General features: G+C 36.7%; 1 protein-coding gene across 2 annotated transcripts; it reads right to left on the bottom strand.

Moving 5' to 3' along the window:
• Positions 1 to 2139: 2139 nt before the first annotated feature.
• LOC145686337 (thioredoxin-2-like) lies at positions 2140 to 190454 on the bottom strand. Of its 2 annotated transcripts, none has more exons than XM_081759563.1 (4): positions 190299 to 190454; positions 114794 to 114898; positions 76935 to 77060; positions 2140 to 3571 (listed from the first exon to the last, which is right to left on the bottom strand). In XM_081759563.1, the coding sequence occupies exons 1-4, from the start codon at positions 190320 to 190322 to the stop codon at positions 3509 to 3511; spliced, it is 318 nt and encodes a 105-aa protein (XP_081615689.1). In that variant the 5' UTR covers positions 190323 to 190454; the 3' UTR covers positions 2140 to 3508. The 2 variants fall into 2 exon arrangements, with proteins under 2 accessions (XP_081615689.1, XP_081615688.1); XM_081759562.1 differs by lacking the exon at positions 190299 to 190454 and adding an exon at positions 190143 to 190253.
• Between the last annotated feature and the right edge of the window lie 97904 nt (positions 190455 to 288358).

The following is a 288358-nucleotide window of genomic DNA, read 5'->3' on the forward strand; positions in this document are numbered from 1 at the left end:
TTGCATGCAGTATGTAATAAGTAAATAAATTACACGCACAATTAATTATGTCAGTGATATACGGTGATCATTGGGCAAAGCACTCCAAACAATGAAGATTCATCTTAGACTGGAGAAATGGTTATCCTTCGTTTTTCATTATCATTTGGCTATGAAACTAACACCTGAGTAATATACAAAGCCCTATATACAATTATGTGATGTTAGAATATATAACTCTTAAGGTATGATGCTTTACTTCTTTAAAAAATTTCAGTACTTCCAGTGTACCCATAAAAATGTAATAAAGAACTTATGGTAATGTTTTTTTTTTTTTTAAATAATCAATTAGAACTGGACAATTTACACAAAATCGATCAGTGAAAACAGCACGTTTCTAGCACTTGTAGGCTCTAGATCTCATTGTCGAAAGGATTGGAGACAAACAAACTTTTCTGTGGGGACAAACATATAAACCTAGTATTTTAATATATACATAATAATTGGAATAGTTTTTTTGAGTACTTTTTTTTAAAAATATTCGCAGTACTAAAATTTTTGAACTTACATTTCTCACACGTTTGAAAAAAAAGATTCCATTACTAGTAAAATTACCCTAATAAATATTTTTATTTTTTCAATTTTTCCGGAAAAAACAATCGAAAAAGGCGGTCTTTTACCAACAGGTTCAAAATTTCCGGAAATCTTTCAACACTAGTTCAGACACACTTGTACTTTGCCCAGCATTAGTCTGATGTTAGTTCCGACGCAGTTTGCTGCCTGTCCTGCTTTACCAGTCTACCCAGCCTACGAAGTCTGACATCTGTAATGAGGTGGGGGCGCCCAACCCCGCGACGATTCGACGTCGCTTCCCCTTGCTTCCGCCACTTGTAAAAGACATCACCACAGCATTCCCCGAACACCCGACAAGTTCTGTAGTTTCCGAAATTCTCGTACCGAGTGTTTCTGAGTGAACACTTTCTTCAAAGTAATATTAAAAATTATAGAAAAATTTTCGAAACACTCGAGTCGAGTCGAGAGTTTTACGAGCTGTCTCGACTGGACTCATGTCTCGACTCGTCTCGGACTTTACAAAGTGTGTGTCGACTCGACTCATGTCTCGGATTTTATAAAGTGTGTGGACTCGAATTCGAGACATATCTCGACTAGTGCGCATCCCTATGCATGGCGCGATTTCTCAATATAATCACATTCTAATAAGTGGTAACAGCAGGCAGGACATGGACTCCACACTTTAATAAAAATGTAATTAGTTAATTATATCAAATGATCATGAACTATGATCTAAATACGAGGGACATTTTTCTCTGCTTTGGAGCAAAAAACCCGTTAAGAAAAAGTAGCTCAGAAATCCTCTGCAATCGATTATATTTGTTTCTTTAGTTCGTGTTTGAAAACGAGACATGTATCTACTTGTTTGAAATGTCTGGACTACCCAACACTAGAAGGCAATTAGAACTTTTCTTTTGAACATCCAATTTTCCATTTTAGGTGAAGTTGTGTCGCTAATAAATACAAATATTAGTGAATGTACTAAGATTTCAGTGTTGTACTTCTAATAATATATTTGGTACATAACAACAAACGTCACAAGATGAATGCAAGTTAAGTATTACTGCCACTGATATACCTTTTTAGGGTTCGATCCCGTTTATTCATATAGATAAAATTACATAGTTTATTTCAAGCGTTTTTGATGTTTTTTTTTTAAGCGAACATTAGTAGAATAAAAATAATAGAAATTAATGTTTGCAACCTCTGCGATGCTCGAGGTCTCTTACTCATGTCTCATGCATTACGAGACAGCTCAAAACCATACATCCAAACTTATGTAGTGTGCATCGTTCAGTGACGACAGATTTAAAATATTAATTTGGGTTTGGTTTCGAATTTTTCAGTTCCTCATGATATGATTTTATATCAAGATCCAACATAAATGAAGAAAAAATGCTTTTATAACAACAGAATTCTGAATCATACAGTTTTCCATAAAATAGGGGCGATGTCAATAAAACAAAGCATAGAGAAACATCAATAAGTTCTCTAAGTAATAAAATACATCTGTGTTTTTCTCACACATTTTACTCCTGACGAAGAAATGAAACTATTTCACTTTTACATGTATAGAATAAACTAATGTTTTATATGAGAAATGTTTATTCACTTCCAGTTTTTTACAGAGAAAGCGTATGATTTATAACAATTGTTTGTTTTGCGTAATAACAGAATCATTTCCATACTCGCAATCATGTTTACACAGTTAGTTAATTACGTATAATTACAATGGACAGAACTTAAAAAAAGAATTAAGTACACTGAAAATCCATCACTTGGCATTAAATTATTTCAACAGATGGGTTTCACTGTATATCGATAAACAGTATAAGGCATGGTGATAACTTTTGTATCTAGTGACATTTTTCGAACTTATTCCTTAGGCACAATTATAACAGACAGACTGCACGAATTCAGCGCATACAACTCATTGTTTTTATATTTAAAAAGTATTACAGAATTATTATAGTTTTACTGCTGTCTGTAATTCTCTTATGTACAGAATACTAGCAAATTATACCCAATTATATCAAAATTCATTTTCTAAAACGACAATCGAGACTAAGATTAACATCTTGTGTTATTACAAGAATTTTCTCGATAATCTTAACTCTTAATTGTGATTTTTTTTTTAAATATAGTCAAACTTTTATTAACATATATTTTAAATAAATCTCAAACTTCAAACTGACAAGTGTTCCATTGCTCCACCTACACGAACGTAGAAAACTTGTTTTAGTTATGTCAAATTCCAGAATGTAACAACTTAGAAAGTTTTAATTCTTTCCATAACAGTTTTATATTTCATACTAATGATTAATGTAGAACAATAACAATCGAAAAGGTTCATGACTGAATGGTCTGCGATAAATTTTATTTTAACAGGAATTTGACAAAGAAAATTTTATAACTTATTTCTTAAATTAACGATATTCTGGCTATTAACACTGTAATAAATTTTTATAAATATACTTCAATACCTACTCCAGCAATCGTTTTAACAGCTATGTCATTTACTTTCAGTCAATCTTTACTCTGTTCATAAAGTTTAACTCCAATCCTTGACACAAGTAATGAAATGATCGTTATGTAAACAATAATGCATACATTATTTCCAAGTGTTTAACAGCATTGCAACCGAATCATTTCCTTACATCAAACATAATTTCGTGTCGAAGTACGTTCCTAATATGAAGATATTGTTGCAGTCAAATACACACAGATGTATTATACAGCACATAAATTGAGGAAAATGGAATGATTAATTACTAAAAATCTGACAGAAATAATATTCCCTCTTCTTTACATCTTCATTAGTATGATCAATAAAAATGATGCAAAAAAAATCTTCGAAAATATTTCATATTTCGTGCATACAATAATCTGTGAACATTGTATAAAAGGCAAATTATACACACTAAGTTAAGGCATTAACTATTATGGTTATTCACTTCTATTTCAATCTCTTGATGCATTCCTCCAATCTATTGGCGTTGGCTCCGGCAAAATCTTCGAGCTGAAAACAAAAATCATAATAAGTCCATCGCAAAAACTATTTTTGATATTCTTTATCTACAGAGACGTATAAAACGGATTTTGTCATTTTCTCTCTCTCTCTCTCTCTCTCTCTCTCTCTCTCTCTCTCTCTCTCTCTACCTACCTATCTATCTATCTATCTACATATTATATATACACACAGTGTGTTAATGAACTATACCGACAAACTGTAAGAGGTAATTCCTCATATCAAAATAAGAAAAAAAAATGAAATGAAATCTTTAAGTTTAACGTCCCACGATTATGCCGGTTAGGCTAAAGGAGACGGTGATAATGAGAAATGAGTTAATGGTGGAATGAAGAAATTGGGAGGAAACGGGAGAACCCCGAGAAAACCCACGAGCACGGTGTTTGTCCACCACAAAGTCCACACGGCGCGAGCTGGGATCGAACCAGGGACCCCAAGCACCGGAGGTGAACGCTCTACCACTGAGCCACCGCGCCCCTCCTCATATCAAAATAAGAGAAAATGTTCATATGAACCTATGGCGAAAAGTGCATAGTTACAGAGCTACGGCTGTCCAAAATCGCGAAAAAGCTAAATTTCAACAGGCACTATTTCGAATTCCAGAAACTGCGGATGGTGGTCGTTATCAGTAGGGATGGGCACGAGTCGAGCCAAAGGTAATTTTCTCGAGTCGAGTCACTGTTTTGAGGTCGAGTTTCGAGTCGAGTCGAGTTTGATAAAAGGCTCGCTCGTTCAGCTCGTTTTGAAATCATGGCTTGATTGAGTGATTAGGCTGGAAAGCGAAAGCTATGAGAAATGTAAGCACTAATGTGGAATACTTTTATTGTTGCTCACGAGAGGGGACATTGCTCGCATCTCGTCTCGTCTCGATAACGAGACAATAGATTTTTATAACGAGACAGCTTCAAATATGGTGACCATCAATGTAAGTATATACTGTAGTTCTTACCATCAAGGCTCAGACTTGCACGGTCGAAGTTTTGAGCCCAAGCAGAAGCCCACCCCGGGAAGTGATGTTAACCGGCTCGACTCGGTTCAACTGAGTGAACAGCTCGAGCCGGCTCGGTTGGGATAAGACATCGGCTCAGCTCAATTTAGTGGCTTGAGCTGTTTCGGTTGCGATGAGCCATCGACTTGACTCAAGTAAGCAAATAGCTCGAGGCGGCTCGGTTGAGATGAGCCACCGACTCAGTTTGACTCTGCTCAGGTGACCCTTCGGCTCGAGAGGACTCGGTTGAAACAAGTCCATCGGCTCAACTGAGCCGATGGTTCCAGTGGGGTCGGTTAGGGTAAGCCATCAACTCGATTCGGTTCCGCTCAGGTGAGCCACCGGCTCTAGCCGACTCGATTGGGATGAGCCATTGGCTCGAGTTGACTTGGTTGGGATGAGCTGTTGTCTCGGCTCACTTCTCGGTAAGGATGCGCACGAGATGAGTAGAGATTTGACTGTTTTGACTCGTCTCGAGAAAACGCTGTTCGAGGTTATATACGTACACATATAACCTTTAAATACCGTATATATAAGCGGTGTTTTAAGCATTTACATATTACGTAGCAAATTGCAATACAAGTTTCAGTTGTTATCGCAATTTGTAAATTTTGTAGATCATTTTATGCACTATAATGAGTAATTATATATTCATAGAGGAAGTCCAATAAATACGAAAGTACTTGACAATTCCATTCATTATGACGAAAATTGTGAATTACTTTCGTATTTATTGGATTTCTTCTATGAATTTATTATTATTATTATTATTTTCTCGACTATAAAGATACAAAGAAGAATAATTCCGTCACTAATAACATAGGAGCGAAAATGACTTCTAATTGAAAATACGTAATAGATCAATGTATTTAATTTCGGGGAGAGTCTATAGGGTACTTTAGAGTTTACGGCTTTTCTCTGCAATCCGCGCTCATTGTTGGAAAAGCATTATATTTTATTATTTGTCAAGTTTAGCGGCGAATGTCCAGTGGTATGTCCTCAAACGCAGGTAATAGTGTTTCCAGATACTGAAGGAAAGTCTGTCCATTCAGATTGTTGTCTAGGACGACTGGGGCAAAGAGTGTCACTCACAACGGCACATTACACATTAACCGAGAATCTGTGCTGGAAATTTATGAAGATGGTGGCATGCGGATTAACATTACACTAAAAATGTTAATTGTGGCTATTATTTATGCCATCTCGCGTAAAAGTAGCCTCGTCGGTGAAAATGATGTACAGGATTAAGTTTTCATGTTGCGTTACCCATGTACACTTCTCCAAAATATAATTGCATGCCCGATTTTTTCCCAAGTTCCTTAAAATTGTAGGTTTGGCAACATTACAGTCGACATAATGGCAAGGGAAGTCAAAGGAAAAAATAACGAGACTTCCCAACACAGCTCTCACTCAGTTTGCTGTTTGAAATACTTAGTTCTCTTTTTATAACTTAATATAATGATACATTTAGAACATCATAGTACTTGGGAAATACAGAAAACTTGGTTGTAAGTAAAGCGCACACGCTTTTCGACCACAATATTTGTTAAAAAAGGGATGGGGAGTTGTTAAGAAATTCGTTCTCTATCCATAAAATAGGAACGGAACTTCATAGTTATTTCGATAGCCATGCGTGCTAAGTTCTTGCTTTCTGTGCGGATCTAGTTCTTTTGAACCTCGTTCGAATCCACTCGATGCGCTTACTCTTTTAATTTTTTTCCGTACACTTTTATAGTATATGTATTACACGGAGGTGATGAACATAGGAGGAACAAGAGGGGGACCAGGGGGAGCCGGTCACCCCCAGAAGCAAAGCTGGCCCCCAGAATTTTTTTACTGGACAAAAATAATGTTATTAATTTACCTCAATTTACGCAGAACAATTTTAGTTACACTTGCACTCGACATATTTAATAGTGGCTATACTTGTCTGCCCATCGATTTTTTTTAATATGGTCTAGTGCTCGGATGTAATAAAATCCCTAGACCAATGTGATAGTAAGCAGTATAGCGATCTCTCAACTTGCGCTATATGAGTTTCTTTTATTTGATAGCTTACCGAGTAAACGATAAATAACTTCCAATAGCGGATGTCGTGCACCCCAGAAACACTTTTTATATTTTACTTTTGAAAAGTGAGTTGTGCTATGCTAAAGGAAGAAAATAAGTTCGTGATAACCTACTGTAAAAGTTACATGAGTATCGGAGCAATAACAAGAGCCAGAGCAATTTTAGCCGAGCAAGTAATGTCGTCTCTTGGTACGGGGAGGAGCATGTAACAAGGGACCTAAATTATTGTACCTAGGAATAACCATAGATCTGATAACTGATTATTGTCAACTAATTTGTTAAACTAAACAATTATAAGTACCGTATTTATCCGTGTATGCCGCGCACCTTTTCTGTACAAAAACGAAGTCAAAAAAACAGGGTGCGCGGTAGGGATGCGCACGAAACAAGATTTGTGGCCGTCTCGTCTCGAAAATGTGTTGTAAAAGTGATGTCTCGACTCGAAAACTGTATATTTCTCTATTGGAAGAGCCGTGTCTCGACTCAAATTTTGTCAGGAAAATCCTGTCTCGACCCGTCTCGTGCGCATCCCTAGTGCGCGGCATACACGAGGAAATGTAGAATTGACTGAGGCACCAAGCATTTAAAATCACGGGGAATTTTTATTAACCTAATACTGGAATATTGTGAGTAATTTTACAAGAGTAGAAAAGATTTAATATAAAATGACAAGTTACAGCTCATCTTTCCTCTTTGCATCAACCAGCCTTTCAAGAACCACTTGCGGCGACTATACACTGAATGGATGGCGACTGCAGTACACGAAACTACGCCAACTGGCCGAATTAAGAAACTTGCACTTCGCCTTTTGTGCGAATGGATTATTGAAGCATGGAATTCAATTCCAGAGGATCTTGTCGTCCGCAGCTTTAAAAAATGCTGCATTTCCAATGCCAGCGATGGGAGCGAAGACTTTATTCAGTCCGATGGTGATACGTGCTCCAGCTCCTCGGAAGACGACGGCGACGAAGAAAGCTAGGCACGGGAGTGATTTCTGTTAATAATCACAGTATTGTCGGATTGTCTCTGTGTATAACGATGTTAACGATTAAAAGTAGGATGAAAAATACATTGTACCGTTTTTTTTTTTTTTGAGAAAATTGATGTGCGCTGCTTACACGTTTTTTTTTTTTTTTTCAATTTTAACGTTCCAGAAATTGGGGGTGCGCGGCATACACGCGTAAATACGGTACAATATAGAAACCATAATTTGCTTCAAGGAATATAATGTAATATAAAAGAAATATTATTACAGTTTTATCACATTATTTGCTGAAATTGAATGCAATGAATATGAAACTTGGCATGTTGGTTTTAAAAAGTACAAATTCGTAAGTTTATTAGGTCGACATCAAATAATATCATTATATACAAAGTATCATTCCCTTGGTACATGAAAATTCGTGTCCCTTGGTACTTGGATCTCCCTATTTAAAAATAAATTTAACGAAAGGTGTGCATAACAAACCAAAGTAATCAGAATATAGAAGCAATATATAGGTATCTTAAATATGTTTGAGCATTTACTACAAAACGTGGAATATATTGCTTATAAAATCTGATTTAATGATTTAAAATAATAGTCCTTTTATACTATATAACTCGCTTTCTTTCTCTGTTAAAATACTGCGATCAACATTATTATCCATCAATTCTGATCTTTGTTTCATTAAATGTTTGATATTTCAAATTTTACAATCACTTCTGCTTGTTCATCAGGGTCACTTATATAGGCAGTGTTCGTAGGTAAATTTAGATACAAGGATTTTTTTCTTTATAACGTTGTAACTGGCTAACCAATATAAATAATTATTTTTTTAAAATAAACCAATACTTACAGTAGCAATAATTTATATTATATATATATATATATATATATATATATATATATATATATATATATATATATATATATATATATATATATATATATATATATATATATATAATGTGTGTGTGTGTGTGTGTGTGTGTGAGAGAGAGAGAGAGAGAGAGAGAGAGAGAGAGAGAGAGAGAGAGAGAGAGAGAGAGAGAGTGTGTGTTCAAAGTAGCACTCCTTGTTCGCTGGTGTATTTCTGTGCATTTGCTTGTATAAATAAGTGAAGGATAAAGCTAATAAAATAGCACAGGCCGACGTTTTTAAACTTTTGAAAAGTAACAGAAACAAAACTCACTGATTCTGACTAATTTTAGGTCCCTGAATATAATATGATATCCATTTTACTACATTAGCTCGCATTTTTGTGTAACGCATAATTGCCAGATTTACGATAATAGGGAAAATTAGCTATCATGAAGTGTACCGGCCAATGAGCTGTTTGCGTGCCGAAAGGGAATCAACTTCATTTCGACAGTTGGTCAAGAACGACATTCAGTTTTAAAAATTCTTAAAATGAATTTATTGAATCAAACCAGCTAAAAAACTATACAGGGTGAGTCAAAAGTCCTTGGACACCTGCATAAGTTTGAAAATCGACGGGAAAAGTAAAAAGTGATGATGGGAACAGAGGTTTGATGAGGGGCCGCAACTTTTGGAGTGTATGTCATTCATGGCCGCCATCTTGAAATCTGCCACTTTGGATTCAAGTCATTTTTTTAAACTGGGAAGGGGGTGTATGACATCAATTAACACCAGCTTGAGCTCAGGAATTTAGTGGTGTAATTTGTTTTTATTTCTATCTTGTACAGTTTTGTCCAACCTCTCCAATGCACAACTGTAGTCGCCGCAACCACTTTGACTGCACACGGAGGAGAATGTCTCCTGAAATTTGGCCACAGGCTTGTTGGATGCGTTCCTCCAGGTGTCTCAAATCACGGATTGTCTCAGCATACACTATCTGCTTAAGACGTCCCCATAGATAAAAATCAAGGGGCGTTAAGTCAGGGGATCTGGGCGGTCACTCCACAGGACCATGGCGACCAATTCACTTCCCTGGCAGTTGTTCATCCAACCACTCACGGACACCATGTCCATAGTGTGGAGGGGCTCCATCGTGCTGAAAATAAGATGGGAAAATGCCGTCAACGTTCCGTGTGGCAGGGAACACAAGGTCCTGCAGCAGCATCAGATACTGTGTTGCAGTTAAGGTGTTGTAAATGAAAAATGGCCCAATGATGCGGGTGTCCCATATGCCACACCACACCATCACCTTTGCTGGACTATGTTCTCGACTCGGGTCAACCCAGTTCGATTTGCGTCACACCAGTATCGACAATTATGTCGATTAACCTCCCCTTTCAAAGTGAAATACGCCTCGTCGCTGAATAGTATGCCCTTGGCAAACGCAGGCTCCAGTTCGTGTTGTTCAGTAGCTGACATGCAGAACTCCAACCGGCGATCAGGGTCATCCTCGTTCAGTTTATGATGAATGTGCAACTTGTAAGGATGCCACTGATTGGGGTGCAATATCCGGACAACGGAGGATTGGCTTATTGCACATGCTAGGGACACACGACGGGCACTTCGTTTAGGACTTTTCACAAACGACGCAACAACCGCCGTTGCAGTTTCCTCATTGGTGGCAGTCTTTGGTCGCCCACTATGTGCCCTATCTTGAACAGAGCCAGTCTCCCGGAATTTGGTGATTACGTGAGCCACCGTGCTGTGCGAAACGGTTCTCTGAGTGCCGTCTGTTGTAGTCAGCTGCTATTGTTCGGTAGCTGCGTTCCCCTGATATAACGATGATTTCGATCTTCTATTCACGTGTCGGACCCATTTTAGATCACTTGGAACAAAGAGAGAATTGAATCAGTATCAACGTAATTTCCCACCTTTGAACATTAATAACTTCTAAACTGTACAAGATAGAAAAAAAGAAAAACAAATTACACCACTAAATTCCTGAGCTCAAGCTAGTGTTATTTGATGTGTCATACGCCCCCTTCCCATTTAAAAAATGACTTTAATCCAAAATGGCGGATATCAAGATGGCGGCCATGAATGACATACACTCCAAAAGTTGCGGCCCCTCATCAAACCTCTGTTCCCATCATTACTTTTTACTTTTCCCGTCGATTTTCAAACTTATGCAGGTGTCCAAGGACGGTTGACTCACCCTGTATATTCTGTTTGTGTATTAGCACTAAAAAGAACTATATATTCTGTTAGTGTAGACCTATTAGCATTTTACACACACAGAGTAATTTATAAAGTCTAATGTTTAGAGCTGCAAATAACATCATCTGCTTTACTTTTTTCTTTTATGAAATGTTGGGTACTCTCTCTTCACCGACCAACAATAGTCCCCCATCACTGCAGGGTCCCAACGTCCTTGATATCGAGTTTCCATCGTTCTTATATACTGGTGAAACCGTTTTTCCATTTCGTCGCTTACATCTGCAAGATTTTCTGGAAAGAAGTTGAGGTGGGAGTGCAGAGAGTGGATTTTTAAAGACATGCGACATCTCAGAGCTTTATATGCGACCAGAAGTTGTTGCACCAGAGCCTCGTAATCTTGAGCTATACTTTTGCCTAAAAAACCTTTTACAACTTGAACAAAAGCACGTCAGGCATTTAACTCTTTGTCGTTTACACTCTGTTCAAACAATTCGTCATGGATAAGTTTGCGAATATCAGGTCCTGTGAAAACTCCTTCTTTTAATTTACCATCACTTAGTTTTAGAAAACACTGTCTAAGGTACTTAAATCCTTCACCTTCTTTGTCCATAGCTTTCACGAAATTCTTCATGATGGCCAACCTAATATGAAGATCTGGAAACGGCACCCTGTCTGGATCGATCTTAAATGTCGCTCTCGGGGGCCACTTTTTTTGTGAAAAATGTTTTCCTGTGGCTCTTGAGTCCCAAAGACACAAAAAAACAACAGTACTTTGTATATCCACCTCGCAGACCAAGTAATATTGCAATAACTTCCAAATCCCCGCAAATTTGCCAACCATATTCTTTGTAGTTATTACGATTTAAAATAAGTGCGAGATTCTCGTAAGTCTCTTTCATCGAAACAGAGTGAGCCACAGGAATAGACGGCAGATTATTTCCATTATGAAGTAAAACTGCTTTCACACTGTACTTGACGAGTCTATGAAAAAAAAAGGCAATCGGATGGATCATGTTGAATTTATAATTCATTCATCAGACCATTGATGTCCGTGCATACGCAAAGGGAACCTTCCATTCTGTAGTATTCTGAAAAGGGCTCGATCCTTTTCCTGTGGCGAGTGTAAGTAGTTCTAGCAGCCAGGAAATTCCACTCTGAGTCTAGCACCCAAAAGTTGAGCTTTCTCTTTTGAAAGTTATAACTCTCTCACTAAATCATTCAACTCACGTTGTAGGATTAAGTGAGGCGCATATTTTACGTGGGAGGAACTGTCTCTCAGATCTTCATCTGCAGATATTGAGTTGATGTCCTCATCGCTTCCTGTAGGCGCTGTAATATAGATAGTTTCCCATTCTTTCGGAGGAGTAGGTACAGGCAAATTTTCTCCATGGGGCACTGGTCTGATCGCGGATTGCAAGTTTGAATATTCGATGGCACGTTGTTTCTTCTTGTTAATTCCTGCTGTATTCGTCATACCGAAAAAGCAATCATCATAATGATTCCGGGGCTCTCTTCATATCGGAACAGCAAAAGGCATCCTTCGTTTGGTTCCTTTAAGCCAGGCAGTCAGAGTCGCATAACACATCAAACAACACACATGACGGGCCCAGCTTTTATCTTGATCATCGATCTTGCAGCCAAAATAAAAATAATATGCTTTCCTAACGTCATCATTTATCGATCTACAGACGTGAACAAATTATTAGCAATTTTTTAAAAATCATATAAATTTGTGGATTTATTATATTCCCTAAATTTTGTTGAAGAGAGCTAGTCATTTATGAGACACCACATGACAATGTTATCACTGAGGGACATTTATAAGTTGTATACAAATTCTTACATGCCAGATAAGTAATAATTGATCAAGTAATCTGATGCAACATGAGGACACGTGGTTTCGAGACGAGGAATGTTTGAATGGAGGAAAAGCCCAGGGGGCAAGTAAACTCGTCTTCGGAGATAAAATCGCTGATAATGTTCAGTTAAAATCCTTTCTTGATAGGAAAAAGACTTGCTGGAACGTAACTACTGGTTCATGGAATATTTTGTATACATGTATGGTGGTTCAAGTGCGATTTTGTGTTTCCTTGAAGAGGACTCTTGGAATTGTTGTGAAGTGTGGTTTCGGAGCAATGGGTAAGAAAAAAGATATGTTGCCAAAGAAACGAGCGACAATTCTTACTCTGTTGAACTTGAAAAGCATGTCCAAGTTAGAGATTAGCAGAACCGTAGAGGTAGTGCATCGTATGTTACAAGATTTGCACAAGACTTAAGCCGTGGGAATGAACTGTCACCAAAACGTAAAGGTGCCTGGAGCCGAAAATCACTGCTATCAGCCTATGCAGACGGACTGCTGGTAAGGGAATCAAGAAAAATCATTGAGAAACTTCTACACAACTACAAGGAATGCTCGCAAATGCTGGTGTTCATGTTTAATCGAGAATTGTTCGTCGCCGATTGTTTGAGAAAGGATTGAAACCTAGGCGTCCCAGCAAGAAACAAAAACTGACTTCAGCGATGGTGAGGAAACGGTATGAGGGAGCCAGAGATCACCAGGATTGGACTGTAGATGATTGGGGAAAGATAGATTGATACTTTATTTGTCATTTGAGTGTAATAATACGTCATTTAAGTGTAATTTGATAGATTGCAAATGTACAGGTTGTGTGTATTGTTGGTTAGTGAACGAACTTTAATGTGATTCATGTGAACTTCAGTAATTTTAAAGTCATTAAAACATGGTCATTTGTCCACACGTTGTATTTAGAGATGAGACCATAGTTCCTGTAAAAGAGGAGAACTCCCAGTATGTGAGAAAAACCAAAGGCAAAGCCTGTAGGGCAGATTATGTAAGGCAAAGTGTGAAATATCCAACACGAGTGATGGTATGGAGCTGCATTAGTGTGAAAGGAATGGAACGTTTCTATGTAGTAGAAGAAAACAAACACAGGGCAATATCAAAAAGTCATTACAGAGCATCTTTTGCCACAGTTGCGTCAATGGTTTCCATCTGGGGACCCGAGTTTTATGTATGATGGTGCGCCGTGCCAACCTGCTAAGGCTGTTTCCAAGACGTTGGAACAGAAAGGTTTCACAGTACTTCCGTGGCCAGGAAACAACCCAAAGAGTCTCTGTAGGCCTTCCTGAAGAAAAAAGTTACGGAGCAGCATCCAACTTCAAGAAACCAGCTGATAGAAGTGGTGAATAATGTATGTCACGAAGATCCAGAAATGAAGAATATCTGCTAAACTTTAATAAACCTAGTGCCAAAACGAAAATAGGCACTACGTCGAGTCCAGGGTTTCAATACAGTGTACTAAAATACTGTAACAGTACGTAGAATGTAATGAAATACTAAATTATTCATATATTAAAACGTTTACACACGTATTCTTCCCTTAATTTGTAATGTTCTTCAATTTTCGTGTGAAAATCCTAAAATTGCTAATAATTTGTCCACGTCTGTAATCTGCGACTTAACCATAAATACGCCACAGATATAACAAAATCTGTCCGGTGAGTTTTTACATTCTCTGAGGGAAGAACTTGACATCTTGCAAAGGAAAGCGAAACTTAGAGCAACAGCACATCCACTTATTCCATAAAATCACTAAAATATACTGAGAACACAGGCAGACATTCCTAAAAATACGGTAAAATGTAACTAAAGTTACTCACGTAAAAATTCCAAGTTAATTCTCCTGACAAAATACTTGTACACTTGAGATATTACTTACTGCACTGCATAAGAGCAAGACTGAGCCACGCAATAACGGCGTAGTCGGCGCTTTTTTCGCCCGCGTCATCGTACCGCTCATTGTTGCCACATAGACCCATTTTTTAAAACCGGCTTCAGTGGGCTAAAAACAAAGGAGGGGAAGGAACACAAGTGTCAAGCAATTCAATCACCCCCGTCCTCCCGGTATTCATTGTTTTATTTTAGAGAGAGAAAGAGGTGTCTTTCATTTCAACTCAGACAAAAAAATATAAAATTGTACCATCACCATCTCAGATATTGATGAAACTTTTTTTTTTATAGCAACTAGACATGTTTTTAAGAGACCCATATTTTTTGTTTTGCCGAAAAAAATTTTCCCGCCAAGTAATGGGCCATCAAAGACGGGGAGTACAATTTATGAATTGTAGAAGACATGGAAAATGGTCAACTTCGGAGCCTCAGCATTCGGCTATGGAGACAGGTAGAGTTATAATTCTTGTTGTGGTATGTACATAGGGATATAAATAAACTATACTTTATTATAGTTTGGTTTGCGCATGCGTATCTTTTTGAACATAAATTAACAAATGAACGTCAATTTATCTGAAAAGTCAAAGTTTGCGTATTTTTTTCGAGCACTTCCGGTTTGAATTTTAAAATTCTCTTTTCACGGTTGGTAAGACCTGGTTACCCGCTTTCCGGAAAAAAATTTCTATCGCTTCTGTGTGCAACCGTTTTGTCGCAAAAAATTCGAGAAATTGTAAAATTTTCAAAAATCGCCATTTTTGGGCGCCATTTTCTCGAAAACACCACCTTTTAAAATTCTGAAATTTTGTCAGATGGTTCAACTTTATATGAATAATAAACACACCAAATACCATTCTCGACCAATGCTTCATGAATTAACTACAGCCTTTTAAAGTTAGCGAAGTTTTGTTAACTTTGAAGTCACAGTTAGCAACACTGGGAACAATAAAAGTGCAATGATTTGATGATGTTTGTGGTTCACATTCATTAAATGAAGAATAAAAGGTTTTCTTGACTGTCTTTTTTATTATTTTGATCAAGAAGGCTCTCTGAAATAGTAAAATGAGCCTTTCCGTACTCTTCTGTTTTCTTAAACCGAAATAATCTGAGATGGAAATTACGATTACGAAACACACAAATTTCAAGTTCACTTAATTAAAATGGTCTTCGAAAACAACATTTCACTGATTTCTATTATTATTATTTGGTCTAGGAATTAATTCGTGCGGTTTTACAAAAGATGGCGTAACTAGCTTATTGTCCCATAGTTTCGTTGATCCAAACATGCGTTGAAAACTACTGTCATTGAGCATCTTGTTTAGTATATGTCAGTTGCTTGAAGCGGAAACAACAACATTTTTTCTTCAACTGAAAATGGCGCATTTTGTGCCTGATAAAGTGTTTTTGCGGGGAGTTATTCTTCATTGCTTTAACATGAAGAAAAGTGCTACCGCAAGTCATCATATTTTAGTGGAAGTGTTTGGTGACCATGCTCTAGCTGAGCGAACGTGTCAGAACTGGTTTGCACGGTTTAAAGGTGGTGATTTCAGCTTGGAAGACCAAAAGCAATTTGGACAGCCAAAAGAATTTGAAGATGAAGAATTGAGAGCATTGTTTGATCAGGATTCGTGTCAAACGCAGGACGAACTTGCAGAAGCATTTGGAGTTGAGAAAACAACAGTTTCCAAACGTCTCAAAGCCATAGGAATGATTCAAAAGATGCCTTATTGGGTTTCACATGAATTGAAAAGAAAGACGTTGAAAGAAGAAAAACCGTTTGCGAATTGCTGCTTCAAAGACAGAAAAGGAAGGGATTTTTGCATCGAATTGTAACTGGTGATGAGAAGTGGATTCATTACGAGAATCCTAAACGAAAAAAGGCCTGGGTGAAGCAAGGTGAACCAGGTCCTTCACAACCGAAACGAGATATTCATTGTGCAAAGGTTATGCTGTATATATGGTGGGATTTGAAACGTGTGGTGTACTATGAACTTCTGAAACTTGGTGAAACTATTAATGGACACCGCTATCGACAACAATTAATGCGTTTGAAGCAAGCTCTGGCCTGAAAACGACCAGAATGGAATAACAGGCATAATAAACTTATTTATCAAGATGATAACGCTCGACCACATGTCGCAAAACCGGTCAAAACCTATTTGGAAAATGTCGGATGGAAAGTGTTACTCCACCCGCGATATTCACCAGACACTGCTCCGTCTGACTACTACTTGATCGATTGCATGAATAACGATTTGATTGGACAGCGGTTCACTTCTTCAGAAAATATCGAAAAATGGATCTTTGATTAGATTGCGTCAAAAGATGAGGAATTCTTTCGACACGGAATCCGTAAATTGCCTGAAAGATGGGAGAAAGTAGTGGCTAGCGATGGACAATATTTTTGTTAACGTATTCATTTACTTTGTTTTTGAAATAAAGCTTCAATTTTTATTAAAAACCGCACGAATTAATTCCTAGACCAAATATTATTATTATTATTATTTACGTGGACTAATCATTTGCTTGATTGGTGTCTTCTTCGCTAATAGCATGTAACCGTGCAGGTGCTCCAATAAGTGTTGGCTCACTCACAACTCGTCTAGGAGTGGATCTAGGGGGAAGAAACTTTTTTATTTTATATATAAATAAAACCGATCTCAGAGTTTGGAGCTCGTAGCTCTAAGTAGCAGTATTACCCCCCCCCCTTCCAGAAGTCCGTCCTGGATCCGCCCCTGCGTAGCACATTGTCGATAGTCACAAATGCTGGTAGAAGCATACACAGCACTTCAACTTCACGTAATTCATTATTTATTCATAATATTTCTGCTACGCACCACTGGTTATCATACATGTATGTATGTAACAAAAGTTCCTTTTTGCAGATTTCTTAAATGTACACTTTGAATTGCAGAAGTTCGATTTTGGGGGAAGCTTGAATTTAGTTCATGGTGACCCGTTACTGCCATTTTCCGAAAGCCAAAGATGACTTAGTTGAATACCAGTTACCGGTCGCATACTTTCCCTTTTTTCTTCCGGAAGTCGTCGAATTCAGTTCCAGGCAACAAAACGAGAGTAATACCCGGAGTTTGTACTTGCACTATACTCACGAATTCTTCTGCGATTTTAGTTGAGGCGCGGTGGCTCAGTGGTAGAGCGTTCACCTCCGGTGCTTGGGGTCCCTGGTTCGATCCCAGCTCGCGCCGTGTGGGCTTTGTGGTGGACAAACACCGGGCTCGTGGGGTTTACTCGGGGTTATCCCGTTTCCCCCCACTTTCTGCATTCCACCATTTCATTCATTTCTCATAATCACCGTCTTCTTTAGCCTAACCGGCATTAGCGTAGGACGTAAAACTTAAAGATTTCATTTCATTTTTTTCTTCTGCAGTTTTAATACTGTGTATCTGTTTCTGTTTTTGCCACATTCTTTACACCTCCCCCCTCAATACCGTCGCACAGACCGTTGCATGGCAGGTTTCACTGCAAAACCACTGCTTTATCGGACTAGTCTGCATCTCGAACATCTGACAGCGATTTTTAAAGTGGGGTGCAGCACCATCAGAAATCACTGACACGGTTTGGGAAATCGTAGACACTTATTTTCACGTATTCAAACCTTTTTCTATAAAATATATTTTCGCTTTTCTTCGAGTATTTTTAGAATCTTGTCTATGGCTATGAGTACATGAGCCGAATCGTGTGTTTTATCGTCGTTTATTACATCAAAACTGTCAGTTGTTTCATATTCCGGTGATAACTCTGAATTTCACTTTGCAGAATAATAGTCCAGTTCTCAGCGAAGTCCAAATGAAGTAAAATAGAATTTGTATCTTGAAATTTTATACGGTGCTTTTCGGTATCAATTAATTCTCTTTGGATTTTCTTGATGTAGTCATGAATTACAATTCTTACAGTTAAACCAGCAATGTACGGTACGAAAACAGAAAGTGGCACAGTATTTTAACGAGATAATTGTTTTCCCATATGACATACATAACACTTTCATTTTAACCAGGATCAATGATTAAAGACTCCACACTTATTCCTTCCACTCCAGGACATTCACCACATTCTTGAAGAAGACAGTTGTCATTTTCTACGGATCATACTACTAAAGGAAATAGGTCACTCATGACAGCTTCAATACAGGCTGCGCCTTTGATTTGTAGCAACGCAGTAGTAGCTAACTTAAAATTTGCACAATACACACACACACATACACACTTCCCTCGCAGGTTGCGGACTGACCCACTTCAGTCGAATACTGTAAAATTCCGAGTGACCCATTCTTATGTTGGGATTGTTCTGTTTAAAAAATCAGTAAATTTCTTTGGAACGCGTAAGAAAACGTTTCGATTTTTTTAAAACTTTTTGTCCTTTTTCGATCACTGTAATGACATCGCACTTAATTGAGACTTTGTCTGGAGCATTCCAAATCATCAGTGAGGTAATAGTTCAGGCTTTTTGTAGATCATCAGAATTTATTGGATGGCCATTTTAGGTAACCTTAAAATTGTGTTTCGTAATCGTAATTTCCACCTCAGATTATTTAGGTTTAAGAAAACGGAGGAGTAGGGTGGGGGCTCATTTCACTATTTCAGAGCGCCTTCTTGATCAAAATAATGAAAAATACAGTCAAGAAAACCTTTTATTCTTCATTTAATGCATGTGAACCACAAACATCATCAAATCATTGCACTTTTATTGTTCCCAGTGTTGCTAACTGTGACATCAAAGTTAACAAAACTTCGCTAACTTTAAAAGGCTGCAGTTAATTCATGAAGTCGAGAATGGTATTTGGTGTGTTTATTATTCATGTAAAGTTGAACCATCTGACAAAATTTCAGAATTTTAAAAGATGGTGTTTTCGAGACAATGGTGCCCAAAAATGGCGATTTTTGAAAATTTTACAATTTCTCGAATTTTTTTGCGACAAAACTGTTGCACACAGAAGCGATAGAAATTTTTTTCCGGAAAGCGGGTAACCAGGTCTTACCAACCGTGAAAAGAGAATTTTAAAATTCGAACCGGAAGTGCTCGAAAAAAATTCGTAAACTTCGACTTTTCAGATAAATTGACGTTCATTTGTTAATTTGTGTTCAAAAAGATACGCATGCGCAAACCAAACTATAATAAAATATAGTTTATTTATATCTCTATGTACATACCACAACAAGAATTATAACTCTACCTGTCTCCATAGCCGAATGCTGAGGCTCCGAAGTTGACCATTTTCCATGTCTTCTACAATTCATAAATTGTACTCCCCGTCTTTGATGGCCCATTACTTGGCGGGAAAATTTTTTTCGACAAAACAAAAAAATATGGGTCTCTTAAAAACATGTCTAGTTGCTATAAAAAAAAGTTTCAACAATATCTGAGATGGTGATGGTACTACTATGAGCAAAATAAATGACGCGTCTCTTTATTTTGAAGTTTTTTGAAAATATCTCCGTTTTCTTTATATGTTCGGAATTTCGGAAGGTTTCCCCAACAGGAAACGTTAATAACAAACCCGTTTTAAATATTTGTGTTGGATATTAGCTTAAAATAAATAAATTAGAAGCAAAAAACATTAAATCGACCGAAATTACGAGAATTACCAACTCTGCTAAAGTGGGAAATTTTCAAGAACGCGAGGGAATTCTGCAGTTCAACAGGAGGCGACATGTATGTCATTGAGAGAAATGTGGATTAGATCTACAAACGAAACTTTTAACGAAACATTTCTAATATGTCGTATTACATGCATTATCTGCAAACTCCAAATATACGAATATATGCCAAGTATTAACGTATAGATAGAGCAAATAGTTGAAATTACCTATGGAAAAGGACGAATTGGTAGCACGATCATAATGAAAAATCATTTTTACCGTAGAACAGTTTCAATTAACGTAAGAAAACAAATAGCTCAGTTAGTTAAAGCAGCAAGCTTGTAAACCTCAGGTAGCTGGTTCGAATCCCATAGAAGTACAGCTGTCACTTTTATTACTATGGTTGTTTTATTTATTTTTTTATGTGGGAAAGAATCAAATTGTAACATATGTGTAATACTCATGACCAGGGCCCGGATCTTGTTGAAAAGTCAACTTTTTACTGTTGCGCATAGGACAAGACAAGTTGAAATATAAACGTTGTTCATCAACTCTAGGTTCTAAAAATATATCTTTTTAGGGTCAACATTTGGTCACCTTTTGACGTTTTGAAGTTTCAGGTCATTTTTTTAATTTTTAAGGTAACTTTTAGGTCACTTATGGTCTTTTTATTCTTTTTCTTCTACATAAAGAAATCTTAAAATGAACACTTTTACGGATTTGAAAAAAACGAAGTTAAATTATCTCTTTTCCTGCTTCCTGACTTTTGGGGTGGAAAAACTGCATTCCTAACAAGCTAATGAACACTAAACTGTAGCTGGTTGACGAGGGGTGGGGGTTGGTAGGTGGTCAAATAGATGTTTTCGGGTTGTTGACCACAAAGGATATGGTCAGGTGAATAACTAAAAATAAATTAGAAGGCGTTCAAAGATTTTACACTTCTTTTTATCTATTATTCTCGTGTATACAGTCTACATTTGCGAACTTTTATTCTTTAAGTGTACTTCCTAGTTTCAACTCGGGAGTGAATTGACACTTTCAGTACGTACAATACCGTACAATGGACTGGTAATTGAACACAACATTTGATCAATGGGCTGCAACTAACTGAAACAAAACTTTTGAAAATTACTGAGAAATGATAGTTAAAATCCAATAGATATTCAAAAAAAGTCCATGTTTAACGAAGTAAAAGTTTTAAAATACGCGAGTTTTAAGGTCAATTTTTGTGAATTTTAGGGTCATTTTACAGAAATTTTAGTGTCATTTTATAGGTCACTTTTTAGAAAAGTTTAGGTCAACAAGATCCGGGCCCTGCTCATGACAATACCAAAAAAGAAAAAAATGACGCTGTCTCACTTGCATTAGTGTCCCTAATTTTTGTTTGCAAACAGTTTCATAATTATTTTCCCTATGCTTACTGCTCACAATATGCTCGCTGGTGTATAACGAATGCTTTCCAGTAAACGTTAATTCTAATTTGGAGAATTTTATAGTTTCACAATGTTTATCATTAAATCTTCTATCTACTTGTTTGGGCATTTTGATAAGAGATTTCCCTATTAAATGTTTAATTTTCCCTAGATGTTTAATTACGGAAAAGTTTTACAATGTATTTGTTTTAAATTGAAATTGTTTTGAATTGACCACATGAGGTAAGTAGCCCGAAGGAGGAGAACTGAAGTAGCTGATATTCTACGTAAAAGCAACCTATTGTAGAATGATGATGCTTCTCACCTTCAGCACATAATCTTTACGTTAGAGAGTCAGATGGAGAAAAATCCTGTTTTTTCCTCCCCTATGACCACCCATCTTAAACCTCTACATACCATGGTTCGTCTTACACAATTTCGGTGCTCCAAAGACATTCATATAATAATAACAATAATAATAATAATAATAATAATAATCCTGAATATGCCATACTTACCTAATGTAGTAACCTTAGACATCTTAGTTTAAAATGCTTTCTTTAGTAATAATTTGAGCAACCATGTGGGAGGCGGCACGACGTTTTTTTGCCCCTCTCATTTCAGTACCCTCCCAACAGACAAGGACAACGTTACTGACAAACGTTACGTAATTTCTGATAAGCAGGGCAGACAAAATGAACAAGAAATATATTTATAGCATCCTCCCCCCCTTCATGATTAGAATATCACGTAGCATTTTTTATTCTACCGAAGATGGCCCTGTGCGGTTAGGGGTAGGTAACTAAAGAAATACCTAATGCATAGCTCCTCTTGATTGTAATATTACCGCTTCTTTATTTGTTCGAGGGAGCTCCTACACAACCAAGGGTGACAAAAAGAATAGGAAAAGTGTCTATTGATTCTAGTGACTGATCCAGCACGGATTCCTGGGGGGGGGGGAGCGGTGAAGTGAAGGATTCTTTTGATGATGTGAAGCTGTCACAAATTACCACTTAACTAAACATAATAGTGTGGTTAACCGGAACCCAGAAGTTTAATTGTTTACTTTGTATTAAAGTTTTGGTTCCAAATGAGAATTTCAGTCCGAGTGGTCAATGATCAAATCTCGGGGGGCTCTTCGGTGTAGAGGCTATGACCCCCTTATGGGAAAAGGCAAAAATATTAAAATTCTTAAAACTTTCGAAGTTTTCGTCTATTTTAAAGGAATTTTTGGCTTCATATTCAAGTGTTTTTTCCAAATGACAATTCCAGTCCGAGTAGACAATGATCAAATCTCGGGGGACTCTGCAATGTAGGAAAAATAATGACGTCTATATCGTGATCCTGTTGGTGACATCACGAGTCATGACGTAAATATAGTACAAAGTAAACGCCAAATGCTGTCCGCTCTCGTAGCTGAGTAAGCTAGCGCAGCATGCTAGTAAGGAAGGTTGGTTTTGGCGTGGGTTCAATTCCTGCCTAAGGAGAATAATTTTTATTATTTTTAAAAAAGGTTATAACACTTCTTTCGTTAAAAAAGAATAAAAATAATATTCAAAAAGTGATTTAACAATTATTTTTTAAAACTTTCATTAAACTTCTTTCATTAAAATAAGTTTGCCCTTGTATTATATAGATCCATAGCAAAGTTAGTAGTAAAAATAGTAGTACAGTGAAACCTCTCAATAACGGACATCAATGGGACATGAATTTTTGTCCGTTACAGGGAGGTTACAGAAATTTAATTTCTCATAACGGTAATTGTATGCAGTAATATATAGTAAATACATTATATATGAGCGTAAATACGTAAGATTCAATATGAAAATACTCTATTTAGTACATAATTGAATTACTGAGAGGGATGAAGGAGAAATTCATTTCTGTTAAATAATATTATTGCTGGGGGATGTGTTAATATATTTGTATACTGCAAAAGATAATGCATGTCTGGTAATTTTCTTAAGTACATGTTATCACTCTGTAAACAAATCCGTTAATTCACATACCTCCTATACTAAAAGCAAAAATAGCTTAATAAGAGCATGCAATATTATTATTAAATACTGAAAATGTGGAGAACAAACTCACCAACTATGATTTTCTAGGGGAAAAAAAAACTATGAAATTGCCGGGAAAGATGCAGGGTCCAGAGGAAAAGGACTAAATTTGTTAGGGAAAGGAAGATCTTTCGCGTATAGAATTCTTGGCCATACGACTGACTCTGCATGAATGTTTTTGCTTATTAAAGTTTTTCTAGGATTTCCACCAGAAAGCAGTTTATTGCGTGCTTAAACGAGAATAATTCCTGTCCGTTATGAAGAGGTTATTAAAACGTCTAGGGGGGGGAAGGACTGTCCGCGTCCGTATCTGAGAGTGTCCGTAAAAGGGAGGGTTTTGTTCCATAAGGGAACATATATTTTTGCCGGGACAAAAAATCTGTCCGTATTATAGAGGTGTCCGTTATTGAGAGGTGTCCGTTAAGGGAGGTTTCACTGTAGTAGGAACGGGTTACAATGCAATTCAGCATTCATTTGTTTCCGTGCGATGTTGCCAAACGTAACTCGCTTACAATGCCTTCTGGCTAGGCCTTAGTGTTTTTCGAAAATATGCTTGTGTTCGGGATGAAGTTCCAAGGTTCAGCATTGACTAGGAGTTTTTGCTATTAATATCCCTTGTGACAATATTGGCAGTGGACAAAAGTTGGACCGTGTTGAAGCTTTCTGCACCTAATTCAGTTATTTTACTTTATTATTTAACGAATATATTGAAAATATATTTGTCAGCAGGCACATATGCAGGAATTTATTTCGGGAGGAGTCCAAAGCTATCTGGGGGGTCCGACTTCAATATTAGGATAAATTATAATAATTTTTTTAAAAAAATAACCCCCAAAATTAGGTTAAATTTACAGAAAAGTTGGGATTACAGAGGGGGGTCCGGACCCCCTGAACCCACCCCTAAATGCGTCCTTGTTTGTCAGTAATGTTTCTCATTTTGAAACCCTCACAAACTTCGAATATATAAAGGAAAACTAGTTATTTTCGATAAAGTATCACTTCAAGGAGACGCGATATTTTTATTGGACATGGTGGTACCCCACCTTAACAAGGGCAAGAATTCCTTTACTTTGGTTCTCTGCCATTGCGCTCCATCGAAAGGTTAGGTTTGTAAAATATACTCCTAAGAACAAACGTGTTTGCCAGAGAACCGTGATACTGAACAGAGCTCCACAGAAATGCATGCTGAACTTTCGTTTATAGCTACCCTTTGGTGTTTTTTGCCCTCAAGGTCAATCGAGTGATGACTCAGTTCAGTCCCTGTTCTTAAGCTGTGTTCGTAATACTTCGAACAGTTTTGACGTGTGTTTTCCAACCACCATATGAACAGACAATCAGGGCAAATCATAGCATACAATACATTTAAGCAAGTATATTTGTCACGAAATTATAACACACATTGCCCAAAGACACTTAATATATGAATCCATACATTTATTTATATAGGTAAAGCAAATAGTGGAAATTACCTATCGAAAGAATAAATTAATCCATACTTTCAGGTGCGGACCAAGGGCCGCTCAACCCGGGCGACTGCCCGGGGCGCCAGAGTCAGAGGGGTGCCAAAACGAGCCTCAAAAAGTAAATTTTATAATGTATTTCCTACTGACTTTTTTGGTTTATATTCTTGTAAAGTAGCGGCAATTACATAATCTTTTTCCATTTCACCATGGAAGAAGAGAGTTTCATAGCACTAAGGGGACTGTATCGACAGATGGAGAGATGGCATGTAGAATAAAGAGTGGAGGGGGAGTAAGTATTGTTTGTTTGTTTGCTTGAGTTTAGCGTTCCACGGTTATGCCTTAATGGCCAAAGGAGATGTGGATACTGATTATAGTGAAATCCGAACCACGTTTATCGTTCAACAATAACCCACCGGGAATTGGACCCGGGACCACAGAAGGCAGGCGTGCTAGCCACTAGACCAAGCTGGGGGGGGGCGGTGTTCGTATTGTTTATAGCAGGCCATATTCTTTGTGAAGTTTTCCTAGGTAATGAATGTCTTTTTGAAAAATGGGTTTAAACTATTAAAAACACTAGGATAAAATGTAAAATATAGTCTAGTGCTAGGGGGGAGGGCGCCAAAAAGTCACACTTTGCCCAGGTGAAAATTTGGCCTAGTCCGCCCCTGCGTACTTTCTATATATATTTTTGCTTTGCAGCTTGTGCGGTCCCCACGCCACAGGGTTGTGGGGGCGCTATTTACGCCAATGCTTCGAACGTAATTAAATAACTGTTTCAAAAATTCTACCATCAGCGTGGAAACGGGAATATATATTTTCTTATAGTCCCAAAGTACCTTCACCTAGAACACCAGATGCAATATTTCAGAATGGGTTCTGGCTACGTATAAGGAGGATCTGATGTTTCCTAAGTAAGTTCCTTTCAGAAAGTTTGATATTTCTTTAACGGTGTTGTAAATAAACATACTCATCGTTATTAGCCCGACACCAGACCATCCTGGACAAATCCCTCTAGAGCAACGATCGGTCAAAGTTTATTCTGGCTAATTTTGTAAGTGACTCAAGGGTGAAACACTTGTTAACGAAAGCAATGCTGTGTATACACTGCCATGCTTCTGACAAAATATAAAGTGTTTTGTAATCTTTAGACACTTTTCTTATTCTTTTTGTCACCCTTGGTTGTGTAGGGCGCCTTCGAGCAAATAAAGCAGTAATATTACAGCGAAAGGGCGCTATAAATATATTACGTATTTCTTTTGTTACCCAATCATAACCGCCTAGAGTCATCTTCGGTAGAGTAAAAAATGCTAGGTGATATTCCACTAACGGAGGAAAGGATGCTCTAAATATATTTCTTATTCATTTTGTCTGCTTTGCTTGTCAGAAATTAAATATTTTCTTTTGGGAGGGTGCTGAAAACAGAGGGGCAAAATAAAACGTCGTGCCCCTCCTACAGTCTAAATGTTGTTACGTGGTTGCTCAAATTATTACTAAAGAAAGCACTTTAAACTAAGATGTCTAAGGTTACTACATTATGTAAGGGTGGCATATTCAGGAATAATAATAATAATAATAATTATTATTATTATTATTAAATATGAATGTCTTTGGAGAGACGAAATTATGACACGAATCATTACATGTAGAGCTTTAAGATGAATGGTCAAAGGGGAGGAAAAAACAGGATTTTTCTGTCTGACTCTCTAACGTAAACATTATGTGCTGAAGGTAAGAAGCATCATCAATCTATAATTGGTTGCTTTTACGTAGAATATCAGTTACTTGAGTTCTCCTCCTTCGGGCTACTTACCTCATGTGGTAAATTCAAAACAATTTCAATTTAAAACAAATACATTGTAAAACTTTTCCGTAATTAAACATCTAGGGAAAATTAAACATTTAATAGGGAAATCTCTTATCAAAATGCCCAAACAAGTAGATAGAAGATTTAATGATAAACATTGTGAAACTTTATAAAATTCTCCAAATTAGAATTAACGTTTACTGGAAAGCATTCGTTATGCACCAGTGAGCATGCAGTGAGCACAGGGAAAATAATTACGTAACTGTTTGCAAATAAAAATTAGGGACACTAATGCATGTGCGACAACAACACTTTTTTGAACCAACCTATGGGATTCGAACCAACTAACTACGGCATACAGACTTGTTGCTTTAGCTAACTGAGCTATTTGCTTTCTTACGTAAACTAAACCTGTTCTACAGTAAAGACGATTTTTCATTACGATCGTGCTGCCAATTCGTCCTTTTCCATAGGTAATTTCCACTTTTAGCTCTATCTATACGCTGATACTTAGTATAGATTCATATATTTGGAGTTCGCAGATAATGCATGTAATACGACATATTAGAAATATTTCCTTAAAATTTTCGTTTGTAGATTTAATCCACATTACTCTCAATGACATACATGTCGCCTCCTGTTGAACTGCAGAATTCCCTCGCGTTCTTGAAAATTTCCCACTTTAGCAGAGTTGGTAATTCTCGTAATTTCGGTCGATTTAATGTTTTTTGCTTCTAATTTATTTATTTTAAGTTAATATCTAACACAAATATTAAAAACGGGTTTGTTATTAACGCTTCCTGCTTAGGAAACCTTCCGAAATTTCGAATATATAAAGAAAACAGAGATATTTTCAAAAAAACTTCAAAATAAAGAGACGCGTTATTTTGCTCACAGTTGTACATGCTCTGCCTGAATTGAAATGGAAGGCACCTATATATATACCAACAAGGGGGGTCCTATCTGTCGCCAACTAAGTGAAATCTAATTTATTTCTTACTCAAATAGCATTGTCAGACCGGTTACTTCGATGACAACTGAAGCCGTCCCTACAAAACGGCAAAATTGGCAACAACGCATAACGCCAAAATACGAGTTAATGTAGTAAAACGGCTATCAATTTCGAATTCAGCATCCTGAAATTAATCAGAATCAGAGGTTTTCCTTTCTGTAACTAAACTGACGTCGGCCAGTATAGTAGAAGCGAAAAGAAAATGAGTAAAACAAATGTGGTTGGCACTTCTTTTAATATAGCTAAATTAGTCTTATTACGTAACTTCTGTATTAGGAATTGGATTCCCAACAAACTAGGGAAAATTTGATAAGGAAAGGGAAAATGTTGAATAATTTGAGGGAAATTTTCTTACGTAAACCTACGAACACTGATCATAGGTTCTCCAGAAAATTTTAAATAGTAAGGTGTGTAATTTAATATTTCATAGAAAAGATGATGAAAGGTGTGTAATTTAATATTTCATTGAAAAGATGATGAAAAGCAAACATCTTTTATAGGAAAACGAGTCCGTCTTTCCCATACTGTTGATCTGCTTCTCCTCCAATTGCAATTTCTAAAAATATTTAAGTTGCACGGGAAGTTAGCCAACAATACTTCTCCGATTCGGTAGTTTTACATACAATTATTTGTTTCTTAGTTAAAAATGTTTTGCGTATAAAATATGATTGCATTTCTTTGCAAAGATTTGTGTAATTAAGCCCAATACTAGCAAACGTCAACGAGTTACCGGTATTGTAAAACTTAAAATGAAAAGATTTTACAATTTACTTTAAATACAGAAATGAATAAATGTTAACCCATAAACTGATTTTTAGTTATAATTTTTAAAATTATATCATTGCTGTTTTGTTATTTATTTATTTAAGTAATAGTTTTAGTATTTTAAGGTAACATTCATATCGCTAATTTACTTTAGTTTGTAATGGGAAAAGTCTGCATTTTACATTATGATATTATCAACCACATTTATGCATCCCTTTACCAATTAACTCAAGGACTTTTGCCCCGCTTTACTCTACTAGAGAAGAAATATCTCCTCCAGTTCCCTTCCAGGTGGCAACGTACCAAGAACTGACGAAACGTTGCCTCGTTGGATCGCAATGGATATACGTTGTATTAAGAAGGATGCTGAACGAACATCTCCAGAAACGATAGATATGCGTCTGGCTACTTCTCTGATAAAATCAAGTCTTCTAGAACCCTTGCCTCACTGGTCTCGATGGCTATTGGAGCAAAAATAAATTTGTCGAGGAGATTGTTGTATTTCCTTTCCTTTTCTGCCTCTCTACGTAATGCAACTTCAGTATTCATAAGTCAATGGGAGGCTTGAATGGGCAAATAATAATTTATATTGTATTCGTTTGTGGATTAAATAAAACTGTTGGAAAGATTTAAAAAGCTTCTTTGTGTATTGACTTATAATCATATGTTGAAAAAGAATCGTCAACTATATCGTGTTACATATGCTTACGTATTCGTTGTCACAGTATCGTTGGCATTGTTTGTTTGAACAAGTACGGTGTTTAATTGTCAAATAGTGTGTAATGATTTACTTTGGAAAGATATATTCATTCTTTGAGAAGGAGAAAAGGGATGAGATGATGTTATTTTGGACCTAGTTAGTACCTCTTGTTTTCGTCTGTGGCGTCACATTTACGTTTTGTTTAAATCTGATTGGTTCATTGTAATAACGATTAATCATACTCATGTAACGAGATAACATTGAGGAGTTATTTCTTATGACAAAACAAGAACATATATGTGTAATGGGTTTACTTTGAAAGAATACATTCATTCCTAGAGAAGGTAAAAGAGGGAAGTGATGAGCTGAACCTAGTTACTACCTTTTGTTTCCGTTCGTGGATAATTAATAATGACGTCATGAGTATAGGCTTTTATAGGGCATGGATACATGAACGAACATTAAAATTTCATGATTGGTGGGTTAATTTGGCAGAACCAAAGTCATGGTCTCCAGAACTAATTTTAGTATTTGATCACCTAAAATTGCTAAAGATATAATTTGGGAAGGATTCTAACCTCATGTATTCTCTTTATTACGTTATAGGCATGCACAGTCTAGATTTAGTTTCCGAAGGTCATGAGTTTGATTCTCGATGATGGCTTATATGACTGATATTAACAAATTTTTGTGCTGTTTTGGATTTATGCTCTACATAGACGTTGTGTGAGCTCTTCAAAGTAGAGTTTACTGTCACTTTATTTACATATAATGAGGCTATGCGTACCTTAATGCACTCCTCTTAAGCTTTTTGATAAGAGAACTACGATACTTTAAGGTTACATTCTTGGTCTTGGTGTTAGTTCGTGTAATTTATATCTTAAGTACCATTGACAGTTTAGTTAAAATCATCTCAAAATATTTTAGCCAAAATTTTTCAGTGAGTGCCAAGAGGGAGGAATTTTCACGGGTAACCGTCAAACCTTATCCGGTTTTAACTATTCGATTAACAAATAAACGGTTTTTAACTATTCAATCAACAAATAAACGGTTTATAACTATTCGATTAATAAATAAACGGTTTTTAACTATTCGATTAACAAATGGTTTTTAACTATTAGATTAAATTTAGAGTCCACTAATTTCCAGTTATTTTAAAAGTTCAAGTGAAAATCTGAAACTAAAATTTCTAGAACTCAAAAGTTTAAAAACAAAAAATTTGAACTGAAATTTTCGAATTAAAAGTTTCAACCTGTCAAACTAAAAATTTTATAACTTGAAATTTTCAAATCACAATTTTCGAACTAAAGAAGTTGAAACCAAATTTTAGAAATAAAAAGTTAAAACTAAAATTTTCGAACAAAAAACTTGAAATAAAATTTTTAAATACGAAATTTCAAATCAAAGAAAATTCAAACTGAAATATTAGAATTAAAAGTTTTCGAAACAAATTTTGGAAAACTACAAATTTTCGAACAAAAAAGATGAAATAAAAAATTTCGATTTCAAATTTTTCAAATCAAACAATTTCACACTGAAATTTTCGAACTAGAAATGTAAACAAATTTCCGAAATATGAAATCAAAATTTTCGAACCAAAAGAAGTTGAAACCAATTTTTTAGAACTAGAAAGTTGAAACTAAAATTTTCGAACAAAAATGAAATGAATTTTCAAACGAAAAATTCGAACTGAGATTTTCGAATTAAAAGTTTCAACGTGTCAAACTAAAAATTTTATAACTTGAAAATTTCAAATTACAAATTTCGAACTAAAAAAGTTGAAACGAAATTTTAGAACTAGAAAGTTGAAACTAAAATTTTCGAAAAAAAATAAAATCAAGATTATTTCAAACGAAAAAAAAAATCAAACTGAAATTTTCGAATTAAAAGATTCAACATGTATCAAACTAAAAAATTATAACGAAATTTACAAATCAAATTTTTGAACTTAAAATTTGAAATCAAAATTTTCGAACTGAAAGTTTAAAGTTTCGAACAAAAAATAATTCGAAATTTTCATACAAACTTTTTGAAAAAAAATTAAGCAGAGTTTTGAAAGTGATCACTTAATTAGATTACACCAGGAGTGTAGCCAAGGGGGGCCCATCGGGGCCGGGCCCCCCCAAATAGTTTCCTGGCCCCCCCACATGACCAGCTTTTAAAACATCATAGTAAAATTATCTCGCTTCATTCATTTAAAAGTAACAAATTTTATTAACAATTAATAATTTATGGTAAAATAGTAAGGAGAAACATTGTTTTTTTTTCATATCTATCGAAAAATAGTATAGTATCTCTTCGTTATACCGATCGGAAAATAGGATACTTTATTTGTGACAGCAGATTACACAATTTACTGCGATTTATATGCTTCAACAAGTATATTTTTATATGCTTTAACAAGTGTTTTTAAAGACATAGAGGATGGAAAATTTGATGAGAAACAATGCTTTTATTCAATTTTGATTTCATTCGCTCTCTTTTATTTATACTCAGTGTAATAAAATAAATATATATATATACAGGGTGTTTCAGATAAAACGTCCAGTGCTTATAAATCCGAAACGGCTGAGAATAAAAAGATGAAACAAAAACTGAGATAGAAAAATGTCATAGGACGCATCACATGGTGGTATTGTGGTCACCCCCAGGGCCCTCCTTCAAGGGGGCCCAGGGGCCAACTTCAAACTTTCAAATAGGAACATGCATTGAATCATACCTCATTCAATAGTACTTGAAAAACGAAACAACTTTTGTAGGAAACAATTTTTGATTTGGGCCACCGTTTTCAAAATGGCCGCAAAAAGTGGGTCCTATATCAGATAAAACGTCCAGTGCTTATAAATCCGAAATGGCTGAGAATAAAAAGATAAAACAAAAACTGAGATAGGAAAATTTCATAGGGCACATCACATGGTGTTGTTGTGGAGACCCCCAGGGCCCTCTTTCAAGGGGGCCCAGGGGCCAACTCCAAATTTTCAAATGGGAACACGTATTGAATCATACCTCATTCAATAGTACTTGAAAAAACGAAACAGCTTTTGTAGGAAACAATTTTTGATTTGGGCCACCGTTTTCAAAATGGCCGCAAAAAGTGGGTCCTGTATCAGATAAAACGTCCAGTTCTTATAGGCCTAAATCAGAAACGGCTGAGAATAGAGAGATGAAACAAAAACTGAGATAGAAACGATGATAAAGCATATCAAGTGGTGGTGTTGTGGCGACCCTCAGGAAACTTCTTGAAGGGGGCCCAGGTGCCAACTTCAAACTGATACAGGACTTTTTGCGGCCATTTTGAAACTGACCCAAATCGAAAATTGCTTCATACAAAAGTTGTTTCGTTTTTTAAGTACTATTGAATGAGGTATGATTCAATAAATGTTCCCATTTGAAAATTTCAGGTTGGCCCCTGGGCCCCCTTGAAGGAGGGCCCTTTGGGTCACCACGACAACACCATGTGATGCGCCTTATGACATTTTCCTAACTCAGTTTTTGTTTCATCTTCTTATTCTCAGCCATTTCGGATTTATAAGCACTGGACGTTTTATCTAAAACACCCTGTTATATATATATATATATATATATATATATATATATATATATATATATATATATATATATATATATATATATATATATTAGTCACGAATGATAAACATTTTTGTCAGGAAACCGTAAAGAAATTAAGTGAAATTTCAAAGAAAATCAATCTTGTGTACATAGGTTCTGTATACAAGGTCTTAAATTTAAAGGTAACCAAGAAAAGTTTTGTTGCTTTTTCACCCACCACCTTCGAACATTGATATGTCACCTAACCTGGAAGATCAAAAATAGTCCCCATCAGCATCGACGACCTTCTGAAAACGTTCTGGAACGCCATGGAATTCATCGTGGTAGAACTTGGTGGGCCGTGAAACGAAGAATCAGGTGCATTTTGGACTTCTACTAGGGATTTGAACTGGCGTCCTCTAAGGTGATTGTTCAAAGAATGGAACAGGTGATAATCGGACGGTGCAATTCCCAGGGAATATAGTGGTTGCAATATTGTTTCCCATCCAAGGCGGAAAATGGTGTCCTGAGTCATCTTAACCACGTGGGACTTAGCGTTGTCCCGTAAACGAGGACCCATTTGCAATTCAGAAGCGATGGCTCCAGAGTTTTGAGTTTTTGTTGAGCACAGCTCAACTGCTGACACTACACAGTTGCATTGATACTCTGACCAGCTGGTAGCAGTTCCCGATGCACGATGCACCAAACACACAGAAGTACCTTATTCTGGTACAGTGCTGGTTTCGGCTATTTTGAAATCGGTTCATGGGATGCTAACCAATGATGACGGCGCCGTGGAGCTTCGTATAGGACACACTTTTTATAACATGTCAACGCCCTGCCCAGAAATGGCTCCGAAACAGTAAATAAACACAGGCGACTGCCGCGTTTCCTTCTGGTCCTGAGTCAAAATATGTGAGACCCATTGACCCAACTTGTAGTGCTTCACAAGTTGATGGATGTGCTGCCGAATGGTTTCTCCACACACTGAATTGTAGTCCCAGTTCCTCTTTGTACATGTGTTGGTCTTCTGGCACGTGATGTTTTCGGATGTTTCGTCATCGTCCTTAAACTTGTTAAACCATCTCTGCAATGTTCGCGTCGTTACGACACCCTCACCAATGGTCTGGCATATCTTCTGTCCCGCTACAGCGGCGTTTGACCTCCATTTGAACTCGTTCAGCATACATGCTCTTATGACGCTCTGTGGATGTCCCATGTTCCCTCTGTCTTTACGCAAGTTCACGGTGTGTCTGAATTGCCACAACCAGGTAGTATGTTGGATATACCCACACCAACAACTGACGTTCGCCTTATCTCCACTTGCATTCAACTCGCGGTGTGAGGTCCAATTGAACACAGACTTCCACGAAAAGGGACAGAACTTTCTTGGTTACCTTTATAGTTATGCACAAAAGTATAGCGTTTGGTCCCGGGCAGTAGTTCTTGATTAAGCATAATAAAAGCTATCTTGAATATAATTTATGGATAATAATAAAATAATAATAATAATAATAAGTTAAAATAGTGTTTTTAGTTTTCCAGAAGAAAACCAAAATTTTCCTTTCTTTCAGGCCTCAAAAACACTAGCAACAACACTTTTTTTTGGCTTTGTACATTGTAGCTGGCCCCCCTCGAAAACGACGGCCCCCCCTACACAAACCTGCTGGCTACACCCCTGGATTACACCTTAGAAATAAACGGTTTACAACAAATGAACGTTTTCGACTACATTTGCAATCTTGAAATTCAAAGTGTAAAATTAATGAATGGATTTCAAGGTCGAACTAGAAGTTAGAGATATGGATTAACCAATTTTGGGCAAAGGTAACTTTTCATCAATAACTATCCTCTATTCAAGTTTTATAGTCATAAAAGTTTATCATTTCAGATGACGAGAAATCCCCATAAAATTGAAAAAAATAGGAATGATCTGTTTGGTCATGACTCATTTTATAAGGCATAACCATAGCCATTTACTGATTTTAAAATTTTAATTGTCTTGAAGAAATATTTGGGACTAAGTTTTTGAGACGATGAACCGTTTGGTAAGCCATAACCGGACCGAGACATTGATATGCTTGAAATGAAGTTGAATCAAGCTTTATCTCATCAGCAGCTCTAACTTACGAACCGTTTTAGTGTACTGTAACATTTATTTGTTTCAGAATAACGTCGATGTGAAGAGCTAGTTGGCAGCCATAATCGGACTTTTTTTTTCGTATCATCTTGGAAGCACGCAAAGCTTCTTAGAACGGTTATAGGCGTTACGCTACGTGAAAACCCGAATCCCTACCACTGAACAAACATAAACGCATATTTTCAAGACCTTGAGTCGAACCTGGGACCATTTTAAGAGAAGGTTACTTACGGCTATGTAGAGCATAAATCCAAAACAGCACAAAAATTTGTTAATATCTGTCATATAAGCCATCATCGAGAATCAAACTCATGACCTTCGGAAACTAAATCTAGACTGTGCATGCCTATAACGTAATAAAGAGAATACATGAGGTTAAAATCCTTCCCAAATTATATCTTTAGCAATTTTAGGTGATCAAATACTAAAATTAGTTCTGGAGACCATGACTTTGGTTCTGCCAAATTAACCCACCAATCATGAAATTTTAGTGTTCGTTCATGTACCCATGCCCTATAAAAGCCTATACTCATAACGTCATTATTATTTATCCACGAACGGGAACGAAAGGTAGTAACTAGATTCAGCTCATCACTTCCCTCTTTTACCTTCTCTAGGAATGAATGTATTCTTTCAAAGTAAACCATTACACATATATGTTCTTGTTTTGTCATAAGAAATAACTCCTCAATGTTATCTCGTTACATGAGTATGATTAATCGTTATTACAATGAACCAATCAGATTTAAACAAAACGTAAATGTGACGCCACAGACGAAAACAAGAGGTACTAACTAGGTCCAAAATAACATCATCTCATCCCTTTTCTCCTTCTCAAAGAATGAATATATCTTTCCAAAGTAAATCATTACACACTATTTGACAATTAAACACCGTACTTGTTCAAACAAACAATGCCAACGATACTGTGACAACGAATACGTAAGCATATGTAACACGATATAGTTGACGATTCTTTTTCAACATATGATTATAAGTCAATACACAAAGAAGCTTTTTAAATCTTTCCAACAGTTTTATTTAATCCACAAACGAATACAATATAAATTATTATTGTTAACCAAGTCCGGGATCGCTCTCCCCCTCTTTTATGCGTCTCAATAAATGTATGCTTTCCTGGACACACTTTTTAACAACTGAATATCGTGGTTCGAGTCCCAGAAGTCCCGTGAATGAAAGAGTTGAGAGGATAGAACCTACTAATTAACGTGAAATTCGAATCGCATTAGCTCCTTCCGGAAATCGAACCCTGGTCTCCCACGTTAAAGGCGCATACGCTAACCGGTTAGCCACGGAGGAACTCCAAAGTTTTCGAGTTTCATATTAATACTAATACTAATTTATACTATTACTTTGGATCTACTAATTTATAATGTAATAGATCATCAAGAAAAAAATCTAAGACCTTGTTTTAGTAATTTTGTACCCATAAAAGGAAACGGAAAAAGCCATCATAAGCTCCAAGCTAAAAATCCCAGTTCAGTGACGTCATACGAATACATTAGCTCGAACCAAATACCTCTAATTCATTCACACCAATAGAAAGCGCGGTGGCTCAGTGGTAGAGTGTTTACCTCTGCTGTATGGGGACCCTGGTTCAAACCCCGCAAAAGTAGTTTTGTAGTGGATAACATTATGCTTGGGATACTCCAATTTTCTCCCACACTTTCATTCATTTCTCATCGTCGCCGTCTCCTTTAGCCTAACCGGCATAATCGTGGGACGTAAAACTAAAGATTTCATTTGCACCAGTGTTAGTTCATCTCATCAAAGTGATAACAAAAATAAAAAGCATTCGTAAACCTGTACTATTTCATAACGTAATAAATCATCAATACCATATTTTTAGTAATTTTATACCCATGAAAAAAAAAATCATCATAACATCTAATCCAAAACTCCCAATTCAATTACGTCATAGCAAGGTTCCTCTGACTCATTCGCACTAGCGTTCATGGCCCCTGAATAAGCATAAGCAAAATTTCAATAATTGACGCAATCCCGGGCCAAAGCATCCCTGATTCATTCACTATGGTCCATGTGGCCCCAAATTGGATAATCAAAAGTTAGAAGGGTGAGTCCCATACTACTATATATATATATAAACATTAGAACAAGGTCTTCTAATCAGAACTAAGGGGCCATGGCCCCCTTAAAAATATGCTAGTTACGACACCGTGATGGACAAGTTTCTAATTTATCCAAAATTAAGAAGGTGTACAGGTGTAAAAACTTTTCTATATATCCCAGTGAGATTCCTCCTTAGTGCAAAATACTCCGGAGTTCTAGTGTCCAGGATATCACTATAAGCTCTAATAACTCAATCACTGCCAGAACTCAGTTCATATTATTATTATACGCTTTAGCGTGGGAGACCCGGATCGATTCCTGACGGGAGCTCATGTGTGGGTTTACGTTAAGCTGTAGGTTGACTTCTCATATAGCCTCGTTACTGAAAGGGGCGCTAAAATCAAATATATTATTATTATACGCGTCTTTGGTGTGGGAGACCCGGGTTCGATTCCCGGTGGGAGGTCATGCGGTTCGGAGCCTACGTTAAGCCGTAGGTTTACTTATATAGTATCGCTGCTGAAAGGGAGCCTAAACTCAAAATCGAATACATTATTATTATTATTATTATTATTATTATTAAGTAGGGAATAGAAAAAAGATTTGAGGGTATTAAATTTGATGACATTTCACTTCCTTCCAGTTTATTGCTACACTCAGGGCCGTAACTTGTGGGGGGCATCGGGCAACTGCTGCCACAGGGAAGCTCCCCGCCGTTAGATGGCTGCCCATTTTAAGACAATTTTTTTAAATCCATATACGATAGGAACATGAAATTATAAGTAAAACATCAATCAGGTTCACTACATTACATGAACAAAACAGCAAACAAATGGTATATAAAACAAAAATGAGTCTGTCCCATTTCAATAAAAACTGTCTACTATTAGGTGCTCTAGAAATAATATTGGTATGGCTTTGAGATTTGTCAATATTGTCCCCCTTAATTTGTCGTGTATGAAACGGGCTCAGGGGCGCAACTAATGGTCCCGCAGATCTTGCCGTGCGGGAGACCCCACAAGCTCCGGGAGGTCCATGAAGTGTAAGAGAGATGGAAAGAGGGGACTCAAGAATTAGAAAAACAACTTTTCTATTGGGCCCTAATACGCGTATGAATGCTTGCCCCCCCCCCCCCAGAAAAAATCTAAGTTACGGTGCTGGTTACAGCTATGGACTGTATGTTATCTTGGTGCATCAGAACCATCTTAGATAGGTTTTCACGATGATCTCACATTTTTTCACTTAAACGTCTTAATAGTTCTCAATAGTATCACCGTTCATTAGAGTCTATCTCACAAGAATGTCCTCAGTTTCATGAAGCATTGGCCATCATCTTACCCCGAACAATCTCTCATGAATATTTTGCGAGTGGAGATGAGGTGTATTCTCTATTGCTTTCTAATCGTTGTTTTTCAGGTTCCAAGTAGTAGTGTTGTCAACTGCTAGAGCAGCTCGGCTCCCGGCTCAGTGGCGAAGTGAGCCGAGCCGAGCCAACAGCTCATCCAACCGTGTCGGCTCGAGCCAGAGGCTTACCTGAGCCGAGCCGAACCGAGCCAATGGCTCATTCCAACCGACCCGACTCGAACTGTTGACTCAGTTGAACCGAGCTGAGTCGGCGGCTCAGGGCTCGAGCCGAGCCGGTTGACACCACTATTTCCAACTCGATAAAGTTTTTGCATAGCTATCGTGAAGAATTAATCGATTTAAGTAGTGTTTAGTAGTTTTCATCGGTTCAGCTGAGTAGGGCCATGGTTTTCTTGCCCCTCCTTTGGTTATGACCCGAGTGCTCTAAATCATATCCTTAACTTTACGAGTTGTCTGAGCATACAGAAAACCAACTGAGAAAGGTGATAAATTTTCTTCTATCGCTTGTTGAAATCGTGGAAAGCAAGATCGCCTAGAATAGACCCGAGAGGCACACGCAGAAGGCAAGTATACAGAATATTCACCATTTGCCAACATTATTTCAGTGTGAGCAGTGATCGGAAAGCAAAGTTTCAGAATTAGCTGCTCTACAACTACATGAAAAAATTGTAGGTCGCTACAACTATTAGCTAGTTTTCCAGAAACGTATTCGCTACTTAAGCTCTTGTCACAAATACAGTCTACTTGGGATCAAGCATTATAATATATGTCATGGCATCTACATGCGTAACTCAACTTAAAAGTTTAAAACATTACATAAAAGTTTTGTCTGTCAGTTTGCATTTCACAGGAAAGTATGCATTTTGTCTGTTCTTTATAAAGTATATATATATACAGGGTGGGCCATTTTAATTAATCCACGGAAATATCTAAAAAATGATAAAACATAGAAGAAATGTTTGAAGTACACGTTATATATTGCTAAGGGGGAAAACCATTTCCGCTAAAATTACCCCTCCCCACACCCCGGAAATGGGGTAACGGGGGGTAACTTTGAAATGTCAAATGGGAAAATGGGTCGAGTAATACCTCGTTCGAAAGGTCTTGGAAAACTAAGTAACGCTGTACCAAAATTTGTTTCATATGGAGCACCAGTTTCAAAATGGCCGCCATGATATAGTTCGGAAACTCCAGTAGCCGTAGTATGAAAACCATGGGAGGTAGATAAATGGAACAAAATTGAAATACGTAAATATCATAGGACATATCGAATGATGTGACCCCTGCGATCCCAGTGTCTTTCCTGAAGGAATCTTGTGAGCTAACTTCAAAATTTCAATGTCCGACCGGACAACGGTTCGGGCGTACGCTTGACCTACCCAATGCTGTTTGGAAGGCAGACTTCAGGGATAGAGAATTAGTGCACTCAGTTAATGCGGATTGCCACAGTCAAGGGCGCCCATAAGGGGGGCAAGGGGGGCTCTCGCCCCCTAGAGGAAATTGTGCTTCGGAATATCGAAAACTCAATAGAATTTTTAGAATAGCTACAGCAAAATTTGAAACTATATTTGAAAGTCGCTTTTTCTTGCCTCCCTTTGAAACCACAACATGGGCGCCCTTGGCCACAGTTACATTTTGATTAACTATTAGCACTCATGTCATATTGTGAGCTTGAGGGACGAAACAGTGTGTACGTATATCCCTGAAATGCTTTCCGAATAACCAGCACGCATTGCATAAAAGTTTCTGTGGCGACGGAGATTAGCAAATTCACACGTTTGTAAGTTCCAGCAACAGCATTATTCGACAACTTCTTTCGTATAACGTTCCTTCTGTTTTCGCATCAAATCATACTTAGCCATACAGATATGCGTTACCATTCAAATAAAATTTCACTTTTTTATAGTCACTACAGCGTCATCCTTACAAACAAATGTTTCAACCATACCATACCTATTTGTAAGGTAGCCTTAATTTGCGAATTAAAGTAGAGTTCTCATTTGAACTTTCACTGTTACTTTCCACCCCGCTCACATACAGAGCACATGAAAAGATTATTTTGCAGGACTTGGATATCTCTCTATACATTATGGCAATTTTACTCTAACATTTTTATCTCTGTTGTATCATTCTCGAGCCTTGGAACGCCTCCGTGGTTTTCCTATTTAATTTTCGTTATTTTCATTTATCTCTACCCGTATTCATACTATGGGCACTAGACGTTTTCTTAGACATATTCACCATGTCTTGGCGATCATTTTGAAAACGGTGTCTCATGTCGAAAATATTCTTACAGACGCTGTTTGATATTCATTTGTCTATGTAACATGATGTTACTCGCTTCAAGTTGCTATTTGAAATTTTCAAGTTGGCCCCGGATACCTTTCAGTGGAGTCACCCCGACAACACCTCTCGATGTGCCTTACGTCAGTTATCTACTCCAGTTTTTCTTCTGTTGATTTATCTCCAATCGCTTTCATACTACGGATACTAAACCTTTTCTATGACACTGATACTATGTTTCGGCGGCCTTTTGAGAACACTGCCATTTCACCTCAATCGTTTCCTCCTGCAAGATGTTTGATTTTGCAAGATTTATCGAACGAGGTACCACTCGACTCATGTTACTATTTGAAATCTTGAAGTTAGCCCCCAAGACCCCTTCAGGGAGGCCACTGGGATCACAGGGACCACACTATTCGATATGCCCTATGATATTTACGTATTTCAATTTTGTTCCATTCATTTACCTCCCATGGTTTTCATACTGCGGCTACTGGAGTTTCCGAACTATATCATGGCGGCCATTTTGAAACTGGTGCTCCATATGAAACAAATTTTGGTACAGCCTTACTTAGTTTTCCAAGACCTTTCGAACGAGGTATTACTCGACCCATGTTCCCATTTGACATTTCAAAGTTACCCCCCGTTACCCCCATTTTCGGGGTGTGGGGAGGGGTACTTTTGGCGGAAATGGTTTTCCCCCTTAGCAATATATAACGTTTACTTCAAACATTTCTTCTATGTTTTATCATTTTTTAGATATTTCCGTGGATTAATTAAAATGGCCCACCTTGTATATATATCTGGACCTGAGAAATAGACTATGCCAAGTCACTTTTTGGTCGAAATTGAATTATCTTTTTCTTACTTACATTAGCACGATGCTTCCAGTGGTAAATTGATCTAGATGCAAAAGCAGCCAGTTTCGGAAATAGCCAGTTGTAAACTAATCCAAGTCACAGTTTGTGTAAGAGGTAAAGAATGCTATGTGCACTTAGCTTATCTTCCGATATCAATATTCAGAGACTAATAGTCTAAGTCAGACTTGAAATAGTTTACCTTGCAAGAACATATAAAAATATTTTTTATTGTCAAATAATAATATTCTAAGTCAGACTTGAAATCTTATACCTCTCAAAAATATATAATTATATCTTTTACTTCTGACTTATCGTATTTGTGTATTTAAGCATATAGGAGTTAAATTCATTCTCTCTGGAGCCCAACAATCGATTACCACAATAAGCGACAATGTAGCTTCTATTTATATACTTAAAAAAAATAAAAGCAGCGGGTGCTTAGTCTTTTGTGGTTCTCGAATCGAGCAGACGCACTGCAGAGAAATTATATGATATTGCAAATGGTTCACAAAGAAGCAATTGAAGATGATAGGGAAGATATTGGTAAGTACTTGTTTATTTTAATTTTAGAAGGAATAAGTAAATAGAGGACGTTTTGGTTTCAGCTCTTTTAATAGATAATAATTAAATCTGACTCATCCAACTGATTTTTAGAAAGAGTTAATCAGAAATAAAAAATCTGTATTTCCAGAGTTGCTATCAGAACAAGTTATTTGGGAATATTTTTTTTTAAACAAAAGGGGATATTACATGCAAAAATACAAGTTTCGTGGTATTCTTTCAGTATGCGTTGGGCAGGGAGGGTATTTTGCCAATACATTACGACGAGACCGATGCAACTCACGCAAAACGTATCTGGTCCATCCACATTTTTTTTTTTTTATTTTTATTTTGAAACGGCGCATATTAAGAATCTGCAAAGACTCAGTCTCGGGAAGCGTCGAAAATTAACACGGAATTGGCACTTTTTTTAAAATATTGCAACCCTCATTTTAGTTTGATGGGGAAAATACATGAAAACTCACATATTTTTATTCTCATTGCTTATCAAGGAAGTTCTAAGCTGGAACATATGATGTTACTGTGAGAACTTGCGATGCGTGTGTCTAGGTTTTTGGCCAATCTAATTTATTTCTTTTATTCCGTACATAACCCTGTAAATGTTTATTTTTTGTTCGCTCATAAAGCAGTAAGATCACAAGCTGTTGTCTTAGTATTAATTACTTTTCTGAACCTAATTGGAATACTAAGAGTGTTTTGCCGAATCCATGGAGTCCGCGAAGAACAGTTGAAGAACTCCTGATATGTACTGAACAAGAAACAAATTCAAATACAGAAATGTACAAGGCGAGTTCGAAAAGTAAGAATACAAAGGCTAGTATTCAATGAAGTGTAAAACACTAAAACATCTGGATTAATACGAGTAACTTGGATAAAACACGTAGATTATTGTAATCTTGTTTTCCGAACTCACTTTGTGCATACGTTTATTTGGATTTGATCGGCATTCAGTCTAGATCAGCGGTTCTTCATCTGTGTTCCGCAGACCCCTTGGACTCGGCAGGACTCAACAAGCCTCCCTTAGATTCCGAAAAGTTTCGGATACAAAAGCAAACGCTGAGGCATATCCGTAAAGTTACAACCCCTGTAAGCGGACAAGTAATACAGTATTTTTGTATGTAAATTTCTTAGACTGGCTTTCAGGGCCAGCCTCTTGCTTCCCTCCCGCGGCTGTTTCTCTAATATTACAAAATGTTCACTACAAGCGATTTAGTGATTCAATGATACCGTGTTCCTCAGAGGCTGACACTGAAAGCCAGTATAGCCAACCTACACACTAAAACATTACTTGTCCATCCACAGAGATTGTGCCCTTAATGAATATGCTTCTCAGAATATTGTGATTTGCGTTATTGATTTTTTTTTCAATTTTTATCGTTTCAGATGGAGCTGGTGTGCCAGGACCTAGTGGCTTAAAGTGTACTCCTACTGCACCAAGCAATATATGTAGTATGGATGATTTTTGGATGCTGATGATATTGATGATCCCGACTATGAAGAGCCTTCATCAGTTTCAGATTTACCCCCTGAAGAAACTACAAAGACTAAAAAATCAAGGAAGAAACGTAGAGATAAATCTACTTGGAAATCTGAAATTTCCAAAAAGAAGAGAGCAGCAGGGAGGAGTATGTTTCTAGAACAAAGAAAATCGTGGCCGCAAAAAGTGTACGACCTGGTTGTTCTGGAAATTGTCGCCGGCGCTGCTTTCAACTTATCTCTGAGAGTGAAAGGAGACATATTCATAAAAACTTTTGGAACTCAAATGTAATAATCAATCAAAAACGGCAGTTCATAGTGTCTTGTGTTGAGAAGGTGCCCATCAAAGTCAGACGGGAAAGAAGTGGCCAAAGGAGTGGTCAAAGGACCACAAGTCTTTGCTACAGCTTTCGAATCGAAGGTCGAAAAATACAAATTTGTAAACGCTTTTTTTTGACAACACTCGATATTTCTGCCCAGTTTGTGACCACTGCACTGAAAAAACTGCAAGACGGAGGTGTTGTTATGGAAGATAGAAGGGGAAAACATGAGCCTCCAAATAAAATATCTCCAGAAGTACGTGCACAAGTAATACACCACATTTCAAGATTTCCAACACTTAGTAGTCACTACTCCCGTGAAAAATCAGTAAGAAAGTACTTAGGTTCCGAATTAAATTTAGCAAAAATGTACAAACTGTTTCGCGAGAAATGTATACAGAATGGTGTACTGGAAGCAAACGTTGTGAAAGAGTTTTATTATAGAGCGGTGTTCAATTCAGAATTCAACTTATCATTTAAAATGCCGAAAATGACACTTGCGACACATGTGATAGTTTTGTTGCCAGCTTGAAAGAGAATCAAAGTGAAGAAGGCAAAAATAAGCTCCAACTCGATTATGATGATCACTTGGAAGAAGGCTAATCAACGATACAATTTGAAATGGGAAGATAAGAACAGAGCAAGAGGCAATTGTAAAGAACGGGTTCTTATGGTTGACTTACAAAAGTGTATCCCAACACCATTGCTTACAAATTCTGAAAGTTTTTACTTACGGAAATTGTGGACATTCAATTACACTATTTTTGATAGTACTACACAGAAAACTTACTGTGTTGTATGGGATGAAAAAGTCTGGGAGAGGTACCAATGAAATGGCTTCGGGTTTATACGGGTGGGCAGGAATAGAGCTTACCAACAGTAATGTTGAAGTGATAACAGTTTGGTCTGACAATTGCAGTAGACAAAATCGGAATCTTGTGATTGTGTCTTTATACATGTGGTTGCTTCGAAAGTTTCCGAACTTGAAGATTATCAACCACAAGTTTCTTCTAAGAGGTCACACTCACTTGGAAGTGGATTCCAAACATGCTGTGATTGAGAAGGCCAGGAAAGCGCTTCCTCATTTCTCGATAATGACACCATGGGATTGGCAGCAACTTGTTAGAAGTTGCAGACACAAACAACCTTTTATAGTTAACATGGAGCTTGAAAATTTCAAGAATTTCAAGGCATTGTGTGGGCAACTCTCAAGTCCTTTGCGTCTTTCTACAAAAGGTACTAGTGAACAAGATGTATTTATATCAGAAATGGTCCACATGCAAGTACGTGAAGATAGTCCTGGAGTGCTATACTACAAGGAGAACTTCGGTGAAAACTGTCGAAGTGTTGACCTAAACAAATCTACGCGATATGCTGTGTGGCCAGACGAAGTTCCCCAATTAAGTGATTCATTGAAGCCCATCAGTTCGGCTAAGTACAAGGATATTCAAAGACTTTTAACGTGGGTCCCCATCATTTGGCATGAGTACTACAGAAACCTACCGCATCGTAATGGTGACGGGGACTCAAGTGATATGGAACCTGAATGATTTTCAGTGTAATCATTGAAATCTGAATTATTTCTATGAGTAAACACCCTGTAAAACAATAATATCATTGTACCACATGCGTGATACATTGAAATTACTATTTTACAATGTTTCTTTCGTTTTAAGCAGCAGTTATTACTTTGCTAATATATAGCGAAAACAAAGTTTTGTGGTAAAATATTACAAGTCATTTTGAACTAACGTATAAAACATTGTTGCTAACATTGCAAAATACAACTTTAGGACAAGGAATAAAGCAAAAATGTTTACTTTAAAGACCATGTTAGAAAAGTTATGTATCAGTTTTAAAATGTTCAATAAAAAAAATTACGCAATTTAACAAAATAGAGTCTTCAAAACAGTTTTTTTCTTCTTCTGTAAAATTAATAAAATGTGACCTATACTACTCTACTTCTCAGGTCCAGATATATATATATATATATATTATTACCCCCTCCCCCAAAAATGTCAAGAAACTAGCTTTTTAACATCAGGTTTGTCACTAATAATACATCCTTCATTATCAAACTCTTTGATTCCCACATTAACTTAGTTGGTCTTTTGTAGACTGTTTCTTTCTACAAACCCACGAGCACGGTGTATGTCCACCAGAAAGTCCACACGGCGCGAGCTGGGATCGAACCAGGGACTCAAGCACCGGAGGTGAACGCTCTACCACTTCAATGAGTGTATTGAAGGCTTTGAGTCTAATTTCATAAACAAGTCTCCCAACTTTGCTGCTTTTCTCGCCAATAAAGAAGCAATTGTAACAGTTATGATGGTATTTGGCCTCTGCTGCTATAAGATCAATGACACTTTTGATTACTTTTTGTCCTTCACTGTCTCTCCGGTTTTTCGCGCGCAATAAAATAGTATTCTGAAAGTCGCATGTTCGGGAATTAAAATTTTCCGTGGCTGGAAACACTGCTACCAGACAGGCGCAAACTATCTTAAACGTTGGTATTCTAGAAATATCATGACGATATCTAATAAACTGAGCATGTAATTTAAAAAAAAAATCTACCTAAAAATAATCACAATTATCTTTCCACTTAGAGAACAAGGTCTACTGTAAACCTCAGCTGTACGTCCCTTAATTATCCAAGTGAAACTTTCTATGGTGCGTAAGACGAGGCTTTTAGATACTGGTACGTCTGTTCCAATGTAGCCAACAAGAAGAAAATTACGGAGAAAAACGGAATATTTTCCAAATTTCCCCCCTATTATAGGAAATTATAATTTTCTATGACTGGAAACACTGCTATCAGACAGATGCAAACTATCTTAAAATAAACTTTGGTACACCACTAATATATCCTACAAATATCGTGTCGATATCTAAGACACGAAGCTTGTAATTAAAAAAAAAAAAAAGTTATGCTAAAGAGAAAAGTTAAAAAAAAAAATCAAGGTTTAGAACCTAAATTTAAATTTTTCGTACGCCCCCTAACTACCCAATTGCAACGATATGTACTTGCTTTTGTTCAGCAAGGACTGATGTTCGACTGATGTAATTTGACTTGCGCTCAAACACATAGGTACGGATTTATAAACATAAATTTCGAATATTTTGACCGAAAAATAAGAAAATTTTAATTTCCCTAATTCGCAACACTAATTGTGAGTTGGTTCAACTGGTCTAAAAATTAGGTCTCTAAATGAGGTATATGCCTGACAAATCCTAAATAGATCTCTCTAAAACGAAGGAAGTTATACTGAAAATGCTTAAAGGAAAAATCGAAACACCGAAAAATCTCGATTTTTGACTTTGGGTTCAAATTTGAGATAGAAATTCGACACACAGATAAAAAATATCATCAGGATAACTATGGTTCAATCATATATGGCATAGAAAAAATCATCTTGGTATCTTAGTCTTTACCCAGGAGAGGATTAAGTAAGTGTCATTACTAGGGCTCGGGAGTTGAAGACCTAAAAATTGCTCAAAAAGGACCTATAAAAATACCTTAAAAAAAGGATCTAAAAATTGGAAAAAGGACGTAAAAATCAGACCCAATATAATTAGAATTACACATCTAATGAACATAATGCTCAAGAAATACAAGCTTCTGGTAGGTTAATGATCTGTTCTTCCACAAACTGAAATACAAACTAAAATAAGAGAACTTCTCCACCCTCACCCACATTGCTGGAGGACATTGTTATGCGTCCTTATCTGACTTGTGATTGTTGCAGATCTGGTCTTGTCAGTCCAGTCGTTGAAGAATGTCTTATCATTGGAATTTTCTTTACTAAAGAAAAGATGTTTAAGAGATTTTGGTGATTCGAGTTAATGGCCAGTAAATTTATTGTCGAAAGATGAAGTGCAGAAAAAGACGTTAAGACCTATAAAAAGCTTAAAAAGAGACCAATAAAAAACCGCCGAAAAAGGAAAAAAAAGGCAAATAAAATCCACCATTTTCTGGTCTACAATGACCCAAAATGAACATATATCATGTTAAGCCTCGTGGTCGGGCACTCGTAAAAAGGAGGATTTTTCCTCCACTTAGGAACCCTAGTCATTACCAAAAGTGATACTTTGGCCACCGTGTCTCGAAAGGGTTAATCGAAAAATTCAATAAACCTTATCCTCCCTTGACGTGAGATCTTTATTTATAGTTAGAACGTAGACTTTAAAAGTAAGAAAAAGGAAAACGTTTACAAGATAAAAATCCTATAAAATTCTTTCAAATATTCTATTAGCAAGATTGACTCTATACGCAGATGAAATTATTGGAGATTATCAGTGCGGATTTAGACGAAATCGATCAACTATCGACCAAATATTTACCATTCGACAAATACTCGAAAAAAAGTGGAAATACAATACCCCGGTACATCAACTATTTATTGATTTTAGAAAGGTCTATGACTCGGTTAGGAGAGAAACATTATACAACGTTCTTACAGAACTTGGAATACCCGAAAGCTAATTAGATTCATTATGTTTAAATGAATCTCAAAGTAAAGTCCGGGTAGGAAAATTTTTGTCCACGAGCTTTCACGTCGAAAATGAAGATGTTTTGTCGCCATTATTATTCAACTTTGTTCTATAAGGAAAATCAAAGCTAGCAACCAGGGCCTAGAGTTGAACGGTACTCACCAGGTTATGGCATATGCTGATGATGCAAATTTAATAGGGGAATGATAGGAGAACAATAGAAAGAAATGCAGAGATATTATTAAACGCTCGCAGGGACATGGGTTTAGAAGTAAATGCAGAGAAAACTAAATACAAGGAAGTGCGTCGAGACCGTAATACGATAACTATGGATGCGTAAAATATTAAATAATACTTTTGATAAAGTGGATACTTTCAAATATTTAGGATCAATATTAACAGACGAAAATCATATTCACGAAGGAATTAAATGTCGACTAAAACAGGGAATTCGTGTTATTATTCGGTTCAAAATCTCTTGTTGAGAATTCTGTCGAGGAATTTGAAGCTTAAAATATATAAAACGATAATCATGCCTGTTCTGTATGGATGCGAAACATAGTCGCTTACTCTGAGGGAAGAACACAGACCGAAAGTATATGAGAACAAGATCCTGAGACGAATATTCGGACCCAAGACCCTGATACGAATATTCGGACCCAAGAGGAACGAGAATGGGGAATGGCGGAAACTTTATTGCGAGGAACTACATAATTTATACAGTCTACCCAACATTGTTCGGCTCATCAAGTCTAGGAGGCTTAGGTGGGCAGGTCACGTAGCTAGGATGGACGAAAGTAGAAACGCTTTCAAAGTCTTGACTGGAAGACCAATCGGAAAACGACCATTAGAAAGACCGAAGCGCAGATGGGAGGACACTATTACGATGGATCTCGCAGAGATAGGAGTTGAGTTGATTTTAGTTTAGCGTCCCTTTCAGCAGCGAGGCTATATGAGACGTGGACCTACTGATTAACGTGGAATCCGAACCACATGAGCTCCCGCCGGGAATCGAACCCGGGACTCCCACGCCAAAGGCGCGTACGCTAACCGCTTAGCCACGAGGGAGCTCTCTCGCAGAGATAGGAATACAAAGTGGAAACTGGATCCAGTAGGCTAAGGATAGAAATCAGTGGAGTTTTTGTGAACGCGGCATTGAACCTCCGGCTTCCATAGGCTATAGGGTTAGTTTTTAGATGAAAATCCATGTATATTTGTTCAAGATACAGGAACAAATGTGAGAGTAACGAATTCTTGTGCCGCCATCTTTAGACGCAATTTTGAGAGTGAAACCGGCGTGGGATCGATGGGGACTTTTAGTATGTTTTAAGGTTTAATCTGAAATACTGAGAAATTCAGCTTTCATTTAATTAGTCCGATATCAAAGCATATCTTTCCTGGGCTATAATGGTACTACTAGTAATAAATCGGTAAATACGTACGTGATGTTTTTCGTTGTTACTCCTTTCCCCCAATTTACTCGAAAACTAGGCGTTTCGTGATATATGTTTACATGAACTTATGAACTTTTTTCATGTGATAGTCACGTACAATCACCTACCGCAGTATCTGCATTACCTCTCGTTACACCTTATATACAGTATATATATATATATATATTACAATATTATCTATTTATTTTCAAGACGTAGGTGAATCTTTGAATTCCATCTGTAATTATTCCTACACATATATGATAATTACAATGTCCAAAACTCATTATAGGAAGAATTTATTTTATCTTGTCAAGTTTTAACGTCAAGAAAATAAATAAAATCATGGAGAAGCGATGCAAAAAACTCTGAACTGAAATCAATATTTGACACGAAAGTAAGGATAATTATGAAAGAAAGAAAAAAAAAACTGGGAAATTAAATCAAACGAGCCATTCAATCGCACAAAACAGTATATGTTAACAGTATGAGTATCGGTTCTGGAACTGGATACACGAGTCTCTGTCCTGGAGGAATCAGGTACCTTGAATTGGAAATATTCTGGCCACTTTAGTAAAATGTCATTTTAAGTAGAAGCAGAAAAATGTAGGTAATTTATTTGCTCATTATACCATAGTTCCTAGGTTACACATCCGGGCCTAATAATATTTAAAAAAAATTCATACTATTAAAAAAAAAGTAGTTGATAGTACAACAGGTTTAAATGTATAGTGTGTGTAATGCAAATGTGCCTCTAGTAGAATTGTATTAGAACATACATAACCAGAATTCTGCTCACTGAGCACCCATAAGTTAGCTGATTTAGTCAGGCAACCAATCTGACATGAGCCAGCTATGATAAGTCCTTCTAATGACAGTGTTTCCAATGCGATATTTGTGTGTGGGGAGGGGGACCTACGTCTCAGTGACAGAGCGCTTACTTCTGGTGCGTCGGGTCGCTGGTTCGATTTCTGGTTAAGTTAGTTTGTGGTGGACATAGTGGGATTTCTCGGGGTACTCCCGTTTTCTCCCATTCCACCAATTCTTCTATCATTTATGATCGTGGGATGTTACACTGGATGATTTTATTTCATTTCGATATTTAAGACACCATATGGCGTAGTTAGAATGGTGTGGAACGTTTGAGTGTATGTTTCAAACTATACGTAATTAGCCTACTGGAGCACATTTATATTTACGAAAATTTTAAGTTTCATCTTCCTCTATCCCACTACCCCTACTAACTCAAATGTTACTACGTATGTGACTTCATTACTATGTGCGCCGTGTAGACTTTGTGGTGGACAAACATCGTGCTCGTGGGTTTCTCGGGGTTCTCCCGTTTCCTCCCACTTTCTTCATTCCACCATTTCCTTTATCTCTCATCATCACCGTCTCCTTTAGCCTAACCGGCATAAGCATGAGACGCGAAACTTACAGATTTCATTTCATTTTCATTTTTTCATTACTATGTACTTCCATTGTTCACCAATAGACGGCATAACTATCTAGAACTATCCTATTAGTCCTAAATGATTGTAAAATAGAATGTGCGCTGTTCTAATTTTTCTGTAAAAATCATTTTTAAAAACACTGCATAAACACATTTTATTTTCCAGAAAATGGAACTGTCAATGGGTTAAGGTGTACTGGAAGCGTAAAGCAGAATCTAACAGTAAAACAGCGGGGGTAAAATCGGTAAGATTGATAATTACTAAAACATACATAATCAAATCCCTCTTTGGAAGATTAGATTCTATTTATTTATATTATTTAGCTAATAACTTATTACTATTACTACGTAGTTGCTACTACTATTCTGCTACATCAATATTGTTATTGCAAACGCAAACGATATTACCGGTTATTTCATATACTATAAAACATTAAATTGTCCAAACAAATTTGAAGTCTAATTTGCATTATTCAACTTATCGCACCAACAAATATTGTAAGTTTGAAAGGCTTCCTCGTTGACCTAATAGTCGGTATCCATAGCTGAGTGAACTATGGTGTTCAGCTCTACACTATGACATCGTCTATCTAGGGTTTGTGTTCCACTGAAGACCATGGACATTTTTATGATAACGATAATAATGTTATTGTCATTAAGCTATACATTGTAATAGACGTTATTATATACACAGTAAATATATTATACAACAGCTCGTTGTTTACAACACTTGGGAGGTGATTCTAGACATGAAAACAAGGAAAGATGTCTATGTAACACAAAGTCCAATACCGCATCTATCCGGAGTTAAAGGCATCCGAAAGTGTGAAGAATGAACGTCCACTTGGAATTGTGTCAAAACGACGAGTTATAGAACTGAGGCGATAGGCAGCACACAAACAAACAGTACGCAGAGAATCCGAAGGAGCAATAATTAGTTGTGTACAGTGAGGGCGCAAGGGATTCCCAGCAATTTTCTGGGGGATACATGGACCAAAATAGGCGAAATGTGCGGCTTAGCTGCAATACGGCCGGCATACTGTGATATATGTTGATAGCGTACGCCATTCAAGAGGGCGGCCGAAAGATGATATGTAGGGTTGCATACCCACATGCAGGAAGAAGTACATATATACATGGAGCATGTAATTAACCACATTCGCAGTGATGGCATTACAAATACTGCACACTATGGTATGCTGATTGCAATAGCAAGAATATTATCAGTTGGATAAAGGCAGTTTCCCAGTCTACACGCCGGCGTTCGATTTGTTGCAGCGGCCACCTTGACCAGGGTTTTGCAATGTTTCTCATCAGTCACACTAGACAATGCCAGGACGATATTTTTTCTGCATCCCTGTCCCCTTCCCTAATCCCGGCATCGTCAAAGTTGCTGCATAAGGAGGGTTTAAATAAATGAGGGCGGCCTACTGTCACCATTCATAGCCAGTTTGCGGGTGAATAAGGGGACATATGCATGATGTTAGGTCCCTTCATCAGGTACAGTCCGCGGCATAAAATTTGTTACAAAAATTCTAAGTCCAAATGAATAACAAACTCTTGCCCAGTTTTCTTATGCATTCCCGCAATACATGTATCAATCGATTAGTTGCTTCTAGTATTTATTCCAACTCCTCCCCGTCCTCCACCTCTCCTTGTCTAAAGCAGTATGTGTGACGTAGTACACTCTTTCCATTCAGCTGAAAAAGAAACAGGAATCAAGTTTACAACGTTATAGCTTTAAAACAGTCTTTTCCATTCGTTTGTTCTGAAATATTTTTAAGAGCCTAAATTAAAGGAAAGTCACACAATCTTCCCAGAGCTTCATAAATATCTTTAGTTTCATTCTTTTCTTTCTTTAAAGAGTGCAAGCTAGTAAGATGCTCCCTAAGAAATCTATGGAAATTGCCAAGAGCTCTAAAATATCTACGGACAGAAACGAGTTTTATTCAATGATTCATTAAATTTCTTTTCAGTAAGTGCAAGCAAATGTTTCAGGGGCGTCATTTGGGCAGGACAGGAGGGTGTAATTCCCCCTCTCTTGAACTTCATAAATACGTATTTTTTGATCAAATGCATAGTAATACACTAATAAAAAGTGAAAATCTTATGTCGCCGGAGAATCTCTTCCTTCCCCCCCCCCCCTTCCCGAATAAAGTCTAAAAGACACTGGTTTTAACAACAAACCTATAGAGCTACGATAGCACATTGCTAAAGAGCTTACATTTGGTTTCAAGAGTCGAAGGTTTGATCTCAAGCCATATGACTTCCTGGGTGACATTGAGAGAGAGAGAGAGATTCAAGTATGGAGACAGAGAGGGATGATTTGTATACACAGATTTAGAATTGGGGAAAAAATGATCGGACAGCATTCGTATTATGACGAAAATTCTGATTTTGTGAAAGATAAGAAGGGAAGTTTTCGAACTGCGAGGATCACATTAGGCAGTTGTCGAATTAGTGTGGAGAACTCTTTTTAGAGCATCAGATGATTACGAAAGGAGAGAAAGATCTTCAGAACTGAGGAATTAAGATTTTAAAAAATCTGATTTTGGCGACGGGTTTCGAACCACGAACCTTGTGGTTATCGAACCATGACTTTATCCTTCTGCTACGGAGAATTCTGTTACTGGTTCACATACGTTTCCCTTAGCTGCGTTGAAAGCTACCTTAAGGGGATATTCCAAAAGTTGACTCGGTGGATGCGCCGTTCAGATAGGACGTAAACCTCTTGTAACTTAGTTACAATGTGCAAAATGAACTTCCTCTTCTTCAGGACACTTTTTAAAGCTTTAAAATTTGTTACTATTGTTTTAATTAAGTTACATTTGATAGAACCATCTGATAAAGTAGTGCCAAGCCCTGTGCGTCATTGTCTGTTAGGTGAATGGTTAATGTAAGTTACTTTTACGTGGATGGTCCGAGCTTCCAATCAAGACCATTCTTATTGATTATTTTATTTGAGCTACGCTCATACTGTATATTCCACAAGTTCAAGTTTGAAGTAATGTAGTCACAGCTAGTTTAATTCGAAATAATTTTACAATATTATATTTGTTACTAAATTTACATGGCACTCCTCACTTGTTTGTAGCCCTGCATAAATGCAAAATTGTTTTAAAAGTATATTTTACTTTCAAGTTTTATTGCTTTTTCTAATTGTCCTTCAACTTTATTTTATAATTATTTTCTATTTCTTAATTATAACATATTTTCTATTTATATTGTATTCTATGTTACACGTTTATTATTTATATTTTATGTCTTACCTTTGAAGAGGAGCTCTTGACAATTCAGAGCAGCAGGGACATACACAGGATGCAGGCCTTTGCAATCAAGAGCTTTTGCCCCCACGAAATCACTACTTTTTTTTTTTTTGTAAATTATATCTAATTTGAGAGATGATGATAGCAGGGTCGGATTCAGGGGAGTGCGTTCGGGCGATCCCATCCCCCAGAATAGGGAACTTTTTATACTTTTTATTTTAAAAATAAAACATATCCTAAGTATTTTTCATCTTTGTATTATAAACTTAAATTAAAACCTAAAGTAGATAGGCCTTACTTTCTTAAGAAAGTTAATTCTGCAGAAGAGCTACTTCTCCTTTTCTAATTTTTTTTTTTTTTCAATCCGCTCTTACCTTGATTTGACTTCGAAGGACCGCCCCTCCCAAACAATCATCCTGGAACCGCCCCTGGATGATAGACATTTTAGTAAAATATGCCCTCAATCGCTGAAATAAATTCCTGTCAAGCTTTCGATCGCTGAAATAAATTTCTGTCTACGGCCCTGCAAAACGGTGACGATTTTAGGGAGTGATCAGTTAGTAATGCCTCCCTGGAGCAACGACACTTCCCCAGAAGTCATATCTCCGATAATTCAGAATGTGATTTGTGCATTATCACTTTTCACTCTCAGTGTCTTGAAACGCACCAAAAAGGAACTGTTCTGAAGTATTTACTGGTTCTCCCTATGACCCCATTTCAATATGGCCAACCTTGGACATACACACATCTGAAATATCACCTTTTATGTCAGTGATCCCGAAAACTATCCATTCGACACAAATATAGGATATTTTCGATTCTTTATTCCTGTCACCCTCCCATTGTCAACTCGAAGCCAACCAAGGCTTATTTTGGACTTACGCAGCATCCACAGTGTCACTTTTCATCTTTGCATATGAATTCGACACTAATTTCGTTCGTATTTGACTACTTTTACATGTCACCTTCACCTCTTGGTAGGGATTTTTTCAGTATCTCGCCCCCACAACTATGGAGAAATTTCAACCAACTAAGTATAATTATAAATTATCATCTGAAACACAACAGTACGGGTGATCTTTTTCGCAAAGGAATTCGTTAACTGCTGTTTCAATATCAATGTATTGGCTTTTTTTGCTCTGCATGCTGGAGATTGCCAAAGAGCTAAACTTCATTCTGTACTATTGTGCTATGAATATAGTGGTTTAATTCACTGAATACTCGCTTAGATGATGCTCTCGTCACAGGAAAAGTGAGATACAGTTATAAAAGAAAAACGAAACGAAATATTTAAGTTTTACGTCCCACGTTATGCCGACTACGCTAATGGAGACAGTGATGGTGAGAAACGAATGAAATCGTTTAATGAAGAAAGTGAGAGGAAACTGGAGAAACCCGAGAAAACTCATGCACACGGTGTTTGTCCATAATAAAGTTACTTCAGCGCGAGCTGGGATCTAACCAACAACTCCATGCACCATAGGTAAAGTTATAAAAGAATAGGCGTCTAAACAAATACGGAACACTACTATCAATGAGAGTTGTATAAGATTAGATTTTTATGTATTTCATTCAAAGTTGAAATTTCAATCAATCTTGATCTTCATTACTGTTCGAAATCCGGACCAACCAGTATTTCCTACTAGGGTAAAGATTAATTGATCGCCAACAGAAATCCAAAATCCACTGTATAACCCCACGTTCCATTATTCCATATACACAATTAAGAGTCCAGCGTAACCTACCAGTTAATAAGTTTTCTTCTCCTTCTTATTATTTTTAACACCTCAAATATATAGGCTCATAATTGAACCACAGATTGGAAAAAGGGAATAAGTACATAAAAATATTTTTTCCACTTTTAAGCTTTTCTCACCAATTGCAGTGCTACAATACAAGATCCTTCTTCTTATCTTAGAGTTTGTCAGTTCTTTTGCTACAATTAATCAGTTATGCACGTGTTGAAACAAATACAAATACGCCTCGGGAAGGTTGTTTAGCGTTTCTGAAAACTTAGGTCTGATGTACTTATTCCCTTTTGCTGGAAATAGTTGCTGCAAAGACGTGATAAATCTTTTCGGTAGACTTCACAGTGTATAGCTCCTTTACATCTTCCTTTTCATCTAAGGCTAAGTAGTTACATTTTAGACATTGAGGAAAAAGTGTGAAATTAATTAAAACCCTTCAAAGTGGAGTTACGAATCTTCAATGGACCCCATTTTGCTGTTGGCCTCGCTCAACGCACTCCCGTCACTGTTCAGGGTGCACGATGGAGTTTCTCCCTTTTAGGAATACTTTCTAAGACAGTACTAGTTTTTTTTTTTTTTTTTTTTTTTACAGCTGTTTCAATTGAGTTGTATTTGCTAGAACTGTCGGTTAAAGTAAACAAAAGATCCTATACTCAAACACAAATCATCTCTCTAGAAGCTCTAATGGAAAACGAAACGAATCGTCGTAAACATGTTACGTTCTTGAAGAGGAAAACTGCAAAACATTGATTGCACAAACGTATAATGGTATCATTTGCTTGCAAATTTAAAACTTATAGAAGTTGATGGCTTGTTAGGTGAGGGGTTAGTGAACAGGATTTTTGTACTGGTGGTCCAGGGTTCGAATCTCGTCCGTTCTTCTTACGTTTTGTTTCTTTAAGCTACACTGAGTTTGTTCATTCCAATTCTTTAAGCTTGAATTAAATCTAATACCAGTTAGTGAATTAAAAGTAGCTAACATTATTTTCAAATACGAGACGTTATTACATGCTTGTCACTAGTTCACAATACTCAACTTTGATATAAACTCTTGCAGCCTTCATTTAACTCATTTCTTGACGTGTTTTGTTACAAAACTCATGAATCGTGGCGAACAAAATTGCTTTACCAGATAATGGTGACTGCTTTGAAACCAAATAGCGAACGAAAGGTTTAAGAACAACCACGTTATTAATATAAACTATGCCAAAGATTATTGACTTATATGATTAAAAAACATCGAAAGCAATTGTGAAAGAACGAAAAATACTAACTTAGAATTTTGTAACTGGAGGCAAGGAAATCTGATTTAAACATACTAAAACATACCATTTAGCGCATATAGAGCGTGGATCTGTGCTCAAGGCGCTAGCTAATAATCTGGAGGTTCTCAAGTCGGAACCATGTGTGAATATTTTGTTTAAACTTAGAATTTTTGGTGATCATTAGTCGGCGATGACACACGTTTAATTGTCTTAAGGTATTTGAATATTTTGATCTTTCAATATTTGAATGATCAAATCTTCAATAATAATAATAATAATAATAATAATAATAATAATAATAATAATAATAGTTATTATTATTATTATTATTAGCAAAGTAATTCAATAACACGTTAATATCTTTAATTATTTCTCGATAACTACTCGAACTTAAGACGTCCTCGAATCTAAGTCGCACCCCGATTTCACTGGGCTAAATTAAAGAAAAATAGTAATATGTTATGGTTTTACTATTACTAAAGCACTCTTTGATATTGGTCATTTTCGATGATTTTATGTATCCCTCTCCCCTCTCCATGTTGGGGGCACGGTATGACAAAAATTATCCCAGGCCCGAATGTCATGTACCTTGAAAATTTGATCGAAATCTGTTGGATGGTTCAAGAGTTGTTCTATTTATTTTTATATATTAATCTTCCCTTCTCTTATCCTCTCCTATGTTCTACCGTCAAAGTGAAAATATTAAAACAAAAGTTTCTAGGCCCGAACGTCGTCTATGTTGAAAATTAGATCGAGATCGGTCAGGTGGTTCAAGAGCTGTTAAGTTTTATTCATTTTTATAGATATCTCCCCTCCCCTCCTCCTACCCTACGTTCTACCATCAAAGGGATATGATAAAAACCACACCAGGTCCGAACCTCATCTATGTTGATAATTTGATTAAGATCAGTTCGGTGGTTTAAGCGTGATGAAGTCACCAAGACAGCATTTTTATTTTTATTTTTTTACATAGTCCCCCCTTCCCCTCCCCTACATTGTACCGTCAAGGCAAAAAATGAAAACATCCCAGGTCCGAACCTTATCTATATTGAATGTTTGATTGATTGGGATCAGTCGGATTGTTCAAGAGTTATTAAGTTTTATTCATTTCCATATATTTACCCTCCCCTCCTCTTCCGCAAGTTCTAATATCAAAATGAAATAACAAAAAGCTTCCCAGATTCGAATTTCATCTATGTTCAAAATGTGATTGAGAACGATCGGGTAGTTCAAGAGTTATTCACCACCGAACATTGTCACTGTTATTTTTATATTTATAGCTGTTATGTATCTTTCCCATCCTCTACGTTATTCCGTCAAAGTGAAATGGTAAAATCCATCCCTCGCGTTAATCGAGACGGGGACATATAGCCTCATTGCTGACGTCCCCATTAATCCCCCTACTCATACCCTTTAGTGTGTTTAAGTTAGTTTTTTTTTTTTTTGTCTTCAGTTGCAAATTTCTAAGTTATTTTTCTTTGTTTCAAAATTCTCGCATTTCTTGAATGATAATACAAGTTAATAATCTTTGACTTGTTTTATATTAATAATCTGAGTTGTTCTTAAACCTTTGGTTTCCAATTTTGTTTTGTCTCTACACCAAACTACAGATATGACAAATTTAATTCTCATACTTTACATTTGATTTCAAAGCGGTCGCCATGAATTGCTTAAAAGCACTTTTTCCGTCACGAAACACCCAGCAGAGGGCGTACGATATCGTCTACAGCAATGAGAGGAAACTCCGCCTTGTTACGTGACGTCACATGAAGCACGTTCCGTTCAAACACCTAAGCAAAGCTATCATTTTGCTTCTGGTGTGAAAATGGCTCACTACGAAGCTTCGATTAAAAGCAGCGTGATTGCTTTAATTGAGCGGGCATGAACTATAGCGAGGCAGGCGCGAGATATGGCGTTAACCGTGCTACAGCACGGAGGTTGTGGAGGAGATATGAGGAAACAGGAGATGTAAGACGTAAAAGAGGAAGTGGGCGACAAAGAGTTTCCTCTGCCGAAGAAGACCAGAGTGTAATTGCCCAATGCCGTGAGCACCCTTTCATGTCTGCCCGACAGTTACGAGAGGAAACCAATTTCCCAGGCGATGTTACGACTGTCCGTCGTAGACTCAAATCCTTTGGTTTGAGATCATACAGGGCAGCTGTTAAGGAGCGACTAACAGAAGACCACATGGTTGACCGTCTGGCGTTTGCACAGTTAAATATTGCACGTGTGGGGGACGAGGTCGTTTTCACAGACGAAAAAATATTTTCCAGTGCAAACTTCGGGCCGAAGCGTGTTTACCGCCCCCCTGGAAAAAGGTATGCCTCTGAATACGTTTCCCGTTCTGGTCGAATGGGACATGTAACTGTCCACTGTTGGGCATGGATATGCAAGGCTGCAAATTTCGGAGGAATCTACAGGATTCCTGGTCGCCTAAACGCCCACAAGTATGTGGAACATCTGGATGAAACGCTTCCGGAAATAAAAGCTCATGTAGGTGACGGCATATTATATTTGCAACAGGACAATAGCTCGATACATAATTCACATGTGGTTCAGACATGGTTGCAGAGGCAACCTGATGTCGAAATAGTTGACTGGGTTCCTCATGGAGCAGATCTGAACCCTATTGAAAATATGTGGGCCTCTGTTGCAAGAAAATTGCGGGAAACCTGGTCGAACAATCCTCCACGAACATCTAATGATCTTTGGGAGCGTGTTGAAGATGCGTGGTCGATCTGTTGCACCCAACGCTATATCTCTCGCCTGGTGGATTCAATGCCACGGCGTATGGCAGCTGTAATCGAGTCCCAAGGGGACTATACACACTATTAATAAATGATCGCCCACAACACCATCAGCCCTCTCGAGGGCTACCTAATTCGATCCACTTATTAACACAATTTTATGAAATACATTACGCGACACCAGTGAATGTAAGTGTCTCAGTATGTTCTGCATTAATAAAGAGGCTACGTGCGAGACCTGGTGGCCGAGTGGTATTATGCTTGCTATGTAAACCAAAACCGCCTGTAACAGTGGTTCGAATCTAGTGAAAGACCCCTACTTTTTATCACTCCTACTTTATATTTGCAATACGCCTTCTGCTATTTCCGCCTTCGTACGGTCTATTATATGACACATAATGTGGACCGCCATAAGTTTTTACTTAGTAAACAATTTATAAATATATGAACAAATACCTAGGTATATTAGAGTAACAATGGAATATAGTACTTTCGTCCGACTGACGTCGCTCTGCAAATGTTCATTGTATTACACCGGAAGATGAATTAAATAAAGACTGGAAAATTTGATATAAAAATTGATACGTAATAAGTTAAAGACAAAATATGTAATTATAATCTCATATTTGAAACTAATTTCGACTACAATTAATTCTCTACCTGCTTTCATGAATAATCCAAACCAAACTTCGAGGTTTGGAATGCACAAACTAAGTGTAGCTAAGAGAAAAGAGTAACAAGAGGAGCAGAGATTCGAACCCACGACCACCAGCGTAAGAATTCCTTTTACTAACCCTTCATCTATCAAACCATGACGTGAACATGACTTTTGTAAGTTATAAATGTGTATCCAAGAAACACCATTAAACGTATGTGCAACTACTGCTTTGCTCTTTTTCTCTTCAAAAGCGTAACATGTTTAGGACGATTCGTTTCGTTTTCCATTAGAGTTTCGAAAGAGATTATTTCTGTTTGAGTGTAGGATCTTTAGTTTCCTTTAACCGACACTTCTAGCAAATACAACTTAATTCACACAGCAATAAAAAAAAAAAAACTCGTACTGCCTTAGAAAGTATTCCTAAAAGCAGAAGCTGCATCATGCATCCTGAACAGTGACGTAACTAACGGCAGTGCGTTGAGGGAGCCCAGAGTAAAACGGGGCCCATTGAAAATTCGTAATTCCACTATTTTCCCTCGATGTCTAAAATGAGACTACTTTAGCCTTACATGAAAAAGAAGCTGTGCAGGGGACTGCGAAGTCTACTGAAAAGATTTATCACGTCCTTGCAGCAACAACTTTAAGTTTTCGAACAGTAATGAAGAACAAGATTGATTGAAATTTTAACTTAGAATGAAATAACTAAAAATCTAATCTTATATAACTCTCATTGATAGTAGTGTTCCGTATTTGTTTAGACGCCTATTCTTTTATAACTTTACCTATGGTGCATGGGGTCCTTGGTTCGATCCCAGCTCACGCCGAATGAACTTTATTATGGACAAACACCGTGTGCATGAGTGTCCTCGGGTTTCTCCCGTTTCCTCCCACTTTTTTCATTAAACAATTTCATTTATTTCTCACCATTACTCTCTCCATTAGCATAGTCGGCATAATCGTGGGACGTAAAAATTAGATATTTCATTTTATTTTTCTTTTATAACTGTATATCACTTTTTCTGTGACGAGAGCAACATCTAAGCGAGTATTCAGTAAATTAAACCACTATATTCATAGCACAATAGTACAGAATGAAGTTTAGCTCTTTGGCAATCTCCAGCATGCAGAGCAAAAAAAGCCAATACATTGATATTGAAACAGCAGTTAACGAATTCCTCTGCGAAAAAGATCACCCGTACTGTTGTGTTTCAGATGATAATTTATAATTATACTTAGTTGGTTGAAATTTCTCCATAGTTGTGGGGGCGAGATACTGAAAAAATCCCTACCAAGAGGTGAAGGTGACATGTAAAAGTAGTCAAATACGAACGAAATTAGTGTCGAATTCATATGCAAAGATGAAAAGTGACACTGTGGATGCTGCGTAAGTCCAAAATAAGCCTGGGTTGGCTTCGAGTTGACAATGGGAGGGTGACAGGAATAAAGAATCGAAAATATCCTATATTTGTGTCGAATGGATAGTTTTCGGGATCACTGACATAAAAGGTGATATTTCAGATGTGTATATGTCCAAGGTTGGCCATATTGAAATGGGGTCATAGGGAGAACCAGTAAATACTTCAGAACAGTTCCTTTTTGGTGCGTTTCAAGACACAGAGTGAAAAGTGATAATGCACAAATCACATTCTGAATTATCGGAGATATGACTTCTGGGGAAGTGTCGTTGCTCCAGGGAGGCATTACTAACTGATCACTCCCTAAAATCGTCACTGTTTTGTAGGGCCGTAGACAGAAATTTATTTCAGCGATCGAAAGCTTGACAGGAATTTATTTCAGCGATTGAGGGCATATTTTACTAAAATGTCTATCATCCAGGGGCGGTTCCAGGATGATTGTTTGGGAGGGGCGGTCCTTCGAAGTCAAATCAAGGTAAGAGCGGATTGAAAAAAAAAAAAATAGAAAAGGAGAAGTAGCTCTTCTGCAGAATTAACTTTCTTAAGAAAGTAAGGCCTATCTACTTTAGGTTTTAATTTAAGTTTATAATACAAAGATGAAAAATACTTAGGATATGTTTTATTTTTAAAATAAAAAGTATAAAAAGTTCCCTATTCTGGGGGATGTGATCGCCCGAACGCACTCCCCTGAATCCGCCCCTGCTATCATCATCTCTCAAATTAGATATAATTTACAAAAAAAAAGTAGTGATTTCGTGGGGGCAAAAGCTCTTGATTGCAAAGGCCTGCATCCTGTGTATGTCCCTGCTGCTCTGAATTGTCAAGAGCTCCTCTTCAAAGGTAAGACAAAAAATATAAATAATAAACGTGTAACATAGAATACAATATAAATAGAAAATATGTTATAATTAAGAAATAGAAAATAATTATAAAATAAAGTTGAAGGACAATTAGAAAAAACAATAAAACTTGAAAGTAAAATATACTTTTAAAACAATTTTGCATTTATGCAGGGCTACAAACAAGTGAGGAGTGCCATGTAAATTTAGTAACAAATATAATATTGTAAAATTATTTCGAATTAAACTAGCTGTGACTACATTACTTCAAACTTGAACTTGTGGAATATACAGTATGAGCGTAGCTCAAATAAAATAATCAATAAGAATGGTCTTGATTGGAAGCTCGGGCCATCCACCTAAAAGTAACTTACATTAACCATTCACCTAACAGACAATAACGCACAGGGCTTGGCACTACTTTATCAGATGGTTCTATCGAATGTAACTTAATTAAAACAATAGTAACAAATTTTAAAGCTTTAAAAAGTGTCCTGAAGAAGAGGAAGTTCATTTTGCACATTGTAACTAAGTTACAAGTGGTTTACGTCCTAACTGAACGGCGCATCTACCGAGTCAACTTTTGGAATATCCCCTTAAGGTAGCTTTCAACGCAGCTAAGGGAAACGTATGTGAACGAGTAATAGAATCCTCCGTAGCAGAATGGATAAAGTCATGGTTCGATGACCACAAGGTTCGTGGTTCGAAACCCGTCGCCGAAACCAGATTTTTTAAAATCTTAATTCCTCAGTTCTGAAGATCTTTCTCTCCTTTCGTAATCATCTGATGCTCTAAAAAGAGTTCTCCACATTAATTCGACAACTGCCTAATGTGATCCTCGCAGTTCGAAAACTTCCCTTCTTATCTTTCACAAAATCAGAATTTTCGTCATAATACGAATGCTGTCCGATCATTTTTTCCCCAATTCTAAATCTGTGTATACAAATCATCTCTCTCTGTCTCCATACTTGAATCCCCCCCCTCTCTCTCTCTCTCTCTCTCTCTCTCTCTCAATGTCACCCAGGAAGTCATATGGCTTGAGATCAAACCTTCGACTCTTGAAACCAAATGTAAGCTCTTTAGCAATGTGCTATCGTAGCTCTATAGGTTTGTTGTTAAAACCAGTGTCTTTTAGACTTTATTCGGGAAGGGGGGGGGAAGGAAGAGATTCTCCGGCGACACAAGATTTTCACTTTTTATTAGTGTATTACTATGCATTTGATCAAAAAATACGTATTTATGAAGTTCAAGAGAGGGGGAATTACACCCTCCTGTCCTGCCCAAATGACGCCCCTGAAACATTTGCTTGCACTTACTGAAAAGAAATTTAATGAATCATTGAATAAAACTCGTTTCTGTCCGTAGATATTTTAGAGCTCTTGGCAATTTCCATAGATTTCTTAGGGAGCATCTTACTAGCTTGCACTCTTTAAAGAAAGAAAAGAATGAAACTAAAGATATTTATGAAGCTCTGGGAAGATTGTGTGACTTTCCTTTAATTTAGGCTCTTAAAAATATTTCAGAACAAACGAATGGAAAAGACTGTTTTAAAGCTATAACGTTGTAAACTTGATTCCTGTTTCTTTTTCAGCTGAATGGAAAGAGTGTACTACGTCACACACACTGCTTTAGACAAGGAGAGGTGGAGGACGGGGAGGAGTTGGAATAAATACTAGAAGCAACTAATCGATTGATACATGTATTGCGGGAATGCATAAGAAAACTGGGCAAGAGTTTGTTATTCATTTGGACTTAGAATTTTTGTAACAAATTTTATGCCGCGGACTGTACAAGACGTACATCTTGAAAGATTCTCATCATTTTTAATGCACGAGTTATACATGCATTTTGGGTGGGGAGGGGGAGACGACGGAGTGCTACCAACCCACATACAAGTCTCCTGTCGACAAGCACTGGACAGAAAAAACAAAATCACAGGAAGCGGTACCCAATCTGCTAGAGTTCTTAACAAGCTAGTTTTGTGTGACGCTTGCAGTGCTTCGCTTTGCAGGAAGTGTTTCTACGGTAGATTGTAAGTTACATCAAATTACGATCCTGAGTAAGTGGGCAGTTGTGGAACGTACGATTTGAAAGAATACAGCAACTGGAAGACAGTGGTCTGGTGTTAACTGAGGTAGTTGTTTGTGATATCGTTGTGGCCAGGATAGCACCTTTCTCACTATCCGAGCTGGCTGATATGCACCTCATGTATGGGAGGCCAAGGGGGTAATAGCTGATAGGCGAGGCGGTTGTAGTGAAAGGTTCCCTAATAGACAAATACCGTCGCACGTCTACTTTCAACGGCTCGATCTTCGTCTTCAAGAAACGATCTCTCAGACTCCAAATGGATACTGGAAGAATTCGAGATATGCGAACTGTCAGGTTTGAAGAGGAAGCTGTTGCAGCAATTCAGGCCTGTCCTCAATCCAGCACCCGCGGTACAGTCCAGACATTACACGCCAGTCATGAGTGTCTGGCGCGTTCTCCGTGACGAACTATGCACCCATTGAAGTTGAAGAAAGTACATGAGCTATTGCCAGAAGACTTTCACTCATGTGGACTTTTACAAATGGTAATTACGTCAAACTATCGCCATTCTTAACTTTCTAACTATGATTTTGTGAACAGACGAAGCAATATTTACCAAGACGGTGTATTCAACTGTCACAAGTTATGTGTGGAATGTGGAAAATCCACATGTACTTTGCTGCACGACCATCAGCACAGATTTGCAGTCTGTGTGGGGAGCGGTATTTTAAACGACCATCTAGTTGCAGGGTTCATAGTGGTCTTCTCTCTTCTAAAATAGTTGAAACATGACCAAAATCTCACTAAAAGTAACTTTAAACCTTCATGCCAAACTTGGTCATAAATTGAATCATATAAAATAAAGCTCCTCTTTCAGGTTTTATAAGTATGCTTTGTAGTTACGGTAAGCAGACCTAGCAGATGTAAAAAGCTCATGAGAACGTGGAACCAGTTCTGCTCTATTTCGAAATTTCATCATCCCAGACATTATATTTAACTTAGCATTGAAAGTTGTTAAAGACATCGCTGTACAATTTTCAGATAACAGACGACGTGACAGTGAAAACCTGCGTTCAACATCAGCATTGCCATGACTTAGAGACAAACAAACTGTCACCAACGTTGCCACTGTAGGACACTTGATGAAAAATTTACTGCAGAAATCATCTATTCGGCCACTGCAGACTTTCTGAGAAATTCAAGTTGAAGTAACCGCCACTCATCACTCAGTAAATGCAAGTCAATGTTGAGGGGAAGATCTTTTGCCAGAATTGACACTCTCAGATGATTTCACACTTTCCGGATGAAGACAAGACATGTATTTAAGTTTTAGGAGAATTGCAGTGGTTTTCACTATGTTCTTCACATTCCACTTTACAAACACGTAACAGAGCTTAAGCACCCAGTAACGACCCACTGTGTTTTAGAGAGAATGAAGTCTGAAGTGAGAATAAAGCTGACTTGGTTCGCATGTGGCAGCACAGCTACACATGGCAGCAAGTACTGAAATTTTCAGAAAAGTAATAAGTTCCTGCCTTTTTCCATTTATTTTTATATTTTTCTTAGAAAACTGCCAATGCAAAACATAAATCACACGAAAAAATGACTATCCCCCAAAATAGTAACTTTTAGAGAGAAACTTGAAAAAAGTAACTTATAGTGACCAACTTCATAAAAAGTAACGCTTAGTTAAAGTGACTCGCTATGAGCCCTGTGATTGCGCCTTACGTGATGCCTAATCGCCTTCGTGGCGACACGTGCCTCACATTTCTCGTGAGGTCTTTTAAAACACGTGTCCTTGGCTCTTAGGCGGCGAGCAGTGCATTGGCAGGGGTGGACCTGTGTTATGGCCACCTCGCTCGTCTGACATCACACCGCTTGATTTCTTTCTGTGGAGAGAGACGAAATACTTTGTGTACGAAACCCCTGACGAACAGCCCAGGATCTCATTGCCCGAGTTGTCAAAGCTGTAGCGCTTATTTCCAACACGCCATGGGTGTTTGATCGTACGAGACGAAACTTGCTTTGTCGGTATCATTTGTGTATTGAGATGAATGGTGGGCAGTTTGAACACCGCCTATACTGAACTGTTTATTCAGCGGTGTCTGCGTAGCGGTATTTGAAATGCGTGTGTCCATGAGATCATTATGCACATTGATACGCTTGTGTACGTTAATGCTCTCCTTATTTCGCACGTGGTGTTGTTACTCGCTATTTTATTGTGTACATGTATTTCTTGCGTGTTGGAATACAACCACGCACGACACGTTTCGCCCGCTATCTTAAATCTGTCGATGCTATCAACATCCATCAAAGCATGTCGTATGCACTGCAGCAAGGTGTTCCATTTCGCCTATTTTGGTCCATGTATCAGTCAGAAAATTGCTGAGAATTCCTCTCTTCCTTTGGGGAATCCCTTGCACTCTCAGTGTAAACAACCGATTACTGTATCTTTGGATTTTCTGCGTACTGTTTCTTTGTATGCTGCCTGTCGCCGCAGTTCTACGACTCGTCTTTTGTCACAATTCCAAGTGGACGTTCATTTCTTCACACTTTCGGATGTCCGTAACCCCGGATAGATGAGGTATTCAATTTTGTGTTACATCGACACTCTTCCTTGTTTTCATATCTAAAATCACCTCCCAAGCGTTGTAAACAACGAGCTGTTGCACCCCTGAACAGTAAATTATGATTAAGTAAGAAACGAATGTCCATCATATACAATAGATAACAACACTAGTAAATGGTAAAATAGTTATTAACACACAGATTCAAAATAAGGAAATACTTTACATTTCTATTGAACAGTCCCGTAACTACTGTAACGAATAAAAGGGCGTTGCTACTAACCATTTGCATAATTTATTCTTAAATCTATCTACATATTCATTTCTTAGTATTTCAGAAAACTTACTATATAATTTTATTTCGATTACCTGATAACTGTTTAACATTTTAGACAGTGGTTGATATGGAACATTTATATGTTTGTTATTTCTAGTGTTATACGGATGGACCTCTTGTCTAATTTGTAAACTATGAATATTAATTTTTATATAGACGGATGCTGTGTAAATGTATAAATTAATTACTGTCATGATCTTAAGATTGATGAACAAGGGTTTAGAAGAGCAAACCTGTATGAGTTCTGTTAGGAACTGGAACGGGCACAAAGTGCTGCAGAAGGTTATGAATACTTTATTTAGGATATTCGTAGTTGTGAATCTGTGCAAACAGAGATATATCTGACATTATTTAGATTGTCATGTATGATCTCTTTGATGAAAGAATCGCCATTCTAGTTCATATATTCATATTATATATATATATATTCTAATTTATTTGGTATATCTTTTAGTAATTGAATCACTCTCAGGGATATACATAAGAAGGGGGGGGGGGGTTAAATAAGTTTCCGACCTAACACAGTCAATGAACTCATTTTAAAATACTCAGAGCATGTTATGCAACTATATTTTAGAGGATGTTTTGCAAAAAATAGTAAATGTATTTCAAACACTTCCCTTGTATTATAGATTTGAAGTGACCATGACGGAGCACATTGTGACTTATCAAATGTGAGAAGAGTAGGTATCAAATACCTCCTCAAAGAATATGGAAGTGGGGGAAATTTTTGATGAATTGACACAATGGCCGATGACTGTCCTTATATAGGGTTATTCAAAAAGCGCGCCGGTTTTGTTACATCAAATTATGATTTATTTTCTTAGCACACTAACAAAATTCATAAACATTATCATCCCACATTTCGATTTCAGGTATGGTGAATAACATCGGGCATATAACTTCCTCTACTGCGCTGGCATGTAATAACTCTGTTCGTGAAATTTGCTATGATTGCCTGACAAGTTTCCACTTGGATTTCGTCGACCACTACGACGGCGCCCAGGACCTCTAATGTTTACTGTTGAACCCGTTTCAATGAACTTTTTCATAAGTCTGCGAACTGTTGATTCATTCGGTGCCTCATTTCGCCCTAAAACAGCGCGAAGTCGCCTGACAGTTGCTGCATAACTTTCTCCGTTCTGATAAAAAGTTCTCACAATTAGCACACGGTGCGATATAGTAAACTGCTCCATGGCTAAACACAGACTGAAGAAATGCGAGAAATTCAGGCTAAAGCGACAATCGGAATGTCTGTGTGTAGAGCAACAATACAATACAATGTCGGTAACCGAGAAACAAAAATTTGCCAGACGATCCAAAACCGGCGCGCATTTTACCCGTTAGTACAGTGTAATCGTGGGTAACAGAGTTCAAGAACGGCACCAAGGATGAGGAAAGACTCGAGTCACCGTGAAAACTATGGACCGTATGCACGACATGAACCTTGGAGACAGGCGAACGGGTCCGTCACGTATTCCAAAGACCCTAGAGATCAGTGTGGAGTGTGTGTGCATTATATCGTGCGTGAAGAACTTAGCACGAAAGAATTGTCGACAAAGTGTGTGCCCAAATTCCTCACAGCTGATAAGAAGCGGACAAGACAGGACTGTGCACAGAGTGTGTTGCGTAGTTTTTCAGTGAGTGTTTCCAATTTTATTAAACAAATTGTTACTATTGACACAGAATTCTATGTGTATGATCCCGAAATCAAAACTCACTCTATGCAGTTGTGTCATAGTGGGTCACAAAGGTCGCAGAGAAAAATCCACTGGAAGAGTGAAGGTGTCATTTTTTTCGGATTCTGAGTGATAATACTGAGCGAATATCTGGGAAAAGGCACTACAGTGAATGCTGTAAGATACGCGAATCTGCTAGAGAAATTATATACCGCATTGATGGAAAACAGGCGAGGAAAACTGTCAAAACGCATCGTCTTCTAGCAAGACAATGTTCTTTGACACCAAGCAGTCATCGCAGTGCACAAACTGTGTGAATTGAAGTTCGATATCATTGACCATCCACTTTATTCCCAGATCTGGCGTCCTCAGACTATATCTTTTCCCAAAACTTAAGATGTACCTGAAAACTGAATTTAGAGGCACTAATGACGTTATAGCAGCTGCAGAAGCATGGTTTGCAGCACGAGACAAAATACTTCATTATCATGGGACAGAACTGCTGCAAGACCGTTGTATACGTGTGTCAACCTACAAGGCAACTACGCTGAATAAAGTGCTATCACTGTGTACCTGGCGTCTTGTTTTCACTCCGATGCCAGAAACTTATCCAACCTCCCTGGTAGGTCGTATAATAAAAGTATCAGTAATTACCGAATGGATAAATATTTTTCTCAAATCAAAAATGGAAGCTTCTGGATGGCCAAGATCAGAAGGTGTTACGAAGAATATAAAACCAAATTTATACAAATCATCCTCGAACGTGAAGGCATTGCTCTGAACCCTCCCAAAATTGGAAACAATTCTGCTCGAGGAGTTTGTCAAAGCTCTGTTTCAAATCTCTACGGGGAAAGCTAGCGCAACGTTCCAATTTTAGTCAGATCAGTATTACTGATAAGCCAGAAGAATTCTAAGAGAAACTAACTTCCTCAGATATTGAAGTTCATTAGATCGTTTCAATCAATGATACAATGTTGTATGCATTCTGGGAATACAATGAACACGTACCTGTTCAAAATCAAACTACCAATTTTATACTCGGAGAGTTTACATGTCAGGCACAACTGGAATTGTACAAGTACTGCGAAATGTTGCAGGAACGTGTATTCACGGATTGTCATATATACACAAAAGCCAAGGGAGCCAACCATTAAATCTGCGACTTATTTAGGATCTATGTCGGATGAAATGCTAATTTACAGGGAACGGGCCTACATCAAGACTCGTGGTGGCCCCGTGTTTAACTGACACGAACATCACCAGCTATACATCCAACATCCGAGGATTTACGCTATACAATCAGGCAGGACAACAATTAAACTTCAATACTTTAAAGAAATGGTTTTCAATCAATGCCGACGACAAGTGACAATCACGATTTCACATAAAATACGCCGCACGAAGACCACAGCATCATTACCAGGAAATAAAAATATATAGCACTAAATATATAAAGCGGCGTTTCAGGGGTACCGACTTCTGACACTGTCTCGTATGGATACCTAGAAAAACAAAAACTAGAATACAAAGATGAAAAAACAGTAAATGTCCGGTGAAACTATTTCCAGTGTAAACTATGTTCTCCTTTCTTCTTTTTTTCACCCTGACATAAATTAAATCGAAACAGCAGCAACGGTAAAATGTATGCAACCATTTCGTACGTTTAAAGTCAGGGCAGGGATGTAAGGATGCCACAAAAACTGCTCAAAGAACGATGACAACGATTCCATCATATCTCTGTTTTACGAGTAAGTTTCATTTTATTTATCTTTTGTGTATGGTATGATCAATAACTGTTTTCTTTTTCTTTCAAAAAAACAAATTCGTGATCAATATGTAAAGTAGCATTTTGCTTCTTTTTTTTTTTCATTTCTTAGAGTATGCCTGCAAGACTGAAATATTATACCTAGTCTGGCCATAAATACTTTCACAAATGTTGCACATCGGAACCGAGCGTTTATACCACATAGATTTTAGTGAATTCACTCCTGTCAACAGTCTGTGTATTGTTCATTTAAAATTCAAGTTTCTTTGCAGGTCCGTGATATTGTAAGGATGGAGTGGGGTTAGGAACCCACCGTGCAGCTGTGATTGCATTGCACAAGTGTGGTCACAAGACATTGAACATTTTCAAACTTCAACCTTCGAAAATCACACAGATTCGTCTATCGGATCAAAGCAAGGTACTGTGAGACTTCCCTGTACGTGGTTCAAAGACCAGGTCGACCGCGGAGCAGTAGAACACCACAAGCCATTCAGGCTATCAGGCAGAGAATTCGTCGAAACCCGCTTCGGAAACAAAAAATTATGTCCGGGAAATGAACATTCCGCAAAGGACAATGTCAAGGATACTCAGAAGTGACCTCAAAATAGGTGTTTCTCGTCGATCAACAGAACATTTCTTACCCCTTCACTAAAAGCAAACAGGAAGTTGAGATGCAAGGCCCTGCTTCAGAGGCACGCGGATGAATGACACAGATCAATTCTCTTTTCGGGTGAGAAAATTTTCAACATTGAAGAACACCTGAACAAAATGATAGGGTGTGTGTTCACACATCCAGAGAAGATTTCAAGTCGTGAAAAAGGTTCAGCGGGGTCACCATCCGTCATTGAGGGTTCGGTGGGGGGTGACGTATGACAGGGTCACAAAGTTGCAATTCTGCAAACAAGGGATCAAAACAAGGGATCAAGTATATCGTGAAAAGATCTTGGAAGTAGCTATAAAACTTTGCCAACAAGCCGTGGACCTTCCAACAAGACTCTGCACCGGCCCATAAAGCGAAGATGAATTAAACATGGCTGGAAACTAATGTGCCGGACTTCATTGCTACCAGAGATTGGCCCTCGGCCAGTCCAGATCTTAATCCTTTAGACTATGCCTTTTGGTCTCAATTAGAGACCAAACGCCACTCCAATTTGGAGTCTACAAACGTGCCCCTCATCAAAGCACTGGACACGTTTCCGATGGACTGTCTGCGTACAGCCACTGATGACTGGCCACGTCGTTTAAGGGTTTGTGTCAAAGCACATGGTGGTCATTTTGAATAACGTCTGCACATTTGTATCTGTGGTGTGTGCACTTCTTAGAAGTAAATTTATTTCTCTGGATCTGCTGTCTTCTTTACATCAGGACTGCTCCTTCCTGTGACAGTATTTATAGCAAGACTAGGTATTTTCAGCTCTCTCGTTCGTCAAGACTCTGCGTTTACAACCTTTACAAATATACATATTATATGAGAAAGCGAATACTTTCCGTTAAATACATTTAGCTGAAAAATCAATATCATCTATTATTTCTTGAAACCCTTTACCCCGAACACTGGTTTTTTTCTTTCGTTCTAAGTAATTTTAGTTTGAAAACTTTAGTTTGAAAATTTTGATTTGAAAGTTTTTAGTTTGAAAATTTTGAGTGAGTATTTTTAATGCTTCTTTTTGATTTGAAAATCTTTAGTTTGAAAATTCTTGCACTGAGTGGAAAAGAATCGGAACAGTATAAATAAAAAATAAAGTAAAAAAAAAATAGCAAAACTGTATATTAAACTTTCCATCAACTAAGCACTTGCTGTATTGAACTGAATAACTAAACGCTGAGCGTTTAAAAATTTGCTCAAACCAATAACAATGCTCCGTAATAAATAACAGCTCATTGTCGTCTCATTGGATGGGAAGATTAGTCATTGTTACAATGAACCAATCGGATATGAGTGGAAAAAAATGTGATGCCTTTTATTTTAATCCACGAACGGAAACGATATGAACTGATGTGATTATTTAAGAAGCACTAACAGGGTCCTGAACTACCCTCTTTTACCCTTCTCAGAGAATGAAGTATCCTTTCAGAGTGGACCAATATACACTATATTTTCTTGTTTAAACAAGTAGGCACTGTGGTTCGGGTCCTGTAAGACCCACCAATCAAAACTAACCAGACCTTTTGACCCTTAAATTAGGTATTCCTCCTAAAGTTTTCGATTCTTTAAAATAATTTTATATTCACCCAAGGGAATGAAAGGGATCAAATGCCGAAATTTAAAATCGGGTTAATCCTGAACCATGAAACTGGTTCTTAAAAATCCTGACCTTTGACCCCCAAATTTTAGAGGGTTTTGTTCATATACCCTTGTTCTATGAGGGGGTCTATACCCATTCATAACGTAATAAACCATTATTAAACAGGGTCAATGTCCTCCGAAATTTATATTTTTGGTAATCTTTTACCCATAAAGGGAAAGAGGTGGACTACCCAAATTAGCCAATTCCTGCTTTTTCAACAAATAAATTTAAGGGGTATCCCAGATACCCTCCCGAAATTTAAGAGGGGAGCATTAATGTGCCCGTGTTTTATAAAAGAGAATGGATCCCTGTACACGCCCACATAACCATGTAAGAACTCATCAAAGAGGATAAAAACCGCTGAAACTTTTGATAATTTTATACCTATACAAAGGATCGAGAAAATTTAAGACGGGCCTATACATACCTCCCCTATTAATGGAGCCATTCTGTACTTCTGTCCAAGACTCTGTACTCACTTATATAACAATATAAGGTAATAAAGTGCTCATCAAAGACAATAAATATCTCCAAATTTTATGCCTGTAAAAGAGAACAAGATAGACGACTATAGCTCTTAATTCAAAAATCCCGGTTTCAATGATGTCATAAAAAAGGGTGAATACTAATTTTAAATTACCCTCGAAGGTGTGGCCTAAGATCATGTGACCTCATAACATCATACCATGTGCTCTAGGGCGGAGCTAATTTTGAATTTCCTGTGGGGCCGGGGAATGATACAACGTGACCTCTATCAGCCAACAGACAGTACATACATAAGGTTATTTTTATTTCTCAACAATATCCACATCGGTTGAGGCACTTATCGCATCGTGGGATGAGTTTCCTGGTAAAAATCCTGTTGTTGCGTGTTCAGCCATGGTGGCACGAAGTGTTTCACCTCGTCTGAAGAAATGCGAGCCTTCTAGGTGCTTCTTCAAGTGTGGGAACAGGTGAAAGTAACTTGGAGCTAGGTCCGGGCTTTAGAGATGGTCGATGATGCCCCAGCAAAACTGCATCAACACCGTGGTGATCTGGGATATATGCCGGCGCGCGTTAACGTGAAACATTCCAATACTACAGATAGTTCCCAATTCTGCCATCAGATGCCGTAACGTGTTCCTCCTATTATCTAGAATCAGCACCTCCATGCGAGCTAGGTTTAAATCTGTTGATGTGCTGGGTCGGCCACCGCACTCCTTGTCGGTGACATTTTCTCTACTAGCAGCAAACTTTCGACACCATTCTGCAACATGGTTACGAGACATTACAGCAGCTACCGGTGAATTTCAGCCGCAGTTATACGTTTCGCCTACAGAAATCGAATGACTGAGCGGACTAATTCCTGAGAACAGTTTTCCGAACGAGTCACTCTGTTTACCTACAACTAGCGCCGTAGGTGTTGGGTAGCTGAAACTCTGCACAGTTGCCAACTTCATGTATTAAAATTACCGCACATTCCTCATTGCTCTATAACAAACGGAACTCCAGAAATATCGGCCTCGGAACCTTAGTTTCTGATTATCAATCGTATACGGATTTTAAGAACCTGTAAATCGTTCATCAGTGAAACCCACAAAATTAAGAGAAAAAATATTTAGATCTAATAGGAGTATCCAGGGCAAAATTTCAAATTTCTTTCTACTACCTCTTTTGAGCAATTTAACCTCGAAATTTTTCAAAATTTGTGATTTTCGGAGCCAAAATTTGGCATGAAGAACTTTCAACTCCAGCCATATTTCATTATTTCTGAAAACTCTTCTGGTCATAGTTCTTGTGCAGAAAATTTCCTGTGGTTTCAAGTACAGTACTTCTGTTTTTACAGGCTATCCAAATGGACAAATTTTATACTTTTGGTGGATGCAGTCTACATCCTGAAAAAACCCTTTACCAAATCATTATTCTGCCTTTATGTACGTTTCATGAAAGATCAATCTTTACGTTGAGGTAGTACAAGCCACACAATTTCTATATGCTGTCGTAACCGTGCAGCAGCTTCTTTTCTACATCACAAAAAACTCATTTTCACATACGGCAGTGGAGAAATATGAGTCTAAACCCAAAATGCACATTAAAAAAAAAAAAAATGATAATCTTCAAGATACCATACTATGGTAACCTTTGGTGAAAATAGCGAGAATTCATATGGTTGAGCAACCATCCCTTACGGAACTGAAATAAAATAAGGGAAAAGTAGTTAAACTTAGAAATCTGGCAGCATTGACTTTCTTGTCAACACCATTGAAGTATGTGGTTTCTACGCTACACAAAACAGAGGAAGGTCTTTCCTCTCCCACGAAAGAAAGTTCGTTAATGATGTCCCCGACATTATATCGAATATGCATACTTATGTCCATATTAGTTCCTACCGTGCGTTTAATGAAGTAAGGATTTCGGACAAATAGAAACAAGGCAATTTCCTGGATTTAAGTTTTACAAAACAATAAAGAGGATGACAATAGTTGATAATGGATTTCTGTTAACGACATCTTTAAAAGAGAAAATAAAGTTTCTTCCTTATATGTTTTACAAGACATACGGGGTTGTTTATAATTTACAGCTCCACATGCAGATAACAATAACAAAGGGGGACAGACCAAAAATTAAGCTAGGCTCAAAGCCTAGCTGCAGATTCTACCGCCTGACAGTATCCTGACGAAATATGGCGTCCACCGATGAGAACTAATTTTGAGTTTTTTACGTCTTGTAATTTTGCTACATGTGAGAGTGCAGCAAGCACAAATTTCAAGCAGAAGCACCCGCAAAAAACTATTTGCTGAGGGTACATCACATACAAGGGAACTGAACTGCGCATGCAATCGCGGATATGTACTGTGTATGGCAAGAACTACAATGCATGATTAAAATATCTCACGTTACCGGACATTTAGAACACCTTAAAGGTACGACTAAACTGAGTGAGATTCTCTACCTGCTGATAGCTTTATTTCGGTTCTCTTCCCTTTGTCATCGTTCTACCGAGGTGTGAAACCTCTCAATGAATTGTGAATATCCTGTACTGATAAATGAGGTAAAGTATAAAAATAAATATACCTTTTGTTTATTCTTAACGAATACGAAAGTAGGCATAGCAGAAATCCCATATTCCTGAGCTACATCGTCACACTCGTCAACATCCACTTTCAGGAATACAACATCTGGGTAGGTCGACGAAAACTCCTATAAAAAAAGCAAAGTTCTTTGTAAGAAGGTCTTAACTCACACATTAAATATAATGAACATATTAGTACAATATGTAGGGTAATCAAAAAGTTAATAATAGGAAAATATAGTAATTCCTTATATCTTTAAAACTGTGCTACAAATAATAGTACTTTTCATTGAATTTTGTTTTTTCCGGAGTTTTGAAAGTAGGTATTCTGTTTCGCAGAAATATCAGACCTTGCAACAGTAAAATAATAAGTAATACATATGAATATTACACTATTTTTCAATCGAATTAAAATCTTTATTATTAAGATAATTTTGGGGATGGACGGAAGGCACGATGGCTCAGTAGTAGAGTGCTCACTTCTGGTGTGACAGGTTCCTGGTTCGATCAAAACCATAGTAACTTGTCGTGGATAACATCTCTACATTCTACGTTTCCCCTACATTCTCATTCAGCCAATTATTTCATTATCATTTACTTTTATTAATCACTCGTATCCTTTCGTACAAAGGACATAACCAAGGGAAATAAAACGAAAGATTTCATTTCGTTTCAAGATTATGATTACATAGGCACTTTTCCAAAATAAAATAAAATAAAATAAAATAAAATAAAACAAAACAAAACAAAATAAAATAAAACAAAATAAAATAAAACAAAATAAAACAAAATAAAATAAAACAATAAAATAAAATAAAACAAAACAAAACAAAACAAAATAAAACAAAATAAAATAAAACAAAACAAAACAAAACAAAAACAAAACAAAAACAAAAACAACAAAACAAAACAAAACAACAAAACAAAACAAAAAACAAAAAACAAAACAAAAAAAAACAAAAAAAAACAATGTAAGGTAGATGTATGTATCTAGCTTCGTAACTAATGAAAAATTCACATTTGCTCAAACCTTAATGCATTTCACTCATTTGATGCACCTTACTGAAGAAACATTTGATAAAATAGTAAGTGTAATTATACACTTTTCATATTTTGCTAAATGAACAAACTCCTGGCTTAAGCAAAGAAGAAATTACGCGTATTACATTAATAAGAGAGTATGTGATACTGTAAGAAATAGCAAAGCTAGCTTTCTGTGTCTGAATCCCAGTACGGGAAGAGGAACTTGATTGTCTGAATGTATATAGTACCTTCAGACTGTTACATGAGAGCTTGTGCATGACTTCAGTTATGGTGTGCTGAGCCGTACCTCTTTTTCAGTCTACCGCTTTATATATGAATAAAAAAAAAAAAAGTCCATCTCATAATGGGCATTACTTAAATTTTTGGACGTAGGCAATTTATAACACTCAGCAGTAAGTCAACCTCTTCACAAAAGTGGTCCTGAGCCAGGGGAATTGGAACATATCTAATTTGATAAGGTACTTTGACTCATTCCTAACAATTTGGGAATTACCAAAAATTAAAACTGGGTAGCAGGTACCATGGTAAGAGATTGGAAGCAGGTGCGTTTCGCACCCATCAAAGTCTAGAATTCAATAACACGTCTGCAATGAAAGAAAATATAAAATAGATAATATGCAAATAGAGCGATAAAAGCTACGATAAAGTAAGGCCCAAGTTAATATTAACGATAAATAAAGCCATATACTTGTTCGGATGGTCAATTGACGTGGAAACCAAAGATGTGCGTTTAATGACTATAGATATACGAGGAAGCAAAAGCTTTCAACTTAACGTCCCACGTATATGTCATTTAAAGCTAAGGGAGACGGAATGATTAAGGTAAGTGTGGAAGACCTGGTGGAATGAGAATATGGGATGAAACGGGAGTACCCGAGAAAACCCACGGACATGATAATGTCCACTACAAACTTACTTGGCTGGGGAACGAACCAGGGACCTCATGCACCAGAGGTACATATGGGGAAGTAAGAAATGAATTAAGTATATACACTAGGACAATGACAATGTGGGTAAAACATGGAGATGATGAAGAAACCAAAAAACTTGAGAGATCGTTCATTGGTCATCTCCGAGCAGTGTTAGTAACTATTGGTACGGCAGAGTCAGCTGGAAGCTGAGCATGGAAGAACAATCCACAAGCAGATCTTCAATACTTTGTCTAGTTCCACAGGTCGCACACAATGGTGGATGTATGAAACAAAGGAAAAATCCGTGTGTTAAGTATGAATGTCTAATGCGAAGTCGAATTAGAATTCGTTCTCCTGTTGAGATCTTGAGCTGCTGGTCCAGACACAAAGTGCAGGTTTGAGTACATATAATTTATTGTCGACAGCCTGGCCTCATTCAAGTCGAACGCAGATCCATGCTAGGTATGAGGGAATGACGCTCTCTTCCTTCATGGGCAGCAACTTTCACTGAACGGATCTGCGTTCGCTACCAGCCATGCCAACATGGCTCAGAACCCAGTAGAGTCGTCACTCACATCCCTGTGCTATCAATCTGACATAATAGGATAATTTGATGTTTACTTTGTACATTGAAGAGGCTACTCAGCAGGGTTTTTTCGGGTTGGACCCACCTGAAAAAACCCACTTTAAAACCCACCTGGGTTTTTGATCTATTTGTTAGTATATTATTGGTACAACTAAGGTGATCACATTGTAAGTGATTTTTATCAGATTTTAGACTTTCTTTGGGCGAATTAGAGGCTTTCACGTTAAGATATACAACAACATTCAACATAAGACCTTTATAAAGCTCTGAATGCGCTAAATGAGTTAAAAAAGAAAAAAAAAACTTAGCTTGAGATAGTTAATGTATGGATTATGCTTATAGCCTTTTGAAGTAAAAGAAGCAATTTTGTACTTTAGAAAATATTTTCCGTGAATAGTGTGCTCGTCGACTCAGCGACACCAAGAGACGTTATCACTCATACGTTTCACGGGTTTCTCGTTTCATACTCATACGTTTCATAGGTGCCGGTACTAATAGTACATATGTAAATACATTAGTAAAACTATTAGTATTATTTCTTACTTTTGATGTAAAACACAAGTTTTTTTCAACTAAAATTTGGTTGAACCATAACAGTTCAGTCATTTGTTGCTACTCTTCAAATAAGCATTCTGTAGAATCAACACCAGCAATAGCATAAAAATTCTTGTCAAATTTAAGAAGGTTAATGCTCGGGGTTACGAAGACCTTGTAACGCTTACTATTTCAAGTGCTGAATTCAAATTTCCGTACTGGTGAAAGTTTTGATGTACACGCCGTGAAAGTAGTGCTCGAGAAATTCCCGAATTAAAAGCAGAAGGATCGGAAATGAATACTTCAATAATAAAATTATTTATTTTACGCTTAAGCCTGGCATACGTCCCGTAAAAAACGGAACAGTCCCGTTTTTGGGCTCGAAGTGTCCCGCGTCCCCGTAAATTTAGTCGTTAATGGGAAATGTCCCGTATTTTAACTCTGTTCCATTTCTGCTATCAATATCAGCTTATTCGAAAAGTGAAAAACAAAAAATTCTGACATTGGCTGGGAATCCTAGTGAATGTACAGTACGCTGTTGCATGTAACAGTTTCGAGGAAGTTATTACACCACCCTGTTCGACTTGATAGCGAGCGAAATTTGGAATGCTACTTTTTCCATTGAACTTGATAGAAACTCGGATACTCTCCGGATTTATATTAAAAAAAAAAAAAAAAAAAAAAAAAGCTTTGAGTATTTTTACATTTACAAACACGGGGGAAGATGGCTGACCTTTTCTCCAGCAACACATTAGGTAAGTTAACAAGAATTATAATCTTTTTCAGGGGCTAGGAGCTCAGAATTGTGCTTTGGTCCAGGTCTTAGAAAAAATGTAAATCTGGTCCTGACAATTTCACACGACACAGGGAGAAAAATCAACTTTTCATCAGATTAAACTGACGAACGTAATTTTGGCAAATAAATCCATGTAAATAAATATTGCTAAACGCGCGAAGAATATTGAAGGTAGATTGTATCACTGATTTAAATAATTTGCATATTGTTTTCCTGTAAAGCATTTTTATAGCACATCGTAAGTTTTTAGGCATCTTCATTCTATACAATTAATTGCAGGGTACGAAGAGAGAAAAACAGCTGCTGCTTAGTGAACTTTCGCCTATTATATTCTTGAAAATAAATAAATAAATAAATAAAAATGAAATCTTTTACTTTTAGTCTCACGGTTATGCCTGCTATGCTTAAGGTGACGGTGATGATGAGAAATGAATGAAATGAAGAAAGTGGTAGGAAATGTGATAATCCCGAGAAAACCCACGCACACGGTGTTTGTCCACCACAAAGCTCACTTGGCGCGAGCTGGGATCGAACTAGGGACCCCATGCACCAGAGGTGAACGCTCTACCACTAAGCTACCGCGGCCGATTATACTTTTGTTCATAACTAGACTATAGTTCAATTCATTGTGTTGGAAAGTTGAGGGAAGGGGGGTCTGAGGTGTCCCGTATTCTCATGGAGAAAATATGACAGGTTTATTTACGCTGGAAGATGTTAATTTCATATAAGAAATTTTAAAACATTTATTTATTTCATACAACATGAATTGTATCTTTGTTTTAAATTAATATACCGCTTTTGTATTCATATTTGGCGAATGTCAGTCAGGCTTCTGGATGACTTGATCTACATTTGTTCGTTTGTTTGCCGAGCTCCTTCATGGTAAGCGGTTAGTGTACGCGTCTTCGGTGTGGGTGACCCGGGTTTGCTTCCCGGAGGGAGATCATGTGGTTCGGATTCCACCTTAAATAGTAGGTCCCGTGTAATATAGCCTCGCTGCTAAAAGGGACGTTAAACACAAAATCAACTCAACTCGTTTGCATCTACCACACACACTACAGGATACAACTTTCGGCCTTTTAAGTTAAAATTTTCACAGTACAAGAAGAGACAATCTAAATTTCCTGTATAGATTTTGGCGGCATACCAACGAAAAATATCAAAATGGCGGTCATTTTTTCAAAACAGCGAGTATCTACGTTACGAAGCGCAATTTTCAGTCTTTTACGTTGAAATTTTGACGGTGGAAGCACAAGATATGCTAAATTTGCTGTATAGATTTTCTCGGCGATCGAATGAAAAACTTCAAAATGGCGGCCATTTTTTCAAAACAGCAGTGAGTAGAAAATTGTTGCAAGTTGTGACAATGACAATCTTGAAACATAAATCACAAATATAAATAACATTTTAACACTTTTACCCCAAAGACATTGAAATATTTCGAAAAAACCCGATTAAACCCGAAAAAACCCAATTAAACCCGAAAATACCCGAAAAAACCCATATGGGCCCAGGTGGGTTGGGCTTTTTCAAAAAAGCCCGGGTTTTTTCAAACCCTGCTACTCAGCACTGTGTTACATATATGAAATGCAGGCAACTTAAAAGTTTTTAACACTGCAACCACTTCTGCAGTGAATATTGAAGAAAAAAAGTGTATTTAAAACTGTAAGTACGTGTAGTTGTAAAAAAAGGCACATCTGACAGAATCAGAATCTTTGAAACTATCAAAAAAAAAAAAAAAAAATCTGCTGTAAGAGGCAGCGAAATTCTTGTTGAAATTCGTGAGGGCTGGTACTTGACGTCTATTATTAGGATAGACAGAAAAATAGCTGGACGAAATATCTTCTATGGCGGTATAGGTAGAGAACCCAACTGATATAATGGGAGAACCTGACGCTAATATAATCCAAAAGTTCCAGAGTACGAATTAAAAAAAAAAAAAAATGGTAGCGTTGGGTCGTGCCTGATAAGTTGCTAGCAATTTCCAGCTTCCAGTGTAAAAATTGAAGGATGCCAAGGCACTGACTTGAGCAAAGTAGTAGGGCATCAGCTGCTAACGGCGCTGAGTTAAAGATGCAAAGATGGCTCGTGTGCTTTAACGACGATTGGACTGGTACGGAATGCGCCAGTAGCCTAACATTCAAAATGATAAGTGTTCAGTTGGTATAACGTGATGAGTCTGGCGGATCCACAAACAATGCATCCATTGTCAAAACTTTCAGCGGGTTAGGGTACGATATATTGTAGAAGGACAATGCTATCAGCACCCGAAGAAATATGAAACATTTTCAGAAGACAGAGTGCTATTTTAACTCTCGTAGATGAATTGTCCAAGACAGCCGATGATCAAACTGAAGGCTCAAAATTGGATGCAGTCACGAAACAAGTATATAGCCCAGATGAAGATCTGGATTATATGTGCAGCTGCGTAAGTTGACAAAATTGGACACAATCTTGTCGATGGAGAATGTAAATCCAGTGGTCGCTGACTTAATGTAAAAGTCTGTTGTAATTGTCTAGTAGCAACACGCCGATCACAAGAGCCGAAATAAATTGCCAGGTCATCCACACAAATTTCATGAATCGGAGCTAGTATCTGCATCATAGCACCATTTAGTGCCTCAGTAAAGGGAGTCCACACTTAAACACTGGCCTATAGAACGCCACTTTCTTGTACCAAGCGGTTAGAGTGTGGATCCTAATCGGATTCGAAAGTATTGCTCAAGAAACTTGGGTAGAATGAAGCCCCTATGGCCTCATACTCCCCAAAAGTAGCAGCTGACGTTAGGACTTCACAACGCCAAGTGGTGTCACAACCTTCAGAAGGTCAAAGAAGAATGCAATTACGAAAAGCGTACTGGATTGCACTCTCAAAATGAACAAGGCGATCAGTAGTGGAATGGAAGTTACTGAAGATTGGAAAGTAAGGAGTTAGTTTCCAAATACCACACTAAGTGTACATTAATGATTTTCTTCAATAACTTGCATAAGCAACTGGTTCAGGCAATTGGCCTGTAACTAGAGCTGGCTGGATGTAGTCGATTTCCCAGGTTTCAGGATAGGAAGAATACACACTTCGCGCCAGGCAGCAGGAAAGGATTCTAAAATTCACATACGATTATAGAAGTCTAAAAAGATCCTTGCAAATGGCAGCAATGCGAAGCATAACTTAATGTATAGAATTTGGTCCAGATGCTGTGCTTTTAGTGTTAGTGAGAGTAGTTCAGTAGCAGTAAAAGGCATGTTGTAATCTTCACTATTCGCTGACATAATTGCTCTCGCTTTACCTTGTAGGAAGTCAGGTGAATAATTAGCCGAACTAAAAGCAGCAGCAAAATGCTAACCCAATCCGTCTCCGGTTAGTTATCAGTGTCTTGCACAACTAGACAGAAACGCCAACAAAAGCTGAACTTCCCTGAAAACGACGAATTTTGGAGCAAATAGCACTCATAAAACTACCTGCAGTTAAAATAGAGACAATCACATCAGTCACGTCATTTCCCATATTTATTCAAGTACTGTGCTCTGATAAGAAGGTGATGAAACTGGCAAACTAACAGTAGAAGCGCGATTAAAGTAACGAAGTGCTAGACGTTGTGCAAAAATACCTTAACGTATTTCTTCCGACCGCTAAGGAACAATACGTTTTCAATGAGCACTATCTAACAATGGAACAGAGACATCAGCAGCAGCTACCAAGCTGTTCATCAACAGAAAGCTGGAGGTCTGGTATAAAGTCAAAGCTGGCAGAAAATTGCCCCAGTCTGCTCGGCGGAGATTGTAACGAGACAAATGATTCAAGGGTAAAGCAGGTAGCCCGTGGTCACTGCCACATAAATCATGGTAGACACGCCACTGAAAATTAACTGCAAGTCCTGCCGGCAAAGATCCAAATGTGGTTCTGTTCCTGTGGTAAAAGTGGCAAATTGTTGGACTACCATCGTTTAATAAAATATGATGTGAAGTATCAAGGAAAGTTGCAACTTCTCGATTTTGAGGCTCGGCACGAGCTGAGTTCCCTATCAGAATAATTTGATGTGAGAGTTGACGATATGTCATCAGCCGATGTAAAAGTTTCAGGCCGTTAACGTAAATGTTGCAGAAAGTGATTGGTTGTTGGAAATCGCAGTTCATCTAAGTGTGGTGGAATGATATTTGTACTACATATTCCAATTGCTAATCGGACAGTGCATAGTGGTAGATCACTTACCTCTGGTGCGTGGAGTCCACGCTTTGATCCCCGGTGGACATCGTATTCGCATGTTTTCTTGGGGTACTTTTGTTTACTCTCACATTCTTATTCCACCGGTTCTTTCATCATCATTCACTTGCCTTAACCCACTACTGCCCCCCAAAAAATTTTTTTTTTGAATTTTTTGGTAGAATTTCTAATATTTGTCATACAGGGCGAGTAATGTACAAAATACAAAGAAATTTTGATTTTCGTTAATTTTTCCCCACAATTCCGGGGCGTATGAAATATCATACGCTGGGCATTAGGACATAATAGAGCATATATAAGTCCAAGTCATACTTACAGTAGAATATTTGGAACTGCAAGAACACAGTGATATTTTATGATAATATAATAAATATATTTATATAAACTTTAAAATCTATACATTGCAGTACTTAAACAATACCATTGTTTACTTTATGTGAATACGATGTGTACCTCCCAACTTATTGAAAAGATCCACTCCGCCCATATTACGATTGTGTTCTTGAATCAAAGCTGGCTGTGCAATGGATTTATGTTTCTTTTCTTGCCTGACCCATCGGCGACAACAGCCTACTTCACCTTCATGGTTTATGTTTGTAGCTATTATGATCTGGCTGTTATCGTGCCACCGAACTAACACAGTATGATTTTCCACATCTTGGACACACTGAAATGATCCCACGGATTCTTTCATCAGATCCTGTAAAAGAGCTTTCTCGATACGATCTGATTTCATAGTACCTATACATTGATTTTTTTCGTGAATGAGATATTCGAGCATATCAATGAAGAGCGTACTTTCAGAGGGAAGAAATGCAATGCAAAGTCTCTTGTTACGGATGATCCGAGGATCATATCTAGTTCTTTACATCCGTCTTCTCCTGTGTATAATTCAAACGTTAAAAATATTCTTTAGACATTGCAAGGCACCAAAATTTAAACCCATATCGAATAGACTTCCCACGAATGAACTGCTTGGCATAATGGTGACTATAATATGGCTCTATCGCTTCATCTGATGAGAAATTTGTACCTAGTGGAACAGCAAATTCTTAAAATTTCTTGTTGCAGTGCTCAATGAGTGGGCGGACTCTGCAAATTCTGTCTGAACGATCACATTCAGCGTTGTCGTTCAAATGGAAAATCTTGTGATGTTGCTCAAACTTACGTGGCATGGCGCCAGAAAGAAGTAGATTGTGCGAATCCCAATACATACGTCTATGGGTGTTTAGACTATAGACCGAGAGTAACAAGATAGTCAAGTAATTTACAGTAATGTCTGGAGAACATCGAATAATGAGTCCTTTCTGCATTGGATATTTACATGTCTCTCGGCAAAGTTTCTCAATAATTTCATCATCAAAGAACAATCGAAAAAAATCAACAAGGGCATACTTTTTCTCACGTCAGTTCTGAATACAGACAGGTTTCTTTTCATTTTCGTGAGGCAACTTCAGCGGCGTCTCAAGATTCTTCTTTGTCCAATTTCTGGTTTTCTTTACTTTTTTCCGCTTGTAGTGTTACTTTGTTTTGAAGGTTCGAGTTCAGTACACAACAACTGCTCATGTTTTTGAGATTCCGCAGATGTACTTGGTGTATTCAGTTTATGACGTTCAGTGATATGCTTGTCAATCTTTTTGTAGTATGCACTTCCGACCCTTGACGCAAAATACCTCTTTCAATATCGCTTATTCAAGCTGATGTTCTTTCAGAATTACTGTTGGCGTTATCCTGATCACTATCTTCGTCATCTCTGCACCAGCAAGAAGAAATCCTAATTCGTGACATTCATCTATGGAAGGCGGGTCAGTCATCCAGCTCTTCTAAAATATTGAGAATAGCCCCTGCATCGTTTTCTGGGTCGAGCCTGAAAGTATACAATATTTCATACGTCAATGCCCAGTGTATTATATATCATACATCGCTTTTAATAAGAGTTTTACCTGTGTGTGCCCAGTGTATGATATTTCATATTTCACGAAAAAAATGTCCTAGAAACCACATATTCGCGAATGAAACAAAATGAACAAGATTATAAAACATGTGGACCTTCCTCTAAATAGAAGCATTGAATTAAGCTGTAAATGAAAACAATTATCGGCAGACATCAAAACCCTTTACCTGCGCTCCATTTTCGCCCTACAAAAAACTTCTCGGGATAATTCCTTTGTTAGCTAAACAAAGAATCACTATTTTGGTAAAGTGAATGAACGCCCCAAACAACACCTCTTTGCAGCAGCACAGACTATTGAAAACCCAGCTACAGTGTTATTCTAGTCTTAATCGACTTTCTTCTCGTACTAAATTTTTCGTATGATAAATCATACAGTGGGCAGTTCTGGGTTAATCATCCGTCTTCCTAACTAAAGGGCATAATCGTGGGACATCAAACAAAGATTTAATTTCATTTGCAATTGCTACTACGTTAGCTGTATGACCATCGCCATCCTTGTCGTAGCGGTATACATTGTAGCTTGGAATAACAGAAGAGCGAGTAGCAGTTTCTTGTAGACAGAAAATAAGCTTAATAACAGTGAGAATGTGTTTAAATTCTTCGAAGTGGGTGGAATAGGCATTCATATTCCATTGTAGAAGAATCATTATGAGTTAGAATAAAGAACGACTGAAGTTTTACTATGTTTTCCCTTTTCTTGTTACCTTTAAAAAGAAGGAAATTATCAAGATCGTCCTCCACCACAAGAATACTGATACAGGTTTGTTTCACAGTAGAAATGGTGGGAGCAACAGGCTTAGACGTAACAGATTATTCAATTGCATGATTCGATGTGGACTGATTCTGTAGTAGAAGACATTTTTGGTAGTTTCGACGCAGAAGGTGGGGTATTCCTTACGAATTGTTTCCTCAAGGATTTTTGAATAAGGTCCCAGGGAATCTCTCCACAAGTAGAAATGGTTTGGTTAGCAATCGATATTAGTACAGTGCTGTACAGTGTTCACTGTTGGCGCAACAGAAAGATAACATACCATATCTCAGCAATCTGCGTTCCATGAGAACGAGTTGAGTTCACAACAGATGAAAAGTGGAGGTAAAAGTATGCGCCGGTTTGATGCGGCGCTTGGCCTCAGCAGCAGGAATCTTCTCACTAATCATGAATCCACAGATTACTTTTTCGTCCTTGAATGTCGAACAGTTACAAGACCAAGCTGGGTATACTGTTTTACAGTTGGTACACTTCTCCAAAACATATTTGCGTGTGTGATTTTTTCCAAGTCCCTTAAAATTGAGAGTTTGGCAACAACGAATTGGGAGTAGCACGAGGGGAAGCAATGAAGGAAAAAACAAGACTTACGAACACAGTTTACAGTTTGCTGTTTGAAAAATTGTTTCTCTTTTGTTACTTCATATAAGGATACTTTTAGAACAAAACAATACCTTAGCAAATGCAGAAATCTTTATTAAAGAAAACAATACGCATCTCGACCGTGATCGTGAAGAGAAAAAAAAAAAAAGAAATAAAAAGAAGAGTTGTTAAGGAGTTTGTTACGTTTCAACACAACTGGAGGAACGTTCTGCAGTTGTTACGATACCCATGCGTGTTAAGTAGTCTTCTTTCTTTTGTGGAGATGCAATACTTTTGAATCTGGTTCGAATCCCACTAACTGATTTTATTTTTCAAAACTTTTCTGCTATTCTTGTCGTAAGTTTTGTTAAATGTTCCAAGTCGTACAAACGTGAAGACTTTTCTATATTTCCCAAGGAAAAAAAAAAGAAAAAGCGTCTTAATGCAATTCACTTTCTTAGAGCATTCCATAAGATTTTCGTAGACCTGAGAAAAAATTGGGGTTGTAGTGTTCAGGCAAATTACTATCAGCTATACTGTCTCCATCAATGCTAGAACGTAGTTCATTATTGTCAAAATATAATATTCTCACTTTTATTTCTCTATTCAAACTTAACGGGTAAAACTTTATTCCTGCATTGATCGCCATGAAGAAACACGATAATAAACAGCTAAAAACTAGTCTCTTTATTTGGATTCAGTATGGTAGGAATAAATTATATTTGAACTTTTACATTAATGGAAAAAGTGGAAGCTGTAGAAATCTTTATAACTACCAATTTCAATTTTGATCTTCTTGGATCAATAATTGCAGAATATAGAGAGAATGCTGTCATGTGGATTTAGTGTCTGATGGATATATTTCACCTTCGGCCTTATCCCTCTGTTGCAACTAGAAGTTATAGATCTATCACTTCTGGGTTTAATACCAAAACACATAGCTTGAAAATCTACTGTTGTTTCACAATATAGAACGCAGATCATTTGTTCATTGGAGGGGAAAATTTTGAACTAAATAATAGTTTAAGTTGTCAGTTAACAACACTGATAGGACTAGAAAATATTAAACTCTGTAACGGATTTCTAAGAAATCAACTAATTATTACCATTACAACTGTTTCTATACTCGCCTTGTACTGTCTTTTGACTCACGAGGACTTAACCTAAAAAGAAAGGAACTTTTGCCGTAGTTGTTGTAGTCTTCTTTTTAATAAATCCCACATCAATTCGTACTCATAAATTTCTGTTATTTCATTTGGAATAAAAATTAGTCATCCTATTCATGTGATATTTTGTGGATGCTCGTTGGTATTATTATTATTATTATTATTATTATTGTACGCGTCGTTGATGTGGGAGACCGGGTTCGATTCGCGGCGGGAGCTCATGTGGTTCGGAGCCTACGTTAAGCTGTAGGCCCATGCCTCATATAGCCTTGCTGCTGAAGGGAACGCTAAACTTAAAAATCAAATCAAATTATTATTATTATTATTATTAAGTACGGAACACAAAGAAAAGTTTGAGGGTTAACAATTCATAACTATGTCCATTGTTATTTAATTTTAATTTCATATACATCTTAGAAGTGAATATCATTTAAAATTTTGTGTATGTATTAAAAAAAAAAAAAAAAAGACTCAAAGCAAACAGGATCATAGTTTTCTTTCGTTTCCCCCTAGTTTAAGCACAAGATGCCTTTTCCTTTTTTTTTTTTTTTTTTTTTTTTACCTGAGCAACAGTTTTAATAAAAAGGGTTAACAATACTGTCCATCGTTGTTTCTCATCCGATCCCACACACGCACACAGACAACCGTCGACCCAGTAAAGAAAGGGACAAGGAACTCGAAAAACTCTTAGCGTTATCTTGTGAAAGGGCAAGGAAACCGGAAAACTTACCCAAATTGAATAAACGTTGTATGGAAGGTACTTTCTGAAAATTTGCGAAGAGCACATTTCAGACCATTCGTCTCCAAACCAGGATGAGATAAACTTTTTATACATCTCTGAGACTTTTAAAAAGTCACACACAGGACAGAACGTCGCCGATGCTAAATTCCACAAAATTTTAGAAGCATATTGTGAAATGTAAAAAAATCATGTTTTTCGGAAAACAGCCGTTCCATCACCGTTAATGGGCGTATACCTTAACCCATTAGTGCATAGCGTCCAATAAATTGTACACTTAAATATGGCGGAATATTTAAAAGCAAAATCATTTGGTCATAACGAAAGGTTGCTTAACCTGATGTATAGACCCAAAGTAACTTGGTTTGCTCACATTCTGGCAACTCTGGGTACAGGTTCCTTGTAAAGAAGAAAAAGAAGAGAAAATGAATTCCTGCAGTTCCGTTGAGTCGCGCAAGGGATAAGTAAATGTCGTATCTCGATTTTTTCCTTATATTTACGTTATTGTAGAGTCAAATGTCCTTAGACTTCAATCAGTACAACATAATGTCCAGAATTGTAATACTATGAATTACACAATAAGAAATATTTACCTGTCCAATAAATTGGACGCTATGCACGAGATGCTCTTCTGCTATAGATTCATTGGTTCGCTTGTACCGCTCGTAGCCACACAAGAGATAGCATTGTTTCCTTTTTCCAGTTGTTACTTTTTTTTTCTTCTAAGCAAGCAAGACTAGCCTTATCTTCTGTCATTCTTGAAACATAAAGAAAACTGATAAAGAACATACTTTTCTGACAGTGTTGCCATAAGTTGATTATTCAAATTCTCCGGTGAATTCAATATTTACTAACGGCCAAATCTCATGATCACATTTTATTGAAGGAAAAGTGGTACACAAGCTATGTGTTGTCGTGTAAATGGCAAGTTTTACACTTAGTGTTGCATAAAAGCATATCACTTAGCTTTACATTCGAGTGTGCCACACTTTATGTAATACTTTTATTTCAATGCTCAAGTTCAGGTTTTCTTACTGCATCCAGTATTTACACTGCAAAAGAACAGAATAGCCATTTTCAATTTGGTCTTGGAGGAGATGTTGTATTGTCATTTCTATTGTCCAGCAAAGTTAAGATGGGAGCCAGTATCAAGGTGTTTTTTTTATAATTATTTTACTAATTTAGCCCTAATGAAGCACTTGTCAGAAGTATATATCTACGCTACAGGAACAATTCAAGAGGGAATAATCCTGAATTGCTGTAAAGAAAGAAGTCAGTGAAGGAAGAAGAAAGAGGGCACTTAGATTATCGTTGCTGCGATGATATATTAGTTGTGCATTGGCATAACAAAGGTGTCGTAACAGTAGCAACAAATTACGAGTCTATGATAGGCCAAGTTCGTAGGTGGTCGTAACAAAAAAGACAAAAATCATGGTAAAGCAAGCAGTTGTAATATTCCAGTACAAGAAGGGTATGGGAGGTATCGATCAAATGGATCAAAACGTTTCCACATATCGTGCAATAATAAGACGAAGGAAATGGTGGTGGTCAATATTTGCTGATTATGTGGACTTAGCGGTTTCAAATGCATGGATTCTGGCAACGAAAGTCAATTCAAACCTATGCACTGAATCTCTTTTGGCATTTAAGTGGTACATAGCACTATCCCTCTTACAAAAATTTGGTACAGCTTCACATCAGAAAAGCAGTTTCCAGTCTCCATTGTCGATGTTCGCTACGATGGACTGAAACATTGGCCACAAGAAATAGAAAAAAAGTGCGGCAGTGTGCTAATGAAAATTGCACAGGAAAAGCAAAGTTTACGTACTCAAAGTGTAAAATCGGACTACATCCAAAGTGCTTCCTGGAACATCACGTGAAGAAGTAGCCGATTACCCAAACCACCGAATCCAAGTCTACAACTGAAAACTTTTTGTGTCTAACGCTTTGTTTAAATAACAATGCCAGTTGTATAGTGTGTATTATTGTAAACCAAGAATATTTATTGTGTTATTCAAAAGTAAAATATACAAAATTATGGAAGTTATCATGAGTATGTTTGTAAAACATGTTATATAGTAATTTTGTAGTAACTGTGAGATTGATACTGAAGCAACATTGTAATTTTCATTACAAAAACTAAATTATATTACTTTGTATATCTAATTAAAATACATTACAAAAAAAGACAAAAATTACTCAAAAGTGTTCATGGTGCATGGCGTCCAATATATTGGACACCTCTTTCCCCCGCTCACAGAGAGCATACAATGATTATGACTTCTGATTTGCATAATTTGAACATATAATTGCCAAGTTCTATCAAGAAATTATTTTAGAACTTATTTATGAACTTTATGCACTAATGGGTTAATTAAAATCCAAAACGCAAGCAAAAACCACCGGACGAATCAGAAAGAAAATTCAGAAAATAGGTTACAGGCGGATCCAAATCAGGAAACTTGGAACTAAAAACCTCAAGACAGTTTGAACTTATCAATGGTGTAGAACATAACATTTCGACTTCAGTCATACACTTAATACAACACCACATAGAATTATACACACACTTAAGTCAGGGTTTGCCCAAGTGGGCCCAGCCCGAAAAAAACCACCGGGTTTTTTCGGGTTGGACCCACCTGAAAAGACCCACTTTAAAACCCACCTGGGTTTTTGAGCTTTTTGTTAATATATTATTGCTACAACTAAGTTGATTCACATTGAAAGTGATTTTTATCAAAGTTTGGACTTTCCTCGGGCGAATTAAATGCTTTCACGTTAAGGTATACAACAACATTCTACATAAGACCTTTATAAAGTTCTGAATGCACTGAATAAATGAAAAAACCTTAGCTTGAGATAATTATATAACAAATTAATGTATTATTTATGCTTATAGCCTACTTGAAAAAAAAATGCAATTTTATATTTTAGAAAATACGTTCCGTAAATAGTGTGCTCGCCGACTCGGCTATGCCGAGGGACGTTATCCCTCATATGGGACACCGGGACACATTGTCACAATTTTCACGTTTTATTTTCTTGTGATGCTCATGTAAGGCCGAAAATTACAATTTTTAGTACACACATACTTTGTTATCTTGTGCATAACATATATTTCTCTGTCCAATGTAACTCGCTCTGAACTGGACTTATGTACTATGTTTTATGATCAATACAGTTGTGACAATGTACCCCATATTCGGAGTAAGTTGTCTCAATATATGGGGCAAATTGTCACATGTTATTCTTGTGGCACTTTCCAGAAATTGGTAGACATTATTAATGCAACTATTACTAATGCAAAAAGACTGTAAATGCTACCAGCATTAAATACTTAGTGTCTGAAAGAGAATCAAAACATATTTAAATGAAAGGGGAAACTATATTAATTAAATAGGAAAGAAAGTAGGGGGACCTGTAGCTTATATTTTCTCAACCTAAGAGATTTATTGTTACATTAAGCTTTGTAGGAAAACCAAAACTGCCATGAAAACAGAACTAACTCATAGCTAAGGAATCAAAACTACAAACTGAAAGGTCATAACAAAATGACGAAATTATCAAATCATAGCCTACCTCTCCAATAGGCCGACACAAAATTAGCCAATTGCATTTAAGTTGTTTCTGATTGTAGTTTATGAATTGCAAAGAATTCCTCTGATAGGACTACTGTATAGCTAGAAGAGGAGTAAATATTTTTACGAAGTTTAGTTGCGTTTTATTAGTACGCACCGCAAACTAGTTCGAAAATGTTTATCCTTTTGCTTCTACAAAGTACCATACCTGGAGATCATCGTCAGAGTTACAGTTAATACACACGTAAAACAAGTTCTGCTTCCCTCAGTTTATATCGGCTGATTCCGTACATCGAATGCACTGAATCCACTTCTCGCTACATGTACTCGCACTGTATGGATCGCCATAAACTAAACACAATGTATCGTCGTCCTCTGAGGAAGAATCGTAATCTTCTTTGGACCTTCGTTGACATTGTTTATAGGTGCAAAACTATTTGCTTGGGGAGTTCTTATAGCAAGATCACCATGTCTTTTCAGAAATACCGGATACCATTCTGGGCCAGCAATGGCCTGTTCATTCCATGACTCTGAGCATTCCAATCCTAGTGCTTTTGCATAGTTGTAAGCCAAATAGCGAACCTCTTTTGTAGTGAGTCCAAATTATATGTGCGAAGCTTGTTTTGGTATGATACTAGTAATTCTTCCTAGTATTGGTATTACGAAGAGTAACCTAATGTAAATAAGCATTGGCCGAACTGTAGTTCGCCATCTGTAACACGTGCACAAAATCTTGCTAATGTTCTGTTGTGGACATGAAATTCTTTAGCAGCTTTAGGCCTACGCATTGATATGGGGTTGTTATTTCTTTTCATAGCTCTTGCTGCAACCAGTAGATCTCCCACTGGTGGTGCTTTCCTCTCTGTCTTTCTTTTATATATTCTCACTGTCTGCGAAACCGAGATAATCCTATCGTTTGTATTATACATAACACACAGTGGGGCACATTGTCACAGTGACAACATGCCCCGTCTTATTTGTGACAACTTGTCCCACGCGTCGCCATTACTCTTTTTACAAAATATCTATACCAAACGACAAGATTAGGCGCATTCAAAGTAGCACATTATGAAGCTCTGTTTGTAGCCTACATAACACACACAAAAATATTTGCTTCTACCGCTTTCACAAACACACAAAACAGCAATTTCAGTACTCGGAAAATTTACATTCCGGCACTGAAAATAGACAAAGTTCAACTGACGCAGCACCGTTGTTCCCGCGCATCTCCAAACGAGTACAGTAAGTAAACAAGAAAACAGCACCGGCGTGCTAATGTTTTCGCTTTTTTCAGAATTGCTACTGTGACAACGTGCCCCGGTCTCCCCTACGCTTGACGTGTTTAAAGCCATATGTGCCGGTACTACAAGTAAATATGTAGTGCATTAGTAAAACTATTAGTATTATTTCTTACCTTTGATGGTAGCACAAGTATTCTTCAGTAAAATTTAGTTTTCCAACAATAACAGTTTAGTTCAGTTATTTGTTGGTACTCTTCAAATAAGCATTCTTTAGAATCAACACCAACAACAGCGTAAAAATTCTTGTCAAATTTAAGAAGCTTAATGCTCAGAGTTCCAAAAAGTACGTAACACTTACTACTTCAAGTGCTGAATTCAAACTTCCGTACTAGTGGAAGTTTCGATGTACAGTAAAGAAACCTGCATTTTCGAGGGGGGGGGGGATCGTAAAAGAAATGCTCGGGAAATTCCCGCAATTGAACGCACAAAGCATCGGAACTGAATACTTCAACAATAAAACTATTTATTTTACCCTGGAAGATATTTAATTTCATTTAAGACATTTTGAAACATTTACTTTATAAAATACGAATTATATCTTTGTTAATTGTTTTAAATTAATTTTCTGGAAAGAAACGTCTTGCAACAAATGCTCGGGAATTTCACCTAATTGAACGCACAAAATCTCGAAAGTGACTTTCAAACCATTTATTTTACGCTGTTAAATTAATATATTTGGTGTTCATATTTGGCAAACGTCACTGAGGCTTCTGGGATGATTCGATCTACTGTTCGTTCGTCTGCCTGTACCACACATACTACAGGGTACCACCTTCGATGTTTTAAGTTTAAATTCTCAGGGCACAAGCACGAGACACATTAAATTTCCAGTATAGATTTTGGAGGCATACCAACGTAAAATTTCAAAATGGCAGCCACTCTTCTCAAAATAGCGGATATCCACGCTACAAAGTGCAATTTTTGGTCTTTTAAGTTGACATGTTCAGAGTAGAAGCACGAGACACTCTAAATTAGCTGTATATACTTTGGCAGCGATCCAGCGTAAAATTTCAAAATGGCGGCCGTTTTTTTCGAAACTGCAGTGAATAGATAGTTGTTGCAAGTTGTGACGATGATAATCTTGAAATATAAATCACATTTTAACACTTTTACCCCAAAGACATTGAAATATTTCGAAAAAACCCAATTAAACCCGAAAAAACCCGAAAAAACCCACATGGGCCCAGGTGGGTTGGGCTTTTTCAAAAAAACCCGGGTTTTTTCAAACCCTGACTTAAGTTGATCGTAACAATTATGGCAGGCTAAGTTAACACATAGCCACAGTGTCCAAATTCCTCAACACGGACTGACTTAGACGCTCTTTACTCATCACTTTCTTTAGCAAGCCACAAACTTGTATCAAGAATAAAGTATTTGCATATTTTTGTACATTACATATTACATTTGGAGTTAAGAAAAAGTTATTTGACACTCTCGTTACATCCTATCGAGACTCAGTGATCACAATATTGAAACAGTAACAAAATTATGGCTCGTGCACGAAACTTAGATTCATAGACACTTTTTGGGAAACATTTTTTGAAACACACACACACAAACACACCCGCGATAACAAAAATGGTGTTGGTGAAGTGTAGTGACAAGGAGTGTTATAGTGCGCACACGCATAGCAAGGGGAAAAAAGTGCCAAGTGAATCCCGACAGTGAGGAAGGAAGGTCCAGCAATTCTCCTTAGCGGCAATCCAGCATCCGGAAATGTCAAAAGGTCATCAACCCAGGAACCGCGAAGACACGTGTGTGTCAAAAGGTCATCAACCCAGGAACCGCGAAGACACGTGTGTGGGGGGAGGGGTGAGAACAGCACCGGCAGCGAAAGGTAGGACCAACCTATTTTACTTACTAGTGTTGAAAGACAAATTTTCATTCTTAAATAAAAATGCAAGACGTTGCTGCGTGAACACTAGTGAAGAATAACTGATATTTGGAAAGAGGTTAACTTTGCTTTCATCACTTCGAAATTAGTATTCTATTTCGGACATTGGACATAAATAAGCAATATCTCCGGTTTTAAAAATATTTTTCTTTTAGCTCTAGAGAAACTATAGCGATTGTGAATCTTGAAAACCTCTACATTTTTTGCTGACTTAAAGAAATCTTTTAGTAAACTGCTTCTACAAGATGTAGCTTAAAATTTGTTTATAGAGAAACTACCCAAATGTAATTGCTAAAAACTACAGATACTCTTTATAATATTAAGTATATAATATTAGTTAAGAAAGTAACGTCAGCGTTCAAGCTATGATTTTATTTCTTTTTTATGTCAAATTATTTAAAAATGTCCAAAGCATATTATTACCAAGCATTCCTTTTGTATGTATAGTATGGAAAGTCATGCAGTGAATATTTTTGTTAGTATGAAATAATGACATGTGTCAATATTTTCTAGCAGGTATTTGTGAAATGAAAATTAACTTCAATTAGTATTCTTATGAGAGTTGAAAGAATGTAGCATTGAGAAATTAAATAGAAAAGTATTGGTTAGAAAAATTAAATATATAAATCTTATAGACAGTCATGTCAAAGATACAGTACCCATTGGCTAGACATCGTATTCTAGAAAAATGAATGATTATTTACATATCATGAAAACGTTAGGCTAAGCAAAGCTGCAATCAACTAATTATCTTGATCCTCCTAAGCAATAGGGAGATCAAGATCTATGCGCATAGATAACGATCAATGACCAGATCAGAAGAAAATGTTGCATAATAATAATAAAACTGCAGAAAACAACTAAATTCGCCCAAAGCCTTTTGAACAAACTTCTTTGCATTATATCTATATATATAATATTTAGATCTATATATAATATTCATGTAGTAATTGTGTTATGCGTATGCATTTCAATATCTCATTTATATATATGCATGTTAGTATATTTCTGTGTCTGCTAAAATATGTATTGTGGGCGCTAAAATGACAATGTAATGCGTATTGATATATAATCTATGTTTATTGCTAATACCTAAATATGCAAATATGCATCAGCTAGGCCTCAAAGTTTAGTTGTAGTTATTTGGTCTAGGAATTAATTCGTGCGGTTGGTACGCACACATTGAAGCTGTAGTACAAACACAAAATACACAAATACCTTAAGAAAAATATTGTCCATCGCTAGCCACCACTTTCGCCCATCTGTCAGGCAATGTACGGATTCCGTGGCGAAAGAAGTCCTCATCCTTGGAAGCGATCCAGTCAGAGACCCATGTTTCGATATCTTCTGAAGAAGTAAACCGCTGTCCAATCAAATCGTTGTTCATGCAATCGAACAAGTAGTAGTCCGAAGGAGCAACGTCTGGTGAATACGGCGGATGGGGTAAAACTTCCCATCCGACATTTTCTAAATAGGTTTTGACCGGTTTTGCGACATGTGGGCGAGCGTTATCATGTTGAACAATAAGTTTATCATGTCTGTTCTCCCATTCTGGTCGTGTTCTGGCCAGAGCTTGCTTCAAACGCATTAATTGTCGTCGATAACGTTCTCCATTCATAGTTTCACCCGGTTGCAGCAGCTCATAGTACACCACACCTTTCATATCTCACCATATGCACAGCATAACCTTTGCACAGTGAATATCTCGTTTTGGTTGTGATGGACCTGGTTCACCTGGTTTCACCCAGGCCTTTTTTCGTTTAGGGTTCTCGTAATGGATCCACTTCTCATCACCCGTAATAATTCGATGAAGAAACCCCTTTCTGCTCTGTCGTTGAAGCAGCAATTCGCAAATGGTTTTTCGTCTTTCAACGTCTCTGTCTTTCAATTCATGTGGAACCCAATGTGACATCTTTTGAATCATTCCCATGGCTTTCAAGCGTTTGGAGACTGTTGTTTGATCAACGCCTAATGCTGCTGCAAGTTGTTCCTGCGTTTGACACGAATCCTGCTCGAGCAATGCTGTCAATTCTTCGTCTTGAAATTTTTTTGGCTGTCCAGCTCGCTCTTGGTCTGCCAAGCCGAAATCACCACTTCTAAACCGTGCAAACCACTTCTGACACGTTCGCTCAGCTAGAGCATGGTCACCATACACTTCCACCAAAATACGATGACTTTCAGTCGCACTTTTCTGCATGTTAAAGTAACGCAGCAGGACACCCCGCAAAAACACTTTATCAGGCACAAATTGCGCCATGTTCACTTAACTACAAACTGGTGTTGTTGACGCTTTAATCCACTGCCCTATACTACGAACGATACGCGATGACAGGGATTTGCAACACATGTGTGGATACACGGAACTGTGGGACGCTCCGTTCGTTGCGCCATCTCTTGTCCACCCGCACGAATTAATTCCTAGACCAAATATAAAAACAGCTATCACTCAATTATTCTTATTACGCGGTCCCAGCTTTCTTTCAAAATTTCTTATCAATTTTCTTTAAAAGTCATTACTTCTATATTTCCTTATGTCACTCTTTCCACTAATTTACTTGATTTACTTAGTCTAAATTTTGGTATTCAAAGGCAGATTCCTGAGAAGCTATACAGATTCGTTTTAATTTCATAAATCTTGAGATGATATATCAACTGATCAACAGCAATTATCTGCTAATCCATATAATTATGTCAATATTGGTCAATGTAAGGTTAATATGTTAATTATATTTGGATCTTTAATTTAAAAAACTCAGTGTGTAATAATGAATCAAAATTAATGCAGTTAAGACTTGTTACGAAGAACGACGTCATTGCCTGGTTTAAGTATGTCAAATCATTCAGAAATTGATTCAAGTCAAAGGTTAAGAAGGAGGAAAATTGCAATACATTTGATTAGATCACATTTTGGTGCCAAGGCCTTATGCCTTACCCTCTTTCTTTTTTTATTTGTTATTATACTTTCAAAATTCATTGTTATTCTTTCGTATATACTTGATTTTTTTTAACATTTAATCATTATTCACTGTTAACCTAAATTTGTAAACTTCTCTTTTACAGGCCACTTATTGCATCCCTCACCTTAATAATAATAATAATAATAATAATAATAATAATAATAATAATAATAATAATAATAATAACGTTCCTATAAGGGTTTGATAGGTCAAGATGTTAGGAAATGCAGGAAACTTCTAGTGCAATCTATCACGGACAGAATTAAACTGATTTTCGGGACGTTCAGTCAAAATTTGAATCCAGGATATTTGTCTACTTATTTTAAAATTCTTTTATTCCAATTTTCATGGAAAGTGAAAGTAAATCTAATTCGTCTCTATATATCAAACGTTAGAGCCAAATTCTTTTTCAGCATTGCACCATGTGGTAATATAAATACGCTACGAGAGTAAAATAAATAAATTTTCGCTTGCTCTCACGGTTTAGGGGAATCTTATTTTCCTAAAGCTTTGGAATACCGCGGGAAGATAGGATTTCATGACAGTGAAATCAGTCCATTCTTTAATTAAATATTTAATTAACAGAGTCGTGGGTTCGAAACCCATTTTCCCTTTTGAGATCTCATTCTTCTGTGTAAAAACAATTTTTTTAGACGCCCTGTGACTCATGTGCCCACGCTCTTTCGTTACTTAGCATAGAGGAATACATCCTCATTTCTGTTCTTTCATTTAATTTACATGTGTGACGTCATGCCCAGATCCAGTACAGTGGCGTATCGAGTCAAACTATCTTAGTGTCGGGAACGGTGACTTCAACGGTGATGCACATACTTGTGACAGGCAGAACAAGAACCCAACACCCCACTCATTCATAACCTTTACAAAAAATTTGGTGCTGCGAGCAGTGTCCTCTTATTTTTAGCCTTTATAGAAAATTTGGCGCTCCGAACAGAAACCTAATCTCTGAAAGTAGTAACCTTTAAAATTTAAAGTAGTAATCTTTAAAATTTAAAGTCTTCAACAAAATGACTCGTTCGTTTAAAAGTGTTTTCCAATTGAATAGAAGATCTGAATTTAGTAATTATTCCAATAATAATAATTCAATATAAAAAGAAAAGCTTTTACAGTAATTCTAAATTGTATGAAACTCATTCTTACTGCTAAGCAACTTTCCGTAGTATGAAAATGTGGGAGGAAAAAGAACTAAGTATTCATGAGTCTAGTAGCATGAACTGCTAACGAAACAAACTACAATTATTTCGTTTCCTTCTGACTTGTAACAGAAAGTTCTAAGAAATTATCATTGACTTAAAGTCATCTCTTGCCTGAAAATCTGTACAACGGCAGAATGAAATATATAAAAACTCTCCTGATTATGGAAAAATAGTAGATATCCTTTTTCAAGGAAGCAGGTTTCAACATGTTATTCTAATACACGAAATCTTACTTGCATATTCATTCAAACTATTATCGGAGTTACTATAACTTTTTTTCTTTTCAATTTTTCAGAATAAACACTTCCATTAATCACAAGTAATTTCCCAGGACCTTATTAACTTCAGTAGTCAGCAGGGCCGGATCTACGGGGAGGCAATTCGGGGCATTTGCCCCGGGGCGCAGCTGGTTGAGAGTATGTAGGGACGCCATTTTGAATGCGAGATTAATGCTGGCAGGACATATGGCCGATGATGGTATTATTGATGGAATTAAGAAAGTAGGAGGAAACTGGAGAATTTCGAGAAAACCCACGGACACGAGTCAAGTAAGAGGAATATAGGCACGTTTCCAACATTTATTAACTTTGTACACTGGAATTAGTTCAATGAATTTACACCTTATCAGGCCGAAAATAAATCAATTAGTCTTATGAAAAGTGCCAAAAAGAGATTTTTCTTTCCTTAACTTGTTGGTATTTCATTTTTACGCGTAATAATTAAATTTTGTCAAATGAAATCGATTATATTTTTATTTAATGAAGAAAATAAAGGTATCTGAATGTGCTACGATACTATTTCACAATTAAGAAAGGAATATGAAAATTACAGAAAGTCAGTCGAAACATAACATTTACCTCCAGGTATTTTCTGAAGATTGGAGACCGCTGAAGTACGACTGTAATTGCTTTGGGTAAAAGAGTTTATAATTCTCGATAATTTGCCAGTAATCCGACAATATATAATTGTTGTAAAAGATGGAAAAGAAATATGAAACAAAATTACCCCATAGTCATAAAATTTCTAGATTTGATACGCACGCTTTTGTTTGGCTTTCCGTTACTTTTCTTATCCAAAGCTGTTTGTTATAAAACTAGGGTATCTCTTCAATTTAAAGACCATACTACTTTTACGTTATAGGGTAGAGAACCGTTTACGAAATGAGTTTGGTGTCTGGAAAGAAAATTTTCTGGCAACGAGAATAGAACAAAAGGGAGCTAAAAGAGGAAGAAAATAAGGTATATGAAATAGCAATGAAGTGGTTAGACAAAGAGGGTGGTTCTCACAGCTTCTCTGATTCCTCTTCCAAAAATATGGAAAAATCTGAAAATGACAGAGTATTGCAAAAAACGAAGAGTTTTCCTGAATTGCTTTCTAGCAATGATAGTGAACGCTCTTCTGAATGAGACGAGCACACTGTTTTCCCAGTTGCTGCACATAATGAAATATCAGTCAAATTACGACAAATCCAAGACGCGAGAAAAAAAAATTGATATGTGCGTTGAAGATCTAGTACTTGACCAAGCGAAATATCAAAGAAAGCTGCTATTTTGTACAAAATTTCATGGTTTCGTCATTGAATCCAGACAACACAGACTTTTCTTGTACAACAGATGGTTAACTCGTCACATGTGGTACAAAGTTCTTCCAAACAGGAAGAAAACCAAGCGGTCCTGGGTCCTGGCTCGTGTATGTAAAAAATGAAAATGCTCTCCTTTGTTTACCCTGTAAGTTATTTTCTTATTCCAAACAAATTACATGTTCCTCTTTTAGAGCCATATTAAAATTAATGAAAGTATCTGAAACAATGCCAAATCATGAAAATTCATTCTCCCATAAGAAGTTTGTTGTGCAATGGAAGTGCCCACTGAACTCCCTCAATTTAGACAAAGGAATGGACAAAGAATTTCAAGAATGCATTTGAAGAGAAAAAATTAGTGGAAAGAAGTTTTATTGATAATTATTGATGCAGTGCTTTTTGATTATTAAGCTGCTTATCCTTCCATGATAGTAAGAAAGGAAGGAACTACGTTGCTCTGACCGTTTTGACCTACAGAATGGGAACTTTCTTAAGCTCATTCTTCTCGCAAAGCATAATCCTATCTTACGAGAAAAGGTGAAATTGTTTTAAAAAAGGCCAAGTTTCGTACATTTCACATGACACTCAAAATTAATTCGTCGGTTTAATAGCTAATACAGTAAGGCAAAAAATTCTTAGTGAAGTGAGGAAGACTAAATACTACTCAGTAATGTTTGACTGTATTCCAGATATATCTTACACTGAGCAAATAGGTCAGGTTCTACGCTAGGTCTCATTTCAGGAAAATGGAAGAAGCAAGTGTGAAATAAAAGAAAACGTCATTGATTTCACTGAAGTGCATGGAAAAAATGGAGAAGATTTGGCGGAATATATTGTACAAAGGACAGAAAAATGGTCTCAATTTAGCAGAATGTAGAGAACAATCTTATGATAACGGTGTAAATATGGCTGGAAAATATCGTGGAGTTCAGGCAAAGATCCAATCATTAAACAACCTTGCGCTGTTTGTGCCATGTATAGCACATTCCTTGAATCTTGTAGGAGTATATTCATCAGAATCAGAACCAGAAGCTGAAAACCTGTTTAGCATCGTTCAGAAAGGGCACATTTTTTTCTTCGTCGAAAATAAGGCACGATCTTTTTAATAAATGTGAAAATCACTCTCAAAAGTACTTAGGTCACAAGATGGAGGAAGTGCAAACTCAGAAGCAGTGACAGCTCTTAAGTCTGAACTGGAAAATGTTCTCGCAGCATTTGATGAAATTATAACTACTTCCTCTAAACTTAGATGTTAAATCAGTTGCAAAAAAAACTTAATGTAATCAGTCAAAGAGCGGAAATTTGTAATTAATTTAGTATTTTGGAATTCAGTTTTGCATGAAATAAATCGAGTGAACAAAGAAATACAGAATAAGGATTTGACTTTGCAAAGGTCTCTTGATTTGTTATCAGTTCTTTTGAACGCAGTCTCCAGGTTCAGGAATCAAGGATTCGACAGATGGCTGTTGGAAGCCAAGGTTATTCTTAATTAGACAGATGTGGAAGATCAGTTCCGTGAAAAGCTAATCTCGAAAAAGAAGAGAATGTTAGGGGAAGAGAGAAAGGATGAAACGAGAAGTTTTACTGAAGAAGATCGCCTTAGAGAATCTCTCTTTAGAATTCATGATCTCTTACGGGAAGAAGTCTTTAGTAGGACAGGCTCAAAGAAGTAAGTAAGAACTTCAGCTTCCTCAGAGGAAGTTCACTGTATGAATTGTCTTCGAAGGACTTGAAAAATCGTGCGCGGATCTCAATTTGAAATACCAAGACAATTTGAATGCTATAGAATTATGTGTAGAAATAGTCTTAAAGATCAGGTGGTTGTATTCTTGCCTTGAGTATATCCCTCAAGAAGTTCATCCCGAGGGATATACTCGACATCACCTAAAATGACCTTCAAAGTGTCTACCCAAACGTCTCAGTGACTCTTAGAATTTTTCTTACCCTTCCGTGCAGTGTGGCATCTTGTGAAAGAAGTTCAGCAAACTAAAACGCATTAAGACATATTTACTTTCCAGCATGGGACAGGAAAGACACTTAGAATTGGCAACATTAACTATAGAGAACAAGGTCGCTCTCACTCAATGTCTTATGAAAAAATTACTGAGGACTTCGCAAAAAAGAAAGGACTAGACGTTGCAAAACGAGAACAGAACTATATAGAATATCGTTATTAATAGGTACTAGGGTTTATAAACAAAAGTACTTGTTGCCTATAGTTATTGTACATATGAATGAATGTGAAACGTGTGTAACTACCTACCTTAAACTTTTGCACATGTTACTAGAAGAATTATCTACATACAGACGGAAGGCCGGCACACAGAGTGAAGCCAAACATACAACTGAAAAGTCAATATTCACACACAGAAGAAATCACAAAATAAATCAATGAAGAAGAATTTACTGAGCCAACAGAGGAAGAAGGAACTACAGGTTGTCAAGTTAAGGTTCCGTATTGATAGAAAAATATTTCTAAATAGCTTGTTGTGTATTTGTTTTCTTTTACAACACTAATATTACTTTGCGTTAAAATATGTAGGACATTTCACAATAGGTCCCAATAGATGTATATAACAAAGTTTCATCTTCTACAACAAAATCTTTTGTGGATTTCTTATGAGGAAAATCTTGAGAATTTTGTTTCAGTATAACAGTATTTTATTTTCTAAATAAATGAGCTTCAACAAAAGAATCGGTTTCAGGATCTAAATGTTAATAAATATCATAAATATTTAATACTAGCAGCGTTCACCCCGCTTCGCTGCGGTCACCCCGGAACGCAATAAACGTTGTTACTTAGAAAATTTTTACTTTTTCGCTTTCAAGTGATATGATAAAAACCATAGAAGATTGCAGTAAATGTTAACATTATATCGCCTGTCATTTATGTTAACCCGCCCCGCTTCGCTGCGGTCACCCCGGAACGCAATAAACTTTGTTACTTAGATAATTTTTACTTTTTCGCTTTCAAGTGATATGATAAAAACCATAGTAGATTGCAGTAAATGTTAACATTATATCGCCTGTCATTTATGTTAACCCGCCGAGTGACACGGTCATGCGGGTTGCATATAAATACGTTTATTTTTATACCTATGATGAACTAACAAAGGATTTGTACGTTATGGACACTTGAATGGTCAATTATCTCAAGACACTGGTAATTAAAAATTAAAGTGATATGATAAAAACCATCTAGGGTCCAAATCCTAATAACCCCCCAAAAATGAAAGAAATTGGTTCAGCCGTATTAGCGTGATGAGCTAACAAAGGATTTGTGCGTTCTCTTTTATATAATAGATAAGTAAAACGTAAACATTGCACAATGTATCGGTTGTGTTTCGATTAAACTAGAAAATGTCTTCTGCAGTGTACTTTTAATACTTCTCACTGTGTAACTTTTGGATACGTTTCGTAATTGGTTTCAAGTTCATATGTAGACACAAATTTCAGTCGAAACTAGAAAAGGGAAAAAGATGGCAAATGATTTGAACTTTTTTAAAATATATTTTTTAACCTAAGATTTGTTTCAATTCCTAACATAAGTCATTTAGACTTGGAAGGAAAGGGGCGCCAGAAAGCTTCTTTTCCCCGGGCGCAATATTTCGTAGATCCGGCCCTGATAGTCACAGGGTCTGATACTGTTTTCAAAGCCACTAATAAAGAATATTTAACTTTAAAGAAATATCGTTAAGACCCATTTCTTTTCTTCATAGTATTCTAAGTTAACCATTCCCACTCGCAAATATACTTTGGAGAAGTGTACATTTAGGCTGGGCCGTGCATTATATTAGCCCATGTATTGCGTCAGAACTGCTACAGGTGGCATAGGTGAGTGTCCAAATAGCGCAAAAATAGAGCCATGTATCATCTCGCTTCTAAGAATAATAAAGTTATACTACAGTACGATTGACAGGTAAATCTAGGATGCTAAACTTAATGATTTAGAAATGTGTAGCTCGTAACTCTTGCGAATGTTGTGTAGCTCGTAACTCTTGCGAATGTAGATTCGCTTAACATCCATAATATGCTAATCAAGCAATTCTTGATCTCGTCTTCCGATACGTTTTGAAGATCAAAACATGTACTCACGCTTTCGCTGATATTCAGTTGATGATACGCTTCAACTTGTATTGGAACTGTCTCCAATGTGAAGAATTTAAATCTTTTGAGTTTTACATCCCACAATTATGCCGGCTAGGCTAACGAAGGAGACGGTGATGATGAGAAATGTCTGACTTCATGAGCTTCTGAGAAATGAGTCATGAGCTAGACGAGTTTTCGGAATCTCTGACTCCGGAACGCACAGTTTGAGGTATCGCCCATTTTTCTATATAACACAACCTCCTTTAAGACATAAGGGCGTACGACAGCACCAGTCGGGTTGTCTTTGACTTCCTTTAGGATTTTGGAAAAAAAAATAGTCCTCTGCTTGTTTAGCCGCCATGCTTTCTTCAGTATTTACCCGAAGATAATTCACCATGGGTCCTACCTCTCTTAGATCGCGATCTTCTTGAGACAACTCAGTAACAGGGTACCTTGATAAACAATCTGGGACATAATTTGTTTTTCCTGGTTTATGAACAACTTTAAAAGAATATTGTTGCAGTCTTACTGTCCATCTTAAATATTTTTCACGAAGAGAAGTGAGACTGCGTAAGTAGCAGAGATTACATGCATCTACATACACTACGAAATCAATTTCACACAAGTAATGATGGAAATGAATACTTTGCACTAATCCTGAAGTTTCAATTTCCGGTATTGAATAATTAGATTCGGGTTTAGTGAGGGTTCTGCTATAGTACGCAATAAGATGTCTTTTCCCACCCTTAACTTGTATGAGAACCGATCCAATGCCTTTCTGGCTTCCATCTACATGTAATTCTGTTGGGAGTTGTGGGCTAAACATCTGAAGAAGTGGCGCTTCAGTGAGTTTCAGTTTGAGGGTTTCGAATGCTAATTTCTGTTCTTCGCCAAAATGAAATGGAACTGAAGGTTTTGTCAGTCCGGTGAGAGGCTTAGCTATGATAGAACAATTTTTTTTATAAATCTCCGGAAGTTTACACAACCTAAAAAGGAACGAACATCTTTGACAGTTTTTGATTCGGGAATTTCAGTGATTGCTTCGATTTTTTATGGAACCGGTGATAGCCCATCTCGCCCAAGTTTGAAACCTAAAACTTCTAAATTGTTATATGCTATATGGCATTTCCCTGGGTGGAGTTTCAGGTTAGCTTCTTTTAATCTCTGAAGAACTAATCTGATTCTTCTGACCATTTCAGGAAAGTCAGGAGCGTATACACTGAGGTCATCAAGAAACACGACCATGATATGAATTTCAAAGACGCAAATATTTTGTCCATACATCGCTGGAAACAACTTGGACTTGTGGATAGACCCATAGGAACTGTCTTAAAACAGAACAAACTTTCACTACATATGATTGATGTCTTTTCCTGGTCTGATTCCTTTAGTTTGACCTGATAAAAACCGCTACGGAGGTCCAAAGTGCTTAGAAATTGAGAGTTGCCAATGTAATATAAGAGATCATCTATCAGAGGGGTCCTATATTGATCTCGAACTATGTACTGGTTGATTTTTCGGAAGTCACAAACGAGCCTATTTTCACCACTTTTTTTCATTACAACTAACACTGGAGATGCATAGGCAGATTTCACTGGCCGAATTACATCATGAGCTAGAAGTTTGGTTATTTCTTGTTGTATTATCTTACGCTGTGACGGCGTTTCTCTATATGGTGCGGTACTTATGGGTACATTTGTAAGCATTTCGATTGAATGTTCATATTCTGGAGTTACTGTAATATCCTCAACACGCCAGGCTAAGATATCTTTGTATTCGCGAAGTAAATCCAAATCTCTGCCCGTTGATCAGGCGTGAGATCGGGTGAGATATCTATTTCAGTGGCTACATGATGTTCCGAAGTCGTCAACTGAACTGAAGAAGACTCCTGGGGCTTATCTTCGCTTTTCCGAGTCAACTGATTTACTGAAGCAACAGATTCAGAATGTATAATTTCGTCATATTCTTCTAATTTACCTATCTTGGTACCTGAAGGGATAACGGTGGTCACATGGTTGCAGTTAAGTACTAACACTTGACCTTTCGATTTTGGGTCATACGAAGTACGTGCTACAAGACATCGAAACCGGTAATGTAATTCATCACTAGGTTCAATGTACACCTTAGTAAAATTATGGGAATCAGTTCTTACTACCGCCATTTGCTTGGCGGGGATCTTTATTTCGTTAGCAGTATAAACAAACACTGATGGCTTATATTCTATGTCCTGAATTCTAAAGATTGACCAAGCATCATCGTCTAAATTCTCTTTTACAACATTGTTGTTTGTTGGACTTGGTGATTGTTGATCTTTAATCTGATCTTGTGTAGACGTGTAATCCCTTGAACTGCTCTAGTTTTGACTACTCCTCGAATTTGGTTTCCGCTGTGGTCTTTGCCATTTATTTCCTCTTCTAGCGGAGTATTGGGTTGGATTCCTACGGTTGGTGATCATATTGGAATCATTGCGTGCATTTATGTCAGGAGGTCCCCGTGGTAACCCTGAACGTGTGAAGTAGTAAACACGTGATAAGATTAACTTGGGTCTGAACCTAGACTTGGTACATCTGCGGTTTGTCAAAAAATAAAAAATAAACCCGTCTCTTGAGTTTACCTGCAATGGTTTTCAACAGCAAATAGCTTGGGTGGATGGCAAGTGAATACTTTTGGATAAAATCATTACCTAGAATAACATTATGTTCGTTTTGTCGACCTTTCATCAAAGTCATATTTAACCACATAAGGTTGGTATAGCCTTCATGATCCTTGAAATAAAAACATAACCGAACAACTGGAATTAGTTCGGTCAGGTTTCCACCTATAGTCTGGATTCGAACTGTGGATTTAAGACGATTTGCTATAGAAAGCTTGGGTAGTATCAAACTTTCGTGACACACGGACACTTCGCTTCCCGTATCCAAAAGAGCGTTTGCCAATCGCCCACCTAACTTAAGACGAACCGTGGAGAGTGATGTACCCGATTGTGGACCTTTGACAACACCAACGGCGGCAGATAATTTAGTTTTCGTGTTAGGAATATCATCCCTTATCGAGGGTGTCAACGCTTTTTAAAATACGTAATTTCCTAATAACACCCTCTAATGATCTCACTTCAAATAACATAAGAGTCTCAGCATATGGGAGAGGGAGAGCTCGAAGCAAATAAAGTAACCATTGTTCGGTAATGTCAGGTCTTACTACCAACCAATCTCGTTTGTAAGTGTAAACAAAAGAATCCACTGCATCATCGGGTTTGAGTTTTCGCTTCAGAAGATCCCGATGCAGATAGGATATATACTGATCATCTGGAAATGCTGTTATCAAAGAGTTTTTTCAACTCTGCAAACGTTTGCATTTCTGCTATGCGTGGTCGTAGTACGTACTCCCATACTTGAGCACTTCCTCAAAGACATAATGAGAAACAGGCGAGTTTCTTTTCTTCGGATTATTGGTATGCTTGAGATAACAGCTCATAGTCTGCCAGAAAACGAGTAACTGATTCACCTTGGGCACCCTGGAAGGTCGGAAAATTTAAAGTAGGAGCCCACACTAAGTTAGATTCCTGGGTACCAAACTCAACACGAGGTATGAAAGGTGAAGCCTCAGGGGTTTCCCCTTTAGGATGTTCATCCTGTTTGGGGATGGCACCTGGTTGTACTTGTACCTGCAGAGGAGATGAAACTTCCTCTTTCGGTGTCTTTAGAGGGTCCTGAGGAGTTGAAGTAGCCATTGGGTTATGAAACTCAAAGCTACTTGACATGTTCCCCGGGGAATCCGAAGATGAATCTGAGAATACGGTGCGTGGTTTCGGTGCGGGTTTCGACACCGTCTTATATTCAGTAGTGTCCAAGGGTTCCTCAGGAATTGTTTGAGGGAGGAATGACCCAACCATAGGCCTTCCTGGACATGGCGTTTTCTGCAGTTCTTCATCATCCTTAGCAATAGCTCCACATTGTGAACAGTGCACTTGTGAACATTTCGGCCAAACACTTGATGAATGGGAGGCTTTTGACTTTTTGACCTTAGACCGCTGCATAAAGAAAGACATGACCGAAACAGAATGGAACTTCAATTTCTCAACAAGAAAAGAGAAACAAGAAAACATAGTTTGCAAAACTCAAAATATAACAGAGGACTGCTGAGACAATATTCTGAAGGCCTTGACAAATTATGACATCTTGTCGGTCTTCAAGTTTAAGTAATAACATAATAAATTGAAAATCCAAATTACAAATTACAATGACAGATATTAATTGGAATTATTTTCGATTAATTAAAGAGTTAAGTTATTCTAGCGTTTGAAAGATAATGAACTTAGTTGACAGTTCTCTACTAGAACTTTGCCATATTGAATTTGTTCCGAGGCTGCCTGACGAAAAAAAAGTAATTTAAAACAAACATAATTACCTGAAAACTGTTAGAAGTCGTGCAAGATATTGACAACTTGATGGACTCTATACTTTCAATCGCACTCAACTCTATGTTTCACGGGTGCGGTCATTTTATTATGCCCGACTCCGTCATTGTTGACGCATGTGGTGGTGTGATATTCTGGATTTTTCCACAAAGCAGGATGAGTCTTCTTCACGTGTCCGTGTGAGGAGGGAAGAAAGATAGTATAAGAGTTATACGCAATTGCTTATCCGGAATCTGTTTTCTTCAAAAATCAAAATAAGTGATTGTCTAAGGAAGGAGATGGAGAAGTCGGATATTCGGGAGATGGTATTTCACTTGATCGGAAGCATCACATCACTCCTAACTCAAACTCATCATACTGACATTTCCTGAATTGTGGTATTACTTGATTCATATCGAGCCAATATCGTGTTTGTTGCGAACTAGATATGTATGCACTGGTCGTGCAACAACCTTGAGTTGTTTTTTTTATTTTATTTATTATTATTATTATTATTATTATTATTATTATTATTATTATTATTATTATTATTTGCGTTTTCTTGACTAGTCATCCGATGCCTTTGCGTCAGGAAGAAAACGAAGTGTTTACATAATTTCCATGTTTGGATGAAACTAGAATGTATTAGTCATCCAACCGTTATTTCTCTATTTCCTCTCTTCTTGAATCACTCACTCCTTGAGGTAAATTGGACAATTTAAAGGAAATAACAATCAAACATTAAGATTGTTGTTCCTATAAGCATTGCATATTTAGAACAAAGAAAGTAATGATAAAATTTTGTTTCCAATAAAGTTAAGGAGAATTGAACTAAGGATATAAGAGTATATAGAATGGTCACGAAATTATAGCCCGAGACAGTTCCTAATATTTCTTCAGCATTAGTTATGAATTCTTTTAAATTGGTTGATTGGTAAACTTCTTTGTTATTAGTGTTAAAACAAAAGCCCATGTTCCTTTTCCTTTCTTACATTGACAGCTTATCCAAAGGTTAGCTTTTAACGACCCAGATTTCTTTAAGCTGATTTTCAGCCTTTATTAAAGCTTTCGATGTTGAAATAATATATTGTTCGAGAGGATCATGTTTTTTATAATCTATTTTAAATCTACATGAAAAGAATAATGGCTTATTAGGAAAAGCGGAAGTTTTTCCGAAATCCTAATCTGCATAAGCAGCGGTCAAACAAAAAACCTGATGCTATAATCAGCCGCAAAATATGAGTGTTTCGAAACATAACGTGGAGCTCTGAAGCTGGTGGAATTATAAAGAAATAATTGCCTTCAAGTTCGTTCCAGACATTTGAACCATTAGTGCCAGTTTGTGGTCCGAACAGTTGGAATGAATACATACTATTGTGCTGCCAAAACTATTTTGCACTGATTAACAAGACTGCGAGCCCTTCTGCAAGCGAAGCTCTTTCGCGAAAACACACTCATACCTCTCGAATGAGTTGGAATAAAATCTAAGAACTCGATGCAATTGAATTTATGCTGTATCCAACATATATCCCGAAACTTGCACTTCAGGATTATTACTTGTTCTGATCCATGATTGAATTTTCGCATTCTCGATCCTTCAACAACCAAGATTACGTGCAAGCCGTCGTACAGTTCACCTACTAAAAAACAAACTGGTACATCGCGTAGGATCGAAGAACTTGCTTCAAATTAATACAGACTGTGCAACACGATTGTTACCTTTTTAACTTTACGCATTTTCAAGCTTAAGTAAGTGGTGGAAATATTGTAAAACGCCTGAATGGGACTTTTTACCAAACTAATATTAAAGCACAACTAATTATTATACGTATAAATTACATTTTCACTAAATAATCACTAATTCGACTGTGTCTATGGTTGGTAAACTAATTATACTCAAACCTTGCACATACTCTGGAAGTTGTTACCTGAAGGTATTATCTGTGAGTAATTTGAATACCATTTCACCATCTGTCACAAACGAAATTCCGCCATCAGAATTAGTTTGGTAGTTACGGCATATAGAGGTGAAATGCTCTTCTGCTCTAGTAATCAAGATCATCTGATCTACTCCCTTTCCATTTTCTCTCCTGGCACACATCAAAGATCTGTTTACAAGTGAGCAGGTACTAACTACATCACAAAATTGGTCATAGCAACCACTGGACACACATGCCACTAGTCATAGACGCCAATAGTCACAGCAGCCATACCTGTAAGAGAAATTTGTCATATAAGCCACATGACGTCTGGTCATAGCAGCTATATCACTCGAAAACGTCAAAGTTGGTCAGGAAGTCACTATTCACCTCAGCTAACGATTGGTTACTGACCCATCAGGGACAGAAGCCACATATGCGCGGTAGTGTCAGTTTGTTTTTCATGCACACCAAATATAGCAGTATTTCAATCTTCCTAATTGGGAAGTGTCTTTAGAATGAAGTTTTATTATAAGACTAATAAAAAGTTGGAGGGATGGATAAGTTTACTGAGCATCAATTGGTGTCGTTTCGCTGCAAAATTAAGCAACATGTGATCAGCGGCCATTACTAGCTATCTTTGCATTTACTCTGGTACACAGCAGGGCGAAGCTGGAAAACTATGAACTAGATGGAGGTTAAGGCGTCCCTAGAAGCAGGGGCATTAGCAAGTGGATAAAACGTAAAGAAAGATTTGTTTGCAACATTAATGTGTACAGATACCAATGTTAATATCTTTTATGATATTAGAAAACCATGTGTGTAACAGTGAGTAATAGTTCTGTGGCGACATCCGCATTTTCTATATTGTATCAACATGGTGGGAGTAAAACTGAAGAGAGTAGCTAATAAAATATCTAGTTAATGCATTCGGAGATAATTTCTAAAAAGGAACAATAAACCTGCACTTTGTACATGTAGCTTCAGTGTTTGGTGGGCTTAGTGACCATCTGAATTGTCTGACCAACCTTGAACTTTCTGCATAATTTGGCTGAGGATTTGACATTGCGGCTATGATCGACCGTGAAAGTAAATTCTGTGACCAATTTCTCTTATAGATGTGATTCCAGTTCCCGTTGGCGTCTATGACAAGTTGCTTGTATAACCAGAAGTTTTTAAGACCGAGTTTGTGACATGTTTGCCACGTGGCATCTGAGAGTTAGACTCGTTTACAAATCATGCATGCGACATGACAGACCACACATTTGACAGAGGTTTGTTGTTTCCTTTTGGAAATTTAGCGTTCCTTTCAGCATCAAGGCTATAAGAGATATTGGCTTACAGGTTAAAGTAAAATCTGAACTGCTGTAATGCGTTTAAATTTCAATGCTCTCCCATGTGGAATCGAACTGGGACTACGTGTACCAAAGGCGCGTGTGTCACTTGCCAGTAGTCCACCGGGAATTACAAATATTTAGAAGAAACTAGATCACAGGAACAGTCTATTGCATCTACAAGAGACATCTCGAACACCCTTAAAGATTTATAAAAGAGCTTTTGCTCTTAATATGTAAATAGCTTGCTAATAATATGTCAATAAAACAATTATCTTCTTAGAAATCGAAGGAACCTACCTCTATTTTCGGTGCGATCATTTTGCACGGTCCACACCAAGTTGCATAAAAATCAATAACCACTAGGCTACTGCCAGCTTCAGCTAACTTTGTATCAAAATCACCCTACAGAAAAAAAGAAAAACACATTTATAGTAGTTTCTCTGCTCACTTTACACTAATGATTTTGATAGATATATTAGATATTTACAAAATCTGATTTTCACCCTACACTAAAAAAGGTGCTGAACAATCAGACATACCACCCATCAGCAGAAATAATCCCAGCAGCAGCATCTCCAATACACAATAGTCACAGCTACTTTCCCTAACGGTGAATTTCTTAAGGTACTCAACCTCAGTTTTTACTCTATGAACAGAACGGCGATAAAATACATACCTGGAAAATTAGAATTATCTCCATCAGTAGCAACAATTTGTCTCAGTTACTCGGGCAAAATATGAATCCCATAGTAATCAAATTTAATGGAATGTGAAACGAAGAATTAGCCCAGGGCGTGGATAACTTTACAATTCGGATGTGTATATCGCATTGATTTTATAGGTAGAGTCTCATGATGGTCCGGGCGACTTTTCCCTTCACCAAATTTTATTACAAAATATAATTATAATACAAATGTTTTTAATTCAATGTCTCCTCTTCAATGACCAAGTGAAGGAATATTAAATGTTTTGCCGGGTGCCCGTTCCACTCATGGCAGTTTCCAGAACACTTAGCAGGTTGTACGTTAGATTAGGATTATAAGTTTAAGACGGCAGACTACTAAATATTTTTCAAAAACTAATAATTTTTCTTTTGCCCGTTTTTCGTAAGTGGAAAGAGGTAATAAAATGTAACTTACCACAATAATTTCTATTTATTTTATAGAACTTACATAAATTATTACAAAATAATCAAGTTATTACAAAATAAATAGAAACATTATTTAAAAAGTAGTAAACAAGGAACATAGACAGCATGATAAGTCATCAATTACCGTTGAATTCATTTTTCTAGTCGCTGCCTTTACCTAGATTTTTGAGTAATTCAAATTCTGGCCACACTGTAATTTCTATGGATGGCAACACTGAAAATTCTTCCGATTCGTATTTTCGGGTGTAGAATAACATTATCTATTATTGTGGTAAGTTACATTTTATTACCTCTTTCCACTTACGAAAGACGGACAAAAGAAAAATTATTAGCTTTTCAAAATTATTTAGTAGTCTGCCCCCTTAAGATGGGATCCCTAGTCCAGTGCGACACAGGGTAAGGAAGAGGTGCTCCTAGTCCACAGCGACGTAGGAAGGTAATGGTTAAGCAATCAGTTGGTCGACTGATGTTGGGTCCCTCGGTGGTCCGACTTTTATCTGTCCTCTTCGTGTCCTTCCGTGAGGTCCGTCTTCTTTCGGCGATCTTCGGTGTTTTTCGTGTCGGCTTCTCTTCTGCTCTGATGTTTACAATCAATAGCACGTGTTGTGTTGACATGTGCCTTTGTTGTGATGTGGGGATCCTTACACCCCCACACTGGAAAAAAATAATGTGGAAGATTGTTTTGGCGAATATACACAATTGTTATTAGTGACAGGTAACTGCGCCACAACACTGACACAGTTGGAGACACTTTTTAGACACTATAAGCACTATGAACACTTGGTGCGATATATATATGAAATGGTAATAACACTAGTTTCGTCCCAGCTAAGCAGGATCAAAGCAGTCTATCATTTTCCTCAAAGTGGGCAGAAGTGCTATCACTGTGATTAATAAATGTATACTAGTTCACTAATTGTGGGTATTGTGTGATGATGCCTGCTATTGTTATCAGTATGTAGGTTGTCGTCACATCTGGTATTAGTAGTCTATATCGGTTGAATCTCGCAGTTAACAGTAGTCGCCGGTGAATTTAGTCCTTCTAATGGTAACGATATATCGGGACGTCTAGTTATGCTTATGTTTGTACGACGGGACTAAGATGAGGCACACATTAATTATTATGAAAACTAATGAAAGGAGAATAATCGGTTTTGGAATTTGGAAACTTCTTTTTTTTTTTTAAAAAAATAGAGAATGTAAATTTTTGGTCACTGTATGTTGTCAAGAGCCTGATTTATGAACATCCTGTATAAGGAGAAAAAATGGCGTAATAAGCATTCATGTACTTCGTATTGAAGAAGCGATGTTGGAAAAAAGAAAGCATTGTATTTCGACCTTGCAAGGATTAATGACTTTTGAGACTTAAAAAAAAAAGAGAAAATGTTAATCTTGCATTTTTCGAGAAGAACGGAAATATTAATGGGCGAAGTTAAATAACAGAATAAGATAGAGCTTATAATTGAAATAAAATGCGATGTTATTTTAGTGCATCTTTTTTACCTCGTTTCTTCTTTTGTTGGTCCTTCTTCTGTTCCCGGTAAGCACTTGGAATTTTGTTATATTCTTGTTTTTATATTTGTGCCTCTTTTTTCTTAATTTTGTGTTCTCAGTTTGGTCCGCGTAGAATAGCTTCAAACAGTCCACTGCGATGTGTTGAATTTAGATGGTAATTCGACCCGATATAAATTTGAATCAAGCTTCTCTATAACTCGTGCTGGTGGGTCTAGGTCAAAACCCCCACACTCAAGAAATGTCAAAACGCCCACACGATCGGTCAAAACTCCCACACATAGCAACGGTCACAATCCCCACATAAATGGACAAAACCCCCACACAAATGGACAAAACTCCCACATGCAGAAATTGTCAGAACTGCCACAGAAATGGACAAAACCCCCACACAATCGGACAAATCCCCCACACTCTGAAAATATCGTGATTGCACGTCTTTGTTGCGGCTCTTTATGACGCCCACTTTGTGTTTCTGTCATTACTAAATAGTGCAAGAAGAATAGTTGCAACATCAGTTTAAGTGGAATAAAAAATGTTATTAAAAAGTACAAGGGCAAGACATACAACCAGGATCATTTCAGAGTGTGGGAGATTTGACCGATTGTGTGGGGGTTTTGTCCATTTGTGTGGCAGTTGTGACAATTTCTGCATGTGGGAGTTTTGTCCATTTGTGTGGGGGTTTTGTCCATTTATGTGCGGATTGTGACCGTTACTATGTGTGGCTGTTTTGTCCATTTGTGTGGGAGTTATGACCGTTGGAGGTTATGACCGATTACCAGTGTGGGGGTTATGACCGTTCGTGTATTTGGGAGATTTGTTCATTTGTGTGGGGGTTATGACCGATCGTGTGGGCGTTTTGACATTTCTTGAGTGTGGGAGTTTTGGCTGTGGGGGTTATGACCGTTCGTGTGTTTGGGAGATTTGTCCATTTGTGCGGGCGGTTTGACATTTCTTGAGTGTGGGGGTTTTGACCGGTTCCCGTGCTGGTCCTTCGTAGTGAATAGTAAAGTATTCAGGTAAACCAATTTTTCTTGTGGGATAATATACCAAAACAAGGTCCCCTGCATTATAAGTTGTCTGTCTCTGGCGTCTATCGTAAAACTGCTTTTGTTTGTTGTATGCATGTTCCAGATTACTTCGTACTTACTCCCTGATGGCCGCTAGGTTCTCTCTGTCAATTTGTATATGTTGTCTTGATGCGAGTGTACACTCTGTCGGGATCCTAGGTTCGTAATCAAATAATAAGCTTGCGAATACTGGTCCCTCCTTGTACGTAAGTATTAATACCAAAATTAACGTGCGGTAACCATCTTTCTCATTCCGTATAATGTTTTTTACGAAAAATTTGAGACAATTCTGTATAATTTTATTGGTTTGTTCTACTAATCCTATGGAAGCATGATTATATACGTGTGAGTACTTATAGGTGAAATCGTACTTCTGCGCTAAATTTTGTAAACGAGTTGCTCCATGTACTGGATGCTGATCCCAATACAGCGTTGTAAATGCACCGAATTTAAGGATATCATATTCCAAAAATGTCTATATTTTCCGCGTTTATGGCGTCTCCTGTTTTTGCAATTACATGTCGGGTAGCTAATTCTGTGGCTACTAGTATGTATTCATTTGTTCCTTCTTTACTTCGAAAAGGTCCGAGTTCGTCATAGACCCATGTTGTTGCTATCTCTCCTACTGGGTGATGTAGTAGTTCGGCCTGCTTCTTTTGCGGTAGTTTCTTTAAACGTTGGCAATCCTGGCACATACGTATTTAGTGAGCGAGATAGATATAAAATTTCTTTATGGCGGTATTGTACTATTTTGAAAACCCAAAATGCGGGTTGGTCGCCTGGCGGAGGAAGGTTGTGAACCACAAATTGGCTAGCGACTTCGGTATACATAAGAGATATAGTAAGCCACAGTCAGGATGGTTTTGTTTCCTATATGAGATGCCGTTTTTGAGACAAAAATCTTGCTGATCTAACCGTGGAGATCTTGTCCGGTTCCTTTCCTTCTAAAATGGAAATGATGACTTTGTAATTGTCGTCCTTACGCTGCTCCCTTGCGATGTTTGGTAAAATGTTATCTTCTGTTTCTATAATATTAACTTGAAGACTATTTGATTTAAAAGCATGGCAGTCTTCACCCTTTTCTTTCTCTTCCTTGTTACTGATTATATCTGCTGGATGTCTGGATCCAGGTAGATACTGTATATTAAAATCACAATCAGCTAAAATAGCTTATATCTTGAGTATTTCCCGACTTTGTCAGGTTGCGTGTTCATCGTCGCTATACACTTTGCGTCTACGTACAGATAAAATTTTCTATTTAGTAGACAGCAGCGAAATTTGCGCAATGTATATATGAGTGTGCAACTCTTTTCTCGGTTTTTGTCAGTCTTCGAGAACAGTAAGCAACGACCTTCTCAAGTCAGTTTTTGGGTCATAGCAAGCGAGTAATCCTATCTGCATTTGCCTACTATCGCTATGACGCAGTTTCTAACGAGTCGTCAAAATGAGAAGAGTGATGGGGCGTTTAGTATGTCTTCTTTCAATTGTTCAAAGAGAACATCGTCCATTTAAATTTAGATTTAGATGTTACTAATTGCTGGAAAGGCTCGATTTTTATTGGAAAGTCTTTTATGTGCGCTCTAAGGTATGAACATAGGCCGATAAAGCTTTTGAGAATCCGCTTTGTAGTCGGTCTCTTTAAAATTTCGTATTTTCTTGGCTATCTTGAGACATATTTTAATGCATTCCCCACTAACGAGATATCCTAATACGTTAAGCTCATGATAGTCGATGTGACTTCTTTGATGATGCCCGAAAATCGTGTCTCCTAAGCTTTTGAAATAGTGATTCTAATCCTGTAGGTGCTGTGGAAAATTATACGCACTGGCGACAAGGTCGTCTGCAAAACTTGTAATCCTGTCTGATAGTCCTTCCAAAATCTTCCTCGTCGCAATAGCCAAGTTCTGGCTGGAGGTCCGATGGCTCATCGTACATCTCAAAAATTCGTATGATTTTCTTTTATGATTGAACTCGAAAGTCACATATTATCGGCTCTTAGGATGGAACAAAATTTGGAAGTACGAATTGGAGAGATCAATAGTTATGAATAGTTTTCCCTTTATAGAGTTTAGAACATTCTGTTAATTGAAATGGCACTGATAAATACTTGGTGTAATTGTTACACTTCTGTAGGTTGAGAACTATCCGGAATTCTTGCGTATTAGGCTTCTGAGCACTAGAAGTGGAGAACAAATTTCATTATTATCTGTAGGCCTTATTTTTGCTTTGATAAAGTCTTGAATGTTTATCTACCTGATTTCTGATGTGTAATGGAAAAAATGAAATCTTTGAGTTTTACGTCCCACGGTTATGCCGGTTAGCCTAAAGGAGACGGTGATGATGAGTAATGAATGAAATGGTGGAATGAAGAAAGTGGGAGGAAACGGGAGATCCCTGAGAAACCCACGCACACGGTGTTTGTCCACCACAAAGGTCACTTGGCGGGGGCTGGGATCGAACCCGGGACCCCAAGCACCAAAGGTGAACGCCCTACCACTGAGCCACCGCGGCCCTGATGTGTAATGGAATAGGTGGAAAACGGTCGTGAAATACAGCAGACTTAGAAATCCTTATTTTTATGAACATATCCCCTAAAATGTCCGATGTCGTCAGGAGCATACGTAAAAACGTCTCTATATCTAAACAATAAGTCAAACTGCTGGTTTTTGCTTTTCGTCCAGGTCGGGGTTAACGTCAAAGAGCTCTTTATTGAAAAGTTTCCCTTGTATTTTAAGCGCTCTTCCGTTTCCTTTGTCTTAAACTGATACGCTTTTTCTAAAAAAAAAAAAATGGTTCTTCTAAGGCGTTAAAAGAAATCTCGTGCCCTTCCTCAAGAACCGCCACTGGTCTATTCCTTTTTAAAGTGACGCTATTGCCATTAGGATTTGAAATTCAAATTGTCATTTTGTTTACTTCTATCTTCTGGTCGAGAGCATTTAACCTATGTTTCTCGCGTATTCCAGGAAGCAATGTTATATACAAGAATTCCTTGTCAGCCATTTTTTTCTTTCCTGCCACTTGTATGAATGTATGAGAACGAGGAGGTAATGTTACTTGCTTAGTCACGTATAAACAGTACTGGTCTGTCTGCGATATTATCTGAGTCGTAAAGCTGACAGCGTATTTTCTTTGCTCTCAAGTGGTAGCTGTGGCTTCCTTGGACGTTTAAAGGAGATCGTATTCTTGTTTGACCCTTTGGGGATCCGATGGTACAATTTGTACCATAGGGGTGTTTCATGGTACATTGCGTTATAACTCTCCTATTTGAGCTTTTTCGTCCGATTTTTTTTTCAAGTTCAGAGGCATTGTAGAAGACCTTACGTATGGTTTCACACCTTCCTGCGTCGAGACATAGGAGGTGATGACGTCATAATTCTAAAATATATTTTCTTTTATTAAGCCTATGTTCATTCTTTTTTGGTGGGCTTATTTTTGCACGTAGAAGATTGAAATTTTGAACAAACACTCAGTCCACAGAGTAGTATTTACCAGATTTTTTTCAGATTTCTGCGTTAAAACAGAAAGGCAGTTCTATTCTGAAGAAAATGATGTGCAAACCATGATCCTAGGGTAATTAGGGATGTCTCAGGGAATTTTTACAAACTATCCTTCTGTATACGAGAATATGGTACATTGTCGGTATATATATTTTTTGGCGGACTTACTTTTGCACCTAGAAGATTGAAATTATGCATAAACATTCAGTCCATTATCAGATTTTTTCAATCTCTGCGTTAAAACAGGGGGGTCCAGAGGGGCTAAAAGTTGAAAAAAGGGATATTTAGACCAAAAAATCCCTTTTTCAGGATTTTCCCGCCTTAGATACATGTTGGAGACACGTGAGTCATACCGTCTGAAAGGCAGTTCTATTCTGAAGAGAATGATTGACGGATTATAGTCCTAGGATAAATAGAGATGTCTCAGGAAACTTTTTTAACTGAGATCATGGTGTTTTGCGGTAATTTGGGGCATTGTGGGAATTCTTGACAAAATTTCTCTCGCCCTTAGTATTCAAGATAGAAACTTGAAATTTGGCACACACATTCAGTATACCAAGTACTATTTATCAGATTTTTTTGAGATCTCTACGTTCACACAGGGCTGCCCCAGAGGGGCCCAAAGTGTGAAAAAAAAATTCCCGAAACTTTCCCTTTGACATTTTTTCCTCTCCTGGTATATGGTATGAGCATGCAAGTGGTACCATTTGAAAGCCAGCTCCATTCTGAAGAGAATGAGGTATGAACCATGATCCTAGGATAAATAGTGACGATGCAGTAGCTGCTTGACTGAAAGTCTAAAAAATGCCCCCAAAACCCCGAATCCCTTAAGGGTTAAATCGATGGTGGAATGCGAACGTGGAAAAAGTCAATTCCTATAATTATTGGCATTGTCCTATCAATTACTCTAAGGTAATGAGTAAATGTTGTTTGACCTATTTTAAATTTTATCAATGCTATTTGCTTCAAACAAATATTTCCTGAAATTCCTTTCACTATTGTCTGGAATGGAATTACACTTGTCCCAAGGGGTACGGCGTCGGCTGGCCAGAGGGATACCGTACTTCCTGTGTCAATTATCCCATTCTGAGGGCCTGCTTTAGTTTTAATTTTTAAATGGGACCTGTTATTTAGTCCTCTAATGCACTGTTTTCCCGTTTTTCTGATAATTGGCTGATTGTTCCTTTATTATTGACTCCCTGTTCCGAGTGACACTGTCAGCCCCCTTTTCAAGGGGCTACCTCACACGTTTTTTGACGCTTGTAATAAACAGATGCACCATGCCCCTGCTTTTGGCATATCGCGCAAACCAAAATTTTATCTTCCGTGGGTGTAGCCTGCTGGTTGTTCCCGCTTTTTCTTCCCGTTATTATTGTTATTTCTCTTTCTGTTTCCCTGGTTTCTATTCTTCGGTTGTTTCCTATAGCTCGTCTGTGCCATCTCCAGCTACAATTCTGCCATTTTATTGGCCAAAGTACAGATGTCCTTTTGTGGAGGATTTACTTTTTGTGGGGAACGGTCTTATGTTCTTGACTTGAGATTTGAAATTCTTGAGGGTTAGGTTGAGAAATCGCTATGGAAGGATTAATTTGCTGTTGATATGTTGGTACATAGCTATTCATCGGTTATGTAACAGGTTGCGTTTGTACAGGATAGGTATGGTGATGTAACTGTTGTACAGGATACATTGTCTTTGGTTCGGTTGGTAAGCCATAGGATGAATTCTGTGGGTTAGGCCTATGATTCTGACCGTATAGCATGTGCAGTTTTTATGATAGCTCTGCGTGCTCTCTTTTCCTTAAAAGGTCATTGGCGGCTTCCAAAATGTTTAATTTAGTCTGTAGGGCGTCTACTGTTGCAAACGTTACCAATGGTATTTTATTAAGAAAATCCCTCTTGTAATCCCAAGGATAAATGATGGATTTTTTGCTCTTCTGTTGCTTCCGGTAGTAATTGCCTGATTGCTCGGAGTTTACGTAAAAAGTATGTCTATAGACTTATCCATTCCCTGTTGAACTTCGAATAGTTCCTGTTTTGCTTTATAAGATGGGACCTTTGGCCTACTTAATGCTACCAATTTAGATTTTAAATTGGCATAGGACATCGTACCAAATTGATTTTGGATTTTAAGCTGCAACACGAGATCCAGTGCTGTGTCTTGTAGATGTATCGGTAAAATTTCCTCCTTCTTAGCTGGTGACTACGATTGCATGGTTGTCATATGGTCGAATAGCATGAAAAACCTCTCCGGGTCCTTGTGCACGTGTCCCGCATACTTCGTCAAATGTGGCATGTTAAAAGATGTTAGATGCACCCTCCGTCATATTTGTGTTATTCCTGATCTGTATGTTCGTTTACCTGACCTAGTTTCCGGCATAAATCGCACTCAGAGAAGGTAAGCAGAGGGAGGGAAATTATATGAAATTTAGTTGAATTTTGATACTAACCTCATCCGTGCTTAGATAAAAAGTTAAAAAAAAAAAAAAAAAAAAAAAGAGCGCCCCGTACAAAACTCCGGTGCCTACACCACGCAATGATTTTATAGGTAGAGTGTAGTGATGGTCTGGGCGACTTTTCCCTTCACCAAATTTTATTATAAAATATAATTATAAATACAAATGTTTCTAATTCAATGACCAAGTGAAGTAATATTAAATGTTTGGCCGGGTGCCCCTTTGTACATTAGATTAGGATTATAAGATGAGATCCCTAGTCCAGTGCGACATAGGGTAGAAAAGAGGTGCTCCTAGTCCATAGGAAAGTAATGGTTAAGCAATCAGTTGGTCGACTGATATTGGGTCTCTCGGGTCCGGCTTTTATCTGTCCTCTTCGGGTCCTTCCGTGAGGTCTGTCTTCTTTTGGCGATCTTTCTTTTTCGTGTCGGCTTCTCTTCTGCTCTGTTGTTTACAATCAATAGCACGTGTTGGTTGGCATGTGCCTTTGTCATGATGTGGGGAGCCTTACAATATATATTTACATATTCATATAATTAGCGCTAAGTATTTTAATTTTATTTTGAATATTATTTCCTTCCATGTATGTGTGTATATATGTAACACTATGTACTTCTTCGCTTTTTTTCTCACACTTTTAAGCGAAAAATAAAATCAGTGAACTTCAAACAGGGGAGGGACTCCAACCATGTAAAAAAAAAAAAAAAAAAAAAAAAAAAAAAAAAAAAAATCAGTGTGTTTTCATCAGAACGGATGATAGGGCTGCTACAGCTTCTTGGACGACTGTTGAAGGTCCGCCCGGGCTTTGAGATTTTTTTTTTTTTTTTCTATTTTGTAGGGATCGTTTTGAGTGAAGATCGAAGACAGAGAATCTGGAGTCAGAGTCGTAGCTGTGAAATCTTTCCTATTTCTTATTGCGCTAGGAAATAATTAAGTACTAGTCTCAGTGATGGACAGAGCAAGGGATAAGTGAATTCTCCTTGGATCAGAGTGGTGACCAAGTTAGGTTGAAATGAATTTGACATTTTACTTTTGTCAGGAATAAACTTCAGTAATAACTTACTGAGATGAGTGATTCCCATTTCTTCCACATAGGAGAGAAGCACGTTTATTGCATACACGTTTTTAACCTCAGAGGAGACAATATTTTTTGAAGACATTTTTAGATTTTCTTGTTAGGACAAACATCAAAGTGATGATCTCATTTCAGTTAAGAGTAATCGTCTTCGGGCTCAGTGGTGTCACAGACAATCAGGTTATTCTTATTATCATTTTTTAAATTGAGCCGGTAAGTTGTAGTCAGGCTTTTCTGATAAGAGATAAATGGCGGACAAAACTTTAACGATGTAGCGGATACGTGGTGTTCAGATGGAAGGAAATTCTACGAGTTGGCTGGGATGAATGACAAACAGCAGATATAAGGAATAGGGTTCTGAAGAGAAAGATCTCCAGATTATTATGATTTGACTCTAATGGGATTTCATCAAATCACTTAAAAAATAATAAATAAATAAACTCTTGAATAAAGATTATCCTTACCCTAACTAGATCTTGTGTTTAATTTGAAACTAACCAAATTTATTTTCTCATGGTATTTTTATATTTGTTTGTGGTTTATTTTGATTGGCTTACCTAGACGAGCGAAATACGTAAATTAGATAAAAGAGTGAACCACAACAAATGTTTAGAGAGAGACCACAATTTCGTAGTTTGAAAGCTTACGGACCACACGTTCAGAATGTATAAACGACCACAGTATGCATATATACGGTTTCAATAGTGTGTCACACAAATGAACGTTGGCAATTAAAAAGTATTCCATTTCTTTCTCTAATTTTGCAACTGACGTGCTGTAGCCAGATCGTTTGAATCGGAATTGAAGTAAAATCAATGGCTTCAGCCAGCTTCACCCATAAATTAATTCAAATATATAGTTGAAATGTAATAATAATAATAGTAGTAGTAGTAATGATAACACAAAACTGACGAATTTGAAGCAAGCGAAAACTGGTAATGATTGCGTCCTATGGCTACTAAGGAGTTATCTTTGCACACAGCATCTTCTCTTTTTTTGTCTACTAACGTTTTCTCTAAGTTTGTTGATTTTGCTAGTTTTACTCCAGTGTTTTTTACTAGTATATATATTGGAAGAAGCGAGCTGCTCCAGGAAAGATTATTTTAAGAACCAAGAAAAAACAGTTGTGTGAAGATTTCGTAGCCAACCCCATTTTATTAATATTCGTCAAGATATATATAAAGGGGTAACTGGTTTACCATTAATACTTATACGTATAGAACATAGTAAGAGTAAGAAGTTGGTAGATTGTGTTCTTATCGCCCAAAAGACACATGCCGACTATTGTTTTCTGTAAATGCGTTCATCACTGTGGAGAGACAAATGTCAGAAAATATTAAAAGAGGTACTTTTTTGCAAGTTTTAAAAGAACGTCATACCTGTAAAGCTGACGTCTTTCTAACGTTAGAAAATTGCGAGAATTGAATTTTTATCCAAATACCATGCTCTGTCCAAAATTTTGTTTTGTTGCTGCTATTGTGTATAGGCATCTGAAATCTATAGTATGATTGGGAAACAACAGAATTAGTCCAAAATGAATTGCAATTGCATGTAATTCCGTTTATTCATTTCTAAAAGTCTTTATTAAGATGAGTCCATTGGCTTTGTGGCATGCTGAAAGCGAGTACCCGTTTTTGGTGGGAATGTGGTCTAAACTGAATCACTTCTACAGAGAACAAAATGGCATTCTGTGTTAAGTCTTTGAACACTGAAAGTGGAATTCATCTTGCCTGATATTAATAAATACATTTTCTATCGGGAGTGTTAGCTGCTCTGCCCTGTGCTATCCCAGTAAAAGGACTTGATGGGAAAATATTCCGCAACTATAAACAGTATGAACTGTCTATGAGTTTCCAATTGCTGTATCGTGTGCGACAGACAATTATTGAAGAATTGCAGACAACAAGCAGTAGTACAATAGGCATTTTACCAGTATACCTATGTTCGTTAAGTGTAAGAATATATTGGTAATGCAGGAAGGAATGTTACCGCGATCGGCATAAACTACGTCAACGGTATCTAGTTACTGAACTATCATACTCCTATAGTGCTGTTAACTATTACTAGCACTTGTGATATCCCATGCTAGATAATAAGAGCGGAAAAACGTAGCTATGCTCCAGAGTATAACTCTGTAGTTCTAAAACTAACATATCGAAGGTGTCGAGCTTCAGTGACCTGTTGATGGAGTACTGTAAATATTGGTGCATACTCAATGGAAAGAGGGATAACGAAGATAACCCTGAATGATTCTTAAGAAACGGAGGACTACCAAAGAACTGGAAGAGTGTGTGAGTTAATTTCTACTACAATGTTAAGCTTTTAACATATGATGACGGTGAAAACTTCAACAAGTACAGCCACAAATCACGGAATTTATTAATATATGTATATATTAAGCTAACTTTTCACCAATGTACGGTTGAGTTCAATAAAATACTATATTCAATTTTAATGTGTGAATATATGTACAAAGAAATCTTGATGATCCGATGTGTGAAAAAGTTTTCATTCCTCGTTCCATATTTCATCAAATACAATGGTTTCGGAGTTCAATGTCTGTCCTGTCAAGCTAGGTCCACAGTAAATTTATGCTTTTCTTTTAGGATCAGCCAAATGTTTTGTGCTTGTTTTTAAAATTTATATTAATAGAAATAACTTTCTCTTATAAGAGAAAATTTCACATGTCTTCCTGAAAATGTAATGAAGAAGAATACAACATTTCTAAAGAAATATTTCAAGAAATTAAATAATAATAATAAAAAAAGTAAACTGATGATTTTAAAAAGAATATCTGAAATTGTCATCGGCAAATTCTAAATTCCTTCTCCGTAAATTTGGCAAAATTTGCAGAGAGGGAATTTTACGCTTTATTCAAAATACAATATAAAGCTCTCATAATATTAGTTACTATACATATGGTACAGTCCTAACATGCACAGGTATTAAATATTTTACACTAAACAAACTATTAAATGAAAATATACCACAAAATATGAGAAGCGATCACGCATTTCATGTTAATGATTTCCTTCTATACTTTTATTAACTTGGCCTACAGAAAATTATTTTCTTTTCTTAATTTTTCACTCTAGTTTATTGGAATGTTTGCAAGTAATTCAGAATCATGTCTTTAAAAATCTTACATTTATCAAGAGTTTTCTAAAAAGGCGAAACTTGATTCTAACCATTGTCATAACCGGAAAAGGAAACTTTTAAATGCTTGAATCGTTAATTAACACATCATTTAACCTTTCTATCAGCAAGTTACAGTCTGAAGTGTTGTGTTTGCTGTCGTAAGAAGTTAACGACATTCAAAGCGTTCAACGGTTCGAATGGGCAAGTTTAAAATGATCGTGACATGTTTCGTGTATCAACCTTTTATTCTGTGTAGTCCCGTAACTGCAGCATAATGGGAAAAGCAAAAGACCTTTCTCCGCGTAAAATGGAAGTTAACAAAATACTTCTGGTGGAAATAAGATATACACGGCAATACATTGCTAGTAGAGTTGGGACAGAACAAAAATCTGTGAGTAGAACCTCTGTTGAAATGAACAATAGCCAAAGTAGGGTTGGGAAGAGTGGGCGAAAACCAAAGCTATCGCTAAGAGGTATCAGAAAACTAAAAACATTGGTTCTGGGAAACAGAAGTGCAACTTCTAATAGACTTGTGCATAAAAATGGCTGAGGATGGCGCAGACATTTGGCCTGAACGTGTTCGAAGGATTCTTTGTGCTGATAGAATAAAAGCACACGGTCAAGAAAGAAAACATAAATTAGAGTCTACTCCGATCATGGCAAAGAAGCGCCTCGAATGGGCACGAGGCCTACAATATTGGACTGCTGACGATTGGAGAATAGTGTGTTTCAGTGATGAATCTGAATATCTGATGGCGAAGTTGATATGGGAGGAATTCAAGTTGGAATGTCTTTAATAAACCGTGAAGCATCCTACTTCAGTCATGGTCTGCGGTGCGATCTCTGTCTTCGGGCCTGGGAGACTATATAGTAGAGAGGACAATGAAGCACGACTAATACCTACAAGTTCTTCAAGAAGAACTGCTTTCCCAGACTGCACTCTGGTTTGATGACGTACAATGCATCTTTATGCATGATGGAGCCCCATGCCACCGGGCCAAAGCTGTGACAAAATTCCTGGAGGACAACCAAATTAGTGTTCTTCCGTGGCCAGGTACTAGTCCTGATCTGAACCCGATTGAAAACTTTTTCAGCTTAATGAAAGAAAAGCTGGAGAAGAAGCACATTAGAACCAAACTTCAATTGATCAAGGAGATCAACAATTTGTGGTATCACGATGTTGAAGGCAAAATGTGCTAAACTCGTACATAGGATGCCACAAAGGATAAGAGACTTAATAAATAATAACGGATTTCATAAGAAATATTAATCTTTGTGTGAGAAATTAATTTTCTTGTAAGTATTCCATTTCATTTTTTTGTTTCCACTTTGGATATACACACTTTATAGTAATTATATTTGAATGTTACGTACGCATTTGTTTTATTGATATTGAAAAGTATATGCCACACCCACTAGAAATTAGGACAGAGTTACAAAGTAGTAATATGGACTAAGTTCGAATGTATTTTCTCACGTACTATTGTAAGAACAGTAAAATATTCAGAAACTGAATGTTGAGTCTAATAATTTGAACACGTCTGTAATATACAGAAAATGGACAGAAGTAATGAATGTAACTACTAGTTTTCCATTAAAAGTATGGTAGGGATAGATTTCAAATCAAACAGACAATTTACTCTCTGCTTTATGAAAATAATACACATTCTGGTCAAAATTTTGTCCCAAAACATGTACGCGAATGCTAGTAGTTAGAAATGATGCATAAAAATAATCTAGCATTGTTGTGATACTTTAATGTTAGTTGAACTTACATCACCATTATTATATTTTGTTTTTAAAGAGCGAAGATGGAGTGAGAAAATAAACATGATTATGCTGCAGTTTTGGCACTATAAAAATGTGAACACTCTCCGACAACAACCTTTAAGTTACTGCAGACATTATACATTATACAAATTCGTTTATCGCACCACACAGCGATATAATGAAATATCCTCTGTCACGGACAAGCCTCGCATTGGTAGACCTCACTCCATCAGGACAGCAGGTGTCATTAAGGCAGTTACAGCACGAATCGCTCGAAATCCGGCCCGTAAGAAGAAACTCATGGTCCTGCAAATAAACATGTAGCGATTATCAATGAAAAGGGTGATCAAGGAAGACCAAGGACTGCGTCCCGATCGCAGAACAGGCAAGCGGTTAAACCAGATCTTTATCAGAATGTGATGTGTCAGGTTAAAGTTGATCCTGCATCAGTATGCGGATAACAAGCTTCGACAAATTTTGTTCACAGATGAAAAAAGATTTCCCAATTGAAGAACTCGTCAACAGACAGAATAATAGGGTGTATGCTATAACCAGTGCTGCAGCATGTGAACAAGTTCCTCTCGAGTTCACGGAGGCCATTAGCCTGCATCAGTGATGTTTTGGCTCGGTGTCGTACCTTGGTCCACTGACGTCCACTTTTGCCAAAAGGATGGGAAAACGAGGATCAAAATGTACAAGGAGGGCATTCTTGACAATGGTGAAACCCTTTGGCACCATGTTCAAAAATAAAAACTGGGTGTTGCAACAGACTTAGCATCAACTCACAAGACGACGACGACGCGGAAGTGGTTTCATCGCAACAAAACTGCGTTTGTCACCACTGAAGAATGGTCCTCGTCCAGTCCAGACTTAAATCTTGACTACAAGATATGTTCCTATTTAGAGAAGGTGTGTGCTCAACCTTACATGACTGTAGACCGCTTGAAGTCGGCTATAGTGAAAGCTGTGACTGACAACACATGAATGTGGTGCGTGCTGTCATTGGAAGTGGTTTAAATTAGACATTTCCGGTTTTAACGTTTATCGCTATGGAATGAAAACAGTAACAGATAGCCAAAATGGCTTTTACAAATAATTTAGAGTTTAAAGATAACGCATCATGATTATCCACAACAATCTACGAGAACTGAAAGTGGTTCAAATTTACTATTACTTCCCATTTTAATACCTTTTCCAACTTTTTTGCCATAGAGTAAAAACGGTAAGATATAACAAGAAGCACTTTTCTGCAAACTATTCAACGTCTTAATACAACAGTCTAGTATAAGAGGCTGCAACACAGTTTGTTGTGAGTAGAAGGGACGAACCTGGAGGTGGAAAGTGCGATTATGCATTGAGAGTGCTGCTGTAGAAAGGGATGCACGTAACCTGTATAGGCAGGATGGAATGGGATGAGTACGAAAATAGGTAACAGTGATAGCGCTACACAAAGTTGGAAACCCAGAGAGTGAAATTTTTAACACTCAAAATGCTGAACATCAATCGTATATTTGTGTTCCGCACCATCCAGCGGTTCCTTAATACTGGATCTGTCCAAGATCGCCCGAGAGTCGTCCGGCCACGAAGTGCAAAGACTCCAGGAGCTGTGAAAGCAGTGACGGTGAGTGGTAGGAGAAATTCCGTAAGGAAGCAAACAGTAATAGCCCGTGAGATGAATATCTGAAAGTGAACGATGTCCAGGCTACTCAGAGACGATCTTCGTATTCGTGCCTACCGACGGTGAACGGAACACTTTCTGATGCCGCGTCTGATGGAGCAAGAAAAGCATTCAAAGAATTAGATTCGGCATCCAAAAAATACGTTCATTTCCTCCGTTGAAGTTTTATTCAAACTAGAAGTGGTTAGAATTAGCCATTTCTGGCTTCAACGTTTATCGTCATAGAAAGAACACGGTAATATCGAAAAGCATTTCCTGCAAACGTTTCAGCGTCTCAAGACAATATATCATAAGTAGTCACAGCACTATACCTAAACCAGAAGTGCTTCAAACTTACTATTACTTCAAGTTTCAATATTGATTACGTAAAGCGAAAATAGTAAGATATATAGAGATATGGTTTTCTGCAATCGAATTAGCTTGCCAAGAAAACGTTCTACCTTTCCCGTTGAAACTGTATTTAAACCGGAAGTGGTTAAAATTAGTCGTGTCCCATTTCAACTTTTATCGACATAGAACGAAAATGGTAAAGACTGACCTTGCGTTATCTCACACATTCAGCTAACAGCCTATCACTTGTTCATAAACGCAAATATTTCGCGATTTTTTAAAAACTCTTTTAAATTGATTATGGTAGTTGCCCTACTGGAAAAACACTGTTTCAATGAGCTTTTTAAAACAGTTTTTACTTCCTTATTTCCATATGTATGCAATACTTTGTTTCTATCCCTGTACTAATTAGCTTATAAAAAAAATATTAAGTTAGTAGCTCACTGGTCAAGTGCGCTAATCCAGAAAAGTTCACCTTCCTGAACATTTGCCTTCTTGTAAAACTCGTCTGCTCAATTCGGAACTTTTGAAGTAAATGATCTACTTTTCCAAACCTTCTTTTCACCCTGCTGTGCTTCATGGATGATAATGGTTAATACATAGTTTTACAGCTTACAATTTGCTGACTATTTTGGTTTTTTGTTCCACATCGATAGAATAACTAGGGGCTGAGATACTTCAGATTGGGTTAACCCTTACCACCAAATGGCGCATCTTAGAAAACAAATATGGCTGCCACTCGAAATCTAAAGTCACTAAACATAAAATAAAGCTTGTTTTGAACTAACGACATGGTAAGGTAACTGCACATCAAAAACAGGTTTTTTTAAAAAATTATCGAGCAACATGCATTGGACCACTTGACATGAATTTACCCTATAGAGATGCGGATTGTGAAGATATATATAAATACGATTGAGAAGTTGTATCCATTGCAAATACCGTTTGTCGCTATCTATTACTATTTGTGTTCTATGGTGATAAATTTTGAAACTAGAAATAAAAAACTTGAACAACTTCTGGTCTGAACACAGGATTAACGTAAAAAATGGATCCTATTCTTGACAAGCTAAATCAACTGAAAAAGGAACGAATCTCGATATCTTTTACCGTTTTTGCCCGATACAAAATAAGTATTGAAATTGGTAATAATAGTAAGTTTGAACCAATTTTAGTTCTGGTAGTGTTGTCGATAGTCATGCTACTTTGTCTTGAGACGCTGAATCTTTTTTTTTTTTTTTTTTTTTTTTTAAAAAAACTACCTTGTTACTCTTTGTTGCAATTTTCTTTCTATGTCGATAAAAGCTGAAACGGGACATGAGTACTTTTAGCCACTTCCGGTTTAAATAGAGCTTCAACAGGAAAGATGGAACGCTTTGTTGGCAAGATGACTCAATTGCAGAAAACCACATCCCGATATCTGTTACCATTTTTGCTCTATGTAATCAGTATTGAAACTGGAAGTAAATTTGAACCACTTCTGGTTAAGGTATAGTGCTGTGACTACCAGGGTTTGCCTAAATGGACCCAGCCCGAATAAACCCGGTGGGCTTTTTCGGATTGGACTTATCTGAAAAAACCCACTTTAAAACCCACCTGAGTTTTTGAGCTTTTGTTAGTGTATTATTGGTACAACAAAGGTGATCACATTGAAAGTGATTTTTATCAGATTTTGGACTTTCCTTAGGCGAATTAGAGGCTTTCACGTTAAGGTATACACAACAACATTCAACATAAGATCTTTATAAAGTTCTGAATGCACTGAATGAATAAAACGAAAACTTATTTAGCTTGAAATAATTATAGAAGTAAGAAATAATTGTACCAGTGGAAGTGTCAATGTACAGTAAAGAAAGTTACATTTTTGGGAAAGACCCGTCGTGAAACAAGTGCTCCGCAAATTCCCGCAATTGAATCCACAAAGCATTGGAAGTGAATACTTCAACAATAAAACTATTTATTTTACGCTGGAAGGTATTTAATTTCATTTAAGACACTTTGAAACATTTCCTTTATAAAATATGAATTATATCTTTGTTAATTGTTTGAAATTAATTTTTGGGAAAGGACCATATTGCAACAAGTGCTCGAGAAATTCCAGTAATTGAACGATCCAAGTATCGAAAGTGAACTTCAACAATAAAATTATTTATTTTACGCTGGGAGATGTTTATTTCATATAAGACCTTTTGAAACATTTATTTATTTCATACAACATGAATTACATCTTTGTTTTAAATTAATATATTTGGTATTCATATTTCGCAAACGTCACTGAGGCTTCTGGATAACTATCTACATTTGTTTGTTTGCTTGTACCATACACATCACAGGGTACAACTTTCGGCCTTTTAAGTTAAAATTTTCACGGTACAAGCACGAGACACACTAAATTTTCTGTATAGATTTTGGCGGCATAGCAACGTAGTTTCAAAATCGCGGCCTTTTTTTTTCTTCAAAACAGCGAGTATCCACGCTACAAATCGCAATGTTCGGTCTTTTAAGTTGAAATGTTGAGGGTGGAAGCATGAAACATGCTAAATTTGCTGTATAGATTTTCTCGGAGATCCAATGTAAAATTTCAAAATGGAGTCATTTTTTTTTAACAGCAGTGAATAGAAAATTGTTGCAAGTTGTGACAATGGCAATCTTGAAATATAAATCACATTTCAACACTTTTACCCCAAAAATGTTGAAATATTTCGAAAAAAAACCTATTAAACCCGAAAAAATCCACATGGGCCCAGGTGGGTTGGGGTTTCTCAAACCCTGGTGACTACTCATGATATGTTTTCTTGAGACGCTAAAGCGTTTGCAGAAAACGCTTCTTGCTCTTACCGTGTTCTTTCTATAACGATAAACGTTGAAACCTAAAATGGATAATTCTAACCACTTCTGTTTGAATTTAACTTCAACGGAGGAAATTAACATATTCTTTGGATATCCGAATCCATTGCAAGAAACTGCGACTTGACGGCTTTTAACGGTCTTTGTTCAAAGAAAATCACTATTAAAACTGAATATAATAGCAAATATGAACAACTTATGTTTTACTTTTAAAAAAAATATAAAACAAATGGAATGGAATGATGTTCAATTTCCTTAGGACGGTGGACTGTGTAAATGTATCACCGACTTATGGTCGCGAACCTACTGGGCCCGGTGCAGGCATGCAACCAACAATCACCGATCCATTCACCAAACCAGCTGTCCCCGGAAAAATGGAACTCAAATTTGCCCGAAGAAGATAATTCCCGAGCCTCTTCAATCACAACTCACAACTCGGCATCCAGGCCTGCAGTCCGTCATCCACAACCCCTCGTGAAAAAGAATGCAAACCACAAACTACCGACACAGGATGTCGACCTTCCAGTTATGCTGACAATGAGGACTACGGAAAATCTGATGTTTTGTGTGTGATGGCCTTACCAAAAAAAAAAAAAAAAAAAAAAATCCACAATTTCCAAAACAGAATTACTTTTACCGCAACGGGGGAAAAAAATCCAAACTGAGACTTGAGAAAAAAAAACTGAAAATAAAATTCATAGTATTCGGTCGTCTCTTACGTCGGTCGCACCAAGAACTCTTTTACTCGAAACTTGTGAAATCTCACTTTCCACTGAAAGTTAAAATACCTCTGATATTGCTCATGCATTTTGCACCTTGAATACATATCTAGATTTTACTGTATATGTTATTCTAGCTTAATACACATTTTAAATTCCAATTCTACTTCAAAAGAAAACTGTCAGATTACAACTTCTACATTTTATTGAAGAAAACCCTTTTCAAGCTTATACAAATGCTACAGCTATATCTTGAACAATATGGAAGAAGAAAATTAAATACGAGAAATCTGACAAACATATACGTAATGTTTCCATTTTATCAGAATTACTTAGTGAATAAAATGTTTCAACGAATAGTACTAATAATATATTTTGACAACTGAGATTTATTATGATTCCTCACACCTTGACTTAGAGCTGGCATCAGTACACCTAATCAATTCTCTTTATACAATAATTTATTACAGTGGTTGGTGGGCTAGAACTCATATTTACTATATTTTATTTTGCTTTCTTGTGCCTTTGCAACAGTGACTCCGGCGACAGGATTTATACAATTTGGTCACCTGCCCTCTGTGCACGGAACATTGTTACCTTTCTATGTCTTTCCTCCCTAAAATTTTCTTTTCAGAGACATATAACACAAAATTAAACTATCGGCACATATAGTAAACTTAACCTACACCTATCCTAACCTAAACTAATCTAAATTAACTTAACCTATAACATGGAAATTTATCACTCATATAACACTCACATTATATTTATAGCCCACATCACATCTGAAGTCCAAAGACGTAAAGGGTGTCAAGTTTACTAATCTAACCAAACAGAATAAAATTTAATTTCAGACAAAATTAATAAATATAGTATTAAATGTTCAAGTTTTATTCCTATTCACGGGATAGAATAACTTCCGCGAGTTATTGAAAGAAAATCTGTCAGAAGTTACCATAATGCACGTTCAAAGGATATCTATACCAGGTTATCGAAGTAAATATAATACGTAACTGGGAATCGTACAAGTTTCATTCGGATTTATAACTACCAAGACAAAAGAGGTTTAAAAATTTAAAATTTTATACTGTAGGAGCAGTATCTTTGTTCTCAAAATTGATTGTAGCTTCGAGTGAAGTATTTTCCTTATAGAATTACATTATTTAAAAGTTGATACATAATGTTGGGATGAGATTTGCACTCATAAAGAAAGCAAACCTGTCTATTGCGACAATCAAGTCATTTTGTTTGAGATTCTTTTTCCCCCGACTAATCCGCGTAATATCCGGGCTCACAAGACACACAGATGTGATCCCAGTTTCTAGGGAAACTGGACTTTAGGTTTTAAAACTGCATCATGTTATCATACACGACCATTTCAAACAAGCAAGCCATGATTGTGTTCCAAACCAAAATTTAGAGGTTAAAAAGCACTAAACCAGTGATTTCGTTGTATCCTGTCACTCTCACTGAATAGTAATAATCATTGCTTACTTACTTGTTTTGTAAGCTGCACCGATTATTATCCAAAAATCGACGTGGTGCTCTCAAAAGAAAATTTTTACCTTACACTGAAATGTCCTGGCATTCTACATCATTATGGCTGACACCAATCAGCTTCCCCACGAAATTTTGCTTTGGTACTCTACTACACTGTCCATTGAGCGTTCCAAAAACCAAATTCCCAACACTTTATCCAATTTAGTCAATCACTAAAACACAGTTGCCATTAACTTAAATAATCTTGGTGGTAATTTTCCAAATTTTACACAATTTATGGACGAGGAACTAAAATGCCTGTCCGATCTTCAACACAGCTTTTGTACAAAAAACAAAGAATAACAAGGAGAAGAGTTATAATTGGTTCTCTGATGACGCAACGAAAGGATAACACCTTAAATCTCGACACATCAAAAAAACCCGAACCAATGATAATATCTGGAATGAGCCCCAAACGAAACTGAGATTTCTCTGCTCCAATGAGTAAATAATTACTACTTAAACAAAAGAATGTGCCAAAAGACATCATGGCCGAATTTCAAAATGAAATTTTTGAAGAAATTACAGAATTAAAATTTTGATTTTAGTTTACCGTCCCTTTCAGCAGCGAGGCTATATGAGACGTGGACCTACTGATTAACGTGGAATCCGAACCACATGAGTTCCCGCCGGGAATCGAACCCGGGTCTCCCACGCCAAAGGCGCGTACGCTAAATGTTTAGCCACGGAGGAGCTCAATTAAACTTTTGAGTTTTCTTGCGAAGATTCCCTACGTTAAAATTCCATTGAAAATAATACAAAATCTGCACGAGATTACAAAATATACACCTTTGAACCCACATAACATGATGATAAGGACAAAATATTGAATATTAATAAAATATCACGTTATATGTAATTTTTATAAACACTACTTAAGTATGGGATTACTTTGACAGAATATTACAATTTGAAAGCTAAACCCAGAATATAATATTTAACTTAAAATAATTCTCAATTGTCTTTTCAAAACTAAGCATGAACAGGAATATACAGGGAGTTCCAAAATTTTACGGATCATGATACATTATACTTAAGTATAATGTAACATCTTCCGGGAGCTGCACAAAAAAAATCTAAACTTAGAAGTTCTTGTTGATTTGATTCTTTTATGACAAGAATATACTAAATGAAACATGAAATTAAATAAGCAAACCAAAAAAACATGCATTTAAACTAACCTTAATTCTACGCATGACTATATGATCACCCTATAGACTAGTATTTCCTTAATCTAATCTTAACCTAGTATTTTTTTTCTATCCGTTTAGCAACTCTTGTTTCTTTTCTTCCGAGCATCTGTAACGTTTTAGACTATCAAAATTTTGTATTCCAATATCTTCTCCATTTAGAGTTTGTAGTCTGGCAGAATTTCTATGCAAAGGTATCACTAAATATTGTCCTACAAATGTGTGCATAAATTTTGCGAAGACCTTCTTGGGTATTGATGATATGTGATGAGTTTTCACCATAACTAATGATCCTTGCACTATAGTGTCTTGTTTCTTTTTTTCTTTGGTGGAACTGCTGGAATGAAAATTATACATTTCTTATCTTCAGATACTCTCGTAGTTTCCTTTCGCCAAAGGAAATTATCTCTAAAATGTTTTGACGCTGAAAACGATAGAAAACGTTCTGCTGGTGTACATCCAAGTGATTCACACCAAGAATGATTACATAGATCTTGGGCAGATTTCAGAAAGTTACACCATTTGGATTGGTTATCACTGCAATAGAGGCGGAGGATACGATGGAGGTCACGATGTCTTCTCTCAATAATACCATGAGAGGCAGGGTGGTATGGCGAAGTAAGTATATGTTTGATACGATGTTTTTGACAAAATTCTCGCCAAAGTCCCGATAGGAACTGTGGACCTTGGTCGCTCACCAAATACTTAAGGTATGGCCGGTTATAATATCTTTTCTCAAGGACCGCCACAATCTCCCTTGCGTGTGCCGTCCGTAATGGGGAGAAACACACAAAGCGACTGTGTACGTCCAAGACGGACAAAATATACTTATAACCTTGGCTCTTAGGAAGAGGTCCGACCAAATCGAGACATTGCTTCTCGTAACAAGAAGACGTCTCAATACGGCAGGGCTCTTTTCTAATCACCCTATATGAGTACTTAGTACGCGCACAAAGAAGGCATTCCTGAATATATCTTGTAAATGCTTCACGCATCCCCCTCCAATGAAACATGGTCTTAGTGAAAGACAAACATCGTTTTACACCAAAATGACCTCTATTGTGGATTGTCGAAACAATGGTTTTTACTAAACTGGCGGGAATAGCCAAGAGCCAAAAGGAATTTTGCGAATTTCTAACATAAACCAAATGATTATCCACACATACCCTAGTATTGTTTTGACAACCTTTCCAAACGGTATATAACTTTCTGCAATATTGATCTTTCCTTTGTTCTCGCCTCAGTTCCGCCATATTTAGGAAGTCTGTCTTCCGCAGTTAAAAAATTGATGAAATGACCTTCCTCTGATTGAGGAATTTCTGGAGGATAACGACTCAGTAAGTCTGCTATTTCATTGTCGGAACCTCGGATATGTACAAATTGAAGATCAAATCTCTGTAATTTTAGTAAAAGTCGAGTAGTTCTGGCATCTAAATTACGAAGACTGAAAGAATACGTAACTGCTGCATTGTCACAATGGACCGTAGTCCGTCGACCAAAAATGAAATATGACAATTTCTCACAAAGAAAGAGAACAGCTGGCAATTCTAGTTGGAAAACTGACAAAGAAGCTTCATGAGGCTTTATTCGCCGACTCGCATACGCAACAACTTCCGGATCATTCTGTCCCGGGGGATATTGGGCAGCGTAACCAGCCAATGATTCAGCAGAAGCATCAGTGAATACATGGAAATCGAGGTTGAAATCCGGTTGCGCAAGTGCGGGTGGATTGCTTAAGAGTTCTCTTAAATGATAGAATTTTCAAGTAATTCCGGAGAGTAATCAATCTTTCTATCCTTCTTATGAAGATCATAGAATGGAGCCGTCAAACCAGCAAAATCAATAAAATGTCGCTTTCGCCATTCTACGAGACCGAGAAATCTTCGCAAAGCCTTCTTGGTCCGCGGAAGAGGAAAGTGACGGATAGCCTCATTACTTTTCGGATTAATTTTAAGTGAAGATCCCGAAATGATGTGTTCTAGAAAAGGAATTTGAAACTGAAGAAAATTACACTTTTGAAAATTTAGAGAAAGGTTAGCCGAACGAAGAATTTCAAAGACCTTTTCGAGATGTTGGAAATGTTCATCAATTGATGAAGAAAAACAAAACGTCATCTAAGGATACTATGAGATGATTTTTGAAGATTTCTAAGCCGAAAAAAGTGTGCATAACAGATTGAAACACTGTTGGTGATGATTTCAAACCCATCGTTAATCGAGTCATTTGATATTGACGTCCTTTATAGATGAAACTAACGTACTTATAGGAGTCTGGATGAATCGGGACACTGTAATAGGATTGTTTACAATCTAACGATGAAAAGATGGCAGCACCGCTGACCCGTGCGACCAGATCAGCGATCGGTTCGACTTAAATCTTTGGACTTACCACCTTCTAGTTGACCCACAGAGATCCATCACAAGTCTCAAGTCCCCAGACGCCTTCCGCACCACATGCACAAGGCACCGGTATGGTGAAGGGCCTTGTGTGATAATCCCAAGCTTTAGCCATTTGTCCAGCACTTGCTCAAATTCCTTCTGAAGGTGAATTGGTACAGGATACAACTTTCCTACCACTGGAATGTCATCACAAAGCTGTATCTTATACGGTTCAACCTTCACGATTCTTGGATTCTCGGTGAAGAGACTACGATATTTAAATAACAAAGAAAATAATCGATCTCGATCCTCCACGCTGAGATCTGTCCTCTTTGATACATAATCCTGAATCTCCTTTTTTGTAACTGAAGGACAATACATAGAGTCTTCAATTGTATCGGATGATGATTCCGCGACAGCTCCTAAACAACAATACTGTTGCTCTATCTTAATCGAGATTTGCTGAGACGAATTTGGTTCCAAAGTAATGTCCCTTTTAGAGAAGAATACAAGTTCGGGGTGAGGAAGCGGGGAACAGGAGGATGTAGCTGTTACCCTCTGAAAACTTCTACGATAGTTTTTCTCAGAGTTGCCAGGTATATGGTGAATGCCATGTTTGTATGAAATCCAAAGAAGTGCTCTCTTCTGATCATTTGGAGGGAGGAGATGCTGTAAATTAGTGACACCTGTCACATGGCTAGCCAGCAGTTAAAGAGCAGAGAAATTCCGTCTTAGTCTTTAGAATGAAGGACGAAAAAAAAACGCGTTTGAAAAACTTATCAATGAATATATTATATTTGAGAGTAAATATGTTACTGATTTTGCTATAGTTTAACTTATTAGACTACAGGGAAAATCTGGAGAGATTGCTTGAAAAAATAAAGACAAATTATTTGACACAGTCTCGGTACTTCCATAGCCAGAAAATAAAATTATAAATCAATTTACCTCGCATCACCATTGTATTTATACTTCTTGCAGCTAGCATTCATTATCGACTCAAACAACTTATTATTATTATTATTATTTCTTATATTTTGGTTTAAAGTAGTTTTAAACTTAAAAATTTGACAGGATCTGTGATTACTGCCCTTCTTGGTGATTACCCGTTTGTTAATTTCGTAACTTTCTTCCTGAAGAAGAATATCATCATGGCTTATTACCTAAAGGAATTAACTGTTATTTTTATAATTCCCAAACATTTCTTACAACACTTAAGAACATTAATGATAGAGATGCAAATATGGGGATAATTTACACAAAACTGAAAGGGTAGTTACTAGGATACATAATATAGGAAGTAGTTGAAATATGAATGCAAATGTTTGCTTTTGATTAGTCAAAACAGGAAATTGTCAACAAATCTTTATCTTATCGTCTAACAGCTGCCTACAGTTTTTAAAGGAAGTTTTGCCAAACATTTTTTTAAAATTGTTTTGTTAACAAAATTTCAATAACTAATTGCCAATGGTTACTCAAAGTTAAAGTATAACTTCCTTTCTTTTTTAGTATCGGATCGAAATACTTGTAATTACGGTTATCAAAGAACTATCCAACAACTAAAGAACGATAGCGATTTTGACCCAAAATTATTCATTTCAGTTGCAGTTATGTTTGCCTATTAAGGGCAAATTTAGGGGCAATTGACCAGATTTGACTCGGAATCTGAACAAATTTCAGACTGATTAAAATTATATACATATTAATAGAAATACTTATCACGCATACAAATAAGCAGTAGAATTTAGTAATAAACGAATGAGACATTCTGAAAGATTAGTGAAAACAGAAATTAAAAAACTCGAGCAGAAACAGAAAGGTAACAACCAAATGATATTTCTATTCATACTCTAAATATATGCCCTTTAAGGTACAAACTATATATTTACTAACATTCGGATACAGGAAATTAATGGCAAATTAAGAGTACTTTTTAAAAATGCTCACTTTTTAAAGGATGAACAAAGAAGGATTAAGAATGGAATATAATCCAAGTAATTACATACATTATAACCACTCCACCCGCAGCAATAAAAATATTCTTTCTTTAATTTCAGCCATCATATCTTAAATATATGCCTTTTTATCTTAAATATAACATACACTACTTTTTTCGATTATGGAGTGTTGCTTTGTTGATGATTAACGAAAAGTAATTAGAAAACTTTTTCGAGTTCATCTTTTTTAGGTTATGTTGTTTCAATTTGCGGCTCACACAAAACTAAAGAGTTCTTCAACTCTAGACTAAATCATAACTAAAGGGAAAGGCCAGACCGGTAACCAGACCAAAAATGTAGGGCGGGGGGGCGGTAGAAATTAGGGAGGCCCGATCCAACCATATTATAGTTCATCTAGATATTATAGTTCATTTGCAAACCTACCGTGAACTTTTTAGTGGTCCGCCCCCCCCCTAGACCCCCTTAGATAAGTATAAAATAACTAAGAGGAACCTACGATAGAGCAAAACCTGTGCAACGATCTGACAGACAGCTACGTCTAATAAGTGCAGTAAAAAAGAGTTCTCTAAAGAACTTTCGTACCACACGACCGGGATCAAGACATACTTTTTTGGGGGGAGGGGAGGAGGTGTCTTAGAAAATGTTTTGCATTTATCTATTTCAATTGCGTCATAATGCTTTTATGGATAATAGATTTAGCTGAGGACATTATTATTAATTAATATTCTTATGTATAAATTCATATGTAGAAAGGTGAGAAAACTTGCGATTGTTGGACAACATCAAAATGCCACTAGACTAGACTTCACATTATTTCCTTTGTTGGCATCTTGCACGTATACTTTTATCTCAAGTCCAAATACCTGCTTACATTTTATGACATAAAATGAGGAAGGAAGTGGCTCAAGCTTTTCTAAGTGCCGGTCCCAGTATTTGTCTGATATGAAAAAGGAAAACAGGAAGAGTTTGGGCATTTGGTATCAACATTGAGGCGGGATCTCGGTCAAGTGAAACAAAAAAGTTGCAGTTAGTATTCTTAGTTTTTCTATATTGTAGGATACTTTTTATGGATGAATTGTCAATAAGTGACAAGATAATCCTTTATCTTGAAGCACGAATGGATACACACTTTAAAAATTTCACTGGGAGGACTTAAAACAAGTTCTAAATTATCGTGAAATAAGAATATTCTTCACTAATGTGAACCAGTAGCCATGTGATAAATGTGAAACAGATTGTGTCAAATGCCATGTTGAGAATGGACAATGCACATACCTAACACTACATCATTTGCTTCGTTTTCTCCAAGACCCTTCCATTTCAAGGAATAGAGTTAGTCATGTGTTCGTATATATAAGACTGACCACCCTGAAAAAAACCTTCACAGCCGGGAGTGGGTGGAGAAACTCAGCTGGAAGGGTCGCGAAGACCGAATTCCGTAGACTTGCAACCTCCTGAGATGCGGATTATAATTTCCCTAGATTTACAATTCAAAAGAACATTGTACCTGATAAAAAATGGAAAGCCTAAAATACAATCAGTTTTTAATTTCTGGACAACATAGACTGGAACTTCAAACACATGATCCTGAATAGTGAAATTTAACATTTGAAAACCTCTCACTTGGAATGTTTCGTCTCCTGCAAAACCTTTAAGTGAGATGTTTGTCTTAGGGCGAATTTTAGCCGAAGGATAACTTTCCTTAATTCTTTTCCAAGCACCTCCTAACAACAAATTTATATCTGCTCCAGAATCCAAGACACAAATTAACGTTAATCCTCCAACCGCACAAGTAAACTTAGGTGAAGGATACGACAGAAGAACACCTTTGTCTGCACTGAAATCACACTCCTCTTCGTCTATGATGAAGCGAACCGAAAACACAGGCGTGCCCGATTTGTTACTTAGATCATCCGAACTAGCCGAAACAGTTAATTTTGAATTTAGTGGTTCGGGGTAAGAATCTAAAGAGGTTTCTTCCAAACTACAATTTTGATTCTCCGATATTTACTCTCTTTCTGGAGAGCTGAGGAATCCATCTCGCAGTCCACACTGTCCCCTAATGAGGGCTGCAATATGCATTTCCCAAATGGTTCCCATTTGATTCCGGCGGCTTAACCATCGGTGGGATGAACGTCGAATAATTCGCCGGTAGTCCAGTAGTCACAGCCATGTTCACCGCTGGGGAAGGAGAGGTAGTGGGAGTTGCCACTCCTCCTCCAGGAGGCAAGTTAGGCGCAAACACTGGGAAAGCAAGCGTTCCCGCTTGAATCATGAAATTAGGTATACACGACTGGGATGTACCCCGATAATAACCTGAGTTCACCGCTTCCTGTTGAGATGGACCGTTTGGATTATATGGAGCATACCGGTTTCTTCGATCTTCTCTCTCCCATTGGTTTACATTCCTACGACCTTGCCAAGACCTTCTGGATGGAAAATTTCGTCTTCGACCTCGATTTCGGGAATACCAATCTCCATCCTTTTTGTTATTGGTACCTTCACCGCTTTGTTTACTATCTTCATCTGTCTGAGAAGAAGTATCTCTCGTATTCTGTTTCGAATCCTTCTCTCTCTTCTTTAGAAGTTTAGCCTGGCGAATATTAAACGTTTCATATTTCTATCTGTCACAGGTTCCACTGGATCTGGGTGTCCCTCAATTTCGGCAATTTTTACAATGAGATGTTGGAAACTTTTGGGTTCCACAGCTCGCAATAATTTCGCATCGTCTGCTGGTAAACAATCTAAAACAATCTCAATTAATTCTGCTCCATCCGGATCTTGAGCAATTGCATAATATTCAGCGATTACCTTCCATGCGAATTCAGTTAGCCGACTGTACTTCGTGCAATCGAATCTCATTCCTTGAACGAATTTCTTCTGGAGTCTTTCCATCCTCACGGAAAAGTAATGTTCCTTGAACAAATGTACAAAATCAGAATAACTTTTGATATTTTTATCAACCGTCTTATACCAAGATTTTGCTCCTGCCGTTAAAACACAAGGTAACAACATAAGCTTTTCATGTTCAGACGCCGAAATTAATTCGAAAGTTTGTTCTAAATTTTCTAAGATAGATCTCGCCAATCCATATTCTCCAGAAAATGTAGGTAAATAACTTAATTCAGATAATCTTAAATTTAGAGCACGACTACTAGTGTGTCCTTCGTAGTTGGTGGCATTAAGGGGAGAGTTACAATCATCAACGGGGCTCTTAGCTCTAAGAAAATTTTGTTCAGATTTGCATAGGTTGTGTAATTTTGGCCTGAAGTATTTCCACATGGCATTGATACCACCGTCTGATTGCACATTCCCTCCTGAATTCCAGCATTCGAAGAAGTGAGTTCCATCTGTCCATTTGGCAGCGAAGAATGACTCAATCTGCACCGACTGAACAAAGAAGTTGACACCGGAGGCAAAGCAGACAGAATTCAACCCTCGAATTTGGGACTGACAACCACAAGTTTCTGTATAATTGTCCTTTCGAGAATTATTTTCCCTAGATAAATCCTACTGGGATCACATTCAAACCATGACTATTAGTCGGTTGACAAACAGAGACCGTCACAGTGGGGACAGCATGAGTCTCCCGGACAGAAGAGAGTGGCACCTCCACTGGAGTGTCGGCATCTGATTCACCAAAATCGACTAACTCATTGAGAATAATGTCATGTGGTTTTTGGTACCTACGCCTACTACTTTTTCCAGTTTGACTTGCGTTAGCGACTTAAACTTGGCATCTAGTAGCTCATAGGCTTCTTTAGTACTAGATTCGAGATGTGATATTTCGCGAGCGAGAGCATCACATCTTAATTTCTGTTTTTCTTCTGACAACCGAAGATCTTTATCTAACTCGTCTACCCTGACATTTATCCTATCCTGATAAGTCTCAATCGTATTTTGTAAATCACGTACTTCCGACCTGACATCGTCTACATCTTTGCTTACATCTGCTATTTTATCATTGACTACTTGCAATAACTCGGATTTCAGGTTTTCAAATTTTACATCTAAAGTGCGATTTACATTATCAACCTTTTCACTCATATTCAGGAATTTACTGTTAAAATTTTCGCTAATTGTTTGAAATTTACTGTCCAATGAAACATTCAACGACCTACTAAATTGTTCCAAAATTACGGCTAAATCCACCGGGAATACAGTCGAACCCGTTTGTACGGTTTTTTCCGTATTCTGTCCTACTGATTCCTGATTCTCAACATATTTGTTTACATTACTGCTAACAACACTAGAACTTGACCCAGGATTGTCCTTCCTTGAAAGTACAAGTTCACTCTCATTTGAGATCCCATTCCGAGGAGTCTGGGAGTAATGAGACATTTACATGTTTAACCACGGTTCCTCCTTTTTATCCAATTCCTGGACTTGTTCCAGGGTTAAATCATAACACTGGGCATGTACCCACAATTGACAACCGTCACAATAAACACTATATCCTGATATTTCCTTATTACAACACAAATATTCCTCAGGATTACGAGACTCGTTACTAGATCTGCTACTTCCAGACATTTTCACTTTCCATAAAATTGTTTTCCAGAAACTACACACACACACACACATCCATCCATCGATGATCCGGTATTACTCGAATAAGCCGATTGTCGAAATATTCTCCCATTTCATCACATACTGTAATTGTTTTTCTTTTCCTGGCACTCGCGTAACATAAGTACGACAGAATCCTGGCTGTGGAAAGTCAATTTTACTTATATATATATATATATATATATATATATATATATATATATAATAAATGGAATGGAATAATGTTTACTTTTCTTAGGACTGTAGACTGTGTAAATGTATCACCGACTGGTGGTCGCGAACCTACTGGGCCCGGTGCAGGCATGCTACCAACAATCATCGATCCATTCACCAAACCAGCTGTCCCCGGAAAAATGGAACTCAAATTTGCCCAAAGAAGATAATTCCCGAGCCTCTTCAATCACAACTCACAGCTCGGCATCCAGGCCTGCAGTCCGTCATCCACAACCCTTCGTGAAAAAGAATGCAAACCACAAACTACCGACACAGGATGTCGACCTCCCAGTTATGCTGGCAATGAGGACTACGGAAAATCTGATGTTTTGTGTGTGATGGCCTTACAGAAAAAAAAAATCCAAACTGAGAAATTTAAAAGAAAAAAACTGAAAATAAAATTCACAGTATTCGGTCGTAATTTACGTCGGTCGCACCAAGAACTCTTTTTACTCGAAACTTGTGAAATCTCACTTTCCACTGAAAGTTAAAATACCTCTGATATTGCTCATGAATTTTGCACCTTGAATACATATCTAGATTTTACTGTATATGTTATTCTAGCTTAATACACATTTTAAATTCCAATTCTACTTCAAAAGAAACCTGTCAGATTACAACTTCTACATTTTATTGAAGAAAACCCTTTTTTCAAGCTCATACAAACGCTACAGCTATATCTTGAACAATATGGAAGAAGAAAATTAAAATTTAAAAAAAGATTATTTATTTATTTTTTTTATTTTTAATGCTTCTACAAGTTGATATTTGATTTTAAGTTAAGAGTCGGCGGGACTCAAGTGATCTTGACAAATCGAAGATATCAGCCGTACAAAGTGTTTCCTTATTTTGGCAACAGATGGGGTTGTTGCTGAAATGCCGTCAAAGCAAATGGCACCCCTCCTTTTCCTTCTTTTCCCCTGCATGTGGTCAAATTGAACAGCGCAGGAGGGGGGTGGTTACGGCTGCAAATAAGACAGAAGAGTGAAATTCCCTGTTTTGGCTAAAAGAGAAACAGAACTGAAGAAAAAATAAAGAGGGACGAACATGATATCAGCCCTCAGCCCCGTGTCTAGAGAGCCACTCAAATATCTACAACGATCACAAACATACCATAGAGAACTAAAGCACTTGTCGCCTGTCTCTTCCTCAAAGGATTCTACCTATGGTAAATAATAGAATAAAGCGAGAAGAGTCTGATATAACATGAAGAATCATGCCAATATTAAAAAAAAAGAAAAAAGAAAACACGGGAGAGTCGATATTCTAATTTATTTAGAGCCTTCGTGGTTTAAAAAAATGGAATTGAAAGGCAGATAACCCAGTCAAAGATCTGAAATGTATTGACAATGTGACTCTTTTTTAGTGGAATCCATTTCCTTATTTTTATTTATTTTTTTTTCTCAAAATATGACTACTGGATTTACCCTCTCACCTTCACATTCGATACCAGTGGCCGACAATCCTGAGTTTTTCCTATCACAACAGGAAAGGGCCGCAATGTTACATTCAGCCTTGGGGACCGGCTTAGAAGGACAGGAGGGAGCATATGTCCCGCTTGATGTTAGTTTTTATTTGGGGAAATAGACCACTTCATTAACAATATAATTAAAAGATATGTCACCTTCTTCAGGAAGGTATACTCATGTCCAAAATTATTGTCGCATATCTATAAATATATTGTTGTAGGAATATAATTTGATAACGAATTCATCCGGTATTTCTTATAATGTTAGTATGTGTACAATCGGCAGAGACATGTATGTGGCAAATTTCATGTCAAACGAGCAGTAAATAAGAACAATAAAACGAAAATAAAACTTTCGTGTCCATTTAGCAACATTTTGTTTTACTCATTCTAATTTTCGTATTTATAAATATTTTCCTATGAAATTTACCACATATACATTTCCCAATTGTACACATAGTATCAGTACTAAAAGTACCCAGCAAAATCATTATTATACTCTTACAAGAAGATAGTTATAGATATGCGACAATCATTTTGGACATGAGTGTACAATGACGTAACAGGTGTTTGTTTCAAACATTGAATAAGTGTTCGTATAAATTGAACTTATTTCCTAACGTCATAGAACTAAGAACTGTTGCAGAGCGACGTAAGTCCGGTGACAATACAATATTCCATTGTTACTTTCATACTTTGCAATATATCTATTTATATTAAAAGCAAATTTTAATGTTTTTTATTTTCAACTTCTTTATCCTAAAATAAATAATAGTCTTTAACCAGCCCTGGTTTCCCTGGTTGCATATCACTTTAGGATTTGGAAAATGTGTCCAACGAATAAAAAAATGATAAAACACCTTTTAAAGACATTCTATTGTTAATCAATTCGCAATAAAAAGTTAAAAATAATTTTGTTTATGCAAGACTAAATAAAAAGAATGGGGTGTGTTATTTTAAGAATTTATAAAGTAACTTTAAGCCTGTGTTAGAGTGCATCTCATTTTTTTTAAGTCATGCATAAACAAAATTGCTTTTTACTTTTAAGTGCGACTTGATTAATGAAAGAATTTCTTTAAAATGTTTATTATTATCTTTTTTATTATTGTTAATGTTTCCATCCTTGGCATAAGGTGTTTATTTTGGTAAGGTACCGTATGATGCGTTTCTACACTACTAGGGTATATTAAAATTTAGTTTCCTATGCGTTACTACATACATTAAAGAGCACCTTTTTTTTTTTTTTTTTTTTTAAGAATTACTACCGAATATAGAGTGTTTCTCCGCTAATAAGAGGGAGACAGATTGAGGGTACCAAACACCCCTACCGTTGATTGAGAAATATTTAGGTGTCGACACTGATGAGCAACATCTACATTTGAATTTGGGTGTTTTATGGGCTTTAGACAATTGATTCAGACCGGGATACATGGGGGACGGAATGTTGGAAGCAAGTAGTCCAGTCCCTAGTTTGAATGCCTGGAATGAGTAAGGACTCTTCCCCCTTGGTAAAACCTTCCAGAATTGGAAGCAAGTAGTCCAGTCCCTAGTTTGAATGCCTGGAATGAGTAAGGACTCTTCCCCCTTGGTAAAACCTGCCAGAATTGGAAGCAATATCAAAGAAACACTGCTTCGAAAAGAGAGAGAGAAAACATGCATAAATAGATAGTCAGAGTCGGATTTAGGTTTAGTGGGGCCCCAAGCTGTTTAAGGTAATGGGGCCCTTTATGTGTCCAGATGAACATAGGCACCCTACATACAGAAATAAAGAAACTAGAGATAATTTAGGAAGCAGACTAGCAGAAGGAGCCCCATTAATTACATGGAGCACCATGAATGTAGGCTACACAGTAGGAAGCACTTGCTACGTATATTAAATTAATTTTTTAAAAAAATTTTCTTATATTGTAGAAATGTATATCCAGTTTTTCTTTAGATTTTGGAGCCCCCAAGAGAGCAGGGCCCTAAGCTATAGCTTGTTTATGTTATACGTAAATCCGGCACTGTAAATAGTATACATATACAGGTGCGAATCCAAGAGTGGCTATAGAGGCTATAGCCCCCCCCCCCCTTGACGCTCAGGTTTACACTGGATAAAATGGGCTTCAATTCTGTTTACTCTGGATAAACAGGCAAACTATGGTTTAGCTCCTCCCTTGATCATATCCTGGATCCGCCACTGTATATATATATATATATATATATATATCAAGGCCGGCCTTAGACCGATTGCTCCCAATCGGGCCCCGCGCTAGAGTCGTCTACTCTACTGTCCAGTCTCTAATCTACTCTCCAGTACCGTTTTAACAGTATATTAGGCTCAAAGCAAACAAGTGTGTTGTGGTCCCTATGACTAAATTTTGCTCCTAATACACGCCATTATGTTCGCGAGGCCCCCAGTCAGGTGAATCTGTTCTGCTACTCTCGGTTATCAAGTACACACAACAGCATATTACAATACAGGTATATCCATGGACTCTACAAGGGAAGGTATTGCATCTCCCTAACAAGTAAATGAATAGTTTATATTGCTTCCGGGCATAAGCAAATATTTTCTGAATTTAATGCTGCAGTAGTTTCTTTAGTTTTTTTTATGTTTATAACTTCTGTTGTAAAAATAGATCTTATGTCTAGGGAGTATCTTACACACCTTAACACTCCCCTAAATTTCCTTACACGCATCCCTGGGCGTAAAAATATTGTTTTCTTTGAGTTAGTGTAAAAATGTATATCATTATTCTGGGTGGACACCCTTTTTATTTTGAACATCCCACTAAGTAAAAGTTCCTGGCGTTTTTACTGATTACGTCATGTGATACTACCGAGATGGTATCAAATAAATCAGCCTCAGTGCGAGCTCTTTGCATATCCTTTCTCTTATTATATTGTATTTATATTAAAAATTCAAAACCATAAGACAAACTTTGCCCTCTCCTGCAAAAAATCCCGTAGATTTTTTTCTTTTGAAAAATGAAGTCAGGAAAAACAAATGTATACTAGTTCATACTGAATAGGTGGCTGCTTATGAAAGTTTGTGTTCTAACTAGAAGAATCTAATGGAAAATATGTCATTCATCTGCAATCAGTTCCTTGAAGTTTGTAATCCTTTCATCACCATTTCATTTTGTCTACGGTCGATGACGATTTCAAGCTGATTATACCTTTCATAAGTAGTTACCTACGATGTTCTCACTAGCGTACATTAGGTTTCCCTGACTTCAATTGTTTTCAAAAAGATACAGCTGTTAAGGAATCTTTGAACCAACTAATTTATATCAATGTGTATTTCAGAATGTCTTACAAATATAAACTTATGGAAACATAGACTGCACCACTGTATTTCTCAAGTTTACCCCAATTTGATATATTACATGCGACCGCCTTCCTATTAAAAAGAAAATAGAAGTTAAGTGAGACACAAGATAGCAGCCATGATAAGCATACCCTCAAATAGATGTCTACTTCCCCCGGTGTCGGTTAATGTGGTTTTGGTTTTCATCCGTTTACCCGTTTTACAAATATAACGAAAATTTCAAATTTAAAACGCATTGTTATGGCTTGTTCTGGTCAGTCAGGTTTTTCGCCACTGCGGCCATCTTTATGGACAGAAGCACTTTAAATTTTGCTTACGCTCGTTTCTTGATATTCTACATTTCTCTGCCAAGTTGGCCAAGAAACTAAATTTCGACATCGATAAGTTCACTTGTAAGAGATGAAAACTATGAAATACTGGTACAGAACCTTCTTTAAAAATTGCGAAGCGCAAGGGTGAAACATGTATTTTAAAAATTCATTCACTGTCTGTATTGACATTTGAGTTAGACCATATATATATATAGGCTCTACATACCTTGGTGCAAATTAGTTATAAACCCGGTGCCCCACAAAATGTTCCCAATCGGGCCCCGCACCACCTAAGGCCGGCCTTGATGTATATAATATGTGTGTGTGTCTTATTGTACGATGGAAGCTGATGAAAGAGCTCTATATTATTCTTGATTTTTTTGGCAGGTAAACAAGGAATATTTCGGGGATTAATCTACCCTAAAGATTATAATAATGTATCTTATCTTTTCTCTTGCATGTATATTCTCAGTCCTGCAGGAAGTTTTCATTTCTTTCTTGGAATACATAAACGAAGACTGGTTCGGCTTCTCCTTCACAAATCTTTGTCGAAAAGTTGACTTCCTAAATTACTTCTCATAGAAACCATCTAGAAATACATTCTACTGCTGAAACAGAAACCATCAACTAAAGAGGTCATACATTTTGCCATTCCTCGTGTTTGAAGTTCCCGTTCTTCACAATGAGTTACTTCCTCCCGCCCCTGTTAAGAAGTTCAAAGTAGGTCTTCAAAAGAACTGACTCCCGCTGAGAAGGAAAGTGGGATGAGGAATGACTATAGTGCCATCTAGCAGTTAGACGGCCAAGTACGTGAACACGAAAAAATCTGATTTCTGATTTCTGTAGATTCAATGATGAAGGATATAATTTCTCATCGATTGTGTAATGGATGTATTTGGAAACAGCGAAAAAATAGTACAGTAGCGCACAAATACAAAGATAGTACTCCATTCCCAAAAAAGTCCGAAGTTTTTAGCTCTTTTCCTTACTGTAAAAAAACAGAAGATTTTCCCCCCTAATTTTGATCATTTTCTTATTGGAATTTGGATTATAATTATCCGTATTTATAAGACGAAAATATCACGCACAGAGTTCAAATTGCACCTTTAAAATGAGATGCATCATATTGAGTGAGCTATTGAGACATTTTTGCAAAACAACGAAGTGAAACCATGATTTCCCTAAAAAATGATTGAGATCCCATGTTAAATTGAACACCAATATTCCGGCCGCTGTGGCTCACTCCTTCTCCCTCTTAAATACTAAAAATCTGACAAACATATACGTAATGTTTCCATTTTATCAGAATTTCTTACTGAATAAAATTTTTCAACGAATAGTACTAATAATAATATATTTTGATAACTGAGAATTATTATGATTGGTGGTGGTTGGTGGGCTAGAACTCCTCATATTTACTATATTTTATTTTGCTTTCTTGAGCCTTTGCCGTGTAACGTGGGTTCCTGTCACCACGGCATGGCGCGTCCTCAGGTTGTGGATCGAGGAGAAGGCCTCTAGATATAGAGGTTAGCTGCGAATATACTGAATAAGCAGTCGCGGACAGCCGACTAGGAGTGGTCCTCCAGCTTGGGGGTTTGGGTAGGGCTAACAACCTCATCCTGTAGTAAAAAAAAAAAAAAAAAAAAAAAAAAAAAAACACTTGTTCAGAAATATTCACAAAAGCCTCGGACAAGGACTGATAACTTGGCATGACCTCAGCAAAAGAAAATGGACATGAGATTTGGAACATGGAATATTAGGAGTCTTTATAGGGCAGGCGCGTTAAAATCCGTAACGAGTGAGTTAGAGAAATATAGGATGGACGTAGTAGGAGTTCAGGAAGTTAGGTGGGAAGGAAATGGGGCTGAGAATTCCGGAAATTTTACCTTCTTTTACGGGGAAGGAAATAAAAATCACCAGTTAGGAACAGGGTTTTTCGTTCATAAACGTATATTACCAGCAATTAAACAGGTTGAATTTGTTACTGAATAGACTTTCTTTTATTACTCTTAAGGGACGGTGGTGTGATATTATTGTTTTAAATGTACATGCCCCAACTGAAGATAAGGATGACGATATAAAAGACAGTTTTTACGAAGAAGTGCAACGGATATTTGACCAACTCCCGCGATACCATATGAAAATTCTATTAGGGGATTTCAATGCGAAGGTAGGACGAGAGGATATTTTCAAACCGATTATAGGGAACGAAAGTCTGCATAAGGAAAGTAATGACAACGGTGTTAGACTCGTGAACTTTGCAACATCCAAAAACCTAATCGTGAAGAGTACAAAATTCCCACACCGCGACGTTCATAAATACACTTGGACATCACCAGACGGAAAAACACGCAATCAAATTGATCACATTTTAGTAGATAGAAGAAGGCAATCTAGCATAATTGATGTCCGGTCGTTTAGAGGGGCTGATTGTGGCACTGACCACTACCTTAGCAGCGATAATACGAGAGAGGTTATCGTTGAATAAAGGTAATATTCATTGTCCGAAAACGGAGAGATTCAATTTAAAGAAATTAGAAGAGAGCCAGGTAAGAGAGAAATACCAGATTGAAGTTTCGAATAGATTCTCGGCTTTAGAAGATTCGGAGTGCACTAGAGTTGAGGATACCTGGATTGAAATTAGAGATAGCATTAAAATTTCAGCAAAAGAAAAATTGGGACACGCAGAAATACGTAGGAACAAACCATGGTTCGACCAGGAATGCATAAAACTAGCAGAGAAGAGAAAACAGGCAAAATTACGCTGGCTACAAAATCTGAATGAAATAACTACACAAAACTTCGTAGATATCAGGCGGGAAACTTCCAAAACATTTAGAACAAAGAAACGCGATTTTCTGAAAGCTAAAATTAAGGAACTTGAAGATAATAGTAAAAATAAGAACATCCGGGACATGTATAAGGGAATCAACGAATTTAAGAAAGGCTATCAACCTCGTGCTTATATATTAAAGAAATCTGACGGTACAGTTCTCACTGACACGGATAGCATCTTAAATAGATGGAAAGATTTCTTTGACGATTTGCTTAACACGCAACCAAAAAGTAGTGTGCGTGGAGAAAAGGTGATACACACCGCAGAACCGTATATTCCACAACCCAACCGAATAGAAGTAGAAACCGCTATAAAGAAATTAACGAAACAAATCTCCGGGTGTAGATGAAATTCCGGCTGAGTTAATTTTAGCTGGAGGCGAAAAATTGTGGAACAAGATACACAAACTCATTCTCCTTATCTGGAACAAGGAAGAATTGCCACAAGAGTGGAAACAATCAATCATTGTTCCAATTCACAAGAAAGGCGACAAAACTGACTGTAATAATTATCGAGGCATTTCTCTTCTGTCAACATCCTATAAAATCCTTTCAAATATTCTGTTAGCAAGACTGACCCCATACGCAGATGAAATTATTGGAGATTATCAGTGCGGATTTAGACGAAATCTATCAACTATCGACCAAATATTTACCATTCGCCAAATACTCGAAAAAAAAAAGTGGGAATACAATACCCCGGTACATCAACTATTTATTGATTTTAGAAAGGCGTACGACTCGGTTAGGAGAGAACATTATACAACGTTTTTACAGAACTTGGAATACCGAGAAAGCTAATTAGATTAATTAAGATATGTTTAAATGAATCCCAAAGTCAAGTCCGGGTAGGAAAATTTTTGTCCACGAGCTTTCACGTCGAAAATGGCCTGAAACAAGGAGATGCGTTGTCGCCATTATTATTTAATTTTGTTCTGGAATACGCTTTAAGGAAAATCAAAGATAGCAACCAGGGCCAAGAGTTAGGGGGTGATAGGGGATGATAGGAGAACAATAGAAAGAAATGCTGAAATCTTATTAAACGCTTGCAAGGACATGGGTTTAGAAGTAAATGCAGAGAAAACTAAATACATGGAAGTGCGTCGGGACCGGAATACAGCAAATTATGGATGCGTTAAAATATTAAATAATACTTTTGATGAAGTGGATAGCTTCAAATATCTAGGATCAATATTAACAGAGGAAAATCATATTCACGAAGAAATTAAATGTCGACTAAAAGCAGGGAATTCGTGTTACTATTCGGTTCAAAATCTCTTGTCGTCGCGAATTCTGTCGAGGAATTTGAAGCTTAAAATATACAAAACGATAATCATGCCTGTTGTTCTGTATGGCTGCGAAGCATGGTCACTTACTCTGAGGGAAGAACATAGACTGAAAGTATTTGAGAACAAGATCCTGAGACGAATATTCGGACCCAAGAGGAAAGGGAATGGCGAAAACTTCATAACGAGGAACTACATAAATTATATGGTCTACCCAACATTGTTAGGGTCGTCAAGTCTAGGAGGCTTAGGTGGGCGGGTCATGTAGCTAGAATGGAAGAAAGTAGAAACGCTCTCAAAGTCTTGACTGGAAGACCAATCGGAAAACGACCATTAGGAAGACCTAGACGCAGATGGGAGGACAATATTAAGATGGATCTCGCAGAGATTGGAATACAAAGTAGAAACTGGATGCAGTCAGCTAAGGATAGAAGTCAGTGGAGAGCTTTTGTGAACGCGGCATTGAACCTCCGGGTTCCATAGGCCATAGAGTGAGTGAGTTAGTTAGTTCTTGTGCCTTTGCAACAGTGACTCCGGCGACAGGATTTATACAATTTGGTCACCTGCCCTCTGTGCACGGAACATTGTTACCTTTCTATGTCTTTCCTCCCTAAAATTTTCTTTTCAGAGACATATAATAACACAAAATTAAACTATCGGCACATATAGTAAACTTAACCTACACCTATCCTAACCTAAACTAATCTAAATTAACTTAACCTATAACATGGAAATTTATCACTCATATAACACTCACATTATATTTATAGCCCACATCACATCTGAAATCCAAAGACGTAAAGGGTGTCAAGTTTACTAATCAAACCAAACAGAATAAAATTTAATTTCAGACAAAATTAATAAATATAGTATTAAATGTTCAAGTTTTATTCCTATTCACGGGATAGAATAACTTCCGCGAGTTATTGAAAGAAAATCTGTCAGAAGTTACCATAATGCACGTTCAAAGGATATCTATACCAGGTTATCGAAGTAAATATAATACGTAACTGGGAATCGTACAAGTTTCATTCGGATTTATAACTACCAAGACAAAAGAGGTTTAAAAATTTAAAATTTTATACTGTAGGAGCAATATCTTTGTTCTCAAAATTGATTGTAGCTTCGAGTGAAGTATTTTCCTTATAGAATTACATTATTTAAAAGTTTATACATAATGTTGGGATGAGATTTGCACTCATAAAGAAAGCAAACCTGTCTATTGCGACAATCAAGTCATTTTGTTTGGGATTCTTTTCCCCCCGACTAATCCGCATAATATCCGGGCTCACATGACACATAGATGTGATCCCAGTTTCTAGGGAGACTAGACTTTAGGTTTTAAAACTGCATCATGTTATCATACACAACCATTTCACACAAGCAAGCCAAAATTTAGAGGTTAAAAAGCACTAAACCAGTGATTTCGTTGTATCCTGTCACTCTCACTGAATAGTAATAATCATTGCTTACTTACTTGTTTTGTAAGCTGCACCGATTGTTATCCAAAAATCAACGTGGTGCTCTGAAAAGAAAATCTGTACCTTACACTGAAATGTCCTGGCATTCTACATCATTATGGCTGACACCAATCAGCTTCCCCACGAAATTTTGCTTTGGTACTCTACTACACTGTCCATTGAGCGTTCCAAAAACCAAATTCCCAACACTTTATCCAATTTAGTCAATCACTAAAACACAGTTGCCATTAACTTAAATAATCTTGGTGGTAATTTTCCAAATTTTACACAATTTATGGACGAGGAACTAAAATGCCTGTCCGATCTTCAACACAGCTTTTGTACAAAAAACAAAGAATAACAAGAAGAGTTATAATTGGTTCTCTGATGACGCAACGAAAGGATAACACCTTAAATCTCGACACATCAAAAAAACCCGAACCAATGATAATATCTGGAATGAGCCCCAAACGAAACTGAGATTTCTCTGCTCCAATGAGTAAATAATTACTACTTAAACAAAAGAATGTGCCAAAAGACATCATGGCCGAATTTCAAAATGAAATTTTTGAAGAAATTACAGAATTAAAATTTTGAGTTTTCTTGCGAAGATTCCCTACGTTAAAATTCCCTTGAAAATAAAACAAAACCTACATGAGATTACAAAATATACACCTTTGAACTCACATAATATGATGATAAGGACCAAATATTGAATATTACCATTTGAAAGCTAAACCCAGAATATAATTATTAACTTAAAATAATTCTCAATTATCTTTTGGAAGCTAAGCATGAACAGGAATATACAGGGAGTTCCAAAATTTTACGGACCATAATACATTATACTTAAGTATAATGTAACACACGGTTTTGAGTGTGTTGCGGATAATCATTATATATTGTATTAAGACACTGAATAGTTTGCAGAAAACTGATTTTTGTTATATAATGTTTTACCATTTTGTTCTATGACATTAAAAGTTGAAAAAGATAAGAAAACGAAGTAATTGCAAATTTGAACCACTTGGTTTGAGTAGAGAATTGACATAGGATATGGAACATAGTTTCGGAACGCTGAAATAATCCATATCTTGAAAGTATTTACCGTTTATGTTCTACGGAAATCAGTATTGAAACCGGAAGTAAATTTCAAACACTTAAGCTTCCGGCAGAACACTTTGGATAGTCGTGATATGTTGTCTAAGACGCTGATTCGTTTACGAAAAACAGCTTCTCGCTATATTTTACTGTTTTTGTTCTATAGCGATAAACGTCGTACCCGGAAACTGACAATTTCAACTACTTTCGGTTAGAGTAGAGGGTTAACGGAAATAATGGAACATATTCTTGAGACGCTGAATTAATAGTGAACAACCCTATCTTGGTAGCAGTTACAGTTTCTGCTCTACGGGAATCAGAATAGTAAATTTGAACTACTTCCGGTTCCGGTAGAGAATTCTGGATACGTACTCTTGAATGCTGTCTTGGGACGATGAATCAGTTTTAAAAAATGCTTCTCAGTGTCTGTTAGTTTTCATTCAATGGTGATAAACCTTAAAAGTGAAACAAACTGGAAGTAGTAGTAAATTTGAACCACTTGCTGTTTTGGTAGACTGTTGTGGTAAGTTGTCTTTACACACTGAATCGTATGCAAAGAGCTGCTTCTCGCTATATTACCATTTTCGTTCTATGGCGATATATGTTTAAATTGGAAATGGCAAATTTCGACCACTTCTGGTTTGAATAGAGAGTTAACAGAGGAGTTGGAACCTATCCCTTGGTCGCTGAACCGATTGCAAACACCACCTAGATATCTTTTACGTTTTTTTGCTCTGATACCTATTGACAGACGGTCAAAGCCGTTCTATAAGACTTCCGTCATTTCTGCACAGCATAGTTTAAAAGCTTACAAACCTGTCCTTGGTTTCATAAACACTACTGACAATGATATATCAGAAACACTTCTGTGTATACTTCAAAAGATCAGCCGTGATATTATGCCAGATTCAATACCAGTTGTTGTATGCCCGCTTTCAATGTAGTGTAACAGATTTGTGGAAACAAAACACTGAACTGATGAACAAGACTGTACTATTCATAAATATAAATACTTTACATATTACGTTTCGATCTTCTAACCAAGATCCTCATCAGAAAGAAAGAAAAAAACTCGTATCAGCCGAGATTTGAACCCGGGTTGCTCTAGTCAACAAGCCGACATCTTATCGACTTACTCAGGGCACAGCTTGCACGAGTGTATGTCTGATGAGGATCTCGGTTAGAAGATCGAAACGTAACATGTAAGGTATTTATTTTTATGAATAGTACAGTTTTGTTCAGCAGTTCAGTGTTTCATTTCTGTTCTTATTTGCAAGACGTGCAGCAATGTTGTGTTGTCAACAGATTTGTGGGTATTCAGATAAAACCAATATAAATCCTAACACACAAACTTTCTATATTTCATCGGGATAATAATGCTTAAGTCATTACTCACGCAGCTGCTGACACTATGAGTGGCTAAACACACGATTTGACAGAATATGTACATGCAGAAAGCTGATGCCTCCGGCACTTGACAGTGATTAAGGCTTCGCTGGGTGGCAAACAAACTCAGTAACTTTCTCTATCAAAAATAAAAGCAAGGCATTGCTTTGTATAGAAAGCGCTATGGCGTTGTTCTATCTTTTGTGCGAACCTTACCGAACCCTGCTTTGCTGCCTAATCACTGCAAGTTCAAGAAATAAATTATTAATACAAAATATCAACATATGTAGGAATGTATTTTGAAACAAAAAAAAAAAAAAATCTTATCAGCCAAGATTTGAACCCGGGTTGCTTTAGTCAACAAGCCGACTTACTCAGAGCACAGCTTCGAAGTTCCGTTTTCGAAGGTTTATTTATACTGCACGCATGTTACGTAACAACGTTACGAGATATCATTACTGGTGCGACCACGTTTTTAAAGAACTAGGCCTCGTTTCGCAGTTTTACTAAATCATTCTTATATTCCTCGATTAATCCGATATACAGGGGTTGACAAAAAATCTAAAAACACTTCATACAGGACACGAAAGTTTGGCCCTCCACTGTACAACGCGTGTTGCGGTTGCTGATCGTTTTTTGTTTTCAATGTGTCATGTGGACCTTCCTCTTCCGTCAGCAGTAACCAGTTCACCTATGAGTGCCGTAGTGTGAAAGTGGTGCGGTAAAATGGGCGACCTGACAGACTTCCAAAGAGGCATGATCGTTGGTGCCTGTCTGGTTGGAGCTTTAATGGCAAAAGTGGCGAACATTGTGGAGATATCGAAAGGCACTGTGTCCAATGTCACGAGGACATACACAATTCATAGGCAAACGTCGTCTGCAAAACACAACAGTGGTCGAAAGACAATCCTGCCAGATAGGAACCGGAGCGCATTAAAACGGATTGTAGCAGCTAAAAAGAAGACCACTGCAATGAAAATTACGTCTGAATTCAATTCCGGCCTACAGAACCCGGTTTCATCGAAAACAGTGCAACGGAAACTTCATAAAATGAAAATTCATGTCAGGGCCGCTATCGCCAAACCCCTGGTCACAGCAGTAAATGCGAAGAGGCGTAGTGGTGCAAGGACCACAAGGCGTAGACTCATGAGCAGTGGAAACACGTAATGTGGTCCGATGAATCAACCTTCACCTTGTTTCCAACAACCGGTCGTGTTTACGTATGGAGAACACCGTCGCACGCCTATGATACAGACTGTGTGCTCCTAACTGTAAAGCATGGGGGTGGTTCTGTTACAGTATGGGCAGTGATATCGTGGTTTTCCGCAGGTCCGATCATAGCCCTGCATGTAATGATGAACGCTAAGGCGTATGAGAGCATTTTGGGGGCCCAGGTTCTACCCATGGCCCAAATATTGTCCCCTGATGGTGATGGCATCTACCAATATGATTTGGGACCTTGTCACGTTGCAAAAACGGTGAAATCATGATTTGAAGAGCATGACCAGGAGCTATCACACCCCCCTCTCGGTCTCACAATCACCAGATCTGAACATCATTGAGCCATTGTGGTCTGAGTTAGAAAGGCATGTTCGGTCTCACTACCCTTCACCAGCATCCCTTAAGGAACTGGAGCATGTTTTGGAGGAACAATGGTACAAAATTCCACACACCACGTTTTAGGAGTTGTAAACGTCCATTCCACGTCGAATCCAAGCTGTTTTGGACGCAAAAGCCCACACCATACTAGGTATGATTTTCACACTTTTGCAAAAGTTTTAGATTTTTTGTCCAACCCCTGTGTATATTATATATATATATATATATATATATACAGACTGTTCCATAATTCGTGTTATTTTCTACAGCGCTGGGAGAAGATGAAGTTTATACACTATTAATGTAAAATTTGGCACTCTTATTGAGAAATATCTGAATTTTTCGAATTTCGAAAGAAAATAAGAGAAAATTGCTGTTTAGCCCCCCTTTTAGGGGTGTAAACACGAAAGTTCATTTTCCTTATGGGAGATTCAATGTTAAATTTTAGAAGCAGTTTTCTCCAATAATTATTCGTGAAGATTTTGGAGCAAATGAGTTGTATTTGTTACAAAATGCAAAAACACTCATTCACAAAGCTAGTAAAGCCGTCTCAAACATTATTTTGCGAAGGTCCCCCTTTTGGGGGGCAAGGAGCGTAAAAAGGTGGTGGGTGATATGTTACCAAAATCCCAAAATTTATTTTCGGAATGCCAGTAAGCGTGAGATTAATCACAAATGTCACAGAATTAATGCTCCTATGTCCTTACATGTAAGAGTGACTGATAATGGGGCTACAGCCCCCTTTCAAAAATAAAAAAAAATCACCATAAATATCCTTAGTAGGGACATACGAGAATAAGGTATTTTTGTTAATTAATGTAAAATTTGGCGTCAATGTATCAAATGAGTATGCGTTTTTCAAATCTGGAATGTTATTTTGATAACGCACCGCCTTAGGGGGGCCCAGGAGGTAAAGTACTCGATGATGGATCTTTATAAAAATTCAAAATTTTGTTTCGGAAATGCCAGTGAGCGTCAGATTTTTCACCACTGTCACAGAATTAATATTCTAATGCTCCTTGCATGTGTCAGTGACTTATATGGGGCTATAGCCCCCTTTCAAAAATAAAAAAAAATCACCATAAAAATCCTTAGTAGGGACATACGAGAAGAAGGTATTTTTTTAATTAATGTGTAATTTGGCGTCGTTGTAGCGCAAAGGTATGAGTTTTTCACATTTAAAATGTTATTTTAGTAACCACTGCCTTAGGGGGGCACAGGGGGCGAAGCATCAGATGATAGATCTTTATAAAAATTCCAAATTTTGTTCGGGAAATGGCAGTGAGGGTCAGATCAATCCCAAATGTCACAGAATTAATATTCCGATGCTCCTTGCATGTGTCAGTGACTGATATGAAGCTACAGCCTCCCTTCCAAAAATCATATTAAAAATTCACCATAAATATCCTTAGCAGGAACATACCGGAAGAAACTATTTTTAAAAAAAAATCAATTAAGTTAAATTTGGTGTTATTGTGCTAAAAAGGTATGTGTCTTTTAATATGGGATGTTACTGTGGTACCGCACCGCCTTAGGGGGACAGGGGGCGAAACATAAAATGATGGATGTTTATAAAAATTCCAAATTTTATTCTGGAAATGCCAGTGAGCATCTGATTAATCATAAATTTCGCAGAATTAATATTCCGATGTTTTTTTTTTTTTTTTTTTTTGCCTGTGCCAGTGATTGATATGGGGCTACAGCCCCCTTCCAAAAAATCTCATAAAAAATTAGCCATAAATATTTTAGCAGGGACATCCGAGAAACCATTATTTCTTGTCAAATTAATGCAAAATAATTTATCTTAGTAAAAAGGTACGCGTTTTTGAAATATAGAATGTTATTTTGGTGACACCGGATTAGGAGGGCACAGGGCGCGCAGAATAAGCATTTGAATCTTTATTTAAAAAATCGAAATTTTATTCTGGAAGTGTGAATGAGTATGAGATTAATCACAAATGACACAGAATTAAGATTCCGATGCTCCTTGCATGTACCAGTGATTGATGTAGGGCTACAACTCCCTTGCACAAATCACGATAAATATCCTTAATAGGGACACACCGGAAGAAGCTATTTCTTTAAATCAGGTAATGTGAAATTTGGCGCTGGCGTTTTTTTTTTTAATTCGGTATAATTTTGATAACGCACCACCTTTAGCTGCAAAGGGGGCGAAGCATAAGATTGTGGATCTTTATGAAAATTCCAAATTTTATTTTGAAAATGCTAATGAGCGTGAGAATAGTCACAAATGTCACAGAATTAATATTCCGACGCTCTTTGCATGTCCCAGTGACTTATATGGACTACAGCCCCCTTCCAAAAATCACAAAAATTCACAATAAATATGTCATAATTAATATGTAAATTGTCATTATTGCAAAACAAAAAAATATACAATAAACCTGGAAATTACTGTAAATGAATAACTTCTGTCAGTGTAACTGATTATGCATATAGCTTTGTTGTTATGGTGTCACTGGAATATAATCAAAGAATTTTATATTTTAAAAATCAATTAGGACTCTTTTTTAGCAGAAAATCTCTCACACAAATCACCTACGTATTTTCTACACACTTAAGCAGAACCATTTCGAAATAGAACACAAAATGACAATGGAAAACGTAGCAGGAACAAAAAAAATCTTAATGAAATGTAAGATCTTAAAAATTAAAAGTGAGCTTTAAGTTTCAATATTGTTTGCTTTATTCGTAAAAAGAAAAAGCATGTATTTTCATTACTTCTTACACAATAACCGTATTATCCAACTTTCCATATAACAACTTACTCGTATGTACTGCAGACTAATACACACAGACACACGGTTGTAATAGAAACAAATGTTTCCCGAGGAATAAGAATCAGTTTCTGGAAATTATTCTTTGTTGAAAACAACTCATTTTGGCTCTACTATCACTAATTGTTTAAAAAGATCATTAACCTAAGTGTAAAACCCATAAAATCAACTTACTTATATTCGGCATGCCCTCCTGAACGAGCAAGACATAAATTAATGCGATTTACTAAAGAAACTGTGAACACCTTCTCCAACATATCTGGAGTGATCATCTCTATACGGTGGACAATCCTCTGTTTCAAGTCCTCTACACTGTTACATGATTTTTGGTAGACAATTTGTTTTAGGAATCCCACCAAGAAAAAATCGCATGGTGTAAGATCCAGACTTCTTGGTGGCCATTCGACACTTGACCCTATAGAAATAATCCGTTCCCCAAATTTTTCTCTCAAAAGATTTATAGTCGTATTTGAGCGATGCGCTGGCGCTCCATCTTGCATAAACCATAATTCATCACTTTGACCTAAATTTAAACGATCAAGTTCAGCAAATACTTTTTCTCTTAGTAGCTTTTGGTATGATGACGTTGTTACATTTTCATTAAAAAAAGAAAGGTCCTATCACCTCAGTCGCAGTTATACCACACCAAACCATTATTCCTCGTTTGTCCATTGACACTTCTGATCTCACGTTCGGCTGTATCGATGACCAATATCTTGCATGTGATGAGGACACAGAACCATTTAAGAAGAGTTTTGCTTCATCGGAAAACATCACTTGAAATACGAACATAGGGTTTTCATTTAACTTCTCGATAAACCAGTTATAGAAATAAACATGATCATCATAATCACTTGCACACAATTCAGAAACCGTTCGGACCTTGTATGGTTTTACCTTCAAGTTTCTTAAAATTCTTTGTAACGTAGTTTTCTTAATATTTAAGCCTAAGCTTCAACGAGCAGGGGATTTTCGCGGTGAACTAGTAACAGATAACAACACCTGTCTTTTTATTTCTTCTGTAGATACACTTGGAGATCTTCCTGCACTTTTTCTAGATACAAGATGGGCAGTGTGAAAACAATTGCTGCGGAACTGTTTGTATAGACGGTGAATTTGCATATCGTGTACTTTTAATCCGAGTTCTTTAACTATATGGGATCTTGTTGCTCTTGCAGATTTTTCTGATAAAATGTACAATTCAATTACATTAGCACGCTGATCCTGAGTTAAAGACTGCATGATCGAAGGACACTACAGTATGAATGCATTCTTAAAGTATACTGGAAACGACCAGTAATTATCAAATGATTAAGCCAGTCTATCCCCGAGATTCACATACTATGTAATGTCCATTTCCGAAGAAGTCAATCTAACCCAGGTGTTGATTACAGACACGAAATCCTATTGAACTGTCAACATGTTAACTCGTAAATCGTTGGTGTATTGCGATAAGAAAAGGTCTGAAACTGTTGTCAGCACACATGAACAAGAAGTTGAGTCAGGAATTAGAGGATGTTTTATAAGCAAAAGTTTGTTGACATTGCTTAAAATCAGCTTACAGTGGGACGCCAACAAATGATTTGGACGTGCTCCAGTGCTTCTTAAACACACATCTCTTAGCATGCATTCTGAATAGGCCAGAGAGAAGCATGGAAGATAATAAAACAAAGTGGTGTGGTTCCTTAAATGATTTTGGGACCGGGAAGGGGGAATTGAATCACTAAAGTGGTCGCTGGCACATGGAGGTAGCTTCTAAGCATTAATTTTGGTATATTTCCAAATATTTTGACACTCACGGGAAATAACGAAAAGTTTGAATTTTTCTTACTGCCTATCTTCCCCAATTTGGAGGTTTGGTCGTAATAAAACTAGAAACGCATGTACCATCATAGATGAAAGGGGAGGAAGAAGAGGAATTGTATCGTATTTTCTACCTAAAACTGCTAATTTACAGCAAAATTCGTATAAATATAGAGCAAACTGCTTTCCGCATTTTACATTGAAACTTCAGTTAGGCCAATCAAATTTTGAGTTGATGCCACTAAAAGAGATCAACACATGACCATTATCATATTGACGCTTTAGCTCTTTTTCTAAACAAACATTTTTCGACAATAATGCCAAATTTGACTTTAATAATGAAAAATATTTACCTTCTGCTAGTAGGTCCTTGCGTATAAGGACATTCATCATGAATTTCTATTGTTTTATGAAAGGGGATTGTAGCCTAATATCAGTCACGGGTGCAGTTCGCAGCAAAAAACCTGCAACATGAGCATATATGTTTATTGTGAAACGACGAAGTCTTTTGCTCCAAAAGAAGTATGCAGGGGAGGACGCCGAGGTTTCTCCTGGCGTGATTCATGCCACTTAGACGTTATGTTGATTCCCTGTGCTGTTAGTCGTAGTTTCACAATAAACTTACATGCTCATGTTGCAGGTTCTTTGCTGCGGCCCCTGTTACCAAAATAACATTTCAGATTTGGAAAATACATAACTTTTTATTACAATAACGCCAAATTTCACATTAATCGACCAATAGAAAAAAAGCTTCTTCTGGTATGTCCCCGTTAAGAATATTTATCGTGATTTGTGGAAGGTGTCTGTAGCACCACATCAATCACTGGCACATGCAAGGAGCATCGGAATATTAATTCCGTGTCATTTGTGATTAATCTAATACTCATTCACACTTCCAGAATAAAATTTGGAATTTTTATAAACATCCATCATTTTTTGTTTCGCCCCCTGTGCCCCCCTAAGGCGGTGCGTTATCAAAATAACATTCCAGACTTGAAAAACACACTCTTTTGATACAATGACGCCTAATATTACATTAATTTAAAAAAGTACCCTTTTCTCGTATGTCCCTACTAAGGATATTTATGGTGATTTTTTTTAATTTTTGAAAGGGGGCTATAGCCCCATATAAGTCACTGGCACATGCGAGGAGCATTAGAATATTAATTCTGTGACAGTGGTGAAAAATCTGACGCTCACTGGCATTTCCGAAACAAAATTTTGAATTTTTATAAAGATCCATCATCGAGTACTTTGCCCCCTGTGCCGCTCTAAGGCGGTGCGTTATCAAAATAACATTCCAAATTTGAAAAACGCATACTCATTTGATACATTGACGCCAAATTTCACATTAATTAACAAAAATACCTTATTCTCGTATGTCCCTACTAAGGATATTTATGGTGATTTTTTTTTATTTTTGAAAGGGGGCTGTAGCCCCATTATCAGTCACTCTTACATGTAAGGACATAGGAGCATTAATTCTGTGACATTTGTGATTAATCTCACGCTTACTGGCATTCCGAAAATAAATTTTGGGATTTTGGTAACATATCACCCACCTTTTTACGCCCCTTGCCCCCCAAAAGGGGGATCTTCGCAAAATAATTTTTGAGACGGCTTTACTAGCTTTGTGAATGAGTGTTTTTGCATTTTGTAACAAATACAACTCATTTGCTCCAAAATCTTCACGAATAATTATTGGAGAAAATTGCTTCTAAAATTTAACATTGAATCTCCCATAAGGAAAATGAACTTTCGTGTTTACACCCCTAAAAGGGGGGCTAAACAGCAATTTTCTCTTATTTTCTTTCGAAATTCGAAAAATTCAGATATTTCTCAATAAGAGTACCAAATTTTACATTAATAGTGTATAAACTTCATCTTCTCCCAGCGCTGTAGAAAATAACACGAATTATGGAACAGTCTGTATATATATATATATATATATATATATATATATATATATATATATGTTGGTGTAGCAGTAAGTTTAAGAGTATAGATTAATTCGTTATTGATTTTTAATCTACGGAACAAATGTTTTAATGAAGGCAAGTGGCCTGCTAGACATAAATGGCTGAAGGTCATTAGTACAATTCAAACTTCAAATGGAAACTGATAATGGCTGAAGCTAAGTGGACAGTAAGGCTCATTCTAAAGGTTCTTGGTTCGATTCCCAGCTTAGATTTCCAGTTATGTTTTCAAGGAATTAATCATTGTAAATGATTTTTGCGATTACTACTGAAAGAGACTTATCCCAGAGAAATATGCAAGGGTAGGGAGAAGGGGAGAAAGATGCAGATAGGTTTATCGCTAATCAGTAAAATTTCATTTAATCCCATGTTTTTAGTTGTTTTTCTTTTCCCTCTTGTTTCCCTGTGCCAATGCTTTCTCTATTCCTGCATGATGCATATTATTATTTTCCTTTTCCTTGCATTAATTCCTATTAGAAATGCAAGGGCTCGAAAAAAAAAACTGCTTTTTTGAAAAAAAAAAAGTTTTTTTCTGTTTCGCTTTTTTGCTTGGGAAATTTTGGGCTTTTTTCAAAATTTTGCTTTAAATTGATAAAGCAGACTTTGTTTCGCTTCTCTACAGCACAAGAACTCATTTGATTAGTGGTTGATGTAGATAATAATATAGAACCTATAAAATAAACCATGAATTTGGAAAAGATTTTTTTTTTAATTCTTAACATATTTACATTATGAATTCCAAAGGATTATCCAATATACATATATAATAATTTTTTAACTTCTTATACACAAAAATAAGTACTTTTTTTTTTTAAAAAAAAGAAATACACAAATAACTAGCAAAATTGTATGTAGTATTTTTACTTCAAAATATCACACAACATTCTATTAACAAGATTGATTCCATACGCAGATGAAATTATTGGAGATTATCAATGTGGATTTAGGAAAATCGATCAACTATCGACCAGATATTTACTATTCGATAAATACTTCAGCTGTTTATTGGTTTTAAAAAAGGCTTACGACTCGAATAGAAGGGAAACATTGTACAACATTCTTACAGAATTCGGAATACCGAAAAAGCTAGTTAGATTAATTAAAATGTGTTTAAATGAATCCCAGAGTAAAGTCCGAACAGAAAAATTCTTGTCCATCAGCTTCCACGTTGAGAATGGCCTGAAACAAGGAAATGCGTTATCGCCATTATTGTTCAGCTTTGTTCCGGAGTACGCCATAAGGAAAATTAAAGATAGCAACCAGACCCTAGAGCTGAATTGTATTCACCAGGTTACGGCGTATGCTGATGATGTAAATGTAATAGGGGATGATAGGAGAACAAGAGAAAGAAATGCAGAGAAAACTAAATACATGGAAGTTCACCGGAATCGTAATATGGCAAATTATGGATGCGTTAAAATATCAAATAATACTTTCGACAAAGTGGATACTTTCAAATATCTGGGATCAATATCACCAGACCAAAATCATATCCAAAAAGAAATTAAATGTCGACTGAAATCAGGAAATTCGTGTCATTATGCAGTTCAAAGTATTTTGTCGTCGCGAATTCTGTCGAGGAATTTAAAGCTTAAAATATATAAAACGATAATCATGCCTGTTATGTTTTATGGTTGTGAAACATGGTCGCTTGAGGGAAGAACGCAGACTGAAAGTATTTGAAAATAAAATCCTGAGACGAATATTCGGACCCAAGAGGAACGGGAATGAGGGAAACTTCATAACGAATAACTGCATAATTTATACGGTTTACGAAATATCGTTATGGTCATCAAATCTAGGAGGCTCAGGTGGGCAGGTCATGCAGCCAGAATGGAAGAAGGTAGGAACGCTTTCAATGTTTTAACTGGAAATCCAATCGGAAAACGTCCATTGGGAAGACTTAGGTGCAGATGGGAGGACATAATTAAAATGGCTCTCTCAGAAATAGGAATACAAAGTAAAAACTGGATCCAGTTGGCTGCAGTATAACAAGAATGTGGAAGTACGCTTTGACAGATATACTAACAAACGTACGCTCTGACGGATATATTGAAAAACAAAAGTTTAACTTAAGTGCCAGAGGCTAGAGTAGGCCTACAAATCTCTAGGAAATGAAACACGGATGAGTAAAAAGAAATGATGTAGAAAAGAAAAAAATGTCGATAACTCAGAAGTTAAAGTTAAATATCGTCTACAGTTGCCCTCAAATACTACGTACTTTATGTTCACTTTAATTCATAAAACATGTTTTCCATTCATCATGATAGTGAATTCCAGAGCGAAATATAGCATGTAGGTCATGAAATCTTATTTAACCTTAGAGAATACTATAAGAAAGCTATTTAAACAGAAAAATCAAGAAAATGAAAAAAGCCAAAATTTCCAAGATTCTCGTGTCTTTTTTTTTTTTCCAAAAAAAGCCGGCTTTTTTGCACCTCTAATTCCTATCTTTTAAAACTTAACAGGAATGGCTCTAAATGATGTTAATCTTACTTGCTCCAAATAGAGGAATATCCTGGCATGTCATGTTTTGGGGTATGTATGTACTGTCAAATTGGTTCTGCCGGGTTCCCACAGAAAAGTGAAGATCCTTTTCCCTGACTCAAATTCTTGTTTTCCCTGACTTGAATTCTTCAATATCAATGGGAAGATATGTGGTAAGTCCTATCATACACTTTTTTTTAACGCCCTCCTCCATCCCCATAGCCGTCCATCACACTCCTTTAATTACCATTTATGTATCTATTATATTAAACAATTTAGACAAAATTTAATATTTAAGTATGTATCTATTATATTAAACAATTTAGACAAAATTTAATATTTAAGTATATAACTATTATATATGTATGAAACAATACCACATACCTTGACATTGGAAATTAGTTATTTTTTGGCTTGACAAAACAACAAAATATACAGTCAAGAAGATCCTAACAGTGACAGTTCTGAGATATGTATTACACACATTTTAAACAGAACTATGTTTTGCTTTCAGTTCTTGAATTTGTTGTACGAGAGCGTCCTGTTCTTGTTTATAACATAATTCCAATTGTTTCTTCTTTGCTTCCAATTTCTTGACTTCAGCACATACTTTTCTTTTTTTCAGCTTTGACTTTACTTTCCTCTGCACTCTGGATTCGTTTCTGCTGAAGGTATTCATCATAGCGTCTCCGAGCTAAACGAATTGAAAGAAGCATTCTTCGATCAATGGGAACAGATTCTGCACCTCCACAGTACATAACTGCGTCATGCACCCGCCTCTGTGCAACTAGAGAGTTTTCTATTTGGTTTTCTACAATAAGTGTCTTATTGACTGAGAACCCGCCCTCCACTAAAGCATTGCCGTGGGATAAAATTAAACATATTTTCACAATATGCCACAAATCAGCATACTCTTGTTTCTTGGACAATACTTTTTCAAAGAAGTCATCTAACCTAGTGCTGCAGATTTTCTCTTCATATTCTCTAAAGTCAACTGTAAGATATCCTTGGATTTCAGTACAGAAAGACAAACTGACTCCTTGCTTTCTCAGCTATAGAATCTGATATCCTGTTATGCTCATGTAGTTTGTAGAGTGCATTTCATCCTAGTCTGAGCACGTTCTGGATTGTTCTTCTGTAGACTGGGATACAAAGCTGACAGAGCACGTACCAGTTTGTACTTCAGAGGGCTCCTTTCCACAATCTTCTTGATTGTACCCAGCAAAAAGTTTCGACACTCAAGCCTGAAAGATAGTTTATCTTTATCTGATGCTTTAAGCTCTTTCAGTAGTTTTTCTGTCTTAAAACCAATGTCTACCTTTCTTATTTCCAACAAGTTTTCATTGGATGTCAAATCTAATGCAAGAAGCTTCACTTCACTGTCAGCAAGTTTCATACTGCTTTGTTTGACACAACGAGTCATTAGATTCCTTAAAAGACTTAGAAGTTCTGAGTACAGGAAACAAACAAATGGCTCAGGACTCTGGAATTTTCTTAAAAATGGTTCACACTCTGCTGAGACAGTCTTGAAGAAACATAATTTACACTTCATGAAAGCATCACATGTACCTTCCACAACAATTTTAAATGGTTTACTCTTGATCTCTTTATTTGTTCGTACAAACTGCTTTATGTCATCAAAAACAAGTAAAGCACGTTCCACACACGCTACGTTCTCTACCCATCTTATTGCACAGTGTTTTAAAGGAAACATCTTACTACCAATGGAAGCAGTGTAATCTGCACGACGAGCTGGAGAATCACAAAACGCACAGTATGTCACGAAGAAAACTGTGCAAGTCCCATCCAGCAGACTGAATACCACATTTGATTGAACCATTGATAACATGTAAACCACAAACACACCAATGTTCATTCTTTTATCTGGGAAATCTTCATTCAGTTTTTCTTTCAAGTTCTTCAGCAAGCAATGATTAACATTGGGCCCATCCATTGACACCTGCAGCAAGTTGTTTGGCGGAAAAGGACACAGTCCGCTGAGAAAAGATTGCAGTAGATCTGATGATGTTACATGATCCAAAAACGCACTATTGTAATACTGAATTGCCTCTATTTGTACGCATACATATATACATATATATATATATATATATACATATATATATATATATATATATATATATATATATATATATATATATATATATATATATATATATATATATATATATATATACACATACATAGACTACCTTATTCCCTCAGTATGAAATAGGAACACTGTACTATCACTATTATCACTGGGAATAATGTATCATTGCCTTTCTCTTCACATGTCCACATTTACATATAGTACTCCATCCTTGCACATTTACGTTCCCTGACTTTCCATGATATTTTACACGAAATGCACAATTTCCCTGACATGTTTCAATTTCCCTGATTTTCCAGAATGTGGGAACCCTGTTGTGTAACAATCAGGTGCAAAGTGTAGCAAAGCCGTGGCACAAAAGACATGTGGTTTTTGCGATATAAGGTGGTTTATTACTAACCTCGTTTAACAATATATCCACCGTCGCTGACGCACCTGCTCCCTACAGACGCACCCCCTACTGAGCTCCTACATTGAGTCGATTAGAGAGCATTTGTTCTTTCTAGTGGCCACCTAGCACAAGTTGGTTTATTTATAAGTTAGTGTTTTATTCATTGCAGTTTGTATACCATGTGTACATACACTGTAGTTATACCCACAATCAATCTCCACACAATAACAATTTCTCTCTCAATACACATTTTCTACGTCAGTGAATTTCCTGCCAAAAGAAGTTCACATTTCCTGAATATAGGTATTATCTTTGTATTAACCTAGTAAGATTTTTAATTACTGATGTCCTAGCAACATGCATTTGATACGGGGTCCCCCTCTAAAAGTTTAATTATTTGCGTAATGCAGGAGGGGGATGTTGTTTATAGTGCTGGTTCGAAACATGAGGTGACGATTCATTGTTTTAGTAATTTTTGAATTGTCGTGATTTTCACCACTTAACAATTGCAATGTACTAATTTTGTGCAGTAATACAATACAGATGACTATTGTGAACAGCGAAGAAAGGATGAAGATTATAAATATTTGTGGTTAACAGTTAAGAGTGAACGACAGAAATGAAAGGTAAGTACTCCCAGGTAAGATATATTAAAATAACAAATCAATCGTAATACAGCGTTGAAAACAGGTTCATGTGAGCCCAACCTAGGGGCCGCCATTTGCAGAAGATTAGTCCTATGAAGTTCTAGTTTATCCCTCATTCTACATCTACACCAAAATTTTGTAGGTTTATACAGCAATCAGACTTGACTAAACATGAAGACAAGGAGGGCAAGTTAGCGTGCGTTTTCTTTTGCCACATCACTCGAAATAATTGTTGAAAAATGATAATTCTTATTAATTACGTTGTGATTGTCCCCTAAAAGATTTACATTGGGCGACATGAAAATATCTCACCTGGCATAGTCAAAATTCAAACGGCCACCACAAGTAACTGCTGAAATATTACAATTATTTTACAAATTGTGTTATCAATACGGCAACACAAATCAACCTGTTCTATGTGGCCACTAAAAATCACGAATGCTATCTAACAGATTCTGGCAGGGCGAATCTAGTAAGCAGGCGTGGGGGTGCGTCACCGATGGTAGTATACGCAAAAGGGAGGGTGGTGAAAAGAAGTGGGATTTGGCAATTCTTAACCAAGTGTACACCTTAAACTCCTTTTAGAATGGCACTAACCGTTATCAGTATTTTCTATACGCCCTACTAATAGGATTGACGAAACTAGTGGAGTGGTTCACATTTAAATATCTCCACTGACCACTAAGTACGAATAACCACTGAAAAAGAATGTTAACTTGTTTGATACCTACTAATGGGGAAGGTTATAGAACACAGGTCCCTCTATATAGATTAATAGTTAGGATGGTTCCTTTCCAAGGTTGGCAAAAACCATGGTTTTTATAGGAAAACCCAAAAAACCACGATTTTTTGGTTTAAATAATTTGCTAATAATAAGCTTAATTCGTCTTGGTGTTAGTATGCAACAACCGGGTTATGCTGGAAGAGGTTGCATAAGCTTAAAGCGGAATCCAAACCGCTTCTCGGCTTACATCCAAGAGAAATTGTCCTCCATTTGAACTCGAAACCGGGACTAATTGGCCACAAATGCGATACGTCTGCCGACACACTCACGAAGGACTCCTGATAAAAATACGTTGGACTAATCTTTACATATTTGTTAATATAATCGTCAACAGTCATTTCAGAAGGACAAAAAGATAAACAATTGTACAAGTGGAACCACTATACAGAATTATATATGAACAATTTCAAATACTACAGAGTACAGAAGAACTACCTTAGTCCAAATCAGTTCATTACTACATTTATTAGTCCAAGTTAAAGAAATATAACGACTTACTTTGCATATCAGTAAGAAAAATGAATAAAGATACGAATTATTTGATAGTTACCAAAGATTCTTATGATTTCAATAATTGCCTTTCGTGGGGTTTGTATGACCCCCTCCCAAAAAAGTACGGCATTTCGATGTATTTTATCAATAGTAAACATTATTAAAACGAAACAATGTTTGGAATTTTCCTTTGGTTTCATAACAATAATAACAAACTATAAAAAAAATCACAAAAGAAACATACATAAAATTACATAAAAAATGTTGCTTTTGCAATATAATCTCTTTGAGTAATGAATGTGGAATTTAGGTCTGAATATAGTACGAGTAATATATGGAAGTGAAACGTGATAACCCATAAATGTGTGTTCATTAAGATTTTACGAATAGTTACACTTTTACGAACATTTTTCGTTTTTTGGTTTAAACCAGTTGTTTTATATATATATATAAACCAGCTGATTTATACCAAGGTTTAAACCATGGTTCAAACCAGCCAACCCTGTTCCTTTCTTTACCAAAGTTTAATTCACATAGTATTGCCGAGCGAGCGAAGGCGGATTAGAGCCCCGCAGACACGCAGTTTTCTGTCTTTATTACAGCTAAATGGGAAGAGAGGCCTGTGTTCTAGAACGCTGCTTTACTAATGTTGACAACCAATATAACAGAACATCCACCACATTAGACATGTGTTGCCAGGAAAAGTAACAAGCACAAGAAAGTAGCACAGCAACTCTCTGCATCTCTAACAACGATGCAAAGGACATAGTCAAATCATAACCATATCACATGAACACTATCATGACGTTAAGTCACATGCACACTACCGCGCACAAATAGAAAAGGGTAACAGTGCACTTGATGCAGAACATTTATAGGAACGGATACAATAAATAGCAATACGAGCAATTACACTCCATCAATAAATAAAATAATAATAATAAAAAGTCCAAACTTCCCTAACCCGACCCTATCCTACTTATTCCTACCTTGCGTCATGTCAACAAGTGACAAAACTTGTTCTCCATAAAGTGCCCAGAAAAGCAACATGCCACAAACAGACTCGACACCAGTAACCAGGGTTTGCCCAAGTGGGCCCAGCCCGAAAAAACCCACCGAGTTTTTTCGGGTTGGACCCACCTGAAAAAACCCATCTTAAAACCCACCTGGGTTTTTGATTTTTTGTTAGTGTATTATTGGTACAACTAAGGTGATCAAATTGAAACTAAATTTTATTAGATTTTAAACTTTCTTTGGGCGAATTATATGCTTTCATGTTAAGATAGACAACAATATTCAACATAAGACCTTTATAAAGCTCTAAATGCACTGAATGAATGAATAAATAAATAAATAAACTCACCTTAGCTTGAGATAATTGTAGAACAAATTAATGTATGGATTATGCTTATGGCCTATTTGAAGTAAAATAAGCAATTTTATATTTTAGAAAATACTTTCAGTGAATAGTGTGCTTCCTGACTCGGCGCCGCCGAGGGACGTTATTCCCCATACGTGCCAGTACTAACAGTAAATATGTAAATACATCAGTAAAACTATTAGTATTATTTCTTACCTTTCATGGTAACAAAAGTATTCAGTAAAATTTGGTTTTCCAACAACAGTTTAGTTTAGTCATTCGTTGCTACTCTTCAAATAGGTATTCTGCAGAATCAACACCAACAATAGCGTAAAAATTATCAAAATTAAGAAGCTTAATGCTCGGAGCTCCGAAGACTACGTATCGCTTACTATTTAAAGTGCTGAATTCAAACTTCAGTATTAACGGAAGTTTCGATGTACAGTAAAGCAAGCTGCATTTTCAGGGAAAACTCGTCGTGAAAGAAGTGTTCGGGAAATTCCCGCAACTGAACCCACAAAGCATCGAAAGTGAATACTTCAACAATAAATCTATTTATTTTACGCTGGATGATATTTAATTTCATTTTAGACATTTGGAACATTTACTTTATAAAATATGAATTATAGGCCTATCTTTGTTAATTGTTTTAGATTAATTTTCGGAAAAGAACGGTCTTGCAACAAGTGCTCGGGTAATTCCCGTAATTGAATGCACAAAGCAACGGAAGACCATTTATTTTACGTTGAAAAATATTTAAGACATTTTGATGAATTATGTCTTTGTTTTAAATTAATATAGCTATTTGGTATTTATATTTGGTGAACGTCACTGAGGATCCTAGGATGGCTCGATCTACATTTGTTAGTTTGTCTGCCTTTACCACACAGTGTTCAACTTTCGGTCTTTTAAATTTTCAGGATATAAACCAGAGACTAAATTTTCTGTTTAGATTTTGGCAGCATACCAACGTAAAATTACAAGATGGCGCGTTTAAAAAAAAAAAAAAATAGCTGATATCCACTGGCGAAAATCCCGGGGGGATGATGGGGACATATCCCCTACAATCTTGGAACTGTCCCCCTCAATAATCCGACTGGAAATGTGTCTTTTAGGAAGAAATGTGATGATTTGTGTCAGGGTGGATTGATTTAAATCAGTCTGATTTAAATCACGATTTAAATCAAGATTTAAATCACTTGATTTTTTAAATAAAAATCGCTGATTTAAATCAATTTCCGAAATAAAATAATTTAAAGTGAAAATAAGTAAAATCCCGTTTCTGTTCTATTATTTCGGTTACGGAAGTGAATAATCATAATACAATGAGACTCAAATGTACAGTATGTACAGCATAGTATGAAAACAAGTGTCACGCACGGGATGGTTAGGGAAAATCCCGTTTTGAACGGGTAATAAAGCAATCCTGCTTTCTTCTCTTCGTAACAATGGGTTTGGGTTTTTAAATCGTTAACTATTCCAACGGGGAAATCACCATCGACATTTGAGACGAAAATTCTTTCGTGTGCGCGTCTGCTTGTTTGTTCCCAGATAATAGGGCGTATTTAGAGGGGTCCTATCCCCCCTCTCCGATTTTGTTTTTAAGATTTATAACTTAAGGCGAAATTTATGTATTCCGTGCCTCAAGCTAGTGCCATTTTTTAAAAAAATATGCCCCTACCAAATATCAGTAACTTTTGTGAAAAAAAAAATGTCATTTTGATAAATGTTGCTGTACTTTTTCCTTAATGTTTACCCTTTTAAATTATATTACCTATTTTTATTCTATTAAAAATCGAATCTTCATTATTCGATTTAAAAAGTACCAATAAACCTTTTTACTTGTTTTTTTTTTTTTCAAGACTGGAAGCATTATAGAACATGTTACATATGCTTTCACACCTTTCTGCGTCGAGACATACTGTGTGATGACATCATATATTTAAAAAGATATTTTTTATGCCAATTATTCTTATTTTTTGGCGAGCTTACATTGTGCATTCAAAAGACTGAAATTTTGCACACTCGTTCAGTGCACCCCTTAGTATTTTTCAGATCTCTGCCTGAAAACAAGAAGCGGGGGGGGGGGTGTCCAGAGAGGAAAATGTAAAAAAAAAAAAAAAAAAAAAGATATTTTTAACAAAATAGCTTTTTTCGCGATTCAGATGGAGACATATGAATTGTACCGTTTCAAAGGCTGTTCTATTCTGAAGAAGATGATGAACGAACCATGATCCGAGGATAAATTGGGATGTTTCAGGAAACTGTTAACTGAGATCCTGTTTTATACATGAATCTAGGGTATTTGGGGGATATTATTTTTCGCGGGCCTACTTTTGCACGTAAAAGATTGAAATTTTGCACAATTATTCAATGCACCCCTTAGCATTTTTCAGTGTTTCAGATCTCTACCGTAAAACAGGGGGTTGGTCCAGAGGGGTAAAAAGTAAAAAAAAAGGATATTTTTAACAGAAAATCCCTTTTTTCGTGATTTTCCCGCCCCAGATACACGATGGAGACATTTGAATGGAACGATTGAAATTTTTTTTATTCTGAAGAGAATAGTGTACAAATTTTTATGTCTGAGGAAATTTTTATATTACATGCGGGTTATCTGGGGCATTGTGGGGATGTTCTTAGCTCATTGTTAAATATTTTCCCCGCCCTTACTATTCAAGATAGCTTGGAATTTTATACACACATTTAGTACACCCCTTAGTATTTCCCAGTTGATTTTGAGATGTGCGTTAACACAAGGGAGTCCAGAGGGGATCAAAATTTGAAAAAAAAAATCAGAAAAATCCAATTTTCTTTCAAAATTTCCCGCTTCAGGGACATGATAGGGAAATGTGAATATTACCGTTTCAAAGGCTATTCTATTCTGAAGAGAATGAGGTATGAATCATGATCCTAGGATAAATAGGGATGATGATGTAGCTGCTTGACTGAAAGTTTATAATTTACCTTTAAAAAAAAAAAGAAAAGAAAAAAAACAATTTAAAAGGGTTAAGAAACATTGTTTGTGATTGATATAGGTTAACAATTGGGGATTAATTCAAAATTCAACCCTTATACTTTCACTTAAATGGCATAATTAGCATTTAATACTAATTCCTAATGCTTTTTCTTCAGTTCGCGACTTGTAATTTACGAGGACAAAGATTTGATTTAAATCAAAAAAATCAACAAAAATGATTTTTTTTTTAAAAAATCGTGATTTTTTTCCACCCTGATTCGTGTCCAACTGTCACAAAGGAAAGTGAGATGAAATTGATACCTCCCAGAATAAGCCTCAAATCTGACCGCCTCCCAATGTTCAAGACAACTCTGCTTCCCTACCCATGTTGTCCCGGAGTCCCACACAGGGGACATAAAATATGACGATATTATTATTGCTTTACAACTTTAAAATCAGACAGGCATCATTGAAAACTGTTTACAGGGAATGATCATATTTGGATCATCCCTTGTGAACAGTTTCCAATGTTGCCGGTCGGATTTTAAAGTTATAAAGCAATAATAATGTCGTCATATTTTATGTCCCCTGTGGAGGACGCCGGGACCGACATGGGTAATCTTCCTCAGCATTGTTTTTCGCCTTCATAAATATTTTGTACATCGCATATATATATATATATATATATATATATATATATATATATATATATATATATATATATATATATATATACCGTCTTACTCATCCCCCCAATGTTGAAGACAAATTTGCGCCGCTGCTGATATCCACGCTACAAAGCGCAATTTTAGGTCTTTCAAGTTGAAATTTTCAAAGTAGAAGCACGAGAGACTAAATTAGCTGTATATATTTTGGCGGCATAAAATTTCAAAATGGCGTCCATTTTTCAAAATAGCGGGTATCCATGTTACAAGCTGCAATTTTCGGACGTTTTAAGTTGATATTTTGAGGTTAGGAGCACAAGACATTCTAAATTTCCTGTATAGATTTTTTCGGCGACACAATATAAAATTTCAAAATGGCGGCAATTTTTTCAAAACAGCAGTGAATAGAAAGTTGTTGCAAGTTGTGACAATGACACTCATGAAATGTAAATCATATTTTAACATTTTTACCCGAAAGAGATTGAAATATTTCGAAAAAAACCAATTAAACCCGAAAACACCCAATTAAACCCGAAAAAACCCACATGGGCCCAGGTGGTTTGGGTTTTTTCAAAAATACCCGGTTTTTTTCAAACCTTGCCAGTAACGAACCTAAAAGGGCAGATACGCTCTCAAGAACGGAACCAAAAGATAAAAATCACTGAATCAATTAAAATGCATGAAATGACCAAAGTAAAAACTTGTTAGAAAATAGCGAAAGAATCATACGCTAAATTGCTGCAGACGGCGGCCCTGGATAAGATCCACATGAACCTCTTTTCAACATTGTTATTACTACTTATCTGTTCTTACCTTCATATACCTTACTTACAATTACCCTTGTTTTACTTCAGGTCTTCACTATTAAATATTAATCACAAATATTTGTTATTTTCATTCTTCTGTTGTTGTTTTTTTGCATTTGTATGCATCTATATAGTATTACTGCCCAAAATTAGTACCTTCGAACTGTTACGAGTGGCAAGTTTTACTCAGAAATTACTAAAACAATGAATCCTTCCTTACCTCTCACTATGATGGAGGATATAACTCCACAACCGGCACTACAAATTTGTGAATGATAGAAGGGTTTATGGTGCAGTTCTCAATCAAAGACATGTCCCTAGCACATTAAAAGTTTATAAAAAGCATACGAAAATACTTCTTTCCTGCGTGCTAACCATTCAATGGGGGAATACATTCATGAAAAATGTATTTCTTTCAGCATCACATGTACTCTTATTGCGCTAGGAAGTGTTTCTTGAACGAGATCCATTATTAGGCGCAGAGAGATTTCACGAGGGTTGAGTGTAAATACAGTGTGTATAGTACGGTGTAAGAACTAAGCTGCACCGCATTAAACACGAAGTGACTTGTGCTAGATGGCTACTAAAAGCACGAATGCTATCTAATGAGTCATGGCAGGAGCGCAGTACGGGAGGGAGAGCGGTAGTGAGGGGTTACGCATGTAGAAAGCGAGCGCGAGAGTAACGTGGAGTATACACACAAATCAGAAGTGGAAAAACATTTCATACGGTATAAAAACACATGCATTCCGGGTCGCAAAGCTTTACGTCACTTGCATTATTACTTCGCACACAGCCTTGACGTACGGTAGCACACTTACCATTTCAGATTTCTACTTTATTACACATTTAATGTGTAACTTTACCAAAGGCTATTCTATTTATTACTTTTACAACCCTCTTGCAAAATCAAATACATAATTCATGGACTTTGGAAATTTATGTCCCCGTAACAGGATATCACCCAAAATTTTACCCCATTTCACTACATTTAAATCAGATGTAACTCTCCTTTTACCAGTTTCCGTTCTACACTTATGTATTTCCCTCCCTTACAACAGGGTATAAATATTACATTAGTTAACAGCATTGTGAGTTTGAAACACTGCCATATTATGCTCTACAGCCTCATCACATCATATCGCAACAATCAGCGAACACACTTAGTACATAATTTAACATGGGTGTTCTCTGACAATCAACCTACACTGATTACGTTCATTATCTTTCTTGCTTTCATGATGAGATTTCGCCTGATTCCCTTAATTTCTCCTTAGATCTTGCATCTCGGGGCCACCAACTGCGGCAGTTAACCCGAATTATAATTGTCCAAGAATTACGTGGATCGGCATTACTCCAGCAGACGGTTCTACCAAACTTTAACACATTTCTTATATTTTCATGTTAAGTTAGAGCTTTGTATTTCTTTTAGATCATACACTAAATGAGGAACTACATTAGTAGGCGTACTTCAGGAGAGCTCAGCATAAATACAGTGAAGACGTATGCCATAATAACTAGAGTGCATAAAACTAACTCCTGCTAGGTGGCCACTAAAAAGGACGAATGCTATCTAACAGAGTCAGAGCAGGAACGCTGCCCAGGGACCAGAGCGTAAGCGAGTGGGTGCGTCCGTAGGGAGCAGGCGTGTCAGCGACGAGGATAGCAGAAGAGCACACTTACTCATACAATACTTTCACTATCACTCAAAATTCATTTCAATATGCTGTGCACTGGGAGTAATTACTTATATTCACACTCTCATTTTTCAAGAAAAATGCTTCACATAATAGCATTTTACCAATAAATTTTCGGGTTATGTTTAGAAGAAGGGGTCCAGAAGCACGTAAAAAGACATTTATTCAGAAGTTGATCGTCCGCCTAGTTTTTGGCGAAAAGCGAAATAATTGGTTCCTTTGTGTACCGAAGTTTAATATTTAATTCAAAAAGTATTGCCGAGCTAGCGTTAGTGAGTGAAGATTCTAGATTACTGGTTCCCCTATATTTTTCATAAAAAGAAGTATTTGCTTACCTGATACATGCTTCTTATTCCTTATGCTTGTGATGATGATTACTTTTAGCTGCTTTGAACACTATTTATTATGAATTAAATTAACCGTTTTGACAAGTCATAACTTCATGTTGTTGTTCTTCCACCATATTTGTTTCTAGAACAACAGCTTTTTTTAATGAATATTTTATTATTGTTGGGGGATTAGGGGGGCTAGCCTCACTATATTTTTGAAGAATATTTTACCTTCCTTTTCGGAAAATATATTACGTTTTTAAAAGAAAAATGTTAGCTTTTGGGGGGGGGGGGGTTAGAGGGTTATGCGTGTGTAGAAATGTTTATTGTTTTCGGGAAGATTAGGGGGGCTTTCCCCCTTATGCTTTGAAGAAGTACTTCTGTAAAATAATAAGGGTTAAGTTTAGAGTTACCCCTCCGCTTTTTATAAACATCAGGAAAATTTACAGGAGAAATGATGTAAGATATGATAATTTAAAGTTTATATTTGATGTTTAGGAACGTAACTTCGGCAGGAGAGTTATGTTTAATACGAGAAAAGATATATGGAAGTTAGTACTATTTGCCGGAGGCGGAAGCATTCGCGGAAGGTTTCAGCAGCATGGTAGTTGTAAAATATGGCGAATATGACGAGCAGGTGTAACGGATGCGCAAAAATAATGAAGAAAACCTTTTAAATTTTTGTGCAGCCCACAGAATATTGAAGTTAAGTAAAATGTAACAATTTTTAATACTTTAAGCACTGTTTTTTGTATGTTGCAAAGTCCAAGGGCAACTCTGGACTGGAGGGGCAACTCTAAACTTAAGCCAATAATAATACCGGTTTTTTTTTTTTTTTTTTAATAGTAGATTGTCCTGCTATGCTTTTATAGAAAATTGTGTTGCTGTCGGGGGGGGGGGGGGTTAGGGAGATGCGGCTCAGTGGTATATGTGAGCCGGAAGATCCGAAAAAGTATATTATTTTCTTCTAGTCTTCTAATAATACAGCTTTTCGGCTCTTCTGGAACATCTATATCACTCACCCGCATCCAGGGAAGGGGAGCAGTAATCTAGAACCTTGCTGGCGGGTTGGAACCCCGCAGGGCACGTTGCTTTCTGTCTATTAGCAGAAGGGGTCCAGCTCTTTTTTCTAAAAAATTACAATTTTGGTAATTTCTGTCCACATTAGGTTAGGGTTACTGTACCAATAATGGACCAATTAGTGCAGCTGACCACTAATGAGACATTTTTGAGCATGTCTCATCACATTCTTATACGAATCTTTTTTACCTAATGATTCAGGAGGTCCTCAACAATGCTTGAAAACTAAAAAAATTAGTTGCAGATTTACCAAACACATGTAAGAGGTCATTATATAGTAAAAAGTAAATTATCACCAGTAGTTGACCAATGGTTTCCATTTATTGACCATATGAGTACCAGTAATTGACCAACATCAAATAATTACTTAATAGTACGATTTTTTTTTTTTTTTTTTTGCTTATAAACTTAAATATTTGTTAAACCCAATTCGTAATTAAACACAGCTGATTTAAACCTTAATATTATCTAAGCTATTAAGGTGTACCTATGTTAGTTTGAGTATAGGAGGCTATTTCTTAACCATGTATGGATAATCATGCACTTTAAGAGTCCAAGGTTACTGTAAGTTAAAAAACGGACTTCGTTGCATAAATAAATCTTCAGAGTTCTTTGCACTGATTAAAAATGTACCGTGTTATGCAAAAATGAACTAAGCGCCAAACTTTGAAAATCCACGTAAATGCGACGATTGGTTCCTGATACGCATTAGAACGTTTTGCACAATCGAAAAGAGAAGAAAACGAACACCTTTCCAAAAAAAAGAAACGTAATTTCACTTTTGATTACGGCTTCATTAATGTTGGACATCAACCTTTATACGTAATTTTCTTAAAAGTATGAAAGTGGCGCTTAGTTCGTTTTCGCAGGACACGGTACAAATATAGAACTTAGGCAATATTGTATTTAAATGGTACGAATAAACGTGTATGCGACATGACCTGACAATGGATTTGTCTCACGGTTGTTTTCAGGCTAAACGCGACAACAGAAATGATAAATGCTGATGGAATAGTTTATTTGAGTGGTATGAGAAAGCGGGAAAAAAATTGGGTTATCTCGTTGAAAAAAAACGCACGCGGTAGCTACATGTCTACCGCGAGACATACTTGGTCTGTTTTGGAATCGGACAAAAGTACTTTCGCACCAAAAATCAAGGCTCTATCGACTGAACTAACGCCACTTCTTCTGTTAGTGTAACCGTCACTTTTAGTCTCGAATCGTGTGACATTAAACCAATAACTAATCTTACGGCTCCAAAAGAGCATATCCACCTTAATTCTGCACATCTCTTAACATTAGACGACCACCTATACATGGATGGTTCGAAGATTTCAGATTACAAAGTCGGCTTGTACATCTTTGTAATGCTCAAACTTTTAACAGTCTAAGTTTGGCTGGTTGTCTAATCTTAAGGGATACACAAAATAAGAGTGGATATGCTTTTTTGAGGTTTGTGTACATTACAGTGTACGTTCCTTAAAACGATTAGCACCAAATATTTGGCTCACCTCTGACGTTCTCTTCCTTATTTCCGCCGAAACTTGCCATTAATCTCGCCTGCATGTTTAATAAAGTCATTATAATAAGTAAACCAGAATACTTCTTAAACGTTAAGTTAGGTTGATTGCCACCTGAACGGTTTGCCTTTCTTTTTCATTTTTATAAGAACAAAGTAAGGCCTACTAACTTCGTCTCACTGAATTTCAAAAGTGCCACAACATATAAATGTTTTACTGTAAAACATTTTTATTAAAAAAAAAAAAAAAAAAAAAAAAAAAAAAAAAAAAAAGCTGATCGGAAACTGTTTTGGTTTGATCATTCGTAAGAAACTTCTTGCAGTCTTTCACTGTTACAACAAGTTTGCGGGATCTGACAGAGAATAATTATAAATATAGAAATTAATGATCTAATATGATTCTATAGGCCTGGTCTAATTAGTAATATTAAAAAAATAATAAAAAAACACACACTAAGAAATACTCATGCAGTCTTTAATGCTCCGAAAGAAGCTCTTCGCTGGACTGTTTAATCATCTGACATTTCATCAGAGCTCTCTCATCCCCGTAACATTTGTCACACACAAATTGAATATCTTCGTCATCCGAAACTTTGTCTAACGCAAACTGTTCACGGATCCTTTTGGGAACACAAGCAACATGAAACTGTCTAGCACACTGATCACAAGACACCCAGGTTTTCTTTATGCCTTGCTTGTCTTCTCTGTACCAGCTTCTTTTACATGTGAAACAGGTCCAGTCGTCATCAGCTGTAGTTTTTTTCTTCTGTTTTCTCGATCTTTTTGCTTTTCTTTGTCTTGCCAATACTCTAACCATCTTCTTGAAGTTGCTGCATGTGGAAGTTTTTCCTTTGTCCTGCATCTTTTTCTCTTTATCGGTGATTCGGTTGGCCAAAGTATTGAATTGACAAAAGCAGGACTTATTGAACGGTCATCGATTTTTGTTCGGCTGGTGCCATGGTTGTTACTGCCAGGTTGAGGTGAAGAGAATGTGTCTGGCCCATCTGTTTTCTTAACATTAGTTTGTCCTGAGGAAATACTTGGCTCGTCAACACGATGTTCATTTGTTGATACAGTTTCTGTCTCTTCCAAATCATTCACACGCTGTACATTCTCTTGTAGATCTTCCTGGTCTTCTACATCAGACTGATCTGGATCACTGTTCTCAGTTGGTGCTACTGGCACACATCGTTTTCTTAATTTTAACCAAACATCAAACAGTTCCTTGGCACTTTCATCCCCATCCCACTCACCACGAGATTCCGCAGTTCGGAATTTGGCCGCTCTATCACCCTTCATCACGGATTCCAGGTACAAAAGATGTTCAATTCTAAACTCGGTTGGTTTTGAACCTGCTCTCGGTGTAGTCTCGCTATAACGAGAAGGATGATTCATACAGCGTGTAAAATCTACTGACCGAAGATCAAAAGGATACAGTCCACATTTTCTAAACTCATTTCTGACGATTTCGGGAGTTGCTTGTACTTGTAGCACTTGTTCGAGATGAAGTGCAAACAACACTCTTGTCACGCTCCTGTTATTTGTTCTCCTTTTCCACTCATCTACGAGATTGGCCCATCCAGATTTAATGGCTTTAAGTACGGACACATCCGCTGGCTGCAGTCGATGTGTCGTGTTCGGTAATAGGGCAAACAGTTGGATACCATTTTCAGAGCATAATTTGCTCACATTATACGTGATATGTGATCTATGACCGTCAATCAGCAGCAAAATCGGTAGGTTTATGTTCTGTAATCGAAGACACGGTAAGAAAACGTTGGCAATGTATTCATAAAATGATTGACCAGTCATCCAACCTGAGGGTGATCTGCCAGCACACCATTCAGGATTCATGTTTTGTACTATATCTCTGGGTATTCGTTCGTATGGGTACAAAATCATGGGAGGTACTGATTTCCCGTCAGCGCGAAAGTTAACGAGAATAGTTAACGCTTCTTTCTCTTTGCCAACGTTTATATTATAGAAGTTTTTGAAACCCTTGGGTCCAAGAACAAGGCCGGTTTTGGGAGATGTTTGAAAGCTAGACTCGTCCGCATTCAAGATTCTGGTTGGATCGTCCAAAATATCACGACAGTTTTGTTCGACCAAAAAGTCTTCCAAATCTCTGAACCATTCTTCGATTTTCTCTTTGGTAACAGCTAGTCGACCTGAATTTATAGCTTCCGCGTGTCGTAATGTTAGATTTTTATGTCTATTCATAAATAGGGAAAACCACTTTCTCCCAGGTTTCTTCCCGGTAAACGGGCAGAGACGCTTATCACCGCTTACTATTTCTTGCACGGTTTCTAGGACAACACTACATTTTAGAGGAAATCCCTTCTTAGCATTGGCCAGAATCCAATTGCACAGTAAATTTTCTTCATCTGGTGTTGACACCGTTGCTGAACTCATCTTTCTACCTTCAGGAACACGTCCTTTCAATTTGTTGATTAGAGTCGAGTGAGGAACCCCAAATGTTCTTGCAGTTGCGCGAATTTGAGCCCCATTTCTCACAGCTTCAATGGCTTGCTTCATATTTTCCTCCGAATATTGGTGGGGATAGAAAAGAAGGTGAAATTAGCACTAAGCTTTCTCTAAAAGGATGTAACAATTATATTTATCACTACTAAGCCTGGTCAACTACTGGGTTTGGTTTTTAAGTATTCAAGGCAAGATTTTACATTGTATAAAACACTATGTATAACGGTAAAAATTATACTGTAATCTTAAGTACAACGGGCATGTTAGTTTCTTTTAAAAACGAGGAATAGTATTTAGTAACATTTTGGCCCATGTACTTAAAATTATACTATAATTCTTAAAGTTATACACATTGTTCTATACAAAGTAAAGTTTTGCCAGTGTTCTGCGTTCTTCTTTAGCAGCGGGGCCGTTAGTTACGCACCTGACGGGACCTATAGCTTAAAGTGGGATCCGAACCACTCTTCAGGTTTGTTTTCGTGGCGTTGGATTCGCAGGAGGGTTTGAACTTTCGACTTCTTGTACCAATGGCGAATGCTTTAGACATGAGGCTACTGGGAAGCCCTGGTCAATTGCTAAGATACTACCTATACCACTAATTGACCAGGGTGGTCAATTATTAGTCCATACCTAAAAAGGCTGTACCAATGGTTAACCACCCCCCTTAACCATGTGACACCTTCCTTTTTTAATGTTCTGGCAATATTCTTTAATTAATTTAATGTTCGTACCATACTATAACACAAGCTATTGTAGTTTTATACTGTACCTGTAGCTGGTTACGACTTTATTCCATACACCGCCGAATTTTCTGCCTCATATTGTGCGCCCGCGAACTCGACACTACTACCCACACTTTCGCCTACTTTGGAGGGAAAACCTACTTCTTGTTCCGTCATACATCACGAAAGGCATAAACGAATAACATTTGTGCGTAGCAGAACGTCATCCTTCAGTGCAAGGATCATATAACGCCTATAAAATGCCTCAAATAATGCATTTGGTCAATTACTGGTACCTGGTTCACTACTGGTACATATACCCTAATTTAGTTTAGGTTTTAGGTTAGGGTTAGCTTAGGTTTGTTCATCTTATGTTAGTGAACGGGTCCACAATAATTATCCAAGAAATGAAAGAATTTCGCTTATTTCTACTAATATTAAGTTAGTTTAGGTTTCGTTAGGTTAAATTTGGTTACGTTATGTTAGATCTAAGTAATTGCATCATCCATTTCTCCTGTCAATTTTGTGCTTTTTACGTGCATCTGGACTCATTATGCTAAACATACTCCACTCAAACTTATGGCACAGAATACTGTGACGACACTCATACGGTTCCTCAATCTGCATGCTAATATCATAAAGATGGCAGTACCCACCCATTCTTACATTACACAGTAATTTTATTCGATTACCTTTAGTTTTCCGCAATACAACACACTGCACCTCGTCATAGCGCAAGTTGCTGCATATATGTATATATCTGATGTACCCTGAATCGCTGTAATTATTAAAACAGGACCAAAATGTTTCATCAATTGTTACTTTAAAATAAAAATAAATAAACTAACCTTATCCTTTACTTGGTGCACCATCTCGTACTTATTTCTGGTTACCTAAAATGTGACACAACAATTTTCCTCTTAGAATTTTCGCAAGTGTAGAAGGTACCAAGTAACATACCGTACCTAGCACTAAATTAAATTACAAAATCCCTAAACTTCTGTAAGGTTGTACCATAGGGAACATTCCATACCAGACTAAGTAAAATATTGCGTACACCTAAGCAACGCAGAAAAAAGCGAAAAGTCATTACAACTGCTATGCCGATTATCTTAAGGTCGATGAGAAATTTTACATTGTGATAATACAAACCGTTACGGAATGTGCACGTGCATTTCGTATCGGTTATCGTCACGTAACGTAAAATTTGACTTTTAGTTTGCGTTAATCCATATTAGAATAATAATTTTGCGTTCTCTAATAATCTATCCTCCACAATTTTCATTTCACACAGCCTCACCAAGACAGGATCAACACAAATAGTTTGTGTTGCATTGCAGTATGCAAATTTAATGTAGATGGACACCAAACGAGACTCCTTGGTGACATATCTGTCATAACAAAAATTATCGAGAATAGTTTCAATCGTTTGTGCTGGACTGTACAGTTGAAAGTTTCGTTTGCGCTATCAACTGGAATAAATAATCAATGAAATCAAGTGGCGATGTAAACTTGATAATAATATTAAAATCGCCACCCATCAAAATATTTCCAAACTAAATTCAAACTACCTTTTATCATTTGTGTTACCGGTACATTTCTGCTGGAATGTGCTATTGAAATTTCTCACCTTAGTAACCAAAAATTAAAATGCTAATAGTAAATTATGTGGCGATGCTGTCTTAACGCCAATTGAAAGCCACCATTAAATAAAATATATCTCAAAAGTTTCAAAATTGTTTCGAAATGATTGTGTTATGTTTGAGGTGGATTGTGTCGTTAAATTTTTCGTTTCTGCTATTAACTGTAATAAATAAAAAGCAAAAAAAAAAAAAAAAAAAAAATGGCGATGCTGGCTTGACAACTACATATTACCACCACTCAGAATATTTACAAAGGTATTTCAAATTAGGCTTAAACAATTGTTAATCGTTTGTACTGGATTGTGTCGTTCAAATTTTATTCGTGCTATCAACTAGAATAGATAATAAACGAAATAAAGTGGTGATGCTAGCTTGATAGTCAAATTAAAATCAACACTAATCAACTAATTTCAAATTAAATTTAATGAGTTCTGCTACGTTTGTGTTGGATTGTGCTATTAAGATTTTTCTATCTTTCTCATCAGCAAACAGAATGCTAATCAAAAAGTATGTAAAGAAACTCGCTTTACGTCAATGCAAAAACACCCATTACTTTATTATCCAAATTGTTCAAAATTATTTCGAAACTATTGTACAATTAGAAACTTTAGAAAGTATAGGTTGGAGATATAAGAAATGATAACTTAGCAGAATAATTTTATTTATGTCTGATAGTTGGACAACCAATATGACAGCAAATGCATGTCCGAAAACATGACATTTCAGGATATTCCTCCTTTTGGAGCAACAAGGTATTAGTATCTGAGAGCAATACTTAGAGAAAGAACCACGAGATAAATATGCAGAAAGTTTATTCACGTTAGGTTTTAAGAGATAGGGACTAATGCAAAGAAAAGGAAAGTAACAATATCCATCATACAGAGACCAAAAAAGTATGGAAAACGAAACAAAATGAAAAAAGAATTAAAGGGGGAAAGCAAAGAGCGAAAGACATGGGAATAAATGAAATTTTAACGCTTAAGGATAAACAGTCTGTTCCTTCACCCACCCACCCCCCTAGGCCTGTCACTGTCTTGGGTTGTTCTCCCTTTAAAGGATAAATCTCTTCCAATAGCAAACGTGAACATCATTTACAATGTTTAATTCCTTGAAAAATGTAACTGTAAATCCAGGCTGGGAAGAGAACCAAGAACCTTTAGAATAACACACATGCACACACGCTGTCTACTTCGCTACGCAGATCATGAGAGGCGTGTTTTAAATCAGCTACTAAGTGGAAACTGTCAGCGAGTTACCTTCGGTTCGATTTTAAGTTTGAACCATTTATCGCCTTTACGCGTCCATTCCTCTGCCTCTTCTGGTCTCAAAAAGCATTTGATCTGTAGATCAAGATCAAGCAAGAAATAATTCAGTGTTGAGAACATACTGTTGCACCAATATACATCTTGGGGTACTCGTGGATTTACAACACTACGTTGTATCTTATTTTATTAGGGCGTAAGATATTTTAAAATATGTACTAGGCTGATTATGTAATTCGAAGAAGAAAAAGAAAAAGAAATATATTAATTATAATATCGATATAAAAAGATATTCATATGTTTTATGTTTTAAACAATAGGTTTTTGGAATGTCGTTGTCAGGACAACAGATAGATATAACTAAATCGATTTATTCAACGGAGTTGGCTTTTTAATGGCTCAATAATTTATAAGAACCGTTCTAAATTGGTGCCGAAATCCCGAGAATAGGTTGTATCGTTTAGAAGTAAAGTAAAAACGAGCAACATTGAGCCTGATATTAATTGTACCATCTTAAGAAGTGGCAAGATAATATTTCGAAATATCATGAGTGCTACGGATAGCCAAAATATACATACTGATATGAATTTTCCAGAAAACATGATGGATGTTTTAAAGGGAATATCGGAACAAATTAAGGAACAAGCTCGACGACGTGAGGATCAAGCTAGGGATCAAGCTCAACAGTTTGAACAGTTAGATAAAAAGATGAATCAGCAATTTGAAAAACTGGACCAAAAGGTGAATCAACAAGTTCAACATTTTGATGAATACTTAGAGCAATTGCAGCAATGTAACGATGGCAAATGGGACCAAATACAACAACAATTAAGTCAAATGAATCAGCAAATTACAGCTAGGTTCGAGCGTTATGATGAAGAAATGGCCAAGATAGTACATAGATCCAACGAAGTTCAAGACTGTAGACATTATAGAAACAACGGGGAAAGCAAATTTTGAATTTACATTGGTGAAATTTATTGAGTTTTCACAAAAGCATACTGCCGTATTGGTTGGAACAGACTATCCTAACTTTTCTTTTCAGTCGAATATTTTTGATTGTCTTATGGATGCTGCGTGTAATGATGATTTTGATATGTATCAATGTGCGAAAAATTACGATCGTTTTCGTCTAGTGAATGCTATTGATTACTTGAACTTACAGTATCATGTTGAGTGTATATCATGTCATGATACTAATCCTGAAGATGAAGTAATGGTAATAGAATCATTTAATGCAATGTACACGACTTTGGTTCATGTAGCAGGAGGAAGTTGATTCCAGTATTCGTAAAATTCAGAAAGAAAACGTGCGTTCCCACCAATGTTTGTAGTGATCGGCCGATGGAGTTGAATCTGTCAAATTGTACATTCAACGAAAAAACCAAAATGATGTTAGTAAACAATCCGATGATGCTTTAACAGAACGTGATGCAGTGCGTTGGTTTCTATCATCCAAGTGTGATATGCAAAATTTTGAAAATCCATTGATCGTGCAATACAATAAAAACCTGAACCAAACAAACCTTAATCGAAACCAAATTCGATACATTCATGTGAGATTAAAGTGTGATCCCAAGGTACTCCCATGCGCAAAAAAAATTGCGCGTATACTGTAACTCAAGATTTTTCGCATTTATTCCATTTTCCTTACGTTTATGGGTAAAATTCAGTTATTAGTATGTGGAGATAATAGAAAGCAATCCATCTAAGGAGATATTTCCAAAAAATATAATAGAATAATAAAAATATAAGCAAAAAACAAAATTATGCTCGGTTTTGTGTATACTGGCAACGATGATTTCTAGGGATTTTTTCAGTAGCAGATCACAATTGCGGAGGGAATTCAGTAGGGGAGTCGAGGATTGGACCAAGGAACTGGATATTGGAATAAAATGTTGCATTTATTGGTTAAAACCTAGTGTGTAGATTGCCTGCCAAATATAAATTAGCTTCTGTAACTAAGATGTCGTACGAAAATATATAATTAAACAGAAAAACTCTTATCTTAAGGTTCGAAGCGATACGGACCATGGTTATGAAGATTATTTCTTTTTTTTTAAAAAAAAAAAAAAAGCCAACTTAACGTAGCCTCCGTGGCTAAGTGGATAGAGTGGCGGAGTCTTTCATTATTTTGACACCACATCGAATCCCATCCCATCCCATCCTTTTTTTTTTTTTTTTTACAAAACATTATAATTTTCATGTTAATAAGAACCGAAGCAATATAATAAGGACAACTTACTGATATTTTGCTGTAATGACGTATTTGTCCAGGATTAGAGAACTATTGTTAATAGTTATTGTTTTCTGTTCATGCTGTTGTATAGTTTCTGTCATCCTGTTTTCTTGGGGAAAAAACAATTTTGTCTCCAACGAAGTGTGAAGGATATATACGGACAGAAAAAGACATCTTAGTACCAAACCTGATTTATCGTGATGAAGTGGACTAGTTTGCCATTATTAAAAAAAAAAAAAAAATAAATAAAAAATAAATAAATGAAGTTGGCTTTTTAGGTTTTAGCTAAAAAAAATATTTTTTTCTTTATAAGACTATACTTTATGAGGCAAGGTGTGTGATCATACCCACAAATTTAGCTAGAGTGTGAAAGATAATTGTTTATACAAACATTTTACAGGTTTAGGTGCGTGAAACACCAATACACCATGGTCTCGCTTATCCGACCATCCTTTGTTCCTCATACCGTATGATCCGATATATCATTGCAAATAGCACCAATCGGCAAGAAGATCTGCAAGTTGTGGTCTTAATCTATTTTGCATGCTGTGGAGTTTATCGCCTAGCGCGCCCGTCTACACCTTGACTCATACGTCTATCATTCAGTGCAGACACGTATCCAGGTTTTCTATTCGGAGGGGGCCCAACACGAATCCTCGTAAGCACGTAATTCTAATGTTTTTAAATATTATTATTATTATTATTATTATTATTATTATTATTATTATTATTATTAATAATAATAATAATAATAATAATAATGCAGCAGTCCTGTATTTCTCTTAAACTGTTTCCTACTTTTCATTTATAAACCGGTTTATTTTGGAAACTGCATTATAGCACAAACAAAATGAAACATATTTTCGAGAGAAATGTAACTAAAGAAAACTGTCTGCTACGTATATCACACAACAACAATAGCAAGAAGACATGGAGTGTATCGTTCTAATATATTAAAGTTAAAAGCAGAACGGAAACGAAATGTTAATCCTATTTAAAACTGTTCTTTAATTCCACCTGGTCAGTGGCGTATTTACGATTTTGTTTCGGGAGGGGCTTTGCTAACTTTCGGGGGGGGGCTTTGCCTAGAAATGTGAAAATTCTGCAAGATATTTCATTTACTTTACTATACTAAGTAAGATTTCGTGGGGGGCTTAAGCCCGGAAGCCACCCTCCTAAATATGCCACTGCACCTGGTATAAAGGCATTATGGTATGTTCTTAGAATTATAACAAGACAACAGCACATTGCCCAAAGTTTGGACACTAACTACTAGTAAACTGATATAAAAGAACCTCAAAAGGGTAAAGGCAAGTTTATTAAAAAGTGCTTGAGTTTCGGAGAGAGACAGCTCTCAGGCCCTCACGCTGGATACGTCCCTGATTTAGTGCAGTGCAGTTATTTGTTATAAAACATTATTATTAGATGCGTAATATGTAAAATTATATCATAAGTTTTACTTTTAATAGGTCTTTTCTTAACACATCCATATTATCCAGCGTTCTGCCTGCCTGTTTATGTTGGATAAGCGAAACTCTTCTGTATTTCCAAAGCTAGCATATACATGAACTAGAATTGTATCGTCCTAGAACAGACAATAGTCTGAAATGTTTATATTAAAAGGCTGGAATAAAAAAAGCATAAGTACTGTTTTGGAAACGTGAGAACAAATTAAAAACAATTCAATATATTTCCTAGGTATCAGATTATCATCTTATTATGTCGATGTGTATTCTTTTTTAAACATAGTTTTAAAAGTTATACCATTCGCAATATTCCTAAGGAAATCGAAAGAAAAACTCCTTGTGCCTCTTATGGCAAAGCGGCTTAAGTGCATGGTCCGAAACCGATTCCCACGTTAAGGTATAGATAAAGTTCCCGTACTTCAAAAATGCAAATCCGGGAGGCTACTAAATTACGAGAATCTTTGAAATGCTTAAAACTGAAAGAAGTTTTGAATACTAATTTACTTTCCTCCATTAGATAGAGTTGTTCAAGTATTACGTTATCACATTTTTATTCATTTCACTAGATCTTCCAAGGACGCCAATTTCCCTGTAAATTTGGGGGGGGGGGGCATTAAAATGCAGAAGATATATATATGAGGATTTTAAGACAAATTACACTCAAATAATGCCAAATATTGTATATTCATAAATACAAAGGAGGCCTACATGAGCTTTGAGCGGGCCCGGCCCCCCAGGTTCGGCGCCCTTGCCTTCTTCCTAGTTAAGCAAACGTAAGCAGATGATTTACTCCCTCCCCCTGGTAAGCAAAATTGTTTTTTTTTCTCTCTCTCTCTCTCTCTTCAAGATCTGTTGTGTTTCGTGAAATAACAGCAGGAATTTCCTGATTACTTAACCATCTAAATGAATGTTTTCACTTAGAGCCATCCCGTCGATTCGCGTTGCCTAGGACTAAAATAAATTAAGGGTAAATAATGAAGATGAGACTTCCATATCAAACATGAAGAGACATGTGGATCGAAGATCTTTCTTTGTTCCAACTTTGATTTTTTCAAATCCATGATGGAAAATTATATTATGAGTACAAATTTTTGAAATGAATAGTATACAATCGTAAAAATATCTTACAAAACGATGGTTTATTGCAAAATACTTTGACTCAAAGAATAAATTACAAGTAATAAACTTGTTACTTTTCCTGAAGAGTCTAAGTCTTGAATGAGACGGAAGCTGTCGAGCGTAGTGCTTGGAATGATTGCCTCACTTGTTCTACCTTCCCGTGGCGCAGCCTTGATTCGACCTGATCCTAAACGGATTATTCAGAAGTCGAAGTCGGAAGATGTTTCCCATTTTTCCAAAACACTCTTGGTCGATTACAATCTGCCTCACTCGTGAAGGGACTATCCCATGCCGTAAGCGTCGGTGGGCCACCGATAGGCAACTAGTGACATGTCCCCAAAAATTGGCGGCCCCGCAGCCAAAAATTGGTCCCACTTCCGTTTTGAAAATTATATCACCACCGGCAGAGAAGCGACGGAACGCCAACGAACCACAAAATTATTCCCCTAAAATACGTTAAATCGCCTATATACGTAATTTCTTTGCATCAGGATGAGTCTAAAAACATTTTTTAAAAAATAAAACGAAAGTGCCCTGAGCTGGGCGTGAACCATCAACCTTAGGGTTACTAATTGCGTGTTTTTCCGAATTCGTCACGGAGGCGATTATGAAGACACAGCTTGTAGAGTGATAAATCGTTGAAGTCTTTTTAATATTTCTAATCAGAGTGCTTCTTTAACCGTGTATATTTGAAGACAACTGTTCGGAATCAAATCAAATGCACTCGTCATGTAATTTTATAACAAAATGGCAAGCGTCTATTTACTTTTTTCATAGTTCTCCCATATTCACTTGCTAGTGATCGGCGACAGTTGCCAACTAAATTCATACAATTATACGCACCCACCTCAAGATTTTCCACTTCATGATGAAAAGGCAGGAGTTACTCTTGACCCCCGGAGCTCAAGTATTGTCCTTATAATAACAATTCGTCAGGAAAAAATAATATATAATAATAACCGCATGCACATGACTGGCGATAGTTCATGTTGGTCCCTTTACGATTCTCCGTGACAAATCAAACGAGCGCGAACCAAAATGAAGTCCTCGTTCTTACGTTGTGGTAACTTCAATACCCCCGATTCTAGATATCTGCTTCGACTCGACGAATCCCTGCCACTAGTGGCACGCTAGCGGCAATCCTTCGACGTGTCGCTATATCGACGATCGCCATTTACCGGCAAGTGGGCCACTAGGAGTTGGCGACGTTTACGGCATGCGGAAGCTAATAAACAAACAAACAAACAAAAATAAATCAATAAATCTAAAGCCTTATAAAAAAGTTTTCCGAAAAGTTACATCTAGCAAAATCATTTGTTGGTATTCCAGAACTGTGAATTCACCTTTATTCATAATTTACTTCTATCGTAGTTTTGATATGAGAATGATATGTCTGAAACTGTAACACAGGTCATTAATACTTTTTTTTCTTTACTCAGATTTAGCAGTTTTACTTAACAGTCAGTCAATTTGGATCTGTGATATCAGAGTTTTAGAGATTTCCTTAATTTTTTCATTTCTAAAAAAGTTTGCAACTAACACCATTAACGTATCTCTTTCGATATTTCCATATGTAATGGCTTGGTCACTCCCAGTATATTTCAAACAGTGTTGGGCAAATTTCAATTGAATTAACAATTAACAATTAATCTGTAAATTTAATTGTTAATTGCAATTAACAATTGAAATAAGTAATGGTTAATTGTTATTTGCAGTTGGCCATTGAAAAAGGAGAATCAATTGCAATTGATCAATTGATTGAAAGTAATTGCAGGTGAAAGTAATTGCAATTGAATTCTGTAATTCAATTGCAATTGAAATTAATTGGCAATTGATTCAATTGCAATTGATTTCCACAGCTATTACTTTCAATTGATTGATCAATTGCAATTGATTTTCACTGATTAATTTTCAACACTGTAGTTCAGAGAGGGCGTGTGGCAATGAAAACTTTAGCCACGACCAATTGACTCACCACCCATCGTGACCCACGACCCACCGTGACCCAGTCTGACCCACCACCCACCATAAACCACTCTTACACACTGTGACCCACAGACCCACCAAAACCCATTGTCATCAACTCTGACCCATGATTCACGCCCTCCTCTCTACTGACTAAAGAGTTTAAACCTGTAATAAAACAAGCCTATGAAATTATCACTCATCGGAGTTTGAATTTCTACGATCAATCGCTCAAGCACCGCACTAATACAATAACGGCGGATCTGACCTTTCTAATATAAATAAAATAGTTTGTTCGTGTGTCTGTCTGTCTATCTTTGTGCGGCCTGGGGACGAGACGAGTGGACCGAAACTTTTCAAAATTTGGTCACGGGTAGCTTGGTCTAGGCCCCAGACCAAGACGAAGACCTTTTTTTTAATTCCTTACTAGGGGGTCTCCAGGGGACGTTTACCGGGACCGGCCTGGGGACCAGAAAAGTCGACCGAGAGTTACCAAATTTTGGTCAAAGATATCTTGGTCTAGGTACCACACCAAGGCAAAGCGTTTTCAACAAAATTCGAACCAGGGGGTCTCAGGGGGGCGTTTAACGGGACATGTAAAAGTAGAACGATATCAGTGTCGATTTCATAGTTTTCGCGGTCGCTGAGACCAATGGTGGAACTCCGATCGCATTAACTTCCAAATTCACCGTATTCAGCTGCGGGCCGTGGGTCAACGGGGGGGGGGGGAGGGGATACCGAAACGTAAAAGTAATCCAAAATAACCTATATTAGTGTCAAATCTATAGTTTTCGCGGTTGCTGATATCAATGGCGACACTACCATTAGCGATTACTTTCAAATTCATCCACCGTTGTATGCGGGCCTTGGGTCACCAGAGGGGGGAATTCCGAGACATGTAAAAATAATCGAAAATGACCGATATTAATGTCAAATCCATAGTTTTCGGGATAGCTGAGCTCAATGGTGAAACTCAAGACCGCGTTTACTTTCATATTTAGCCCCCATCAGCTAAGAAAGGGGGGCATTATAAAGGGGATCACGAGACATGTAAAAATAATCCACATTGACCGATGTCAAATCCGTAGTTTTGGCGGTGGCTGAGATCAATGATGATACTTTCATTAGCGATTATTTTCAAATTTAGCCACCATTGAATGCGGGCCGGGAGTCACCGGGGATGGGGAATTGCGAGACATGTAAAAATAATGGAAAGTGACCGATATTAGTGTCAAATCCATAGTTTTCGCTGTCGCTGAGATGAATGGTGATACTTCCACAGGCGTTGACTTCCAAATACAGCCCCCATCGGCTGTGGGCCAGAGGCATTGTTTTTTTTTTTTTTTTTCAAAATTGGAACCAGAGGATTATAGGGACTTTTACCGGCAAATGTAAAAAGTAGTAGAAAATGGCAGATGTTAGTGTCACATTCATAGTTTTCGCGGTATTGGTTGGGGGTTAGTGGGGGCCAGAGGAAATTTTTTCACAATACGAACCTAGGGGTCTGAGGGGTTTTTCACCGGGACATGTAAAAGTAGTAGAATTTGTGTCGAATCCATATTTATTGGGGTTGCTCAGACGTATAGTGACACCCCCGATAGTGTATACGTTCAAATTCAGCCCCCATCGGCCTTCCCAATGAAAACACATGCACGTTGTTGGATATATATTCACACAAAATATATCCAATTTTAGAAATGTTTCTTAATTGTTCTCCCGTTGTTCAGTTCGTTTACAATTATATTTTATCTGATCCATGCGAAGAACGAGCATAACAGCTAGTACGAAATGGTAAAGTGTTTGTTATGGAACAAATTACAATGAATTCAATTATATAGATAATAATTATAATTAATAATTATTTCCTTGTTGAATTATAGATACTTTTCAGTGGAAAACTGAATAAAATTTAAAAGTCCAAAATCAACGTAAAGTAGACCAACGTAAAGTAGACCAACGTAAAGGAAAAATGTATAAAATTTTCCATATAATTAAGCTTACAAACTTAAATGGAAATTTAGCTTAATTACATGGAAATTTTTTGTGTCTTTTGTGCGCCTATTTCCTCGTTTTCTGCGTCACCGGAAATGGGTCAATGTTATCCTACAAATATGGCGGAACAAGTTAATGCTGTTCCGTCAGGAACGATTTCGAGGTCGTTTCCTTCACATCATCTTGCCGTTTTGTAAGCCTATTTCCACGTTTTGTGAATCAATGGTAGTAGGTCGAAATGGGCATTCAATGTGGGAAGAAAAATGATCCACTCTCCCACCAGTATCGAATTTCAAGGTCGCTTTTCCGCATTGTTTAGTGCATGTTTTTACCGTTTCTGCGCATATTTTCACGTTTTGTAGGCCAACGAAAGTGGGTCAAAGACGACCTACAAATATGGCAGAAAAAGACATATCCATTCCACTTTCAAGGTCCGTTTTGACCCTCTCCCAGTGATGCACAAAGCGACACAAATCATGCATAAAAAATATGAAGAAAACGACCTCGACATTCGATGGTGACGGAACAGCATTAAGTTATTCCGCTATACTTGTAGGCCATTTTGACCCATTTTCGTTGTCGCACTAAAGTGGAAATAGGAGCACAAAACAGTACAAAACAGGCATTATACGATGCGAAAAAACGATCTCCAAATTCGACAGTGGCGGAACAATGGCTCTATTTCCTCACACATTGATGGACCATTTTGACGCATTTCTGGTGATGCTCAAAACGTGGAAGTAGGCGAACAGAACGGTACAAAATACACACTAAACGATGCGAAAGAACCAACCCCGAAATTCGATAGTGGCGGAACAGTGAGCCATTTAACTCCCACTTTAAAGCCCCGTTTAATTCACCTCGGGTGATGCACAAGACAAGAAATAGGCGCAGAAAACTTTTTTTTAAAGGGCTCTAAACGATGCGAAAGTAACGATCTAGAAATTCGATAGTGTCGGAACAGTGGGCCATTTCCGTCACACCTTGGAGGCTCATCTTGACACACTTCTGGTGACGAACAAAACGTGGAAATAGGGGCACAAAACGTAACAAAACAGGCACTAGTCAATGCGAAAGGAAGGACCTCGAAATTCGGTAGTGGCGGAGGAGTAAGTCATTTTCGTCACACTTTGGAGGCCCATTTTGACACACTTCTGGTGACGCACAAAACGTGGAAATAAGGGCACGAAACTGCACGAAAAATTCACTAGTCGATGCGAAAGGAAGGACCACGAAATTCGGTAGTGACGGAGAAGTGGGTCATTTTCGTCACACTTTGGAAGCCCATTTTGACACACTTCTGGTGACGTACAAAACGTACAAAACAGACACTAAACGATGCGAAAGAACGGACCCCGAAATTCGATAGTGGCGGAACAGTGAGCCATTTAACTCCCACTTTAAAGGCCTGTTTAACTCACTGACGCACAAGACGAAGAAGTAGGTACATGAAACTTTTTTAAATAAATAGGCACTAAACGATGCAAAAGAAACGACCTAGAAATTCGATAGTGTCGGAACAATGGGTCATTTTGGTCACACTTTAGAGGCCCATTTTGACACACTTCTGGTGACGCGCAAAACGTGAAAATAAGGGCACGAAACGGCACGAAACATTCACTAGTCGATGCGAAAGGAAGGACCACAAAATTTGGTAGTGACGGAGCAGTGTGTCATTTTCGTCCCACATTCGAGGCCCGTTTTGACCGTCTTTCAGTGACGCACAAAACGTCGAAATACGCGCACAAAAGGGTACATGATGTGAAATTAACGACCTCGAAATTCGATAGTGGCGGAACAGTGGGTCATTTTCGTCCCATCTTGGAAGCCCATTTTGACCCACTTCCCATGACGCACGAAACGGAAGTAGACGCACAAAACGGCACAAAACGATGTGAAGGAAACGACCTCGAAATTCATTGGTGGCGGAAGAGCAATAATTTGTTCCGCCATATTTGTAGGCCCATTTTGACCCACTTCCGGTGATGCACAAAATGTGGGAATAGGCGCACAAAGCGACACAAAACACGCACAAAAGATGCAAAACAAAGTACCTCGAAATTCGTTGGTGGTGGAACAAGTTAATGACGCCATGAGCACCAATATAAGTATATACTGTAGTTCATACCAGCGGGCGCGGTGGGTCAGTGGTAGAGCGTTCACTTCCGGTGCTTGAGGTCCCTGGTTCGATCCCAGCTCGCGCAGTTTGAACTTTGTGGTGGACAAACACCGTGCTCGTGAATTTTCTCGGGGTTCTCCCGTTTCCTCCCACTTTCTTCATGTCATTCATTTCCCATCATCACCGTCTCCTTTAGCCTAACCGGCATAAGCGCGGGACGTAAAACTAAAGATTTCATATCATTTTTGTAGTTCTTACCATCAAGGCTGAGAACTGCACGGTCCAATTTTTTAGCCAAAGTAGAAGCCCAACCGGAATAGTGATGTCAACCGGCTCGGCTCGGTTCAACTGAGCGTACAGCTTGAGCTGGCTTGGTTGGGATTACCCATCGACTGGGCTCAATTGAGCCAATGGCTTGAACCGGCTTGGTTGGGGTAAGCAATCAGCTCGGTTCGGTTCGGCTCGTGTGAGCCTTCGGCTCGAGCTGGTTCGGTTGGATAAGCTGTTGGCTCGGCTCACTTCTCGGTTCGGCTCGATAAGTGAATGAGCTGTGAGCGAGCCGCTTGAGTTGTTGACAACCCTAAACCCGGGTCGAGCAGTTTTCAACATGTTTGGCTGGAGTCCCATAACTTCTAACAAATTTTGGCTCGAGCCCGAATACTTGCTCCTCCTGAACTCAAACCAAGAACCTCGTGACCGATGTCCTTGCCTCCTGAAGATTTCTTGACTACCGAGATCGACAGTTAACTAATTTTTAGTATTCCGATACAAACCGCCTATATTCCATGTTTATACAGGTACACGGTGTTATAATAATAATTAGTTATAATAGTAGTAGTAGTATCATTGATAATTATATTGTCTATGTAGGATACTTGAAGATAGTAGTACTTGCAACTACACAAAGGATTTAGCTCGAATTGGCTCGACTCGACTGGAAACTCGATCCGAATTCGAGTCGAGTTGGGGGAAATTTTTCGAGCCGAGATCTCGAGTCGAACTCAAAGATGTCTGCTTTGAGTCGAGTCGAGTTTTAAAGAAAACTCGCTCGTGCTCATTCCTATTGTATGCATGACGGGCATATAGAGTTCTTTCGAGGGGGATAGAACCATAAACATAATATATTTAAAAAATACTTAGTTTCACGGCTTTCTTCCCAGGGGGGAAAGGAATGGTAGGTATCCAGCATTTCTTATAAGTACCTTATTTGAAATATGTAAAACAGTAACAAGTGGACAATACAATATACACATATCTTCTTATCTTCAGTTTTAATTGCTGATTTCAATTGCAATTAACAATTACAATTAACAATTACAAGTTTCAATTGTCAATTGCAATTAACAATTGAATGTTTCAATTGCACCCTTTGCAATTGACAATTAACAATTAAAAGTTTCAATTGCCTAGTGACCAATTAACAATTAACAATTGACGAAAATTTAATTGCAAATTTTATGATTGAATTCAATTGCAATTGAAATTAATTGTCAATTACAAATTGAAATCAATTGCAATTGAAATCAATTGCAATTGATTTTCAGAGCAATTACTTTCAATTGATTGATCAATTGCAATTGATTTCAATTGATTTTGCCCAACACTGATTTCAAACAATAAAATATTTACGGTGTCTTACTCCATTTATCCTAACTACATTTATATCCAACAACTCTGTGCGTTTTCCCTTAAATCTGCAAACTTTCTACTAGGTTAAAACTGAGTATTTTCTATTTTCTTCCTTTCTTGCTAAAACGAAAGTGTTCTTTAGACAACCTGGAATGATGACTCTATACTACATTATGTTGCATATGGCATTTTATGTAGCATATCATTTGACAGTTGGACACTTTCTTTTTATATTGAAAGCAACAGGGATTAAGTTCTTCTGCACTTATATGAGAAGTAAACACATTCTTTTTAATTCGTGGAATTGTGCCAATGCACTAGGTCCAGAGAGTTTTTAATTTAAGCTAATTAATAATAATAATAATAATAATAATAATAATAATAATAATAATAATAGTTATTATTATTATTATTTTATTATTGACTTAGGTTTTCCTGAATATTAAGCAATATTTCACAAAAAGCTGGTATTTTTAAACAAATGTGTTCGATATCAAGTTTTCATAAAAGTAGTCACTCTCTCCTATAAATAATTTCAGAGGGGCCGCGGTGGCTCAGTGATAAAGCGTTCACCTTTGGTGCATGGGATCCTTGGTTCGACCCCAGCTCGCACCAAGTGAATTTTGTGGTGGAGAAACACCATGTGCATGGGTTTTCTCGGGGTTCTCCCGTTTCCCTCACATTTTTCATTCCACCATTGCATTCATTTCTCATCATCACCGTGTCCTTTAGCCTAGCCGGTATAACCGTGGGTCGTAAAACTTAAAGATTTGATTTCAAATAATTCCAACCCAAACAGTTGCAGGAAGTATTTCATTTCGAATAAAAAAAAACTACTCTATAAAATTCTGAGTATTATTATTTTTTATATATACAATTCTATCGCACCTTATTTCTAAATCGAAGGGTAAGAAGACTAAATTCACTCTCTTATTATTATAAATTCATTTCAATTGAAGCAGTTAAAATAGTTGGGAAAAATTAGAAAGCCATACCCTATATTCCAGTGTGCCACAACCGGATAACGTGGCACACTGGCGTGCCCAGCAAAATGAACAGTGTGACGCAAACTTTTACCTATTATTTACAAGAATATTTGTCGAGTTTATTTTATTTATTATTATGAACGATTCTTCCACGGATCAACTCTCTGTATACAGTTAAACAAACAAGTATCACATTGAGGGAATGAGTGTAATTATTTACTTTAATAGTAATAGAAATGTATATTTTCTTGTATTTTCTACCGGGAATACCTGCATCCGGTCTAGAAAGCTGGGACTAACAACAAAGGAACCCGATGTGCTAAACACATACTACCTACGCACTTCAATACACCAATGAAGGTGCAGACTATTCATGAATTAAAGTCTCTCACCCAATGTATTCTCCTAACATGTCTCCCAGCGATTACAACATTTTTTGGTATCTCAATCGCTTCCTAGTAGAATAGCTTTACCTAGAGACCACTGATTAACCTGGTATTGGATGTTTCACTTTCTTACCTTTGGAGTTGACAGTCATCGGTTGGACAGTCTCACACGCAAATATCTAATATTAACAACGTTTCTTCTATAATTTCGTAATATTGTATTATTTCTTTGTATTATTTATTAGGTTGGTTAGGCTTGTTTCAACACTTTTCTCTTTGCACCTACTTATTACCTATACCTTAACGTTGGATAAAAATACACTAGCTCTCACCGTGAATCAAATCCAGAACCAATGGACTTGAACCATTTGGCAACAACAAGGCACATTTAAATAGAAGTTTCGATTTTGTTAGGAAAATTGTGATTAGGTGTAACATTTAAAAATATATTTAAGAATGGGTACGGATGAAACACACTGAATTTTCTCGCTCGAATTTCTTAAACTGACTCGTGTTAGGCTGCAGCCATTACTGAAACATTTATTTGGGAAATGCGAATAAAATAATGTGTTTTTGGGAAATTTTGTTCGAAGCAACTTATGTCCAAAAGTAAAGTACCCATTGGTCATATTTCTGTTAGAAATAACTAATATTAGAATTATTAAGGAAATAATTGTATGTGAACTATGAGCAAAAGCGTCTGAGTACTTTCTGAGAAATCGTCAAAAAAGTCATCCCCAAGAATAAAATATCCCTTGTGTATCTTTACAGGACAAACGAGTTATGCTATTTATGAAATACGAACAAAATGCCAGAGTCATTCTCGACAAAATCGTAAGGTAAAAATTGCCCCGAAAAGTAATATACCACATCTAGCTTTTTAGGATGATGGAATTATACCATATCGTTAGGTTATTTATGTGACATTCATTTATGAAATATGAACAAAATTGCGTCACGCGTTAATGGGAAAATCGTCGGAGAAGAGTAAACTACCTCTTCTGAATGTTTACAGGACGAACGAGTTGTGTCATATTGTTAGGTTATTAATGACACAATTATTTATGAAATGTGATTGAGAAAATTGTTCGAAAAAACGCATCCCATACAGTAAATTACACCTTACGTATTTTTTTCAGAGCAATGATTCAAACTATGTTTGTAAAAAAAAAAAAAAAAAAAAAAAAAGCAAAATCTTTACAGCTATTTTTGAAACAATTTAATTATTTTAAATTTTCATCCTTCAGTAAACTACCCTTATTTTTAGGTGTCGGAGAATATAGAATTCGAAACGATAAAGTGTTATAAAAACTTCATGTCTAGACTTAGGTCCAGATACGTCGAACAGTATGGCCTCTATTTGAATGCATGTAAAAGCGTGACGAACCAACAAACGAACAGATGGACAGACATCAAAATCACTTTTTCGATATGTGGGGGCGTGAAACTTGAATTCATTGAAATCTCGAATTCGATTTTTATCACTATTACTACAATTTCTTCTTTCGTCGCTTGAACGTGAAAAAGAATAGGAATACAACGACACGTAAGGTGATAATTTGTAATTCCCAAAATTTAATGAGTTACGTATAATGTGTTGCCATGTTAGAAAAAAAGCTTATGCCTGTTTGTTATATCATTTTAATATCAGTTTTTCCCGCTACTATATAATGTAGAAATATGGTATGATTATCGCTCATATTCATTCTATATTTGGAAATATTCGTGTTCCGCATACATAGATCTGTATAATTTAGTTACGTTCAACGAAAGCATTCTTGAACTTGTGGATATGAAAAAAAGAGAGAGAAAGTCAATACTCTAAAAAGCAAAAAACAAGCACACACACACACATAAACGATCATTTAACATCAGGTCGATGTAACAAGGGGTAAGACTGGACAGACTTCAAGGTCGCATATGTTCTTCCTGACACACAAACCCGAAGTGAGTTGTCTGCTGTTCAAGAACGGGAAGTAACATACAAGACTATAAACTGAAAACAATAACTGTTTCCAATAGTACACGTATTCTAATACTGAATAAATACGTCGATTAAAGGATACTACCAATAAATTATTTCCTTATTATATTGTTTCGGTTCTTATTAACATCAAAATTATACACTTCCTATAATGTTTTGTAAAAAAAAAGGATGGGATGGGATTCGATGTGGTGTCAAAATAATAAAAAAAACTACGACTCCGCCACTCTATCCACCTAGCCACGGAGGCTACGTTAAGTTGGCTTTTTTTTTTTTTTTTTTAAGAAATAATCTTCATAACCATGGTCCGTATCGCCTCGAACCTTAAGATAAGAGTTTTTCTGTTTAATTTTATATTTTCGTACGACATCTTAGTTACAGAAGCTAATTTATATTTGGCAGGCAATCTACACACTAGGTTTTAACCAATAAATGCAACATTTTATTCCACTATCCAGTTCCTTGGTCCAATCCTCGACTCCCCTACTGAATTCCCTCCGCAATTGTGATCTGCTACTGAAAAAAATCCCTAGAAATCATCGTTGCCAGTATACACAAAACCGAGCATAATTTTGTTTTTTGCTTATATTTTTATTATTTTATTATATTTTTTGGAAATATCTCCTTAGATGGATTGCTTTCTATTATCTCCACATACTAATAACTGAATTTTACCCATAAACGTAAGGAAAATGGAATAAATGCGAAAAATCTTGAGTTACAGTATACGCGCAATTTTTTTTGCGCATGGGAGTACAAGATGATGTTAAATTAACGAGTAACGGTAATGTAACCGAACCTAATTACAATAGGAATAGAAACTGTGGTAGGACAGGTTACCGTGAATATTGTAGAAAGAATTGGTACAGACACAACATTTAGCTACCAGTAAAACGAATAAGAACTGAATCTAATTTTACTGGTAAGATAACCGAACCTAACCTTAGTAGTAATAGTAATAGTGATTGTGTAAATCAACCTAATCCTAGTGTAGTACGATTACGTACACCTAAGAAGCATGTAAGCGTTAGATCTAATTCGTTCGATGGGGACTTCCTAGAAATCTCATAGATGGCGAAAATTCTCAAAGTAAGAAACGAAGAACTGTAGAAGTAAATAACGCACAATACTGTATTTCTGTTTATGACTTTCAATGCAACTTAAATGAATTCATTGGTCATGTAACTTAAATTAAAGTTACGGCGTCTGAGAAAACCGTACTCAATTGATTTTTGCTTTATTTCACTTGAAACTCATTATGATTTCGTTTATTCGTATTTTTATAATGTTAAGATGTTATCATACTTTCCCAGAGCTTAGCTTTGCTCTGCTCTGAAGCGCCACTAGAGCATAGTGACGAGTTTTGCAATCTCCTATCCCACTGTCCTGGTCACTGAAGCTTGGCATCTGTGTGTATCGGTTGAGAGACTAATCTAGCCCAACTCATCAGATACCTACGCAGGTTGATAGCCTCTTTGGCCCACCTAGACCACTATCCAAACAGGTGGTCTTCTTCAAACCTGTAACCTAGACGAACTTCGCTATGGCTTCCGGACAAGGCACTGGTCATACTGGATTACCTCCTGTTGTTGCTCAGGGACCTTCTCTGACGGCGGCAAAGATCGACAAACGAAAAGCCCGCCAAGAGTCAGAGCCGAGCAGTCCAACGGCTCACTCTACGAGAGCTGCTACCTTTTCTGCTGCACTCCAGATGACACCACCCACCAAACGTCATCATACACTGAGTGAGTCCTCGTCTGCGTCTAGCAATATGGATGTCGAGATTCCAGGAAAATCATCTAAACCAGTAGTCCATTCTTTTCTCCTTACCAACTACGACGTTAAGTACCATGATTTAAAGCAGATTTACTTACGTCTACTGAAGTACGTGCCACGATCGGATGTCAAACAGCTAATACCTACCAAGAACGGTATTATCATCCGATCGACAGATCCTAACATGGCAACCACTCTCCGTAACACCTACTCGTTCGAGATCTTTGGCACCTCGGCAAACCTCCAAAAGCTTTCATCCAACCAGGCTAAGCAGCCTCCACCTCCTCGCAAGCCTCCAGCTCTCTCTGTTGTAATACGAGGAGTAGATCCCCAGTTCACGGATGCCGAGGTCGCTGATGAACTTAAGCTGGAGGGTCATTCAATCCTGAAATGCCTTCGCATAAAGAACGCATCCGGACCCACTTATATGGTCCGAGTTCTCACAAACAGTCAAGAGACCGTGGATGACCTTAGCAATAGTGCCTACATATACCTGAAAAGACATCGGGTGGAACCGTCTCACTCACCTCCGCCTCTTCCTGTCCGTTGTGAGCGATGTCAAGCCTATAACTGCCATCACACTAACGACTGCAGGAACCCTTTCCAATGCGGGTGCTGTGCAGGTCCCCATTCCACCAAGTCTTGTCCCAATCTCAGTAATCCACCGCAATGCTCGACCTGCCCAGATCAGCATCCTACATACAGCTATAAATGTAAGGCCAAACCAGCTGCAGAGATGCTAAATCCCGAGCTCACTGTACCTATCCGCATTCATAACACAGATTCTACTACTCCGCCTCCTAGTTCTGCACAACAACCGATCACCATCGATAAATTTTTGTCATTTCTCACTGTAACCTTGCAGAACATACATCCATTTCTTCGTCAACATATCTTCCAACAAGTACAACTCGCTGCTAAAACTATCCTGCATGTTAACTTCACTGGCACTTACTCCAACAACTATGCTCATTTTCATTCTACAGTCTATGAATCTGCAGTCTAAGTTCTCTCCCCATCTCTTCTCATTAATTTTCATTATGGCAGTGCATTTTCTCTTTCTGAATATTCGATCTCTACAAAAAAACAAGCCTTTGTTTGAGCAGCTACTTCTGGAAGAACACGTTCATTGTTTTCTTCTCAACGAAACGTTTCTCACTCCTAAAATCTTATGCAAACTCTCACCCTATCACATTCTTCGACACGATAATATTATTCCCACCCGCCGTGCTAACGGTGGCGTAGCTATTGGTTTTCTTCCCTCTATTTCACATAGAGTACACGCTACTGGAGATAAATCTCTGCCTGAACATCTTATCGCCACTTTATATTTCAAACAATGCTACGTCACTGTTGCTACCATCTATATAAGACCAGGCCATCCTATTCCTCTAAGTTTCTTTCAATATTTTTCTGACAATTTTCGGACCTACATCATAATGGCCGACATCAATTACCATAGCCGCTCAGATAATCAAAAACGCACCTTTTGCCATTATATTCAAACTCAAACGACGGGATTTATTCATCCCATTCATAAACCAACTCGACCGGTTTCGAATACAACTCCCGATATAGTCATTACATCACCCAATATTCTCTCCAAGCTCACTCTTTCTGTGCTTGATCCGCTTGGGAGCGATCATATCCCAATTAAAACTACTCTTCAAAATCCCGGTACACCTCAACCCGCTCCGCCTACAACTCCCCGCACAGTGGCTCGTTTCGACCGTGCCCGTTGGCCTAACTATAGGGAATACCTTTCCAACAGGTTAACACCTTTATCCGCTCCAACTTCAGAGTCTGAACTATACGACGCTATTGATGAGATCACTGATAGTATTCATCAGGCGTCCTTGCAGTATATCCCTCAGACTACAATTGATCCCTATAGACCAAAACTACCGCCACAATACTTACCTTTAATACGTCATTCCCGCCAACTTTATCGAGACTTCACTCGCACGGGCAATCTGGAATCGCTTCGTCAATATCGTCAATACCAAAGGGCAGTGCATAATTATCTCATGGCATACAAGACCAGAAGCTGGATAAAAACCTGCAATACCCTCTCTGATACAGCACATCGAACTAAGTACTGGAAACGCTTTCATCAGCTCACCGGTAACACCACTCGCCCTTCATACCCACTCATTCTCAATGATACGCCATTACACTCTGACGTGGACAAAGCCAATGCCTTCGCTGACCAACTTCAAGGTGTCTTCACGCCTCTTGGACCTGCCCTCTCAGCTCGCACTCATCCTACTGACCGGCTCAATCTCAACTCACCATCACTCCAACCTCATGTTGATCATCTTCTACCCGACAATTCACCCTTGACAGCTCCTGTCACCGTCACCGAAATTACTACCACCGTCGCTCGTAGACGCACCACCGCTCCCGGGCTAGATTCTATTACGTATCGTCATATCAAAGAAGGGCCATACATCCTCCATTATCTTCTGTCTCTCATCTTCACGTTCATCCTCCGTACTGGTTTCATCCCCAACGACTGGAAAACATCTAAAACTTTAATGTTTCTGAAACCGAACAAACCAGCTTCATCTGTGTCTTCTTATCGCCCAATTCAACTCATCCTTGTTTTCAGTAAGATACTCGAACGGATACTTGTCTCTCGCCTACACACCCATCTCGCTGATCACAACCTAATTCCCTTTCATCAGGCCGGATTCCGTCCGAATTACAGTATTAATGATCAACTACTCCGCCTGACCACGTACATCACTACCCAGTTTAATCAATCTAAGCCTTCCTGTCTTGTCCTTTTCGATTTAGAAAAGGCTTTCGATAAAGTTTGGCATCTTGGCCTTCTCTATAAACTATTTTCTTTTCGACTGCCAATGTGTTATATTCGCTTCATTTACCATTTTCTCTCAAGTCGCCTCACCTACGTTTCCATTAATAATGCTCACTCTCACTCTGTATTTATCCATTCTGGTGTTCCTCAAGGCTCTGCTCTGTCCCCGCTTCTTTACTTACTCTATGTAGCTGACTTCCCTACTCTCCATCCAAATGTCAGCCTTTTTCAATATGCGGATGATACGGCTTTTCTGGCAACGGAAATACCATTCAACGCATCAACCACATTCTTCAAACTGCCATCGATGCTTTCCTTCAGTGGTGTGATACGTGGCGCCTCAAGCTTAACGCCAATAAAACTCAAGCCATTATCTTTCTACCACCAGGCAAACGCAGTCGGGTTCATCGCAATCCCTCCAACCTCAGTATTGAGATTGCAGGTACACCACTTGCTGCTAGTCCCACAGTCACGTACCTGGGCATAATCTTCGATTCACATCTGAAATGGACTGCTCATCTGAAAAGTCTTGCTCTAAAAGCGACCAACCGACTAAACTTACTTCGACGCCTAACTGGGACTACCTGGGGACTGAAACCTAAAATCCTACTTAACACCTACAAGGCATTTTTACGTCCTGTTTTGACTTATGGCTTTACAGCCTGGCTTTCCGCACCCGAGGCATACTACCGCCGACTCCAAATTCTTGAGCGCCACGCCCTACGCCTTGCCTTCTGAATTAAATTACCCAGCCCTACCCGGGACTTACATGACAGAACACCTTTTCCACACATTCTCTATCACCTAGAAGACCTCAGACTCAGGTACATTACGAAGCGAATCCAGACTCACCATCCATTGCTGTTTGATGCTATGCACCACGAAGCCACTCTCCGCAAACCATCAACAATTCTCCGGCATTCTCCACTCTCTCTGCTGTTTACTCTGTTCCACTACGTTCTCCCACCAAATAGTCCAGACTTTCAACTTCTTGAAGACTTCCTCATTCCACTCCCCCTCCCTTCATCACTACATCTCATGTTGCACAGTGACTTCCCCGCACTAACAAGGCTCCCTTCGTCTCCATTACGTCCAGAGCAGCCCCTGGACAGAAGATAACACTCATTCGTCTCTCTAACCCTCTTCTCTGTATTGTGTTGTGATGTCAAGTGCACCTCATTGTTTCATTTTCATTTTCACTGATGCTCTACTCTCTTCACTCTCATATTGAATTGCTCGCCAGTGTACATTTCCTTTTCCAGACCTGATGATTATGGTTAAAGGCCATAATGTCCTCTAATGACAATGAAGTTCAAATATAATAAAGTTAATAAAACCTCCTTTGCCTGACGAAAATAGCCTCACACCTAAAGTTCCTGTCAACTCCGCATCCCAAATAAAGGGCGTAACCCTTTGGGTGGGTGCTAGCTGCGGCTAGCAAAAAAAAAATAATAATAAGATGTTAATTATTATGTTATGTTATGATTATTATTATATTTCAATCTTAATCTATATCTTTAACTATATCTTATATCCGATCATCTTATGTTCAAAGAACAACTATATGAATGTCACATACATCTTTTTCAAAACCTTCATGATGCCTAAGTAAATAATTATTAAATTGTATCAAGCATTTAATGGACCCGAAAAAATCAAATAACTTGCAAATCAAATTTTGAATGTGCCTTATCGTCGTTGAAACGTATAAATAAATGAAGATAATGATAAAATTTAAAACAAATATAATAATATTGTTATAAAATTAAATATGATACATATGTATATTTATATGGATTGTAATTTTCAAGTATACGAGGTGCATTCGAAAACTCGAATGATTAACATGTAAAGGTAAACGGTCCAGAATTCTTTTTCTTTTTCTTGAGTAAATAAATAAAAAGAAAAGTCCGTCGAGCGCCATAATATACAACAGTACGTTGTATCTTATTTTATTAGGGCGTAAGATATTTTAAAATATGTACTAGGCTGATTATGTAATTCGAAGAAGAAAAAGAAAAAGAAAAATATTAATTATAATATCGATATAAAGATATATTCATATGTTTTATATGTTTTAAATAATAAGATTTTGGAATGTCGTTGTCAGGACAACAGATAGATATAAAAAAATGGATTTATTCAACGGAGTTGGCTTCTTAATGGCTCAATAACTTATGAGAACCGTTCTAGATTAAAAGAGTGATTTTGTACTCTTTATTTCATAACTGCTATTTTTCTAGTTCTTGAAGGAGTAGCAACAGTAATACACGCACGAATAACATCTCTTAGTGTTGTTAAGTAATTTACGCGCAGGATGAATAAAGTTTGGAGATACTGATGTCATTGGGCAGATAACGGCAGCAACTAACGTGAATCTTTACTGTTAGGAATTAGCGTGAACATACTGACAGACGAAGAAGTTTCCCTTTGGTAATTGTACCGTCAATTCCACACAATTTAAGAGATGCCACCCGAACTTCATCATCTTCACATCCAATCTGACAGATGCCTGCATATTTATAGGCAAGTTGTAGCGCAACACTTCAAATCAATCAGAACATAAGTATCTGGCTTAATATTATGTGATGAGAGTTCGAATTCCGATACAGGTTTTTCAACTGATGGCACAGGAACGTCAGAGTGCCTTGTTTATGTGCTAGACAATGTATCACTATCATCGTCAGTGCAAACATCACTATACTTTAAACGCCTTTGAGATAATGTTTGTAAGGCTAATTCCAATTATATTAGTAGCTAACATCCAAGTTTGTTCAGGAGGGGACGAGCCGTTTCTTCATCAGATTGAGACACAAAAAACACATTAACAATTTTAGAGAATTTGACAGCATGTTCATAGAAGTCTTATGCCGAATTAATTTGTGTGGCTCTGGCATTGACCGACATCCAAACAGTCCTTTGGATTTGACTACCTATGGCATCTACCGGTCCATCTCAATGTCCTTGAGCAAATGTGTTCCATCCCGCCGTTCTGACAGAAAAGTCTTCTGTAAGACATGTAATGCATTCTTTGGGGCCTTATTATGTAATGAAGAAACCTATTGTTTCGATTGTACATTAATTTATATCATAATGTCCTACATGGTGTTGTGTATAAGCAATTGTACACGCCAGTGTTTACAAACACCACCACGTGGTTTAGCAAGAGGATTCCAAACACCAGATGGATCTACTATCACCTGAAGACGACGGGCTTCTGGCCCCTCCCATGGAGCAGACGATAACGACGGAGCAACAGCGCCACCGCCTCCGAAGGACCTCTATAAATTGGCTGGACGGCGGCAATTCTGTACGTCTTCTGGTGTTCCTCGTACTGTTTGCCACGGAACATTAGGAGTAACCTAACCCAAGGCCTCTACTCTGCTACGGAACTACGCCTATCCTATCTCCTGGCTTAGCCTGCTACGGGGTTCTGTCTGAGAATCCTAATCACAGCCGCTTAGCCTGCTACGGGACTCTGATGGCTATTAACCATCCCTCTGCTTGCCACGGAGCATTGGGTCCCTAACTCCACTCTGCTTATCCTGCTACGGGGCTCTGTAAAGATCCTGTCTACGACCTTACGGTCAAAGACTACCTGTAACTAACCTTGAGAACTTGGGGACATTCCGCCTTATGCAGAGTCGTTTTGACGTAAGATTAGCGTCATACTAAAGACCTGACTACTGCTAGAAACTTGTTAGTCGAACTCTTTAGTATGGCACTAATCACGCGTCAAAACGACTCTGCATAAGGCCCATTATTTTTACAGTATTTAGTAAAGTACTTTTTATAGTGGACATTTTATAATAAAAGTCGATAGTGGGAGTCGAATCCGGAAACTCTTTTTATTAACACTTTACCTATACCTAAATGGGACGAAGTTTTACATGGTCGAGGCTTTGACAGGCTCAGTTTTGATCTGAATACTCCCCTACCGGACAGTATTTTTATTAGCTGGAAGTGAACTCTGCCCAAAGTGAATATGTATGTGGTTTTCTTATTTGTGAAATTAGTGACTCGTACTTGACTTTATTTAGTGCATGCCTCATACTAGATAAGGAAAAACCACTTTTCCTGAGGACGATGAAAACATGGGACAGAATTCACGCCCTTCTTTCAATATACTACACCTCACTAAATATTCGGGACACGTTACGGAGAACCCCGATAGATTTTTATGCTGTTTGATCATCTTGCGTTATTGCATTCTTGGAATTCAGAGGAAAAGAAAGAGCTATTACCTATGTATTTACAGGACACGGCCCTAGATTTAGTGTTACAGTTAAAAGCTCAGAACCAATTGGATTCACTTAATTATAAACAATTGAATGCCAAATTAGTCGACTTGAGCAGACTAAAATTACCTGCCTATAGGGCTGAGTTTGGAATTTTTCAGGTTCAACAGGGTGAAAATGAACCAATTGATGCATATTTTTTAAGGAAATTGAGAGTTATACGACATGTTCTGCCTCAGGACACCGAGGAACAAAAAATAAATTATTTATCATTAGGATTAAAGAAAAACTTTTTACAAGAAATCGCGTTAGAAACATTGACAACAGTTCAAGGTTTACAGACTCACATAACTTGGAAAAGGCACATGACCTAATGAAAAAAACGTGATTATGTAGAGTTACAACAAGCAATTTATTCGCTTTGCGATCAAAATTCAACAGTCAGCAGTTTAAAATCATCGGCAGTTGCTAGCGCTTCCTTCCCCGCGCACCATCAACTAACTTACCCGTTATGTAATTGGACACCTAATTGGAATCAATACCAACAACCTGCCCGTACCTTCAGCACCACAGCTACAGGGTGCCTCATAAAATCAATTACCACCAAATCCTTCCTCCAAGTTGGTAATCCGAAACCCCCTCCCGAACCCTCTGCGCCTAGCATATCTGGTACTTCTAGCGCCAATAATTTATTAGATTTTAGTAAACTAGCTGATCAAATGGCCGAATTATCTCTTCTAGTAGCCCAAAATTAGTGATGAGCGCAAGAGTCTTGCATGCAAGACCAAGACCAAGACCAGGTTCCCTATGCAAGACCAAGACCAAGAGTCTTGCACAAATACCGGCACTACTTGAATTTTTTTATAGAATGTAAAAAAGAAGGAAATGGATTTCTTGACTTCAGTAAAAATGTTACTGGAGTGAATGTTCCCAGTAGTTTATGGAATCCCTGTGAGTCGATCTGCCCCTGTAGCATATAGCTACAGTATGTCGTCTTCTGAATTGATTGTTCGCGTTTTGTATTCACAAATACAGTAGGGGGCCCACATGAGCTTTGGGGGGGCCGCCCCCAGGATCGGCGCCCTTGGTATTATGTACTTACATGTTTTGTCTTCTTCATGAAATAGTTGTATACCAGTAGATTGGTTACCTAACTACTAGCGCACTTTCCCCCTCCGCCCCTGACTACCAAAAATTATGAAGCCGCCACTGACCATTGAACTTAAATAAAGAAGGTGAGAGCAAAGTAGATTAGATATTGTACACTGCGCATATGCTTTTATGACATTTAAAATCATAAAAACTTACATCTAAAACTACTTACAATCTAAAACTATTTCTCTTCTATCTTATAATGTCCATATGGTAGGGTATTGACCCCATCCTTTAAAACACATCTCTTATCATCCACGCAACTTAAAGCTAACTTATTTACTTCTATACTGTACAAATCGTGCTTATAACTTCTAATCAAATTCATCTTCTTATAATATTCTTTTTGGCTAATTAAACAGTCCTTATACTCGTTAAATGACAGTTCTTTATACACGACACTCTTCTTAACACCTCTAGCCTTCTTACAACACTTTTCCTTATCGAACTTACCTTTAAAGTCTTTATCTGTTAAATCTATTTGAGGTGCTTTTATACTGTACATCTTACTTCTTAAACCTACAAACTCTTCTATGATTGTACCTTTTATCTCATCCTTCATCTTACCAAGTATTTTCTTATTGATTTGTGGTATCTTATATTTGTTATCTTTAGGGTAGTCACTGGTATCGAAGTAATCAATGTAGTTTTTCATGTCCTCGTACACATCTTCTGTTTGGATATGATATATATAGCTATCAGTATCTGTATAACATACTTCTATTTTGTCTTGGTATTTTGGTTTCATCACATTGTAATTGAAGTCGTACATTAAATATTTCGATAGATCTAAGATACTCATTCCAACATATATTGGTTTATTGAAAGTTAATTTTGTTTTATTCATTATGATCGCACATAGATTCTCAGTATAAATAATTCTATCTTTAAAATTTGGTTTAGCAATTAGTTTTTCTACTCTTGTTGGATCACATTCTATTTTTATAGGTTTACATCTCTTTCTAATATTTTCCATAGTCTTTCCAAAAACTGAATTGTTCATGAGCTTATAGAAGTCTTTTTCAAAGTCATTTGTTGCTCTAGTTCTCATCTGCGTGTTTAAATCAATATATTTCTTTAACCAATCTGATTGTTCGAACTCTATTACTCGATGTATCTTGTTAAGTTTTAATCCAAGTGAAAGACATTGTTTTAGGTTTCGATAGTGAATTACATATTTTTCTTTGTCATATAGGGTTGTTAAGAGTTTTGATTGTTTTGAACCAGGTGGGCACATGTTTTGAGGTGCTAATGGGTAGTCTTTGTGATAGTCATGCAATTCTTTAGGATATTTAAGATCAACTTCTAATATGTAACCAGTATCAGAATCATCAGGTATATTTGTGAAATCTATTTCTCTTATCTCATCTTCACTTAACCATCTGAATCCCTTATACGGCATATATTGACTCATTGCCCACCCATACAAGTTATTGGCATCTAGATACATTAAGTAAGAATCTTCTTTATTCTTATCATAATCTTCCATATACTTATTGTTTGCTTTCACATATCTTTTTGAGCATTCACTAATCCCACCTCTTATACCTTTCTCTATCATCAATACCATATCGTAATCAGTTAATAACTCTAGTTTTATAGTTGTCATCTTTAACATTGCATCCCAAGCTAAACCTGGTGCTGTCATATACCAAGCTGGATCGAGACCATAAGCTTTAAGACATGTTTCTCTAAAGTTCTCAAACACATCTGCTAATAACAACACATCGGTTTTTAGATATAAGTCATGGTATTGTCCGAGATTCTTAATTTTAAATGTTTTCCACACTTTCTTTGTATGCTTATAATCCTCATCGCTTATATGTGTGTTGTTAAGCTTGTTGTAGAATGCTTCCTTTGGTGGTAATTTTCTTTCTCTAAACCTAGCCCAATTGTTAACATAATCGTACGGGTAAACACCTTTTCTTGTTACAAGGTTAAATTGTTCTTCATCAGGATAGAAGTGTTGTGTATGAATCATTTGTTCTTTCGTTAGGTTTGATGATAATTTGTCTAAACTACATGCCATAAATCTAAATGAATCTACGAATTTTAATTTGATAGTTCCAACTTTTTTACTGAATGATATGTAGCGTTGCTCGTTATTAGGTATTAATTCTATTTGTTCTTTATTACATCCTAGCTCTTTTATAAACAAGTGAGAGTCATATCCAGATAAGTTATGTATAATCACTGGTACGAACTTAGGTATTCTAACTTTCAAATTACAGTTGTTACATAATGCAGCTACAAACTCTCCTGTTATATGATCGTGATGTTTAACTTTGTGGTTTTCTGGTGTATATTTTACTTTACAGTAAGAACAGGATTCGGATTGGTTGAACGCTTTTATCTGTTTACGTGTTAATGGTAATTCATTATTTTGACTATATATGTTTGATATTTGTTTAGCTTCTTTCTTTAACATTCTTATGAACTTTTTCGCTGCATCTTTACCTCTATACACAACAGGATTAGTTTTACTCCCATCACTTTTTACAATATAGTAACAGAACGCAGATGGTTTGTGCTGTTGATATTTTTTGGTATATGACTCATCTTCCGGATAACATTGTTTACATCCCATAACCTTATGTAGCAGACATTCAAAATCAGCGTAAATCGTAAATGGCAACTTCATCGTAAATTGATAGTTTTTAAATTCAACGTATGTATCTTTCGGTGGCATTTCTATCTTAACACCTTCTTAGTGGAACAATCTTTTTTGTGTTTATCTAATACTTTTTGTGAGTAAAAATATAACAAGCATCTATCACATAAGTATTTTCGAGCTCTCCATTTAGTTATTTGACTGCTTACTAATCTACTTAGATCTTTAATCCAACAATAGTGTGTTTTAACTTGGTCTTTATTTTGTTCTTTTACATATAATAAATTCACATGGATGTCTTTCTTGTTTTTAGTATGATATAAAACGTATATTGTATATTTTCCATCATCACTATATGTATAAACGTTAAATGATATATTGAGCCGTCTTTCAATTTTTGGGATGTCACTTAGTTTTACAGGAAAATGAATATCTTTTAATATTGTTTCTAAGTCTTTAACAACTTGCTTGTACTTTGGTGGCCGTTGAGGATCTTTTTCAACAGGATGCAATGCAGAGGCAATTGAATACAAGAAACATTTTTCATCTTTGTTCTTTACATTGATAACAGCTTTTTTCTTTTTAATTTCATTTGGTAGTTCTATGTATGATGATCCTCTATATGGCGCATATTTATTAAGAGCTAACTCTAAGTAGTTTATATTTGTAAGAGCCCATCCAGAACCTCTAGCTTGGAACTCATCCATTCTTGCTCGTAATATTTGTTTAGCATCACTTATGAATTCTTTTAGATTGGTTGATTGGAATACCTCTTTGTTATTAATGTTGAAGTAAATGTCTTGAATCTCTTTACCTTTCTTATATTGACAGCTTATTAGTAGATTAACCTTTAACGATCCATGTTTTTGTAAGCTGATGTTCAATCTATTTATTAAAGCTTTTGATGTTGAGGTGATATATTGTTCTAGTGGATCATGTTCTTTATAAGTTGTTGTAAATCTCCATGTTTCTAATATTGATTTGAATGCTGTGCTTTTAAGTTTTACATCGATTGGTTGTGATTCAACTTTGATTCTTGGTTCTTCAAATACTTCTTGTTGAAATGGGTATATATTTCTAATCTGCCTTCTGCTTTGTTCATCGTCATGTTGTTTAAGAAGGTCTATTAGTTCTGCTTTTCTTAATCGGGAATATCTTCTGATTCCCCTCTCTTTACATTGGCGCCTTAACTCTACTACAGTAAATCTATTATAATTACTCATCTTATTTATTATATAGAAAATCTTCGTTAGTACTCTTCACCGGGTTATTTCAGCTCATTTTCATTTTTTCTAACACATCGTTTAAACATCTGCACGCGTCTGCCATTGCCTACATATGTTTCCTCGTTGTGTTAGTCTAGAACTTTCATGGGAAGACCCATCAAAGTCACATATACACATTTAAAACTGAATCATTTTTGTAAGCTTACTCATCATCATCATCATAATCATCACTACCATATTTGTATTCATCATCACTACTCAAATCAGATGTTTTTTGTTGCATTACTAATAACTCTTTTTCCTTTAACAGTATTTGCTTCTCTAGTAGTGTTGCTATGAGTTTAAGATCATGATGAATTAGTTCAAGTCTATCATGTAATAAATCAAAATCTTTCTCCATATTTGTTATATAGAAAACCAACAAAAATGAAATAAATTTAAAAATCTAAGAATAAAAACAAACATGACTAGTGCTAAGGAAATATTATCTTACAAACCTATATTTGATTGTGTATGTAAATATTTAGATATTGGTGGTTATAATGATAAAGACAAAATAAATTTTAGCGTGTCCATAGGTATGTTAGATCATTTGTTCAAGAAAGCCACTAAAGAAAACAACTCATTTCTTACACAAAACATTCTCTATGCGAACGTTATGAACTTGTCTGATGAAATATTAGATTCACTGACTGATGAACAATGGCTATCTATAGGCTATGATGATTATGAGGGGGAATATAACTATGATCACATTACAGAAGACTTCATACGCAAATATCTGCAGAAAGTTAACTTGAGTGAAATATGTTTATGGAAAAATTTATCGGAAGAGTTTATCAGAGAATTAGCTGATAAAGTTGATTGGGAGATTATTTCAGGAAGCCAAGACTTATCAGAAGACTTTATAAGAGAATTTGCAGATAGAGTTGATTGGAAAGAAGTATCGTATCACCAAAAGCTATCTGAAGAATTTATTAATGAGTTTATAGATAAAGTTGATTTTGATGCTAAATCTTACAAAAACGAACTCTCTGAAGCCTTTATACGAGAACATGCAGATAGAGTTAATTGGTGGTACATATCTGGAACTCGTCAATTATCAGAAAACTTTATAAGAGATTACGCTGACAAAGTAGATTGGGAAATGATTTCAATGTCTCAAAATTTAACAGAAGAATTTATTGCAGAGTTCGAAGGTAGAGTTCATTGGACTAACATTTCAACTTATCAAGACCTATCTATAGACTTCATATATGCATATAAATATTTTGTGGATTGGAGAGCTATAATAAGAAAATATCATAATAATCCCAATTTAGGTGATATGTTGAATGTAGCATTCGCTGTTGCAGCAGAGGGTTAATGCATAACTAATTATCTTTTATGGCTATTATACCATAAAAGTTGTATGTTTGAAAGGGGTCCAGTGCTGGTAGACCCCCAGTTGTAACCAAAACTCATTACCTTTACCTCTACAAATCTCTTATACTCAAAAACAAGTCAACAATAAACTCGTCGTCTTCTTCAATATCCACGTGCCAACCATACGAAACAACACAGCTGTATTTTTCTTTGACTTTGTTTAGGAGGTTGACCGAGTTTGGATCTTTGGTTTCTGATAGCACTGACATTCTTGGGTACTTTTCTTTGAGACACTGGAGTCTTGCCTTGACGTTACGCTGCTGAACCCTTCCAACCCAATATTTGCATGACTCGTAACGCCTAACCTGATCATGTTTGTCTGTGTCGTACTTGTCTACTATGTCTTGAAGCTGACCAGCCGTGAGGTTCTTTTTAACAATAACTAGTTTGTGTACTTTCCCTGGATCTTCTGTATGTTCAGCTGCTATATCTCTAAGTCTTGTGTTTTCTATTCTTAAATCGTTCATTTGTTGTTCTATCTCTTCTACTCTTCTTTGCAACTCTTCTTGATCTTCTTGAATCTGTTTAAAATTAGAAACGAAATAGTCTTCGATGATCGCAGAACATTTTTCGTAAAAGTCATGTGATGTCCAAAAAGCAATAGCTAGGAAAATTCTTTTGTATACATATGTTCCGGAAATTAATAAATCTTTCTCGTTTGTACCTTTTGGTTCTATATAATACGTTAAATTTAGCCTCCTACAATTATAGGAAGCTAATTTTTCATTGTAGTATTCCAATAATTCTTTAGAATCTTTATTTTTCAGCCAGTTGTCAAACCTCTTACCACCGCTCTGACACAACTTAGTAGCGTTAAAGTATCCCGTACTCTTATCTATAATCAATTTGAAATCACCAAAGATACCATACCAATAGTTGTCCTTGATCTGTTCGTAGCAAATATCATTTAAACTAAGAAAATTATCCATAGTACTCATATTTATTATATAGAAAATCTTTATTTTTAACTTCATTTTCGTGGGGTCCACCAGCACTGGACCCCTTTCAAACATGCATACGTCGCTTCTTTGAAGTGGTCTATATCTAGACATCTTATTAGCTGGCTTACATCCAAGCCAGCAAAAACTCAACGTATTGAAGTCCCCAGAATGACCTGGAAACTACAAGTGTCCAAAACGCGGACACATTATTATCGACTGTCATTCCATATTTCTCCTTTACCACCTGCTACTTTTCTAATAATTTCTAGACCCGGAATACCGGTTCTGGAAATATATGCTATGAGAGTAACGTTTCATTACTGTGTAAGATGAGTTTCTGAAGTAGCCGGATTTGTAAAATGAGTTTTGCAGCTCCCCAGAAAACTGGGAAGCTAGGTTTCTCTTATAATAATCCAATAATCCAATAAATCTTTGAGTGTTTGTTTTGTAACCATGAAGTTTGTTGTAGTAGCCCTGACTCATTGATGAAGATTGTATGAGGATGTACACTTGACAATGTCCTGGAAAACGGGACCTTGATTTGTTTGTATGTAACTTTGTCTTGGAGCGACTGCCGGAATTCCGGCAGTCGGTTTCTCATCGTAATACCTTATTAGTTCTTTTGATTGTTTATTTTTATTTGTTCCTTTTGACTCAACTATGTAAATTGGGTTTTGGTGGTGCAGATCTGGCCCACCTAATTTCTTGTTATAATATCGCAGGAGATCTTTTGATTTATCTAACCTTGTCTAAGATGAGTTTCTGAAGTTCCTAGAATCCTAGGAACTTCGAATTTTGTTGTAGTAGCCCAGACTCGTTGATGATGGTCCCCGGTTTTCCGGGAGCCATTTTTCATTGTAGTATTCCAATAATAATACCGACCCTGGAAATATGCTATGAAGGGTAGCGTTTCGATACCCTTATCTCGTTCAAACTATCCTTTTATGGCATAATAACCATAAAAGACAAACATTTATATTTACACTACAACATTACTCTTATCTATCCAACTATTATGCGAATCATCAAACCCTAGCCATTTAACGTATACTTTGTCACCTTTCATTCTCAACACTTTCTCCACCAAGTATTCATCTTTATGTTTCGTCTTTAATAGTTCTGGTTCGTAAAATCTACCTTGCACATCCTCTTCTTCTAAATCTTTAATTCTATATGTAGGCGGATTGGATGGAATAACTTCGCTAATAACAAATACTTCTCTTGACCAATTAGGTGTATATCCTTTCTCAAATAACCCTTTCGACTTACTTATACGAACATGATCACCTAACTTGTATTTGGGCTTAACACGCTTATATTCTTTTTGATACACTTTCTCCAATATTGCTCGCTCATTCTTCTTATTAACTTCTATAGGTTTTAAACCAATTGTTCTATGAATTTGATGATTATACTCTTTAACTAGTGTTGGTAATATCTCTATCCATTTATAATTCCCTTGTGCTGTGAACCTTTTCCACATGTTCTACTTAAGTGTTCGATTAAATCTCTCAACAACAGAAGCTTTCTTACCACTATAGGTTGAGTAGTGATTAATCTTATTTTCATCCATCAACTTCTTAAACTCTTTATTGTAAAACTCTTTACCTTGATCTGTTTGTAAGTTACTAGGCTTTCTCGTTCTTAATATGGATTCGAATGCTTCTGTAACATTCTTCCCACTCTTATCTTTAACAGGAACAGCAAACGCATATTTCGAGAACACATCTATAATCGTTAGCAAATACTTATAACCTTTATTGATTTTGAAAACACCTTTTAACACTCCACTATCCATTTCTACAAGATCAGCCTGCCAAAGATCATCGATACCTTTTATAACCACACTTAATCTGTCAAAGTTTTTTCTAGATGGTTTGTGAATTTCTTCTACAATGTCTTCTCTAACACCTTTACCTTCTTCTAGTCAATCAGGCTTTTTAACGAATTGAGTTTTAGTAACACCACATACAGAACAAATACCTTTCTTTAGATATCTTCCATTCTTTGTTTGTTCAATTCTAATGGTATCTTTCTTCGTATCTGTCAATTTCTTACACTTAACACAATACATCCTGTTTATTATATAGAAAATCAATAACTACCGCTGTTTAATATTATGCTATCAACATTCTCACCATCATCATCACTATCTTCATCTTCTCTTTCTACATGCATATTAAGCAATAATAATTTACCATGTTTCAGATCAGAATCTTTAGATGGTCTAATTGTCAATTTATCATTTGTATTAAAGTGCAATGGAAAAGTTTCAACTAGAGAATCATTTAAATATATATCAATATAATACGTATTGTAAGATGACTCTATATGCATTATCCTACCTTTATAAAGAAATTTGTATGCGATAGATAGATTATGTATTAAAAAGAACGGAGTTTCAACATTTTCTGATATCAATCGACTATGAAGCTCTATAACATAACTCCGTTTGATGAAGTTAAGCTCTTCTTTCAACATAGCAATATCTTTTCTCACAACCGTATTATCTAACTCTGATGTCATTTTAACATTACCAAAGATATCCATATTTATTATATGGCAAACGTCTTTAGGAAAGCTCTCTTTCTATGTACATTACAACAAACAATAATTGTCCGTCTTCCATAGCAGAATTTTTATTTGGTTTAATCGTAATTATATCGTTCTTCTTAAAGTCAAACGGTATCTCTTTAATCAAAGTATCACCCAAATATATATTTAGAAAGTATTTATCCAAACTTAAGTCCATGTGCATTATTTTCCCATTATAGAGAAATTTGTAACCGTTAGAGAGATTAAATATTCTAAAGATTGGCTCCTTAACGTTTTTAGCTCTTAATCGATATAGTAGAGGCATGGTTTCTTTCTGCATAATCAATCGAGTAGTATCCATCCTAACTTTTCAATATCTTTCTTGACGTATGTGTCTTGTAACGTTTCTAATGCATCTTCAAATCGTTTTCTATCTTCTCTAATTGAGCTTCTATTGACCTAAGCTGACTTACGCTAACAACATCATTTAAATTCTCCAACAATTTTAATTTTTCTTCACTAATATCAATATCACCTTTTCTATCTACAACATTACCAAATATATCCATACTCATTTATTATACAGAAAATGCCCATCCTAATTTTTCAAAACATTTCTTTAACATCTCTATTTGTCTAGGTGAGCGTTTAAAATCAATATCAACATGAACATCGTGCTTTTTCAACAGATAGTACAATACACATTTTAGGTTAATAAACAATACTCTTTTCGGATACAGCTCCCTAAAGACCTCGTGTAAGTTTTCGAACTCATTTATAAGTGTTTCCTCCATATGTTGTAATTTTAATGGTTTTTGATCGGTAAGGTGATAGTGTATTAAATAGACATCATCATAATATTTTGTGTATTTGTTTTTCTTTAGTACTTCTAGAACATCTTTTGTTGATATTAAATCTCTTGGTATATCTCTAAGTTCATCATTTAACACCTTGAGCACCTCTTCGGGAATAATTCTATCCTGTAAAGCTTGCAAACGAGATAACTGTAACTTAAATCTTTTTGTAGTATCGTACCAGGGTTTTCTCGGACAAGCAGCTTTCGTTTCTTCACAAGTACTGTAAACCCAACCACTCTCTACAGAACAATCGTCACAAATGTATCCACTCATACCTTTTGTTAATGACTTACCACCACAATTACTGCATTCTAATGGTCTAGAGCTATAATTTGACAACAAGTCCTTTAAGGTAATTATTGGACGTAACTTTTCCAACTCTTCTTCCGTGTACAAAAATTTTGGTATTAGCATTTTCCATAAATCAATAACATTATATACGTTGTTTTTATCTTGTAAGTCTATCTCGCTAACATCCTGAAAATACTGATAAAAATTATAACTAACTAGTGGATCTAGTTCATCCTCATGCTTCTCAAAATAATCTAAAAATCTATTGTGTATAGCTTCCATATTTATCTTAAAGCAAAACTTTTATGGATATCCTTATCTCGTAAAGACGTCACCACAATTTTAGAGTATTTACGACCAAGAGATGCTATTCAAGATCATTTAGACGAAGAAGATAAGAAAAAAATTTCGGAAGTTAAGTGCGGCAATTTACCGCCCTTACCAAAAACACAACTGCCACATATAAAGGGGGTTGTACAGGAAACGCTACCTGTCAATTCGCAGCCTCATACAATCTTCAACGAATCTGGTCTGTATTCCTTAGTGTTATCATCAAAGAAGCCCAAAGCTAAAGAGTTTAAGAGATGGATAAAACTTTTATGGATACAAACCATAAAAGCGTTTAATCATTTTTAATCATATACATAACGTCGCTAAAAGAATACCCTTGATTTAGAAGATTTAAAACCTTAACACAAAGATGACCACATATAACTGAGTTAAAGTCTTGTATTCGTTCATCATTGTAAAGTAAGTTTTTGGTACCAAGATATTGTACCAGTTGTTTAGGAGGAACACCACCGTAAGAATCGAACACGTACTTTATGTTGTTATCTTTCCAATAGCATATCCAATGAGTACCAATGTTTTCTGATTTATCAAGGTTAACTACACCACACTCATTTACATAAGGTTTTTGTGGAAGTTCATCACTCATAAATACACCTCTAAATCGTTTTATCTTTAATTCTTTAGCCAACCTCTCTATATCGAAGTTGGTCAATGGTTTTAGTTTCTTGACTTCTTTGGTTTACCTGTCCCCTGCTTTTCTTCCATAGCCATATTGTGTCTTTTTTGTTCTTCAAGTTCTTGTTTATTCTTCTTAGCATCAAGTACAGTTTTAGTAATCGCTGCTGCACCACTTCTAATGAGCCAACTGCTCCTAAAGCTGCTAGAATGGCTGGAATTGTAAAGATAAAACCACCAATATGCTCTTTCTTAATCTTTTTCATTTGTGCAGTAGTTAAAGTTAAATCCATTCCTTTACCTTCTTTAATTTTCTTGGCTTTATCGTTAAGTTGTTTCTTTGTTAATACATGATCAATATTTAAATCCTTTAGTTCGTTATAAGGAACACTAAACATACAACCTTTAATGGAACACATCTTCCTATTTATCTAAGAGAAAATCTTGGTTTGCAAAAGTACAGTTGTTGTTGCTCCACCAAAATCAATTAAGGAATCATTCTCATCTGTTATCCTTATCTCAAAATTATCAACCTTGTCTTTGGATATAGGGAAAAATAATGGATAAGTAGGCTCGTAAATAATACTATGTTTGAACTCAGCATCTGTTTTGAACGATGCAATAATTCCTGTTTCTCTATGTGTGTATTCTGTATCTTTAACAAACATGCCGTCTGCTATATTACAGTGAACATTTATAGTATCAAACGGATGAAACTTTGGCAACTTACTTCCAATATGTGTTTTGTTCTTTTCTAAAACTTCAAAAACATTAAACCCGAGGACAGTGTCTATACTCCCAATTGTAACATCATTACTATCAGTTTCAATTTTAACTCTATTTCTTAAATGATCTTCTGATAATGCTATGTTGATGGATTGAGATTTTAAATATTCATTAAGACTGTTTAAGCTGTATTGCCCTTCTGGTATAAAAACTTGTCTATCACCATATGAGAAACTGTTTTTTTTTGTGTTGTTATGTTTGGTGTCAGATATGTACTGTAAAACCCAACTAGCCCTATACTTAAATAGTTGCTCTTGTTGTCTAATTCGTAATGGAGCTTCTTCTTTAAAACAGAAGTATCACTCGTTAGCTTAAATACCTTAGCCATTTATTATATAATAAATGAATGAGTTTGATTTACCTAGAGATATTCCAAGAGAGAAACTAATCAAGTTAATAGAAGATGTCATTCAAAAGTTAGAATACAGTTTAAAGAAGAAAAAGAGAAAACTACAAATTGTTAAATATGCATACTACACTTTGATCACGTTGTCGGTTATACTTTCTGCAACAACTGGGTTTATTAATATTTTTATACCTGTAACAATTTACTCGATATTAACAACGTCTCTTGCAACTGGAAGTGCTATAATAACAGGTTTGTCTTCGAAGTTAAACATAAGCAAAAGAAAAGACGAATATAAAACCATTGTCACTTGTATTAACTCATTTAAAGAACAGTTAGAGATGATAATAACATTAAATGGCGAAATGGATGGCGAATATATAAAAGATACGTTGCTTAAGATCAGAGAACAACTTAAAGATTTAAGATCATAAAAGACGCCCCGCTGTATTCGGAGGTCCAAAATGTTCTTAAAGGTGAGCAAAACGCTCACCTTACAGTTCATTCTCAAACTGTTTGAAAGGGGTCCAGTGCTGGTGGACCCCTGATTTTCTCTATAATAAATGAGTAAGAAAACTATTAATTGGGATGTAAAAGAGATGATAAAAGAAACAACAGCTAAGAAAAGAAATGGAGAGCTTATACCTGATGATGTTCGTTGTCTTATCGTGGGTCCCTCGGCGTGTGGTAAAACGTTTTTGCTATTTAACTTCTTATTACAGCCAGGTTGGTTAAACAATAATTACTTCTACATATATTCTAAAAGCATGAATCAGCCAAAGTATGAGCAGTTAAAAGATCAATTTGAGAAAGCAGAACTAAAGTTTAAGAAGTAGATAGCAACGTTCTTAAGCGGTAATGATTCTATTGTGCCTATTGATGAATGTGAAAAATACTCTGTTGTTGTGTTTGACGATTACATTTTGGAGAATCAAGATACTGTTAGAAATTACTTTACAAGAGGTAGGCATAGACATTTAGACTGTTTCTATCTTGCACAAACATATTCAAAAGTACCTAAACAGCTTATAAGAGATAACGTCAACTTCCTATGCATATTCAGACAAGATGATACTAATCTTAAACATGTGTATAATGAGTTTGTTGGGGGAGATATGTCTTATGATAAGTTTAAAGAGATATGTTCAAAATGTTGGCAAGAAGATTATGGTTTCATAGTAATTGATATGACAAGGAAGGTAAACAATGGTAAGTATAGGAACAAGATAAAACACTTCTTAAACGTTTGATGTTTATTGACGTTTGACGTTATAACGTTTGACGTTTATTGACGTTTATTGACGTTCTTTGGCGTTTATTGACGTTCGTTTGCTATACAATAAATGGATGAGAAAGAAATTGATAAGAATATTAAGTTGAAGGAGTTCTTGATAAAGGGCTTCAAATCTTGGAAGAAAGAAAGAGCAGGTATATATGATAAGTTTAAGACACAAGAGCAACCTGTAATTGATGCTATTCAAACCTTAGGAAGTGAGATCAAAGAAGTAGCAGTACAAAATAAAAATCTATTAACTGAACTTGTTCCAGTTGCACATAAGACAGCTTCAATAGATCCCAGTCTACTAGAAACACCTAAAAAGATAACTTATGATAGTTCTCCAAGTAGTAGTGATACGCCTATAACGGGAGAAATAAAACAAATGAGAAAACAAATTAAAGACAAAGTGGAAGGAGTAGAACCTTTAACAACAGCACAGTCATTTGGTAAGATTGCAACGAAATATTATAGTAAAAGAAATGATACTGTGTTTGGAATAAGAACTGTAGAAGAAGATGGAAAAATAATAAACAAGATAGGAAATTTGGAAGTTAAAGTGAATGGCGATGATTTGATAATTAATGGTAAAACTTATAAAGGAACAGAAGGTCTATGGGAATTGTTAACGACGAATACTAATAAAACCATCGAAGATTATGACGATGATGATTTTAAACAGTACAAGGAAATAATAATAGACTCAGATGCTGCCTTCCAAAAATATAATCGAGATAAAAAGGTAGCATCTAGTAGAGGTTCAAAGTACATTAATATTATCAAGCCTATTTGGGATAATTATATTAAACCAACTTTACCCCCAACTCCTAAAAAGAACACGACACCTAAAAGGACTGGTGAAGGAATTAAACAATATACAGAGATACCTAAAGAATATATATGGATGGATGATGTGAGAAAGCTAATTGATCGGCTAATAGTTATAGATGGAGAAGAAAAGGCTGGAAATGATAACTTTTACAATGAGAAAGTAGGTATAGTGAGTATGATTAATAATAAGCTTTCACAATTTATTCCTAATGATCCAAAAGGTATAGGTTATTTGATTAAGATCTTAAATACATTACCACCACGATTCTCGAATGATGAGAAGCTTGGAAAAGGATTAGTAAATGATTTGATTAATAAACTTCCATTTGAATTACATATTCCAGGTTTCAGATTTTGCGGGTCTGGGACTAAGCTTCAAGAAAGGTTAGAGAGAGGTGATGAAGGTATTAACCCATTAGATGAGGCTTGTAAAGAACACGATATATACTACAGAGACAATAAAGATACAGAGTCAAGACATATTGCAGATAAGGAACTAGAAACTAAAGCATGGAAAAGAGCATTTAGTAGTGATGCGCCAATTGGTGAACGATTAGCTGCTTTTGTGGTTGGTACTGCTATGAATGCTAAGGTTAAGTTGGGATGGGGATTATAAGTTGGCTATGGTTAACAAGATTTCCCCATGTGCAAAATCTCACATAGCGACAATTCACCGCCCCGCGTTAATCCACAATCTTGTTATTATGTATGATTCTTTTATGGGTATATCCCATAAAAGCGCCAAGGGGGGGGAGTTTTAACCACCCCCACCTTACAGAACGTTCATCCTCAAAACGTTTTTATCAACGATGTTTCAAGATTTTCTTTATAATAAATGGATAGTGTTGAGAGTTACGAGTTACAGAGTTTTAAAGCTAACACAAGAACATTTAATAATTTGAATGAAGCTAACAAAGATATTGAGTTTGATTTCAATGTGGGGGATGGTTTCATACATCCACACAAAGCAGATTGTCATATGACTTTTGAAGTTGTTGGTGCATCAGCTGGAGGAACATTTGGTGCAAACGATACTATAAAACTTGTAGATAACTTCTTCCCATTCTTCTTTTCTCAAATTGAGGTTAGAAAGCATGGAGTTGTTATAGATAAGATTGAGCTACCTGGAATAACATCTACAGCTATTGGAACATTAAAGATTTCCAAACCAGAAGTTGAATATCTAAAACAAGCAGGATTTGAAACAGATGATAAACTTGGTCTAAGAAAGGACTTTAGTGTTTTGTATCCATTAAGATTAATTCCAGGCTTTTTAAGTGATTATAAAGAGGTTATGTGGAAAGGTGGATTGAGAATAACATTTACAAAAGCTAACAACAATAACGATGTTTTGTACAAATGGGCTGGATCAGGAGCAGCTCCTCATGATGGAAAAATAACAATAAAAAGTATGGAGATAAGAATGCCTATTGTTGAATACGAATCTAATTATGAAAACAGGTTAAAGTTGAATATTCTTAAAGAACCTAAAGTCATGTTTTCATTCCATACTTATCAATGTGCTCAGAAGACTGTTGTAGGTTCTTTCTTGGAGTTTGATGTTACTACTCAATTTAATTCTGGGCAATTTGATATGCCTGATTTCGTAGTTGTAATGTTTCAAACTGATAGAAGTGGCAAACAAACAGCAGACGCAAGTAAGTTTGATCATTGTAAGGTAAAGAATATCTATCTTAAGAATGGGAGGAATGAGGTATTTCCAAAAGAATCAAGAAACTTAGATATTGCTAATAAGGATTACTTTAAGATGTACGAAGATTATACTGCATTTAAGAGAATAACATGTGGCAACACCGAAACGTACTATGACCCTAAAGAGTTTATAGATAACAGACCAATGTATGTGGTTAATTGTAGTAAGAGGAAGAATGTATCGGTAAATGAGAGAACAAACATAAAGATTGTTGTAGACTTTGCAGAAGCTGTGGCTGCTGATACCATATGTTATGCGATTTTAATTGGGCGAAAGAACTTTACATATGACCCTAAGAATGAGAAAGTGGTAGAAGAGTTTTAGATAGTAATTTTCACTGTCCTTAACCTCGACTTACTTTAAGGGTATCGAAAAGATACCCTTGCATCCCCAAACTGTTTTCATTAACGATTGTTTTATGGAAGTTTTTCCATCAAACGAAATTGGTAAAAATGATTAAATATTTTTTAGTGAAGATAAAAATTGAAGAGTGACCGTTGATTTTCTATATAATAAATACGATGGCAAAACACGTTGATTTTTTAAACAACCTTGGAAGTCTTGAACAAAAACAGGTTATGGGATTAAGAGAATTAGAATTAAATACAGAATATAAGATTGTGAAAATGGAAAAGATTAAAACTAAGTTTGGAAAGAGCATATTAGTCGAGTGTGAGAAGTTCAAGGTTTTTCTTCCACCTAGATTTACAAAACACTTAACAGATAAAATGATTGATGAGATCGTTAAAGATGGGATAAAAATCAAATACACTGGTTTAAAAGGTAATTATCCAACTGTTGAGTTCTGTATGTAAATCCAAAAAATGAGCGAAAATGAACAAAAATATGTTGTCATAAGTAAAAAATGGAGTGTTTAGAAATGGACCCTCAAAAAAAGTTCATTCTTACTAAAAACTTCAATGTAATTGTGAAAAATGGGCAAACCGAAGTTCAAGTTGTTTTTGATATTAACGGCTGTCTATTCAGTTTGAATTACGATCAGTGGACAGAGTTTAAGAAATCATTGTTTCCTATAGAGAACGAGATTAACAGAAGATTCCATTATCAGTATCCGAACTTGTAATTTTAAGTATGTTCTAAGTGTATAAGTGTTTTTATAGTATCAACACTATAAAAGCTATGGCCTTTGGGCATACAGAATACAATGCCGTTCGAATTTTAAAGATACATGTATAAATAAGAAAGTTATTTGAATTTTTGTAATTATATCCTTAGAGTTATGCAATTTATAAGACATTCGATAGATAGGAAATTTATTTGTCTATTGATTGTCCTTTGAATTTTGAAAATCGGCTAATATTTGACGAAGTTATAGCCAATTCAAAATTTCGGGAAATTTCAGGAATTTTTTACGGGTTTATTTTTGAGTTTTCGGAAAAATGTTATTCTTTAAAAAAGTCTTAGAATTTTGTGTAGATTATGCTACTATTTTTTATTTTTTAAATATCTGAATTTTTATTTTTGCAGTGTTGCAAACTTAGGACCAAATTTGTTACTAGACTTAGTGATTTTTTAATTTTATAGGTTGGCAACACTTATGGGTCAGCCAAACACTAATTGCCAAAAATTAAATATCAGCCCTCTATCTCTTATAGGAACCAAGATATCCACAATTTTCTTATTTTTCGGTTTAAATTTGCCGGGCAGGTGAACATATTCAAGCAGTTACTCACCTACTCAATAGATGGCGTTAGATGTCACTTAGTTTATCACTTTGCTAATAGATGGCGTTACTTGTAGAAGTATTTGTTCATATATAAGGACCGATTTTCACTTGATTTCTTGAGCGTAGTGTTAGCCGAGCTCGCTCGCTTGCAGTCTGGCCAGCTGTAAGTAGTTGTCGGCGTGGACGTCGCAGGTTCGAGTCGCCTCCAAGCCAGAAGAAGGATTTCACTCTCTCATCTATAAGCAGCAAATCAGATTGAGTTGACGTGAATGGAGACTAGCGCTAGTCGGGAAAAGAAAACGGAGGCACAAGAGAAGCAGCAACAGAAAGAGAAACGGAGGCACAACAGAAGCAGCAGCAGAAAGATAAACAAACAGAAAAAGGAGCCTGAGAGGCAGCCAAAAGCAAACCAAACAAACAAATAAGAGAAAGGCGTAAGTCCTCTCAGGTCCACCTGTGCACAGGTTTTGCTGCTTTTTACTTTGAAAATTTATTTATGATTTTAAATGTCATAAAAGCCTATGCAATATACTAAACTTTATCTTCTTATAATTCAGCTATTTCTGAACCGATTTCGATCAAACAAAAACTATTTTTACAATCAAAGACAGCACTATAAGTTATAAGTTTTAGATGTAAGTTTTTATGATTTTAAATGCCATAAAAGCATATGCGCAGTGTACAATATCTAATCTACTTTGCTCTCACCTTCTTTATTTAAGTTCAATGGTCAGTGGCGGCTTCATAATTTTTGGTAGTCAGGGGTGGAGGGGGAAAGTGCGCTAGTAGTTAGGTAACCAATCTACTTATACCGTTTTCTGGTTCCTTTTCTCCATCGCTTTACAGTTAATTTTTATAACTTCATTCACAATCACAGTGTATGTTCTGTTAGCAGTGTATTTTCTGTTAGAAGTTGAGCTTCTAAAGTGATGATTGAACAACTTGCATTTCACAGTAGTTAATTTCTTCGACTTCGAGTAATCCAAACGAGTCAGAAGGCGAATCTATTGTTTATAATCCAACAATTACTCACTCTTGCACCACGCCACCGATTTATTGGACAAATATAGTTTTTTTCTTCTTTTTTAAATAGTGTTGCTAATTCAGCGTAATTTCCTCAAATATTTTAGCAACAAAGTTTGGTTCATTTACAATTTTTAGAATAGGGATTTAGAGATTTAAATCGAAACAGAAGTTTGACAGATATATTTAATAACTACTTTTGTGAGTTTTTTTGTCGCTTATTGTTCTTGTATTTTTTCTTTTCTTAAATTATAACAAAACACGAATGATCCTTAACCAACAGAATATTATGTTTCCGTTTTTCTTTTTTAATTCATTTATTCTTTCCTTTTCTTTTTCTTTTTTTCTATTCTTTTCTTTTCTTTTTTTGCTTTTTAAATGGTCTTTTTTATTCATTCTTTCTTTCCTTTGTTTTTTAAATGGTCTTTGTCCTTTTAAGCGCGAAACTCCAAAAACAACAGAAACAATGCACGAATTCGCTCCTTTAGAAAGAGAAAGAGTATTATGCGTGATGTAATTTACATATTTACGTACTGGAACACAATAATTTCAGGTCAGGGAGGGGTTTATCAATTAAATAGATTTGCTAAAGAGAGATACACATTAGTAGAAGGGGAAAATGAATAACATATAAAAATAAGAGAACCGACTTCAACTTACCTTTTTGGCTCCCCCCATGGAGGGGCCATGAGCCTTGGGGAGGCTTGGGCCCTCCGGTCCCCCAGGATCGGCGCTCTTGCTCTTATCCTTGATGAATAAGCATGGGACGTTAAACTAGATACTTCATTTCATTTCAAATCATTTGGTGTTCCTCTTCCAAAACTAAAGAGAAATGTAGTAGTGCACATCGGTAATAGCGAACACCATAGGTGTCGACTACATGGGTATGGCCGTGGCTACGAAACTCAAGCTTCCGTAGGAAATTTTTAATGTGTGCTCATAAAATTAATATCAAAATAACATTTAATGACATTGACAAAAACTTAGTGCATGTGATCGCAAGATTGATTTCATGGGCGGATGCTTATACATTGAATAATTGTTTATTAATATAACTTTTAGCCTCCTTAGGTGTACGGCACATCGAGGATTGAGAGATATAATATTATACTACAACAATAAATCTTAACTATATATAAAACTACCTGAACTGACATAAATTAAAGGCGTACTTTCGGTTGACGTGGAAAGTTGAAATTTGGCATAGTTGTAGCTTTCCGGGAGTAACCCAAAGGAAAATTGCCAAAAGTGAATATTTTTAATTTTTAGTGGACTAAAGAGGGAATGAAGAATATCCCTATGTTATTTAAATGGGTGTTTTTTTCTTTTGACTTACTATCTCACGTTTTAGGTACTTGCAATTAGAATAAAAACTTGAAATTCGGCAAGAATATACATTTTCGTTAGTATTACCCAAGTAAGTCAGTAAAAATAAAACTTTCCAAATTTAGAGTGGTTTTATGGGGAACTGAAAAAAATTTCCCATGTTATTTATATGGAACACCTTGGAAACTTCCTGTAGGATTACAATGATTAAATTTAACATGATTGTGGCTTTTCGAGACTAACCGACAGGAAAATTGCCAAAAGTGACTTTTTTTTTTATTTTTAGGGGGTCTAAAGGGGAATGAAGAAATTCCCCATGTTATTTAAATGGGATTTTTTAAACCTATAAATTCATATTTTAGATACTTGGAATTGTAATACAAACGTGAAATTCGGTATGATTGTACGTTTTCGTTATCGTTACCTAATGTACGTAAATCAGTAAAAATAAAAATGTCCAACTTTAGAGTGGTTTTGTGCGGAACTGAAGACGTCTTCTGCATCCCAAAATGTTTAAGCACTTCCGGCAGGGTTAGAATGATGACATTTGGCATGATTGTTGCCTTCCGGAACTAACCTACAGGAAAATTATGAAAAGTGAATATTTTTAGTTTTTAAGGGGTTTAAAGGGGGATGAAGAAATCCTCATGTTATTTAAATAGGCGTTTTCTTGGGATACGAAATCTTATCTTTTAGATAGTTGAAATACGAAAAGAAACTCTAAATTCGGTAGAATTATGGGTTTAAGATGTGCGAGGCCGTAGGCCGAGCAAAGATTGGGGTGTGATGGCGAAGCCCCCAAATGGGCAAATTTAGGAAATATATATGAAGAGCGACTGCACGAAATTCACTGTTGATCCAAAGGCTGGTACGTAAGAGATGCGAGGTCATAGAGCGAGAAAACACGGGAGTCTGGGAGCGGAGCCCCCAGTTAGCCAAAGGCTAGTCTATATTCAAAAATTGAAAGTGACAATTTTTGAGACTCCTAATCTCCTGAACCACCCGACCGATCTTGATCTAATTTTCAACATAAATGAAGTTCAAGCCTGGAGCGATTTTTATCATTTTACTTTGATGGTGCAAAGTAGGGTAGGGGAGGAAGGAGATATATGTAAAAAAATAAAAATATAAGTGACTGTCTTTGTGACTTCATCACTCTTGAACCAGCCGATCGATCTCAATCAAATTGTCAACATAGATGAGGTTCGGACTTGGGGTGGTTTTTATCAAATCATTTTGACAGTAGAACTTTGGGAGGGGGAGAGGATGGAATATGTACAAAAATAAATAAAATTTAATAACTCTTGAACCTCCTACCGAACTCGATTTCATTTTCAACATAGATGAGGATCGTACCTGAGGTGGTTTCTGTCATATCACTTTGACGGTGAAGTTCAGGGGAGGGGGAATGAAAGATATTTAACAATGATCAAAAATCACCAATATTAAAAGGGAACCTATAGTTTTCGGGGTCGCTGAGATAAAGAGTGACACTTCCGATGTTGTTTAAATCCAAATTCAGCCCCTTAGATTGGCGAAGTGAAGGGAAGAGATATAAAAATGATCGAAAATGACGAATATCAGTGTCGAATCCATAGTTTTCGAGGTCGCTGAGTGGAATACTGTCATTTCCGATACCGTTTACAACCAAACTCAGCCTCGTAACTTGTGGCAGATGAAGATACATAATAATGATAAAAAATAACCAAATATTAGTGTCGCATTCATAGTTTTCGGCATCGCTAAGGTGAACAGTGATACTTCCGATCCCGTTTAAATGAAAATTCAGCATCGCAACTTGGGGGAGGAACGAGATATATAAAAATTATTGAAAATGACCATATCAATGTTGAACACATGGTTTTCGAGGTCATTGAGATGAACAATCACACTTCCGATGCCGTGCCTCGCAACATGGGGGAGGAGGAGATATAGGCCTATAAGGTTTTTGAAAATGACCGATATTAGTGCCGAATTCATAGTTTTCGGGGTCTCTGAGACGAAGAGTGACACTTCTGATGCTGTTTAAATCCAATTTCAGCCCCGCAATTTGGGGTGGAGGAGGGAAGAGAAATATAAAAATAATCGGAAAGGACCGATATCAGAGAGCGCTTTACTAATAGTAAAAAGTGACTTACTAAGAAATTTATTATTATTATTATTATTATTATTATTATTATTATTATTATTATTATTATTATTAGTTTAACCCAACGAAGTGAGTAATTGATGCTAGTAATCCATATTCTCAAGTGAGACTTGAAATAACTTGGAGTTTGATGCCGTTACTTTGTATTTATAATACAGGTCAAAGGTATTTATATAAATTGAGTTTACACAAAAGACATAAATAATTGAGTCATTTTCAGTTTTCACTCAAATTATTCTAAAATATTAAGAGGTTTGATAATAATCATTAATATTTTATTTTTTCTCTCTGTTTTTTGGCAAATATTGCTAAACATATGATCATCATCATAATGGCTATTCTGATACTATTGACAGGTTACTTCGTGCAACTGAGAAGGTTGGACGTTCGGTGGTCCTCAGCTAGTCTCTTCGTCTTGACGTAGCAATTTTCTATTTTAATAACTTCCTTCAACTAGTCTCCTTCGCTCCCTCTCTCTCTTTCCTTTCACAATACCCTCTAGGACGTCCCTTATGATACAGTTCCTCCTCACCCAATATCCTAACAAATTCCTCTTTCTCCTCAGCCAATGTCCCAACCAGTTCCTCTTCCTCCCCTTACCAATATCTAAAATTCTTCTTTTTTTCCCCTACTGCTAATATTTCTAACACCTTCTCATTCGTTTTCCGTTCAACACAGCTAATTCTCTAATTTTTCTCCATGCCCATGTATCGAAAACCTGGAAATTTTAATCGCTTTTGCGTGATGTCGATGTTTCTGCCCTATAGAGTACATATTGGAATAAGTAAAACAAAATCTCAATATTTAATTGGAATTTTGATTGATACAAGGATTAGATAATCGTGGTTGAAAAGAAAAATCTGACGCCCTTAGAGTTAAAAGTAATTTTGCAATTCAGGGTATTTCAATAACCTGTGCCGACTTGATTTTCTTTCATGCGTCTCAGGGGTAGCCTTGTAACCACTCCCTGTAATCTGGTCGCTGTTCGTGGTTCGTGGTCCTACCAACAAGTATTTTCCTGATACCTGAACTTACCTGGATAGGACGATGAAGGACCTCTCCAAGAAGAGGTTACAAATTGTTTCCAAATCGCTCGTCGGTCTCAATGATAAGACGAGCATTAGGCGCCAAGAGGTTCGGGTGTCTCGTCTCGAAAACCTCACGGACGATCAGACGGTCATCCAGACACAACGCACGCAAACATCACTCACACAAACAACGAAAACACACTAGATTAAATAACACTATACTTATTTATTAGAACAATATTATATAAAAAATAACGAAGAGGTAGAAACACAACACTAAACACAGAATATGTATAATAATTTTCATCACTAAAATCACACTTTGCCTTTCTAATGCACTGTAGCCCTTTATATATAAGTTTATAATTTAGATTTCACTGCAAATGCCTCTCACACCATGGACGCATTTGGGAGATTAGCACTGGGGAAAAGTTGCCGAGACGATCCCGCGTAGAAATCCAGTTGCTACACCAAACAATCCTGAAGCGTTAAGATGCGTCTTCATCAAATTAGAAAAGGTCTCCAAAGTGGAATGCTGATGTTGGAGGGCGCGTATATAATTGAAATGTACGCACAAGGTCTGCGGACCTGGGACTTCACTAGTCGGGGGCTAGCTGTAAGAAATCGTCCTTCGCCGGCTAATAGCTTGTGCCCCTTAACACAAAATCATACTTGATTCCCGACGCAACGTGCATGGTGGCTGCATACAATGCCGGAGTCAAACTCCCTGAGCGCCAAAGCTCAAGGTACGGGTTGCAATGATCGACTGAAGAGTGTTGGCAGTTTATTCCAAAAACCACTCAGTTAAATCACCTGTGTGCACATGCAAACAGAATACGGAAAATAATTTATGTTAATTTTAGTGAACTGCCCACAATGCACGAGACACTGCGATGACTCGGGCGTGAGAAAGTACAGATAACGAGCTGTAAAAGCAACGTAGTTGGTACCACTTTGACCACTTGAACATCTGGTCAGCCCGTATTTCTCTAAACTACTGCAATATTTCCATAAGCGATTAAAGAAAGCACTTAATTTAGTTCCAAATAACTGCAGAATATATACTGTGCATAATAATAAGTCAGGGAGAAACACTGAAATGGTTCGTCACTAACTGAAATGTTCTCACCAAAAGCAATGTTTTAAATATGCAGAGCAATGTTTTAAATATATATGAAAAAATAATGAAAGACTTCTTTGTCCAGTTGTGTGGGAAAGAAGCAATTCCCACTGAAGAAAAAACTGATCTGCGTCGCAGAATAAAGTATAAATCGAAAAAATAATCACTGTCTTTACGAAAGATACAGAGGGTCCACAAAAAATACTTCTATAACCTGGTGGAGATTATAGATTTGGTGTCCGAGAGGGAACGACCTGTTAAGTGCACACGTAGAGAGGTTGAGATCCTCTGGCCGTATAATGACATTCAAATAAAATTAGGGTTTTCACCAAAAAAATAAGATCAGTTAGTTGGCAACACTGTGATATGGTGTAAGACTTAGGTGCATAAACGTTGAATGGTTTTTCACCTGAAAAAGGGCTATTTAAAATAGTTTAATAACTTGTCCACTCACTACAACATGATGAGGTTCCTGCGTGAGCAGTATCCAATCCAAGTGTTCCATAAAGTAATAAGATCCTCTTGAACGATTGGTGCAGTTGGGTTTCCTTATCTTCCGTTTCTTCACATGTTGAAACCATGCTGTCTTCCTGTGTTGAATGTCCTCCATGGTTCTTCAACGATGAGTTGATGAAGGGAGAAAGGGAGATTTTTTAAACACTGGTGTAAGAAACGAAATATGGCTAAACACCTGTATGATAACTTCCTTTTTTCACTGAAAGTACGCAGAAAACGTTTATAGGGCTATTTAAATTCTTACTGTATTTTACACATAAATACTTTTCGTAAAATGTTTTAAGTGTTCCGTTTCGATTACTTTATTTGGTATTATATGGAGTAAATATGTATATACACTCAATAACTATTCATGAAAATATCGACTTAAAGAATTATCAAACATTGCAATAAAAGTTAGTATATGTCTTCTTTTAAAATATACTGATATCTATATTCAAAATATTAAAATATGAATGAATATGTAAAGGGCAAACGTGTTAAACGTATTAAAACATTAAAATTACTGTCAAAGTTACGATATTACTATAATATATTTGAAAAAATATGAAAATCATTGAAAAAGTAAAATGAATGAAAATGTAAACACATAATAAACTGACAATATACAAACAAAATAAGATTTTCACTGTATGTCCTTTTCGTTAACTGTGCCTCGCGTTATTTGGCAGAAAAGAACGAAAAATCGTTTTTTTAAAACAAAAAAAAATAAATTTAAGTGTCAAAATTGACGTTCATAGTATGGTGGCTGCATACAACGCCGGAGCGCCAAAGCTCAAGGTACAGGTTGCAATGATCGACTGAAGAGTGTTGGCAGTTCATTCCAAAAACCACTCAGTTAAATCACCTGTGTGTACATGCAAACAGAATACGGAAAATAATTTATGTTAATTTTAGTCAACTGCCCACAATGCACGAGACACTGTGATGACTCGGGCGTGAGAAAGTACAGATAACGAGCTGCAAAAGTAACGTAGTTGGTGCCACTTTGGTCACTTGAACATCTGGTCAGCCCGTATTTCTCTAAACTACTGCAATATTTCCATAAGCGATTAAAGAAAGCACTTAATTTAGTTCCAAATAACTGCAGAATATATACTGTGCATAATAATAAGTCAGGGAGAAACACTGAAATGGTTCGTCACTAACTGAAATGTTCTCACCAAAAGCAATGTTTTAAATATGCAGAGCAATGTTTTAAATATATATGAAAAAATAATGAAAGACTTCTTTGTCCAGTTGTGTGGGAAAGAAGCAATTCCCACTGAAGAAAAAACTGATCTGCGTCGCAGAATAAAGTATAAATCGAAAAAATAATCACTGTCTTTACGAAAGATACAGAGGGTCCACAAAAAATACTTCTATAACCTGGTGGAGATTATAGATTTGGTGTCCGAGAGGGAACGACCTGTTAAGTGCACACGTAGAGAGGTTGAGATCCTCTGGCCGTATAATGACATTCAAATAAAATTAGGGTTTTCACCAAAAAAATAAGATCAGTTAGTTGGCAACACTGTGATATGGTGTAAGACTTAGGTGCATAAACGTTGAATGGTTTTTCACCTGAAAAAGGGCTATTTAAAATAGTTTAATAACTTGTCCACTCACTACAACATGATGAGGTTCCTGCGTGAGCAGTATCCAATCCAAGTGTTCCATAAAGTAATAAGATCCTCTTGAACGATTGGTGCAGTTGGGTTTCCTTATCTTCCGTTTCTTCACATGTTGAAACCATGCTGTCTTCCTGTGTTGAATGTCCTCCATGGTTCTTCAACGATGAGTTGATGAAGGGAGAAAGGGAGATTTTTTAAACACTGGTGTAAGAAACGAAATATGGCTAAACACCTGTATGATAACTTCCTTTTTTCACTGAAAGTACGCAGAAAACGTTTATAGGGCTATTTAAATTCTTACTGTATTTTACACATAAATACTTTTCGTAAAATGTTTTAAGTGTTCCGTTTCGATTACTTTATTTGGTATTATATGGAGTAAATATGTATATACACTCAATAACTATTCATGAAAATATCGACTTAAAGAATTATCAAACATTGCAATAAAAGTTAGTATATGTCTTCTTTTAAAATATACTGATATCTATATTCAAAATATTAAAATATGAATGAATATGTAAAGGGCAAACGTGTTAAACGTATTAAAACATTAAAATTACTGTCAAAGTTACGATATTACTATAATATATTTGAAAAAATATGAAAATCATTGAAAAAGTAAAATGAATGAAAATGTAAACACATAATAAACTGACAATATACAAACAAAATAAGATTTTCACTGTATGTCCTTTTCGTTAACTGTGCCTCGTGTTATTTGGCAGAAAAGAACGAAAAATCGTTTTTTTAAAACAAAAAAAAAATAAATTTAAGTGTCAAAATTGACGTTCATAGTATGGTGGCTGCATACAACGCCGGAGCGCCAAAGCTCAAGGTACAGGTTGCAATGATCGACTGAAGAGTGTTGGCAGTTCATTCCAAAAACCACTCAGTTAAATCACCTGTGTGTACATGCAAACAGAATACGGAAAATAATTTATGTTAATTTTAGTCAACTGCCCACAATGCACGAGACACTGTGATGACTCGGGCGTGAGAAAGTACAGATAACGAGCTGCAAAAGTAACGTAGTTGGTGCCACTTTGGTCACTTGAACATCTGGTCAGCCCGTATTTCTCTAAACTACTGCAATATTTCCATAAGCGATTAAAGAAAGCACTTAATTTAGTTCCAAATAACTGCAGAATATATACTGTGCATAATAATAAGTCAGGGAGAAACACTGAAATGGTTCGTCACTAACTGAAATGTTCTCACCAAAAGCAATGTTTTAAATATGCAGAGCAATGTTTTAAATATATATGAAAAAATAATGAAAGACTTCTTTGTCCAGTTGTGTGGGAATGAAGCAATTCCCACTGAAGAAAGAACTGATTTGCGTCGCAGAATAAAGTATAAATCGAAAAAATAATCACTTTCTTTACGAAAGATACAGAGCGTCCACAAAAAATACTTGTATAACCTGGTGGCGGTTATAGATTTGGTGTCCGAGAGGGAACGACCTGTTAAGTGCACACGTAGACAGGATGAGATCCGCTGGCCGTATAATGACATTCAAATAAAATTAGGGTTTTCACCAAAAAACTAAGATCAGTTAGTTGGCAACACTGTGATATGGTGTAAGACTTACGTGCATAAACGTTGAATGGTTTTCCACCTGAAAAAGGGCTATTTAAAATAGTTTAATAACTTGTCCACTCACTACAACATGATGAGGTTCCTGCGTGAGCAGTATCCAATCCAAGTGTTCCATAAAGTAATAAGATCCTCTTGAACGATTGGTGCAGTTGGGTTTCCTTATCTTCCGTTTCTTTACATGTTGAAACCATGCTGTCTTCCTGTGTTGAATGTCCTTCATGGTTCTCCAATGATGAGTTGATGAAGGGAGAAAGGGAGATTTTTTAAACACTGGTGTAAGAAACGAAATATGGCTAAACACCTGTATGATAACTTCCTTTTTTCACTGAAAGTACGCAGAAAACGTTTATAGGGCTATTTAAATTCTTACTGTATTTTACACATAAATACTTTTCGTAAAATGTTTTGAGTGTTCCGTTTCGATTACTTTATTTGGTATTATATGGAGTAAATATATATATACACTCAATAACTATTCATAAAAATATCGACTTGAAGAATTATCAAACATTGCAATAAAAGTTAGTAAATGTCTTCTTTTAAAATATACTGATATCTATATTCAAAATATTAAAATATGAATGAATATGTAAAGGGCAAACGTGTTAAACGTATTAAAACATTAAAATTACTGTCAAAGTTACGATATTACTATAATATATTTGGAAAAATATGAAAATCATTGAAAAAGTAAAATAAATGAAAATGTAAACACATAATAAACTGACAATATACAAACAAAATAAGATTTTCACTGTATGTCCTTTTCTTTAACTGTGCCTAGTGTTATTTGGCAGAAAAGAACGAAAAATCGTTTTTCCCAAATAAGAAAAATAAATTCAAGTGTCAAAATTGACGTTCATAGTAATTCCAAGAAATAAGCATTATTCTGCATATCAAAGGAAAGATTGTGATTTCGTTGACATGTATGAAGGAAATTCGGCACGCCGTAAGATCAAAATGCCATTTGCTCGCCATGTGAAAATCGAAACTAATTCGATAATGTTCACTGTAACGAATGATTTTATTCTGAAACAAAGTTATTATTAGCTTAGGCCTAGAACAATGGTTATTCACTTCCAAAAACAAAATTTGTAGAGTTACCAGAATAGGTGGCTACTATCTGCAAAAAAACTTATTAATAAAGCCTTGAAAACTATACGGTGTCGATCAAAGTTTTTCGAAGGCCTGAATCTAGGAAGTTGACTCACTAGTCTAAACATTTCTAAAAATAAACGGTCATTACACCATGAATTGGCCAAAACTATAGGTGGGTAAAATGTGTAATACTACACGTATTTACAAAAAATATGCCATCCACACCCGCGAGGCAAAACTTTTAACGAGAAAAGGCCTGCAACCATAGGCACTTACAAAATGTTTCTATACATAACTGAAATATAAACCCTTTCATATTCAGTAAAATACGTATGTTCCCTGGAACATAACGTACATCTTCCACCTAGAAAAGATATGTAAACACACAAAATACAAATGCTCTCGTAGCATCGTAAAATATAACTTTATAAGACAAAACACATAAGACCTATTAAAAGAAAAACATGGGATACAAACACGAATATAGTCAACGACATTACAACTTTCTGGTCGGCCAGAAACATCCAAATTAAATTCCCTACAAAATAGCTATGTCATTCCATAACAGTTAAACATTCTTAGGCACCTTCGCTACAAATATTTAAAATGGTTTTATTGACACATTAAAATTCAGTCATCGAGCATACGAAATAATTGACAAAGTAATTTTCATAAAACATTATGGCTTCATGCTGTTGGAAAGAAAGAAAATAAGTTTATTTTTCGGGATCTATATCAAATTCGAATAGTTTCTAGGACATACTGTAACTAAAATATAACTTTCTGAAAATTAATAATAAAAAACATTACAATACATTAACATACAAGTACACAATGTAATTACGATTTATAAACACTAAGATATTCACTGAAATGTTACTAGACATCAGAATATACTCAAAATATTTAACCTAAGAATACACATGCTTAATTATGGATTACTGAAAAGTAGAAAATCTAAGATTAACACTAAAAATTTAACATTGATAATAAGTGTAAAATTTTATATTCTACACATGAGATTACATATCGAATTTCAATTACCAATATACAAATACATATATAATTAACAACTAAAAATTTTCTTATCCTGGGCATCTCGATACATTTTTTAATTGTGAAAAGAAAATCAAACATTAATTGTGAGTCACACATATGATAACATGTTTAAGAATTTGGAAAGTGGGAAGGGATTCTAAAAAGAATTTTAAAATTTTAAAACACAACAAAATAAATTACAACGCCAAAATATCTTCCCACTGGCTGAGGTACGGAACTGCGCTACTAGTTCAAAACGTTTTTAGGTAAGTACGGTTCCCCTACGTATGTGATTACATACTAAATTTTAATTATAAACATACAACTATATATATATATATATATATAACAACTAAAAATTTTCTGATTCTGGTCATCTGGACATTGTTTTTGGAAAAAATTCTAAAAAGAAAGTCAAACATTAATCGTAAATAACATGTAATAACATATTTAAGAATTTCGAAAGTGGGAAGGGATTCTAAAAAGGAATTTAAAATTTAAAACATTTAATAAAAATATATTATAAGACCAAAACATCTCCCCACTAGCTAGGGTGCGGAAATTTTGCCAAAATTTCAAACCGTTTTTCGATAAATACGGTTCCCCTACGCATTTAGAATGCGTTTTTACTAAAAATCTTAAATTCAAACATCTGAAATGAAAACAAAAAAAGATTAATGACATCAATAGTAAGTCATTGATAAGGTTTGCAACACTAATATACAGCTGATTGAGGTGAGCAAAGACAAAAAGAGGAAAAGAATTAATCACCTGTGTATCGTCCGTTGTTCATCGACATAAACAGGTGGTCGAAAATGCAGCGGCTATCTTATCAAAATAAAGAAAGACAGCATAATAGCTGCTCTTCGCTGAACAGTTAAAAACTGGAAGCAAAAAGGAGTTTAAAAGAAATGCGTAGATCTCCTTTTCGTGTGCATGTATTCTGATCAAAAGCTGAAAGCAAAACAAAGATTAAAAGAAATACGTCGCTTTCCTGGAAGAAGAATTTGTATCAACATACAAAGTCTTGTTTACTTTTTTCTTTTTCTATGATTACTGTTTCTGTCTTGGTAACTGAAGTCTGTTCGTTTATTCCTACAATGATTACTACTACGCACAAAAATATGCTTAATGTTGTTACACAAGTTGCGGTTCCTGTCTCGTTTGTGATAACTCAGGTTACGTGGCCGTGATTTACGATTCCTTTTGTATCTGTTATTCTTTCGTGTATAGTCTTAGTTCTGATTGCCTTTAAATGTCGTATTGTTTAACACGTTCGCTGCTGAGAACGCCTATCGGCGTCTAGTACTGAATTTGGCATATGCGCCGGACACCTCTCGGCGTTTGTCCCTGCAGCTGATTCACTTTCCCGCCAGCGCTAGTGCAGGTATTGCTAGCGCTGGCGGGAAAGTTAATCAGCTGCAGGGACAAGCGCCGAGAGGCGTCCGGCGTATATGCCAAATTCAGTACTAGACGCCGATGGGCGTCCTCAGCAGCGAACGTGTTAAGTTCCGGTTTGCGTGTCTTTCCTATTGCTATAACTATAACCTCGTTTGCGCCTTTTCTCTCTTTAGTTTGTGACAGCTGATTTAGTGCGTTTGCGACCTCTGTCGTCTACAATCGTAAGTTCGTGATTTTCACTACTACTACTACTACTACAAGCGGTGTCACTAGATTCTGAATGAATAAAATCATTATCAGATTTGTTACGAGGTTGGTTGAGAATACCTGTCTCTGATTGGAATTCAGATGTCTGCGTTTCCTTTTCATTAGGAGTGTTAGTCTCTAGCTTAGGTTCCAATTCCAATGTTTTGTTTACACTAGGAATATCAGTCACTAACTGAGGTTTAAATTCCGGTGTTTCGTATCCAGTAAGAACATCTGACTGTAACTGGGGTTCACATTCCGGTGTTTTGTTTTCGGCGCTTTCTGTTTCTTGCCTATTTTCACGAAACACGTCCGGTAAAGCGTTTATCTTTTGCCCTTATTTGCTCTTTACCTCTTTCTCTAATCTGTCTAGGTGTTTTTTATTCTCCGCGCGGAGCTCTTTACTTTGCTTTAATAATTTTGCAAAGCCCTCATCATATACCTTTTCTAATCTATCAAAATGCTTTTGAAAAAGTGAAGCTATCTTAGTAAACAAATCTGCTTCGTTGTATGCCAACGAAGCAAAATCAACAAACAATTGAACAAAATAGAACAAACTATTACTAAAGCATATGGTTAGAATTACCTGAAAGATAAACTTTTATTATTTTTTTTCAAATTCCTGTCACTAAACTGAAAGAGAAATGGTATATTAAAATATTAATCTTATATGTATATTCGAGCACCAACGGTCTCGATTCAGGTCGGTAGTTCGGGCGTCATTTATTTGTAACCACTCCCTGTAATCTGATCGCTGTTCGTGGTTCGTGGTCCTACCAATAAGTATTTTCCTGATACCTGAACTTACCTGGATAGGACGATGAAGGACCTCTCTAAGAGGAGGTTACAACTTGTTTCCAAATCGCTCGTCGGTCTCAATGATAAGACGAGCATTAGGCGCCGAGAGGTTCGGGAGTCTCGTCTGGAAAACCTCACGGACGATCAGACGGTCATCCAGACACAACGCACGCAAACATCACTCACACAAACAACGAAAACACACTAGATTAAATAACACTATACTTATTTATTAGAACAATATTATATAAAAAATAACGAAGAGGTAGGAACACAACACTAAACACAGAATATGTATAATAATTTTCATCACTAAAATCACACTTTGCCTTTCTAATGCACTGTAGCCCTTTATATATATAAGTTTATAATTCAGATTTCACTGCAAATGCCTCTCACACCATGGACGCATTTGGGAGATTAGCACTGGGGAAAAGTTGCCGAGACGATCCCGCGTAGAAATCCAGTTGCTACACCAAACAATCCTGAAACGTTAAGATGCGTCTTCATCAAATTAAAAAAGGTCTCCAAAGTGGAATGTTGGAGATGTTGGAGGGTGCGTATATAATTGACATGTACGCACAAGGTCTGCGGACCTGGGACTTCACTAGTCGGGGGCTAGCTGTAAGAAATCGTCCTTCGCCGGCTAATAGCTTGTGCCCCTTAACACAAAATCATACTTGATTCCCGACGCAACGTGCATGGTGGCTGCATACAATACCGGAGTCAAACTCTCTGAGCGCCAAAGCTCAAGTTACGGGTTGCAATGATCGACTGAAGAGTGTTGGCAGTTCATTCCAAAAACCACTCAGTTAAATCACCTGTGTGCACATGCAAACAGAATACGGAAAATAATTTATGTTAATTTTAGTCAACTGCCCACAATGCATGAGACACTGCGATGACTCGGGCGTGAGAAAGTACAGATAACGAGCTGGAAAAGCAACGTAGTTGGTGCCACTTTGGTAACTTGAACATCTGGTCAGCCCGTATTTCTCTAAACTACTGCAATATTTCCATAAGCGATTAAAGAAAGCACTTAATTTAGTTCCAAATAACTGCAGAATATATATTGTGCATAATAATAAGTCAGGGAGAAAGACTGAAATGGTTCGTCACTAACTGAAATGTTCTTACCAAAAGCAATGTTTTAAATATATATATGAAAAAATAATGAAAGACTTCTTTGTCCAGTTGTGTGGGAAAGAAGCAATTCCCACTGAAGAAAGAACTGATTTGCGTCGTAGAATAAAGTATAAATCGAAAAAATAATCACTGTCTTTACGAAATATACAGAGCGTCCACAAAAATACTTCTATAACCTGGTGGCGGTTATAGCCTCTGAGTTTGCGATCCATTGGAGTATTGGATCTGTTAAAAAAATATAAACAGATTACGAAACGTTGTGGTTTAGGCATATCTCATAAGTAGTGAAGCTTGGGCACCCATTAAAAAAATAAAGATCATCACCTATTTTGTACACTATCATCATATTTTCACGAAGTTAAACTATAGTACATTTAGAAACATACATTGTATTTCCATTACTATAGGCACATTATAGAGTGTATCATCAATTATATCCACAGTAAGATTTACCTATGAAAAGCTTGAGTCTTCTTAAATGCAAGACTTGCAAGATTCTTGCATGCAAGACCAAGACCAAGACCAAGACCAAGACCAAAACCAAGATCAAGGGTTCCAGTGCAAGACCAAGACCAAGACTGGGTGTGGAAGACCAAGGCCATCTCGGTCTTGGTCTTGTTCTTGCATTTGCTCATTACTACCCAAGATACTATTAAAAATTCACAATTTAGACGAGGCGGCCGTAATAACCAACATAAAAATGGAAAGAAAATCAATTATAATAATAATAATACACCTAGGCCAGAAACAGTCACAGTTTCCGGTACGTGCTATAAATATGTCATTCTTCCAGCACATATTATAGGAATAATAAGCAGGGAAACGCCTGGAGGGGTACCAGGACAAATCCAATCAAGAACATGTTCTGAAGGCCGGAAATCAGGAAGTAAAGGAACAACAAAAAGTTCCAAGTACTAGCCCTAACAAACAGTTAATGACATCACTTTATGCTGTCACTCCAGTAACCGACAGGAGAGAAAATACTAACCCAGTTATGCCTGAAAAATTTCTACAATTAGTTGTTGTAATCCTTTTTGTTTTAGCTCATATTACTGCCTTATGACGAAAAAAGGCAAAAAGATGATCCCCCACTTGCAGTTTCACCGGGAGGGGGTGTCCTTTAAAATCGACAGTAGGTACATGCACGTATAAAAATAATATATTTTTGAAAACTAAACTTTTGTCAACTATTACAAAGAAAGGAAGAATGCAATTAAAGTAATGAAGAACCCAGCTATATTTGCAGTTGCTATTCATATACAGTATTTATTCATTACATAACTTTCTTTTACATACTCTAGAAAAATACATATTATTCTTTAAAATACACACTTCGGTGGTATCAAAATGCGCATTATTCAGTCGTATTCTTTTCCTTGCACTTCTGCTTTCATTTCGGCGTGTGGCACGCATCAAAACATTTACCAACGCGTAAGGTTACATCATACTTTACACACTTTTTTTTGACACTTTCTTGTGGCACAGGCGGCACCTTGTCTGCTTTCCCTGAGACACCAGCTTATGATCCAATCGATCCAATCGGATGTCTGCATTTTCAAGACTGGACGGGCGCAAGAGTTTACATTCCCTTCTGGATTTGTTGGATTCCAAAAGTGCCAGTGCAATTCTTCTCCGAAATGTCAGTTGATCGAGTTTCCTTTGCGTTGTCTCTGTAACTGCAATCAGTTTTGTTTTGCAGCGTCTAGTAGGAAAATAACCAATGGGAGGTACCATTTTTTCCCTCGAATTGTAGTGCGATACAAACTGATATTTGATCGGAACCATCAACGCCCCCCATTCTTGTGTTGTACACATATACGTTATGAGGCTGTTGGATTGTAACATTCTCCTTCGCCCTTTGAGAAAACCTGGAATCAGTATTCATGGGAGTTGCTTTTATGGCATTTGAAGCCACAGCTACAATGTTGTTGTCATGGATACATTTGCGCATGATGTGAGGAATATGTTTAGTAACATTTTGTGCCTTGTACACAATGAAATAGAATTTGATTATTCAACATCTAAATTAAAATTTAATAGCGAAAGTTAGGTTAGTTTGCGATGGAATAATGCTGATAAAGAGTTGATTATGTTGTGAGGAGTATAATTGAATAATATTTGGCCTTGTACTTCAAAATATGATCCTGACTGCTGAAGAGAACACTAATTCACTTATTTAAAAAAAATATTTCATATTGCACATTATGCAGTTAAATGTTATGTAAATATAGTAGCAGAAATGAAAATTGTATAAAAACTACACGAAGCACAATATATTTGATTTTCGTAATTTTTTGACTTTTATGTTCCTACTGTCCTTTTTAAAGGACAATGTAGAGACCGGCACGCGGTCCGACTCTGTTATTTCTTTAGGCCGGGCCGGGCTTGGGCGGGCCGACACTGATTTCTCTTCAGGTCGGGCCGGGCTGGGGCCGATTAATTGTAATTCTTCAATAAATATTGACTTTCGTTAAACGATAATTAGAATAAAGGGAAACGTTAATGAAGTGTGCTCGTGAAAAATGTTACAAAATGAAACTTTTAAAATTTATCGGGCCCGGGCTGGGCTTGGGCCAAGAATTTTAAAATACTTCTCGGGCTCGGGCCGAAAATCTTCAAAAAAAATTTCGTGCCCGGGCTAGGTACATCCGAGCTGGATTGGGCTCGGGCCGAAAAATTCGGCCCGTGCAGGTCTCTAGGACATTGACAATTCAAATTGAATTACAAGAACGTTAAAAGGAAAATTAAATAAATATAATTACGGACATTATACCTTATTTTTATTCAAGCAGCTCAAACACTCAACAATGAAATAAATTCAATAGTATTTATAAACTCTTTCCTTTCAGAACGACATCTGTCCTTTCCTGCCATTCTTTTAACTACAAGTGAGAATACGAGACCACCACAACACCTGTATTTAAAACAAAAGAAAGCGAAAGCGCGCAAGCGGTTTCTTCAGCATTCTCGTAAACATATAAGAAGGTAGAAAGTACATTGGATTGATAGAGCATAGACGAGGGCGCCTTAAAGTCAGTATTGCAGAGTGTTCTTTTAAAAGGACGGTAGGCATATCTGGGTTAAATTGTTAAATAAAGAACATATATTGTAAATTAATGTAATAATTAACAAAGAAAAATATCCCGTAATCATCGACGCAGATAGCTTGTTGAGCCTATGGCCCAAATCTTGGATTCCTCCAAACACAAAATTGATGGCTTTTAACACCAATCTACGAGGAATTGAGAATTCCATTGTAAATTTGCGTTATATAGCTTTAATTAAATTTAGGATTGGTTCAACAATTTTCTCTCATTAATTTCGAAATTTAGAGCACGGAGAATTTTTGCCTTTATTTGGAGAAAACATTCTATATCGTTTACAGCCAAAATTGACTTGCAAACTAATACATTATCAGTATACAAGAAACCACGGCCACCGCCGTATCCAATTGAAGTTGACGCTCAGGAAAGACTATCAGCAGATGCAATTCATTCAATAAAACAGCATAAATCGGCTGATCTATTTACTACTCGAAAGGTTACCATACCAGCCAGGTCACATTCCTTTTTACTCATTACTGTCAAGACTCGGAAAATGGATATTGAGTATTTTATTATCTTTCTATTAGAGAATTTATTGGATAAGTACGGGTTACAGACTTTGCCTACTAAAGTAGCTAAGAACAATTTCAAACTATTAATATGAAATCCAGCTAATAGGCCAGTAACACTAGCAAAAAATACACCGATAGCATATGTTGAAGAGAACGTTCAAGAAGTAGATATACAGAGTGATTACCAAACAGCCGAACAAAATGATGAAACAGTCTATAGAACTGAACAAGAGATTCAGGATAGGCTGGACAAAACCAAATCTCTTTTCGATAATAAGTTATTCGACATAAACAGAGATTTAACGGATGAACAGAACAAAGCCGTAAATTATCTACTTTTTAAACACAGGGATGTCTTTTCGTATACACTAACAGACATAGGATAGACAAAAGAGCTTCTTTCCATCAGAGGTCACCTCCCAAAACTGATTTGCAAATTAAGCAGCTTTTAGAAGCCAATATTTTTAAAGAAACTGATGACAGCTCTTTCTCGTCGCCACGTCTCATAGTTCGGAAACCAAATAGTTCAGAATTCCCCCTAGTTTTGAATCTACAGGTATGTAATAAGTTTAAAAAATATTTGAGCATTCCATTCCAGTCCACGGAAGGCATTTTACATGTGCTGAGAGGCAAATCTTGCATCTCGACAATCGACATAAAATCTTCCTACGTTCAGCTATTATTGCATCCTAAAAGCCAAAAGTACATGACTTTTGAACTTAATCATAGTAGGAAGTCGTATAAATTTCAACGCTGTGTTATGGGTTGGAATTTATACATCAGCAGCTGGTCTAACTATAGCAGTTCGCATGCTTTTGGATGATTTACCAACGTATAATAGCATTTGCAGACGAGCTCGTGATAGGAAGCAAAAAAATGGAAACAGCAATTATTGTGCTTGCAAATACTCTTCAAAAGACTAAGAAAACACGATTTTAGAGCAAGCCCGAACAAGATCCACCTATTATACTCAGAATTGGATGTCTTAGTTTTCTAGGACTCTGCTCTTATTTGAAGGAACATATAAAAAAAATTTACGGAAAAAGTTGAACTATTTAAAATTCCTTTGGAAAAGAATTCAAAATTTAAATGGACAACTCGGCATGAGGAACTATTTGAGAAACTTAAAACAGATATTATTCAGACCCCATCTTTGTTTCATTTCGATCCATCCTTGGAGATCCTAGTGTACTCAGATGCTTCGTCAATTTCCACAGGAGTAATTTTAGCATGTTACAACACTAAACCTAATCAGAAACGTGTTGTTTCCAATTGCAGTCATCGTTTTACCAAAACTGAACGATGAACCTCAACATTGCAGAAAGAATTATATGCATTGATATATATCCTTACTTTGTGTAACAAAATCTTTGCTAAGCAAATGGTTTGATGCAACATAACAACCCATTAGCACCTCATTTCGGATGTTCTGAGACGTACCGGTCGGCAATCAGAAAGTATTATTTTCCTAACATGAAACCTTATGTAGCGAGCAAAATAAGATAGTGCAATCTCTGCCAAAAACTCAAGAAGTTACCAACCAAGCCGGCGGGACAATTCCTCCATCCTACTCTTACACCTATCGCTACTGCGTGGTAGTACGATTCAATTGGGAAGGCGCCGGTCGGACAAGGAAAATTCAAATACATACTGGTAGCTATTGAAATGGCCATTCGATTTTGTATGACGAAGATTGTAGAAAACATCACAGCCGAAGAAATTGAACAATTTCTTATATATGAAATTATTCTTAAATACGGAGCTTTTTCCTACCTTTATTTAGATAGATACCCTGTACATAATACTAAGAGACTACAGAACCTAGCTAGACTACAGAACCTACAACTTTGAATTTAAATTTTGTCTAGCATACGATCATAAAACTGTAGGTGATTATAAAAACGATCAGGTAAAACGATCATAAAAACATTCCACAGAATTATACAAAATGCACTTAAATTTTTCGTACAGAAAAATCAAAACCATTCGCCAATACTAATTCCATACATAACTTTTGCGATTAATACATTCGTACAGGCTGGAACCAAGTATTCAAGTTTTTTCCTTATTCACAAATACGAACCTAAGACCATTTCTGATATTGCGCTTGCATCCACTCCGACTTTATGTGTCAACAAAGAACACTTGAATGAAATATGTAGAATTGTACAGGACAATCTACCTGCAAGCTATAACAAGCAGAAAAAATATGATGACCTTAAACATAAACAGACTAACTTCGGCAAAGGTCAGAAGGTACTTGTATTCTTCCCCAACAGTCAGATTGGGATACCTAGGGGCCGCGGTGGCTCAGTGGTAGAGCGTTCACCACTGGTGCTTGGGGTCCCGGGTTCGATCCCAGCCCCCGCCAAGTGAACTTTGTGGTCGACAAACACCGCGTGCGTGGGTTTTCTCGGGGTTCTCCCGTTTCCTCCCACTTTTTTCATTCCACCATTTCATTCATTACTTATCATCACCGTCTCCTTTAGCCTAACCGGCATAACCGTGGGACGTAAAACTCAAAGATTTCATTTCATTTCATTTTTTCAGGTTGGGATACCAGAATGTTTTTCCTCTAAGTTTGCTGGGTCTGTTGAAATTATCGAAAGAATCAATCATAACCTTTTTAAGGTCAGATTTCTTGATTCATATCGTCAATCCATCCAGATTTCTGTAGAAAGAATTAAACGGTATTATGAAAATATAGACGATACTCAGCCAGAGAATAAATAGTTATTTTTTCTACTCGAACTAAGACAATTAAACAGGGGTGGATAACTTAACGTAACTGCAACGTAACGAAAATAGCTCTCTTTAAAAAAAATGGGTTATTTAATGTAGGTAGGTACAAGATTTAACACCAATTTTCGTTACGACGCCGTAACGTTACTCGAGCATGTAACGTTATTGTACCGTAACTAATTGAACGAACAAATCTGTTTCGGATATTCCTTGTCACGCTTGGTGGGAGGAAATCGACAACTGATACCAGCAGAATGAGATTCTTTCCTCTGCGGTTATCTAATGGAACGAAAATGAGCAAAGCATAAGCTATTTTGTTACAAATACGATTTGCCACACGAAGAACACAGATGAACAGACAGGTTTGGTAAAGGTATTGTGTTCATCAGTTACAGATCTTATCAGATCTTTGGAGAGCTCCTCGGACATGGTATCAATTGTATTGTTCTTCAGAGGATGACATTCACTTTCGTTCTTCAGGTGCTGAAGCAGAACGAAATTACACTTTCATATGTTGTTATTGCAAATCTAAAGTAGAGACAAGGAAAAAATGATCGATTTCTGTAAATATCATAGGAAAAAATCAGTCACATACAAGGAAAAAGGCAGGTGGAAGGGTTAGCAGGGTCAGGGGGAAGCACAGAGTGAGACAAAAGTAGCAAAGGGTAAGGAAAATAGACAATGTCTTTCATTCTTCATCTTGCTTTGTTTTCATAGCGCTCTTTGTTGTCCACAACAAGAGTAGGATTAGTTGATGTAAGAACTGTTCCATGATTGGTGGGCGCAAGCCTGTGAAAATCATATTATTATTATTAAAGCAAAGCCCACAAAATAGCTAGGAAATTGCGTGATTCACACATCATTGGCTCTCAGTCTGCATTATTTTTGGGATATTTCACCGTTGTTTGCTGATTCTTAATCCAGGCAAATCCCTAATTTGTTCACTATATTGAGTCAAACTATATTATTATTATTATTATTATTATTATTATTATTATTATTATTATTATTATTATTATTATTATTATTATTATTATTATTATTATTATTATTATGTCTAGCGAGCGTAGCCTAGTGGTTAGCGTTCTTCCTTCGCAAAAGGGAGATTCTGGGTGCAAAGCTTGTGGCCTGCTACCCTGACCAGTTTCACCAGTTTTTTCGCAGTTCCACAAGGTGAATGTAGAGATGTTATCTTTAAGCATAAATCCTACCTTATTTTCTTCTTTCCTTTTTCCATTATTGATGTTAAAATATTCTGTTGTAAATTGGGCTTAGAGACTGCATTTGAAATATTATCACACAAATAAATGAATGTTTTGAGCACGCCAGGCACGCACTCAGAATTGTTTTGTTTGGAGGGATCCGAAGAGTTTTGCGGGTCTAATACGTATATTGAACCTGTGTTATTCAACACCCGAAAAGACGATAAGTAATTGTTAAATAGTGCCTCCTATTAAAATGATAGAGCTAGAGATATTAAATAATTTTTTTGGGCTATATCAATCATTTCGATGTTAAACAAGTACACTTATGTTAAACAAGTTCACAAATGTTCGTCGAGTTACGAAGTTTTGTGGGGAGGAATCTGAATCCGGTGGATCCTTATGTAGGTCCTGGTTTCAATTCCCAGTCGGAGCGAAAGTATTTTTCGGTGTTGACTCAGCATCTGGAGACAATGGAAAAGCTTACAGTAAACTAGCGGAGTCCGGTTACGTACTATAAGCCTTCCTTTTACTTGCAGGAATAATGCTGTTGTTTGGGGCTGCAATTCATCAAGTACAAAAGGGGAAGGGTAGTTGGTAAAATCAATCTCATGTTGAACGTTTACAGATGTACACCTTGTCTCAAAAAGGTTGAACGCATTCTTTATTGCTGTTTCGAGGCAAAAATTTTCTAAGTCCAACTTCGGGTATCTTCGGGAAAAAGTAAACCAGGTTCGAACCTCGAAGCCAACCTTTGCAATCGGGAAAAATCTTGCAGATGTGCTTTTCTTCTTTTAAATATAATAAGACTTGTTACCAATTATATATAAAAAAGCAACATTGATTGAAATACTTAACGATACCATATTTCGAAACTGTATTAATGCCAGCACATGCTTGTCATTTTGCTCTCCATACTTAATGGAATATTTAGATACGTAAACGAACCTTTCCATATGTAAAAGAATGGTGAAAGTTAAGACATAGAACATTATTCTCTCCTGAGTACTAAAATAAAAGTCAAAGTAGAACAAAAACAGCGTTTGCAGTAGATATGAATGTAATTATTATCTTAAATACCACTATATATCGCTAGAAGTAGTGCTCGAGGAGCGCTTCTGTTAGCTCAGTGGTACGCCGTTGGATTTCAAATCGTAAGGTCGAGGGTTCGATTCGCACCTGAGTCAATGTTTTTTTTATGAAATTCTATTTTCCGCAATGCATGAAAAATTATATAAAATAATTACATTAAAATACGTCAGTTGTATATATATAACATATAATCATTGCAGAACATAGTGATTATTATGTTTAAAATATAACAGGTGTTCACACTACGTTGGTATTCTATGATATATGTGAATGTTAAATACAAATTAAGAAAATAATTTCATCGCAATAAATAAATTATGTAGTGTATTTATTTGCAGCTATTTGTCATATAGGGGTTACTTCTGAACATTCGTATTACAGCATGTCATTGATATTCTTGAAAAATTATCCGAGGCATAAAAAGAGGGTATAAACAGAGAATCCAAAGTCGGAACGCTCGCAAGAAATTCATGAACCCCAAAGGTCACGTGAGCAGACTGGAATTGTCCTTATGAAGCATGCCACAGCAGAAGGTCTTTTCAATTCAATACCTGATATATGCTTTTGCAATGTGGAAGTGGTGATGCCTTTGGTCGCTCTCTCTCACTTTCTCGCTCGCTCACTCTGTATTTATATATATGAAAGTGGATGTATATGTGTGTTTCGACATACTTCTGATATGTCTAAAGCAATTTTAACCATATTTCTTACAATCTGGAAAAGAGTACTGTCGGGATATATATCAAAAATGCTAGAAAAGGATCGATATTAGTATCGAATCCATAGTTTCGTGGTCGCTTAGGTAAACAGTTCTACTTTCAATTCAAGTCCAATTAAGCTCCCATTAGCACACAGGGTGGTTACATAGCAACAAAAAAATATCGAAATCAACCAATATTAGAGTCGAAGCGTAAGTTTTCAGTGCCGCATTTCCCATTAGTCCAACTAGGCCCGTGCCTAGAGGGCAACATATTTGCAGAGAGCAAAGTTTAAAATTTTATTTTTTTTTCGTATGAAAAAGTTAAAAAAATCGAGAGCAAATATACTATTTCATGAGCAGTCCTCTTTTACTATTCTAATATATTTAATGATAGCGTAAGAAATCTGAAAATAATTCAGAACATGTTTCCCATTTATTTTTTGTTACGTAATTGTAGCTGTAGCATCTAGTGAGTGGTATCTAACTGCAATAAATTCACTAATTAAGCATATTCGAATTAAGTTTTATGTGTGAGTTAGGGATCAAGGGACGGAGAAATGTGTAGTTATTGGGGGCGCCGAGAGCAAAAGTGCGTAGGGACGCCGAGCTTCTAAATGCAGCACTGTTCGCTAAATTAATTGGTAGAAATTTTAATGCCATTTAAGACCAAATTTAGTCCTAGCAGTGGCAGTATCCGTTTGCTGTCCTAGGAGGAATGAAAGGGACTGACATCAAAATTATAAAAAAAAAAAGACCTACATTAGTGTCGAATCTATAATTTTGGGGGTCTCTTAGGTAAAGATTGGAACTTCAGATGCCATGTAAGTTAAGCCCTCATTAACACAATGAAGGAGTTTGTGAAATTTGTGACATGTAGAAATAATTGAAAATAACCAATGTTAGTATACAACCCATATCTTTCGTGGTCGCCAAGTTCATTGGGAGCAGTTCTGATGACCTTTAAGTTTAAGTTCAACTTCCAGTAAGAGTAAGATCCCCCAGCACATCTAATAAGGAGAGCGTAGTTCTGAAATGTCTGGGACAACCTTTACCAAACTTGGGGGACATATTACTTTCAATCTAAGAAGAAAATATTGTAGTAGTATGAAGTTATGGAAGTTGGGAGGTGTGACATGTAAAAATAATGTAAAACGATTGATCTTAGTGTTTTATCCATAATTTTCTCGGTCGTTGAGAGGGATAGTGATGCTCCCAATGGAGGTTACATCCAAATTCATCCCCATCTTCACAGGATGATGGCCTGGGAGAGCTAAAAATAAAATCTCAAAAATTACTTAAATATTTGTCGAATTCATAGTTTTCGGGGTGAGAAAGCGTTTCTAATAACTTTGGAAGGTAATTTGTACCCACGTCAAGATGGGCTTTTTAATCATATCAATTTCTCACCTTAAGAAGAAATTACCATTACAATTATGATATTAAGCCAACCTTCGCAATCGATGAAAAAAATATGTGAATGTATGTTTCGTCTTTTAAATGAAATAAGACATGTTAAAATCAAAGATGGAGTGGGTCAGTGGGTCGGTTGGTAAGTAGGTGAAATGGGTCAAGATTTGTGAGTGGATCAGTGGATCGTGGGTCAAAAGGACGTGACCTACTGCAAAACACCACTCACCGTGACTCACACTGGCCCACCCGGTGGCCACCCTTTTAGTCCAAAGATATTTCGTCCAAAGAACATTTCGTCCAGACATTTAATCCAAAGACATTTGGTCCAAAGGACAATTCGTCCAAATGACATTTCGTCCAAAATACAATTGGTCCAAAGGACATTTCGTCCAAAGGAGAATTGGTCCAAAGGACATTTCGTCCAGGGATGTTTAGTTCAAAGCACATTTCGTCCAAAGAACATTTGGTCCGGTAACGCTTGGGGGTCAAGGGTTTGGTTCTATTAAAAGAGTAAAAGTGATTCATATAACATTATGACTCAGTAGCTTCTTATTTCTAAAGGAAATTTGAAATAGAGATTTATTCCGCAATTTTCATTTTGATAGAACAAATAATGCTGGGATATTCAGAAAAACGTAAACGCCTGAAAACACCTGGCCGAACAACAGGAGTGAGGGAAAGGTTGTAGTGTAATAACTGCTAACATGACATCTAAAATTTTCATGTTGTGAATGAAATAGTTCTAAAATAAGTACCGGTAACTAAAATTAATGGAGTTTAAATTTGAGTAAGTTAAATATTAGGCATTCAAACCCTTGTTTTAGAAAAGTGAAAAATTATGTGTCAAGTATCTTTGAAGAAATACTGAGAATAGAAAAATACACATGTGTGAAATATCTTAGTGTCCAAAGATAATACTCTTAAACAGTCACATTCTTGGCTGCAACATTGTGAAAAGTGATTGACAAATATAATATGAAAGTTGGAACATTTCGTGTAGAATATACGTATCTTTTCAGGTTAACCACAAGGCTGGTTTCTATTTGTAGACTATTGATAGTGTGTAACTTCGGCAGACGTTTCTACATAATTAGTGAGTTGTATGACAAACCAGAATTGTTAACTTGTCTTGTATTTTTATTTCAGTGTTACTCCTTATGCAAATATAGTATATACTTTTGCTTTCATATTAATTTTCTCGGTACAGCACATACATTTAAGATATCCATTGCAAAGTCTCAAACCAAATACAAGATTCACATGACCATGCAGAGGCAATGTTGTCCGCAAATGAAGAGGGAGTATGCTCTTCAAGGGGTTGCTTATCATTTTGGGAGGTGAATTCCTTAACCAACGAAGCTACAACTGTATTTCTGCGAAGCTAAAAAGTATTTTTGTAAAATTATTAATGAAAGCAAAGAAAGGAGGCCATTTAGTTTTCAGGCGTTTACGTTTTTTCTGAATATCTCAACATATATTTGTTTTATCGAAAAGAAAATTGCGGAATAAATCTCTATTTCAAAATTTCCTTTAGAAATAAGAAGCTACACAAGTAACACTTCCCAAGTGTAACACTCCAATTTTGATAAAAATTTGGCAGGCAGATACTACACATAAAATAAGTAAATACGTGTTTTTTTATTTTCTGCGGAAAAACGGTTTTAGGGGGCAAAAGCCCCCACCCAAAATTTTGAAAGTTGTCGCCCGAAAGGCAAGAAGAAGTGGACCGAAATGAATGAAATCGTGCACAAATATTGTAGACGAAAAATGAGGGAATACGGGTTTCGTGTTTTTCTAGAAAGAATGGTTGGGTGGGGCGCGGACCCCTCCAAACCTTTGCTCATGAAATATCAAAAGTGCTAGTAACAGTATGTCAGAAGTGCCTAAATTTACATGAAGAATTGCAACGAAACTTTGTGTATGGACAATATGCAAAAAATAAATGAAGACGGTTTTTTTTTATTTTCTGCGAAAAAAGGGTTATAGGGTGCAAAAACTCCCACCCAAAGTTTTGAAAGTTGAAGCCCGAAAGCCAAGAAGAAGTGGACCGAAGTGAATGAAATTGTATGTAGATATTGGATACATAAAATAAGGCCTTTCGTGTTTCACAAGTGTCTCCATCTGATTTCTTCAAATTTGGCAGATCAACAACAAGCACAAACAGTATAGTGTATTTTATAGCATTTCAGGAGGCACCTTTAACCCTTACAATGTTTTTCCGCATAAACAAAAACACGTGTCGATTAATTTCCTGTTTGCTGTTGATGTGTCAAATTTGAAGCAAAACGGATAGGGACACTTCAGAAACACGAAAGACCTTATTTTACATAGGGTCTCTAAAATGTCTACCCACAATTTCATTTGCTTTGGTCCACTACTTCCTGCGCTATTACGGTAATATTTATTTTTTTTCGGAGAAGGCCTAGGCCCCAACACTGTTTTCCGCACAAATTAAAACACGTTTCGTTTATTGTTTTGCGAATTGTAACTATACGAGGTTTCGTTGCAATTCTCCATACTCTTTAAGAACCTCTGACGTATAATTATTTGCACTTTTGACATTTCGTAATCAATAGTTTAAAAGGTCCGTGATATACGCAACCGTTTTTTAAAAGGAAAATACGAAACCCAATTACCTCAATTTACGTCTACAATATCTGTGCACAGTTTCATTCAATTCTGTACACTTCTTCTTGCCTTTTAGGCCTCAAATTTCAAAATTTTTGGTGGGGGATTTTGTCTCTTAAAACCGTTTTTCCTCAGAAAATAAACTCGCATTCGTTTATTTTTTGCGTATTGTCCCTACACAATATGTCGTTCCAATTCTTCATGTCCTTTAAGCACTTCTGACATACTGTTATTCGCACTTTTGATGTTTCACGATCAAAGTTTTGTAGGGGTCTGTATCCCACCCAAACCTTTTTCTTTTTTTCAGGAAAATACGAAACACGTATTGTGCACAGAAAACTAGTTTTTCTTTCTTTTCTTCTTACGTTGGTATACTTTATCTTGATTTGATACTTTCAAATTTCATCCTGGTTTCTACTGAAATGTATATGTAATCCAAGAAAGAAATAGTTATATATGATAAATTTAAATTCATCTTAATTTGGAAGATGAGAAACACTTTACCATTGTATATCGTAAAGGTCAGATCCACCGGTATTGTAACAGAGCGGTGCTTGAGCGATTGACGGTAGGAATTCAAACTCCGATAAGTGAAAATTTCACAGTCTTGTTTTATTTCAAGTGTAACCTCTTTAGTCAATGGAGAGAAGGACGTGGATCATGGGTCAGAGTTTATTACGTTGGTGGGTCGGAGTTGGTCACAATGGTTCAGAGTGGTTCATAGTTGGTTTTGCGTCAATTCTGTATTCTACCATTAATTTCATAATTCGCAATCACCCTGTCCTTTAGCTTAAAGACACAATCGTGGAACGTAGAATTTAATATTAGTGATGTAATAAACCCATAATGGGTCGCTTCTTGTTTTACCTTGGTGCATTATACTTTTGCAATGGTAAGACAAGTGTTTACCTCTTCTGGGTAGTTTCACATTTGTAGAGGTGGTCAAGGAGTTTTCAATGAAGGATTTATTACCATCTTGAACGCTCGCTATTTTGCACAAGTTAGCATAAAGACTCGGGACTCTTACCATTTTTTTAGATTTTAGTAATACTTTTAAATGACATACTACTAGATTCCCCTTACCATTTTCAAATTTTGAGTTGCACCCCTCCTGAGACCCACCGGGGAACCTTGGGGCAAATCTTTTTCCTCGACACGGGGTACCTTTGAAATTATAAAATACATGTTTTCCGGTGTTGACATCTGTTTCATCGTTTCAGACTTTTATTAATGTCAACGGGCCTCATGGATACCATGCTTCTTTATTCTCTTAGTTTTCAGATACAAGCCCCCATGTCGTAAGCGTCAGTGGACCACCGATGCGCAACTGGCGACATTTCGCCAAAAGTTGGTGATCCAGCAGCTACGATCCGTGGTGGCCCCACTTCGGTTTTGAAAATTATACCACCAGCGGCAGAGACTCAACGAAACGCCAACGAACCACAAAATTTCTCCCCCAAAATATGTTAAATCGCCCATATGCTTGATTTGTTTATATTTAGGTGAGTGTAACAAACACTAGAGGAAAAAAGCAAGTATCCCAAGGTGGGCGCGAACCTTCAACCTTAAGTTTGCTTGCCGCATATTCTTCTGACTTTGCCACGGAAACGATGAAGAAAATCTCGCTTGTAGAAGGATAAATTATTGAGGTCTTAATTTAGCCAATCAAACAAATCCCTCTATCTCGAGTTCCGTGAGATGGTACTGTTAACCGTTTCGAGATTTATTGCTTTCTGGTGGGGTACTATCTATGTGCAAAATTTGAGAAAATCGCCGACGCGCACCTTCGGAAACTCTCCTCTTTAGTGCAATGTTGACAAGAGATGGTGTGGGTCAATGAAACCTTGATCCACAAAATACTGACCCACTACACATCGTGACCCACAATCACTCAACACCCAACGTGACCCATTCACCCACCATGACCCACTCTGACCCACCACCAACTATAAACAACTCTTAACCATTGTGACCAACTCCGACCCACTAAAATACATCGTCATTAAGTTTGATCCATTATCCACGCCATCCTCTCTACTGACTTAAGAGGTTATATTTGTAATAAACCAATTTTTTCCAGTAGTTAGCTCCTCTAAAAACTCATAGCCTGCATCTTAAAAGCCAAGCAGTAAGTCCTATTGCCATTGTTACAACTGGAAATATCAAAATCCAAAAGAGCCTGAACTTCTTTCTTCATTACAACCAAATGAAAAAAAGAAGAAAAATAGAGGTCTTGAAAGTAAAACGTAGACAAAGTTGCCAGTGTTCAGAAAATGCTATTTAGAAGGCACTGAGCAGAATGGTTTGGTGGGTCAATGGGTCAGTGTGAGTCACAGTGATGGTGTTTCGCAGTGGGTCACGCCTTGCTGACCTACGATCCACTGACCCACTCATAAATCTTGACCCATTTGACCCACCGACCAACTCAATCTCTGATTTTACATTTAGTATATCATTTAAAAGACGAAACATACATCTACACAATTTTTTCTCGATTGTGAAGGCTAGCTTGATATATATACTAATTGAGATGGTAATTTCTTCTTAAGGTGAGAAATTGATATGATTAAAGAGCCCATCTTGAAGTGGTTACAAACTACATTCCAAAGTTATTAGAAACGCTTTCGCGACCCCAGAAAACTATTACTTCGACAAATATTTAAGTAAGTTTTTACATTTTATTAATCATATCTCCAAGCCCCTCATCCTGTAAAGATGGGGATGAATTTGGATATAATGCCATTGAGTGCCTCACTACTCATCTCAACGACCGAGAAAACAATGGATAACACTCTACAATCAGTCATTTTACACTATTTTTACATGCCACTCTTCCCAACTTCAATCCCTTGAGGTATCTGAATTCCACAATATTTTTTTCCTTAGATTGAAAGTAATATGTCTCCCATGTTAGGTAAAAGTTGCTCTAGACATTCCGGAGTTTCGCTGGAATATACACGTATACATACATCAAAACATTTAGAGCTGTGTGAGCAATGCTTTTGATGTTGCTCATGTAAATTCAAAATCCAGGAGGCATAGTCGCTCATACCAAAGCGTGGCATTAAATGACGTTGTGTTTGTAACAGTGTCACGAACTCAAACTATGGATTTGACACTAATCTCAGTCACTTGAGACATTTTATTTTTCATCCTTTATCGCCCGCCATAATAATGGGTTTTGAATCAATTGAATTGATTTTGAGTTTAACGTCCCGTCAGCAGTGAGGCTATATGAGACGTAGACCTACTAATTAACGCGAACTACATGGGCTCTTGCTGGGGGCCGAATCTGGGTCTCCCACACCGAAAGCGTGTACGCTATACGCTTAACCACAAAGGAGCTTTACGATGAGAGTTAAATTCGGACTTTAACGCTTTCGGAGTTGTAATTATTAATTTCTGCAACAACGAGAACTATGGATTCAACACTAATATCGATCGCTTTTACTTTATATATATTGGCGGAGAGAAAGGGACCACATCCATATACAAAAGCCTTGCAGATTATTGAACTGAAATCCTTTGGAAAGAAATCCTATTCTGCCTTCTTTCTCGAGTATAAATGTCTCTTAGACATGACTTCGTGTTCGTAAATTTCCTGTTTACATAGTTTTGGGGATCGGGAGTTTTGTGTCTGTAACGAAGATTGGAGTTTGTATAAAAATTTCTGGTTATACCCGAATAGTCTCTTTACCTTTCAGAAAGCGTAAATCACTTGCTGTAATGAGAAAATTCAGAAGTAACTTCCGATGACAAATAGCTCCAAATAAATACACTACATAATTTATTCATTGCGATGATATTATTTTCTTAATTTGTGTTTAACATTCACATATATCATAGAATACCAACGTACTGTGAACACCTGTTATATTTTAAACATAATAATCACTTTGTTCTGCAGTGATTGTATGTTATATATATACAACTGACGTATTTTAATGTAATTATTTTATATAATTTTTCATGCATTGCGGAAAATAGAATTTCATAAAAAGAGCATTGACTCAGGTGCGAATCGAACCCTCGACCTTACGATTTGAAAACCAACGGCGTACCACTGAGCTAACAGAAGCGCTCCACGAATAATACTTCTAGCGATATATACCGGTATTTAAGATAATAATTACATTCATATCCACTGCAAACGCTGTTTTTGTTCTACTTTGACTTTTATTTTTGTACTCAGGAGAGAATAATGTTCTATGTCTTAACTTTCACCATTCTTTTACATATGGAAATATTCGTTTACGTATCTAAATATTCCATTAAGTATGGAGAGCAAAATGACAAGCATGTGCTGGCATTAATACAGTTTCGAAATATGGTATCGTTAAGTATTTCAATCAATGTTGCTTTTTTATATATAATTGGTAACAAATCTTATTATATTTAAAAGAAGAAAAACACATCTGCAAGATTTTTCCCGATTGCAAAGGTTGGCTTCGAGGTTCGAACCTGGTTTACTTTTTCCCGAAGATACCCGAAGTTGGACTTAGAAAATTTTTGCCTCGAAACAGCAATAAAGAATGCGCTCAACCTTTTTGAGACAAGGTGTACATGGAAAACAATATTTCAATATAAATTTTTTATGACAAAACTTGGTGTATATTTTCTTTATGACATCGTGAATATCCCTCAATTTGAGGTTAAAATCTGCCAAGAATAAAACTGTAAGTTCACCTCCTAGAGAGGACAGGACATCGACCCACATATCCAGGTAAGGAGAAACACGCAGAAACCCATTGTGACATTAATGCACCAGAATATCCAAGGGTTGACATCAAAAATAACTGACCTTGAAGCATTCTTACATACAACAGACAAACAACCGCAAATCGTGTGCCTGACCAAACATTGGTTAACAAAAGAAAATATTGAACAAATAAAAATTCAAAACTAAGAAGTAGTTAGTCACTTCTGTAGGGAAATAAACAGCAGGGGAGGATCAGTAATCCTAGTCGAAGAAAACTTGACACAAGATGTTAAAAAATAGACATGCGAAGTACCGAGTTCGCTTATGAATGTGTGGTCATTACTATAGAAAAGTTAAATTTAATAATTGCTGTAGTATATCGTAGCTAACGGGGATCTCTTGACACCTTCTTTAATTCACTCAAAATGTTTCTAGAGGGCATACGGAATATACATAAGAAAAAGTTATAATATGCGGAGATGTCAACATAGATTTTCTCAAAAACTGTCCAGAAAAAGAACGCGCAATTACACTTGTAAATACGTATAACATAACATATATCATAAATAAACCCACTAGAATAACCACGCACTCAAAAACGGCTATTGACAATGTGTTTATTAATGTAAAAGATGACATCAAATATGATATAATTGATGGGCTATCTGATCACACATGCCAGATGATATACATAGAAACACAACAAAAAATTGACAATACACACGAAACACGCACAATCAGAAACTACAGCCTAAGACATAAAGAGAATTTTACGAGATTAGTAACAAACAAAACATGGGTGGACGTGTATAACAAATCCACAACTGACCAAAAATATAACGCCTTTTTTATCGTATTCACTGTATTTTTGACGTATCCTTTCCGAAAATAATAATAAAAAATAATACAAAAAACACTAAAAAATGTTGGGTGACACCAGAAGTTAGGGAACTCAGTAAAATAAAAGGACGCTTACTGAAAAACTCCCAACAAACTGGGAAAAAACACTAAATAAAGCATTTATAAATAATATATATATATATATATATATATATATATATATATATATATATATATATATATATATATATATATATATATATATATATATATATATATATATATATATATATACTCAACGATAATTCTCGTTAGACAGTATTCGATTTTGGCGTAGCATGTCGTACGTTTCTTTGAGGCTTCCCGATTATTTCCTATGCAGTGATTTAACATCAGTAAGAAATAAAAATGAAATGAAATGAAATCTTTGAGTTTTACGTCCCACGCTTATGCCGGTTAGGCTAAAGGAGACGGTGATGATGAGAGATGAATGAAGTGGTGGAATGAACAAAGTGGGAGGAAATGGGAGAACCCCGAGAAAACCCACGCACACGGTGTTTGTCCACCACAAAGTTCACTTGGCGGGAGCAGGGTTTGAACCCGAGACCCCAAGCACCAGAGGTGAACGCTCTACCACTCAGTAAGAAATAAGTTAGTGGGTTTACCCTCGTACCCCCCTGCATTTCTTTTAGAGGTCAACGTTAAATTTTCTCCAATTCATTCGGTTTCGATACAATATGATGTACATTTTCTTTGACTCTTTTCCGTCATCCTCATGGCTTGGGATTAAAATCAGGGGCGTCGTTAAGGGGGGGTAAAGGGGGGAGTCTCCCCCCCCCAAAGTTACCAATCTCTTGACAAGTTGGCAAATTAAAATACATAGTTGGCAATTTGAAGAATGCCGTTTTGTTCAATTGACTTATTCGGTTTAACATTTTCTTAGGTACCCAATTGCTGCAAATTAATATTAGTTCTCCTATAGACTTGGCATAAGTTTTGTGTAGTTTCCAATCTTGAAATAAATTGATATATTCGTTAAAATTTCTTTACTTGTTGCAAGTGATTACACTTCACGTTTCTTCATTTGATATTCGTAAACATTTTGAAGAATCTTTAATGAAAATCGGGAATTGTGCCACTGACAAAAGCAGAATAGAGTTGGCATGCAAAGACAGACAGAAGAGGCGTTTCGGTGGCAAGTAGACAATTGACGCAAAAGCATGTGATACAAGAACGTATACAAGGCAACAGGTAGTGACTGGAAGAATTGATATTAATTAAACAAGAACAAGGCAGTGACTGGTTAGTATTAAGCCTGCCATTCGTCCCGATTTTGGGCCCGAGAATACCGCGTCCCAATAAATTTAGTCGGGACAGGAAAATGTCCCATATTTTAATTCCATCCCATTTCTCCTACCAATATAAGCTTATTCGAAAAGTAATGAAGTAGCTGGGATAATGTGAATGAACAACAAAGTGTAGCATGTAACAGTTTTGATCAAGTTATCACAATACCCTGTCCGACTTGATAGCGAGCGAAATTTGCAACAATGCTTTTTCCATTGTACCAAATTTCACATAAGTAAATCCCCACGCTAAGCGGGTTTGCATATCCAGGCTCCTAACTATGAAAATATTTACGATCACTCCAACCCCAATCATTTCACAGATTCAACCTATTGTATATAAGTTATTAGGACGTAAAATTGAATGTAATTTATACGAAAAACCCTTTTATGCATTGCAAGACCTGTAACGTCCAAATATTCACCACAAACTTATAGTTGTATCGACATAAACAAACAAACAAGAAAAAAAGTGTGGAGCACGAAACCACTTTACACAAAAGTCAAAAGAGGTCATTGAAGACATAACAACTGGTCGAGCGGTTTGTGTCACTAGTCTATCAATCAGAAGTTTCTGTGTTCAAACCCTGTAGAAAATTTTAGTTTTTTTTTCTGAAAAGTGTGTTCCTATTTTCATCAGAGAACTGAGAACATTTCTTTGAATAAATCTTTGGAAACTACTTTTCTCTCAAATTCGATTAGAAGCGAACATTATATGAATTGCTAATCTAAAATCCACAGCTGAGAACAAAATATTAAGTATGTTCAATATGTCATTATTATCATTTGATTTGTAATTAAAAACTAATTATAAGCATTGACGATTTCAGAAGATTCTTCCCGGTAATGGTCAAGATATGAATGAGAAAAAAAATGATAAAACATTATTAGTCTACTTTGAGCATGATCGAAAATAACTTATGGCCACGAAGGGGAAATTTATGTCGACAGGGTCTCAAATTCTCCGACGGGTCATGACCTGAAATTATCATTGTTTGAAAGGTTTCCTTAACAAATAGAATATTATATTTATTTCTCGTTCTACGTTTTGAAATGGAAAAATCATAATTTTAAATAGAATTATAATACGATAAGCATAAAGATTTATACAACTAATGAAGTAAATATCCTTGTGTAAGTTATCGATTTCTATTCGGATTAAAACTCGAATACTCGTTTGCATCACACTTTAAAGTAATTCCTCTCTCTATATATATTTCCTACTGGAAAGCATGTTTAACTCCAATTACTTAATCAATATTTTTAATAATATATTTTTATTGTAATACTCTTACTATTCAATGTTGTATGCACTTAATTTCTCAAAGCAAAACCTCACAAATGTATAATTGACTAGTAAATATTATCAAATAAATTATCATTTAGTTTACGTAAATATTGCATCGCCTGATTTGAAACTTCGTATTTTAAATAATAATAATAATAATAATAATAATAATAATAATAATAATAATAATAATAATAATAATAATAATAATAATAATAGTAGTAGTAGTAGTAGTAGTAATAAAATCATAGCCATATCTTTATCAGAATTTCAGGCTTAGTCAATAAATGAATTCAACATAGTCTCTATTCGAAGCTCTATTTAATCGAATCAGATAGAAATACGAAGAGGAACTTCGAGAACAGGTAAAAAAAAATGTCACTTTGGTGGGTTTGGAAGTAACTTTTAAGAGTTTTTTTTTTTTTTTTTTTTACAAATTACAGACAAATGCCTTGAACATTTTTTTCTTTTCTTTAAGTTAACTGATTCACCGAACGTATCTGACATATGAGTAACTTGTCTCTATTTTCTACTCGGTTATACACTCTTTTCCATTAACCTTGAACGACAAGAACACGAACACAAAAACATCCACATAGGTATGATAGTTAAAATTCCTAACTACCCCCACGGGGAATCGAACCGGGGACCACATACACCTGAGGCACACGTGCTAGCCACTAGACCAGCGGGAAGAGCAAATGAAATGTATTTTGTAGTGTCTGAAGTTTATAGCTATTTCACCCTGTTGTAGTATGTCTATTGATTTTTTAATGTTTACCGTATTCGTTACTTTGAGGAATGATATATATTATTGATATAGGCTTTATTACATATTCGGCCATAAATATTATATAAATTATCAGAATTATTCATGATCTTCCATGGAAATTCACTGGTGCATACACAGTAGACAGACAGTGTAATTGGAAGATGAGTTCAACAGAGATTATATATTCCGCCGATTATATTTTATTTAATAACTATTTAGAAGAGATAACGAAAACGAGTCTACATAATGAAGATGGAATTTCCGTAGAAGATAGAATGGTGAGGTGTATACGGTTTGGGGTTGATATGGTTGTTGTTGCAGAATCTAAAAAGAAAATTAATAAGATGTAGAAAACTTGAGAAAGGCTTGTGAAGAATATGGGATGAAAATAAATGTTAGAAAGACAAAATCCATGGTGATTGAAACGAAGCGATCGGTGTGAAATATAGAAGTAGGAGCGGGAAAAAACAACAAGTGATTAGTTTTCGATATCTGAGTACTATTACTAGTGATGATATGACATGCGAACGTGAAATAAAAGCAAGGATAGAAATGGCGAAAAGAGCCTTTAGGATGGAGGAAATAGTATTTTGAGGGGACCACGAATAGAGTTGTAAAGAAAAAGACTCATAAAAGGCTTCGTTTACTGTATTTTACTGTATTTATAGGACATAAACATGGACGAAACTGTTAAGAAGGAACTGTATCATGACGGATGTGCTAGAGGGTATGGTGGCAGGGAAGAGAGGGAGAGGACGAATTAGACTATATAGAAACAGAATTAGGCTATTGGCGATATCAAAACAGAAAAATCGTATGTGAAGATGGAGAGGTTAACAGAGGATCGTGGAGCATGGCAGCTTCTCAGCTGCGGTAAGTGACCTGCTGGTAATGGCGGAATACTTCTGATATAATGATACTGATTATGCACAGTAGGAACAGAAATATCCACTTTACTGTCATTGCTAATACGAATCACAATGCAAATTTCTACAGGTTGTCAAAATACCTCGCTCTAAAAGCTGTAGAAAACTATATGTTACTATGCGAGGGAAAATCATAGGTCGAGCAACAATTAGACAAATTGCCATTCAGATAGCTAGGGGTATGAGCTGTGACGAGAAAACAGTGAAGAAATTGATTTAGCGGTATGAAGAAGGTAGTGAATATTTCACATCTTGGCCAAGAAGTAGGAGACCAATAATAATAATAATAATAATAATAATAATAATAATAATAATAATAATAATAATAATCCCAGGAATTTATATTTATTTCCAGCAAGACTTTTGCATACCCTCCTAGTGCAATATGTTTTTGTAAAACGGCAATTATAAAATTGTCAAGCTGAATTTGAAAGTCATAATAAGTAGTGCTTTATTTATTTATTGCACAATTCTTTTATGCCAGTAGCTTTCGCCACCTTACTCGCTCTTCATGCTTACTCAGGAGGAAGCTGCGGGTCCCTAGGTTGGGAACTACTGCTTTCCACCAAGGAATTCAGACATCCTGTTAGAAATTTGTGTTCTGACCAACATCAGAAAGTTGTGTTCTTCTGTTTCTACTGCGCATACACCAGTGAATTTCCATGGAAGATCATGAATAATTCTGATAATTTATATAATATTTATGGCCAAATATGTAATAAAACCTATATCAATAATATATATCATTCCTCAAAGTAACGAATACGGTAAACATTAAAAAATCAATAGACATACTACAACAGGGTGAAATAGCTATAAACTTCAGACACTACAAAATACATTTCATTTGCTCTTCCCGCTGGTCCAGTGGCTAGCACGTGTGCCTCAGGTGTATGTGGTCCCGGGTTCGATTCCCCGTGGGGGTAGTTAGGAATTTTAACTATCATACCTATGTGGATGTTTTTGTGTTCGTGTTCTTGTCGTTCAAGGTTAATGGAAAAGAGTGTATAACCGAGTAGAAAATAGAGACAAGTTACTCATATGTCAGATACGTTCGGTGAATCAGTTAACTTAAAGAAAAGAAAAAAGTGTTCAAGGCATTTGTCTGTAATTTGTAAAAAAAAAAAAAAAAAAAAAAACTCTTAAAAGTTACTTCCAAACCCACCAAAGTGACATTTTTTTTACCTGTTCTCGAAGTTCCTCTTCGTATTTCTATCTGATTCGATTAAATAGAGCTTCGAATAGAGACTATGATGAATTCATTTATTGACTAAGCCTGAAATTCTGATAAAGATATGGCTATGATTTTATTACTACTACTACTATTATTATTATTATTATTATTATTATTATTATTATTATTATTATTATTATTATTATTATTATTATTATTATTATTATTATTATTATTATTATTTAAAATACGAAGTTTCAAATCAGGCGATGCAATATTTACGTAAACTAAATGATAATTTATTTGATAATATTTACTAGTCAATTATACATTTGTGAGGTTTTGCTTTGAGAAATTAAGTGCATACAACATTGAATAGTAAGAGTATTACAATAAAAATATATTATTAAAAATATTGATTAAGTAATTGGAGTTAAACATGCTTTCCAGTAGGAAATATATATAGAGAGAGGAATTACTTTAAAGTGTGATGCAAACGAGTATTCGAGTTTTAATCCGAATAGAAATCGATAACTTACACAAGGATATTTACTTCATTAGTTGTATAAATCTTTATGCTTATCGTATTATAATTCTATTTAAAATTATGATTTTTCCATTTCAAAACGTAGAACGAGAAATAAATATAATATTCTATTTGTTAAGGAAATCTTTCAAACAATGATAATTTCAGGTCATGACCCGTCGGAGAATTTGAGACCCTGTCGACATAAATTTCCCCTTCATGGCCATAAGTTATCTTCGATCATGCTCAAATGGACTAATAATGTTTTATCAGTTTTTTCTCATTCATATATTGACCATTACCGGGGGAGAATCTTCTGAAATTGTCAATGCTTATAATTAGTTTTTCACTACAAATCAAAGGATAATAATGACATATTGAACATACTTAATATTTTGTTCTCAGCTGTGGATGTTAGATTTTCAATTCATATAATGTTCGCTTCTAATCGAATTTGAGAGAAAAGTAGTTTCCAAAGATTTATTCAAAGAAATGTTCTCAGTTCTCTGATGAAAATAGGAACACACTTTTCAGAAAAAAAACGAATATTTTCTACAGGGTTTGAACACAGAAACTTCTGATTGATAGACTAGTGACACAAACCACTAGACCAGTTGTTATGTCTTCAATGACCTCTTTTGACTTTTGTGTAAAGTGGTTTCGTGCTCCACACTTTTTTTCTTGTTTGTTTGTTTATGTCGATACAACTATAAGTTTGTGGTGAATATTTGGACGTTACAGGTCTTGCAATGCATAAAAGGGTTTTTCGTATAAATTACATTCAATTTTACGTCCTAATAACTTATATACAACGGGTTGAATCTGTGAAATGATTGGGGTTGGAGTGATCGTAAATATTTTCATAGTTAGGAGCCTGGATATGCAAACCCGCTTAGCGTGGGGATTTACTTATGTGAAATTTGGTACCTGGTGGAAACTCGGACACTCTCCAACATAAAAAAAAGAAAGAAAAAGAAAAAAGTAAGATGGCTGTGAGTGTTTCTACATGTACAAGCACAGGAAAGATGAGTGACTTTTTCTTCACAGAGACATTAAATAAAGTAACAAGAATTATAATATTTTTGAGATTTTATGGGCACAGAATTGTGCTTGGTCCAGGGCTTAGAAAAATGTAAATCTGGCCCTGACAATTATACAGGACACAAGGAGAAAAATCAAATTTTCATCAGATTAAACTGACAAAGGTAATTTTGGCAAATACTACCATGTAAATCAATATTGCTAAACGCACGAAGAATATTGAATATAGATTGTATCACTGGTTTAAACCATTTGCATATCGTTTTTCTGTAAAGCATTTTTATAAGACATTATCTTAAGTTTTTAAGGCAATTTTTTTATTGTAGTTGGATTTAAACATCTTCAGTCCGCAAAGTTAATTGCAGGGAACGACGAGAGAAAAGTAGCTGCAGCTTAGGGAACTTCCGCCTATTATATTGTTGAAAAAAATAAATGTCGGCTAGGCTAAAGGAGATGGGATGATGAGAAATAAATGATATGGTGGAATGAAGAAAGTGGGAGGAAACGGGAGATCCCCGAGAAACCCACGCACACGGTGTTTTTCCACTACAAAGCTCACTGGAAGTGAGCTGGGATCGAACCAAGGACCCCATGCACCAGAAATGAACGCTATACCACTGAGCCACCGCGGCCTATTATACTGTTATTCATAACTAGAGGTACAGTTTATTGGATTTTGTTGGAAAGTTTTTGGGGGGAAGGGGATCTAAGATGTCCCGTATTCCCATGAAGAAAACATGGCAGGTTTATTAGTATAAACCTTTTAATATGTATAATATGTGAATTTGACAAATTTAAGAGTATTTTCTAATAGTAAAGTGTCAAAGGGAAGTAGATTTTGATACTAGAGTGAATATACTTTAATTGTGTAACCGTGTATGCTTTGTGTGTGAATAAACCTTTCGCTTTGAAACAAAAGGTGATCATATTAATATAGAGGACAAGAATAGTTTATTTCAGTTCTGTTTTGCAGTAAGACTTTCTATTTACAGGGCTTTTCGAGTAGGGAGAACTGAACAAAAGTGTGTTTTGGGAATGCTATCATCAGTGCCTTCTTGCATAACGGAGGGCGATAGCTCCGGGCGCCGAAGAAAGGGGGCGCAAAATTGGGAAGAAAAATGAAAAAAGAGAATGAAAGAAAAAGAGAGACAGAAAAAATTACTTGGAATATTACTAGTATGTACTTAAATCCTCTTTCTGCTTTAGGAAATGGTCCTTTAATGTTACTCATGTTAGGAAAATATATGTGCACATATATAAAATGGAAGGAAAAAAGTAATAAAAGGTGTTCAAAATCAAGGAAAAGCAGGGTTTATTTTTGAAAGTTTTCTTACGCTTCGCGCCAACCATGGTGGCGCTTCGCGGATGATCTGTCGCCCTAACTCATAATATTATGTACGAGGACGCCGTCGTATACTCTCGCCCCGGCTGCTGATTTTCCATGCCAGGGCACAGGGGGGCACAGTAGGTTTCTGGAAATGTTGTTCGATGGACGAAAGCTACAATGGATGAGTCAAGTCGTTGTCTCTTCCGCTTTGAACCCAAGTGCATGATTCCAAAAGTCACATTTTGGGGGACCAAACAATACGTCTGCTGGGTGAAAGCATAGACCGGTGTGTGTTTAACTTCATTTTCATAGAAATGTGTTGCCTTTCCTACTTTATTTTTAATCACGTAGTTTGTTCTTTCGGAAAGTAAAACAAAAAATGCAATTCTTCCTTTCTTTATAGTATTTATAAGTAAAAGCATTACGTAATCATTGTATGTTACTTATAGATCATGGGGGAGCAAGCGAGGCACGTGCCCCGGGCTTGTGGTTGGAGGGGCGCCTAAAAGGGAGGTTATATATTAGTATTTTTCTTGCCGGTATTTAATAATTTTCATCAGAGTGCGAAATTATGAAATCGAAGTTGGAGGAGACTGGAGGACAGAAGAGAAAAAAAACTCTCCACATTTCTGGTGAGGACTGACTGGCGCGGGGCACGGAATGGGGCGAATATGAAAATAAGGTTGCTGTGATATAATATATATATTATAAAGACTTGGCATTTTTAAAATCAAGACTTGGCAATTTCAAGTTTCATCCCCCCCAATCTTGTAATGCTCGCTACGCCGCTGATTAAAATCACTCAAGAACGAGTGGTGAATTTAACCCTTTCATGTAGTATGGATTACCCACTTCCCCTCGATTTAAAAAATATTTTTCTCGGTAATTTCCGTTACAACTGTTCGATTTTAGTGTAATATGTCATATTTTCCTTAAGGCTTCATAATCATTTTCATTACTTCGATTTTATCTCCCTCTCACCAGGTTAATACATAAATTACTAGCTGAAATATCCATACTTCGCATGAATCAGATAAAATATCTATGTAAACAAACTGAACAACGAAAGAAAAATATCCATCATTTTCTACTACTTTTACATACCCCGATAAACTCCTCCTGAGACCCCTTGGTTCGAATTTTAAAAAACCGCCTCTGGCCTCCATCCAATGGGGGCTGTATTTGGAAGCAAATGCCTGTGCGAGTATCACCATTCATCTCAGCGACCGCGAAAACTATGGATTTGGCACTAATATCGGTCATTTTGGATTATTTTTACATGTCTCGGTAAGTTTCCCTCCGCAGGTGACTCCCGGCCCGCATACAATGGTAGCTGAATTTGAAAGTCATCGCTAATGGAAGTATCATCATTGAACTCAGCGACCGCGAAAACTATGCATTTAATACGAATATCGGTCATTATGGATTATATTTACGTGTCTCGGTATCCCCCAGTGACCCCCGGCCCGCAGCCGAATAGGGTGAATTTGGAAGTTAATACGATCGGTGTTTCACCATTGATCTCAGTGGCCGCAAAAACTATGAATTCGACACTTTGTTATTTTCTACTATTTTTTAAAGGTCTCGGTAAACGCCTTCCCCCTTGAGACCCCAGGCGGCACACAGACAAACACAAAAACAAACTCTTTATATATATAGTATGTGTTCTGTGGTAACTCTCGTGTGAGGGGAAAAAATTCCCTCCAATCATTTTGTTATTGGGCCAAAAGAAAATGTTCATTAATGCAAAGCATGAGCACCAGAAAAGATTAGAAGTATACACATACGTGCATGATCTCAGCGAAAATTTGTATCATGCAAACAATATACACAAAATAAGGGAATGCGCTTTTCTCCTTTCTCTCAAAAATCAGATGATGGGGGCAAAATCCCTTCCAGGGAGCTAGTTTTAAATATAGAAAATCACATCCAATTTACTTGCAACTTAGTGCAAACAACGCAAAATAAATAAGGGACGTTCATTTTCCTTTTCTGTGAAAACTGGTATAAAGAGTTAATGGTCCCTCTCAAAATATTTTGCAGCTAAATCCGAAAATAGATCAATATGACTAATTCAGTTGTAGTTTCTTTTATATGTGCATTACAACGATAAAATAAGATAATATGAAGTTTCTCTTTCAATGCCAGTGCGAGAAAAGGTTGAACACGTCCAACTCATTTGAACTTGTATATACGTACACTCCAGAGATGGAGTGGGTCAGTGGGTCGGTGGGTCAAGTTTTCTGGGTGGGTCAGTAGGTGGTGGGTCAACAGCATGTGACCCACTGTGACCCACCGTGACCCACTGCGACCCACCGACTCAGTCTGACCTACCGATTCACTGCTCAGTGCATTCTAGACAGTATTTTCTGAAGATTGGTGAATTTGTCTGCGTTTTACTTTCAAGACCTTCATTTCCCTTCCTTTTCCATTTGTTTCTGTCTACTTACCTAGGTGAGTAGGCTATATCTAAGTGTAAAAAGAACTTCAGGCACTTTTGGATATTGATATTTGTAATTGTAATAATAGCGATAGGACTTACACTACTACTTGGATTTCGAGGCCTGTGAGTTTTTAGGGAAGCTAACTACTGGAAAAATACATTTTTGAATCACTGTAATATATAAATTATTATATAAAAAAATTGAAGGTAACTATGTGTGCCTGATCATCACGGCCAAATTGCAAAGTCAAATGAAATAACTTTCGGTATATAATTAGGCCTTAATTCAAACTGGGATGTTATATTACTTTCATTATAATACACATTCTAAGGAGGTAGTGAGGATCCGAATTTTTGCGAAAAAAAAATGAGTATCTCGTAAGTCGTTAGACTTACGGAGCTGAAATTCAGTATATTAACTCTTTATTGAAAATAAACAGAATGTGTCCTAGCATTTTTTTAAAATTCTCCTTTATTGGGGGGGGGGGACTTTCTATATATGGAAAATTAGCATTGAGGTGGTTTGTAAAAATGATCAAAAACGATCGATAATAGTTAAGAAAAAAATTCAGAAACAAAAAATACAGTGCTTCGCTTCACATATTCATTGCTTTCTACTATAATATTTGCTAAAGCTTATGTTTATTATATGGAGCGCTTACAGCACAGGGCAATCAACTCATAAAGTTGTGATAAAATAGACATAAAATTGTATTGTAAGCTTAATTACACGGAAATTTTAAGTTTGGATTGTATGCATAATTATATGGAAAATTTTACCCTTTTTTTCCCCCTTTACGTTTGTCTACTCACCTTAATTTGGGACTTTCAAATGTCATCCCTTTTTCCGCTGAAAAGTATCGATAATTCAACAAGGAAATAATTATACTATCATAATTTAATTGAAATTCATCGTAATTTGGCCATGACAAACAGCAATGTGGTAGTTGAAGGGGAAAAAGGGGGAAATTTCCAGGTATCTCTGATCAATTCCCTGGAACCTCGTTCTCTTTTGCCTTCTAGGGGGGAAGATAACTTGGTAATGACATCAAACCTTCATGTGTAATTACAAAAATTACGTTTATTAACAAATAAGAAATCATCAGTTTATCAGGTTTTAATTGATAATTTATGCACAAGATTTCCTATCGAAGATGTGGTAGATGAAGTTTCTGTTCTGCATGAGTCGACATTGCCAACTGACATAGTCAATATGGAAAAGATGTTGTATGGTGATAGAGAGGTGATACTTCTTGCTGAGTATTTTAAAACTGACCGAGAAAAATCGTTATCAGACGTAAGTCTAACAAGCAAATTGTCGATAAGGAGATGCAGAAATTTTTACGTCGGATAGAAGTATTATCAATTTCCACGACAGAGTGCGAACGGGGATTTGCCCTTATGAATTTACAGATGACTGATATTTAAAATAGAGTAAGTGTTCAAACAAGGACTAACTTGTTGTTCATCAATGTTAATGGCCCACTGCTAGACAAGCTCAAAGTAGACGAGCTAGTTATTTCTTGACTGAAGGATGGACATCATTCCGCTGCGGATGATTTGCCACGAAAAGTTCTGGAGGCCAACAGAAAATAAACTGATTTCAGATTTGTTTTAAGATGGCAGATTACGAGTTATGGAAAATGTATGTTACTAATCTCTTAATTATGTTATTCAACTTTGTACCGAATTTTTAATAAGTCTCTTCTTTCTTTTTTATAAACTAAAAAATAAACTAATAAATATTCATAATAATTGAAATTATGCATATTTGTAGGCCTAACTTAAATTTAACGTTGTGTTGTAGTCATTACATAAATTACGATTATGAGCATACTTTATGGAGATGCTTTCACATAGGGTACCCGAGCATCTTTATACACTATGAAGAACTGATTTTTTTAAGTCTTTTGTGTGAAAAATACTGTGAACTGAGAAATCACAACCTTTTCCATATTGTACAAGGGTATTTTCCTGCGAATCGAAGTTTCTTTTGGAATGCGTTGAGAAATTAACACTAGTAAGAACACTCTCTTAGTACAAGTATATTTTGTTCACACACTAATTTCCCCCCACCTCAAGTGCTTATCGTATAGGTCAGATCCACCGTTATTGAACAGAGTGGTGCATGAGCGATTGACCGTAGAAATTCAAACTCCGATTAGTGACAATATTACAGTCTTGTTTTATTACAAGTGTAAACTCTTTAATCAGTAGAGAAGAGGAGGTGGATCATGTGTCAGAGTTGATGACGATGGATTTTGGTGAGTCAGACTAGGTCTCAGTGGATGAGAGTGGTTCATGGTGAGAGGTGAGTCATGGTGGGTCACAGTGGGTCACGGTGGGTGTTGGGTCACAGTGGGTCACGGTGGGTGGTGGGCCATGATGGGTCACAGTGGGTCAGAGTGGGTGGTGGATCATGGTGGGTCGTGGGTCAGAGTGGGTCATGGTGGGTGGTGGGTCAGTGGGTCGTGGGTCAAGTTTTCATTGACCCTCGCCAACTCTGGTACACTCATGTCCAAAATGATTGTCGCATATCTATAACTGTCTTCTTGTAAGAATATAATTTGATAAAGATTTTTCAGGGTACTTTTAATACTAATACTATGTGTATAATCGGGAAAGACTATACTATATTTGTGGTAAATTTCATAGGGAAAAGAATTATAAATACGAAAATTAGAATGAATAAAACAAAATTTTGCTAAATGGAGAAGGAAGTTTTATTTTCATTTTATTGTTATTATTTACTGCTCTTTTGACATAAAATTTTCCACATACATGTCTTTGCCGATTATACACATAAAAACATTATAAGAAATACCGGGCGATTTCGTTATCAAATTATATTCCTAAAACAACATATTTATAGACATGCGACAATAATTTTGGACATGAGTTTACATACTAACGATAAAATATGAACGCTTTTCCTTTCCTGCGGAAACCCGCGAAAGGAACAACGCATCTAAACATTTTTTTAGCTAACTGCATAAGTGGCAATATCCCCTTCGAATTATTAATCAGAGATTGTCGAATACGTCATATCAATCTGTATCCTCGTCGCCAAAAGTGCCTTTACATCGCCGTGGCGGGTATGTGACCGCGCAGTATTCCAAGGAAGGGATGGTTGCATAAGAAATTATGATTCATTTTGAAGAATTTTTATTTTGACTAGGGAAATAACGTAGGTATAGGGAGTAAAAGCACAGATTTGAAGCATCAGTACACTATCATCTCTGAAAAGATTCGTATTCTCAGTTTTTCATTTTATTCTCTTATATGTTAAGTTAATAACTGCTGACACCTGCTACTAGCGCTTTTCACTCTTCAGGAATTTAACACGACATGTTCCCAGGACACTTTTCTAAGTCCTAAATGTATGCGTGAATTATTTCATTCGTCTCACTGTCCTTACTTCAGAATGGAAACTGAATATGCTGAACGTGAATATGTTTCGCTGTCGTCAAGCAAGGGTCGTAATAAATGTAACTAAGGTTCTTCTTATTAAATAGAACACAGAAGTACGGTATCTATTCCATGTATAGCACAATATAATACAGTAATTAACCAACATGATAATCACTAACGGGGGCAAAAAAGACCGATATAAAGTTTTGCGATTTATTGCCCTATATATATATTAAAGGTCATAGTTTATCATTGATAGCGTATATCCTCTTACTTTTTAAAATCGCCACTGTAACCTATTAGTCAGAACATACATCTCCATATATAATGTAGAGGAAGAGAAGGAAGGAAATATGAAAAGTGGCGTAACTAATTTTACTGCGCCTTGGATAATCCATTACTCATACCCGCCCACTGTCCCACGCATTTCAACTGCTGTGTTATATATATATGGTTCCATGTCAGAAAGGCCCGAAAAAGGGCGAGGATAGAAAGGCCCGACTCAAAACGGGGCTCGGTTTTAAAAGGCCCCGCGACAAAAGTGCCCGAGTCGAAAATGCACAGCGTGAAAATGTTCCCCTCGTCAAAAGGGCTCGGGTCAAAAGATCATCGCGAGAAGAGAGTCCGAGTCAAAAGGGCCCTATGTCAAAAAAACCGGGACAAAGTGGACACCGCCTCGAAAGGACACGGGTCAAAAGATCCTCGCGAATAAAGAGGCCAAGTCAAAAGGCCTTATGTCAAAAAAAAAGCCGGGTCAAAAAGGACCCCGCTTCAAAAGGGCACAGGTCAAGACGGTCCCGCGTCAAAATGACCAGAGTCAAAAAGGCCCCGCGGCAAAAGGAGTCAAATCAAAATAGCCCCGCGTCAAACGGGTCGGCAAATACAATTCCACGGCTAAAAAACCTGAGATCAGGAGTGAAAATCAGGAGAAAGATACATATGACCAGTGGCGTAACTAATTTTATTGTGCCCTGATCGTTCATAATCTATTTACTCATACCTTCCCCCTGCCGCCCGCATATATATATTTTTATGTCAGAAGGGGACGGACAAAACGACGAGAACAGAAATGCCCGAATCGAAAGGGCCCTGCGACAAAAGGATCCGAATCAAAACAGCCCCGCTGTCAAAAGGGCCAGAATCAAAAGGGCGTCGCGACAAAAAAAAACCCTATCAAAAATGTCCGAGTCAAAAGGGACCTCACCTCAAAAAGGACACGGGTCAAAACGGTCCCGTGTCAAACAGGTTACAGGCGAAAGGGCACCGCGAAAGAAAACCCGAGTCAAAAGGCCCCCGTTAAAAAGGGGACGAGTTAAAAGACCCTTGCGTCAAAAAGGCTCCGCGTCAAAAAAGCCCGGCAAATATAATTTCACGGCGAAAAAGCCTGAGATCAGGAGTGGAAATCAGGAGAAAGAAAGAGATATGACCAGTGGTGTATCTTTACTGCGCCCTGATTATTGATCATCTATTTAATCATACCTGTTCCTTGCTCTGCCCCACGCAGAGTTGATGTGTGTATATATATAGTTCTGTCAGAAGGGCAAGGACAAAAAGGCGAAGACAGAAATGCCCAAGTAAAAGGGTCCCGCTGTCGAAAATGCCCAAGACAAAAGGTCATCGCGACAAAAGGACCCGAGACAAAAGGGCCCTATCTAAAAAATGCCCGGGTGAAAAAGGACACCGCCTGAAAAGAGCACGGGTCAAGACGGTCCCGTGTCGAAAGTTCCCGAGTCGAAGGGCCGCGCTACAAAATGCCCTGAGTCAAAAGAGGCCGTATCAAAGAAGCCCCGCGTCAAAAAGTTCCGCGATAAAATGCCCGGTAAATACAATTCCACGGCTAAAAAGCCTGAGATCAGGAGTGGAAATCAGGAGAAAGAAAGATATGACCAGTTGCGTAAGCAATTTTACTGCGCCCTGGATCGTTGGTCATCTATTTACTCATAACTTCCTCCTGCCCAACGCATTTCAGCTGGTGAATATATATTCTATGTCAGAAGAGCGAGGGCCGAAATGCCTGAGTCAAAGGGGCCCCATGACAAAACTGCCCTAGTCAAAAACTGTCCCGCGTCTAAAGGGCTCTTGCCAAAAGGGCTCGGCGACCAAAGGGTCCGAGTCAAAAGGGTCCAAGTCAAAACGGCCCCGGGTAGAAAGAGCTCGGGTAAGGAGTCGGCGACAAATGAGCCCACGTCAAAAGGGCGCTGTTTGAAAAGTCCCCTGATCAAAAGGTCCTGGTCAAAAGGTCAAAACGGCCCCGCGCCAATAGGGTTCGGTCGAAAGTGCCACGCGTAAAATAGTCCCGAGTTGAAAAGGCCCCGCGTCAAAAGGGCCCGGTTCCACGGCTAAAAAGCCTGCGATCAAAGCACGAGTGGAAATCAGGCATGCATAAGTTTATATTGTCCCTTTGGTAAATTGAAGTTTTGTGCAAAAGAAGGAAAAATATCTGTAGTTATTAGTAACAAATAGGAAATTTGAATGGTGATATAAGTTTTGTTTGGTTGTTGATTGTTCTACAACAAACGCTATAGCTTAAGTCATTCTCCATTAAAGTATGGTCGCACTCCCGTCTTTCGGAGTTTGTATTCTCGTTACATAGTCTAATCAAACTTTATATATTATTCACTTTCCCCTTAGTTCTAAAATTCGATTTCTAGCCCTGGATCAAAGTATATATGAAAAATATTCTGTGAAAAAGATTAGTTTAATTTTGCAGTGAGGAGAGACATGTGGAGCTGTATACAGGTTTAGTCAAAAGTATTGGAACAGAACAATAATAACGACGTGCGTGAATGGAGGCAAAAAATGTTACAATTGGCATTATTGCATTGATTTAGAGTGGGGTCACCTTCGAACCCATCTTGAATTCCGCCATATTGCATATCACACAATATTATTAAATATAAAAGATTATGATTTTAGACTAACTTAGACCTTAATATTCCTACAAATGAGAATGTAAACTCGTTTGTGACACATCACCTGTTTGAGACACATATGCTCTGTTTTACAGGGTGTCCTATGTTTAAAAGTAAATTACAGACATTCAGTAAAGCGACTTCAGCATCATCCCTATTTATCATATGATCATGCTTCATACCTCGGTTTACCACAATAAAGCAGCCTTTCAAATGGTGAACTCCGCATAAAAAATTGCGACAGCAAACGCCGTGCAGTTAGGACACCCAATATACATCTTCTTATTCCATAATCGTGCCAGGGAAAGAAACACCTATCCCTTATCCTTCCTTCACTCCTATGCTAAAATTAGCTAACAACATGAGCGCAATTCTTATTTCAAACTACACATGTATTAGTATAGATAAAATGAAATAACAAAACCGAGACGAAACAAGAT

The sequence above is a fragment of the Thermobia domestica genome, chromosome 5, assembly GCF_964235325.1.
Source record: "Thermobia domestica chromosome 5, izTheDome1.hap1.1, whole genome shotgun sequence".
NCBI lineage: Eukaryota > Metazoa > Arthropoda > Insecta > Zygentoma > Lepismatidae > Thermobia > Thermobia domestica.

Coding starts and splice junctions, on each gene's coding strand:
- LOC145686337 (XM_081759562.1), bottom strand. CDS start 190,181: ATGACGAGGTGCAGTGTGTTGTATTGCGGAAAACTAAAG. Junction 114,899..190,142: donor TGTATTGCGGAAAACTAAAG/GTAATCGAATAA, acceptor TTTTTTCTGTAG/GGTGATTTTGATACAAAGTT. Junction 3,572..76,934: donor TCGTTAAGAATAAACAAAAG/GTATATTTATTT, acceptor TTTTGTTTTCAG/CTCGAAGATTTTGCCGGAGC.